Below are 253,529 nucleotides of genomic sequence, written 5' to 3'. Positions count from 1 at the left end.
AGTAAGGGACTTCTGCAGTAATCTCTAATAACCACATGACAACGCTTAAAAATTAAAAAAAAAAAAAAAAAAAATAGAAAACATGTGCCATGGCAAAAATTTCTTTCGTCACAAATAATGCATACGTGTCCTCTATCAGAAAAAGAAAATTTATTGAAATCTGAGCCAGATACTTGGGTGATGTCCCTTGTCAATGGCGCTCAATTGTGAAGGCGTAATGGTTTGCTCATGCGGTGATGAATTGTATGTAAATTGGAACAATTACAAGAAGAAAAACATTACAGTGATCCGGAAATAAACAAGAAAAGCTCCATGAAGGTCTGATAGTAACGAGGCGGTCTAATGTGATTGAAGATGCACGTGTGGATGTAGGATATGCTGTGTATGTATCTACAATTCGTTCTTGTGATCATAACAGTGATAGTTGTTATGCGTACAATGTACAATTATCTCTAATCTGTATCTGCTGTTTGTTAAATGAAACAAATAATGATCACCGAACACTTCCGTGAAGCACTTGTCCAGAACGAAGCACAAGTTAGATTGCTGTATACAACCTGCATTGAGTACTTTCCTCTAGAGAGGGATATTTGACGTCTGGACTCGAACCCATGTAATTGCATAGTATGAACCTAAAGTTCACGTCATACATATCATAAACCGGAGAAAACTTATCACAATTTAATGGCTCGGCCGGACAACGTTGAAGTAAAAACACACCAAGTTTGCAGTAAGCGCTTAGGTAATCTCTAACAGCTGCAGCAAAATGGGCAGGGGCTCCATCCTGCTGAAACTAGTCTGGAAGTCCCTCACTCAAACGCTCAATTTGAGGCATCAGTTTGTCTCTCATCATGTTTAGATAAGTCTCACTAGTTATATATTCATGAAAGAAGAAAGGTCCTAGCATGGAACGGGGTTTGTCCAACATACAGCCTGTTTCTTTAAACTTGGTGATTAATTTAACAAATAGGTTGACAATGAGGTGTCGAAGGTTAAATTCTTGCGCATTTTTGCGATACGATCATCCTTTTCGTCCACTTAAGAGTGCCAACTCGACTCGTTCTTCTTTAGTCAGTCATCATTCAATTTGGAAAAATAAAAACAAATTACTAGAATTCCATATTTGCCCAGACTTTATGGACACCCTGTATGTGGGTATCTGTTTGTGTGTATCTGTGTGTCTCGCGATAACTCCTGAGCATATCAACCAATTCGAATAAAACTTTCGCAGATTAATTATTGGTTCAAATGTCTCAACTGCCGTGTTGTATACAATATTAAGTGAAGAGTACAGCACGGTACCGATTGAAGTAGTGAGTCCGCTACCACAACTACAGCCGCAGCATCGCAGCACACGTAGTCGAAAGCAAGGTGGACAAAAGTACTTACGAGTACTCCGCTCAAAAACGATTTAGAAGCTGTCTCTACTTCTTCACAACGGACCTTTACCTCATCATTGCAAGTAATTAAAAAGATGTTTAGCTTTCTAAGCTCCACCCAACAAAATCCAATAGAAACAACCAAAGAAAAGGACTTCACACTACTACAAATTAGATAGTTAATCCGAAGAATCAATGAGTGACTTGAACCAAAGTAGTGACAGTTTAAGTGATCCTACTGATGATGTTGACGATGATGAGGAAAGCGGACATTGTGGTAAATTGTAGTCGCTCAGTGCAGGGGAGGGAGATTGGTTAAAATGCCCAGTTTGTAGAAGATAATCCCACGAAATGTCTCCCGTGAAAGGTGGAGAAAGATATGTTTGTGGCCATTGTTCTGCAAAGTAAAATTGGAATCAAAATTTAGACGCCTGAAGACACGCTAATCCAGTATGTTTGAACTTTTTCTTTTATATAGCTTTTTCTTTTAACTTTGTTTGTCGCACGAGTTTGATTCCCGTTTTATTATTTTTATTATTGCTTGTAGCTAGTAAACATGCTTATTCCAAGTTAAAAGATATTATAGCTACTCGAAAAGTTAAAATAAGTAGATATTATAGCCTATTACAGTAATTAACAAATATAGACGTAATAATGAAGAAGTCAAGTCAAGTTCGATAATTATCTTTGTACTACGTAAAATAATGGTATTTCTGCTGTTTTATATTTTAATTATCTTAAGAATGTTATGTAATTTTATGTGCACTTGTCTTATAGACCTACCAAATATGATATATAGGCTACAATGCCTACAAAGCGACATTTGGATAATTCGAGCATGGGCACGATCCCTGCTCAGACCACCCATCCTGAGTGAAGTTTTTGTGGTTTTCCTCAGTTCTATCAGGCGTATGTCGGGATGGTTATCTCCCTGAGGTCAGGATCGAGTCCTTTCCAATTCGTAGACTTATCTTAAGGGCCGATGTGATCTCGGAGTTGGGCCTTTGCTCCTTTTCTTGAACTAATAAATTAATTTATTTCTTAAATAAGCAAATAAATTGCTCGAATGCATTGCCCATGCTCGAATTATCCAAATGTCGCATTGTAAGAAGATGCGCATATTTTGTTCTAGTATTCCATTTTAAGAACAGGTAGTGTTCCATATTAGGAGCGGGGTGTGCCTAATATGGGAAATTGAGTTTCTTTCAATTTCGTAATATTGTAAAAAAAATCAATAATGTGGAACAAACTTTCATACTGTATTTTGTTTTACAAAGGTACCACAAGTATTATGATGTATATTATTTTTATTCTGGAATACACGTTTCTGAGAACTAAAGAAGAAACAAAAAGTATTCCATATTCGGTACCTTTACCCTATATATATATGGGCGGCGATTAGGGGGAAAAGAGGGGGCAGTTGCCCCCCCCCCACTTTTTTGAAGTGACGCCCTAATTTATATAGTTTTATTTGGAAATGTAAACAGGGTGTTCACACAATTTGGAGAAAGAAAAAACTCTGACTTTTCCCTGACTTTCCATGACGAAAGTTCCAGGTTTTCCCCTGACCCCTGAATAACTTAAAAATATAGAAAAAAGAAAGAAACCCCAGCCTCTACACTCCCAATAGTTGGCCTTGTTCTCTTCCGCTTCTGTTTGTTTCTTTTTTAAATTTTCTTTCCAAACGAATGTAAATTTACAAACATGTGCATTAGGCCGATATTGATTAGGCCTACATATTACACAAATTGTTACAAACGAAAGTGTGCAGTATACAGAGTACTTAAGATATGGAAAGAATACACTAAAACGATATCACTTCGTTTTAGCCCTGATTCGCTTTACGTATCTTTTAAGTTATTACGTTATTATAGTAAACATATCAACTACTAATTTACTGACCATAAACATGAATTGCATCCAAAAATCTTCGATTTATTCCTCTGTAGTATACGTACATAAAATGTCAGCAGCAATCATAGCAAATAATGATCTTGATAATACCAACATGTCCTATCCATCATAAAACAATAATCTTACTCATGACAACGAGTCAATAACAACGTTCTTTCTTTTAATTATATCTAAGTTATCTGTTTAATTATTGCGCCTCTGATCAATGTTGATAAAATGGGTACAGATTAATTATAGTATCGCTGTAAATGTCGCCCAGAACGGGAATTCCGTAACAGTATTCACAGAGAAGGAAAGAACCCTGGATATTTTCAAAACACTTACTTTTTGAATAGCCCTCGTACTAATCATTATTACATCAATCCTCGTATTAATTATTATAATTACATCAATGTAAATATTTTTCTTTTCTCTTCTTTCTCCATATATATATATTAATTCATTTATAACAATATTTTTCTTTTATTACTAATTACATATCATAAACGTCGATTCATTACAAATATCATTTATGGGTCTATCCAAAATTATAGGTAATTGATGACTTACGCAGAGTTACTACTTAACTGTTCCTCTTTTACATTGAGCAATAACATCCATTTACAAACAATATTATTTATAATTAAGATTGTCATCTTATCAAAACAACAACAAGATCAGAAGGCAATAATTACGTTTAAAAGCTTCAATTTAAATTCACTGTCATGGATTTCAAGTTAATACAATCGAATCTCTTTTGAACATGCAAAATAAAATAAAGAAACATAACATTCAGAATTAACACAAAGATAAGATAAATTAATCACATGATAACATGTCGCACAAACATAAAGTTTAAATGAAGTATTCACAACACAACTCGTAATATCTGAGATAATAAAATTAAGAATTGTTATCTAAGTTTAATTTAGTTAACACATCAGGTTTAACTAAAGCTTCAACTAGTTTCAACCATTTGTTTTTCGTGATTTTCGAAGGTTGCCATACCTTTAGTTCGTCAATATTGCGCAACCCTATAGATTTGCCTGTTTTAGCATCAACTAATTCAAACACTTTAGGATTGATTTCCTTAACACATAGGTAAGGACCAGCATAGACATCACAAAACTTATAAATTCGCTTTAAACTAGCATTGCTTTGCGGATGGAGCTTCAGAAACACCATGTCGCCAGTTCTGATCTGGTACTTATTCTCCTGTTCTTCCTTTACTTTTTCATTGCGCCGTTGGAATTTTCGAGATCGACGAGTTTGTACCATACTTATCAAATGTGAGGGTTCCAAATCCTCCGAATCTCTTAACTTTATATCAAAATGATGTTCAATGGAGTATATTATATCTGTTCCGTTATGTATATTTGCCGGTGCCACTCCGAGCGAATCAGAGATAGAATAATTTAAGAAATAAGTAACTTGAGTAACATATTTTACCCAATCCGAATGTTTGTCTTTACACAAGTGTCTGAAAAGTGTGCCAAAATGGCGATGGATATTCTCCACCACGGAACTGCTCGGATGGTATGGGGTAACAAAATGGACTTTGATACCCGCATTAGCCATTGATCTTATAAATGAGTCGCTACGAAACTGTGGACCATTGTCGCATAAAATATGTTCTACTGTTCCACAATGAGGTATGTATACGTTCAATATACGGTATATAATGGCTGAAGACGTCGCTTTTCTCAAAGGATAAGCCACAACATAACGGGAAAATATATCCATCACTGTAAGCAAGTAAGATTCTCCAGAAGATGCCCTTGGTAAAGGACCATATAAATCTATCGACAGGAAGTAGTGAGGTCTATCAGGTAGTATTGAAAGCATCGGCTTATTGACAGCACGGTTATTATGTTTAATACGCATACACTCTTCACAATCACTAATATATGTTTTAATAGTACGTCTAAGGGATTTCCAATAAAAGGATTTATTGATTAGGTCAAAAACCTTTCGATAACCAAAATGCCCAAAATCGTCGTGATACGCCTTCAGTATCTTAGGAATTAATGCAGGAGGAACGCAGATTTTCTTGCGATTTTTAAATTTAAAGTCTTTAATCAACAACACATCATTTGAAAGCACGAACGTGGTATTCCACCCTTTAGGGCAATTACAACCTGGGGCACATGACGACAGATGGTTGATAATTTTCATATAATCCTCATGATCTCTTTGATTCTTTATCAAGTCTTCTAAATCTACATGAACAATTTCATCCTGAAGAATCTTAAAGACGTTTATACTTAAGATGCGCTGTTCTTCACCAGGGAATATTCTTGACAATGCATCCACGGGACCATTATTTATCCCTTTTATATGCTGTACTTCGAAATCGAAGGACTGGAGTTCTAGCGACCATCTTAATAATCTATTGTTGTACCCTCGTATACTGCGAAGATATCGTAACGAACTGTGATCGGTGATTATCGTAAAATGGCACCCACTAATATATGGAGCAAACTTTTGGATCGAAAAACGTATTGCTAACAGTTCGATTTCAGTAGTAGTATACCCCTTTTCTGCTTTCTTGAGTGTCCGACTCACACAATGTATGACAGCGGGACTTTCCATTGAAGGATTGGGTTGCCAAAGAATTCCAGATACTCCCGCTAGAGAACCATCACACTGCACAAAAAAAGGCATATCATAATTCGGATGATTTAAACGAATATTTCGCATTACACAGTCCTTCAGTTGGTTGAAACTTCGTTCCTGCAACACACCCCACTGCCATGGTATTCCCTTTTTGGTAATAGTGAATAAAGGTTGTGCAATTTCAGCAAAACGGGGAATCGATTTTCGAAACCAATTGAACAATCCTAGAATTTGACGAGTTTGTTTTACATTGGTTGGCGGAGGCAGATCGTTAATAGCCTGAACTTTGGACTCGCTGAAACACAAACCCTCTGAATCGATCTGATAACCAAGAAATTCTATTGACGTTTTGAAAAACTTTGATTTTTCCAGATTTAAAGTAAACCCAGACACTTCTAAACGTTTTAACACAATATCCAGATATTTCAAATAATTTTGATAATCTTTTCCCATAATTAATATGTCGTCAGCATACACTATTACATTACTCCTCAGATCTTGACCCAGAACTCGATTTAAGCATGATGCTAACGCTGCACTTCCATTGATCAGACCAAAAACTACTCGATTATATTCGTATAGATGTCCTTCGAAGGAAAAGGCCGTGTAGGGTCGTGATTCCTTATCTAGCAGGATTTGGTTATACGCCATGACCAAATCGAGATTCCCAAAAATAACGTTCCCTTGTAATGTACTTAAAATTTCTTCTACAGGTGGGTATCTGACTTGTTGTAATTTTATACACGAGTTCAATTTACGCATATCTAAAACAATTCTCAGGCGTCCATCCTTTTTCGGTACAACATGAATGGGGTTTAAGTGAACACTTTGGGACGGACTAATTATCCCGTCACGCAACATTTCTGAGATTTGTTTCCTTACATTTTCCCTGAACCTGTAGGGAATTATATAGGGTTTAGTAACAATTGGGTTTTTGTTATGTACCTCAAGTGAATATAGGAAATCTTTACAACAACCTGGGCGGTTAGAAAATACCTTTCGGTGTTTATGCAAAATCTGTACAAATTGTGAAGTTATATCTGGGTCTTTAATTTCCAAATCATGTGAAATTTTTTGGACATAAAGATCGAACGGATACGTCCCCTCACCTTCATCAACTAAATTATTTACCATATTGCATTGAAGTGAGCTTTCTTCCATATGAGAAATTAATTTTTGTGTTATTCTGTCAGTTAACCCAGGTAAGGTAAATGTTTGGTTCTCAAAGTTTAAAATTACACGAAATTGTGTTATGAAGTCGAGTCCAATCAAAAGGTTTTCATTTAACTCATTTATTACTAGAATAGGAAGATTAATATCCCGTTCTTGCACAGATAAGACAATATGAGTTCTGCCCATAACTCGCTTTTTATGTTTCCCTGTATAATCAACTAGTATCAAATTTTCAAGCTTTTCCAATCTGGGATTTGAATATTCTTTAGCAATCTTACTCCAAAATGAAAAAGACAACAACGACGCGTTAGCTCCCGTATCAAGTAAAGCGTTTAGAGAAATTCCATTAACTTTCACAGGAATTCTTGCCGTACAGAACGACTTCAAAAATACAAAATCATTGTCATAATTATATGAATCATCAATGTCATCATCGGTTTCCCAGTAACAATTTGCAATGGGTAAATACTGATATACACAACGTCTATTTACTACATCAAATTTATATTTATCATCATAGTTATCCTTAAATAAATTACCGTCGTTCGCAAGTAAACTATTAGATGAACATTGAGATGAATAATCGTGAGAACCTTCAGCTGATATGGGATTAACCCCAACCATATCAGCGGGTTTTAGTTTAAATTATGATTAACAAATGAGTCAATTAAAGTACATTGAACACCACAATCTTGGTTATTCTCTCTTGATCCATTTCCCGTTTCATTTATTACTTCGGTCCTATTCCGACAGTTCCTGCCATCTCGAGATCTCCAATTGAATCTGTTTTGAGTCACACTGGTATGCATGACATTGTTACTGTAATTACGTCTTCCACGAAAGTTTCTTCCGTTCGTCCAACTGTTCCTCGGATTACCATAATTCGTTCCATTTCTGCCGCTAGAATTGAATCTTCCATTAGCTCCAGTTCCAGTACGTATAACGGATCTTTCACTAATTCCAATGCCAGTATTATCACGTGACCTCTCATCGCTGCGAAGGTTTTCGACATTTTCACTAGTTATATTCAGGTTTCTGACAGGAATTGGATTGGGTGGATTACGATTACTTCCGCTAGGGTTCGGGAATTGATTCTCGAAGTTCTGAACTAAAATTATCAGATGATTGAAGTTTACGCATTGAGCAGACAACAGTATCTGTTGTAATTTATATGGCAATAAAATGCGTACGGAAGCGATTATTCTGGATTCGGGCTGAAACGGATTGACAAGTTTAAGTTCATTATAGGCATTAATCGTAAAATCTGTAAGAGATTTATCGACCCGAGGTGAATAGTGTCGGGTTCGCACCATCGCATCACGGTTAGCTAACAAGAAATCATTTTCGTAATTAGCCAACAGGGCCCGTTTAAATTCTTCGTAGGATTTGACATGATCGCGAATAGCTTTAAACCACAAGGAGCAAGGGGGAAGTAACAGATGTGGTAACAACTTCATAAATTTAGATTGATCCACACCCATAATTTCGCACTCTGCTTCAAACTTCTCTAAGAACGAGCTTGCGGTTTCGTCACACTTACCGCTGAATTTAGTCATGGCCTTAATTTCACTGACCTTAACGTTTATTTTACTTTGATTATGATTTTGTTGGCGTTGATAATGGTCTGGAACTCTTTCGCTCTCATGTATCTGCCTTCTTCTTTTGCGATCTGGACTTTGGAATCGCCTACTGTGATCTTCCACAACTAAACCATCATCAACAGAACTCTTAGAAGAAAATATCCCGTCAGTTTCTATTAATGGAGTTCTCGGGCGGTGATGCAATGCTTCCTGTTGATGATGCAATATTTCCTGTTGATTGGGAGTACCCAAAGCCTCCTTATACATAAGATCATTGTAGCCACATTCCCTCTCTTGTAACGATCTGATTCCCTCTTGTAAGTTGGATATCAGTATGCTATGTGAATTAACCTGGGCAGTAATATTCACTATCTGATTTTTTTGTTGGGCTGTCGTCGATTCCACCGCTTCAACGGCTTTCTTTATCGACTCTGTTTCTAGAGCTAGTTGATCCTGTCTATCTTGCCATTTGTTACTAAATTGTTGAAACCTAGTATCAAGTTCTCGCGTCATATCATTTGTAATTTTGACGGTAACTTCATTAGCTAATACTTGCAAATTTTCTTTCAAACTGTATTGCAAGCGATCAAAATTTTCTTGCACACCTTGTACTTTATCTGCAAGAGATTTATGCTGCGCTAGTATCTGTTCTAACTTATCATCGTACAATTTTTGTTGTTGATCAAATTTCTGTTCTAGCTTTTCATCTTGTTGATCAAATTTCTGTTCTAGCTTTTCATCTTGTTGATCAAATTTCTGTTCTAGCTTTTCTAGCTTTTCATCTTGTTGATCAAATTTCTGTTCTAGCTTTTTATCTTGTTGATCAAATTTCTGTTCTAGTTTTTCATCAAGTAGTCGACTAAACATATCAATAAGGTTAGAATAGGAATGTTCAGACACAGCTGTTGCATTTCCAGATATGGTTTCGTTTGAAACACTGGGTACTTCTTCAATCTCAGAATCCTGCATATTAACAATTCTTTGTATTCTCTTCCCGCTTCTTAAAATAGTGAAACTCATAAAAAGGTATATGTACTTATGCACATAAACTCAGTTCTTACTATTCTTCGGAACTAAATAGTATGGTCCCGTGTCTTCGGCACCAGATAAAACGATATCACTTCGTTTTAGCCCTGATTCGCTTTACGTATCTTTTAAGTTATTACGTTATTATAGTAAACATATCAACTACTAATTTACTGACCATAAACATGAATTGCATCCAAAAATCTTCGATTTATTCCTCTGTAGTATACGTACATAAAATGTCAGCAGCAATCATAGCAAATAATGATCTTGATAATACCAACATGTCCTATCCATCATAAAACAATAATCTTACTCATGACAACGAGTCAATAACAACGTTCTTTCTTTTAATTATATCTAAGTTATCTGTTTAATTATTGCGCCTCTGATCAATGTTGATAAAATGGGTACAGATTAATTATAGTATCGCTGTAACACATTATAATACCAATTACAATATTATAATATTGCCTATAGTAATAAACAGTTCATACATGATTTTACTGATTATTAAAAAAAAACACATACACACACATTATGTAACACACTTTTGCTGGTGCAGTTGTTAAATGCAACCCATTTAGAAATTTGTTTTCATCCTTTCTCGCATAGTTTTCTTCTCAATGATCTGAATATCCTTCTTGTTGTCTCTGCAGTTTAATTTTCTTTTCTTCCTCCAACACCTTTAGTTGTTGCTGAATCTTCTGTTTCTCCCGCCTCTTCTCGTCTCCAGCATTTATTTCTCTTTTCTTTTCCAAATACACCTGATATTGTCTCATTGAACTTCTCACTGAATTTGTCATACCTCTTGTAATTATTAATCCTGATGGTCCACCTATTCTCATCACAGAATCATATATGATCCGTTGAGCCACCAGAGATTCTTCTTCTAAGTTCTCAACAGTGAGAATTTTATTTATTGTGAAACCACTTTCAAAAAATGCGTTTCCGTAAAAGAAGATAAAACACAATTTCATAACTGACCATAAGTCAACGAAGTTCTTCCCAATTCCTAAGACTAAGTAAAAAACTCATCAAGTCCAATACAATCTCTGTCATTGGCTATGATTTCAGTCGAGTGTTCCTTAAATTCTTCAGTCTGAGCTTTCACTGTCAGTTAGAGATACTATTTCTTCGCATTCTCAGCCACTTGTCCAGATATCCTCTTGGTCAAGTAATTCTTCTTGGCCATGCAATTCTTCTAGAACAGCGTCTACCCTTTTGAGCAAATATGCCAGGATGCAGTTAGATGTGTTTCTCGCAGAAAATTAGTTTCAACAACTATATCAGAGAACACTGACTCCCTCAATATCATCATTGAGAACATCACATTTTGCATCCATTAACAGTAAAGAAATCAACCCTATTTCATAAATTCAGTAATTGAACAATGAACCTAAATCGATTTTTCCCTGACTTCACCTGATACATTTTTATTTCCTCACCTTTCCCTGACTTTCACTTATTTTCCAGAATGTGGACCCTGGTAAAGGTTTTGCATGTACTACTGTTTCATAGAAAAAATGGTGCCATATATTTGCCGTTGCGTGAGTACGTATTGGTTATTTGTCTTCCCGTGGAGTTAAGAAAACTACAGAAATTGCGTTTTAATTGCAATTCAAACCAATTAATATTGCAATTGCATATTTTTTTAAATGTCGTAGCATATGCTTGCAGTACTTACTGTATTTCATTTTCTAAGAGTAAAAACATTCCTTTAATGGCATGTGTGGAATTAAAAGTACAAGTTGCAAAACAAGCGACATTATTCATTACTATGATTAATATTGTCCCGTCTATTTATTTGTTTTGCAAATTTATTAAATAATCTAATCACACAATTTTCCAGACAGAATTTTAAGATGTTCATGAGCAAAAACTCAAATCTCTTCTTACACTTTCGTTGTTTAAGAGTATAAAGGGTTAATACCTACCTGTATTGCTCTTATGAATTTACTTAATAAAATAGAAATACGATATGCGGTATTTTAAGAGAAAAAAGATAGTATCCTATTAGTTATACAACCTTTCATCAAACAGTGTTAGAAACACTCAGAAAATCTAACATTGATATACAATTGTTCAGATCATGTCTTTCCCCCCCACTTTTAACGTCCAACCGCCGCCACTATATATATATATATATATATATATATATATATATATATATATATATATATATATATATGTAATAAAACATGTATGAATGTAATCCCTTATTCAGTGATTGATTTCAATTCTCACTCACCCTTGTTGTTTGAATTAGTTATCAAAATGTCCTAACCTTGTATGAAATTTTGTAAAATAATTATTAAAGAGTAGGCAAAAATATATCATCATTAATTTAACTTCACTAAAGATTAATATTACTAGACCAAGAAATCATTCTTACAAGTAACATACTTGATCGGATGTAAACAAACAATTGTCTTAGAAGGTTCGTATATTTAAAATTGTCTTTCTTTTCACGCAATGTTTTAGTTCTTTTATGATTCGTAGAAGCATGTGAGTTCAGAAAGTAATATGCCCTAAGATATTAATTGTTGTTCTTAACTATGGGAAATTCATGTTGTTGTTGTTGTTTTAAATTTCGTTAGAAATGTCAGAGATCGCCAAGAAAAGTGATATTTCGTTAAATATCCTTGGTACTGTATAATTGCCTTAGCGTTAGTCTGTTTCTGTTAGTGTGTTTTTAAAAAATGTGAATGTCTGGTCTCCTTAAGAAAATTTGTACAAAAGGCAACATGGGCAATACAGTATTAAATAATAATTTCCCGTTAATTAATCCCCCTTCAAATAAAATAAATGGGATTCTCGCTCCCGAAATACTAAAAAACTATTGAAATATAAAGTAATCATGTAAAGGTAAGAATATAGTAATCATAACTACACAACTTAAAATGTTTCTGTAATCAACATGAAAAAAAGGCATGTAAAAATCTTAGAAATGGTTTTTATTGCTTTTCAAAACGTTTACCTTTAAGATCGATACACTTTTCCATACGCTCAAACCGATTTTGAAAGATCTTTTTCCCCTCTGAATCTGCTACTTCCGAATCCACTTGTTCGAAATGCATCAACACCAGCATTTGACACACAAATCGCTCACCACGAATCTTATTCTTCATGTGTTAGAACAATTGTAATAAATCATGTTAATGTGAACAATACGTCATTAATTCGACATCTTTACTTGACAAAAGTCAACAGCTGAGGTTGAAGAATGAGAAGTGAAGAATAGTCTAATGTTATGATTTAGGTTTGTTTTAAGCAATTTATTGATGTCCTCTAGCAAAGTCTTGTACATACACTACTTACCATTTAGGACCCCAAACATTTATTGCTGTTTAGTTCAGGCCTTGGATGAACAGATACAAGTTTTATCTTCCGTGCCGTGCGGGGGGGGGGGGGGAGCGGGACAACGGCCTCGGGCACCGAAGTAAGGAGGCAAAAAATTCGGGGAAAAAAAGGAAAAAGGAAAATTGCTTGGAATATATGTATGGGTGCGCCGCCGTATACTCTCGCCCCGGGTGCTGATTTTCTACGGCACGGCCCTGATCTTCAGTAACGACGTAGTACATCAAATTTAACTCATTACTCAGAAATGCGCGACCACATAAGAATTCGGTAAACCAATTTCACACAGTCCTATTTGATGGTGCTTCATCCTCAAATGTAACATGCAGTCGTTGGATGCATTGTGTTACTGTTTAACTATATTTCGAATATTAAATATACAGTGCCCGAAAGTGTTCAAAAGAAATTTCCAATTCTCACATATAACTACTTTTTCAAACGGTTGTGAAAAGTAAACGAATATGCCTAACTAAATAAACAAATTAAGGATAGCCTAATATAAATAAAATAAAAAGTTCGTTTGTCTATCTGTGTACGGCCTGAAGACCAGACGATTGGACGGAGTTACCGAATTTTGGTCACGCGTACCTTGGTCCACGCCTCAGACCAAGACGAAGCATCTTTTTTAAATTCGAACCAAGAAGTTTCAGTGGGGGGCTTTTACTGGGGCATGTAAAAATAGTAGAAAATGACCGATATTAGTGTCAAATTCATAGTTTTCCTGGTCACTAAAATCAATGGTGAAACTCCGATCGCATTAACTTCCAAATTCACCCCATTTGGCTGCGAGCCGGGGTCACCAAACTGGGGGGGGGGGGGGTTACCGAGACATGTAATAATAATCCAAAATGACCGATATTAGTGTCAAATCCATAGGTTTCGTGGTCGCTGACATCAATGGTAACACTTCCATTAGTGTTGACTTTCAAATTCAGCTACCATCGTATGCGGGGGGCGGTACAGAGACGTAAAAATAATTCAAAGTGAAGGATATTAGTGTAAAATCCATAGCTTTTGCGATCGCTGAGATTAATGGTGATACATCCATAGGCGTTGACTTCCAAATAAAGCCTCCATGCGAAGAATAGATATGTCAGCTAGTTTAAATACATTTTTCTGAATTTTATGATAGAGGAACACTAGAACCATACTTAGTAGTGGTTTACAGAAGCCTTCCTAGCAGCACTTGTATAATTATTTCTTCCATCTCTCATATAACAACCTAGTAATTAGGTAAAAACCGCTTCATAAAAAAAAAAAAAACCCTCTCGAAATTAACATAGTGCTACGAACAGGTTGTAGAATATAATAAGAACTTTTTTAAAAAAAGACAATAGTAACAGCTAAACGAAACACAGGCTTTCTTGGTGTATTCATATGTCAAAATTAACCACTATTAACATGTAATCAATTATATCTATATTATGCTAGAACACATAGGAAGTGTTATTCAATGAATCTAGTTCTTTGTCCTTCTGCCTTTATATGTGATTTAATCCCCGCTTTTGTTCTTCCCCTCTATTGGTATCAGAAGTAATACACCCGCCGATTTCATGTTAGAACCGCTGATTTGGAAGACTTATCAGCTTCAATATGTGAAATGAAGATTACTTGTATATATTTTTGGAAGTGCATGTCATGACACATCAAAGGAATTTAGAAAAGTAAAGAGATACAATACGTTGTTGCTCGTTTTACAGTAAATTGTGTATTACACACAAATGTAGAGGTGACCGGGGCAATTGTAACCAGAGTTGGAAAAAATATATTTAAAAAAAGAATAAAACATGTGTTTAAAACATGAGAAAGGTGTTCGAAATGTTTTAAAACGCATACAGAAAACATGTTAACATGATTTTAAACACATTTCAAAATCGTGTAATAACGTATTTATTCAGACTTTTTTGCTCTTGCAACCGATCTTTTCATTTATTTTATCCTGATTAAGACTACAGTATGTTAAGTACAGAATATTTCAGTGTAGATTAGTAATTCTCTATTTATTTCATAACATGACCCCCTTTTATTACACCCTCTTATCAGTGACTCTCATAAGTACTTTCTTCGTTGTAATATACTTTTTAAATAGATTTTAAATCTACCTATTATGGAGATTTCACACAATCTATCAACATACATCGCATACATCCTTGTATGTTGAGAACGGTTCGAGGAAGAATTATGAAACTTGGAAGTAGTCTGACACATCAGATGGTGTTATCAAGAATCATGGCGGATATCTTTGGTATTCGAAATTTACATGTTTTAAAGCTAAAATTTTACCAGAAATACGCTTGCGCGGTTTTTTTTTTTAGCCCTAAAGAGTTACCGCTTCTGAAAGTTATGCCTTTAGGGGCTAAGCTCGCGTTTCGTAGAGGTGGGTGAGATTTTTGTTGTAAAATTTGATTACTATTTCAGAACACTGATGCTAATAAAATTATTTAAAATAATAAAATTTCGAAAAGTAATGTTTGACGCACACTTCATATTGTGCCAACTTTAAAATATTTTCTGTAAGACTATGTAATTGGTTGTTTCTTGAGTCAATAATTTATTGAAGAAAAATAATATTTGGGGCGTTCAGAGCACAATGGGTCCAAATCGATTTTCAATAAAGTTCAGTTTTGCTCAGCAAATGAATTCTATTTCAAAACGTAATATCTTCCCAGTCAAGATTCCAAAACAAATGTAACTAAAATCATACGAAAGGGTGTGGGATAGTTTCATATGAAAGCCGCTAGACAGGGGCATCAGTGGGACAGGGGGGCAACTGCCCCCACCCCCTACCTGAATTTCAGATTTTGGGGGCAGTAAGGCAGTTTTAGAAATCTTTTGATAAACAAAGTCCAACAGAACAAGCTTGAGGTTCTTACACCGAACAAATACGGAGAACACACAGATGATTAAAACTGGAAAGCTGCTTAGGCCCAATTTTCAGAATTTTAAGCAGGCCCGAAACTTGAAAGTAGAGCCACCTTTGGAATCCTCGGGTTAAAAAATATATAAGAGAGTAATATAGGCCTATAGCTCCTTACGGTTAATGGAAATAGATTATAACTTATGAAAATCCTATTTATTCGGTGTAAGGACTTCCATTTTTTTATGTTGGACTTTGATCAGTAAAAGATTTCTAAATATCTGTATTACTTCCCCCATAATCTGAAATTCGGGGGAAGGGGCGGATGACCTCTAAACGAACGCCCTTCTCCAGCGGCAATCATATAAAATTCTAGATTGCATCTTGTCATGTAGCTTTTCTATCTTTCATCTCGGATTCGTAGTTGTGATGAGGTTTTCCGTCGGTGTATTCTTTTGGACACACACTTCATTACTGCATTTATTTAACGTAATTATGCATAATTGACTATGGCATTCAGAGCTTTACTTGTTAATCATTTCCACGCTGTAGCGTACACAATATAATGTTAATATCTTAAATTTATGAGCAAAGAGGGGGAAATTAGCCCTCCTCTACCATCAATGCCCTTGTCTATCAATTGTCCTATGAAACTCTAGTCCACACCCTTTCACGTAGTCTTTGTTTCATTTATTTCATACTCTTGGCTATAAATGTACTATACTACGTTTGCTAAATAGAACAAAAGTGAACCTTTCTTAAAATGGACTTGGATTCTTTGTGCTCTGAATGCTTCATATCTAAAAATATTTTATGAAAACTGAGTTGGAGTCAAATTTATCCTGCAACCCAAGTTTGTTCGAAACGCATAAAATTAGTTTATTTAGTTTGACTGATTACAATCTTGTATCTGTAACAAGGCTATATTAAACAGTGATATTTCTTTAAAGTGGGATCCGAACCACTAATTTTGAATTTTTACGTCCGATCGCAGTCAAAATCTATACAGCAAATTCTGACGTCTCGTGCCTCTACCCTCAAAATTTAATGTTAGACCGAAAATTGCGCCCTGTAGCGTGGTGCATACATGCAGACAGACGAACAAATTGGGATCAAATTGTCCCAGACACTGACGTTCGGCACTGATGTTACAATAAGTATTACTCTGTAATAGTTAGTTACGCGGGCAACTGCCATACCTTGCGCTTTTTCACCTCGTCCCTTCATGCAAGCTATACCAAGGTGTAAAGTTTCGAAGAAACTTTATAACTGAGGTAGGGAGGAGGGACGAAATAAAATTTTTATAATAGAATGAAAAAGATATTGTTGATACAAAATTAATTCTTACCTGAAGATTCCAGTTCCATGTCAGCCACATCACTGACATTACGATCATCAGAAGCAATTTTCTGATCAACACTTTTACCATTTGTTTGGGTTTCCAGTTTTCCCACAGCATTGCATTTTTCATAATGATTCTTCATTCTTTAAACTAAACCAACATTTCTTTCTTACAATGACTTATCGTATTGTACTGCAGTATGCTGTGATAACTGCGGAAAATATGTAATGAAATTTTCTAGCTGCAAACAATAAAATAAATTTTCTTAAATGAAACGTATCATCCTCTGGCTGAGTTACACAACAATGAGTAGTTATAGAAGTTAGCATTTTATAAAGATTTAACTGCACATATTAACCCTGGGACCGTACACCGGGGCATTCTGTGCCCCAGGGAATTTACGTTTTGCTTTAGATTTTGGTTGGGAAAACTCAGCGCTGCCATCTCCCAGGACATTTACTCGTCCTTGGCGGGCTGTGAGTTACTTTGTTTACTATGGTTCCGTTTTGTCTATAGAACGTTGTTGGGGCACTCAGTGCCCCAGTGCACGGTTAGTGTAAGTTTTTCTTCACATATACATATTTCATTTCCACAATGTTATGCGTGCTTTTGTGTATTGTTTACAGACTTTTAGTCACATTGGATGAACTACAAACAGAGCAAGACATTTTAAATGAATTACTACGTTTTTATGAGTCCGATGAACCGGAGAGATTTGACGATAAGACTGAAAGGGAAAATGAAGGATACTTTCTGGAAGAAGACGATATTATGTCATACGTTTTTACCTGTTGCCTCAGAAGCTGAATGTGTACCTAGTTCAAATGATCCAGAAGGTGATGATAAAAATGCACGAACATCGCATCTGAGAAAAAGGATTAGGCGAACCCGTCAACCGGAAGGCTGGAAGATGCAGTTCTGTCCACGAAAGAAAGATTAAAAAAGCACCATCCGATGTGCTGAGCGTAAGCAATTTACTTGCAAAACACACCTCATAAATGTTTGTGCCAATTGGAAGGAAGAAAAATAGAAAAAGACCTAAAAAGTATAAGACCCCCAAATCTTGTACAAAAGTGTAAGTCCTTTTTATTTTGACACATTATACACACTTGTAAACCCTAAAGTAGGGTGTAAAAGTATGTTTTAGCAGAAGTTAGAGATAAAAAGAATATGTTAAAGTAGTTTTTCAATATAAATTAACATTTTTCCATGAAACAATTTTTTATTTTTGGGGCACCCAATACTCCAGTGTACGGTTAATATAACAGAAATTGAGGTGTACGGTTCCAAGGTTAATGATGTTAATTTAAAATTAAAGAAGAAAACCAGCTTCTGCCTGATTTATACACTCACATTCTGTCCTGTTTTTTTTTTTTTTTTTTTTTGGTTCCAATTCTTATTGTAAGAAAGATTCATGGATTTTAATAACATGACAAACATTCAATCAGCAAACTGATCCTCCATTTCCAGTAGATTTTGCAACTGAAGCTCTTTAAATTTTCCTGCTGATTGTTTTAGAAATAAATTTCCAGACTTTAATGGAATTGCAAACGATATCAAGATTTTCCAAATCCTTTTAACATCGACATAGAAACCCTTGTGCCAGAACTTCAAATTGATTGCAGTGTAACGACATTTTTAAGGAAAAAATATTTACGAGTAAATCCATCATAGTTGGAATTTCTTAGGAGTCTTCCACTCACACAGTTTGAAAAGTTGCATAAATGTGCTCGTAGAATTCTTTTCATTTTCGAAACTACTTATCTGTGTGAGAAAACATTCCCCAAAATGAAATATACAAAAATATTTACAGATCCAAGTTAACTGATGAGTATCTGAAGTCGCTGCTGATAATTTCCACTATTAAACTTCATCCATAACTGCAGACAACTGTAAGTGGAAAGTTTCATCTACATTAACCTCATTAATCATGATTATAACTTTTAATTTCATTATGTAAATTAACAGTGTATGTTACTCATTTAGAATAAATTTCATATCATTTATGATGTTAAAATGTTCAGTTTAATTACGTATAACAGTAATTGTGTTTCTTACAAGGGACATCACCCAATTGTCCGGCTCCGATTTCAATGAAATTTTTATTGCTGATAGAGGACATGTATTCATTACTTGTGATGACAGAAATTTTTGCCATGGTGCATGTTTTCTATTTTTTAATAATTTTTAAAGGTTGTGATGTGGTTAATAGAGATTACTGCAGAAGTCCCTTACTACACATTGTAAACGGAGTGTTAATGAAAGAACAACCATGTAGATAGGTATAGGGCCTAGGGGGAAGTCATATGGTACGTATGATCTTGACGGCAGCCATCTTGAAATCCGCCATTTTGAATTAAGGTCAAGTTTTTTTAATAGGAATAGGGTAATATGATACATAATTTCGGGCTAGAATTTAATCAGAAAGACAATGGTGAAGTTAGTTTTAAGATGCGCCTATTTGGTGAAAAGTTACAGGCATATTAATTGTTTATACTTACTATGTGCTTGAGTCCCTTACCTCCGCTTCTAACCCGCGTATTAATGATAATAAGTGGATAAAGGTTTCGGTAATACATATTATGCCTAGAGGGAAGTGATACGATAAGGGTATCATTGACGGCAGCCATCTTGAAATCCGCCATTTTGAATTAAAGTGAAGTTTTGAAAACTGAAAACCATAGCATATGGCACCAAATTTTAATAGTAAATTTTCCCGAAAAGCCAATGGTATGCTTATTTTTTGATCTATAGTTAACCAATATGAATTTATGACTCTTCTAATGTGCACGAAACGTCCATTATTCGATCTTTCAAATTGGCAACACTCCTAATATTCATCGCATGTTTTAAGATTCCAACTGGCATTTTGCAATTGTTTCTATGGCTCATGTTTTCTAAATTTATTTCCTTTTTTTTTAAGAGTTGCGATTTGTCAGTTCATGAATAGTGTTGGGATAAGCATCCAGCAATCTTTCTGAATTTTGAAGACTTGCTATGTAGTTATTAATTTCATAGGCAATGTAATTATTTATTTCCTATATCTGCCCTTCAAAAACTCGTTTACTGACATGAATCATCGCAGAACGAAAGAACTCCAACTTTGCATTCAGGTAATACCGGAGTCGTAGCTTGTAATGGATAGTAGAGATGAGACGAGAAATAAGTTGAAAATTCACTTCAAAAAAGGTAACGAAATATGATTGTTGTGTAAATCAATGGTCTTTTGTTTTGTTTTATATTTATTTGTTTATTGTATATTTATTTATTTATTTATTTTCTATGGCAATATTTTAGATAGTCAGACAAAAAAGTAATTCGTTTTCTAGTGATTGTTGTCGATGGTTCATGTTTGTAAGATTTATAATCAGTATTGATCGGGAACTCGATTAAGTTACACCTCTTTATAAACAAGTTACCTGTTTTCATATTTTGTTCGCGGTACAAACAGTGTGTTGGGAAAAGTCATATTATGTCTCTGTTATTTTCTATCATTGCTGCTGTTCCTTTAAAGTTATAAAGTTGTATTTATTTTTTAAAAAAATACTGTTTGTCGTTTGCGCAACATGTAGGCTACATTTCGTGATAATTTTGAGTTCGTGTTACATCAATTTCTTATAATTTCATTTGTATTTCTTTACATCACATAGGTCCATAGGTGCCTCATGTACTCTGGGCTAAAATAAATAATTACACTGCCTAGGACATTAATATTTATTTATTTATTTATTTATTTATTATTTAAAATGGCGGAGTTAAGGCATAACCTTTTCTTCCACTCAACCATTTACATTTTTCTTTACAGTCGGATCTCTTTTTTTTTTTTTTTTTTTTACGACGAGAATAAAAATGACATACAGTTAGGCACGTTGAAGAGTTACCGACATACATAACAATACAGAAAATAAAACATGAAAAATGAAAATGAAACTTATTACATATAAAACAAACACTAAAACAAACAAGAGACATGCTAAAGACATGTTAAACTATACAAGGAGAAACAAACACGTCAATCTTAATTATATATAACATAAAATATATTCCTATGATTCACTATCTAAAGATAAAATGATGCACCTACTTAAGTGATTGTCTATAATGTATACATTCATACACATATATCAGAAGGGAATAGAAAAGAAAATGATAAGAAATAGAAAGGGAGAGAAGAAAAAAAACGACTGCATGGTAACGCCAGGGATAGTTTCGTGTGTAACTTTTTTTTTTCTTACTGAAGACCTACATTAGAAAGATATTCTTTAAGCCGTCGTTTAAAAGTCAACACTGAACCAGAGTTTCTGATGCTTTCAGGGGTGTCATTCCAAGCTTTGGTGACAAATAGTGTGAAAGATTTGGAAAAGAAATTAGATTTGTGCGTTTGAACGGCGAGTGTTGTATTTCCTTTAGAACGGGTATTTAGTGGGTGAGTATCGCCGAGAAATTTAAATTTAGAGGATAGATAAGTAGGTTTCTTACTATTAATTATTTTATATAAAAGTGTTAGAGAATGAAAGCGGCGGCGGGTATTTAGATTGCACCATCCTAGTTTCTGATAACAATGGGAGATGTGGTCGAAGCGCTTTTTATTAAATATGAATCGAACACAGGCATTCTGAATGCGCTGCAAACGTTTTCCAGATCTTCGGTTAAATCAACATATGCTGCATCACAATAATCTAAATGAGAGATTACTAATGACTGAACCAGGGACGCTTTAATCGCGTCACATGGCAAGTCTTCAAAATAATTACATGGCAAGTCTTCAAAATTCAGAAAGATTGCTGGATGCTTATCCCAACACTATTCATGAACTGACAAATCGCAACTCTTAAAAACAAAATGTAATAAATGTAGAAAACATGAACCATAGAAACAATTGCAAAATGCCAGTTGGAATCTTAAAACATGCGATGAAAATTAGGAGTGTTGCCAATTTGAAAGATCGAATAATGGACGTTTCGTGCATATTAGAAGAGTCATAAATTCATATTGGTTAACTATAGATAAAAAATAAGCATACTATTGGCTTTTGGGAAGAATTTACTATTAAAATTTGGTGCCATATGCTATGGTTTTCAGTTTTCAAAACTTCACTTTAATTCAAAATGGCGGATTTCAAGATGGCTGCCGTCAATGATACCCTTATCGTATCACTTCCCTCTAGGCATAATATGTATTACCGAAACCTTTATCCACTTATTATCATTAATACGCGGGTTAGAAGCGGAGGTAAGGGACTTAAGCACATAGTAAGTATAAACAATTAATATGCCTGTAACTTTTCACCAAATAGGCGCATCTTAAAACTAACTTCACCATTGTCTTTCTGATTAAATTCTAGCCCGAAATTATGTATCATATTACCCTATTCCCATTAAAAAAACTTGACCTTAATTCAAAATGGCGGATTTCAAGATGGCTGCCGTCAAGATCATACGTACCATATGACTTCCCCCTAGGCCCTATACCTATCTACATGGTTGTTCTTTCATTAACACTCCGTTTACAAAGTGTAGTAAGGGACTTCTGCAGTAATCTCTATTAACCACATCACAACCTTTAAAAATTATTAAAAAATAGAAAACATGCACCATGGCAAAAATTTCTGTCATCACAAGTAATGAATACATGTCCTTTATCAGCAATAAAAATTTCATTGAAATCGGAGCCGGACAATTGGGTGATGTCCCTTGTTAGCTGATCGTATAAAAACATTAATTTTTAAATTGGCCGGTGTTGGGCTGCGGACCGTAGTTTGCAGACCCCTTGTTTAAACCTACACCTAATCCTTTTTTTTAAGTTAATGAATACATGATATAAATATAAGGTAATATATATAGTTAATTTTTAGAAAATATATCATTATTTTATTTTATTTATTTATTTATTTTTTTGTTTGTATTTTTCCTTAGTTTGGCCTTTTCATTTTTCTTATTTACTTATTTAGTCCTTTCTATTATAACTGACAAATGACAGAAAATGATTGCAGGAGTTCATACCTACTGACATTTGCGCTTTGCTTCTCTTCTTCACATGGTTAACCTGAATTTGCTTTATTTTCAGTTTGTCTTCTCTAAGTAAGTTCATGATCAATGGAATAGTATTATTGCTTCCTGCTATCTCATTTCTTTCATACATGTCTCGCATTTAACACAGTACACGCCACAAAACGTCCTCCACATGTTTCTCAATTAACTTAATGTTTGGTATTCTCAATAAAAATGGACAGAACAACATCAGAAAAAAAATGAAATTTTCCAGAAAATTTCAGCAATCACTTCTCTAATCAGTTCAAAATGGCCCAGCTTCTGAATTTGACGCCCAACAAGACTAAAAGCAAACGAAATAATAGCGTCCACTGGATAGCACTCAGATATATCTTTAATGTTAATTATGTCATTACTAGGAGAAAGAAATGTCTCAATTTCTTCCATCATATTGGCTGCACAATCACATATTAACTGCATAGGTGACTTCACTCTGTTAACACTGAATGAGGAAGAAAACAATTTGCGATAAAACTTTCAACGATCATTCATCACGAACAAAAGTGTACTTCAAGCAAGAGGGTCCGCTTTGCTGTTAGGTCGATATCCCCAATTTCTAAAATGTTCAAAACCTTTTATTAAAATACTTTTGATAAGTTCTGTATCTCTTACTAACAGAGCAGGTCGAACTCCAAGAAAAAAATCCACCAATCTTATGACCTTTCAATTGTGCGTAAATGTCAGCGAACTGTTGTCCCAAACTTTACCTTCATCAAAATTAAATAAGACAATTATCAAATAGAGGAAGTGGTTTCAATCATTAATTTTTCTGTTTTTCCAGTAATTCAATTGTATTGTAACGTATAAATAAACGAGACCTAAAAGCACCACTACAAATATCAGAGTTGCCATGTTTTAACTTCAAATTAATTTTACTAGAGTCGTTTTGACGTTAAGAAGAAAATGAAATGAAATCTTTGTTTTACGTCCCACTCTTATGCCGATTAGGCTAAAGGAGACGGAACGTTAAGAAGAATCAGTTTTATTACCTGGAAAGAATATATATTACTAGAGCCCAAATTTATATTACATTAAAAACTCTCAAAATAAGCATACAAATATACACTAAAATTTAGTAAACATTCACAATAATTAAAAGAATTAATGGAATTAAGAAACAGCTTATTGCTTTCATATTCCCTTGTACATAATTTTTCCTGTGTGCGAAATTAATTTCCACATTACTCTACTATAAGCTTTGTTTTTAATTTTGTCTGTTAAATTTGGTCTATTTTATGAGAAAATTTATTCACAAACAAAAGTGGGCCTATTGACGTGATTGGACACAGTAATGTACACAGAAATTCATCAAGTGGAATCTGGTCAGCACTCAACGCCATATTTTTTCAGGACACTGACAATTATCATAATATGTTGTTGAACCTGAAATCCCACCTTTGGATACGCCATTGATTTGAAAATATTTATACAACGATGTAGAAAGTACGGAACATTTAATGAGAGAAAGTTACTGATTCTGTACATTTATTAGTAGATCTAAGCTAATCCTGGGTTGAACCTAAGGAGCTTATGAAACTTCTCCACAACCTTCCCTTTCAGTTAGAACTACGTTCTTAACTAGTTTGAGTGACCATAGATTTGCACTTTCAGTTTCTAAACGCTTAATTATTTCAACTATTGTCGAAAAAGGTATGAAATGAATATACTCTTGCTAGAAAAGAATATTTCCAGTTCCCAGCGGTAGGAAAATATCTTCTTAATTTACGTTATTAAATCTACTTTCAGCTATCCCTTACTTAGGAACAATACTAGTACAATGAATTTGAGGTGGATTCGCCGTAGATAATGCCACTTTAAATCGATTCTTTGCTTTTCACTTCCTTTTACCTTTCATTGTTGCTGCTATATCAATAGTGCATCTTATATTTCTCCACCAAACAGGTTCTAATAACCCTTTAGCACTTAATAGAAATCAAGATAAAATCCCTTTCCACCCCTACTTCTCAATAAAAGATACTATTGGGTTCTTAATAATAATAACAGCCTTAATATTACTTACTCTTTGAAATCAGGATTATTAAGTTTCCACTTCAGGATTATTAATATTCAGGATTTTAGAAAAATAAACACACTGCTGAACAAGACTGCACTTATTTAATATAAAAACACATTTACACGTGACGTTTCGATCTTCTAGCCAAGATCCTCATCAGACGTACACTGATTGATTCATCAACAACGTGTACGTCTGATGAGAATCTTGGCTAGAAGATCGAAACGTCACGTGTAAATGTGTTTTTATATTAAATAAGTGCAGTCTTGTTCAGCAGTGTGTTTATTTTTCTGATTTTATTCGCAAGACGTTGACTATGATTGTGTGTCAGTTTGAAATGGGCCCGAAGCTGAAAAGGGCTGTTGAGAAGTGGAAGAACAGAAGAAGGAGAGAAATCAACATGGAGCAGCAAGTGGGTTTTTTGCAGAAGTGTATGGAGAAGAAAGTAATACCTAGGAGTTTGAGAATCCAAAGAAATAACATAAAAGGACAGTCAGTGAGGTTAAGGACGCTTATAAGGAGAACAGAGATGAAGAACGTGAGGAGCCTGACAGCTGGTTTGAAGAAGAGACTAAACGTGAGTAAGGCTTTTACACAGAAATTAGAAGTAGAATGTGTAGATTTGGCATCTATTTTTGTAAGAGACTGGTTAGTGCTATATTTAAGAGAATGAGAAATGTGTTTTAGTGGCAAAGTAGAACAAAGACTTAGAAACAAATTAATAGCGTTGGGCATAAGCGAGGAGAAGACCAAAGAAAGGGTAGTGGTGATAGGGGAAGTGCAAGTGTCAGAAGAAGAGAAATCTTTTCTTTCATTGGGTTGTAAATTTAAAGTGAAAGACGGAACGAGCAGGGTCGATGACATAGTCTATTCTGTAGAAGAAGCGTTGAACGAAGTTAAAGAAGAAGAGGACAGAGATAGGTTAAGAAGGAAGGCAATGATTTTGGTAAAGAAAGAAATCCATAGAAGATCTTCGAATTTGACAAAAGAAGAAAGAAGAGGATATGATAGCATTAGGAAAAGGAAGGACATAGTGGTAGAGAGAGCTGACAAAGGAGGGGCGACAGTGGTAATGAATAAAGCGTGGTATGAGGACAAGGTGAAGGATTTGGTGGATGGACAATATGAATTAGTTGACAAGAAGAAAGAAGAAATTATAGAAGAATTAAAAGAAGAATGTAAAAGGAAGGGACTTAAGAAATGGATGAATGAAGATGGAAGAGTGCCCGTGTTAAAGGGTTTTCCAAAAATACACAAAAAGAAAGTAAAGCTTAGGCCAGTTATGGACTGTAGGAATAATTATTTGGAACCGCTAGAAAGTGAATTGAAACCAGTGTTAGAGTGGGTAAGAGACAAAAGACTTTGGCAGTTAAAGACTATAGAGAAGTAATAAACTACACCAGTAATGCTGAAATTAATAATGATTGTATTTTGTTTAGTTTAGATGTTAAAGCCATGTTCCCTAGTCTAAAGAGAAGTGCTATACTTGATACGATTAAGAGAGTTATGGGGGGAGAATGTGTTAAAGGCTGGAAATGGGAGAAAGTTAGAAAAGCCCTCAACTTAATATGGGAGTTTGGTTTCTGTAAAGTTAAAAATGACCTATATAAGATTAAGGATTGTTTAAGTATAGGATCTAAGATAAGTCCGGTATTGTCTGATATCATTATGAATGTGTGGGAGAAGGATGTGATAGAAAAGGGGAAAGAAAAGATTCGATTTTTATGTAGATACGTTGATGATTGTTTTTGGATATGGGAAGGATCAAAAGAAGAGTTGATAGAGTTCGTTGGCAGTATTGAAGATAAGGAGAAGGGAATAGAATTAGAACTAGAGACAGAGCAGGGAGGTGTATTATGTTATCTTGACATTTTAATGAGTAAGGAAGGGAAGAGCATTAAGACTCAATGGTATCAAAAAGAATGTAGTGCTGGTATTTATTGTAATAAGAAAAGTAATGTAGATAGAAGTACAAAAGTTAATTTCATAAGAAATATGTTAGAAAGAATTTCCAAAATTTGTAACAAAAATGTAGAAGAGAATGTGGAAATCTTTAAAAGACAGCTGTATGAGAATGGTTATAGTAAACGGGATATCGTTAAATCATCTGTGGTCTCGGGGAAAGATAAAAGTGGGGAGGACAATGAGGGGGGTATGGAAAGGCATTATAGGGTTAGGAGAAGATACCGAGATCTTAAAAAAGATGTTAAGAAAGCAAGGGGTCAAAGTGTATAGAAAAGGTAGCAGAACGTTGTTGGACATGGTCAAAAGCAAAGGGAAGAAAAAAGAAAAGAGAGATCAGAAAGGTGTCATTTATTGTATAAATTGTAAGAATTGTGATATGAAATATATTGGTGAGACGAGGAAATTATTGAAAGAAAGAATTAAACAACATAAAAGTGATGTGAAATATGGCAGAGAAACTAACGCAATCTTTAAACATGTAAAAGAAAAGGGACATGATGTGAACTGAGAAGAAGTTATTGTACTGGAACGGGAAAGAAGATTGTGGCCGAGAAAGTGGAAAGAGGCCTGGTGGATAGAAAAGGAAGGGGATGTAAACTTAATGAATTGAACCAAAGGTATCAGCATTAATAAAGAATGGAGAGATATTATTGATAAATACAGAAAAATGTATATGAATTAATGTATTCAATGGTTGCTTGCTCCTTGTTGTTTCTTTCTGGTAAAATGTTATGTTGTCCCATTGGTCAGTTCAGGTAGATTTCCACGCTTCTGATTGGCTGTTTGAACGGGCCAATGAGAGAGCAGATAGGGAGATGAATTGTGTATATATACTTGAGTAATTTGAGTCTTCGGGGGGAGGGGGACCTGACATGCCCCGGTCATGTCGAATTGACTATTTGGCGTTGCAGGGGTGTCAGTTGACTGTTCTTGGTTTTCTGTTTCCAGGGGGGCGTAGGCCCCTCACTGAGTAGATCCTGTGGGGTACGGTGATTAAGGAATTGTGGGTCACCATGGTCTGGCTGAGCTGTGTTGCTCTCTTCTTGGACTGAGACTGGATCCGGGGTGACGTCAACGAAGATTCGCTGCCGGTGCCTGGGGCCCATTCCCAATGACGTGTACCCAAAAGCATTGCTCCGCAAGTCTTTTGATTTCAGGTCCCCCTCCCCCGAAGACTCAACAGAAACCCCCCCAGATGACTACATGGACGTATCAGAAAGTGCAGCCGAGGCCTCCACATCCACCGCAACGGACCACAATGAAGGGTTCCAGATCCCCAAGAAGACCAGAAAGCCGTCTATGCCCAGTGAGCCCACCATAGTCTCAGTAATAGCTTCCAGAAACCGCTTTGCAGCACTTAGCAAAACAGCCACAGGATCATCAAATGACCAAATGGAAGAGATGGAAGAAGGAGCCAGCTCTGACCCCCCACTCCCCTACTACCCAAAAAGAAAAGTGCCCCCAGTGTTTATATACGGTGTTAAAAACAAGTGCAAGTTCATCCAGTCACTGTCAGCATGCTTGGAAGCGGAGCCCAAGAGCTTCCATTCCAGCGACTTTGTCAAGCTCCACTGTGCGACCATGGCAGACCTCGCCAAAGTCGAGGCGTTCTGTCTTCAACAAAACTACGAGTACTCTTCAGGGCTTCCCAAAAACGTGCGCAACCTAAAAGTAGTGATTCGTAAGCTGCCTTTAGATGTTGATCCTGAAGACATTAAATCTGCACTAACATCACTACAATTTACCGTTGAATCAGTCAGCCAGTTACATGGCAGACCAGACGCCCAGGGAAACCGCCTGAAATTTCCCCTGTTTCTGGTCAGTAGTAGAAAATGGATCGATCTGGAACAACATAGAACAGCATCAGACAACTCACAAGCCCCTGGGAAATTGACCACCGTACACCGTGAGCCCACGGTCTTTTACGACCTCCATTTTAGGGGTGAATTTATTCCCTTTTATGAGCACTTTTTAGGGGGTGTACTCGTTCTCTTTTACGAGCACTTTTTAAGGGGTGAACTCGTTCCCTTTTATGAGCATATTTCCAACCCCTACGAACACATAGAAGAGCATCACACTACGTAACACACAGCAGAACAGATAACACATAAGAGTACGTAACATAACAAGGGTGTACTCGTTCTTCAACCCCTATTTTAACATAGCAGAAATTACACTGAGACTATGAACACACAGCAGAACATAAGACTACGTAACACACAACGGTGTATTCGTTCTCTTTTATGACCACTTTTTAAGGGGTGAACTCGTTCCATTTTATGAGCATATTTTTCAACCCCTATTTTAACATAGCAGATAACCACTTTTTAAGGGGTGAACTCGTTCCCTTTTATGAGCATATTTTTCAACCCCTATTTTAACATAGCAGATAACAGATAAGAATATGGGGTGTACTCGTTCTCTTTTATGAGCACATTTTTCAACCCCTTAGCATCAGACTACATAGCGCATCAGACAGAGACTACGAAACATAGCAGGGGTGAACACAACGAACATAGCAGAGAATAGGGGTGGACTCGATTACGAACACATAGAAGAGCAGATAACACATAAGAGTACGTAACATAAAAAGGGTGAACTCGTTCTCTTTTATGAGCACATTTTAAGGGTGAACTCGTTTCCTTTTATGAGCATATTTTCCAACCCCTATTTTAACATAGCATAGAATACATGGAGACTATGAACACACAGCAGAACAGATAATACATAAGAATACGTAACATAGCAAGGGTGTATTCATTCCCTTTTATGAGCATATTTTCCAACCCCTATTTTAACATAGCAGAAATTACACTGAGACTATGAACACACAGCAGAACAGATAATACATAGCACAGCTAATAAAAGAACATGGCTTATTTTCCAACCCCTATTTTAACATAGCAGAAATTACACTGAGACTATGAACATATAGGAGAGGAGATAATAAACACAACAACCTCCATTTTAGGGGTGTATTCATTCCCTTTCATTACTTTTCCAACCCCTATTTTACCATAGCAGAAATTACATAAGATTTTTTTTTCAACCCCTATTTTAAGACAATGAATACCTATGTAACATAGCGATTCGATACGCTCTTTGAACCGATTTGGATGAAACTCGGCATATGGGGGTTTTCGACCATGCTGAGTACGAATATCATACTTATTTTTACCTGGGTCCTATAGTTTATGTGGCATACGCCCTTTCTATGACAATTTTAGCCGATTTGGATGAAACTCGGTATATGGCGGTTTTCGGACATGCTGATTACGAATATCATACTTATTTTTACCTGGGTATTATAGTTTACGTGGGATACGCCCTTTGTATAACACATAAAACCCAATAACTCGAAAACGAAGCAACGTATTGAGGTGCTGTTTCCACATTTAGCAATAGGTCATCAGGTACTACATGTCCCAAATTAGTGGTCATTGAGGTCAAAGGTCAAAGTACTTAAAACCCAATAACTCGGAAACGGAGCCAAGTATTGAGATGCTGTTTCCAAATCTGGTAATTGGTCATTTACTACTACAAGTTTCAAAAATAATGGTCATCGAGGTCAAAGGTCAAAGTAGTTAAAACCTAATAACTCGAAAATTGATCCACATATTGAGGTGCTGTTTTCAAATCTAGTAATAGGTCATCAACTAGTACAAGTTCCAAAATAGTGACCATCGAGGTCAAAAGTCAAAGTACTTAAAACCCAATAACTCGGAAACGGAGCCAAGTATTGAGGTGCTGTTTCCAAATCTAGTAATACGTCATCAACTATTACATGTTCCAAAAATAATGACCTTCGAGGTCAAAGGTCAAAATACTTAAAACCTAATAACTCGAAAACGGAGCCAAATATTGAGGTGCTGTTTCCAAATCTAGTAATAGGTCATCAACTATTACATGTTCCAAAAGTACTGACTATCGAGGTCAATGGTCAAATATTTAAGCCTTAATAACTTTAAACAAAGCCTGTGTGATCTATTCAATTTTGTACAAAGCAGAAAAAAAAGTGAAGAAGGAATAAATTTGAGTGGCTTATTTACTTTTGTATTAATGAGAAAGAAATCAAAGGAACACAATTTTAACTAGCGCAGAATTTCTGTACCTTGTTAGGCTATTCAAATGGATTAACAAGAAAGCAAGCAAAGATATGCCATATTAACTAGCTGAGAATTATATGTCATCTTGTATTATTTAAGCAAAACGAAGGGCTAAATTTGAGAAAGCGAACATGGACCATTTTACTCAAATTTGGATGGAGTATTCGTCTTTGTATGAATCAGAAAAAAAATGAAGAAGGTCCGTTTTAACTAGTTCAATATTTCTGTACAATTTTGTACTACTCAAATAAAGGAAATTTTATTTTTGTATCAATCACAAGAAAATCAAAGAAGGGTCATTTTATACCTTTTTTGTGCTATTCAAATAATAGAGGGAACAAATTTCAGTGGTCTATTTTATTTTTTGTACCAATCAGAAGAAAAGCAAAGATATGCCATTTTAACTATTTAAACAAACGAAAGGATAGATGTGAGTGACCTATTCAATTTTGTACCAACGAGAAATACCATTTTGTACTACTCCAATAAACGAAGGAATACCAGTGAAAAATGAAGCGAAGATTAGGTGAATTATTTTCTTTTGTACCAACTGGAAAAGAGAAGAAGAGCTACTTTAACTAGCTCAGAATTTATATACATTTTCTACTAATCAAATATACGAAAGAATAAATTTAAGTGACCTATTCAATTTTGTACCAATGAGAAAAGTCATTTAACTGGCTCACAATTTTACTACTCAAATAAACAATGGAGTATTTAGTTTTGTACCACCGAGAAAAACAAAGAAATTGCACCATTTTGGAGTATTCAAATAAACAAAGGAATTATAATTTGTGTCTACTCTAAAATCAATTAAACGAAGTAATGCATTTGAGTGAGCTATTTAATTTGAAAAACCGAAGCAGGATCATCTTATACCATTTTGTATTATTTCAACAAACAAAGGAATAAATTTATATTAACCAGAAAAAAGCAAAAAAAGGACCATTTTATATCATTTTAAACTAGTCTAATAAACGAAGGTATAAATATGAGTGAGCTATTTAGCTTTGTACGAACCAGAAAAAAGTGCAGAACGTTAATTTTATACCTTTTGGTGCTATTCAAATAATCGAGGGAATAAATTTGGGTGGTCTATTTTATTTTTGTACTCATTCGGAAAAAAAAGCGAAGAAGGACCATTTTATACATTTTTTACCATTCCTATTTCCTTTTGTTCCAACGAGAACCATTTATAACAGGCTTAGATTTTTATGCCTTTTTTGTAATATTTCTACCAAACAGAAAAGAAGCTACCCAAATAAACAAAGTAATAAATTTGTAATAACCACAAAAAGCGAAGAAATGACATTATTAACTAGCTCAGAATTTCTAGACCATGTTGTACTATTTAAACAAACAAAGAGATAAATTTGAGTGGTTATTCAATTTTGTAGCAAGAAGAAAAAAGGAAAGAACTAACATTTTGTACTAATCAAATAAATGAAGGAATATTTAGTTTTGTACCAAGCAAAATAAGAAAAAGCAGTGAAGAACAAATAAAATTTGGATGGACTCTTTTCTTATGTACCAACAAAAAAGAGAAACCGAAGGAGGAATAAACTTGGGTGACCTATTCAGTTTTGTACTACTAAAATAAACGAAGGAATAAAATTGAATGTTCTACAGAAGAAAACGGAGAAGGGCCATTTTATTTAATTTTGTAGTACTCAAATATACAAAGGTATAAATCTGTGTAACCCATTCAGTTTTGTACTAAGCAGAAAATTTGTTGGCTTTTTTAGAAAGACCATTTTATCTTTTGTATTCAGATTTTCCGGCTACTTTTTGCGCTCTACAAATAGAGATCATTTTATGTGCCTTTTGTAACGAAGGAACAAATTTGAAGGAAGCTCATTTTAACTAATCCTGCTGCGAGTAGATCAATGTGGCATTATTGCGACTTTCATTTTCGAATACATACGGATTAAACAAGAGGACCAACAATTAGAAACCCACTAGTAGGGCGTCGATTCAGTAAAAGCCCGTTATGCTTTCTTCTACGGTCTTCGGCATGCATTTTAGACCAAGAGCAGCAAGATTAATATTCGATACTTGGAAATTGACCCAATAAGCATCTGTTAACTTTATCCATATCTTAGAATTTATGAGGTTACAGCTAGTAAAAGAAAACGAATAGATAATTTTGAGACAGTTCCATATGGGTAAATACTGTAGTAGTAGAAACGATAGTTTTTTTTAATTAAGTAGAGATAGAGAGTGTGAAAAAATGGATAATTAAATTTTAAATCATTATTATTATCATTTTAGAGGCCAAAGGGAAGAATAAATGAATTTGAGTGGCATATGTACGAACAAGATATGCCATTTTATTATATTATCGTGTGCTGTTTAAACAAATTATGGAAATGCACTACTCAAATAAACGAAGGAATCTAGTTTTGTACAAGGCAAAAAAGGAGTGAAGAATGGAATATTTTCTTTTGTACCAGCTGGGAAAAGTGAAGGAATTTAGTTTTGTACCATTGTAACAAACTGAGAATTTTGTACTATTTAGTACCACCGAGGATAAAAATCATTCAAATAAATGAAGGTATAGAATATTTAGTTTGTACCAAGGCTTCTTTACTTTTGTATTAACGACTAAAAACTTTAACACATACTTGGTTGTGTGAGTTACTATTTTGAATTTTAGAGTATAAGTACAAATTGTTTGGTATTATTTTACAATGGCCGAAGTTTTTCATTTCCCTGTGGTACAACGTAATGGTCTACAATTAGATATTTTCGGTTACATAATGGTATACAGCCATGTTTTGTTGAGCATAATGCACACTATAACGATGTGGTAGACAATTATTTGATAGATAGATATTATCGCTTCTTTCGCTATGGGAGAACACAGGACACTTTGAATGAGCTACTACAGTTTTGGAATCATGGGTGCGAGTTCAGGCCAAGTATCCAGATTGCAGATTTACTTGGTTGCTTTACGCGATGTGGTAAAACTGGCCTTTTTGCGGTATCTCCTGATACCTATCTGTTGGACCTCGCGGTATTTGGAAACTTGGTGAAAAAGAATAACAAATGTTTTTTTTCACAATAAAGCTATACATACAGAATAATCCATTATGGCAAAAAAAGAAATACTACTTTCTCCTTATGCTTAGTTGGAGTAGACTTCGATAACAATAATTCCCCGATTAGTAGTAGGTTTTACAAGAACGATACATTGTGTAAGAATTTCCAATTAATAGCGGTATTGCACTGTACTTATAATAGTCTGTAATAGTGCAGTTTATTTTTCGAATGAGAGTAGGTTTTAAAGGTGTAATGTAGTCTACCAGCAATAATGATCTCTAAGAGAGTTATTAGGTAAAGATAACAATTTGCTAGTGGCGAACAAATTACACCGTCATTCTGCGAACACATTTATACGATCCAATTTCTCAGATTTAAGGCTAAATTAAATGGGCAAGAGATGTACAGTATTTGGGAGATATAACTAAGAAGTACTAGGATGTGCCAATAGAAAAATTTCAGAACTTCTATTTTAATTTTGGGGTGGAAAAACATGCCTATTAACACTATTTGTAACGATGATTCCGTGGGTGTAGATTGTCTTACATAGAATACAGGTAATTCTTCCATTAAAATTTACAACTATCTAATTGATTTTGTTCATTGTTCAGACAAGCCTTTACAGGGTATTACGAGATGGGAAGCAATTACCTTTAACTACTATACTGATGAGTGGATCCAATTTTACAAACCAAAGAATATTTTACGGATATGGATAAAGTTAACAGATGCTTATTGGGTCAATTTCCAAGTATCGAATATTAATCTTGCTGCTCTTGGTCTAAAATGCATGCCGAAGACCGTAGAAGAAAGCATAACGGGCTTTTACTGAATCGACGCCCTACTAGTGGGTTTCTAATTGTTGGTCCTCTTGTTTAATCCGTATGTATTCGAAAATGAAAGTCGCAATAATGCCACATTGATCTACTCGCAGCTGGATTAGTTAAAATGAGCTTCCTTCAAATTTGTTCCTTCGTTACAAAAGGCACATAAAATGATCTCTATTTGTAGAGCGCAAAAAGTAGCCGGAAAATCTGAATACAAAAGATAAAATGGTCTTTCTAAAAAAGCCAACAAATTTTCTGCTTAGTACAAAAGTGAATGGGTTACACAGATTTATACCTTTGTATATTTGAGTACTACAAAATTAAATAAAATGGCCCTTCTCCGTTTTCTTCTGTAGAACATTCAATTTTATTCCTTCGTTTATTTTAGTAGTACAAAACTGATTAGGTCACCCAAGTTTATTCCTCCTTCGGTTTCTCTTTTTTGTTGGTACATAAGAAAAGAGTCCATCCAAATTTTATTTGTTCTTCACTGCTTTTTCTTATTTTGCTTGGTACAAAACTAAATATTCCTTCACTTATTTGATTAGTACAAAATGTTAGTTCTTTCCTTTTTTCTTCTTGCTACAAAATTGAATAACCACTCAAATTTATCCCTTTGTTTGTTTAAATAGTACAACATGGTCTAGAAATTCTGAGCTAGTTAAAATGTCATTTCTTCGCTTTTTGTGGTTATTACAAATTTTTCCTTTCTTTATTTGGGTAGCTTTTTTTCTGTTTGGTAGAAATATTACAAAAAAGGCATAAAAATCTAAGCTGTTATAAATGGTTCTCGTTGGAACAAAAGGAAATAGGAATGGTAAAAAATGTATAAAATGGTCCTTCTTCGCTTTTTTTTCGAATGAGTACAAAAATAAAATAGACCACCCAAATTTATTCCCTCGATTATTTGAATAGCACCAAAAGGTATAAAATTAACCTTCTTCACTTTTTTCTGATTCATACAAAGCTAAATAGCTCACTCATATTTATACCTTCGTTTATTAGACTAGTTTAAAATGATATAAAATGGTCCTTTTTTTGCTTTTTTCTGGTTAATATAAATTTATTCCTTTGTTTGTTGAAATAATACAAAATGGTATAAGATGATCCTGCTTCGGTTTTTCAAATTAAATAGCTCACTCAAATGCATTACTTCGTTTAATTGATTTTAGAGTAGACACAAATTATAATTCCTTTGTTTATTTGAATACTCCAAAATGGTGCAATTTCTTTGTTTTTCTCGGTGGTACAAAACTAAATACTCCATTGTTTATTTGAGTAGTAAAATTGTGAGCCAGTTAAATGACTTTTCTCATTGGTACAAAATTGAATAGGTCACTTAAATTTATTCTTTCGTATATTTGATTAGTAGAAAATGTATATAAATTCTGAGCTAGTTAAAGTAGCTCTTCTTCTCTTTTCCAGTTGGTACAAAAGAAAATAATTCACCTAATCTTCGCTTCTTTTTCACTGGTATTCCTTCGTTTATTGGAGTAGTACAAAATGGTATTTCTCGTTGGTACAAAATTGAATAGGTCACTCACATCTATCCTTTCGTTTGTTTAAATAGTTAAAATGGCATATCTTTGCTTTTCTTCTGATTGGTACAAAAAATAAAACAGACCACTGAAATTTGTTTCCTCTATTATTTGAATAGCACAAAAAAGGTATAAAATGACCCTTCTTTGATTTTCTTGTGATTGATACAAAAATAAAATTTCCTTTATTTGAGTAGTACAAAATTGTACAGAAATATTGAACTAGTTAAAACGGACCTTCTTCATTTTTTTTCTGGTCATAGAAAGATGAATACTCCATCCAAATTTGAGTAAAATGGTCCATGTTCGCTTTCTCAAATTTAGCCCTTCGTTTTGCTTAAATAATACAAGATGACCTATAATTCTCAGCTAGTTAATATGGCATATCTTTGCTTGCTTTCTTGTTAATCCATTTGAATAACCTAAAAAGGTACAGAAATTCTGCGCTAGTTAAAATTGTGTTCCTTTGATTTCTTTCTCATTAATACAAAAGTAAATAAGCCACTCAAATTAATTCCTTCTTCACTTTTTTTCTGCTTTGTACAAAATTGAATAGATCACACAGGCTTTGTTTAAAGTTATTAAGGCTTAAATATTTGACCATTGACCTCGATAGTCAGTACTTTTGGAACATGTAATAGTTGATGACGTATTACTAGATTTGGAAACAGCACCTCAATACGTTGCTCTGTTTAAGGGTTATTTGCGTTTAAATATTTGACCTTTGACCTAGAGGGTCATTATTTTAGAACTTGTAGTAGTTGATGACCAATTACTAAATGTGGAAACGGCACCTCAATATGTGGATCCATTTTCGAGTTATTAGGTTTTAACTACTTTGACCTTTGACCTCGATGACCATTATTTTTGAAACTTGTAGTAGTTGATGAAAAATTACCAGATTTGGAAACAGCACCTCAATGCTTGGCTCCGTTTCCGAGTTATTGGGTTTTAAGTACTTTGACCTTTGACCTTGATGGTCACTATTATGGAACTTGTACTAGTTGATGACCGATTACTAGATTTGGAAACAGCATCTCAATATTTGGCTCCGTTTTCGAGTTATTAGGTTTTAAGTATTTTGACCTTTGACCTCGATGGTCATTATTTTTGGAACATGTAATAGTTGATGACGTATTACTAGATTTGAAAACAGCACCTCAATACTTGGCTCCGTTTCCGAGTTATTGGGTTTTAAGTACTTTGACCTTTGACCTCGATGGTCACTATTTTGGAACTTGTACTAGTTGATGACCTATTACTAGATTTGGAAACAGCACCTCAATATGTTGATCCATTTTCGAGTTATTAGGTTTTAACTACTTTGACCTTTGACCTCGATGACCATTATTTTTGAAACTTGTAGTAGTTGATGACCAATTACCAGATTTGCAAACAGCACCTCAATACTTGGCTCCGTTTCCGAGTTATTGGGTTTTTAAGTACTTTGATCTTTGACCTCGATGGTCACTGTTTTGGAACTTGTACTAGTTGATGACCTATTACTAGATTTGGAAACAGCACCTCAATATTTGGCTCCGTTTTCGAGTTATTAGGTTTTAAGTATTTTGACCTTTGACCTCGATGGTCATTATTTTTGGAACATGTAATAGTTGATGACGTATTACTAGATTTGGAAACAGCACCTCAATATTTGGCTCCGTTTTCGAGTTATTAGCTTTTAAGTATTTTGACCTTTGACCTCGATGGTCATTATTTTGGGACATGTGGTACCTGATGACCAATTACTAAATGTGGAAACAGCACCTCAATATGTGGATCCACTTTCGAGTTATTAGGTTTTTAACTACTTTGTCCTTTGACCTCGATGGTCATTATTTTTGGAACTTGTAGTAGTTGATGACCAATTGCTAAATGTGGAAACACCACCTCAATATGTGGCTCCGTTTCCGAGTTATTGGGTTTTAAGTATTTTGACCTTTGACCTCAATGACCACTAATTTTGGGACATGTAGTACCTGATGACCTATTGCTAAATGTGGAAACAGCACCTCAATACGTTGCTTCGTTTTCGAGTTATTGGGTTTTAAGTGTCATACAAAGGGCGTATCCCACGTAAACTATAATGCCCAGGTAAAAATAAGTATGATATTCGTACTCAGCATGGTCGAAAACCCCCATATGCCGAGTTTCATCCAAATCGGTTCAAAGAGCGTATCGAATCGCTATGTTACATAGGTATTCATTGTCTTCAAATAGGGGTTGAAAAAAAATCTTATGTAATTTCTGCTATGGTAAAATAGGGGTTGGAAAAGTAATCATAAAAGGGAATGAATACAACCCTAAAATGGAGGTTGTTGTGTTTATTATCTCCTCTGCTATGTGTTCATACTCTCAGTGTAATTTCTGCTGTGTTAAAATAGGGGTTGGAAAATAAGCCATGTTCTTTTATTAGCTGTGCTATGTATTATCTGTTCTGCTGTGTGTTCATAGTCTCAGTGTAATTTCTGCTATGTTAAAATAGGGGTTGGAAAATATGCTCATAAAAGGGAATGAATACACCCTTGCTATGTTACGTATTCTTATGTATTATCTGTTCTGCTGTGTGTTCATAGTCTCCATGTATTCTATGCTATGTTAAAATAGGGGTTGGAAAATATGCTCATAAAAGGAAACGAGTTCACCCTTAAAATGTGCTCATAAAAGAGAACGAGTTCACCCTTGTTATGTTACGTACTCTTATGTGTTATCTGCTCTTCTATGTGTTCGTAATCGAGTCCACCCCTATTCTCTGCTATGTTCGTTATGTTCACCCCTGCTATGTTTCATAGTCTCTGTCTGATGCGCTATGTAGTCTGATGCTAAGGGGTTGAAAAATGTGCTCATAAAAGAGAACGAGTACACCCCATATTCTTATCTGTTATCTGCTATGTTAAAATAGGGGTTGAAAAATATGCTCATAAAAGGGAACGAGTTCACCCCTTAAAAAGTGGTTATCTGCTATGCTAAAATAGGGGTTGAAAAATATGCTCATAAAAGGGAACGAGTTCACCCCTTAAAAAGTGGTCATAAAAGAGAACGAATACACCGTTGTGTGTTACGTAGTCTTATGTTCTGCTGTGTGTTCATAGTCTCAGTGTAATTTCTGCTATGTTAAAATAGGGGTTGAAGAACGAGTACACCCTTGTTATGTTACGTACTCTTATGTGTTATCTGTTCTGCTGTGTGTTACGTAGTGTGATGCTCTTCTATGTGTTCGTAGGGGGTTGGAAATATGCTCATAAAAGGGAACGAGTTCACCCCCTAAAAAGTGCTCGTAAAAGAGAACGAGTACACCCCCTAAAAAGTGCTCATAAAAGGGAATAAATTCACCCCTAAAATGGAGGTCGTAAAAGACCGTGGGCTCACGGTGTACGGTGGTCAATTTCCCAGGGGCTTGTGAGTTGTCTGATGCTGTTCTGTTGTTCCAGATCGATCCATTTTCTACTACTCTGGTCAGCTTACCGAAAGGTCAGGGGCCTCAAATCTACGATCTCCGGTATCTCCTCACCTTTAAGATAGAGGTGGAATCGTACAAGGGCAGTGAAATACTACAATGCCATCGCTGCCAACGCGTTGGCCACTCGCAAACTACATGTCGCGCGGGGGCGAGTTGTGTGAAATGCAGCGGAAACCACCTCACCAAAGAATGCCAGAAGCAGGGACGGGAAACAGCAGCACGCTGCGTCAACTGCCAGGGGCCCCACCCAGCCAATTACCAGGGGTGCCCGTACATCAAGGCAGAGAAGAAGAAACGCAGTGGGAAGCAGCAGGAGATTCCACCAGCAAATCCTCCACCACCACGCAACCTCCAGCGGAGAGACAACAACCCTACTGACAAGAGGCCAGGAAACCAGAAACGGGATGCAGGCGTCACCCCCCTGAACCTGACCCCGGAGTGCAACGTAAGCACCGACAAGAAGTCAACCACAACAAGACTCGCATCCACGACCACCCCAGGGAACGCAGAGTCTCAGCCAAGCGCAAGCACCAGCTCCGCCGAGCAGCATACCAGCGCAGCTGCAGAACAGCCATCCCAAGGACCAACACCAGCAGCCCAGCAGCAAACCGACCGCAACCGGGACCCCCCAGGAACAGCCGACCCCATTCCAGACGCAGACAACAACAACGCAGGCAACAACACCCCAACCACCACTCCGCCAGCAACCGGAGGCGAACTCGTGTCACTGATAGGTACACTCCGTGAAATCCAGGACCTGCTAGCGGGGATCAACCTCAATCGCTTCCTCGACCGGCTGAAAACCGGCCTTCGCCAGATAGCACAAGCAACCGATCCCACCACAAAGATGATCACCCTACTCCAAGTCGCTGCTTCACTCCTGGATGATGGCACCTAATAATGTGAGACTCAACCGAGACATCCGAATAGCCTGCTTCAACGCAGAAGGTCTACAAAAACAGCGAGCAGAGTTCACTGACTTCCTCACCAGGGAAAACATTGATGTGGCTCTGCTCTCGGAGACATTTCTCAAACCACCCGACCTACTACGGATCCGGAATGGTGTACCGCAACGACCGTGTAGGTCGAGCCAAAGGAGGAACAGCAGTGATCATCAAGCAGCATATACCACACGACATACTTCAACTCCCTGCGCTGCAATCCATTGAGGCATCAGGAATCACTATCCACTCCCCAGATGGTCCCTTACATCTCCTATCAGTATATAGACCACCGGACAGGCTAATCAGTGCTCAAGATCTGCAGCTGTTAAGAAGACTAGACCACCGAGTATTCCTGGGAGGGGACTTGAACTGCAAACACCCGGCCTGGAACTCGAGAGTCTCCAATCAAAACGGCCGGCGCCTCCACCAGCTCCTCAGGCAAATTGATCTCCTACCGGCAGCATCGAGGGAGCCAACGCACTTCCCAAGGAATGGGGAATCCCTGATGTCCTCGACATTACGCTCACTGCTAACGCAGCCATCACAGAGGGTCCGGATGTGATTCAGGATCTCCAATCAGACCATATCCCGGTGGTACTCACACTAGCGACAAGGCATCACGTCTCAACCCGCAGGATTCCAACGATCAAGGAAACAAACTGGCAGGAGTACACCAGACTGCTAGCAGAGATGGTTGACCCCAGACATCCTCTACAAACTCCGGAGGACATCGACACTGCAGTCCAAGACCTAACCGCTGCGATGAAATCCGCCCTTACACTGGCTACCACTACAAGCGACAGACCCCAACCCCAGCCGGATCCTGGTGACTTGCGGACCACAGCCCTCATCCATATGAAACGCTGGGTCAGAAGAAGATGGCAAACAACCCGCAACCTCCAATACAAAGCTCTCTGGAACGACCTTACAACCAGAGTCAAGAAGAGACTCCAGAGAAGAAACATGGAAAAGTGGGACCAGAAGATCCGTGGAATGGAGACGCCATCGCCAGAGTTCTGGAAACTCCTTCGCTCATTGAGCAAACCCTCAGGCCCACCCCGGACACAGTCTCTACGCGGACCTCAAGGACTGGTGTACTCACCTCAAGAACAAGCAGACCTATTTGCAGCACACTGGGAGAATGTCTTCCAGGAGCATAACATACAACCCGACCGACGCACAATAGAAACAGTGGCAAGAATCATACAGAACCTAGAGCAACCAGAACCCTGCCCAGCAGACCAACTAGTGACTCCCAGGGAAGTCCAGAAGATTGTCAGGAAGCTCAACACACAACGAGCAGCAGGTCCTGATAGAATTCCACCAGCGGCAATCAAACACGCTCCGCGTAAAGTCATGGTACTCCTGTGTCGCATCACAAACGCAATTCTACAAACTGGCCACTATCCTACCAGCTGGAAAGAAGCGGGCCTGATCATGATTCCCAAGTCAAAAGGCACAAGGACGGACCTCAGAAACCACCGTCCCATAAGCTTGCTCAGTCATCTCAGCAAGGTTGTGGAGCGCATCCTCCAGAAGAAACTGACTCAGTGCGTCGCGGACCGGAACATTATTCCTCACCACCAGTTCGGCTTTCGAGCTGGACACAGTACTACGCTGCAACTGGTCCGAGCAGTAGAAACAATCACCCACCAATTTAACGAAGGCGGTCACACACTAGGCTTGTTCTTAGACGTGGAAAAAGCCTTCGATCGAGTGTGGCATGATGGACTTCTGCATAAGATGACCTCAGCTGGCATTCCCAGATACCTCACCCGAATAGTGAAGAGCTACCTCTCCAACAGGAGCTTCCGAGTCTCTCACTCCGGAGCAAACACAGATCCGAGGCCAATACGAGCAGGAGTACCACAAGGGTCATGCATTTCACCCTTGCTGTACAACATCTACACAGCAGACCTGCCCACCACAACTGCAACGATGACAGCGACGTTCGCGGACGACGCTGCACTGTTCGCCAGCAACAGAAACCACAGGTACGCGGAAATGGCTCTTAGGAGACACATCGCTCTCCTTGAGACATGGACGCGGAACTGGAAAATAAAGATCAACACGGACAAAACTGCCCTGGTGGACTTCAACAGGAAACGGGCCCCGAAGGAATACAACATTGCGTACCAAGGGACTCCGCTACGACTGCAGCAGAGTGCCAGATACCTGGGTATACTCTTGGACCAGAACCTCACTTTCCGGCAGCACCTGACAGATACCACAGACAGAACGAACCGGAGATTCCGTGCCCTGCTGCCTATATTCCTCACCAGACAAGTATCCGACGAGGCGAGTAGAAATGTGTACATAGTATACATTCGGCCACTTCTGCTCTACGCCCACCAAGCATGGGAACACGCAGCGCAAAGCCACCTCAGACCGCTGCAAGTTGTCCAGAATAGGGCAGCAAGGGCAATAACTGGACATTCGATGGGCACAAGAGTCGACCAGATCCACGAAGACCTCAATCTGCCGCTCTTCAGCGAAACAAGACGCAGCCTTTCAGCGACCTTCTGGGCCCGAACACGACAACACGAAAACCCTGCAGTCACCGACCTAGCGAGACCACCGCCACCAGCCAGAAGACACCACAGGATGCCTCAACCCCAGTAGTCGACCAGATCTTCCCAAGCCAGAGTCTGCGACAGTAGCAGACTCCAACAGCAGAAACGCTGGACCACCAATGACACACAACCACCACAGATGGAAGGCAAGGGCTTCGGCCCGGTACTTCAGACCAACACGCCATGCCACTGCCACTGCCACTGCCACTGTATCAATCAGTGTACGTCTGATGAGGACCTTGGCTAGAAGATCGAAACGTCACGTGTAAATGTGTTTTTATATTAAATAAGTGCAGTCTTGTTCAGCAGTGTGTTTATTTTTCTGATTTTATTCGCAAGACGTTGACTATGATTGTGTGTCAGGATTTTAAGAATGTTAAAATGATTCGTAACTTCAAGTAGGCCCTATGTGCACAAATTTGCGAACATCCTTAGATTATGTGCTAACCTTTAAAATATGCATATTTAAAATTCCAGGCCCTATTTGTTTGCTGTTTGAAGCAAGCCTTCTCATTATCTTTGTAAATACGTTTATGTAATCAGTTCAGTGTCGGATCCAGGGGGACCGATCGGGGCGATCGCCCCCCCAGAAGAGGAAACTTTCTTATTTTATATATATATATATATATATATATATATATATATATATATATATATATATATATATATATAACACATCTCAGAGTTTGAAGTTCTTAAAAGTAGCTCTAAGTAGCAGTATGACAACCCCCGCCCCCGAAGTCGGTCTTGGATCCGCTTCTGAATCAGTTTACCACTTATAGGCTATATCATATACAAAGATTATGAAAAATCTATAATACCTTCCGACTGCGCTCAATAAAAATGGCATAATATAAAAACTGCAAACGGAAAATGAGCCACTATGTCTGAGTGAACATGAAAAGCAATGTGGCAAAAAACGCACCGAAAACTGACAGCTACACACTTTGGTTTCCTTCGTCAAGAAATAATTACATTTTTATTCTAGCCTATGCGTTACACTTTATTTTGATTTACTAATAGAAGAAAATATGATATTTTATGATAAAAACTGAGTGTAGAATTTTTATGGATGTGCTGTTAACAAACATGTTTTACTATTGTAATTACATTTGTCATGGCATGATGCATGAAGCAAGACGTAAAGCTAAATTGCCATAATTATCAATTTATAGTGTGAACTTGAGGGTCATTAGGTGTTGTAAAATGGTGATTGTATGATGTTAGAAATTACATGGTGATGTGAAACTAACACTTAAACCAGGATGTGACTAAGAAAGGATTAAATGATGTATAGCCAAGGCAAAATTAAACTTAAAAAGATTGACATTTTCGTAGTAGTACAATATTTTGCTGGTATATAAATTAAAATTTAGGAACGAGACACATTAATTACACCTAATTATAATGTTATTTTAATATTTTAGTCAGTTTCGGTTGGAGTAAATTTTATACTTGACTTATGAGTAGCCTGGAAGCATGCCCGTATCAGGGGTCTAGGGGGCTGCCCCCCTAAATTTGCGCTGGTCCATCTAAAATTTTCGTGGTAGGCTTGAAAATGAACTATAATATGATGATAAACTATAATATGGTGGGACCAGGCCCACTAACTTCAGCCGGGACCCCCATACATTTTTGGGCTGGCTACCGACCTGCCTGGAAGTGAATATTTCGATTAAAATAAGAACTAAGTAAACACATAAGAAACGTAGTTGCATGTTACACAGAAGTGCACCCATAGGGGCAAATGGGGGATAGCTCGCAAACGATCTTCTATTCCCTCAGATGAACTTAGTCTGTTATGTGCGTGTTACACTTGTTTGATACTTATAACAAATGCAGAATGTCCATAGAATAGAACATAGAATAGAGCATAAAATAAAAATGTTTAAAATACACCTAGACGTGTTAAAATGATTAGCACAAATGAAATTTATAATCATTCTTTTCACTCTGATTTCAATGAAATGTGGACAGTTGCAAAATTATTATTATAGAATCGCAGGGCAGGAGCTAAGTTTTTATTCCTTTTACCAATACAAACAAATCGACTCCCATAAACCAGTTTCGTTTTCTTCCTGTTGATATCACATCGATATGTCACATAAGATGTACGTAGAAGATAAAAAAATAGTGCCCACCAGCATCGACGACGTTCTGCCAACGTTCTGGAAGGCCACGTCAGTGGGTCGTGGGTCAAGTTTTCATTAACCCACGCCAACTCTGGCATCGTGCATCGTCGTCCTGGAAAATGCCGTATTCATGGGGGTAGAAGTGTTGCATTGTAAGGTATATGTTATTCTCTAATACATTCACGTACACAACCGATACCTCACTCTGGTCCATACATATCAACAGTCCCAGTTCATACAACAGAAGCATATCCAAACCATACTGCTTGGCTGTACAGTATGCACTATGCACGAGGGGTCCATAGCTTCGTGCTGTTGGTGCCACACATTTACATGCCTCTGGGAAAGGAGTAGCAGGAACTTCGATTTATCAGACCAACCCGCCATTTTCCAATCATCTATGGTCTAATTAGCGCATTCCTGTGCCCAAGATCGACGAAGTCGGCAGTTAAGGAGTTGGTGAAAAGTGAGTCATCTGCTGTGGAACTTCATGCGTGCCAGTGTATGTTGTATACTGTAGTTGCATGGGGTATGGGTGATGTGCATCCACCATTGTATTTGTCACGTAATTAGAGGTCTACCGGGCATTGATGGTTTGTTTGGCTGTCACGAGCTGTTTCACGCTACGTTCACTTCAAGTTTTTGAACTTCCGTACTCTCCTGCAGTTCCGTGTCCTGAAGACCATTACCCCATTTTCTTCCGACTCCTTGCATGCCTTCTTTAGACAAGAACGGGCGCATCCCCGATGTATCGCTGTCTGGGTTATTGATCCACCTATTACTCAAGTACCCACAATCATCATCTACTGGAATACGGATAAATCCTGCCATAGTGCACACCATACTCGCCTATGCTAGTTCTGTTGCCAATGTTATCCTAAATTCCTGGATTCTGGTATGGTTTAATAAGCAGTTGCTAAGTGTTTTGCTTTTGGTCTAGGTCAGAGGTGTCAATTAATGTGTCCTTTAATTTTGGACAAAAATCTTGGCATTGTTGTTACATAATGACTCAAAACTCATGCTAGATTCGAATGTAACTTTAAATTTGAGCATGCGTCGTTAATGGATGCACCATTTTGATTTAGGTGCATATCTTAGTTTTTGAAAGGTGTCACACGAATCACAGTTCATTTTGAATTGGTCCGAGAGTACCTTTTCAATTTGAGAGAATACATTGAAGTTGTAGAAACCATCAAACGATTTGGCAATAAGCTTGTCCTGGAATAGCTCATACCACATCTTAGATACATATATACCTTTATTTGAAAGTGAAAGCCCTTTGGAAATAGCTCAAAGATACATCTTTATAATTCATAGGTGTATTTCTGGAAGCCTTTGTTAGAGAATGATACACTCTTAGGATTTAGCAGTTTGAATATTTTAATGTTTAATTTATCAGTTTGAAGATTTTCTTCTAATAACCTTGGGAGAATGAGATTTTAGGAATTTTGCTATAATGTGTGGTAGAAGCACGTTTTCAAACAGGAAGGATAAAACGATCCGTGATTGTAAGTATTAGACATCTTTGCTGTTATCACTATTTATTTGGTGCTTATCGAGTCTTACTCATTTTTGTATTACAGTGTAAGTATTTAATTTTAGTCCAGGGGAATTTGATGAGCACAAAATTAAAGAACCAATGTCAAGATTTTCTACATGGTAAGATTATTGTTGAAATCCTAGTGCCATTCTTTTAGTGTTACAAATTAGGTCCTTACGTAGATTGGAAATTGCCTAAACTACACTGCAGAATATTGCCAAGAGATTAATTCTAAACTTCTTAACTTCGTGGAGTGGGAAGAAGTATCATTAATATTAAGTCAATTATAGTTTTGTGATATACTTTAGTTTTACATAATAGACAAAACTTCTGCTTTCTCGTGTTGAACCTCTTCATTTCACTGGTAATATGTATACCAACACTTAGTGACAGGAAATCTAACTGCACTCGAGGCAGTAGATACCTTATTGTCGATGTAGTCGATCATTCTGCCCCGACCTCAGCATACTATATGGAAATAATTGATATTCTGATATTTTTTTCTTCTACTCATAATGAACACTTAGGGTGGTTATACAAAAATGCCGTAAAACATAAATCGACTCCTTTCATTGATAAAATGGGAGAGTCTGCGGACTGCAAGCCACGACTGGCCCACCTCCATTACACATGTTGCAGGTTTTAAGGGTACGCCATTGTTATATCCTAAACAGATATATTTTGATAACAGATACCTAGAGTACCTACCTTAAAGGTAGGGACAATAATACAAATGATAAAAGAAGAGTAGGGCTAGGAGGGGTGTCGCTGGCATTTCAGAATCTGGAAGTCACTCAAGTAGCAGTTACTGACCACAGCCCAGAGAGCTGAAAACAATGGCTAATTACAAACCACTGTATATCCGATAAACAATACCTTTACGAAGACACTTACGTGTCGTGTCGATTAGGGAGGATTGCACGCTACAGTGAAATTTAAATCTATGTCGATGGTAGTTCACTACCAGAAGGACTACTCCTACCGAATTGGTCTAAATGGAGTAGCAAGACGAAGAGTGTTCTGGGAGAAGGTAACAGTTCTCCAGTAGGCAAGTTGGTGGATCTCATAGTGATTGGTACGGCAACTTGGACATTAGTCCCAGGCGTGGTCAGAGTGACTTTAACGGCTGGGATATTGCGGGGTGGAAGTCAGCGGGAAACCACCACTCTATTTTCCCTAGTTTGCTGGCAGCGAAAAGAGAACATAAGTACAATGAATGGACTTTCGCAGGTCAAAATACAGTTCCGTATGTAGAATATCTCCCCATTCGGATCTACGGCTTGGGAAGAACTATTTGAAGAGAAAGTAGTAATAGGGGAAGACAGGCAGAGAAAGAAAGATATGCAAGAGCAAAATGTTTAGGATAGGGACATGGAACGTACATACTATATTACAGGGTGGAAAATTAGAAAATCTCAAAGAAATGAAACAAAATAATCTAGATTTGGTAGGAGTTTGTAAAGTTAGATGGGAAGGTAATGGGGTGTTGAACAGCGAAGGATATAGAATGTTTTACTCAGGCAGTGAAAAGGGCTGTCATAATGGCGTAGGAGTAACTCTTGAAAATCGCTTAAAGAAGATAGTGAAAGAAGAATTTATTCATAGAGTTATGATGTTAGACTTAAACGGAAAACGAAATATCTAATGGTGATATAGACATATGCAGCGACGACTTCGTATGCAGCTGAAGAGGTAGAGGAATAGAAGAAATTATAAACAGGGAGAAGAGGAGTGCATGCGTAATTGTAATGAGAGATTTCAATGCAGTTGTGGGAGAAAATAGGAAGATAGTATCGCAGGCAAATATGGTTTAGGCGAATGAAATGAAAGAGGAAAGGAACTACTGAATTTCTGTAGACACAATTCAAAAGTAATTGGTAACACTTGGTTCAATCAGCACAAGAGAAGAAAATATACATGGAAATCCCCAATAAAAGGCGGAAGATATCAGATAGACTACGTTTTAATTCAGGACAGGTACCTGAATAGCTTAAAGAACGGGAAGGCTATTCCCGGTTCTGATGTCTTCTCTGATCATAATCTTGTCCTCACCGAATTACATATCCAACTGAATAATGTAGAAATAAGGAAAATAGGCAACAAAATGTTGAATACTGAAAAGTTGAAAAACAAGAAAGTAAATCTTTTCGTTGAAAAATTCAAAGAAAATAAATTCAAACGAAGAAAAAGATAGGCGAATATTGAGTAACGCACGTTGGGAACATATTAAAGTTTGTTTACAGCAGGCTCCAGAAGGAGCAGTAGGATACCGCGAACACAAAACGACCAAGAAATCATGGGTGACAGAACATATGTGGCAGAAAATGAGGAAAAGGAAGATATGTGAACAGGTTGATACAGAAGAGGGAGGAAGATGTACAACTAACCACAAAAGTATAACCCCCTAAGTGCTCTAATTCCATTACCAGGTCATTTGCAGTTGTGAGAACGCCTGGACAGATGCAACCTAACTTACACATAACTTTTCTTTGCACTGACAGCAGTTGGTAGCACTGGGTCAGGTCTTTATGCAAGTAAAATTGTGAGTAGATGACGGACGGAACATTTCTCCATTCTGAGAGCAATTTTCCAGCAGTTGTTCTAGATTTGATATTTTCAGCTACTTTCAAGCATTTCCCGATTCATGTATGGTCAGTATTTTTTATTTCTCTAAACATACAGTATATAAAAGAATAATACATTACATACACAGCAATATTGAGATTAGTATATGATGTTCTTTGGGAAACACGATCCGCACCATAGAGATTCATCTTAGACTCAAGATATTTTTCGTTAGTCACCTACTTTACAATTTTACCTGCATAAACACTTGGATCAGGGCTACCAACTGCTGGCAGTGCCGAGAAAAGTTACGTGTAAGTTGGGTTGCATCTATCGAGGCGTTCTCATAACTACAAATGACCTGGACTTCAATGGAATTAGAGCACTTAGGGGAGGGAGATACTTTTATGGTTTGCTGTACATCTAGCAATGTCTCACATACCACAGGTTGGGAAACCATATAGTAGAAGTTCGTTGTGCTATTATTTCTTCACTACTAGTACAAAACAGAGTTATACACAGAAGATAAGAAATCTTCTAGAGTTTAATTAGTGTTCTTTGTTAGGAATAAATGAAATAAAAGCAAGGATAGGAATGGCGAAAGAAGCATTTACAAGGAAGAAAAAGCAATTTTGTTTGACGAATAAAGAAATGAGAAAAAGACTCATAAAATGCTTCGTGTGCAGTATTGTGTTGTATGGGGTCAGAAACATGGACATTTCGCAAAAGTGATGAAAAACGACTCGAAGCTTTCGAAAGGTTGGTATGGTATGGAGAAGAATGGGTCGAACGAAAAACGAATGACACGGCCTGAGAAATAGTTGAGGAGAAAAGAACACTTTTAGATATTATTAAGAGGAAGAGAAACTGGTTGGAACATTGGCTAAGAACGAATTGTATTATGAGGGACGTGCTAGAGGGTATGGTGGCAGGAAAGAGAGGGAAGGGCGAAGAAGGCTACAATTACTGAACTATATGAAAACAGAAAAGTCATTCGTGAATATGAAGAGGTTCGCGGAAGACCGTGGACCATAGAAGTTTCTCAGCTGCGGCAAATGACCTGGCAATAATGACAGAATACGCATGATGATGATGATGATGATATTAGAAATAATATGGTTCCCTAAATATGACGATACAAGTAATTAATATCAGAAAGTGAAGGTCCAAAGTTGTTTCTGTATAATCAAGGGCAACAATATGATAATTTCTTGTTAAAAATAACTAAATTCACCTATTTTTTTTTTTAAATCGGGTATCCCTAGATACATTTTTTCAGTATTTTTCTTTTCTTTTATACTTTTAGGCCTTAGATTTGGTATGAATTAACAAAATTTTCGTACTGAAATTTCCTTCAATTACATTATTTCAAATTCAAAATACATTCAACATGGATGAATCTGAATCCTTCAATCGGTCTGGAATGAGGTAGGCATTGTTTACAAATACAGTATATTGGGGTCAAGGATGTTATAAAATAGAGGATCTGCCCTTACAACAAAATCTTGAAGCCATACGTCACAGTTTTGCCACTCCTACTCTGCCCACTCCGCCCAATAAGATCGCAGTGTTTTGAGCCAAAAATCATGGCGGAAACGAAAGTAGCCAATCAGACGATGGCGGAAACGAGAGTAGCCAATCAGACCTGCCGATGCTTTCGGTTGTTTTTTGGCATCATTGATTTATTAGGATGAAGATACATATAGGCAGATCCTCTATTTTATAACATCCTTGATTGGGGTACTAGTTGTATTGCATACTACTACTGCAGTTTACACCAGGGGTAAAAGTGAGAGTAAACGCGGCGGCACACCGTCCTTATAACTCCAAAAACTATGTACGGCGTCCCCCAAGTTCCTAAAGAAATTACAATGGGCAAAGATAGGCAGGAGACGGCGTGACGTCATGCCTACCGCCCCCCTACCTTTTCACATCCACCTTTACCCCTGGTTTAGACCTAAAATGTTTTGCATTAGCACGTTGAGATTTGTTGAAGTGGATAACTTGAATTAGTGTTTGAATGGTGAACAACTTCACATGAAACAGAAGATTGTTACATGTTTTATTGCATTGTACAGTCAACTGTAAAATAATATATTGCATGATCAGCAGTTTCCGATATGTTTTTCAGTATCTCATTTCGAAACTTTGGTTACGTTTCTCGAAGTGAATATTGAATATCATAAATATCAATAAAGTAATAATAATAAAGTAATAATAATAATAATAATAATAATAGTAACAATAATAATAATAATAATAAATATACCACTAAATATATTTAGAATTAAACTGCTACAAAGAGAGAATTTTCCATGTATTGAAATTTGCTAATCATTTCATATTAAAGTAAAAACTATCCTCAATAATAACGTCAATTACAATTTTTCTTCTCTTCCTCTTTTTCCTTCTGCCATACCCTTGTTACATTCATCAGAATACAATTTCTTCAGAGTCCTTGAAACAGATCAATAATTAATTAAATTCTTTTACCTGTTTCTTTCTATGATTCCTATTTTTATGATGGTCTATGGAAATAGCTTGGCCTTTGACTCAGATGATGACACCACAATGGATGATGTACCGTTGACATCGAAAGATATAGCACAATCGGACTTTGGAGCTAATGAAGAAAAGGAGAATATCACGATGGTCAATTTCATTGTTTATGAGCTTACAAAACATTTCAAGAAACATTTCACAGTATCGCCAGGTAAGCAGAAAACATATATATATTGTATACATATAAATATTGTAAAGTTCTGCTTAGGTAGAGCAAGTTATATTCCGGAAACGTTTTCTCCCAGTACCAAGTTTTATAAGTCCTCCTTTCTATAAACACTATGTTATAAAAATCACTATGATGCAAAATCCTCTAATGACTTGATAAAATGTGGTATCTTAATGCCCGAGTATCCTAGAGAAGAATCTCCACAGGTTTCCGAGCAAACTAAGTGCAGTGGAGCTAGGATCCTCAATGCACCGAGCAAGCAAAGAGGGATTAGAAAGCCTCAAGGCTGCAGACAAACTTGGGTGGCTGAAGTTAAGAATCCCGCAGAGTTTTGAGCAAAGTGTGCAAGATAGGAGGCCTAGAGCTCCGAGCAAGCTAAATGCTTTGAGTTAGGTTCCTCTCAAAGCTCCAAGCAAGCTGAGGGAATGGATTTGACCAGCCAAAGACTGATGTCTGTAGTGATATTCCTCTCGATTTTATAGCTACTCCAGTGTGGCGGTGGCGCTGGTGTCCTTCTTCGTCACGTGACGTGGTGTCGCTGTGTTCCTGTAGTCTGTCACTGTAGTAGTTCGTAGTAGGACCCACATGACGTTGTTTATAAATAGAGACCGGATGTTTAGGTATTAAAAACCTGGAAAATAGGCAGGCAAATTGGCACTTAAAATTTTAAAAATAGGCAGTAAAATAGACACTAAAATGTAACTCGAAATAATGAAGATAAATATTCAATACAATTAAAAAAAATAGATTAAAGTCATAAATAATGTTCAAAGAGTATAGAAACATACTTGTTTGTTAAATTCTTCTTTTAGTGTACATATAAAAACGAAACTTGATATGCATTCTATATATATAGTAATGTAGCACGTGCTTGTGTCTATAACACCTATTATATATATATATATATATATATATATATATATATATATATATATATATATATATATATATATGTGTGTGTGTGTGTGTGTGTGTGTGTGTGTGTGAGTGTGTGTGTGTGTGTGTGTGTGTTATTGATATGATATAAATTATATATTTTCCCAATGAAAGCTTACTTTGAATAAAATGCATGCATTAGGCAACTAAAGCAATTATTTAGGCAGTAAGGGGAGAAATAGGCAAAATAGGCAAAAACATAAAATTGGCTTAAATCGAAACTATAACCCCCACTTAAACTTTAAAACGTTATTTTTGATTATATCTTTAATGTTAAAGATTAGACATTTTGCCTAACTTCCCGTCTCTATTTATAAATACAAACAAATGTTGATTGGTTGTAAACAGAGCTACGTGTGGGATGTTACAACATTTTCCTGAAAATATCTAGACATCTTATACTATGTCGGACATCACTGTTACACACGAAAACGCCACTCAATTGTACAAGAAAAGATTGTTTGATTTGATAATTCCACTTTAAGGTGAAGTGAAATTGTCAAAACACAAGTTATAGTAAAAATTATGAAATCAAACAAGCTGCTTTACTTGTACGATTCGGCAAGGTTATTTTCATTGCAGTTGGAGAAGAGGTCTAATTAGGACTCGAGCACCTCTCAAAATTTGTTCAGGGCTAGTTTATTTTTTCTTTTTAGTTAACAGACTTTATATAATGAGTGTACTCTTACGACAATTTCGAATTGGTTCATCCATTTCTGGTAGGAATTGAATCGATTTCCTTGCGGAATTTTCGATTAGCCTATTATTATAACAACTCTAATATAACATCGATACGGCTGTAAACATATCTGTTGTTTACATTAAACTATTGTGTCATTGTTTCAAAAAGCTTCATAGACCCAAGATATGTAATAAAAAGCTTTTGTGGTCTATGTTACATCGAAGTTCTTAACCTCTTCTCCCCAGAAAGTAAAATTGTGAAGCTATCTACATCTTAGATAAGCTCGAAGTTCTTATCGAAACAATGTATTTTAATCAGTATCATTCATTTATATATTCATTTCCCTGACGCTTTATATATTCTATCACACCCAAGATTTTTGTAGACATTTGTATAGTGTGGCAATCAAAAAGATACATAACTGTATACGTGGTATAGCGTTCACCTCTGATTCGTAAGGTCCTTGGTTCGATCACAGCCCGTACACTGAGAAAAAAAATGTAGGTGGCATACTTAAAAACGTAGGTTACATTCGTAATTCCTGTAGTTTCTGGACTTAACGTACAACCGTATATAACATCCTGCAGCAAACGTATAGCTGAAAAAGTATGTATTATACGTACTGTCTGCATAAGTGCAATGACGTCATTCGTGTGACGTCATCTGCAGTAACAAGTATATACGGAGGTAATATCTAGCTTTGTGACGTCAGGGTCGTATGTAGCATGTGGGTTAATAATGACGACATACACTGACTATCAGGACGGAGCATAATTTCAAGAAGTATGCAATATACGTTCTGTACGTATGTTTCTTGCGTTCAACCCCGAGACAGCATCTATATTGTACTTGTGCCCCATACGTACGACTAGATACAGTATACGTATTGTACGTATGTATTATACAGATTTTCCTTATGTCGCACACAGCTTGTCCAGATACAGCATACAGAATATCCGTATGCACCATACAGAGTGCATATATGTAGCTTACAGACTGTCTGCATGCAGCATATAGATTATACGTATGTCGCGTACAGGTTGGCCATATGTAATGTATAGATTGGATGTATATAGCTAATAGGTTGTCCATATGAAATATACGGATTTTACCTGTATCGAATACGTATTGCCTTCTTGTAATGTATGGATCGGACATATGCAGGATCTAGATTGTACGTATAGTGCACCATTATTAAAGTGCTGCAACATACTGCAAAGTGCATGATACATTCTTACTGTAATGTTGTGAAATATTATTTTACTCTGTATGAAAACAAAAATAGCTTAAAATATGGTTGATCTCCTTTGTGCCAATAATAATAAAATTAACAATACTACACTTTTCAAATCTTCGTTTGGAGCAGTGAAACTGTCCAAAGAAATGTATTTACCTGCAGGGTGTCCTATAAGTTTGGGCTTCCTGCTAATTCGTTGGAAAGCTACTGCAAAGCCAAGTGTTCAAAAGTGACACAAGCGTTAATTTTAAAATTATGGGCACAAAGGAGGTTAACCATATGTTAAACTATTTTCGTTTCCATACAGAGTAAATCAATATGTGATATATTACTGTAAGAATTTATCATATGGTTTGCAGTTAGTTAGTTGCAGCACTTCAATAATAATGCAAAATGCACAGCCTTATACAATCCTATATTCAAACTCAAACAAGATTTAAGTACAATCATTTATTAAGCTGTTATCATCCATTGCTTTTACGATATAAAGATTAGTTTACCTCATTCTTTTCCTTAATAATATCTTCTTCTAAAGTGCAGTTGTTACCACAAGAGGCCTGAATAGAATTTTCCAGAAATAACTTCTCTGTACATTTTAATTAACAGGTATGTTTTTTTTTAAATGTCGTAATAATTAAAAGTGTGGTGTCAGCCGAAAACGTAGCTCACAAGATGATTCCTACTCAGTACTCGCCATTAAAAATGCAACACCAAGAAAGAGACTGGGTAGATGCGCCAAAGTTCCCAGACCGATACCTAATAGTAAGTGCAGAATACTCTTAAACGTCCGCTGTATTCGCTGTGTGACAACGTGGTGACAGCGGAGGCGTTGTGCAGCCATCGACTAAACATATTTATTCTTCCCTGCTCTAGACATTCTGCAAATTTGGACTTTCCTGAATGCATCCTTCTTAGTGCAACATTTTAAGCAACGAGCAATTTAACAGTCTCATACATTGCTTAAAGAAAGAGCAATGATTCTCAGAATTACTCGGAAGATATATATGCAATAATTTAAAATGGTTATTTCAAACTTTGCAAATTCAGAGCACGAAAACAACTATAGCAAAGGAACACTGATTTTAGCCAAATAGTAATTAGTAAACTCAATCACACTCAGTACCATTAGTTGCTTGGTGTTATCCGTAAGTCAGATATCACGGTATTTCATTTCGTGTAGATTTTTGCATTTGTTTAACGCTAAAAATGTATTTTATCACTAATTGAACCCAGTACCATATATATACCGATAGGACGTACCTTAGTCACAAGGTGCCATGAGTGAAACACTAAACTATTCGATTGACACCTGCGGCCTTGTCAACACTAGAGAAAGTTACAAAGTGATTAAGTAAATACGGAACATAGTTCATACAAAGTATAGCGATGTATGAAGTCTCCGTTTCATACGACTTGGATAAAGGATACATCTGAAATAGCAACAAAGAAATATATAATGATTTCTCTGGATAATTTGGATTAGTCCAGAATTCGAACACACACACGCTGGTAATTCCAACTTTTTTTTTTTTTTTACTTCTCTCTTCGGATTCCCAATAAAGTTGACTACTAAAAAGCTGAGTTATAGATTCTGTATTAAAACAACACCTTCGCTAGACATGTTCAGTATACACATTGTCTTACATACAGAACAATACATTAGTTATTAATGCATGTCTGAAATAATAGTGCTTCGTATAGAATTTTACTTCATCCAATCGCAATAGCACAAAGATAAAAAATATAGCGAGGGATAATGTTCTTATTACAGAGAACAGGAGTTAAAATGACTTAACATTAACAATCATTTTCTTTAAACAGAGATATTATTTTATTATAATTTATGGAAGAAAGAAATAATTTGTAGTACAGTATCTTTATTAGGGTTATATATTCGTACAAAATAATGTAAGTACAACTGGGTCTGTCTTCAGAAAGGACGTACTTTTAGCCACAACCTACACTGATTCTTTTGACTGTCTTTCAAGCAGAATCCTGGTTTGAAGCACGAAATACCTGCAACAAAAATCAGAAAATATTTAAAATGTTACATTCAGTGTTATTAATTTGGTTGTACTTAACAATACAAAATATCTTAACCTTTTTGAGATTAAATGGAAAAAATCTGTTCGGTCAGGTATGGACTTTTGGGTTGCACGTAGAAAAACTATGAAGTGTTTATTGATGCTGAACAACAACTCAAAATGTATTACCATTCAAAAGTAAGTGGGTACCCCAATTGTGTTCGGGGTACCATGGGGTACCTAATGTCTGTATTTTTGAGATATATGGAAATGTATGTCTCTAAAATGTAAGGAACTGACATCTGTTTACCGAAAACCTCAACTCGGTAAGCCTTATGGATATCGAGATATGGGAAAATAAAGAACGACACCATAGAAATGTGGGGTTTGCGTACTAGATGGGCAAATTCGGAAACGTAATTACCAGGGCTTACAACCACCTCAAAAGTGGTTTCAATTAAATACACTACACACACGCCCTGATGGGGGTTTTCGGGTACCATGATATTCGCAGAACTCTCATTTCTAAACATTCTAAAATATGTCTTAATAACGTTTTAAAGAACCTTAGAGGTGTGTGTTTACCGAAACCGCAAGTCGGTACGCCTAACAGTTACCGAAATATGATGAAATAAAAAGTGACACCATAGGTACGTGAAGCTTGCATATTAGACAGTACAATTTAGAAAATTAATTAAAATATGACTATCAAGATATTGTCAAATAAAGGGAGGATCCATACAGTTATGGGGTTTTCGTGTTAGGTGGTAAAATTTCCGAAACCGGCCATGGAAAGTTAATAAGCATCAGTAGCAATTTCATCTTAAAGTAATTAGGTATTTCCATGGAGTTTAAGAACATCATGGGATCTACCAAGATTACATTTTAAAAGCTTTGGAAAATATATTTTGACATTTATAAAGAGTATTAGAAATATGTATTTACCTAAAACTTCCAGCTACTACATCTAGCAGCTAGAGAGACACCATACAATAAAAGCGTATTAGATCTTGAAATTTCAGAAAACAATTATTGATCCTAACAAAAGTTAAATAAAATGGTACTTCTGGCTTAAGTGAGTACCTCAGACTCGTCAGTACAATTTCTATCGAAATATTAATTCAGCTCTAAATTTTCTTTGGACAATTCCAAGCGTTCATCGAGCTCTGAAATAAAGTGAACATTTTTTGTCAATATCTAATATAGCAAGCGAGATATAAGGAATTGTGTATTTTATGACGTCGTAAAAATAGAGACCCACATGGATTTGTACTTTTGAGTCTTTGCTGTAAGAAGAAGAAATTTCAGAAAACAACCGTATATACCTTAATAGACAATTAAATTGGCGGGGCACAGTGGCTTAGTGGTAGAGTGCTTACCTCTGGTGTATTGGGTTCTTGGTTCAATCCGCGGCCAAGTCAGTTTGTAGTGGACATCGTATTCGTGGGTTTTCTCGGGGTTCTCTCTTTCCTCCCACCTTTGCATTCCATCAATTCTGTCAACAACATTCATTTGCTTTAATCAAAATCTCCCTGAGACTGAAATGCATAATCGTGGGTCGCTACACTGAAATATTTCCTTTTATTTAATTTAAAATTAAATAGGGAGTTAAGTATGATCGTATCTCTATGGGTTAAGTGAATATTCCAATAGTTTCTGCAAAAAAAGATTAGTTAAACACCCTACCACTAAGCTACTGTGTCCCCGCCCATTGAATTGTCTATTAAGGTATATACAGTAGTTTTCTGATTTTTTTTCTTATAGGAAATACCCAAAAGTACAAATATATAAAGATCTCTATTTTTACGTCATAAAATATATAATTCCTTATATCTTGGTTACTATCTTAGATATTGACAGCGAATTTTCATTCTTTTGTACAGCTCGATGAACCCTTGGAATTGCCTGAAGAAAACAGTAGTAGGCCCCCCCGTATATTGCGTCGAGTCAGCAAAAATTTTCTCGATTCTGATTGGCTGAGAGAGGTCACGTGACGTTAGGCCCCGCCCACGCGGGAAATTCAAATTTTCAGGTCACGTGGTATGACGTCATGAGTCACCCTGCGGGGAAATCCCTCACCCTGGATTTTTGAAATTTGTTCCCTTTTACGGGTAAGATGTGTGATTCTGATTGGTTGACAGATATCACGTGATTTTAGACCCTGCGATATTTGAAATTCGTTCCCTTTTACGGGTAAGATGTGTGATTCTGATTGGTTGACAGATATCACATGATTTTAGACCCTGCGATATTTGAAATTCGTTCCCTTTTACGGGTAAGATGAATCCTTTGGTACCACAATGATGATTGGCTGATAGAGATCACGTGATCTTAGGCTCAGGGATTTTTTAAAATTCGTTCCTTTTTATGGGTAAGATGAGTGGTTTGGTACCTTGAATTTGATTGGTTGATAGTGGTCACATGATCTTAGACCCTGGGTTTTGAAATTTGGGTATCATCTTTGATGAGTACTTTGGTACTACGATACTGATTGGTTGATAGAGGTTACATGATCTTAGACCCGCTACACGGTGAACAGGTTACATGGTATGACGTCATGTTTTACCCTTGCGGGGAAATCCATCACTAATTCGTTTCCTTTTACGGGTAAGATAAGTGCTTTGGTACCTTGATTCTGATTGGATGATAGAGATCACGTGATTTTAGATCCTAGGATTTTTGAAATTAGGGTGTCCTTTCTGATGTATACTTTGGTATCTCGATTCTGATTGGTTGATAGAGGTCACATGATCTTAGACCCGTCACACGGTGAACAGAATACGTGGGAAAACCCCCTCACTCATTTGTTTCCTTTTACAGGTAAGATGAATGTTTTGGTACATCAATTTTGATTGGTTGATAGAAGTCACATGATCTTAGCACCCCCCCCCACAGCCCATGAGTGAAATATAGAGCGATATGTCGATGATCCTGGATTTTAGAATTTAGTTCCCCTTTTTGGTATCTTAAAGTTCCCGTGGAGGGTTCAACCCCATCCTTAAATAACCCTTTTATGGTATCATGATATTGTACTGAAGTTTACATTAAATATTATCGTTCTCTTTGGCAGATAAGATGATTACCAGCTTTTTTACCTTGATGGAGATCCTGTCCTTGAATTAGTAGCCTATGTCTCTGGAAGTAACAATGGTGAAAGAGGGGTGTCGCTTGTAGATTTCTTATAACACATTGTTGTGAGTTTCAGCGATTTATTGCTCAGTAAGCGCTTCATTAATGGAAACAGTGTTGCCAGATTTTTCTTACCTAAACTGCTCCGATTCTTTTCGAAACGGTTCCGCAGAGTACAAGAAATTTTAAACTAAAAATTTTTCGAACTAAAAAAAAATTTCAAAACTAAAAATTTTCGAACCAAAAAAAAGTTTGTTACTAAAAATTTTGAAACAAAAAAGTTTCAAACAAAAAATTTTCGAACAAAAAAAATTTCGAAACAAAAATTACAAATAAATTTCAAACTAAAAAAATTAAACAAAAATTTTTTCGAACGAAAAAAATTTAAACAAAAAATTTTCGAACCAATTTTTAAAAACAAGTTTCGAACTAAAGATGTAAACCACATTTGAAAGTTTTCAAATCAATTTTTGAACTAAATTAAAAACCAAATTTTGGACACTAAAAAATTCTTTAATTAATTTTTCGAACAAAATCATGTAAACCAAATCTTGGATATATTTTCCACCTTAAATTTTCAAGATTACCATTTATTTGAAAACAAGTGTTCAGGGTTTCAAGAAATAATAAAACATATTTTTTTCAACTTGTTGTATTTTAACGAAAGGTATGTGCTCTTCTCATACAAGTTTATTAACATAATAAATACAGGATCTAGTTTAATGAATATGTTGGACGCGTCATCATCTTCGAATGTTGTAGACGTATCCTGTAAAGAAAAAGAAGAAACGACGGATTACTTTATGAATTTCTTTTTTTTCTGAAACAATAAAAACGAGTCAATATTGATAAGAGAGAAATAAAACTTACTCGTAAATGATGGATCTGTTTAGGCTCATCTTCCTCCTCGGGTACGAGATAACACCATTTCATCCACTGATGGATGTTTACGAACTTTTTCTGGGTACTGCATTTTTCTAGCTGTTGCTGCTTTATGGTCAAGGTTCCCCCTTGGGTACGAGATGACTGCATTTCTTCCACTGATGGTGTTGTTGATGGTTTATGAACTCTTGTGGGTACTTCATTTTCTTCTTGGTGTTGCTGCTTTGTGATTAAGGAAGGGAAAGAAGAAAAGGAAAAAAAGAAATGGCGGCCTTATTGGGTATTTACAGTTTTTTCTTCTTCATCTTCTTTTTCCAGTTCCATCTTCTGTTTTTTAACATACCCGTACGGAACCGTATCATAAGAATTGAATTCTTTAAATCGACGTTTTGTGTATCGGATGCTGTACATTTTTTCTTCCTTTCGTGTGACGATGGTATGGTCTTTGGTCCTGCATATTTTATGGGGGATAGTGATGGTGACTTGTCCACGGCATTGATTTGTAATCATTTCTTTTAGCGTGTTGAAATTTAATTGTTGTCCTGCATTGTAATTTAATGTAAATCCTCTAATTTTGCATATGTAACTGGTGACGTTGGTATCCGGATTGTATATTTCTAGGCTGTAATTTTTTGGTCCTCCACTGACAAATGTCTTGATATATGCTCGTGGTCCGTAAGATTCCATCTCATTCGATAAGCATCCCAAGTACGTTGAAGGTTCAATGGTTGGCTCCCCGGGCTTCTCCGTAAATATTACAGAATCCGTGTCGAAATATAAAACACGTTCCTGCAACATTTCCAGGTACTTGTACAGTTCCAGACGTGCCTGACATGTTGTAAATGCACCTAACACGACATTGGTGTTTCGGTTTTGAACAGGCACATGTTCATTGTACTCCCAGAACGCATACAACATCGTATCATTGATGGGTACAATTTGATGGAGTTTAATGTCGGGGGAAGTGAGTTTTTCATAAAATTCTTCCGGCCGATCAATAATTGTGGTCTGGCTAAAGTTTGTACGCTGGCAAAGCTTTCCCCATAGAGAGTTCCCACAAAGCTTAGATAAACTTCTTCGTGCAGGATTATTTTCAATTTTGGACGGATCCAATGCAATACCTTCACGCTCCAGGACGGTTTGTATGAATTTTGATTTGTCTTCTTCGGTCACACAGGAACTAGGCCAGCCAGACGCTTCCATTTTTGATTTCAAAAATGTATTGATATATTCCGTGAACAAGCCACCTGTTTTCGTGATGGGATCATATTGTTCAATGTCATAATCCCAAATTTCAAAAATTTCCACCGGTTGATATCCTAATTCTACTGCTTTCTGGATTTCATATGATACCCATGTTCCAGTGAGGCACCGCTCCTGGTCGTTGTGTGTACACGTTGCTGTAGGGTCTGGGTTCATTTCTTCGGCACACGCAGCACACAGTGGAAAGACTAGTTTCTTGTTACATCGGTAAGGCAGGAGACCATGATAAAGATGGCGACTTGGTAATATCGACATTTTGATTAGACCATTGACTATTTATTGGTGGTATATTTTCATCACCCTGTAGATAAATTCGTGGATGGCCTACAGGGTATTTAGCACACTTATTGATGTAAGGATAAAGCGAGACAATATCGAAATATTTTATTACTTCCCCCGCTTTTTCATCGACTTGGTGGTACAATTTCACGCAATTGGTCCTTCCTCCAAAAAAGCTATCTCTTGGATTTAATGGTCTGCGGTTCATGTACGGGTGATTTTTCAGATACGTCGCCATTGCAGGATTTTGTTTTAAGAACTGATTAAATTCGCACTCCCACATTTCATGTACAATGTACCCCAATTCACGCAGTCTTGCATTTTTGCGTTGCGTTCGTTCATAACGGAATTCCATGGTGTCTTCTGGATTGCTGTAGATGGGCTGATTACGGCCTGTAGTAAAACATACTTTACACCCGTGATAAAAGCAGCCGGCATGCTCGTAGACGTGCTCCTCTAACGTCTCAGGATCTTGGTAGTAACCATCAACATGGAATCCCGCAATAAACACTTCTTTTTGTCGGGCCGCATGTAAGATTTGTTTTTCTTCGGTTTTTTCAATGTAGGCCAGCCATGGCATTGCAGCGATCGATTGGGTACTTCTCCATCGATAACCATGTGCCGGTAGAATTCCAATGGTGTTGGGTTTAAGGAAATTCCGGCGGAAAACTAAATTGGAAGCACTGGCAATCGTGATCGTCTCCAAGAAGGGATTCACTTTGGTTTCTGTTTCAAATGACGTCATAAACGAAACGCATGCTTGTCGCAGTACATTGACATCTTGAATACAATACTTGAGAATTTCTTTCTGGAAATCAAACGTGTCATTACGATGATCGTTGTACCACTGCATGAACTTGTTTCTGTCTTCGACGGCCATTTCATCTGCACCATAATACTTCGTTTCTGGAAGTGGTCCAATATACGATTGATTCTCCTTGGTGTTGAAAAAATGCGGGAAGTAGCCTTTGGTTGCGGGTAAATTGAACGCTTTTGACAATTTACTTAATGCCATAGGTAGGAAGTTCAACGAGTCAATGAACGTCAGATTATTCAACGTTAAACTCAGTATCTTGGTCCCATTTAATATGACGTCAGGTCTCCATTGACATTGTTCTACCATGGTCTTTAGGATAAAATGTCCATCGTATCCCTTAGCGTTGTGCGCGACACAGAAAATCCTATTTATATTGGGACGACGTTCCCGCAAGTACTGGAGAAAATCATAAACTGGATCCTCTCCTTGGAAAATATGCTGGCGCTGACCACACGTACTGCAAGACTGCTGGATATTATTGTTTTCAACACATGCATAACATACTTGTTGTGCAACCAATAAATTTGGAATGTGTACATACGTATTATCGCCAATATTCATGTCCTGCATAGATTCTATATCATAGAATATCAACAAGGCTTTCTTTGCGTGCATGAGTGAAGGAACACCAGGTTTCAAGCATTGGCGATCAGGAAGCATAAAACATTGATGGGATCCTGGAACAATCTTCTTACAAACATTGCAAAAGATCTCATTGCAATCATGAATGCGTTCTCCACTTCGTACTAAAGAATATACTCTGTAGCATTTAGTACATTGCTTCACCATTTTGCATATAGGTTCCCCATGATGATATACAATATTACGATGATTATTAAAACATTGTTCGCCATAAAATTGACGATTGCAGTCGTTGCATAATATCGGCGTTTGGTTCTTGTCGCATAGAGGTCTCTGTAAACATTTGGAGCATGTTACAGGACAATTTTTCACATGCTCATTACGTTTACTATACTTTTTATGGCACGCTTCACAGTAGAACTTGGTTGCAAAACAAGCAGTTAAAGATTGGATGATATCAAAGTGGCCAGCCAAACAAATCAAATTTATGGGAGTGCGATTTTCATCGTTGGGCCCCTCGTACATGATGTCACGGACTGTGAAACTGGTATACACTGTAATTTTATATTCTTTGAGGTATGACTGAAATTGTCGAATTTCATTTACACTGGCACCATGATCCAAATTGACTCCTGCATTTGCACATAACGCATCGACTTCATCGTCCACAATACATTTTCTCTGATGTTGATACTGTGTATATCGTTTTACATCTACATTCTTGTATTTTTTCAGGCCAATAGCAATAACAAGGGCGTACGCCAGACACCTCGAATCTTGATTTTTTACACGTACAATCCCACGCTTGCAACGTAACAATTCTTCATTTTGAAGTATTCCTTGCCGCAAACCGCCATAGCCACGTGGAATATCGACACGATGGAAATGAACGGTGAATGGCTCGTGCAGGAGAAATGCATTGTTACTTTGTAAAACTCTTTCGAACGAGGCCCACATCGTTTCCAGAGTCAGGTTTCGCGCTTGGCGAAAACTCACCCAAAACGGTTTATTCGTGTTGCGTGGTGATATTACTGATAAACCAACCATCGCCTCATCGTCGACATTGGCTAACAAATGGTCCAGCATTGCTTGGAAACTATTATGCACGTATTGGATAATATCGGTTCCTACGGGCGGTGCGTTGAATTGAACTTCGAGCATTCTGCCCTCAATGTTAAATCGTCTATAATGACGAGTGATTTCATTGCGAACAGTAAAACCCGATTCGGCCATGGTTAAAAATGAAAACAAACAGGTACAATTGCGATAAATGTGTAAGGGAAAAAGGAATTGAGCAGCGTGAATTTACTGCAAAAGAAAAGAAGAAAGAAAAATCTTAATCATCTGATAAACAGGAAATCATAACATTCATGATAAATTCTTAACTAAGCAATTCATGTAAAGGTCCTGAGTTTGATTCCCTAGCGGTGACGTTCAGAATCTCATTATGAAAGCACGTGTACTAGAAATCAAAGTTTTTTTTTAAATAATTATGTTACTGAAATGAGTGTTTTATTGTCGTCAAACTCGAGACCTTTACATCAGCATATAACTGACCTATCATTCTATAGTGATAAAAAGAATGCATGAAATGAATGAATGTTTTAACAGTGCTGAGATGTGACAAAGTACGCGTAAGCATTTTTTTCTACTCACAACGACCTTTAAAATGATGCGTTTGCAAGTTGAAGAGATTCATCAAACATTAACGTTACGCATACGTAATTGTCGAAACAAAATCTGTATAGTGTATTTTTTTTTATTATTGTGACTAAGCGGTTAGCGTACATGGTTCGGACGTGGAAGTCCCTGGTTCAATCCTCGGTGGGTTTGCTTTCCACGTCGGGGCATGTCAAGCCTATTCTGTAATTTAATATTCTCACGCGTTATCATACATTCTTTTCAAAACTAAGCTAAATGACTGACGTACACGCCTCATAATACATAAACGTACATAAATCGTCTATAATGACGAGTGATTTCATTACAAACAGTAAAACCCGATTCGGCCATGGTTAAAAATGAAAACAAACAAACAGGTACGGTAAAACAAATATGTAATGGGAAAAAAGGAATTGTGCAGCGTGAATTTACTACAAAAGAAAAGAAGAAAGAAAAATCTTAATCACCTGATAAACAGGAAATCATAACATTCATGATAAATTCTTAACTAAGCAATTCATGTAAAGGTCCTGAGTTTGATTCCTGGCGGTGTCGTTCAGAATCTCATTATGAAAGCACGTGTACTAGAAATCAAAGTTTTTTTAAAAATAATTATGTTACTGAAATGTGTGTTTTATTGCTGTCAAACTCGAGACCATTGCATCAGCATGTAACTGACCTACCATTCTATAGTGATAAAAAGAATGCATGAATGAATGAATGTTTCAACAGTACTGAGATGTGATAAAGCACGCGTAAGCATTTTTTCTACTCACAACGACCTTTAAATGATGCGTTTGCAAGTTGAAGAGATTCACCAACCATTAACGTTACACATACGTAATTGTCAAAACAAAATCTGTATAGCGTAAATCTTTTAACCAAATATTCATGCACTCTTTTTTATTTAAGCGGTTAGCGTACATGCTTCGGATGTGGAAGGTCTGGTTCAATCCTCGGTGGGGTTTGCTTTTCACATCGGATCGCTGTCAAACCTTTTCTGAAATTTAATATTCTCATGCGTTATCATACATTCTTTTCAAAACTAAGCTAAATGGTTAACGTACACACCTCTGGCCCAGGTTCAATCCCGGGCGGTTGCTCGAATATCACGTTAAGCTGAAGGGGGGACGCTAAAATAAAATAATGGTTTCAAAGGGTATCGAACCATATTATTCTCAGGCATAGTTTCTGAAATTTTGTAATGCATTCTTTTCAAAACTAAGCGCACACATCTTTGGCCATGGTTCAATTCCCGACGGGAGTTCACATTCAACATTAAGCTGAAGGGGCGCTAAACAATATCATTTCTTGTGCTTAGTTTTAATGTGTGGGGGTTCCTGATTCGTACTCCCACTTTCCCATTCCACTAATTTCTTCATAGTCTAAATATTTCGTACTAAAAGTAAAACAGTGTATTCGTGATCCGCCCACAAATATAAAATAAAAATGATTTTCGAATCTTGTGTGACAAATAAAATCTCACTGAACTTACCTCAAATTCAATGAACACAAAGTCGGTGCAGTAAAGCTTCTTAAATGAAGACACTTTTCAAGAACAGACCTTCTCACACGATAGTTGAGAGCGGTGTAGGATTTGAAAAATGAAATTTAGATTTTTATTTAGGTCGTTGTGAAAACGATGTCACCGTCAGCCAATCAGAAACGAGGAAATTTATAAAATGACATCACAACGAACCAATCAAAACGCTCGCTGCTTTTGTCATGAATCACGAACCAAAACGATGTGTAACAATCGATCGTGACGTCATTCACGTTTCTCAATAGTATCGCAATTCCGATCCCAAATGATTTCTACATGTCACTACTTGTCGTAACTGTGACGACATTTCATTTTCATCATATTCCATACGTGAATGTCAATGTCTGCTTTTTTCATGAATCATGCTGACACGTTCGTAGTAAAACAAAAAGTAATGCGATCCGCTGACGTTTGCATTTTTTCAATCATATGTGCTTCTATGTCGTCACACAAAGAAGTCTATCAGCATTTTATTTTAATCCACGAACGGAAGCGTTACACTGTCAGATTTATTTTCTTAAAGTATATGTGTATCCTTTTGAAGGACCATGGTTCGAAACCCACCAAGCATGATTAAATCCGAATTCATTCATAGCTAAGCGGTTAGGATACACATCTCTGGTTTGAAAGACCTGAGTTCGATTCCTGGAGAAACATTTCTTGGGATTTTTCTAAAACTTGGTTTAAATTTCTAGTTCGAAAATTTTAAAAGTTTAGTTCGATAAAAAAGTTTGATTTGAAAATTTTTAGATGTGATTTACATCTTTAGTTCGAAACTTTTGTTTTTAAAAAATGTTTTAGTTCGACAAAATTTTGTTTCAATTTTTTAGTTCGAAATTTTTTTGTTTAATTTTTTTTAGTTTGAAATTTTTTTTGTAATTTTTGTTTCGAAATTTTTAGTTCGAAACTTTTGTTTGAAATTTTTGTTTCAAAATTTTTAGTAACAAACTTTTTTGGTTCGAAAATTTTTAGTTTTGAAATTTTTTTAGTTCGAAAAATTTTTAGTTTAAAATTTCTTGCACTCTGCGGAACCGTTTCGAAAAGAATCGGAGCAGTTTCGGTAAGAAAAAATCTGGCAACACTGTTTCCATTAATGAAGGTCTTACTGAGCGTTTAAAAAATCGCTGAAACTCACAACAATGTGTTATAAGAAATCTACAAGCGACACCACTCTTTCACCATTGTTACTTCCAGAGACATAGGCTACTAATTCAAGCACAGGATCTCCATCAAGGTAAAAAAAAAGCTGGTAATCATCTTATCTGTCAAAGAGAATGATAATATTTAATGTAAACTTCAGTACAATATCATGATACCAAAAAAGGGTTATTTAAGAGGTGGTGGTTGAACCCTCCATGGGAACTTTAAGGATAACCATAAAAAGGAACAAAATTCTAAAATCCAGGATCATCGACATATCGCTCTATATTTCACTCATGGGCTGTGGGGGGGTGCTAAGATCATGTGACTTCTATCAACCAATCAAAATTGATGTACCAAAACATTCATCTTACCTGTAAAAGGAAACAAATGAGTGAGGGGGTTTTCCCACGTATTCTGTTCACCGTGTGACGGGTCTAAGATCATGTGACCTCTATCAACCAATCAGAATCGAGATACCAAAGTATACATCAGAAAGGACACCCTAATTTCAAAAATCCTAGGATCTAAAATCACGTGATCTCTATCATCCAATCAGAATCAAGGTACCAAAGCACTTATCTTACCCGTAAAAGGAAACGAATTAGTGATGGATTTCCCCGCAAGGGTAAAACATGACGTCATACCATGTAACCTGTTCACCGTGTAGCGGGTCTAAGATCATGTAACCTCTATCAACCAATCAGTATCGTAGTACCAAAGTACTCATCAAAGATGATACCCAAATTTCAAAACCCAGGGTCTAAGATCATGTGACCACTATCAACCAATCAAATTCAAGGTACCAAACCACTCATCTTACCCATAAAAAGGAACGAATTTTAAAAAATCCCTGAGCCTAAGATCACGTGATCTCTATCAGCCAATCATCATTGTGGTACCAAAGGATTCATCTTACCCGTAAAAGGGAACGAATTTCAAATATTGCAGGGTCTAAAATCATGTGATATCTGTCAACCAATCAGAATCACACATCTTACCCGTAAAAGGGAACGAATTTCAAATATCGCAGGGTCTAAAATCACGTGATATCTGTCAACCAATCAGAATCACACATCTTACCCGTAAAAGGGAACAAATTTCAAAAATCCAGGGTGAGGGATTTCCCCGCAGGGTGACTCATGACGTCATACCACGTGACCTGAAAATTTGAATTTCCCGCGTGGGCGGGGCCTAACGTCACGTGACCTCTCTCAGCCAATCAGAATCGAGAAAATTTTTGCTGACTCGACGCAATATACGGGGGGGCCTACTACTAAAACCTAGGACTGAACTAATCTTTCGATCGAAATTGTACTGAGGTATTCATTTAACCCATAGAAGTACCATCTTATTTAATTTTGTTGCGACCAATAATTGTTTCCGAAATTTCAAGATCTCATACACTTTTATTTCACAGTGTTTCTCCAGATGTTAGATGTACTAGCTGGAAGTTTTGGGTAAACACATATTTCAAATACTGTTTACAAAAGTCATATTATATTTTCAAAAGTTTTTAAAATTTAATTTTGGTAGACTCCATGATGTTCTAACACCCCATGAAGATATCTAATTACTTTAAGATGAAATTGCTACTGGTGTTTATTAACTTTCCATGACCGATTTCGGAAATTTTAGCGAAATCTAACACGAAAACCTCTTAACTGAGTTGGTCCCCCTTTATTTGACATCATCTTGATAGCCGTTAGTCATATTTTAATTCATTTTCCGAATTGTAGCGTCAAGTATGCAAGACCCACATACCTATAGTATCTCTCTTTATTTTCCCATATCTCGGTATCCATAAGGCTTACCGCATTGCAGTTTTCAGTTAAAAAAAAATCAGTTCTTTACATTTTAGAGACATGTATTTCCATATATCTAAAATGCAGAAATTAGGGATCGCATTGGAACCCCATTGGAGTACTCACTTACTTTTGCATAGCAGGGTAAAAACGCCAGTGGTTCTCACTTTAAGGTTGAAAACATACTATTTTGTCTCTTCTCTGAGCATTGTGAATCTATCGGAGCTGTACCATAGTTGGAAAGACTTACTGATCCTTCCTATGATTATCATGTAGCCAGAATTCAAAAAGGAGTAGTCGTTGAAGGAAAAACAATATTTTAAAATCCTTGCACCAGTAGTCGTCACCTTAAAATCAAAATGTTCCAGTCAGGATTTTCTACCAGTGTTCGTCACTCAAATAACTTGACATAATTTATTCAAAAACGCACTGTGTATCAGTTTAGGGTTAAGGATACAATATAAAGTAGTAAGCTTAATAACTTTTCATCTTCATCATCTTTCTTCATAACTTTTCATAACAACTTCAAATAATAATAAGCTTAATAACGATTTGGTGGAATAATGAGGGAGAAAAATAATCATTGATTAAATATTAAATTGAAAAGAAATAAGAGCCTGACGCGCAAATACTTATCTATCCGGCACTTATCTTGATCCCCATAAAATATCATGAAGTGCTCGATTGATTCTAAACCCAATAATAGTAATAGTAATTTAACAATAAACACAGAATATATAATTTACGCACCTTGAAATGTAGAAATTAATGATTGTAATCCCCAGCTTTCCAATAGACCTTTGACTTCTCCAAATGAAGATTCGGATATCTTGTTTCTTCTCAAGCAATAATGGGTTACAATAATCAGTTGCAGTCCAAAGCCAAGTCACTAAGTTAAGCATGAAAATAAAAGAATTCATTAGTTAAATGCATACAAAATCCTACGCATGTAAATCCGAATCTACTTGTATTAAATTGTAAATTTAAACAAACTAAATTATACTACAGTTATAGTGACATCAAACATACATTATATTATAAGATATACAGGGTGTCCCAAAAGTCTCCTGACATAGGGTAACTCTGTTATTATCAGAGTTACAACAAAATGTAGGAAGGGAAAGCATCTCCAAATATGATGTTTTCAATCTAAAGTGAAGGAATTTTTAAAATCGGATGACCCGTTTGCGCTGTACACTCTTTATGCGCCCAATGTGAAATGAAAATGCAAGGTTGCCATTTATCTGGACCCACAACATAAGTGAGTGAAGTTGCTGTCTTTTACGCTAACATGTCGATGGCCAGCCCCCGTTTCAAACAGTAACTTCATTCACTAATATTGTGGGTCCAGGTAAATGACAACGTTGCATTTCCATTTAAAATTGGGTGCATAAAGAGTATACAGCACAAACATCTCGTCCGATTTTTTAAAAAGTGTTCACTTTAGATTGAAAACGTCATATTTCGAGATGTTTTTTATCTTACATTTTGTTGTAACTCTGATAATAACAGAGTTACCCTATGTCAGGGAATTTTTGAGACATCCTGTATACATCATAAGAAGTTCCTTTCTAAATTCTACACGGATGTGGTTTCATTGAATGTGAGGTGGGTGATACACATGAGGCCTTTTGGGAGTACGTCACACGGACGACCGTAATTTTGTGTTCAAAATTTTTATTATGAACTGGTGGGATATGTGATACATATGGCCACGGGCTAGAATTTTCTCAGTATGTCAAATATGCAATCAGATTTCATGCAGCTTAATTTGGTGAAAAGCTATTGCCAATTGAAAAGTACATTTATCTCTTTTTTGCAGATGTTGAACCATGCCGTTAGCACGTGAGGAATGGATCGAAATAATGAAACTGTGGGGCGGGAGGAGTATATGTGCAGTGGTTGCCGATTGCAAAGTAATCCACAATGTGACTCTGTGTCACATGTTTCCGTGTCACAGTAATTAACTAAATTTGAAAAGACGGGCACATTCGTGAACATACATCGTAGCGGTTCAAACTCGCGGGACCTTTTTCCTTCCCCATTTTGAACCGGAACATGAAAATGAGATTTTCTCCGTTTGCCTGCGCCGATTTTGAAAATTCCTTCACTAATCGATTTCTCTCGTCGAGTACTACAAGAATCAGTTAAAATCTCGCGGTCCTTTTTCCTTCCCCATTTTGAACCGGAACATGAAAATGAGATTTTCTCCATGTTTTCCTGCGTCGATTTTGAAAATTCCTTCACTAATCGATTTCTCTCGTCGAGTACTACAAGAATCAGTTAAAATCTCGCGGTCCTTTTTCCTTCCCCATTTTGAACCGGAACATGAAAATGAGATTTTCTCCATGTTTGCCTGCGCCGATTTTGAAAATTCCTTCACTAATCGATTTCTCTCGTAGAGTACTACAAGAATCAGTTAAAATCTCACGGGCCCTTTTTTCTTCCCCTTTTTGAACCGGAACATGAAAATGAGATTTCCTCCATGTTTGCCTGCGCCGATTTTGAAAATTCCTTCACTAATCGATTTCTCTCGACGAATACTACAAGAATCAGTTAAAATCTCGCGGTCCTTTTTTCTTCCCCATTTTGAACCGGAACATGAAAATGAGATTTTCTCCATGTTTGCTGCGCCGATTTTGAAAATTCCTTCACTAATCGATTTCTCTCGACGAGTACTACAAGAATCAGTTAAAATCTCAGGGGCCTTTTTTTCTTCCCCATTTTGAACCGGAACATGAAAATGAGACTTTCTCCATACTTGCCTGCGCTGATTTTGAACATTCCTTCACTAATCGATTTCTCTCGACGAGTACTACAAAAATCAGTTAAAATCTTGCGGTCCTGTTTTCTTCCCCATTTTGAATCGGAACATGAAAATGAGATTTTCTCCATGTTTGCCTGCGCCGATTTAAAAAATTCCTTCACTAATCGATTTCTCTCGACGAGTACTACAAGAATCAGTTAAAATCTCAGGGGCCTTTTTTTCTTCCCCATTTTGAACCGGAACATGAAAATGAGATTTTCTCCATGTTTGTCTGCGCCGATTTTGAAAATTCCTTCACTAATCGATTTCTCTCGACGAGTACTACAAGAATCAGTTAAAATCTCGCGGTCCTTTTTTCTTCCCCATTTTGAACCGGAACATGAAAATGAGATTTTCTCCATGTTTGCTGCGCTGATTTTGAAAATTCCTTCACTAATCGATTTCTCTCGACGAGTACTACAAGAATCAGTTAAAATCTCAGGGGCCTTTTTTTCTTCCCCATTTTGAACCGGAACATGAAAATGAGATTTTCTCCATGTTTGCCTGCGCCGATTTTGAAAATTCCTTCACTAATCGATTTCTCTCGACGAGTACTACAAGAATCAGTTAAAATCTCGCGGTCCTTTTTTCTTCCCCATTTTGAACCGGAACATGAAAATGAGATTTTGTTCACGTTTGCCTGCGCCGATTTTGAAAATTCCTTCACTAATCGATTTCTCTCGACGAGTACTACAAGAATCAGTTAAAATCTCAGGGGCCCTTTTTTCTTTCCCATTTTGAACCGGAACATGAAAATGAGATTTTCTCCATGTTTGCTGCGCCGATTTTGAAAATTCCTTCACTAATCGATTTCCCTCGACGAATACTACAAGAATCAGTTAAAATCTCACGGGCCCTTTTTTCTTCCCCATTTTGAACCGGAACATGAAAATGAGATTTTCTCCATGTTTGCTGCGCCGATTTTGAAAATTCCTTCACTAATCGATTTCTCTCGACGAATACTACAAGAATCAGTTAAAATCTCAGGGGCCCTTTTTTCTTTCCCATTTTGAACCGGAACATGAAAATGAGATTTTCTCCATACTTGCCTGCGCCGATTTTGAAAATTCTTTCAGTAATCTATTTCTGTCGTCGAATACTACAAGACTCAGTTAAAATCTCGCGGTCCCTTTTTTGTTCCCCAACTCAATATTGTTGTATATTTTGAATGTATTCAAGTATGGAACAAAAGTATTTAATTAATTCCCTTAGTAGGCTTCACAACTTAATATTTTTCAACTTAAATTTTATTTATTTTAATTATTTATTTTCTTGTGACTCAATATTTAATTGCATTGGGGAGAAGGGTGGCCATTCTCAAATATATAAATATAGTACTCTTAAAATTTATGTATTCTCGTATTATTACTTTCTTCCACTAGACCTGGAAATTGCAAAATTAATACCTGGAAAATTCAGGGAAATTGAGTTCCATATTTATGTATGAACCCTGCTATTTACAATTTTTTTCGAATAGGGATAACTGTACAAAAGGGTGTTTTGGGAATGGCATAACAATAGGTTTCTGGGGGTGTTGATCGAAATGAAATGAAAGTTTTACGTCCCACTATTATGCTGGCTAGGCTAAAGATGATGGGGTGTTGTTCGGTGGGGGTCAATGTTGCCAATTTTGGGAAAAGTCACTAAATCAGGGGAATTCGACCTCAACGATAGCGTAGGGTGACCATAAAATTTTCAGTTAAAAACGGGACAGGTTCTGGCAACCCTAGACTTTTAGATCTACCTTTGTTCTTATCAGTGCCTTGATATCAGTATTCCCCCTCTCTCTCTTTGTTACAGAGCGGGTACTTATGAAAAAGGAAAGACACGTTGAAGTTTGTTCAACATACAACCAACTGCTAAAACCTCTGCTGCCTTTCGAGCAGTACTGCGAACTATAGAGTATGTTTAATATAGGGAATTTCAGTTCAATTTTTGCCTCTTTGTTATTATTAATACTTTTATTTATTTATTTATTTATTTATTGAACAATTTCCCAGATACAGCATAACTTTGCCATTTTACACAGGGACATGCTAACAAAAGAAAGAAAAAAAACAAGACAACAATAACAACAACATAGAAAAAAAAGAGTGTAAAAGTAAAACTATTCCGTCAAAGCTTGTTTAATTGCTCTTTCAAACACTGGGTAGCTCGAAAAAATGTCCACATCAGTTGTTACTTGATTATAACTGTTTGGTATTCTATAAAAAAGAGACCTCTGTATAACAGCCAACCTAGGACGGGCAAGATGGAATAGGTGGGTATTCCGAGTGATGCGGGAAGGGACACGTAAGGATAGTTCCTGAAGTAATATTTCCGATCTTAAGGTTCCATTAACTATTTTATGTAGATATTTCAGGTCAGAGATAATTCTGCGTACTTCAGGAGTCTGAATATTAAGATGTCGCAAGATCATCTTAGATAATATTCGAAGTGCAGGAACACGAAATCGGACTATAGCAATGAAGAAATTGAGAACAGAATCAAGTCTGGAGAGATGTGTAGGTGCTGCCATGGCCCATATGGGAGAGCAGTATTCGATCTTGGGCGCTATTAAAGTCTTATAAAAAGTTGCTAATGAAGAAACAGTGCGTAGTTCGGTGAATCGATAAAGAAGTCCCAACATGCGCATTGAATTCTTTAGTATTGAGGAGATGTGCTCAGAGAAGGTGAGTTTTGAATCAAAGATGACACCAAGATCGTTATGACTAGCAGAATGTGTGATAGGGGAATCGTTGATATGGTATGTGGAGGGAACAGGAGACTTTTTCAAAGTAATAGTAATACTGTCACATTTCTTACTGTTGAGTTTCAAGTGCCACATTTCACACCAGCCTGTAAGGTAATTTATGTCTTCCTGTAGAGCAATTGTGTCATGGAGACACGATATTTCTCTGTATAACTTACAATCGTCAGCAAAAAGCAGAAGGCCACTAGGTTGAGCTGAGCTACTTTTAAAAGAAGTAAAGGTACTGGGTTTGTTATTTACTTCTTTCATTTACATAAAACGGGACGAATACTACTTTTTTCCATCTACTGACGGGACGGCCGGAACACGCCCCTAAAACGGGACTGTCCCAGTCAAAACGGGACGTATGGTCGCCCTACGATAGCGACAAAAAATAATTTTTCCGGTTGGAGACTTTTTTGGGTGATTTTTAAATGACGATTTAGCTCCTTACAAATTTAGCGACTTTTTGCTGCAACAAAATGTTCATCTGTAGAGAAGCATTATTAGTTCAAAATAGTTTTTACAGTCTTTTTTTTCCGCCAGCACAAGTGATGAAGAGTTTGGAAATGCAGCGTACTCACTGCCCCACAATCCTGCATTGTTATGTTACCCTTGCCCTCTAACGAAGAACAACTCTGCCGTGTCGTGACAAAACGCTGTAACTTTGGCGGAGCAGTTTTGCGAAAAAGAGCCGTAAAGTTTTCATCCGAAAATGTTATCTGTATCGTGTAGAACCAGTGTAACTAGGCAATAATGGTCAACCAATCAATTTTCACCAAATTTAATCACACAGCAGGCATTTACGTAACATTACATGTAACCACGCGTTTCCAAAGTCAAGATATACCGGTTCTACACGATGCAGATCACATTTTCGGATGAAAACTTTACGGCTCATTTTCGCGAAACTGCTCCGCCAAAGTTACAGCGTTTTGTCACGACACGGCAGAACTACAAACTTGATGTCCTTTAGTTCGCAGAGTTTCCGTTGAGAGACACACGTAATACATCATTACCGATAGCAACAAGATTAGCTATAGATGCGTGAATAAAGGCGAAGGGGGTGTTTGTTATATTTGTCCTTTGGTGTCTTTTAATTATTCTGCACTTTTTCTTTTACAAAAAATTGCTAAACGTAAGTACTGTAGAGTTAATTATTTCGGAACTATTTTGACTCCACAATATGAACAAAAGTACCCGAAACAATCTGAAATGATCCCTGAATTAAAGGATTGGTTGCGCCCTGTTTACAAAGATGTGAGTAGAACCAGCGGCGCAAATTTGTCTTCAACATTGGGGGGACGGGTAAGACCGTTACTATACTTATTTATTTATTTATTTATTTTGCGATGTCAAAAATACTTATGAAGTTGAAAAACAATGTTGTGGAGGATCAGAGTTGTCTTCAGCGTTGGGAGGCTGCAGATTTGAGGCTTATTCTGGGGGACGTCTATTTTATCTCACGTTCCTTTGTAGCAATCGGACAAAAATCATTAAATTTACCCCAAAAAACACATTTCAAATCGGATTATTGGGGAGAAGTCCCCCTCAGTTCCAAGATTGGAGGGGAAATGTATCCGTCATCCCCCCGGGATTTGCGCCAGTGAGTAGAACATATTGTTTAGTTTACATCTACAACTTTAAAACAATGCTTATAGACAATGAATTTCTCGGTTATTTTTTATAGCGACTTTTCACCCAAAATTTGAGTTGTCACCTCTCGTTTCGCAAACTTATTGTCAAAATTTTGGCAACACTGGTTGCGGGGAGATCTACAATGGATGAGTCAAGTTATTTCGTCACTTCCGCTGTGAACCTAAGTACAAGATTCCAAAAGTCACATTTTTTTGGTTCCAAACAATATGTCAGCTGGATGAAAGCATAGACTGGAATGTGTTTCACTTCATTTGCATGTAAATGTGTTGCCTTTCCTACCTTATCTTTAATCCCATAGTAGCTTCTTTTCAAAAGTTAAAAAAATGCAATTCTTCCTTTCTTAATAGTATTTATAACTCAAAGTATTACGTAAGCATTGTATGTTACTTATGTAGCTCACAGAGCCGCAGCTATAGGCGAGCAAGCAAAGCACGTGCCCCGGGCGCGTGGTCGGAGGGGCGCCTAAAAGAGAGGTTATATATTAGTACTTTTCCTGGCGGTATTTAATACTTTCCATCAGAGTGCGAAATCATGAAATGAAAGTGAGAGGAGACTGGAGGAGCGAAGAGAAAGAGAGAGAGAGAGAAAAAAAACGCTCGCACTTTTTAAGTAAATTAAGTCTTATTTATTTTTTCTGTCCCCCTCCTCCCCCTCCCCTAAGTTCTACTGTCAAAGTAAATAGCTAAAAACACTCCCAGGCCAGAATCGCATCTACGTTGGAAATTTGATCGAGATCGGTCGGGCGGTTCAAGTGATTAAGTAAAAATGAAATGAAACCTTTGAATTTTACTACGTCCCACGGTTATGCCGGTTAGGCTAAAGGGGACGGTGATGATGAGCAATGAATGAAATGGTGGAATGAAGAAAGTGGGAGGAAACGGGAGAACTCCGAGGAAACCCACGCACACGGTGTTTGTCCACCACAAAGTTCACTTGGCGGGGGCTGGGATCAAACCCGGGACCCCAAGCAGCAGGGGTGAACGCTCTACCACTGAGCCACCGCGGCCCTTAAGAGATGAAGAGTCACAAACATAGTCACTTTCAATTTTAAATATATATATATATATATATATATATATATATATATATATATATATATATATATATATATATATATATATATATATATATATGTATATATGTATATATATATATATATATATATATACACCTATATATATATATATATATATATATATATATATATATATATATATATATATATATATATATATATATATATATTGCATCACTGACTGATAAATACAATGCACAATGCTTGGATTGTATATATAAAAGTCGCCCCCTGCCCGTAGAAAGCTTCATTCGAACTCGGAATCTAACAATTGCACCTGTAAAGCAGTGCTGAGTCGATTTTAACGTCACTTTCAGCAGCAAGGCTGTATGAGACATAAACCTACAGATTAACGTGGAATCCGAACCACATACGGTCCGGCCGGGAATCGAACCTGTGCGTCCCACGCCCCACAAGGGAGCTCATCTGTAAGGCAGTGTAAGCAAAAAAAAAACAAACAAACAAACAAACAAAAAACGCACACTGGATGTTTTGCGCAACTGAGGATCAAAACATTCTCAATGGAGTATGAAATGAAATCTTTAAGTTTTACGTCCCACGGTTATGCCGGTTAGGCTAAAGGAGACGTTGATGATGAGAGATGAGTGAAATGGTGGAATGAAGAAAGTGGGAGGAAACGGGAGAACCCCGAGAACACCCACGAGCACGGTGTTTGTCCACCACAAAGTTCACTTGGCGGGGGCTGGGATCGAACCCGGGACCCCAAGCACCAGAGGTGAACGCTCTACCACTGAGCAACCGCGCCCCCCTCAATGGAGTACGAGAAATAGTAAACGTCAAGTGTGCTTTTGCTTATTCATTACTTTGTTAATACTTAATTCCTTCTAGAAATAGTGAAACAATACTATGAAGAAACACTAATTAAACTAATAACTATTATGTTGTATTTCTTACCACACCACGAAAGTAATACTGTATACCGTTTTTACCAGCCATAGAATTTGAACCTAGTACTATACTGCATTAGTCACACCGTAACGAAAGCAGAAATTCAAACACCTGGCACTCGTAGCTGTTGAAGGTTTGTTGTAGGTACGGCCTGCGTTGATACTCCTCAACATAAATACGTCACAGCCCAAAGCCAGGAAACATCACAGACAGAAGCTAGGGGCACAAGCAGTGCCTGACACTTCACGAACTCAAACCCGCCAAGACTCAACTGAACATGACCTTCAATTACGTTCTAGAAACCAAACCAATGCTAAGGCACAAACTCACCAACTTCCTATATGAAAACACAAGAAAAAAATTCTAACTTTTTGGTTCCAAAGTGATGACATAACAATAATACTAAAAATGTTTTAATTCTCAGTAACCCAAATATTAATTAACTAGGGAACATAACAAGCAAAAATAAATAAATAAATAAAAATAAAATTAAATTAAAAAAATAAAAAGCTGACAAGTAAGCTCTCCACGTAAAAAATATATATTTCAATGTAAACAAGTTCTTTAAACAAAAGAAAGCTCTGTAGTAGAGCGCTTCCCTCTGACCCATTAGGTCCCTGGTTCGATTCCTGCTTCCGACAAATAGGCTTTTGGTAAACACTGTAGGTGTGGTTATTCTTAATACTTTCCAGTTTCCATACATTTTCTTGATTCCACCATTATCATGTATCTCATCGTCACCTTCTCACTTACATTGATGTACAATCATGGGGCGTTAAACTAAAAGCAAAAAAAAAAAAAAATATTGTAAATATCCTAGTAAAAATGAGTTTTCTAGACTACACAAGTGGCCCCGCGTAGCGAAGGCGCTAATGCTCTCGCCTTCGGTGCGAACGGTCCCGGGTTCGATCCCGGTGGGGAACTCGGTCGAAAAAGTATCAAAAGATTTTAAGTCCAGCCATCCTGAATGAGGTTTCCTTGGGTTTTCCTCATTCACAGCAGGCAAATGCCGGAGTGGTACCTAACATATAGATCCCAGGCCGTTTTCTTCCTTCCCCAATCCTTTCTTCCCTTCCTTTCCCCGGATAGTGTGCTCACCGAGGGACGTCATCCCTCATATGTGACGGGATAACAAGGCCATTGATGCCGAAAGCCCAGAAATCTAAATCCTAAATCTTCACTACACAAGGAAATTTTCGCGCTAAAAACGGTTTCTTAGCAATTATGTTAAGCAGTCCTGTAGTAAATCTGCACCAAGTAATAAATCGTCACATATAAAATGGAATGAATAAACACATAACATTCATTTTGCTACCTTGAAACATAAAATGTTTGAAAACATTAATATTCAAAGTTTTTTTCAAAATTCAGATTCACCCATTCCATTCTCCTCAATCATTTACGAGTTACAATAGTAAGAATTGTAGTCATAAACTACATTACTTACTTAGTACTATATTAAAACAAGTTACACTAAAAGAATATATTGTTAATGGAATATTTAACTAAAGTAATAGTTAGCTATTGTACTTACCCAGGCTTTTGTTTCCTTCCTCTCTTCTTTTCCGTTTGTAAATAACCTCGTTTCGTAAGCAAAAGACGGTAGTTCAATGACGTCAGACATTTCGAAAGAAAGAGTGTCTATAGGCGGTCTGGATCTTACACACAGATGGACGTATATAACGTATAGCTGAAGTATTTAACATACGTATACGTATGTAAAATACGGAAGATTGTTAGATGTCAGACATCCTGCAGCGACATGATGTAACATCTAAGCGTGTAAAAGGCAGTACCTGTGTAGTATATGGATAAAGTACGCTCCGTACAGATTTCCTTAGTAAACATAACGAATCCTTGTATTTGTACAATATACCGCTGTCCGGATAATGGATTTTTCTCAGTGTACCAAGTGAACTTTGTTGGGGAGCTTTCTGAGAGTTATTCCGTTTCCTTCCACTTCCTTCATTCCACTATTACCATGCATCTCATTATCACCGTCTCCATTAGCCTCGGCGTATAATTGTGAGACGTTAAATCGCAGTTTATCGATTTCAATACAAAGCAAAGGTATATTTACAGTTTTTCTTGTTACGCGGGCTTGCTAGTTGCTGCTACCAGCTAATTTTGTAATCTTTCCATTCTTATATGTTATATATATATATATATATATATATATATATATATATATATATATATATAAAGCACATATAAAGGCAACCAAGAAACTTCTGTAGCTTTTTCACCACCACCTTCGAACATCGATATACAACCTAAGACGTACCTGGAAGACCAAAAATAGTCCCTATCAGAATCAACGGCCTTATTCCAACGTTCTGGGAGGCCATGGATGCCATCGCGGTAGAACTTGGTGGGCCGTGAAGCGAAGAATTTATCCAGTGCATTTTGCACCTCTACTAGAAATTTGACCTGGCTTCCTCTAATATGATTGTCTAAGGAATGGAACAGGTGATAATCGGACGGTGAAATGTCCGGGGAGTATGACGGATGCAATAGTGTTTCCTATCCAAGGTGTAGAATGGTGACTCGGGTCATCCTAGCTAGGTGGGGCTTAACGTTGTCCTATAACAGGAGAACCCCTTGCGATTCAGAAGTGCTGGCTCCAGAGTTTTGAGTTTTTCTTGAACACGGCTCAATTGCTGATAGTACACAGTTGTATTGATGCTCTGACAAGCTGGTAGCAGTTCCCCATGCACGATGGTTACCTTTCTATAATACATGATACTATTACAATTGAAGTTCAGTAAGTCCAAATAGGAACATTGTACTTCTTCTTATAGTACTTCACAAAGTGTCCTGTACAACACAAATCCGTTAAATTGCTACAGATTACACAGCACTTCAGAGTTTTCTTTCGCTCACCAAGATGTCTTGCACACTCTGCATTGCTTTTGCTGCCTGCGAGAGGTAACGCTTTCCAGAAGATCCGCCATCATGTGTATTGGCGACTTTGTTCGTTTATTTGAACCTAATTGTTTTGCAACCTGTTCTGGAGGGAAGAAAATGTCTAATTTTAAGATTGATTGGAATGACGATCAGGTTTCGTGATTGATTGATTGATTTTTCTAATTTGCAAACAGTAAAGCCTCGCACACAGTATTTAGGGGAATTAGGAATTAGATTTCTGGGTTTTCGGCATATGTGGCCATATTAGCTCATCACTTATGAGGGATTACGTACCTCGGCGATTACACTGCCAGGGAAATTGGAGAGGAAGAAAAGAATGAGGAAACAAGAAAGCGACCAGGGACCATTATTTGAGGTACCATCCCGGCATTTGCCTGATGTGAATGAGGAAAACCTCACTCAGGATGACTAGTCTAAAAAAGCATTTATGCTTTGTCGACCGAGTGTCCCCATCGGGAATCGAGCGTTACACACACAGTGTTTTCTGCATTGAATGTAGAAGTGTTAAACATTCCGTCTTACGTTGAGAATTCCTACCTGTATCATTTAGAGAAAGAAGAAACAAAAAAAGGAAAAAGAAAACATATCGTTAACAATTGAAGTACATAACAAAGTTTGTAACAAAAGTACAACACAAGGTTCCCTAATGAGGATAATACGGAACCAGTCACCTAAAAGACTCCCCCATCCTCCGGATATCGCATGATATTCGGGGCCACTATTTCAGCCACTGATTCAGAAGTTGAGCTCCTAGAACACTTCATTCCTCTCTTTCGTGTTGAACATTTTCATTGTTGAAAACGAATTTCTGGAATTCGATGGCAATAGTCACTTTAGAGAAACTAATATATTATTTCAAAGAAAATAGTAACAGTGAAGACAAGACACGAGAAGAAAGAATGACACACGAAATTTTGTTTTCTCAGCAATTCAACAAATTAAGAATATAACAATCAGAGAAAGATATGTGTTGAACCACGCTGATTTACTCGTGCATAATAGGTATTATCGTGCAAAGACATGTATTAAAATAATAAATAACAATAAAAATAATAGCATATTTAATTAAAAGCACTAATTATTATTATTATTATTATTATTATTATTATTATTATTATTATTATTATTATTATTATTATTATTATTATTATTTGTGTGTGTGTTTGGATACGTTCAGAGCCAGTGGATCATCGCAAAGTGACTGTTCGAACACCAAAGACAATGCGCTTCGAGGAGGAGTCTAACAGTTGGTTTACGAAGAGAGAAAGAACCCATGAAGTTGAGAGTGGTGGTATCATGACATTTCCATGGCTACCGTACGAATCTATTGGCGACGTGGAACTGGATACAGTGCGCCTCATTCTTGATAACTTGGTTCCGAGTCTTCATATCCCGCAATTTTACGAGCCAAAAGTGGTAAGTATTTTCCTAGTAATCAGAAATAAAGTTTGTTTAGTTGTTACTGGTAGTATTTGGACAATGTTTGATATTAATAATATCCTTTCTCTCCGTATCCAGTTGCTTCTCGTCGATTTTCTCTTATCTCTGTTCAATTATCACACGACATTACCTATTTTCTCCGTATTCGATTGCTTTTCGTCGATTTTCCCTTATCTCTGTTTCAATATCATACAACATCTTTTTTCTCTCCATTTCCGGTTTTCTAATCGATTTCCCATTATCAGCATTTATCCTCTTTCTCCATATCTGGTTGTTTCTCGTAAATTCCCTCTGTTTTCTGTTTAACTATCGTACAGCATCATCTATTTTTGCCCTACACTGTAAAATCACTTTAATGGATAGAATGAAAAATATAAATAAAGAGAATAAAATACATGGGACGTTCCGAAGATAATGCCCCCTATTTTTTTTTTCATGGAAACTAATGGAGATACATAAATAACAACAACACAGCTAAACAGAGCAATATTTCAGCTATAGACTTTCATTTTTCCACATAGTTCCCAACATTCGTTATGCACTTTTGCCAACGATGAACAAGTACCTGCATGCCACGCTTGTAAAAATCGGAACCAGCTGAGGATTCCAGCTCGTAGTAATGACACCCGTCTCATGTTCAGTGGCGATGCTATCCAGAAAATTGTCATGTTCAGCTTCGTATTGGTCCCGCAAGTCGCAACAAATTTCCATTCGCTGAGTTTTGTGATGTTCTGCAAGCATCCGCGGTACCCATCTCGCACAGACTTTGCGATAACCAAGATGTTCCAGCATTTTTTCCAAGACATTACAGCCGACATTCAGTTCTGTACACAATTCTTTTGTCGTTATCCGGCGATCAGCACTGATGAGTTGATGAAGACGCTCGTCATTGCCAAGGATGACAGCTGTGCAGAGTCGACCGGGTCGTGGCTTGTCATGAACATCCTTTTCATCATCTTGGAAATGCCGTACCCATCGCCTCACATTGCTCACGTCTGTTGTATCGTCTCCATAAAACTTTGCCAAGCGTCGATGGATTTCAATAGGCGCAATTCCTTCCGCAGTGAGGAATTCAATCACATATCGTTGTTTTATACTCACGTCCGTATCAAGCTCCATTTTGTCACACTCCTATGCTGGCACCAACTACCGCTGAGCAACGGAATCAGCTGCAAACAAAAGAGGAAAGGTTCAAGCATTAGCATTACACCAACGACATCTGGCACGGACATACAAAGTCAACACAAAAAATAGGAGACATTAATTTTCGAACTACCCTCGTAATTGTTAAATAAGACAACAGATAATGAAGCTATCCATAAGTGCGATCGAATCCTTATCGCAACATTTTACATATGAGTGTTATAGTTGATGCTATGCAATAAAATGTATCAAAATATAACATACACAAATATTAAATTACTTATTTGAATAATTATAGTCAAATTTAAGTTCACAACAGTGTTAGATTTACATTGCTTTATTTCTGGGAGTGCTCTACCGAGATATCTCGTTGAGGAAGATAGATACGTTGATACGAAACTAGTGACTCATGTAAATCGATTTATTTTTGTTAAATTAATTTGATAAGCAGTATAATGGATTACTTTTATGTTATAATTCTCCATTGATTCATGAGAGAATTATTTTTCTATTTTCATTCAAATAAACTGGAATTTTAATTATGTAATTTGATTTCTTTTTTTCTTTCTTCAACTTGAGTTGAATATCCTTTGCTTTTTCAAAATGATTTTGGATTATGCGCGTATGTAAATTTAATATTACTTAAAATAAATTTGTTTGTAAGATAATAAAATCATATGTTACAAAATTTAATTTTTACGAAGTAAGAGATATATAAATAGGTTGTAAGAACAAATCAGGAAAGTCGAACCATTACAACCCCAATTCATTTGAAAGAAAACAGAATAATTGTTCGAGTAACGAATTTTATTTGAATATTCGGATAATGGGTATTTGAAAAATTCATTACTGGAATATTCGAATTTTAACGGTACTAGTCTATATTTATATCCATTCCCAAAAGGTTCCAGTTGATTTGCACATTTACCTCGCTTTCGTAATGCCCATTTCCCTGCTCAACACAAAATGGTACAAGACACCACTCGAAACACTTGGTGACTTTTTGTTTCGATATTTTATGGATAACTACAGTATATTCCCAAAATTCCTTATTTCAAAAACATTCTATCGCCTATCATTCTTAATTTTAATTTCTGTTCGCAGTTCATATTTATTGAAAGTAGGTACATAAAATATGCTCAAACTAAGAAAGAAATTTAAAAAATACTTCTAATTCACTGCAATGACATCAATAAATCTTCAACTCAAGATTAAATTTCAGGTTGTTTTTGCTGTACCACAACAGCTACTTCCAATTAAATTCAGACAAGAGCTTACGAATAAATATTTATGTTAGAAGTAGTAGCTAGTACGTAAAGAGTATATGGACACGGTTAGGAAACAACAAATAATAATCTGCTAGTTAATCATGTATTTTGTTACATATACTTCACATAAATAAATAGGCTATCAATTTCTTCCAGAAAAATAAGTACTCTAAATTACGAGGAAAATTCAGAAAGCAAGCTCTGATAGATTGTAAAATGAGAGAACAACATCATCATAAAATTATTTTATTGCTGTGGAGTTAGTAATACATAACACACTCTTCAACGCTTGGACCATTCTTATTGAGACACTTACCTCAACGCAGCACCGGATTTTATATTGCAAGGATCCCCACATCACAACATGAGCACATGTTTATGAACGACACGTGCTAACGTTTACAAACAAGCAGACGATACACAGAACAGGAAGACACGAAGGGAACCGAAAGAAAACGAGCCACCCGAAGAGAGCCCATAAAAGTGGAACCACAGAGGAAGGAGGCATCAGTTGACAGCTGATCACCTACCTACAACAGCTCTGGAGGTTGTTTTGGACTAAGAGGCTATACCTATCCTAACATCCCTGGAGGCTACTATGAAATGAAGGATATTCCTCAACACAACCACAACTCACGAGGCTGCTATGAGCTGAGGTTTCCTAGGACCATAACCTGGAGTCACTATAAAACACCCCGGTGGCTGCTTTGAGCGAAAAAAGGGGTTCTCGTACGAAACGATATATCCTTCAACCTTGGTCATAAAACAGATTCTGTTATAAGAACTTGGTAAACACAAAGACTATTTTTGTATTTTTAAAATAAATAGGTGAAGGGCTAGATTCCTGGTCCATTATTGACTCTACCTACAAACATTTCAATATGCTTGTATCAAACAGTTGCCTAACCAGGATTTCGCAACCGTTTTCAACAGCTGCACGTCGAAACGTTGACCAGCAAGAAATCGCTTCAGGAACAGGTGGAAATCGCTAAACGAGAGTCGGAGTTTATCGCAGATAATCAAAAATATCCCAACCATATTCCTACAGGGTAGCCTTGTGAGCTTTGCTGTATGGGGACGTACATTATCATCGAACAACGTTATTCCTGCGCTCAGCGTTGCACTTCGTTATTCTGAATCGCCCTGTACAATAGCTGGAAAGTGTCACAATACCGTTCGGCAGTGCTGGTGCATCCGTAGGTTAAGACGGATGAGGAGGACGCGCCGTCAGTCCCGGAAGACAGTGCACAACACTTTTCAGGAGAGAATGTTTGTTTAGATTGGTCCTGACAGGTGAACGACCTTATTGCCAATGCATCGACTGTTGATTGGTTCCTGACGCGTAACACATTCATGTTTTGTTCCCGGTGAAGATGCAACCGAGGAACTAGTCACCCTCCTGGTGGCAACGCAACAGGAAGAACAAAGCGATCGCTAGGCGCTTCTTCTTGTACTCCGCTGTCAGTTCATTTGGAACCCATCGCGCAAAGAGATTGCGAAACTTCTGTCGCTGGGTGACGACCTCATGCAGCAGGGAACGGGAGATATGAAGAAACTGAGATCTGAGGAGGTCTTGATGGTCATCCACTACAGTGTTCATTGTGCATATTGGTTCGGCCTGCTGTAAATTGTATTCACCATCTTTTGACCATACCTTCAGTCATGACGTCCGGTTTATACACTTCACACCTACAGGTGGATTTCTTACTCCGACAGCTTCTTAGCGTGGAGAAACCTGATTACCGTGCGTGCCTCGTACTGAGCGACATATCGTATGCTCGTAGCCATATTTACCATACTACAGTTCCCTCACTACTGACTCCACACAATTGTGCCCGGCGCCAGGTTTCCTCCTCCGTTTGTGCATACTAGTACGTCGCGTAATGCGTCCCGCCCTGACCATACATGATATATTAAATCACTTTCAGAACTTATTTTTCTGGATGGGCCTCGTATTATTGGCAACGAACGATATCTTTTAGGGAATCAAAGACTAAGTTCGTTGTTTTTATTTTCTCGAAAACAACACACGAAAATTTACTCTCAATGATGTTATTTCATTCAGCTCAATATAGTCTTTCGACTGGCATTTGTTTTATATTTGGACTATGCTTTAATGAAATAGAAACTAAAACAAAAGAGTTAAGGACAATTTTAGATTAGATTTCATTAACCATACTACAAATATGCACTGTGTCATAAAGAATGTATTAATGAGGGCATATTTTTAGTATCAGTTTCACCTTAGTAGATGGCATAGTTCGCATAACAGCATCAACTTTTAGGTTTGAAAAGGTTTTCCTCTATTTTGTTGAAAACTAGAGATGAGCTCAAGTATATATCATTTTGTTCAGTTCATGTTATACGAGGGTAAGTCAAAAATTATCCGCAATGTTGACATAACTCTTCCTACATTGTTCATACTTACCTCTGTCGTCGTTTATTTCATTGTTACGATGCTGTGGACATCATATGAAAGTTTGATCTTAATTCCTTCATTTGTCTTTTTTGTTGTTGCACATAGTTCATGGCTGCTCCATTAGAAGTTACACCAAAGAGAAATAACGAGCAGTGATCCGGTTTTTGTGGTAGAAACGGGTATCAGGGGCCGCAATTCATCAAAGATATTTGGCACAATACGAAAACACTGTCTTGCCGCAACAGAATGTTTACGAATGGATTGAAAAATTCAAAAATGGTCGCACAAGGGTTAACGCACGAGAAAGGAGCCAGACGATCATCTACGGCCACAAATGATGGCAACATTGAGCGTGCACGTGACATAGTTCTGTTAGACAGACGAGAGGACTAGCTCAGGAGAGTAATGCTCCCGGAAGTAGGAACGAAAAACACAGTTCTGATTGGTTAGCGTTATCTATTTCTTGACACGTTGCAGTCAAATAGCAGAAATCAAACGGTTGTTGTTGTCGGTCTTTCGTGGCCAAGCGCCCTCCCCACTGGTCTAGTGGCCACCACGTGCGCCTGTGGTATACGGGGTCCCGGGTTCGATTCCCGGTGGAAGAGCCTTTGTGATTTTAACTGTCCTTGATATTTCTGTGTTTGTGTCCCTGTTGTTCTAGGTAATTAGAAAAAAGTCAAATAAATGAGTAAAGCAAGTAAAATTAAGTAATAAGTAGTTCAAGTAAATTAAAAAAGGTGGGCAAGCGCTATATGCTAGTAACAAAAATCTCTTTTGGCGTGAGTTCAAACCCGGCCCGAAGAAAGTTTTTTTTTACATTTTTATAACACTTTTTAAATTAAAATAATATGAAAATAATACTCAAAAAAGTGATTTACTTACTTTTGAGCAGATAAGTAGTAGCAGTAGCAGGAACGGGATAGAAGCCCCGCAGGGCTCGTTTTGTTCCTCTTGTACTCCATGATATAAATTTTGTGACCAACTTAAAACAACTGGCTAGGATAGCGCGTAAAACAGCTGGCTAGAGTAGCGCGCGAAAAAACGTACTTCCGGGAGCATTACTCTCCCGAGCGGGTCGTCAGACGAGTGGCTTTTGATTAAGTGGCACATTGTCTTGCAGTTCCTGATACACCTTCCGACCACAAAAGCCGGATCACTGCTCGTTGTTGTTCTTTGGTGAGAACCTCTATTGGAGCGACCATGATCTATCTGCAATAAAAGGGAGACAAATGGGGGAATTAGGATTAAACTTTCATAGCATGACCACAGCAGCATAACAATAAAAAAACGACGACAGAGGTCAGTATGAACAATATAAGAAGAGTTACATCAAAATTGCGGATAATTTTTGACTTGCCGTCGTATGTCTCATCTTCATCGGTGCAAATCTGTCTTCAACATTGAGGAGGACGGGTAAGACCGTTCCCATATTACATATATATATATATATATATATATATATAGATAGATAGATAGATAGATAGATAGATAGATAGATAGATAGATAGATAGATATAGATATAGATATAGATATAGATATATATAAGCGATGTTCAAAATATTTATGAAGTTGAAAAACAATGCTGTGAAGGATTAGGGGAGCGGAATTGTCTTCAGTGGCGTATTTAGGAGGCTATCGGGCTCAAGCCCCACCCCCACCCCCGCCGAAATAAATTTGTTAGTTTTTCGTATTCCGCGTACAACAATAATCCTTCTTACCATTTCTAAGAATGTCATTGACTTTCCATTCTCTTATGCTCTTTGTTCAGAAATAATACTGTATTTATCAAATTTCATTCCATGTAAGAACTGCGTCCTTTTCTTCTTTCTTTCGTCCTTTCTACTTTTCTTTTTTCTTTTTGTTTTTTTTTTTTTCTTGTCGTTACTTTCTTCTATTTCCCCTATCATACTTTATCGACCGTTGTCAATTATGATTCAAGTCGGCCATCATCAGTAACACCAAAACTAAGAGGAGTTGATAAGAGAAACTGGTGTTCCACACCAACTTGCGCGGATATCAATATGACAGGACTTCAGTTATTATAACAAAGGAAAAATTATATCGTTTAGTTATTTTTAAAAGAAGGAAATACTTGAATTAAAGAAAGTCAAAACGGGAAAATAATTAGCCCGAAAAATTACGAAGGCAAGAAGATCCTTCCTTTTTCTTGTATGAATAGAATAAAGGGTTAGATTCACTCCTAAATTTTTGTATCATATCATATAGGATTTATCGGGTGCAATTCTTGTCATTATAACTTCAATTTATGCATAAATTAAAATATATTTAATCCTCAAACTCAGATGAGCAATTGCTCAATTCCTTCCTTGTGTTGGGCATAGCCCCTCGAAACAAAATCCTAAATACGCCTTATTGTAGAGAAGGGAGATGAAACTCATATTACGGTAGATGAGTCTGATCAACTGTTGTGGAGTATATTATATATTAGGCGATGTAGATTAAGTAGTAGTACATATCAGTATTACAAAGCACTGCCATGAACACATTCTGAAATCTGAATACATGCATAATTATAATTGGTATGTTTCTAGTTAGGCATCCACAAAGATCCACGTTAAAATTGTTTTATAATAATATAATAATATAAATAATGACTTGCCCAAAACTATGAAGAAAGAATATCAATTATGTATGACGCAACAATACTCTTTGAGCAAAATGACAATACTCTCAATAACATTACAGGAATTGTTCAGAAATCTAACGCATGTCATATACTCTTTAGTTAACAGATGTAACCTTTAGGTTATGGAGAAAAATATTCCAGCAATTAAATTCTTTTCTTTGCTTACGAAGCATCATCTCTCAAAAGAATAATAGGGACACGTGGAAATACGTAGGAACAAATCATAGTTCGAACTAGCAGAGAAAAGAAAACAGGCAAAATTACATTGGCTACAAAATCCGAATGAAATAACTACACAAAATTTCGTAGACACCAGGCGGGAAACTTCAAAAACTTTTAGAACAAAGAAACGCAATTTTTGAAAGCTAAAATTTAGGAACTTGAAGATAATAGTAAAAATAAAAACATTCGGGACATGTATACAGGGATCAACGAATTTTAGGAAGGCTATCAACCTCGTGCTTATATTAAAGAAAGCTGATGGAACAGTTTTCACTGATACAGATAGCATTTTAAATGGATGGAAAGATTTCTTTGACGATTTGCTTAACACGCAGTCAAAAACAAATGTGCGTGGAGAAAGAGAGATACTCACCGCAGAACCATATATTCCAGAACCCAACCGAATAGAAGTAGAAATCGCTATAAAGAAATTAAAGAAACACAAATCTCCGGATGTAAACGAAATTCCGGCTGAGTTAATTTTAGCTGGAGGCGAAAAATTGTGGAACAAGATACACAAACTCATTCTCCTTATCTGGGACAAGGAAGAATTGCCACAAGAGTGGAAAGAATCAATCATTGTTCCAATCCACAAGAAAGGCGACAAAACTGACTGTAATAATTATCGAGGCATCTCTCTTCTGTCAACATCCCATAAAATCCTTTCAAACATTCTATTAGCAAGATTTACCCCATTCGCAGATGAAATTATTGGAGATTATCAGTGTGGATTTAGACGAAATCGATCAACTATCGACCGAATATTTACCATTCGCCAAATACTCGAAAAAAGTGGGAATACAATAACCCGGTACATCAATTATTTATTGATTTTAGAAAGGCTTACGACTCGGTTAGGTGAGAAACATTATACAACGTCCTTACAGAATTTGGAATACCGAGAAAGCTAATTAGATTAATTAAGATATATTTAAATGAATCCCAAAGTACAGTCCGGGTAGGAAATTTTTTGTCCACGAGCTTTCACGTCGAAAGTGGCCTGAAACAAGGAGATGCGTTGTCGCCATTATTATTTAACTTCGTGCTGGAATACGATATAAGGAAAATCAAAGATAGCAACCAGGGTCTAGAGTTGAACGGTATTCACCAGGTTATGGCATATGCTGATGATGTAAATTTAATACGGGATGATAGGAGAACAATAGTAAGAAATGCAGAGATCTTATTAAACGCTTGCAGGGACATGGGTTTAGAAGTAAATGTTGAGAAAACTAAATACATGGAAATGCGTCGGGACCGTAATACAGCAAATTATGGATGCGTTAAAATATTAAATAATACTTTTGATAGAGTGGATACTTTCAAATATTTACGATCAATATTAACAGACCAAAATCCTATTCACGAAGAAATTAAATGTCGTCTAAAAACAGGGAATTCGTGTTATTATTCAGTTCAAAATCTCTTGTCGTCGCGAATTCTGTCGAGGAATTTGAAGCTTAAAATATATAAAACGATAATCATACCTGTTGTTCTGTACGGTTTCGAAACATGGTCGCTTACTCTGAGGGAAGAACATAGATTGACAGTATTTGAGAACAAGATGCTCAGACGAATATTCGGACCCAAGAGGAACGGGAATGGAGAATGGCGGAAATTTCATAACGAGGAACTGCGTAAATTAAACGGCTTATCAAACATTGTTAGGGTCATCAAGACTAGGAGGCTTAGGTGGGCAGGACATATAGCCAGGATGGAAGAAAGTAGGAACGCTTTCAAAGTCTTGACTGGAAAACCAATCGGAAAACGACCATTAGGAAGACCTAGGCGCAGATGGGGAGACAATATTAAGATGGATCTCGCAAAAATAGGAATACAAAGTAGAAACTGGATCCAGTTAGCTAAGGATAGAAGTCAGTGGAGAGCTTTTGTGAACGCGCCATTGAACCTCCAGGTTTCATAGACTATAGAGTTGGTTAGCTTACGAAGCATGAGTAGATGCCTAGGCTGATACTATAAATAGATTAAATGCGCATTTACTGAAAAGATGGGTTCTACTGACATTGGATAGTATATATACTCTTCGTGTGCTAGGGCCTAGGGGAGAGGAGAAGATAAGATTTCATATCAGGTTAGGTCACGCACAGTGGCACGCCTTCATTTTCATTAAAAATGAAAAAGCCAAGAGAAACAAATTTCATCTCACTTTTCTTTGTGACAGTCGGACACAAATCATCACACTTATCTGCAAAAAGCACTTTTCAAATCGGATTATTGGAAGGGCCTCCAATTCCAATGTTGGGGGGGACATGCTCCCCATTTCCCCGGAATTTGTGCCCGTACCTACAGCTGAAACAACTTTCCAGTATGAGGAGAGGGGCATATCCTCCTCTGGCATTTATTGCAATTTGTGCCCAAATAGCGAAAGTGGAAGTAATACGTATTGATGAGACTACTAAACGCACTACAGCACGAAGTTCAGTTTGAAATACTACAGAATACGATTCTTTTAAAAAATAAAAATAAAAATGGAAAAGCCAAGAGAAATGAATTTCATCTTACATTCCTTTGTGGTAGTCGGACAAAAATCATCACACTTATAGCAAAAAGCACTTTTTAAGTCAGATTATTGGGGGGACAGTCCCCCCAGGTCCAAGATGGGGTGGTACATGTCCCCCTCGTGCCCCTGGGATTTGCGCCAGTGCTCATCTTTGGACACTTTCTCCCCCGTTGTATGCTAGTATTAGTCACTATTATCCCCGTTATTATGCTATTTTTTCATACATCAATTATGATAAAATTACACGTTGTTTCTCTTTTCAGCAATTTCATCCTGCCGTTTCGCGTGATGTAAGTCGAAAAACCACCATGGCAAGAGCTTCCGAGCGAGTAAGTGATATCCAAGTTTTATCAGTTATTAAATTATATTTAATTCCATTTGTATTACAGTTAAGACAAAGTAAATATTGATCATTTATACTACATTTTTATGAAGAAAAAATAAAATGAAAAAAAAAATCATATTTCAAATTAATACATTTAGTTATTTAAATTAATACCGTACATTTAATACATTCAAGAAAATGAAAATATTACAGTATCAATTTCATACACCAAAATAAAGATAATTTCTTTATCTCTTTGAGATATATATACATATAGTTAAAGTGCATTAAGATGCTTTTGAAAATAGCTCAAGCATATTACCACGCGCACGAAACCAAATGTATTAACAACCTAAACTAATCAGTTTGACACTAGTTTTATGTTGTGTATTAAATTCAATGTAGACTTCATATGGATACTTATATAATACACCTTGTAGTTAGCCCTAAATGTAAAAAGAAGTTTGAGGAGGCACCAGTGTCATTTACGTGTCTACAAAAGTGATTGATCTAATCTTGCACACATACACATGATGTGATTTGACAAATCTTGATTTTAACACAAATCTTCAGCCGATAGGGTGTTGCAAGATCTTACGTTTTTGCCATATGTTTCATGTTTATCCGCCACATTTTACATCGTGTTTTTATTATTTTCCCCGTAAAACTATTTCTTCCGTTCTTTTAAAGTAAATAAATGAAATTATAATCATTTTAATATTTTTTTTTAAGTTGGTGTGATTTTTTAAATTAGAAGTGGGCTGAACTTAGTACTCAAAAGTAAAATGCAACACGTTGCATATTTTTATCTCCTACCTAACCGGTATCAAAATCTTATGTTTGAGAATCATTTGGTTTTAGTACCTCAGCCTTTACCGCCAACACCGTCTCGATCATATCGCAGTTTCAATTGGACGTAATATATTACTGTAATGAACAGAAGCTACTGTGAACTAATACAAGTAGACTTTCAAGTAGTTGTGAATTTCAGTATGTCCTTCAAGGATTTTTTAACATATAAAAAAGGACTCCATGCCATAAGCGTCGGTGGACCACCGGTGAGCAACTGATGACCTTCTGCCAAAAATTGGCGACCCCGCAGTGACGATCCGCTGTGGCCCCACTTCCGTTTTGAAAATTAAACCACCAGCGACCCACCAGTGGCAGAGGCGCGACGAAACGCCAATCAACTACAAAGTTACTCCCCCAAAATATGTTACATCACCTATATGTGTGATTTGTTTACATTAATATGAGTCTAAAAAACACTGAAGAAAGTAACGAAAAGGTACGCCGGGGTGGGCGCGAACAACCAACCTTACGATTACTAGTCGCTTTTTCTTGCGACTTCGCCACGGAGGCGATGAAGAAAACCTCTCTTGTAGGGAGAAAAATCGTTGAGGTCTTTTTAATTTGCTCAGCCATAGTGCTTCTTTAACCATGTATATTCGACGATAACCGTTTGGAATAAGATAAAATGCATTCGCAATGTAATTTTATAACAAATGACGCGCGTCTATTTACTTTATTTCATAGTTCTCCCATATTCACTTTCTAATGATCGGCGTGAGTTCCATCTAATTCCAGAAAATTATACGCACTCATTTCAAGATTTTTCATTTCATGATTTAGAGGAAGTGTGAGCCCCGGAGCTCACTTTAGGAACAATTCGTCAGGAAAAAATAATATATAGTAATAACCGCATCCAAATTACTGAGGATAGTCCGTGTTGGTCCCTTCGCGATTGTCCGCAACAAATCGAAGGAGCGCGAACCAGACTGAAGTCTTCGCTGCTACGCGGTGGAACTTCAACACCCCGACTCTAGATATCTGTTTTGTCTCGACAAAACCCTGCCGCCAATGGCATACTAGCGGCAATCCTTCAACATGTCGCTATATCGATGATCGACGTTTACCGGCAAGTGGGCCACTAGGTGTTGGCGACGTTTACGGCATGGAGAATGTAACATTATTAGAAAAAGCAAAGTCTTGATTAAAATACAATTAAAGGATAACAACAATTTGTATAATGTACTTTGTTGGTTGGATTTAACTTTAGCAGTCCATTAAGAGTCTAGGCTACATGAGACGAGGACCTACAGTTTAACGTGAAATCCGAACCACATGCTATATATTGTAAAGAAAAATTGGTTATATATTGGGAAATTTTTAATGAAACTGGTGTAGTTTCTAATTAAAATTATTGTACGTTACTATATGAAACATGTGTATGTTTATTATAAGTTAATTCTGAATATTACTTATCTTCCTTTCTTTCTCCTAAAAATCGTCAAACCTTTCCTTTTTACTCTCTGAAAAATCTTTCAATCAGCCGACCTAGCCAAAAATTTCTCCAGTGGCAGATTTAGTTTTTCTCCTTTCGGTTTTTCAAATTGGGATAGGTGCATGTGATGCATCAAATTCGTGCACAATTTTCTCGGAAATTCACTGGTGTAGTTAATTTTACCGTAGCTTGTACCGTTTGGAAGGTATTGGATGGTTAAATCCCTCCAGGCACTTCGCGAATAGACATTGAAGAGTAATATCAGTTACGCTTACGTTTCTTTTATGTTGACAAATCAACATAATTTCTAACTGGATTGAAAAATCGAAAGTTAAATCCAATATGGTGAATCCAAGATGGCGGCCGGGGTGGCTAACATGTGTCAAAGAAGCAGTACTTGATCGAATTTGTTTTGCATATATCCACATTCATGTCCAGTTACATTTAAAAAAAAAACTGAAAGTAATTTTTTGTCCGAGCATTATAGTAGTGTATGATTGAATTCCGGATATATGAAGATCCATAAATATGCAAATTACCGGTATATGCTTCTAAAATTAGTACAATACATATTGGGCCGTGGAGGACTTTGACGAATCAATTTTAGACAAATCCCGAACTGACACTTCGCGAATGTACCATGAGAGATGAAAAGTTTTCTCGAGATCCCGAACCTACATAACTCTTATCCTCTTCGCTGACACTTGATGTCAAACAGGCAATGAAAGCACGGGTCACTAGGTCACCTAGGTCACTTGAGTCACAACTTTTGTCTAAGTCATCCGCGACTGGGGTCTGGATCACTGACACCAGACCCGGAAAGATCCAATGATCAGAAGGTGCTGAAATATCAACTGTATATTACTGCAGAAGCTCGAATAATCATTTGCTTAATTTCCAGTGTAACATTTGTTAATCAAGGTATCGCATCTTGAATATTACAACTATAATTTCATATTTAAGCTCCTTCGCGGCTAAGTGGTTAGCGTACGCACCTTTGACGTGGGAGACCCGGGTTTGATATCCGATTCAAATCCCACGTTAACCTGTAGGTCTACTTCTCGTATAGTCTCGCTGCTGAAGGGGACTCCAAAATCAAATAGAAAAATATTTTATGTTTACTCATCTTCCCATGGTGACAAAAGATAAGTGGTTTTGGACACAGACTATGCAAAAAAAATTAACTTTTTGCCCTCAGCGGGAATTTTTATGTTTACCCCACAAGTTTTACATGTTCGATCGACTAAGCTTAGACAATCTCCCATAAAAAAAAGCATATAGATTTTCTTTCTGCGATTGTCATCAGCTTACATTCTGATAGAGCTTGTAGTTATCGTTCAGTGTACTACTTTGGCACAGATGGACGCACGCAAGTAAAAAAGAAAATTATAGATTTAGTGGAAAAAAAGGGAGAGGAGGGAATTGTGTTTCTTAGAATTATATTTGTAACCTCATACCCCCGTATATGACAATGTTTCGTAATCTCCTGATCACATTGAGTCTTTCCGAGTCATGGGTCAGACTCGATCATGGGTCTGTCCGGGTCTGGTAGGTTGTGAGTTTGCCTGCCTCCGGGTATGGGTCACGATTTTCACTTCAAACAGGCGTACGAACTGAGACGCCCTGTAACACTTGCTATACTTAATGAATACCATAGTTTAGAAGACTAAGAACAAGTTTTAATAAATACAATAAAGAAAATGAGAATACTTTCTATACTTTCTATGCACTTCTTCCGAACAGCTTTCGGTGTACTCTGGATTTGAGAAGACGCCTGACGAAAAGATTGAAAATGTCTGTGGGAGGAAGAGAATCCGGGAAGAAGTTCAGATGATGGGTGATTTCCATAGTGGTAAGTAGCTTCCAATCTACTGTAATTTATCCTAAAGCTTCCAATATACCCCCCTTTTAGAATGTATTTTGTCTAGGAATTAATTCGTGCGGTTGGTACGCACACATTGAAGCTGTAGTACAAACACAAAATACATAAATACCTTAAGAAAAATATTGTCCATCGCTAGCCACCACTTTCGCCCATCTGTCAGGCAATGTACGGATTCCGTGGCGAAAGAAGTCCTCATCCTTGGAAGCGATCCAGTCAGAGACCCATGTTTCGATATCTTCTGAAGAAGTAAACCGCTGTCCAATCAAATCGTTGTTCATGCAATCGAACAAGTAGTAGTCCGAAGGAGCAACGTCTGGTGAATACGGCGGGTGGGGTAAAACTTCCCATCCGACATTTTCTAAATAGGTTTTGACCGGTTTTGCGACATGTGGGCGAGCGTTATCATGTTGAACAATAAGTTTATCATGTCTGTTCTCCCATTCTGGTCGTGTTCTGGCCAGAGCTTGCTTCAAACGCATTAATTGTCGTCGAGAACGTTCTCCATTCATAGTTTCACCCGGTTGCAGCAGCTCATAGTACACCACACCTTTCATATCCCACCATATGCACAGCATAACCTTTGCACAGTGAATATCTCGTTTTGGTTGTGATGGACCTGGCTCACCTGGTTTCACCCAGGCCTTTTTTCGTTTACGGTTCTCGTAATGGATCCACTTCTCATCACCCGTAATAATTCGATGCAAAAACCCCTTTCTGCTCTGTCGTTGAAGCAGCAATTCGCAAATGGTTTTTCGTCTTTCAACGTCTCTGTCTTTCAATTCATGTGGAACCCAATGTGACATCTTTTGAATCATTCCCATGGCTTTCAAGCGTTTGGAGACTGTTGTTTGATCAACGCCTAATGCTGCTGCAAGTTGTTCCTGCGTTTGACACGAATCCTGCTCGAGCAATGCTGTCAATTCTTCGTCTTGAAATTTTTTTGGCTGTCCAGCTCGCTCTTGGTCTGCCAAGCCGAAATCACCACTTCTAAACCGTGCAAACCACTTCTGACACGTTCGCTCAGCTAGAGCATGGTCACCATACACTTCCACCAAAATACGATGACTTTCAGTCGCACTTTTCTGCATGTTAAAGTAATGCAGCAGGACACCCCGCAAAAACACTTTATCAGGCACAAATTGCGCCATGTTCACTTAACTACAAACTGGTGTTGTTGACGCTTTAATCCACTGCCCTATACTACGAACGATACGCGATGACAGGGGTTTGCAACACATGTGTGGATACACGGAACTGTGGGACGCTCCGTTCGTTGCGCCATCTCTTGTCCACCCGCACGAATTAATTCCTAGACCAAATATAAAAGTAAACTTAATCAATGCATTGAAAATATACAGAGTGCTTCGGGAGGAATCTGCAATATCCTTGGAAATGATAGGATGGATGATTCTAAGCGAAAGAAAAACATTTTGTAATCATTGTTTCGTCATTTAACGGTTACCGAGATAGGGTAGAAAGATCATACAGACTTACCTAGGAAGACTGCCAGCAATTACGTAATATATAAAATCGCATTATCCAATTCAAAAGGGAGGGTTGTTCAAGCTCCAAATTTCATATTGTTTCGGGATTCTGTATATATATCTTGCTATGGTAAATGTTTACCTTTTCATAATATCTTGTTGAAGCAGCAGGATTAAAACCCGGAAACTCATTTGCGAACGCTAGTGTTCCTATTCATCTACTCGTACTCCTACATGCTCCTGGATAAATCCATATGTTCTTTCGACACTTTCGGTAACAATTGAAAATCAGTATGACGTATTGTGATTTTTAGCGTCCCGTTCAGCTGTGGGTTATGTGAAACATGATCTTTCAAATTAAGTGGGACCCCGAACCACATGAGCTCCCGCCGGGATTTGAGCCCAAGTGTCCCGTGTCGAAGGCACGTAAGCAATCCACATAATCACGAGAGAGCTCTCGTTGAAAATCGGTTCTATGATTATCGGTTCTATTTCAAACGAGGTACCACACGGTGGGGGGTTGCTATTTAAAATTTTATAGTTATCCCCGTAACCCCCTTGAGCGCGCCTCATGGGGGTTCTCCATATCAGCATAATGTTATCTTTTATATCCCTTGAAGGTTACAAAAGGTTTCATGTAACACGTGTAATAGACGTGTCAAAATGTGTTAAATGATCTTACGTATACACATAATAAGATATATGATGTAATAACTCGGTAATATAGTATAGTACATATTTGTAACATGCAAATTACCTTGTCACGCGGAAAAGAAATCGAGGATTTTAGTAATGCTAATATAGATCAATAATTGCACTCATTCCTAGTCTATCAATTTATTTGAATAATTAGATGAATTAGAGAGGGTTGGCTGGATTGGTTCTTACAACAAATTAAGAATATCTACATGAATGCAAAACATGAGAGTCTGCCTGAAAATTGAACCAATCAGCTTACGTGATTACATAAACTTTTACATAAATCAATTAAAAATCAAAGTTATTAATTAATCAACTCCGGTCATTCTCAATAAAATTATATTGATTCAAGTGATCTAATAATAAGCATAATTAAACCAAGAATTAATTTGAGACAGCAAATACAAATCTCAATAAACATAAACATAAGTCCTGTCACAAAGGCCTAAGGTGCGTGAAGAATACAAATAGGACTAATGTTACCTCTGGTAATCATTTCATGCTTATTAAAAAACAATAAAGAATTATTCCAACTTACATGATTGTATCCTTATAGCAATCCAGTGATAATATAACAAGACAAATAATTGACTCGCGACTAACGACTCGGTTAACGCGACTAGCAAGGTCTCGTCGATTAAAGGCAACTTCTCTCGTCAAATTTACCAGAGTTTATATACACAGTTGTTTTTCACTTTACATCTTTCTGTTCTCTATTTCTGAACTATCTTGATCACAAAAGGTTGTTTTCTGTGACGTTAATACGAAAGTCCTTGTTACTAACTTTATAAATATTTTGACAAAGGTATACATTTCTGTTTCACAAATATGTTTTGTTTTCCCATTCAATTCAACTCGTTTCTAAAAGTGGTTTATATCCGTATAGTACCCGTGAATTCACTTTCTAGACACACTTAAAATTAATTGTTTAATAAAACAAAAAAGTTTGGTCTAGTCTCTATATTCACGTAACACATGTTTCTATGTGCCTGGGTTTCTTCAGAAGACGGACCTTAGTGTTATTCGTGGAACGTACTATATATATATATATATATATATATATATATATATATATATATATATATATATATATATATATATATATATATATATATATATATATATATATATATATGGTAAGTGATCTTGACTCAAATTATTGACTTCTAGATCTATCCAGTAAATCTCATAGCATAAATTTGAAACGTGGCTTATTGGATTTGCTATGCACTCTATTATCAGAGGCCTCGGACCTCTGTTACAGCTGCTTGTGGTCAGTTATACCACACTGCCAAGGCCTTTTAATGTGCAGCAGACATTCATAAAATTTTTATCTTTTTTTTTTATTTTGTTAATACTGGCAGATAAATCCAAGTTGAGTTTTCACAATCTATACTCTTACAGCTTTTTCTTTTTTAAAAAATCTCTAACATAGTACATCAGCTGCAATCTTTTTAATTTGCTCTCTTTTTTCTTATATCATGTCTTCCTTTTGAAACATTCCAGAGAATTCGCTTTTATCTTAAACATATTCCTAAGCACTTTCTCTTCCCCTTCTTAAATTTTTCTTTAGTGTTGTACTACTCTCATCTCTTCCGTTAATACTCCTTGCTTATCCGTTCCATTCAGCTAACTTTCCTGTTACTTCTTCATATCCATGTTTCGAAAGCTTGTAGTATTTTTCATCATTCTTTCGTAGTATCGATATTTTTTGCTTGTACAGTACGATACTCTGTACAAACATTGCTTGAGTTTGTTTCTTTAATTGTTTGTTCAAAGACGTATAAAAATGTATCTCCTTTTTTTTTTTTTTTTTTGCCACATCCGTAAGTCGTATTTCTTAAAGTTCATGTAAACACAATATGGGATTTTAATTCACACTCGATATTCGCCATATATTCTTATCGAGTGCACCACTTGTCTTACCTTAGATAAATTTTTCTGTTACTTGTCAGGGAGTACAGTTGCTGAATAGTTGATCACTCACCTCTCATCCAAGGAGTCCCTGGTTCGATCCCAACTATATAATTTTGTGGTAACCAACGTCGCGTCTGTGAGTTTTTCTCACAGTTTTCACGTTTCCTCTCACTTTATTTCCACCAATTATTTCATAATACAGTGTGGACATAAAGTTTCTTCCTGATAACAAACATTAATAACAAGAAAACAAAGAATGATCGGTCTGAAAACATCTCTTGTATGATACTTCAAGATTTTGCCACAGCCTGTGCTGCCATGTACTGCAGCTGATCGCAGTGCGACAGTCATTTGTTTAAAAATGGCGTCAGAATAGCAGAAAGCGAAGTGTGTGTTGTAGCACCATGGAACAAAATCTCCCGTCACAGTTCAATGAACATCCAGGAGAGAGTATGGACAGCAGCCACCAGATGTTAAGAGCATAAAGGAATGGCATAGCAAGTTAATTGCAACAGAAGGTGTTTCAGATCGTGATAGAAGTTGTAGACCGAGTGTTAGTGAGGAATATATAGAAGCTGTTCGTGTTGCTTTAACCTGAAGCCTACGAAAATCCTTGTGTTGCGCATTACGTGAACTGGACATCCCGAAGTCAACTGTGTTAAAAATTTTACACAAACACTTGAAGTTATACGCATATAAGGTGCAGATTGTTCATGCGTTAACACAAGAAGACCGTCCCCGACGCGCAAGTTTCACATGTGACATCACATGGAGCACATGTGAAAATTCCCTAAATCAAGTAAACTACTTCTTGAGTTTTCCTATTATTTGCAGCAAACCGCATACTTCTATCATTCTTATTATTTTTGTTATTAACGTTGGTTACCAGAGAGAGGCTTTATGTCCATCCTGTAATTCAGTTTCATAAATCATCCACCCCGTTTAGCCTAAAGAGCATAATCGTGCGACAGGCCCGTAGCCAGGGAGGGGCTAGAGCGGGCATTGCCCGCTCTAAAATATTTTTTGCCCGCTCTAAAATATTTTATCCGCTCTAAAAAGGACATTGTCCAGAAGTTTCAAAATGTTTCAGCAAATCCCAAATAGGAAAATCTTGTGATTTTATTTACTAAATAAAATTGAACTTAGCGCGCATTTACTACTACTAACAAATGAAATTGAGCGTGGCGTATATTTCTACGAAAAACAACAGTTATTCTTATTGCTAGATATACTCAATAATCTCCCATGTATTACTTTTCCTCATTTCAAGAGTTTGAAGAATCACAAACACGACAAGCATTCAGGACGTTGGACAAGATGCCCTTCCAAAGAATACCCATGTGAAAATTGACCCGAAAACAGGCTATGTTACATGAATGGGAGTGCCTGGCTTGTGCATGTGTAACATTGCAGGTAAAAAACATTTGTTTTGCCGACTTGACAGTACATGTCCCACGTGTGCCTGTAATTAACGTGTAAAACATGCAACATGCCCATATTCCTTACAGTGCAAGGAAAACGCATGCCTCATAATATGAAACTGGTATCGAAACTGTGATGTCTGGAGAAAACGTACATGTGCCTCTAGAATAGTCAGATACAAAAAATTAATGTTGAATTCGGAAGTTTTGTTTATTGTAAAAGCGGCAACAATGCTGTTTTTCACGTGATTTGAGTCTTTGCGGGGAGCACCTACGAAAATAAATAAATGATTCTAAAATGTTTCTAAATAGCAGTTTGCATCTGCTCACTTTGTGTTTTCTGAGTGACCCCGAACCATTTGTTTCACGATTTGTTTACAAATATACGGAATGAAGAGAACGTTAATTCCTTATATGCATTCAGAGAAAAAGATCAAGACGGCAGCAGAACACCGAACCTATTATTTTAAAAAGATTTTGTCACACACCATTATAATTGCGCGCAATAATGAGTAGCAGAGTGCTTAGCGAATTTCCAGAAGGAAACAAAAACAGTAGAAAATGAACTACAGGCAAATGTACCTCGCCAGACGTTTCCAATTACTCTACTGACTATTATACGCCATAAATATGAAGCAGGCATCTATCAAGTCATTTTTTGGTGCAAAAGCTATCGAAAATGAAACTAATTTAGAAGCAGGATCATCTGTATCAACATGTGTAGAAGGTCAAGAAGAAACTAAACGTCAAACATCTGATTTCCACCATATTGGTGTTGATTTCCACCATGTATCAGATCTTGGCGATACAAAACCCGCTCAGCTGCATCTTGCAAATTTTCCAGGTTCCAGCATTTCTGGTTGAATTCGACGATTTCGTCCAATATGGTACAAAACGTGGGATTGGCTCCAGTATTCTGTTATGTTAGATGCTGCCTTTTGCTTCCCATGCCGGAAATATCCGTCAAGAAACAGTGATCTCTCATTTGTGCAGAATGGTTTCAGAGACTGGAAGCATGCAACCGAGAAAAATAAGGGATTTTCTCGTCACGCCGATTCTGAAACCCATAGGCATGCTGTGGCTTCTACTTGGAGCAACGGAAACGTGAGGACTCGGGCGAAACGGTCGTGAAGAAGGTGTGTAGTGATGTAATTATGAATAATAGGTACTGTGTGAAAAGTGTGATGGAAGTTATTCAATTCTTGGCTGTGAATCAGTTGTCCTTTTAGGGGAGATTCTTGGTGAGACCAACTCGGAAAACAATCAAGTGGTTTGTTTTCAAATTTGTTTGAATTTAGTATTCCTAAAGATCCGACATTAGCAGAAATTGTCAAAACTATCCCTGCCAATGCAACATACACTAGTTCGGATATTCAGAATGAGATAATTCGTTTCATGGCAGAATCTGTTAAGAGGAAAATAGTAAATGAAGCAAACGAAAGTACATTTTGTTCATTACTTGCAGTTGAAACCAGAGACAAGCAACGAACCGAAGATTTGTCTGTCGCAATTAGGTACCTTGTGAATTTTTTAAAGTGCAAGAAGATGCGTAGCTATACTGAAGTTGGACAAATAAGACGCTGCCAGCATTAAGAATGCCATTTTAGATTGTTTAAGAAAAGTAGAATTCAAAACCGACACGATAATAGCAGAGTGCTACGATGGAGCACCTGTCATGAGTGGACAGAAAAATGGAGTGCAAGCTCTTTTGTCTGAGGATTTGAAGAGGAACATTTTGTTTGTTCACTGTTTCAATCACCAATTACATTTAGTTATTTGTAGAGCCACTGACACAATTCCTGAACTGAAAGAGTTCTTTGATATTTGTCAACAACTATATTACTTTTCCAGAAAAGGACGCGTTGCAGCAGATTACGCAGGAAGGAGCTTAAAGCGATTGTTGGAACAACGTTGGGCTGGACATCTTGACACTGTGACTGTAATTCGTGACAACAGGTTTCACATATTAAGTGCACTGATGGCAATTCAAACTTCCCGTGAAGAACACGCCTCAATGAAGGTTGAAGCTACCGGTTTACTACATCAGATCTCCACTAAGACTTTCTGTTTCCTTACTGAGCTCATGTTCAGGATTCGTGGATATCTAAAACCGACAAACGCACTGCTACAAAGAAGAGATTTGGACATTAATGCAGCTGTGAAGTTAATAGGGTCGGTAACGGAACAGCTCAGGTCTTGCCGGCAAGGTGAAGGAATATTTGAAAATATCCTTCACGATGCAATGAAGGCATATGCCTTAAACACTTCGATTCAGCAACCATTGAAACGCAAATGCACACTTCCCAGTCGCTTAGCTGATTCGGTTGTTGATTTGGAAGGCATAAATTTGGAGAAGGGAAAGGAAGACGAGAAGGAGCTGAAAAGATTATTCTGCGAAGTTCTCTATATCTCCGTCGAAGAAATTCGGAGCAGATTCAGTGAGACAGGGACAGCTGTGATTGGTACCATTCACCACTTACTGAGCGAGAAAAGAAGTGAAGAAAATTTGAAACCTCTGTATGATGTTGTAAAGTACAAAGACCTGCATTGCAAAGTGCTTCAGAATTTGAAGCAGGAAATAGATCTAGCAAATCGACTGATCAGCAAGACATCATCTCTGGAAGAGCTCACAAAACAAATTGGAAAATATGGCGAGGCTTTCCCGAGCCTAAAGATGCTTACAGAAGCTGCTATAATTATTCCGTCTTCTACGTCCACGGTCGAAAACTGCTTCTCATATCTGACAGCTCTCCTTTGACCTCAACGTCTGTCTATGAGACATGAAAGAAAATCGGACCTTGTTCTCCTGGCTTACAACAAAGATATTCTGCAAGCACTAGATCTAGACCAGCTTGTAACTGAATTTGCGAAGTGCTCAGGTAAACTCCTTTTGATGTAATTACTTACATGAGGACTGTAAAAAAAATATTTATTTGAATTATGGCAGGGTGGTTTCTTAATTTTTATACATAAAAATATTCCATAATATACTTGTAATAAAAGTATTGTATTTATAGTTCCAAAATACTATAATTTAGATAACAGTTAATAAATGTTCCTAAAATAAATTATTATTTTTTACTTTTAGTACTGCTTACTGTATTAAAATATATATTGAATTATATACCATCATTTTAACAAAAAAATGTTAATGATGATATTTGATAGTCCTGGATTTGGTACTGTAATATTTATCAGCATAATAAAGTGTTTCAACTCTCTCATAGATTCCATAAATAATAAATAAATAAATAAATGAACATAGATATTGACAACGACAAGCGCCTCAAGGAACAAAAACTATATATATATATATACACACACACACACACACACACATATATATATATATATATATATATATATATATATATATATAATAGAGAGAAAGAGTTTTTGTGTTTCTTGAGGTCCCAGCCATTGCCCCCTCAGTATTCATCATTGCCCGCCCTAAGCAATCAGGCTGGCTACGGGCCTGTCGTGCGACGTAAAACTAGAAAATCCATTTCATTCCTTGATATTTTAGAAGGAAGTTCTAAATTGAAAGCAACTATAGAAACTGCAGTTTCCTCTGCTCTAATTAATATGTTTTCCCCTCAGCACTAAGAGGAAACCAACAATTCGATGTAGCGTTGGAGAGACTGAAAAAGGAAGCTGCAATCAGAAGGGCAGGGAGAGATCCAATGCTTGATATGGAAGCCATTCCATTGGAGGACGACGATCCTGTGCAGAGAGAATGGGAACTGTTAAGTATACCTTTATTTTATTTTTATTTGGAGTTAATACTTGTAATACAAAAGAGATCTCTATACACTAGATGTGAACGAGAAATAAATTTGTTGTAAAATGTTTCTTATTGTAGTCCAGTGAACAGCAATTTGCATGAAGTAGACCAATATTAGCTATTATAAACATTATAAAATACCCTGTAGACTTAAGTTTTACATGCGGTACATGTATTGTTATCGATGTGTTCAATCCCATAGTTTGCAAGATAACTGAAATTATTCTAAGCCTACTCTTGAATGAGCCCTTCAGGCTCTACTTTTGAATAAACCCTTTTGAGCCTATTCCTTGCGAGTTGGACAACAAAACAAAAGTGGTTTTGTGTGTGTTGATTTAAAGAATTTTAGCAGCATAAAATCATAATTAATGCTTAAATTAATTAAGTGCATGTGTTAGTGCAGTGTTCTTATTATTCTTTGTATTTTGAAGGATCAATGCAGGTATACTAGTACAGTCAATAAATTCGTAGACTAGTACCCAGAATATAGGCAACCAGTAAAATCCATGGTTGCTGTGCTCGATGTGAATATCCACACTAGAGTGGATCGGAAAAACATTTTTAGAAATCGATAACGGCTTACACGGGAAAAGTAGCCCACCCATAACAGTAGTTCACTGATTTTTCTCTTTACATTTTTCGGACGTCTTCCGATGCCGCAATCCTATCTTCTAATACGGTTCGGAAGTAACATATTTGAAATAAAAAAATTTAGGTTTCAAATTAAATCTATTTAATTGGCATCTCAAGAAAAATTAAATAAAACTTAATGTGTACAGTTATGCTATATTTCTCTGGTTAAGTTGCACAGCATGTTCACCTAATATATCTGCTATATTGAACATTATTACGTATTCTTTTACCGCAAAAATCAAAAATATTCATTTTATAAAAGTTCGCTTAAAATCTTACAAATCCACCTTGCTATTACATCGTTCCTGCTACTTATGTTAGAATCATTATGGATCATAGCTTTCAGTTTTATATTTATAATGCAGGGAATTAAACATCCTGCTCCATTCTGTTTTATGTGCTATATTATTTATTTTGGCATAAATTATTATTATTCATTACAAATTAATTAAGCAGGAATACTCAACTGCTAAGTCAATATTCATTACATATTCGCACACATCAGTACATCTTTACCCTAACTTAACCTAGACTTAACCTATACACAGGGTTTGAAAAAACCCGGGTTTTTTTGAAAAAGCCCAACCCACCTGGGCCCATGTGGGTTTTTTCGGGTATTTTCGGGTTTAATCGGTTTTTTTCGGGTTTAATTGGGTTTTTTCGAAATATTTCAATGTCTTTGGGGTAAAAGTGTTAAAATGTGATTTATATTTCAAGATTATCATTGTCACAACTTACAACAATTTTCTATTCACTGCTGTTTTGAAAAATTGGCCGCCATTTTGAAATTTTACGTTAGATCGCCACCAAAATATATACATCTAATTTAGAGTGTATCGTGCTTATATTCTAAAAAAAATCAACTTAAAAGACCGAAAATTGCACTTTGTAGCGTGGATACCCGCTATTTTTTTTTAAAGCCACAATTTTGAAATTGTACGCTGGTATACCGCCAAAATCTATACTGGAAATTTAGTGTGTCTCGTGCTTGTACCCTGGAAATTTAAATTTAAAACATCGAAGGTGGTACCCTGTAGTATGTGTGGTACAGGCAGACGAACGAACAAATGTAGATCGAATCATCCCAGAAGCCTCAGTGACGTTTGCCAAATATGAACACCAAATATATTAATTTAACAGCTTAAAATAAATGGTTTTATTTGAAGGTCACTTTCGATATTTTGTGCGTTCAATTAGGTGAAATTCCCGAGCATTTGTTGCAAGACGTTTTTTTCCAGAAAATTAATTTAGACAATTAACAATGATATAATTCATATTTTATAAAGTAAATGTTTCAAAATGTCTTAAATGAAATTAAATATCTTCCAGCGTAAAATAAATAGTTTTATTGTTGAAGTATTCAGTTCCGATGCTTTGTGCGTTCAATTGCGGGAATTTCCCGAGCATTTCTTTCGCGACTTTTTTCCCCCTCGAAAATGCAGCTTTCTTTACTTTACTGTACATCGAAACTTCCACTAGTACGGAAGTTTGAATTCAGCACTTAAAGTAGTAAGTTTTACGTAGTTTTCGGAACTCTGAGCATTAAGCTTCTTAAATTGGACAAAAATTTTTACGCTATTGTTGGTGTTGATCCTAAAGAATGCTTATTTGAAGAATACCAACAAATAACTGAACTAAACTGTTATTGTTGGAAAACTAAATTTTACTGAAGAATACTTGTGTTACCAACAAAGGTAAGAAATAATACTAATAGTTTTACTAATGTACTACATATTTATTGGTGGTACTGGCACATATGGCTTTAAACTCGTCAAACGTAGGGGAGACCGGGGCACATTGTCACAAGGGGCACGTTGTCACAGTAGCAATTCTGAAAAAAAGCGAAAACATTAGCGCGCCGGTGCTGCTTTCTTGTTTACTTACTAGATGTCACTACTAACTGTACTCGTTTGGAGATGCGCGGGAACAACGGTGCTGCGTCAGTTGAACTTTGTCTATTTTCAGTGCCGGAATGTAAATTTTCCGAGTCCTGAAACTGCTGTTTTGTGTGTTCGTGAAAGCCGTAGGAGGAAATATTTTTGTGTGTGTTATGTAGGTTACAAATAGAGCTTCATAGTGTGCTACTTTGAATGCGCCTAATCTTGTCGTTTGAGTTGAGTTGAGTTGAGTTGATTTTAGTTTAGCGTTCCTTTCAGTAGCGAGGCCACATGAGCTCCCGCCGGGAATTGAACCCGGGTCTTCTACGCCAAAGCCGCGTACGCTAACCGCTTAGCCTTTTGTCGTTTGGTATAGATATTTTGTAAAAAGAGTAATGGCGACGCGTGGGCCAAGTTGTCACAAATAAGACAGGGCATGTTGTCACTGTGACAATGTGCCCCGGTCTCCCCTACTCTCCCCTAGTGAGAATATACTAAAGAAAGACAGAGAGGAAAGCACCACCAATGAAAGATCTGCTGGTTGCAGCAAGAGCTATGAAAAGAAATAACAACCCCATATCAATACGTAGGCCTAAAGCTGCTAAAGAATTTCATGTCCACTACAGAACATTGGTAAGATTCTGTGCACGTGTTACAGATGGCGAACTACAGTTCGACCAATGCTCATTTACATTAGGTTACTCTTCGTAATACTAGGAAGTATTACTAGTATCATACCGAAACAAGTTTTGCACATATAATTTGGACTCACTACAAAAGAGGTTTGCGATTTGGCTTACAACTATGCAAAAGCGCTAGGATTGAAATGGCCATAGTCGTGGAAAGAAAAGGCCATTGCTGGCCCAGACTCGTATCCGGTATTTCTGAAGACATGGTGATCTTGCTATAAGAACTCCCCAAGGAAACAGTTTTGCACCTATAAACAATGTCAACGAAGGTCCAAAGAAGATTACGATTCTTCCTCAGAGGTCGACGATACATTGTGTTCAGTTTATGGCGATCCATACAGTACGAGTACATATAGCGAGAAGTGGATTCAGTGCATTCGATGTACGGAATCGGCCTACGAAAACTGAGGGAAGCAGAACTTGTTTTTACGTGTGTATTAACTGTGACTCTGACGATGACCTCCAGGTATGGTACTTTGTAGAAGCAAAAGGATAAACATTTTCAAACTAGTTTGCGGTGCGTACTAATAAAACGCAACTAAACTTCGTAATAATATTTACTCCTCTTCTAGCTATACAGTAGTCCTATCAGAGGAATTCTTTGCAATTCATAAACTACAATCAGAAACAACTTAAATGCAATTGGTTAATTTTGTGTTGGCTTATTGGAGAAGTAGGCTATGATTTGATAATTTCGTCATTTTGTTATGACTTTTCAGTTTGTAGTTTTGATTCCTTAGCTATGAGTTAGTTCTGTTTTCATGGCCGTTTTGGTTTTCCTACAAAGCTTGATGTAACAATAAATCTTTTAGGTTGAGAAAATATAAGCTATGGAGCCCAAGGCATATATGACAGTTTTAAGAGTGGTTCAATATTGATTCAACAATCACAAGGTCCCGCTATTTTTTACCTATTTAACTAATATAGTTTCCCCTTTCATTTAATTATGTTTTGATTCTCTTTCAGACGCTAAGTATTTAATGCTGGTAACATTTACAGTCTTTTTGCTTTAGTAATAGTTGCATTAATAATGTCTACCAATTTCTGGAAAGTGCCACAAGAATAACATGTGACAATTTGCCCCGTATATTGTAACAACTTACCCCGCATATGGGATACATTGTCACAACTGTATTGATCATAAAACATAGTACATAAGTGCAGTTCAGAGCGAGTTACATTGGACAGAGAAATATATGTTATGCACAAGATAATAAAGTATGTGTATACTAAAAATTATTATTTTCGGCCTTAGACGAGCATCACAAGAAAATAAAACGTGAAAATTGTGACAATGTGCCCCGGTGTCCCCTATGAGAGATAACGTCCCTCGGTATAGCCGAGTCGGTGAGCACACTATTTACGGAAAGTATTTTCTAAAATATAAAATTGCATTTTTTCAAATAGGCTATAAGCATAATCAATACATTAATTTGTTGTATAATTATCTCAAGCTAAGGTAAGGTTTTTTCATTTATTCAGTGCATTCAGAACTTTATAAAGGTCTTATGTAGAATGTTGTTGTATACTTTAACGTGAAAGCATTTAATTCGCCCGAGGAAAGTCCAAAATTTGATAAAAATCACTTTCAATGTGATCAACTTAGTTGTAGCAATAATATATTAACAAAAAGCTCAAAAACCCAGGTGGGTTTTAAGGTGGGTTTTCTCAGGTGGGTCCAACCCGAAAAAACCCGGTGGGTTTTTTCGGGCTGGGCCCACTTGGGCAAACCCTGCCTATACACAAGTACATACATAAACAAAACACAAAATATCACATTATATGTATGTAGCACATATTAAGCATAGGGACGTGCAAGAAAGCGAAACGGATATCTTTACCCTAGTCTATTTCCATCATTTTCTTCTAATTCAGCGTTAAAAAATTCTTTCGAGGTGAACAAGGACGTGGTGCAACTGTACACACAAATATATATATATATATATATATATATATATATATATATATATATATATTCCATTTCTTTTGAGAGTGTATAATATAATAATGAACTATAGGTATTTCAGAACGCGTCACTATCGAATTCTCATTTTCTACTTTGTATGTATCATTACGGTACTATCTAGTTAATTTGGTACATGTTCATATTAAGAAATTTTTGTTATGCAAGCCTAAAGAGAGATATCGAAATTTCTATGGATTTCTTTACCTTCTACCTCGCATACTGAAATAAGTTACTGTACATGATATGTAAATTTTGATAATCCCCCTTTTCCAAAGAGAAACTGTTTTGGTTTACATGTGAATGCTCGAAAAGTAGCTCTATAGGGAACGAGGTTATTACTCACACATCGTGCAAATGGTGGTTATCACTAACATAATTATTTCTTGATCGTCAAACTGTACTATGGAGTAGAATGAATTTGGTTCACTGGTTTTCTGTTTACACTTTCCAAACAATCACTATACTCACAACCTCGAATACAAATTTTCAGGACCAATTTCACACCAAAAGGAAGGTCTGGGTTCCATTCTTTCCACCGGACATCGAACCTGGACAATAGGATGATTGAGTTTCACTCCACTTGCAGGTATTAACATTCCAGATTTTTGGCTTCCACGTACGCTTCCTTCTGTAGATACTTGGATATGTAATATATTTTTTTTCTTATTCGTTCTCTACTGTTCGGTAACCGCGAACAAAACAGTAGTTTCAAAAAAATAGTCTTCATCAGAAGATACCAATTCATCACAACAGACTTACTCCGCCATAAGGCGTACAGCATCGAAGCACCAACTTCATATTTTGTCCTCGTTTCGTTCCGTCACTCGGTCTTTTTTATGTTTTTCTTGACCACTTTTAATATTCACCACTTTGTTTCTCTTCTAAACTTCGAATAATCCCAAAATCTTTTATATTTCGCCGAAAATATTTCACACTAATAAATCTGTGTCATCCACTATGGATGCTACTTTTCAAGAAGTCTGTCTCACAAAGAAGATTACGTGGATTGGCTGATAAATATCGACAACAATAGGATGAGCAAATCGTAGAAGAAAGATGAAAAATACCGACCAATTAACTTTTGACACCTGATAATTCTTCGTTAACGTCAGATGATGCATGTAGAATAAAGCAATGCTCGATTTAAAGGAATTTTGAGAATTTATGTTAAGATGGCCGAAAATATAGATATTAGAAATTACAAAAATTTACGTAGAAAATTATAAAACTCTTATAGATGACTTCTAATTGCAAAATTCAATAGGAAAAGGTTCTGAAGACATGAAAAACACTGAAATACGAACGAAAAATCACAAAACACAAGAAAATATACAAAATGACACAAAAATCAATATACTATAATTCTACGAACTAACCTAACCAAACGAAGATACACTATTTTTCCTATTGACACGAAATACGGCAAAAATTTAAAAATTTAAACAGAAAATACACGCCTATCTACAGTACCTAATTTATTTTTATATATACAGGGTGTTTCAAAAATTTTCCGTCACATAATACCTGTCATCTTGGGAGGTATCTTGGGGGTACTTCGCATTTGTGCCAAGTAACTAATAACATTCTATGTTTTCTGTAATCGGTCAAAATAATATTATTGTAAACTTGTGAATCATCTGACAACAGTTATACAGATAGCAGTGCTTCCATCTATTTTCTTTATCTGTTATTCTTGTGTCTTAGCACGTATGAACAGAAGATGGCAGGGCTGTTGCCTATGTAACTATTGTTAGACGATTCACAGGTTTACGCCAATATTATTGTGACTGATTATAGAAAACATAGATATACTCCATATCGATACTTATTTCGATCTATCAGCTGTGACGTCCAAATGTCAGTACGGCTGCCTTTTGCTACCTTCTTGCTCCTCTTCCCGGGGTTTTTCTCTTGCCTTACTTCTGAGCACTGTACGTCAGACTGATCAAGCCAAGGGCGTCTAGTGCTACGAGGTTGGCACGTGAAGCTACTCAATCTTAACGGCTATCCAAACGAGTCGTCTCACCTTGCAATTTTCATTATTCATTGCATCACATCACATCATTTCCTTACATAGTTAGCACGGTCTTGTGCCACTTGATCGACTTACCTGATGGCGGACCCTGATAATCCTTAGAATGTCGTCATGACTTTTTTCCACCTGTTATCCCTGGTCCCACTGCTCATTCTGCGAAGGTAAAGAAGCGGAAACACCGCAGGGAGAGACATCGCCAAAATTCCGAATGCTCTACTATCCCCGTGGCTTCTGGCTCTTCAACCCGGGCGAGGTCTCTATCTAATCAGAGTCATACGAGTTTCGCTGCCAAAGTAAAACACACCAGCTAAGAAACAGCACTTTGTTGCCGCCTCTGAATCTTCCGATATGGAAGCCGAAGACACTTCAGCAGTTTGCAAACCATCTGAACAAATCATTATTTCATCCCACACTACTCCATCTCTCCACTCTTTCCTACTCCAACATTCCGATTCTAAGTTCTCTAACGAAACACTCATCTTCTTGTAACTAGGAAAATATCTATCTAGCCTCCCACTTCAAGAAGTTGTAAAAACACACAAACGCTATATCTTGAAGTCACCAGATCAAAATTTCACCATTACTGTTCGCAACAAAGCATTCTTTGAAATCTTCGGCAAGCAATCAATCCTTACGAACTTCACATTTCCCGTCGTAAACAACCTCCTCCTCCGAAGCGACCTCCCATGTTATCTGTTATTGTTCGAGGCGTTGATCCTACCTATTCAGACGGGGAAATTACAGAAGGATTGCAATACGAAGGGCACACGATTCACAAAGTCATCCGCATTCGTAACAACAGCGGTGCTGCGTACATGGTGCGTGTCCTTACACCATCGCTGGAAACAATTGACCTTCTTACTCAAGGCGCATACATCTATAAACGAAGACACCGCGTGGAACCTTCTGGTCACTTGCACTTATGCCACTCAGATGTGAGAAATGTCAGCCATTCAACAGACCAATGCAGAAACCCTGCAGTCAGTGGCTATTGCTCTGGTCCACACCAAAAATGCCTCTGCTCGAATATGCAACTCCCTCATTAGTGTTTCACTGCAAAGATCAGCATCCTTCTTATAGCTACAAATGTGAAAGTAAACCTCTTCCTGACCAGGCACATCCTGAATTAGTGGCTCCCTTACGCACACAATCAACCTCGACAAATACAGATCAGCACGTTGATGATCCCGTAACAGTAGTCAAATTGTTGGAATTCCTCACACTCGCTCTTCAGAACTTCACCTCTTTCATAGACAGCACGTTCTCCAACAACTCACCCTAGCAGCCGAACAAACTTTTAACGTTTCTCTCTATGCTACTTACTCAAATAATTACGTTCATTTTCATACCACTCGACACAAAACAGTCTAACTTCATACGCATCATGGATTTAACCTTTATATTAATCAACATCCGTTCCCTCTTTAAAAAACAAAGACCTTTCCAGCCAGTACTATTAGAAGAGCATATCACTGTATTTCTTCTAAACGAAACCTTCCTGAAAAAGTTCATCTCGTACAGAATTCTTCACTATGAATCGATCAGACATTACAATACATTACCAATCCTCCGCGCTAGTGGTGGAGCTGCTATTGGGTTTCGCAATAACCTGACACACAGACAGCACTCTTGTCCTCACAATTACCTGAATATGTCATCACCACCATTTTATTTCAAGTCCATAGCAATTACCTTCGCTGCAATCCATGTTCGACCTGGCAATCCCATTCCAACCACCTTCTTCTCATATATATCCGATACCTAGAAACATCTCATTATTCTTGCAGATATAAACCTTCACAGTCGATCAGGAGATTACACCCATACTTAAACGATCATCAGATCATTCCAACACATCAAGCTGGCTTTCGATACTCATATTTAATTAACGACCAACTGCTTCGTCTTACGTCACTTGTTACCAACCATTATAACTTTATTCATCCATCTTGTCTTGTTCTTTCCGACCTTGAAAAGGCCTTTGATAAAGTTTGGCACCTAGGACTCATCTATGAGCTTACCAAATTACGACTTCCTGTTGCATATATCCGGCTTATCTTTCATTTCCTTACCTGCCGTCTTGCCTAATTTGCCATCAACGATCAGCTATCACACCCGATCTTCTTTTTATCAGGGGTTCCACAGGGTTCGGCCTTATCACCACTCCTCCATATGCTTTTTGCAGCCGATTTTCCTGAACTACCTCCGAACGTCTCTTTATTCTAATACACCGATGATACTGCATTTCTTGCCTCTGTCACACAATGGCAGAAATCAATCTTACTCTTCAGGAAGCAATTAATCGTTTCAAGCACTGGTGCCACACTTGGCAACTGACCATCAATGCCTCCAAGACATAAGCCATCGTTTTCATTCCACTCCGAAAACGTAGTAAGGCCAATCGGAATCCCTCCAAGTTATCCTTACAAGTCAATGACGTACCGTTACATCCTAGCAGAACAGTTACCTATCTAGGCATCACTTTCGACCACCACCTCACCTGGGCACCTCATCTCAATTCAGTCAAGGCTAATCTTCTGAAACGTTTAACAGGTACCACATGGGGTCTTTCTTCGAGTCTTGTCCTTAACACTTCCAAAGTTTTTCTTAGGCCAGTACTGACATATGGTTTTCCCGCCTGGATCTCTGCACGAACCTCCTATTACGAAAAAATTGCCATTCTTGAACGTCATGCATTTAGAATTGCCTTTCCCATCTCATTGCCTAATCCTACACAAGACCTCTACAAGACAAGAGTAGAGGTCTTGTATTTCTTTTCCTATTCTCCAGTATCACCTAAAAGCTTTACACTGCAAGTTCATTACCAATCGCTACACTCATCACCAGCTTTTCTCTTTTATACCATTCATAATCTTACACTCCACCCCTACCGAGCACGCTATACTTATGTACCTCTACACTTGCTCTTCACGCTGTATTATTACACTACCTCCTAATCGTCCAGCTCGTGCGCTCATAGAGGAATTTGTATTCATGCTCATCTATCTCATATATTTCCATCTTATATTGCACAGTGATTTCCTCTGTTACTAACAGGACTCCCCCATGTCTCCATCAGCCTAGAGTTGCCCGTAGGCACAAGTTACCAACATTCGTTTACTTAACATCTTCGTAGTGTTGTGACGTGTCTGCACCTCATCCCATCTATTATGCTCATAACATACTTTTCCTTCCCGAATAAATAGAATCTAAAGCCTCCTTTAGACCATCCACAAATAATCCAACCAACGACTATTTTCCTCTAACTTCTCATCCCTGAAAGAGGGCGTACCGCTCTCAGAGGTAGCTAGCTTTGAAGCTAGCATTAAAAAACAGAAAGCATAGAGCATTATTCATTACTTTGCATAAATGCCAAATATATTTCGCAAAGCTTTGCTCATATTAAACGATAAATACCAATGCAAATTCTCTCAGGTAGTAACGAGTTATTTCTGATATGCTCGTAAGGTGATGTTCTTGGTGCTCATCTTTCCGGTCGATAGCGATATCGACCATATCAGCTGTAACGTACCAGATGTCAACACGGCTGTTTTTTGTAATCCTTTCCCCGATCCTGGGACTTCCTCATCAGATATTAGGTGAGCAACAGTTATCAGACTTATCTCAGCTAAGGATAGCTCATTGCGACACGTTTAGCCTGGGGTATTTCCTCATCTAACCCACTATCTAAATGGGTGGCTTCTACCTGCTTACCATACCTTATTAGCTGTTTTGTGCTCATCGTTATAGCTACGGGCCCCATGCTTCTAACGTCTCCTTGGGCCCCTTCGCTCCGTCTGCATCCACCGACAAGCGAAAGGATAGCTCTAAACGCACCACACGTCGTGATTTTCATCAGAATCAACCTCAGTCACCTCAACCAAAGCGCCATCACACTAATAGCGAATCATCAACTGCATCTGACTCATTGCATGGACGCTGAAACTTCTACTTTCACTTCTGTTAAACCAGCTATTTATTCATTTCTGGTTACCAACTACAATCCTCAATATCTTAATCTTAAGAAGCTGTATCATCGCATCACCAAGTACATTCCACGGACAAGTGTAGCACAAATCATGTACACCCAGAAGGCAACATCATTAAAATGCCCGGCGATAAATTCGCATCCACAATTCGGAATATTTATTCCTAGGAAATCTTTGGTAAAAATGCTTCTATTTCTCAATTCAATGCTCAATCAGCCAGTCAACCACCGCCACCACGCAAGCAACCCGCATTATATTTTGTCATGCGAAGTGTTGACCCATCCTTCACAGATGACGAAATCAGCCCGGAACTCCAACTTGATGGGCATTCTATCATCAAATTTATCCGTATTAAAAACGCTCAAGGAAACACCTCCATAGTTCGTGTTCTAACCAATTCACACGACAACATCGACTCTCTTCTATCGAATGGAGCCTTCATCTACCGTAAATGTCACCGTGTAGAGCTTTCTCGTTCTACTGCTCCACTTCTATGTGCTGTCGAAAATGCCAAGTTTATAATAGCCATCCAACCGGCTCCCGTCCAAACCAACTTAAATGTGGATTCTGCACTGGCTCTTATAGCGCCAGCAATTGCACTAACCTCAACCAAACCCCTAAATGTTCTACTTGCAACGAAACTGGACACGCTACCTATAGTTACAAATGCAAGGCTAAACCTACTGCTGATCCATTCAAATAGAATTAACAGTGCTATTGAAACCACATGTTAGCCAAGCTGCATCTGCTCCTCAGGAAATCTGTCAGCCAACCAAAATTACCCATTTTTTATCGTTTTTCACAGTTATACTACAAAATATTCATCTGCTATTGCGCCAAGTTCAACAAACTGCCAAAGCCATCCTAAACATCAACTTCAAAGCTACTTACTCTGGCCAAACTGTTTACTTTCATTCAGATCCGTTGGAAACAGAAGCTCAAGACTCACTACCACACCATTTACTACCTTATCGTCATTATGGATATTACTTTTCTCTTTCTGAATATTCGTTCTCTACCTTAACATAAAGTTTATTTGAGCAGCTCCTTTTCGAAAAACATGTGGCGTGTTTCGTTTGGAACGAGACTCATCTTACAGCCCGCACCCATGTGCATCTGTCACACTATATCATGTTTCGATACAATAACCAGACACTAGCAAGGAGGGCGAATGGTGGAGTCGGTATAGGATTTTCTCCATCTCTTCCTTTTCGCCGCACTCTCTTCCAATTAATCCATTACCTGAATATTACCTAGTTACTGCTTTATATTTCAAATAACTTAACACCACGGTTGCGCCCATCTACATTCGTCCAGGGCATCCTCTTCCATATCAATTTATTCAATACATTTCAGATAACTATCGCACTTGCATAATTCTAGCTGATCTGAATTTTCACAGCCTCACTCATCGTCAGCAACGAGAATTCCACAACTACCTTATAACGCATATTACCGGCCATTTTCATCCATTACCCAAGCCTATTCGACCTTGTAGTAATACAACGCCGGATGTAGTTATTTGTTCTCTCAATCTCCAGACTCTTTGCAGGCTAGATGTCCTGGATCCTCTCGGCAGTGATCATGTGCCAATACTTGTGACCATCGCAACTCCACGTTCTGCTTCTCGCATCACTCCTCCACCCCTTGCTCTTATCCCATGTTGACAAAGCCAACTGGAATAGTTACCGCACCTTACTTCAACGTCAGTTAGAAAATGTCCCGGAACCTGAAACAGAAGATAACCTTTATGTCGCATTAGATACTATTACTGCTGCCATCCACACTGCCTCTGCCCAACACATTCCGCTTCGCACCACTCATGCTTACAACCCAGCTCTTCCTCCTCAGTATCTTACACTTATCAAACGCTCCCAGGTACATTATCGAGATTTCACTCGCACTGGTAACCTTGGATCTCTCCGTCTCCACCGCCAGTATCAACGCACTGTCCATAATTACCTTGTTGCTTATAAACCGTCACTAGATCGCTACCTGCTATGATCTTTCCACCACCACTCATCCCAAAAAAGTGCTGGAAGAGATTCCACCAACTCACTGGACGCTTATCTCGCACACCTTATCCTCTCTTAGATGAAGACAAAGCACTTGCTGACGATACACCTAAATCAAACGCCTTTGCTCATTATCTTCAAGGAATTTTCACTTCGCTTTCAGCTGACCCGTCTCTTCGCCGTCATCCAGCAGATAAATTAATCTTTCGTCACCAGATCTCTAACCCAAACTCAATCATCATTTGCCTGGTAACAATCTTCTCACAGCTCCTATTACGGTGGAAGATATACGCAGCACAGCCATCAGCAAACGCAACTCCGCTCCAGATTCTGACCATATTTCCTACCGCCATGTTAAAGAGGCTCCGTATATCCTTCTTCATTTACTTGCCGCTATTTATAAGTTTATTTTACGCACAGCCTTCATACTGACTCATTGGAAAGCATCGATCATCTCTCATGTTTCCCAAACCAAATAAGCCACTCCATGCTGTCTCTTCGTATCGGCCTATTCAGCTCACTCTTGTGTTCCGTAAAATTCTGGAACGAATCCTTGTCACACGTCTACACCATCAGCTTTCAGCTCATAATCTTCTTCCTCTTCCTCAAGTAGGATTTCGGCCTTCATACAGTATCAAAGTTCAACTTATGCGCCTAACAACCAATATCTCAATACAGTTTAACACATCTAAACCTTCCTGCCTCGTCTTATTCGATCTGGAAAAAGCTTTTCAAAAGGTGTTGCATCTTGGTCTTATGTACAAACTCTTTTCTTTCCGCTTTTCTCTGTGCTATATCCGTTTGATCTGTCATTTCTCTCTTGCCACCTTAATTATATATCTATCAACAATCACCTCTCCTATCCTGTTTTTCTCGATTCCGGTGTTCCTCAAGGTTCTTCGTTATCTCCGTTATTATAACTGTTATATGTGGCCGATTTTCCACCCTTAACAGGCAATATCAGTCTATATCAATTTGCCGATAACACCCCCTTTCTTGCAACAGCTAATACTATTCAAGAGATATATCGCACACTGCAGCTTGTTATTGATACATTTCTCTCATGGTGCAGACGCTAGCGACTGAAACTCAATGCTGCCAAACCACAGTCCATCATCTTTCTTCCTCCGAACAAACGTTCTCGCGTCTACCGCAACCTGCCAACTTCTATGTTCATGTCGACAACGTTCCTCTTCAGCCTCAAAACACCGTCACTTATTTAGGGATAGTCTTTGACAGACATCTTAAATGGACTGCCCATCTCAAATCTATCTGCACCGAAGTCTACAATCGCCTCAACCTTTTAAGCCGTATCACTGATACTACCTGGGGGTTGAACACACTCACGCTCTTCACAACCTACAAAGATTTTCTCCACCCAGTTCTCGCCTTCGGTTTTAGTACCTGGATTGTCGCTGCTCCCTCATTTAATACCAAATTTCAAATTCTTGAACGGCACGCCCTCCGCTTAGCTTTCCGTATCCGCCTTCCTAGCCCACCACATGAACTCTACGATCGCACTCCATTCCCTCACATTCTATATCATCTAAAAACCTTACGCCTCCGATACATTTCTTCTCGGTTTCAAAGGCACCACCCCATGCTTCTAGACATAGTGCATCATTTTGCTTTACATCCTTCAAATGTCCTTCGCCGACATACCCCTCTTTCACTCCTATTTACCCTCTACCACTTCTCCTTACCCCCTAACAGTCCCGACCATCTATTCATCACAGACTACATCACCGCTACGGCATCACTTTGCGTTATTCCATCTTATGCACAGTAGTCATCTTGTTTAACTGGGCTTCCCCTATCTCCATCAGATCCGGAGTTGCCCCCGGATCAGAAGGTAACCCACATTTGTTTTGCTAACAAAACCCGTTGTTGTGACGTCTAGTGCACCTCATTTCCATTCATTCCTTCCACCTTAAGCTATAATTATGGTTAACGGCCATAATGTCCACCCCTTCCTATATTATATGATTTACTCCTCTGTTGATCAGTAAATGTCCTCCCAATATATTTATGATTATGTACAACCTAATGTTGCAATAAAGTTTAATAAATCTAACAGTACCCATCCATACTTTCCTAATAGCCATCATTCCTACATTCCACATCCCGATATAAAGGGCGGTACCCTTTGGGCGGGAGCTAGTCGTCCATGACTAGCAAAAAAAAAAAAAAAAAAGCTTGGTGTTGAATTAACACGCTAAAGTGGAATTAACAAGTAACACGCTAAAGTGGTACCGTAGTCATTTTGTGTTGTTTCAACACCTCATTTTTTACAGTGTACTGTCTATCATAAAGAGTTCAACTCTGAATGTCTACATTCTAATATTTGTTGGGCTATGTGACTGATATGTGACTGTTTATGTTTCTCTATACAGACAACGGAGGATGTTGAAGACCATACAATTCAAGCGCAAATTAGGAGCACTTGCTGATATTTTAAAAGTACTTGTCAACATTAAAGATAAAGACGTCAAGCAGAAGGTATGTGAAAAGCTACATATTTATGCCTCCTTATTACACATGAAAGTTATTTTAACCCTTTAAGGATAGTTGTGACGACTTTAGAGATACAAAAAGTAAAAATCGACTCCTTAAAAGCCTATGATTGTATATTGAATGACTTATTGAATAAATTAAATGCAAATGAGGCTTATAAACTACACCGGTTCTTTCCATATAGGTCTACTGTTTATATACCACAGCGGTTCTCAACGAAATCATCGACTGTGTATTTATACGCAACATCTATCTCTAAAGGGTTAATTCTTAAATTACTGTAAAGTTTTATCGATAAAACAACGACTACTAGAGTTTATTAATTTTTTTTAAAAAGAAATACTAGTAACTTAAGTCTGTGCATTTTTAATGTAGACCTAAAAAGTGTTGTTATGTTTCTAATATTTCTTAAATGTGTACAAGTAATTTGCTGCTACAACTTCGTCGATAGCTTCGTAAGACCAGTAAAACCAGTGATCCTGTTTTATAATAATGTAAAAGTACTCTGCTGGAAGCAAATCTGATAAAGCAATAATGTGCGCGGTATTGAAACTTTCTTCCACAACCGTTTTATTAAAAACTTTATTATGATACAATATAGTTACAATTCTAATGGTGGTTCAAAGACCAATAGAGTCCCTTAATTTGGTAGTTGGTAGTTAGGGATGTCCCAGGGCAGAGTCACAGCCAAGGGACAGATTATTGAGAACCTCAGGATCCACTCGCAGTCAAGAGGTGGGTGTAAGGTCTCTCAGGGCCAAAGGCACCCAAGAGAGTGGTAGGGATTCTCAGGACTCAATCGAAGTCAAGAGAGTACCATAGGTTGTCAAAATAATGTTTAATACTGTCAACATCAAATCTGAAATTTAAGTTATCTGTCAAATATTAATATCATTGAAGTAATAAATCTATGGATGAAAATTTCTTATGCACATACAGATGTAAAATTGTTACTACTGAATATGATCTTTTTATAGTTGAATACCATTTTTATGTATGTAGTCGATTAATTATTTTGTAATTTTCCATTTGTTTTTGATGACAATGTCTGGTTTATAGCTACATAATGCTCCGAAATCCACGCATGCCGATGATAGCTGTAATAGTTCTGAACGATATTGTTGAAAAGTTTGCATTGAAAAATGATAGGATTTAAGGATCCAGTTTCTTCATTTCACCAGCTCAGTCAATATGCTATCGTTTTATTTTGAGAGCTAACATTTTCGTGATACGAGCTATATTATTAAGTTGTATTGTGAATAATGTAAAATGATCCCCAATTTTAAAATCCTTTTCATGGATTAGTGTTTAGTAATCCATTAAATTCTAGTAATTTTGTCCCAGATAGTTTTTAAAAATTTATTATTTGTGACTGGTTGCGGTTCCGATTGTTGTCATAACAGTTCTAGAATTTGTTTCCAAGCAACTATGAATACGTTATGTGAACTAAATATATGTATGAGCACTATGAAGAAACATTTATAAACAGGTATGATTCATGATTTATTTACGACAGAGTATTTTCATGCAATGATATCAGTGAAATACATACAAAACACATTTTTGATTTTAAAAACTTGGCTAGAAAGGCTGCATAACTCAAGTTTACACGGAACAAAATTTCATTTATGTTATTAAATGATACTTTAGAATGGACAAAATGAGATATCGTTGTATGTATTCTCCCTTCTATCCTATACACAAATAATTATTAAAATAATAGAAGTAGTTATGTAATACAACAAACACAGAAGTAATTCATGTGTAACTAATACTGAACGTTTGTGCACTCCGATAGTCCTGTGTAAGTGCAGTATTGGTATGATAGGAAGTAGTAGTAGAAACAGCAGTACGGATTATTGTGTGCGATTGAAAAAATATTTGGCAGTATCAAATGGAAGGCATCGTCAAACTGCTAAAAGGGCAAGTTACATGTGCAGTGAACTGGAGCAAGTGTATCTAAGGCTGATGGTACGTTAGGTGGAACGATTGGAAGATGATGACAGCGTACATAACTCGTGCCAGGATACTATAAGAGAAGAAGAATAGTATACTTAAACCAAACCTAGATTGGAGGGATCGTTGTTAATACTCAGATGCGCATATGGAGAAATCTTCAAGGATAAAATTGGGTAGGCATTTGTGAGGAAAAGTACTTCAAGTGCTATTTCAGTATGATTTGTTGTTGCTGAACTCATATCTGTCATATGCAACGCTGTAAGATTCACTGTTTATCAGAAATTAACTAAAAACAAAATGGTGGTCGAAAGTATCTTTGTAATATACAGAACTCAAAATATGTGTTTGTTCGACAAAAGTTTGCGCACCACTTAACAAAATTTCTATTAAAGTTGGCATGAATATTCTTCGATGCTCTAGAAAAGCAATTACTGGACTCAAAACCTTCAAGCACACACTTGTTAGTGTTACCAACCTATTAAAAAATATTTTTTCCGCGGCCGTTTAACGTATCTGCTCCAAACTTGATATGAACCTTATTCGATATCCTAGGAACATTATTTTCTTGAAATGACACTGCTTAGGTTTGTAGGATATTTAGCATTTTCTAATGGTATTACACATATGTCAAGTACATGATGCATTGTATTAAACTGTTGATTTTATATAAAATCGAACGTTAAAACTCCGATCAAATTTCAGTTATTTATCAATGCAAGTGCCACTCATCTGCCGACATTTGCAAGACGCTGTGTGTAGGTTTGGCTTACAGTTGCACCGAACTCTCTTGCAGTCATTGCTACAGGTACAGGTAATCAAAACTCACAAGCGTCTGGAACTGGCGGCAACGTTAATAAATGGGGGACAATCGAATTATTCTCCATTTTGCTATCCTATTGTTAAAGGAAAAGGCAGATCTGAGTGCTGCAAATGGGCTTGTTTCCATACTAATGTCTGGTAATGAGAACGTTGTGTGTGAAAGTAAAGAGCATCTCTGGTTGGTAGCAGTTACTCTATTGTAATGCCCTTGACGAACATACTAAACCGAACTTCATTGATGTCAATATTCAGTTCGCCATATACTTTGCAGAAGACGATTTTAGCATTCTTAATGGTGTGGTCGCTAAGGATTGTATCAGCTCTTAACCCTCTCAACAGATGGTTATGCTGTGCAAACACATTCCAGCAAGTCCTCTTTTTATGTCCAGTAATCTACGGACTTGTGTCACATCTAGTGACTGCATGGAAAGCTAGAAGGAACTGGAGAACTTGAGGTTCTATCTGCAGCATTTCAGCAATGGTGTAGACTGGAATGTACTTTCTGCTCTTTTCTGTCCCTGTTTTCATCCACAGTTTCTGGTAAAGTAACCAACCAGAAGGACTAAGATTTCAGCGTCTCTTGTCAGTGTCGAGACAACAATCCTTCTTGCTCTACTTTTAACGGAGTGCATCATAATTCTGGTGTCAGCATCTTCGTTTCTTGCCTGCAGGTTATTAGTGTCAAGGATTGCATCAGAAGCTTCGAAACGTTCATCACCACTGAAGCCACCTGCCACAACTATGGTCTTGTTGGAAGGTGATTGCAGAATCAGCTGGTGTGAGAGAAATTTATTGAGATCTGCTTTTCTTGTTACCGTCAATAATAAAGTTCTTCCACTTTGCAGGAAGAGGCACATCTCTGCTGTCTGTTGGTTTCCTGATTCCCACAGACCCTTTCCCACTACGTTTCCGTGTGCCACTCTTGATTGAGTGGTGGCAGTAACGATCAAAAATGTTATCAATGCCCTGGAAATATCCCCCACTTTCGAAAACATTTTGAACAAAAGTATCTGCATAGTCACCGAAAATGTGTGCTGCCTGTGACTCTCCAATTGCTATTACCAGGACCTGTCCATTAATGATTAGCTGTGATTCGCCGTCAAAGTTTTTAGCGTTAAGTTGGTTGGTACAAAGAATACGATCAGTCAGTATTCCCAGAAGAATTGTTTTTTAGCCTGAGCGAAGCTCTTCATTTGCTTCTGCCAGAGATAGAGAAACATGCGCCATAATGTTGTTAAGATTGACTGGAGGTCCTGCTTCATATGCAGCAATAAATCGCTGAAGAATGCTTCTATCCGTTTTTGCTGTGTTTATCTTTCCATTTTTTTTTATCTGACTGTTTCACTTCATACAGAGAGGCAAAGGTCAGACATTTGTTTTGAGGTAGCTTGTCTCTAAAATTTATCGTTCTTTCCTCAGTTGCCAGAAGCCACAAAGACATCCGACCGATCTTGCTCTTTCTCCTCCTCTTCCTCCTCTGAAATAAGCACATGTCCTGGCACACAATCCTGCACGTAGATTTGAAGCTTTTCTTTGAATGTGACTCTTCTGCTCTTATATGATTATGGTACCTCAGCATTTGCTTTTACTGCTAAGTTTATTCCACACATCATTTAGTTGAATATCGTGCCCCATGCTTGCAGATTCTCTGATCACTCTGCAAGCATTAACCATTCCATAGCAATATCTGTTTCAGCTGAATTTTGTTTACTTCTTGATGCACTTCGCAGAAACTTTTTGAAGCAGTTTGGATGGTATTTCTCCTCCGCTGCGATCAGTAATCCGGCTAGCAATGTACGGACGTGTAGATTATATTGGGACAAATTCAGTATATGGTTACTCATATTGAATGTGGTCACAGAACAACGTTCCTTTAATATTAGAGTTCTAGGAGAAGATACAAAGCTCCCAATTAACTCATGTTGAGTTCCTCATCTTTTTGGATGATATGCAACTTTCAAATCCTGAGCTGTTAGCTCTCTTTTGTGGTAGCTAAACCTTACTCTTGGTTGTGAAGGATGAAAAGAAACAAGACTTATGCCACCACAGTACGTTGACTCCTGACGATACCATTGGTTGGATCCGATTTGATTGCAGACTTGTTGTCCGTGTCAAGCAGTTTAGTTTTTGTCTCGGAAGCTTGACTTAACGCCCCTAGATCTCTTTCAGTGCCACATATTTCTCTCACATCTTCGTTGATAGATAAGGCACTATTCAATATCGGACGTATTCCTTTTGAGGCTGCGAACAGCTTCCATGTTGGAATCTGAATAATGTCGTCATTTCAGAAATATAACAAAATCCGAAACCATCATGACACCAGCGCTTATGAATGGAAGAACTGAAGACTAATGATAGTGTTGACTTTATTTTTCGTAAACTAAGTCATCTCAAAAATACGTTGTGATGACGAAATACATATATAATTTTAATAACAAAACTAATATGTCTTTCGTCATTACAATGTATTTTTGAGGTGATTTAGTTTTTGAAAAATAAAGTCAACGCTGACATTGGTAAACAATGACACAAGGTAAACTATTAGCATGGAAGTTTAATACACTACCCTGCAAGGCTTCATATTTATCTTAATTAGATACAAACCATTTTAGCAGCATTAGATTTCAAAATTTATTTTATTAAAATTTCTAATTTTACATATTCCGTCCTTATTGTTAATAAAAGCTCATAGTTGCAGTGAACTTAAGTTCTAGATCTCCTGCAATCTAATACAGGCAATCTCGATACAAAAGATTACATAGTGCCTACATTTTTATGGTGAATATTACAAAACAACGGAGACCTAAACACGGTGGCATACGGTGGATCTGCATTATATAGACATTGAGCATTTCGAAAATGATGTATGCCAACTTTTCCTCAAAAATGCCTACTAGGTTAGAGGTTCTTTACTTTGGTGCCCAGAGTATAAAGAGAGTTCACACGAAGGATCATACAACTAATGTGTTAAGCTGAGTGCAGAACTCAATCAGCATCTTCAACGACTTGTTTCTACATGTGCAGTCCAACAACGGTTACACAACCTCAATATATGATGTCGGATTACGATTTCGAAATCTGTCATATCACTGGCTAGCGCGGTGGTAATGATGGCGGCCAGTGGAATACGCAGAATGTTGTCAAGGGAGGGTCCAAGCTCCGAACATAACTTCATTTCAGGTGTTTATATATATATATGTTTGTATGTATGTATATATATATATATATATATATATATATATATATATATATATATATATATATATATATATATATATGACAAATGCTTATTTTGCTTAAGGGAGTTAAGATGGTTCCCTTTGTATACGTCACTAATTTCAGTGGCTCTTTGCTGCTGTGAATTGGAATTTCATAGCTCGTATACCATTGGCTATATGGTTACTCTGAAAGAACCAATTACTACCAGTGGTTATATGGGAATTTTGGGTGGCCAGATATGGTACAGATGTTCCCAAACAACAGTGTGCACTGTTCTATAATATAACCAAAACACTACAATCAACTGCCACACCTCTTCAGGTGTGGCTATAACATCATGAAGATCAACAATATCTTTCTTGGCCCGCTTAATCGCACAACTGGACTTTATTATGTATGTATAGTTGTATAGAAACAAACACACACATATTACTATGTTAATGATAATACAACTCAATTTTAACACAGACCAGTGGCCGAACCCATTAACAATACAAAGACAAACACATTTGCCCTTAACAACTCAATCATAATCTCATTGTGTATATTAAGTGTAACTTTTGATAGCTATCTTTTTATTTAGAAGTATCATTATGAAATAGATACTCGTACTGAAATTCTCGTACCGGCTTCTTTCACCTGCTAGACCTTTGCTTGCTTTCGGGGTCATATCTGTAAAACTCTCATGATCTTGATCAAAAAGTTTGAGTTACTTTCAATGTAATTTCTCAAATCTTGACTCAAATTCCAAATAATGTTTTTGATTCTGTGTGAGCAGCTGAGGAATAAACTTAGTGACAACACTTCTCATTTGCAAATCGTCAGTTAAAATCATCTGGCTCAAGCTCCAACCCACTCTTGTCTGTTCTGAAATTTCGTCTCTTGTTGGTTTTTTGGCGAATTTTTCAATGTCTTCGTCGTTTCAAGATTATAAAGAGTACCCAAGACGAGCATGACTTTCAGCACTCATATCATTACGTTTAAAGTGGCCAAACCACTCAAAAGCTTGTGTGCGGTCATACCATCCTTCTTGAAATCCTTTGAAGCATTTGGTAATCTTCCGTTGCCGATTTTTGAAGCAAGAATCAAAATTTCAAATACATTCTTTATTTCTTTAAATCTGCCATAACGATTTCGAATGCGGCAAATGAGAACAGTTCAGAATCACTACGATCAAACACTAACCTCCTACGCAGACGCCGCTTGGGAAACTGTTTTGGGAAGATGTCTACTAAGCCTACCTAGTGGGAAAATTCTACTATGCCTAGAAACGGTTGTGCTCTTTCAATCCGTTTCTTTGGGGTCCCCCTCGTACATGGGATTTGAACTTTCTCCCACAACCCTGTTTATTATAGAACTTTAATATGATACAATGTAGTTACAATTCTAATGGTGATCCGAAGACCAATAGAGTACCTTAATTTGGTAATTGGTGAATAGTAATGTCCCAAGGCCCATTCGTAGCCAAGAGACAGATTCGGGGATATCCTCAGGGTCCAGTCGCAGCGAACAGCTGGGTGTATGATGCATCTCAGGACCCACGTGCAGACAAGAGGGTGGTTGGGATTCTCAAGCCCCAGTCGCAGCTAACAGAAAAGAATAGGCATCTTGGAAGGCCCAGTCACAGCCAAGGAAGAGAGGTTGGTAGTCTCAGGGTCCACTATCAGCCAAACGATTGGATTGAGGGGTTCTCAGGCCCCAGATGAAGGCAAGAAAGAGTAGGTAATTCTCAAGGCCCAATGCAGTCATGAGGTGATCAGTAAGGTGATAGTTAAGGTGATCAGTCAGAGAGCAGATTGGTGTATTTTTATATACCCTCCTCAGGAATGCTCGTTGAACTTCGGGCTAGAGATGACGTTCGTTATTTTTCGGATCACATGTTGTTAGTTGATATTCGTCGTCTGCTTTGTTGTTGTTGAGCACGTAGAACGCAGTCATATGCAGAGGATAAAACAATATCCAAGATTTACTAATAAGAATGTCAACATTTTAAACGAAAATTATGAGTGACAATGAAATAAATTATTTCATGTAATTATGAAAAGCAATCAATGGCATTATGCCATTGATGTTTTGAAGATTACGTCATTTAAATGTTTTAAAATAGATTGATCTTGACTTATTGCACGTAAAGTTAACCGGACGGATTCTATCGAGAAATCGTGATGTGGATAATGTGAACTAGCTGCCCAGATCATGTGATCCCCTGGATTATCTTCTATAATATTATCCCAAGTTTCAGGTCTACGAGAAGCTACGAGGAATTCGTGAACTGAGAAAGAGCATTGAACGACACTGTCTACAAAACATGATGCCATTGATTTCTTTCAATAATAATAATAATAATAATAATAATAATAATAATAATAATAATAATAATAATATAATTCATTATCGCATTCGGGTTTCTTTCCCATCTCAATTCAAAGTTCTGATGTTGCATTGGTAAACCTTTTACTTCTGTAGACTGTACTCCTGTAATTTATATGGAAAACCTACAATATACATTAGACTTAGAAGGTCATATTCACAGATAATTTTATGTGTTTAGCATCTTATTAAGAGTTTGGCTAACGCGTTGATTTCCATATTCAGAAGCTTGTGATACTTCACTACTCATACCCGAATATGCAAACCATTTCCGCAGGGATGTCCAAATTCATTATGAAAAAAAAAGTAATAGAGGAAGTTCAGCATTCTCTCACTCTTACTTTTTATAATATGTTTCGACAACTCTGAGTAGAGGTCGCACGCGTTAGTCAAACGCATACGTACGATGCTAATTACAAGTAAAAACTACTCTGAGTATTGCCCATAGTGTTAAGGATGAGTTTTGTAGGAGTGTCTGTGAAACGTTGTGATATAACAGATTGAAATGTGATTAAGCTAAACTCTAGTTTAGCTACAGTCAATACGGTTTGTGATCTGTACTACACTGTGTTCAACTTCACGGATCCAATCTACTGGATATATATATCTTTTGTGTGGATGTTTGGATCTGGCAACTCTGAATTCCACCAGAAGTGAATAGTTGCATATAAGCGGCTCAGGTGAATATAATAGGAAGGGCTACTTCCCTTGAAATTGAGTTATTACGTAGAATGAGTTATGATCGAATCACTGAAGAGGATGTAGGTGGTTTAATTTCGGACATGTACGTATAGATGACAGGGAAATCTTGTTTGGTATATGTCATTGCATTGAATCGCATGGGAATGTCAAAATTCTTTTCCAGTTTACACGAAAGTTAGAAAATGTGACATAACATTATGTTCGCGCGAGTCGCTGATATGTCACTAAGTACATATTTGAACTTATTTTCCCACAAATTCGGAATTCATTATTTTAACCTGCTGTGGCTACCAACGTAAATAAACTTATTGGGCTATATTTAGAAATGATTTTGCATGTGATTAACGCCGTACTAAGAATTTGACTAACGCAAGATTATGATTTCTCTATGAGAAATATTTTTATTATGTTATACACGATTGATGTTGATATCGACAGAGGCAAGCTACGACCTTTTACCACGCTGTCCACTCCAAACACAGCAAAATAAAGGTAAAACATCTTTCTGTCTTAATTTTTGACAGCGTGGTTACAACAGCTTGAAGAGGCGTGGCTATTGGCTGTAGTGTTTTGGTCATCTTAGAACAGTATACGTTATTATTTGGAAACAACATTTGTGAGATTCCTGGCCACCTAAAATTTCCATATAACCATTGGGAGTAATTGTTCCTTCAATATAACTATATAGCCAACGCTATATCAGTTATGAAATTCCAACTCACACCAGCACAGAGCCACTGCCACCAGTGACTTTCACAAGGGGAAGGTTTCCGTCTTAACCCTCTTGAGGAAATATAAGCATTTTCCATATAAATATATGCATATCTGAACACCTGAAATGATGTTATCTTCGGATCATGGTTTCTCCCTTGACAAAATTCTGAATAATCCACTGGTCAACATCATCATTATCACGCTAGCCAGTCATATAAGTATTTTCGAAATCGTAATTCGACATCACATGTTGAGGTTGGGTAACCGTTGCCGGACTGCGTATATAGAAACAGGTCGTTGAAGATGCTGATCGAGTTCTGCACTCAGCTGTCTCACATTAGCTGTATGATCCTTCGTGATAATATTCCCACCTAGGTTTGATTTCAGTACACTATTCCTCTTCTATCATATGTAACGTATATCCTATTTCTAAATATATATTTATATTAATACTACAATTATTTTGGAAGGATATTAACACGTTACACGCGCACCTGCCTCCGCAAAGACAACTTAAACGTGCACGCTGGAAGGAAGGAGAATTAAATTCCCCCACTAATAAATAAATTACGGTTATGTTGGTATAGTTCAAGTAACTGAACAAAAGTGGGAACTTATTAAATCCAATAGCTACTAGTAAAAATACTCTCATAGCACGCCAGGTAAACTAAGCTCTAAATTATTCAAATAATAGAGTTAAATCGGATATTATCAACTTTATATCTGTAAACTCGAACAATATTATTAGTTGCCAAATTTTGAGAATACAAAATTTACACAAAATGAATTTAATTTAGATCACAAAATTGAGAACTCAACTATAAAACTCATTATCATTCAAATATCGACCAGCGATAGCAGCATAGAAACAACCACAATGTTAAATGGCGTACTAACTTGCCAAGGGAAATTCTAGAAAATAATTTACTTACAGTAGGTATTCCAGTTATAAACCAAAGCTTTTACAGCAATAAACTCACATATTCACAATTTATCAAATACACTATCAACACTTAATTTAATTTAGAAGCCGATAAGGTTGAAACATATTGAATTTTGACACCAAAGATAATCGTTTTCCTTCGTATTTGATAGCTGCCTGTGATCTGACGATCCCAGGTAGCGCTGCACATGAACAAACTTATCATTCCAAAAAGTACCACCAGAGGTCATTGAGAACCATAGCTTTTCTTGAAATGATTTAAATCTGTTAGGATACTATTATTATTACAAATCGGTAGAAAACTTGCTAACTTCATTTTAATAACAGAAAAATCGAGGATAATTAGAATTTACAATTATTATTTTAGAAAATTCAAAACCTTGACTATAAATGACATATTACACACATCCGACCCTCCCTAATTAAAAAGTTAACCTTTTTAATATAAATGTTCCTAAATTATAATCCATTTAATAAGCAATTGCCATAAGGTAACTACTCATAAAATCTCCGTTAGTTGATTTGAATCATCCACTCCATCATTCATACCTAACCCCCAAAAAGAAAAAGAAAGAAAAAGAAAAATAAACGAACTAAACAAAATCAAATACTAATAATAACCAGAATCATCCATCGCCATACAAAATTCATTCACTCGTGGATCTCTACTTCTAATCCATCACCCGTTAATAATTATGGCAATTAACTCATTAATAAATTATAATAATACAGCCTAAATTATTTTTCAATCTTGTCTGATAAGTGATAGATTAATTTGAAATCTTATTCCTCATAAGCATTATCAAACTAATTATCAATACTCAAATTAACAACATTTAGCTGACTCGGAAATGCAGAATTGATTTTTTTTTAACAAATCTTGGCTCTCCAGAACATCCATTTAGGCAATATACAATAAAAACATACTACTTACATACAGCTGACAAATTCTGCAATAACTGACAATATCCGAAACCAAACTTATTCATGGACACATACATTCATCAATGGTAGTCGCGACAATATACAAAACACGGCATTGCAGGCCTGCAATAGAAATAACAATTACTATTTGATCTAAACAAATAATACACAAACAAATACACAACCAAACTAAAACTATGGTAAGCGGTAACATTCTCTGACTCAGATACTCTGATTAAATTAGCCGGAATTTTTTTTATGTTACAGTTACATCTCTCCTCTCTCGATACTTTTTAGTAAGGGCTGCATGTGACCTACGAACATCATTAGGGTTAGCATCAGATCTAATTTGAACACTGTTCTGACCCAGGAATTTGACCAATGTGTATGGGCCCTCCCAACGATAAGCCAAGCTCTTATTAAACTTGTCCACCAACGATGACTTAGCTTGCGATTTTATTAATAATTTATCCCCTACCTTATAATCAACGGGAATTCTCTTTTTATCATATAACGCCTTCCTTCTCTTCCACGCTAACTCCATATTATGCATCGCCGATGCCCAAATTTCGCCTTTATTCTTATCCACAAATATTTTATCCACATTCCACTTAGTGTCAAGAGGGTCACACACATTATACCCGTATACCATATCCACTGGACTACACTTTAGTTCTGTGTGGATCGAGTTATTGAGTGAAAATTCAATTTCATGTATGCCCTTATCCCACTGTTGTTGCTTATCATGGAAAAATATCTTTAACCCATTTTTCACAGAACGTATGTATCTTTCACTCAAATTCGAAAAGGCTGCGTAAGGGGAAATCCTGATATCTTTGATTCCTTGACTATATAAAAAGTCCGTGAACAATTTAGATACAAAAATAGAGTGACAATCATGGGCGAAAGCATGTATAAACCCATGCCTACACATTAACTTATACATCTTATTTATAATACTTTGGCTGGACAAAACGTTAATAGGTTCCAGATAAACAAAACGTGAACAACCATCTACTATAATTAAAATATAACGTCCTGATTTTGATCTTGTAATTGGCCCAATTACATCTCCATACCAAAGACCGTTTACAGTCTTTTCATATTCTGATACTAGCAACCCCATCTTTTTCCTATTTTCGGCTTTTGCTAATTGACATTCTTTACAAGTGGTTACGTATTCCTTAATATCTTTCAAGATACCAGGCCATGTATAGCGCGAGGCTAATTTCCCAATCGTACGGCTCACCCCTCCGTGACCACCGGGCAAAATTTGTCCATGATAGAATTCCAACAATACTCTCCATAAATTTTTGGGAACACAAACCTTATAGGGATTCTTATATGCTTTTGTTTTCTTACAAAGTATTCCGTTTACCAATTTATAACCATCTACCTGTTGTTTGCTTTCCAATTTTTTAATTATTTCTGACAAAAAAGGATCTTTATACTGATGCTCCTTAATAGATAAAGATGCATAGGGCATATCCCACATATTTACCATACATAGGTTTTGCATTTCCTCATCACTAGATTGTACATTCTCAATCAATTCGAAATCATGAGTGTTATATACTCTAGAAATAAAATCAGATGTTACATTTAAATTTGACGATATGTGCTTAACATCAAAATGAAAGGCAAACAACCTATGCAATAAGCTACCATATTTTTTTACACGTTTAATATTCTTGAGGGCATAAGACAAACTTTGATTATCTACTAATAATTCAAATTTATTGTGTAAATAGATTTTAAATCGTTCTAGAGTCTCTACTACTGACATCAATTCAAGCAAATAAATGGGCTTACTATAATCATAAGGACGTAATTTTCGACTGAAATATGCTACAGGTCTCAAGTAGCCTTCTGAGTCATACTGTTGGATCACCCCTCCAAGACTTTTTAATGATGAATCGCAACACACTATAAACTTTTGGTTTAAATCGGTAATTTAAGTACAATGTGAGATTCGAACATTGCCTTGATATCATCTAAGGCTTTTTTCTGGGCGGGTCCCCAATAAAATGCCACCTTAGGAGATCTCAATTCATTTATTGGATGCATTATTTCATGAAAACCAGGCACAAACCTTGAGTAATACTGCAAGAATGAACATAAGCGCAACACCCCCCGACGATTTTTGGGTGCTGGTAAGTTTCGTATAATATCTAGGCGAGCAGGATCCATTTCAAATTTATTATGTTCAATAATATGACCTAAATAAGAAATTCTGGTTTGAAACATAACACTCTTATCAAGTGACAGCGTAATACCATTTTCACGAAAAATATTCAACACTTTTGTCAACAATTTCTTATGCGAAACAATATCTTTAGAAACCAGTACGACATCATCAAAGAACCACTCCAATCCTTCCTCTTTTAAAGGATACAACAAGTCTGTCATAAGTTTTGACAACAAGTAAGACCCCACAGATAATCCAAAAGGTAAATAACGAAATTGAAAAAGGCCTCTGTGCGTCAAAAACGCAGTATACTGGCGCGAATTCTCAGATATTTTCAGTTGTAGATAAGCTTTACGTAGATCGATCACACTAAAGATACGCCCTTGAGATAATTGTGCAATAACATCCTCAATAAGCGGAGTATATTGAGAATTAACCAACAATCTGTCATTCAAACCTTTGTAGTTGACTACTAATCTTCTTCCCCCACTCTTGTTTTTAACCAAAAATGCAGGAAAAGCCCAACAACTATTACTTTTTTCAATAATGTTCTGTTCCAACCAATCATCAATAATTTTATCCATCTCTTTCTGTTCGCTACGTGAAATTGGATATGCTTTATTTCGAATAGGGGTTTCATCAGTCACTTTTAATTCATACTCAAAGTTTTTAACTGTTCCAATACGATCACTGAAAACGTCTGAATAATTAGCAACCAATTCATTTACATACCTTGGTAAATCAGGATCTTCATTCACCAACTTGGGATCGACCAAGACCTTGGTAGCCTGCCTATTAGGAGTTCTCGTATCCTCACGTACATTGGATCCATCCCCCTGTGTACCAGACTGTTGAAAATTATGTACCACCGCCCTGGATGTAGCTCTGCTGTTTGAACCTACTTCTGCTTGCACACCATCGCGATACGCCTGATGTTCCACAAACCATTTAGAAGTCGGAACCTTATGGGACCTGGAATGATTAGTTTCTGCGGCAGAATCATTTTTCAAAGGAGTAGGGGTATTATTTAACCTCACGGAAACTTTAACTTTTCCACCATCTATTATAAATTGCTTCTTGTTAATGTCTATTGTTCCTTTAAGAAAACTAATTCCGTCTATTCCTATAATAAACTTAGGTGACAAGTTTTTATGCAAAAAGAATTTAAGTTTATAAGTTAAACCTCCAATTTTTATCGGTAGAACAACACATTGATCTAAATAAAGCACTTCCTTTCCAATCCCCGCTCCACGAAAAGTATCTTTAATATATTGCACTCTCCAGTTAGTGTTTCGCTCCCATTCTTTAAAAGAGTCTATATCACAAAGATTCACTGTACTGCAAGTATCTAAGGCTCCTTCTAACTTTCGTCCCAAAAAATACGCATCGATAAATGTAGCTATAGGTTTCCTATTATCTTCGGTTGACGTTCTATTCATCAAGGCCGCCTGTTGTTTTTGTTGTTGCTTTTTATACATACAATTTATAACCTTATGATCCCCGCCACAAAAATAACATTTTATTCTCTTTTTACACTCAATAGAAAAATTTGACCCGCACATTTCATCATAGACTAATTTTGATCTTTCATAATTCACATATTTAACAACTTCCTCATAAAGTTCTTGATAAGTTGATGGAATATTTAAAGATTGCGTATCTAATATCTGGTTTCATACCCTGTAAAACATTCACTTTAATACCCTCTTCATTTAGAGTGCCTTGAAACACCACATAAGCATCATAAATATTGCTGATATATTCTAATATATTTTCATTCTTGCTCTGCATACGTTCAACAAACAATCTATTTATTTCTCGTAAGCCTAATGGTGTCAACAGAGAAGTTCGTAAGGCACGACATACCTCCAACCAGTCATTAACATTGCCCAACAACTTAAGTAATTCTGTATTTAATAACCCAGTAGTTTTTCCAATAGCCAACATCATAATATATTCTAAGGGAAACAACCTCAGTTTATTAATTTTATAAACAGAAAGCAAAAACTGAAAGAGTTCTATATCTTTGCTTCCATCACAAAAGGGTATATTACGAGCAAAATCGTTTAAAGATTTTTGTGCTGAATGAGTTACAAGCTTACTTAAATCTGTTCTCAAAACAGAACCATTAGTATTGCATGTGAAATTATTTACAACCGATTCTGAAGGAAATATCTGAGTTCCAGCCAAGTGCGAACGAATTGCTCGTATTTGTGCTGATAAGCTACCACCAGCTGTTGGAGGTGAACGGCCTTGACCGCAGACTGCTGTTTGCTCGTGGCCACCTGACACCCCCGGGCGACTAGGCGAAGTCTTAATACAAACGTTATCACTGATTTTTATTGCCACTTGCAATAACTAATGAATCATTTTCTACCGTATTTTTCTTTCCAGCGTCACCCAAAACGCCAAGATCACTAGTGTGATTTTCCACACTAGGATTTGTCAATTGAGTTTGGTTAATTACTAAAACTCCAGTATCACCATTTTCGAAATGATCAAGTTCAAGACGTAGGTCATGATTAACAGGTCCGGTCTCCATCTTACGAACCACTCGGTGACGCTCAATACAATTTTATTACTTACTATTTAGCTATAATGCAACCCTTTTACAAAATAATCCGGCTCTATCTATCACATAACAAAAAAAAATATATTTTACATTCCCACTCACCAACGCAGATCACAGGCAGCTATTTAGGTTTGTAACGTATATCCTATTTCTAAATATATATTTATATTAATACTACAATTATTTTGGAAGGATATTAACACGTTACACGCGCACCTGCCTCCGCAAAGACAACTTAAACGTGCACGCTGGAAGGAAGGAGAATTAAATTCCCCCACTAATAAATAAATTACGGTTATGTTGGTATAGTTCAAGTAACTGAACAAAAGTGGGAACTTATTAAATCCAATAGCTACTAGTAAAAATACTCTCATAGCACGCCAGGTAAACTAAGCTCTAAATTATTCAAATAATAGAGTTAAATCGGATATTATCAACTTTATATCTGTAAACTCGAACAATATTATTAGTTGCCAAATTTTGAGAATACAAAATTTACACAAAATGAATTTAATTTAGATCACAAAATTGAGAACTCAACTATAAAACTCATTATCATTCAAATATCGACCAGCGATAGCAGCATAGAAACAACCACAATGTTAAATGGCGTACTAACTTGCCAAGGGAAATTCTAGAAAATAATTTACTTACAGTAGGTATTCCAGTTATAAACCAAAGCTTTTACAGCAATAAACTCACATATTCACAATTTATCAAATACACTATCAACACTTAATTTAATTTAGAAGCCGATAAGGTTGAAACATATTGAATTTTGACACCAAAGATAATCGTTTTCCTTCGTATTTGATAGCTGCCTGTGATCTGACGATCCCAGGTAGCGCTGCACATGAACAAACTTATCATTCCAAAAAGTACCACCAGAGGTCATTGAGAACCATAGCTTTTCTTGAAATGATTTAAATCTCAGTTAGGATACTATTATTATTACAAATCGGTAGAAAACTTGCTAACTTCATTTTAATAACAGAAAAATCGAGGATAATTAGAATTTACAATTATTATTTTAGAAAATTCAAAACCTTGACTATAAATGACATATTACACATAGTATGTTGGCACTAGTTCTGAATGCTGTCATCACTTTGCATTCAATCTACCTAACGCACTGGCAGTCTTAGGTACACTTGCTCCAGCTCATCGCACATATATAACTTGCCCTCTCATCACTTCGACGAAGCCTTCCATTTGATACTGCCAAATATTTTTCCAATCGCACACAATAATCCGTACCACCGTTTCTATTACTAGTTTCCACCACACCAATACTGCATTAAAACAGGACTATCGCAGTGCACAGATGTTCAGTGTTAGCAACGCATGAATTATCTGTTGTATTACATGGATACTTCTATTATTTTAATAACTATTTCTATATAGGTAAAGGGAGAGTATATACAAGATATCTTATTTTGTCCATTCTAAAGTATTAATCAATAACATAAATAGAATAATTGATCTGTGGAGCTTCTCTAGCCAACTTTCTAAAAGACAAGTTTACGGTGGGTAATATTTCATTAGAGTAAAAAATGTATTTTGTATGTATTTCACTGATACCATTCCATGAACATACTCTGTCGTAAATAAATCATGAACCATACCAGTTTATAAATGTTGTTTCTTCATAGTACTCATACATATACTTAGTTCACATAACGTATTCATAGTTGCTTCGAAACAAATTCTGAAACTGTTAATGACAACAATCGGAACCGAATAATACACTGAAAAAATGTCTGGGGCAATATTACTAGAATTTAATGGATTACTAAACACTAATCCATGAAAAGGATTTTAAGATTGGGAATCACAAATTGTTACATTGTTACATTATTCACAATAAAATTTATTATAGCTCGTATTACGAAAATGTTAGCTACTCAAAATAAATAGTATAATGGCCTGCGTTGATGCAATGCAGAAATTAGATCATTAAATCCTATCATTTTTCAATGCAAACTTTTCAATAATATCCTTTAGAACTACTCCAGCTTATGATCGACATGCCTGGATTTCGAAGCGTGATGTAGGTATAAGCGAGACATTGTCATCAAAAACAAATGGAAAATTATAAAATAATAATCGACTACATACATAAAAATGGTATTCAACTATAAAAAGATCATATGTACCTTGTTATGCAAAAATGAACTACATTGAAAATTCACGCAAATGCGACGATTGGTTCCTGATAAGCAATAGAACGTTTTGCACAATCAAAAAGAGAGGAAAACCAACACTTGTCCAAAAAAGAAACATAATTTTATTTTTGATTACGGCTACATTAATGCTGGACATCAACCTTTATACGTAATTTTCTTAAAAATATGAAAGTGGCGCTTAGTTCGTTTTCGAAGGACACGGTACATATTACGTATTAGCAATTTTACATCAGTATGTATCTAAGAAATTGTCATTCATAGATTTTTTTGACTTCAACAATATTAATATTTCACTCAGCGAACTTAAATTTTCCGATTTGATGTTGACAGTATTAAACAACATGTTGACAACCAGACATCTGCCATTACCTGTCAATGGACAACAATGCTAAGAGCTTAAGCAATATTTGATGTACGTCCGCGATTTATTTAATGAAATGTTTGCATCTCATTGTGTAGGCCAGTCGAATTAGGATTCTCGTATATGGTGCTCGTGGACACAATTAGTAATGAATTTTTCTTTTCACATGATTGTTGTATTAGTGGTAATAATCAACATACTAGAAGTCCTGAATGATTCGCCTTGTGCTAACTCCGCCATCTTCAAAACGGCGGATGATCACATATCTTTATACGGTTTTCGAGTAATTTCTCAAAAACTGTTATTTTTATAAAGAAAATTAACTAGAGCAATTTGAAAGAGCAGAAAATTTCCTATTAGGTAGCGCTTGTACATTTCTAGCAAAAGGTTCGAATCAAATTATAAATTTGCTTAAAAAAATCACTTTACAGGATTATTGAAATGTATTTTTCGGTAATTGATCATTATTCAACTCTTAAAGTAAAGTCCACATTTTTTTAGAGACCCGAAAGATCATCGCAGACCATGCTGAGGTCAAATATACATTATTATTAGAAACCGTTGAATCTACTCAAAGTATACCAATAAAGAATTTTCACCGGGATATAGACGAGGGCTTTCGAGCAATGGTCGTGCAAGATATAGACGCTGTTTGCCATCTTTAGATAATGAAGCATATACCTTATGAAGTTACCAAAGTCCAATTTCTACCATTTGTATATATGTCAGCAAGCAATTATGACACCGTAAACAGTGTTCTTCACTACGCTTCCGAAGTGTCCCAAGAAACAAAGTGAAAGCAGTTTTGTGACGTTAGATCAGTCACTATAAGCAAAAGCATGCAATATCGTAGTTTCTTCTCCAGATTTATCTTACATCACGGTGCAACTTGGAGGTTTCCATATGCTAATGTCTTTCATGGGCGCCATCGGACACATCATGCCAAGCAGCGGTTTGAAGGAGTTATTGGCCACTGTTTATTCTACAAATTCAATTGATAAAATGATGTCTAGTAACCACTATTCAAGGGCTGTTCGAGCTCATTTGTTAACACAAGGAGCACTGGCACATATTTTGTTGAATAGCATTGACATTCTCGATGAGACGAAAGTAGAAATATCGAACATTGCCAAAGAAGCTATCAATGGATTATGTACTTATGAATACATTAATGGCTCTGCAGTAGTTAAGGATCTTTTAAACTAATTTCAAGATTGCCTGACATCGAAAGCTGAAAAAGGACCAACTGCAAAATTTAAGATACAATACTTCCATATAGGTGACTCTTCTAAAGAACTTAAGAACTTCATATATAGGAAGAAAGGATGAGTGATTGGGAGTTACTTTGATATGTAGGCCTATGAAACAAATTATGTCGTTCTTCTACGCTACTGGCCACTTAGCATATGCCAAATCTTGTTAAATGTACTTAAAATATATTAGCATTCTTTACACGAAGTTATCTGAATTGGAGATGGAAGCATTCATAAGAAGTTTTGTAGTCAGAAGAACAAACGAATTGTGGGCTAGACTACGGACCGATATGTCCATTGAACAGACGCATATGAGAACCATGAAAATTGTTGGAGGTCTCAGTCGAGGAAAAGAAGTGTCAAAAATTGTTGTGCCAAAGTGGATACAAGGCGCCAGTATCATCTGAGCAAGCTGAATGCTTCGAGAAATTTTGCCATGTAAGGCCGGTCACAGTGAGCCATGTTGATCTCGAAAGAACAAAAAAAAAAGTATGGAAAACGACATACATGATTCGAAGGTATTTGTGAGCTGGCTTGAAATACACTGTCCATTTGTCGAACTCAAGAAATTTTAATCCTTATCGACAGGTGTCAGTTCAAATAGTGCCTTCGGCAGTGGGTACCTTCGTAAAGCTAGGAAGACGAAAGAAACCCACTAAAATGTACTCTGCCACGTAACTGAAGGAGAAGCACCCTAACCTAAAAGAACACTTCCTGTTCGTTCATTCTATTTATATAAGTGGTTTTAATTCTGACAAGTCTTCTTTCATAAAGGAAAGACCAAGACAGTTGCACTACTGAACAAGTGAGAAAACATTCGAGATGCTGTATCTCCAATAATTCTGATGCTACCAAGAATGAGATTTGTGAAGCAGGAGAAATGTTCGTCCTTGGATAACACGGAGCAGACAAATCAGATAAATGTCTTGATGACTACTGGTATACATGTTTTAACAGAGAAATTGCAAAAAGGAAAATCAAAGTGAAGTTGGATAGTCTTCCTTTGACATCGGATGCAGCCTCCATGCACAGGTTAAGGGTTTTTTACCAAGTGCAGTTATAGAGAGGGAAACCACTTGATCCAGAAGAATGGGGATGGAAAGCTCATGGAAACGTTCTTCTGCCAATCCCAATGACTCAAGCACCGGCACCTGACTAATTAATGAAACTAATTTCATGCCCCTGCATAACAAACTGTGAATGTTATTATTTATGCGGCAAGGGATGTAATAATCAACCTGCAATAGAAATAATAGATGATGAAAATGAAGATGGAAATTAGAATAACGATTACATTCGTGGATTAGGCTTCCAGGGAACACCACATAAAAAAACGCGCCAATTTGTCTTTTCTCCCAATATTGTAAACGTAGTGTAAAAAAAGTCATCACAAAAATCATAAGTAATATCTGCGCTTGCGATTTATGTCACGAAGCGGAAAACATATCTATTAGCAAAGGTGACTTGATTAGATAAGAAAGGAAACTTTTCTGTGCGCTCAAATACTCAAGAAATATTCTACAATTCATCTTTTGTAATAAAAATCAATTAGAGATAAATAATAGTCAATTAATCTACAAAAATACAGTATTCCGGTAACAAGAAACAATTTTCGGCTGATTTATAATTTTAAGACGGAAATACTGACCACAGTTTCTGGAAAGCCATGAGTATTGAAGAAAAATGTAAAAATTATATTTAATAGAATACTTTTTAGTCTTTCAAAATGGTCGAGTTAATTTTCTTTCTAAAGTTAGCCATTTTACAGAAATTAGCCAAAAACGAATGAAGGAGGCTGATTGTCCCCCCTTTTTCCAAGATGGTGGTGTCACCATAAGTCAGATCATTCAGGACTGTTAAATGTTGATGAGGAGCACAATTACAATAATCTCGTGGAGAGAAAATTTCATTATTTACGAGCAAGGAAAAAAAAATCACAAATATACGAGTATCTCGAGGTGTAGCAATGTGCTGACCACACATCACCTGATCAAACTTGCCGTGTGAATGGTGATAGAATGCTTACATTTTAAGAGACTTGTAAAAGCTCTATCTAATAGGAAATTTTCTGCTCTTTCAAATTGGTCTAGCTTATTTTCTTTCTAGAATTAACCGTTTTCGAGAAATTACCCGAAAACCAAATGAAGATATGTGATCGTCCGCCATTTTCCAAGATGGCAGAGTTATCACAAGGTGGATCATTCAGGACTTTTAGTATGTTGATTAGGACCACTATTACAATCTTGTGAAGAGAAAAATTCTGTCTGTTGTTAAATACTTGTAGGTCTGTCTGAAAAGTATCAGACTATGATCCCGGAAAAACAGTAACATCACCTGCTGTATTCGTCATTCTAATTCCTATCAAAGTAGTTCCCTCTTCGTTCCATTCTCCGAGTTCAGCGCCTGGAACACCTCCTTAGAATGTGCCATTAGGACAGATGACACTACATTTGATGTTCTCTTGGGTGCAAAAGTGTGTTCCTTTCAAGCATCTTTTGGTAGTTAATTGTGACACATGTTTTATTGCCAGCCAGTGCCGTATACTGGTTTGATGGCTTGGGCTACCACTAACCTTTATAACATCTGAACATTATTATTATTATTATTATTATTATTATTATTATTATTATTATTATTATTATTATTATTATTATTATTATTATTATTATTATTATTATTATTATATAATAAAAATTTGTAATAATAATAATAATAATAGCCCTCCTTCGTTGGAGTAATGATTAATTCCTAGTTGGATCTAGTTCCTCATTAGTAACGCCTATGCCTTTCCTGCTGTTCTAATCGCTAGAGCCTTTGATGGACGTAGTCCCGGCATGATTTTCGGTCTGAAAAGGTTGAACGCATTACGATGGTTTAGATTCTATCGTAGCTTGTCAGTCTGTCTCATATAGCCTCGGTGCAGCAAAGGAACACTTCTATCGAACAAACAAGCAAACAAATAATAATGGAGTAAGAATGTAATGTACCATTACAGTTAAAAGTAATGGCAACCTTTTTCTACGCACCCTGTACCTAGTATTTTTTTTTAATTCGATTTCGGTTTAATTACACAATTTATTTATTCTCCTTACTTCGAATTAAATGTAATGAATCGAAAGGTTTCGTTAGTAATCATATTTTAACTGAATAATATATTTATTTATATTTTGATTAATTGTAAATCCCATTTTCGCATATACAAGTTGAATAGTTACAAGGTTTACCATTCTGACGTCATACCAAAAAATAGTTCCGTCATTGGATATAAATTTTCTTAATTTCAGACCAATGTAGAATTTAGTCAGGTACCTAATCTTTCCCTCACCCCCTCTCACTAGTCCATAGTCACTTACAGATCCGGTTATATCTGGATTTGCCAAATTTCTATTCGCTTTGTAATTTCCGCGGCTGGTAGACTCCGCCCTGATTCGTGGAATTTTCCAACCCCGGTCGTTTTCGGCGCAATGTTCTCACTCTCATCAAAACCATCTTAGTAGGAGCATCTCGTGATTTCTCTTTCAACATATCTGCTTAAAAAACCAGGATTTCGACGAAAGTCAGGTAAAATTTTAGTTTCATTTGTCTTAGGAGACGCCATATGATGAATTAGAAAAATACAAGCCTATACTGTGTTAAGTGAACTGTAAAAATAAAGGAGAAATAGGAACCATCTTTTCAGACGCCATATTGCTCGTCATTCAAGCCAAAGCATAGGCAGTTTGTAATAGTGATTTTTGATCTTTTAAAACTCAGTTAGGGATTAGGGACAATACGACCTGTTTTGAGTGTTTCGTTCGTGTATTAGGTAGATGTGATTTTTTTATTATTTAGTAAGTGCATGTACCTAGTAGGTTTCCTAGCTGTAACATCAATAATCATAATGACAGCTTATGCTAGCGTAAAAGGGCTCCTATCCCTTTTTGAAATTGAACCATTTCTAGCGGGGGATGGGTTAGTTATTGTTTGTTTTAGGGCCTTTTCCCCTTTCAGGGGAAGGGTCCCTCAATAAACCTTGTTAAGGTGCCCCCAAAGCGTCAATTTTTAGCAATAATTTTGTAAACAATTGGTCAGGTCAATTGGACCTAGGGTTAACTATTCTCATTTTGCCCCCATCAAGTTTAATAGAGCCGACTCTATATACCGACAAGGAGTAATATGATTAAAGGTGCTTGCCTTTAATATGCATGTAATTAAATGGTGCTTGCTTAGTTAGTATTTATGTGTAGTATTTATAGTAGTGTGTGTAGTTAGTAGTTCTGAGTGAGTGCATGATTTTACCATAAGGACAATGTATTAAATATGCGTCAATTTAGTACCCTTTTTGTAACTATACATAAATAAACGAGAGTAAATATTAGATTTCTGATTAATAAGTACAAGTATATATTTCAGTACACGGTAAATTATGCCTCCACTACAGCGCCACCGTGTCCATTTTCGGTAGTCAATTGTTTGTTGACATTACGACATCGCCTGACTTAGTGATTTAGATTGTTTGATTTTGGCCATTTATTCTCAAATTACATCCCGTGGACATGGGTTTCGGTTCGAATGAGTATGCATTTATATGAAATAGCATGAGATCTTAGTATTTTGAAAATTACAGCTTGCTATGTCATTTAGAACCCGAAATATTCAATGGAATAAAGAATGCCTATTTTCTTAATAGAGGTAAAGTCCATATGCTGCTACTATTTGTTTCAAAATGTAGTTTTAAATTCCCTTTTCCCGTGGCTGTAGAAAATTTCCATTTTTGCTTTAGTTTTATCAGCAAATCAGAAATTAATTAATCGTTGACAATTTAACTTTCAGTAAATACACGTATGATTTTTTTTAACTGCGAAGTAAATGCAATTTGGGTGTTTCGAAACAAAGAGTCCGTGGTTCGATGAATGTTATCGTGTAGTAGTTTGAGCGTGATAGATTGTGATAATTATATATTTATTAGTGTGTAATATAAATATGCGTATGGCCTGCGTGTAAAATGTATGAAATAGGGTGTCTGTAAAATATTTCTTCCTGTGGAAATGAGTAAATAATAATTAAATTTAACGATATAATAATAATACGGTTATAATGTGAAGTGAATGAGATGGTATAACACCTATATTTAAATGTATAGGCCTAGTGTATATTATATAGTGAGAATATGAATATGTTTACTAAAAAAAAATCTCTCGCGTTTCGACTTCTACACCAGTACATTCATCCAACCGAGTTTGCTATTTGGATAGTAAAGTATAGTTGGGCATTGTGTGTTACTTCGCATTTAAGTACCTCATAGTAACAGCCCCGGATTCTTAAGCCTTTCATCAGATAGGGTAGCATCATGTGGGAATTACTTCTAAATGTTGACAGAAATGATAATTAAGAAAACTAACTGCTATATCCTGTGATCATTGAAAAGTACAGGTTTGGTCATTTGTACCTTTAACATTCATTGACTCTCCGAGATTTTTTTTCGTTGCTTACCCTATTTATTATGCAGTGCTCATATAACTTAGATCGGACTATCCGATTAAATCAACTGCTACTAAATTAATATTTATGTCAATCGCGTACCCGGACGTCGACCCATGATCCTCTTGAGCATTTTCGTTTCTTTTCTTAGTTTAATTAGTTGATGGAAATTAACGACGTCCCAGACTTTGGCATGTCTGCGTAGGGTAGCTATCGGTGATGTTTGGTCATTGAAATCACCGATCCAAAATTCAGTTTGTTTAATTTTTTTTTATTTTGGCAAATTCTCATTAGGGATATCGTATCTATTACTCTAGTTTCATTACTATTCTGGCCTCTCCTAGTTTCTTAGAGGTCGGATTATTTTTTTTTCTTTTTGAAATTCTAAATTAGCGCCTTCTCTAACCTTCCGGTGGATTTCCGGGATCTCCAAGGACTCAACCGGATACAGCGAGGAGGGGAATTTCCTTAAAGCTTTCGACTTTCTGAAAATTCCCTTGCGGGCACGGACTAGTTGTGTGTTTGGAGATAACTTTTGAGTTTACGTATTTAAGTAAACCACCCCCTTTTTGGCATAAAAGAGAATATTTGGTTATAATAGTATGTTGTATACGTAAATTCGACCACTTATCTTTCGTAGTTGTAATGTTCTGTCTCCTCTCTTTTTACTTATACTTCTTCTACTTCTTCTCTAAAGTTTTTTTTTAATTTTTCAACCTTCCCCCCCCCCGGTTCTGAAACTCATGAAAACATACAATATTCATATCACTTATTTCGATCGTATGTACTAACTGAGACATCGAGGGATACAATTCGGGGAGGTGTTTCAGCACAACTCAGGACCATTTTCGCGATTCTCAACCCACCACTGGAGAAACTGGCGAGAAGGTACACTATATTTTCAGATTCCCAGAAACTTACTTCTTATTCATTGATCGTACAAATTACATACATTGATTAATAATTTCTGGTTTTCTTTCTATTGATTGGTTATATGGTGTATGTATTAGTAGTTTGGGCCCACTAGTTTCGAATAACATTGATTTTTTTCTTTTTCTGTATATACATAATATATATATGTACTTACATAGTTTAAAGGGTTACGTACCTGCTCTATTTGTTGTATTTCCACCTCTTATGTCAACTTATTAAATAACACCAATTATTTCTTTATACGCGGATCTTAGTAAAATTGAATTATTATTAATTATCGGGTTTATATATATAAAGTTTCAATATTGCAACCTTATGAAAAGAAAAAGAATTTTGTTAGTCAGGGTTTTTTGTTTTGTCTTTGAGCCAATAAAATGTGAATACTTATTGAATATAAAAAGGTTATGTAGAATTTAAACGTCGACGAAATACTAAGATGGATATTAAAGTAAAATTTATTATATTGAGTAATATGAATATATATATATATATATATATATATATATATATATATATATATATATATATATATATATATATATATATGCGAGTATGTATGTGAAAGGCTCGGTATTTACCCTGGTTGTTTTAGGTTGCCATGGATTTTTGACACCCGACATTGACCAATTATTTGTGATGTAAAGTATTACCGCGTAATTTATAATTAATGACACCTTATTAATTTGTTAGTAATGTTTGTAACTATTCAATTTTTTAATACTATGTCAAATGTTGCATGGAACAAGTAGCAGGTCGTAAGAAAACAAAACCCTAATCCTTATCCAAACTTATTTTGCGAGACCAATAGTGAAATCAGTGAATTACGAAATAGTGCGCCCGACCAACGAATCCTTCTATCAGAAAACTATAAAACAAATCCTCCCCTACGACTGGAAAACATAACTATTTGTCGTTCGTCAGTTCAGTGACTAGAATCTTTTGACTAAATGATCTAGACCAGAAAAAAATCGATGAACCGATTTTGGTAATAATTTAGGAATGTGAATACAGGACCTAGATAGGTCCAGAGACTAGCTCCATTGAGACATATAGTGTAATGGAAATAAGTTCCCAATGTTTGGGACTGGACTCAATATTTTAAATCTCGATAAACTTTGAATATTCATACCAAGTGCGTTGAGTGACGAAATAAAAAATATATATGTAATATGAAGCAACTATTTGTCTGTAATTAAAACCAAAACGACTAAATACTCTCATGGACACCAAACACAGTGAATATAGAGAGTTGAAAAAGGAGTTATTATCGACGCGAGAAAAGACTCATAAAATTGTCGAAATTTCTCCTCTTGGGACAGAGACTCAATAAAATGCTACTAAAGTGCTTTTTTTAAAGAATGATTAACCAATTATATTTTTTTCTTTCCTTTTTCACAATGATATGTATTCATTGCCCTGAATCTTAAATATGTTTAATATTGACCTTTGATGTTTTTTATTCCTTTATTGTTTGGCTTTCGTCTTTTGTCGAATATTATTTTTTTAATGTAATCCAACTTTTAATATCTCTAGAAAGAGAAATGTGTTATTTGATATTGTTGAAAGTAGCAGATTTCTATGCATGTTTATGAAACATTCTTTTTTTTCATGTATCAATTTTTTCCTGTTATGTCAAACTAAGTTTTTCTTTTATTGAAATGTAATAAATGTCTATAGAAGTGTAGTTAGGTTAGTTTAATTCAACTAAATACAACCTGAAGTATACATTGTCCTGCATGAATGTGTGTGTGTGAGTGAAATGTAGGTTTAGTATTAAGTGCACCAATTATTTTGACATATATGGGTGACTTACTATGGTTAATGGTAGTTGGCAATTAAAGTCGTTGAATGTCAATACTAACTTAATTTAAGTTGGCTCTATGAAGGAAGCAAAAAGGACTGAAGTAACCTGAACGAACGATCACCATGGGAGAACTGTGAAAGTCAGAATCTTCGACAAATAGATATGTTACTCTGATTTTTTTTTTTTTTTTGTCGTCGATTCTAACATGCCATCAACTTCATCGTTTATTTTTCAAATATTGGATATTAGTCTAGAATTTCTGGAAATATTGAATAAACGGTTAAATTAAACTTTCTCATCTATCTCAGAGCTAGATTGGGATAATTCGGTAGTTGGGGTTAAATGGATCTAGGTCTGGGATGTATGGGTTAACATTTGTCTACATTTGATCACCTTAATACCAAACATTCACCCAATAGCTGTTGGAAATGATCCCAATTCGATAATTATTCACTTTCCTTTACCATATTTCTCAAAATATCCAGTAACAGTTTCCTCTTTATCACCTTCTTGCTTTACCTCTTTTCTCTTCTATCTTCCTTTTCCTTTCTTCATCTTCTTCTTCTATTTTTAATGAAACTGAAAAGGGGGGTCGTGACTGGGAATTCCATATATAATAAACACGGTCATGTATTTATTTATTTTATTTTATATTCTTCAAAAGTCCGATAAAGAGTTTTCTCATTTCGATCGAACCTAGTATGTTCGAAATTAAGAAATGGATAATGTATTCCAATATAATTAGACATAAGCCTATAGATTCATGAATATACCCACCAGGGGTGAAGGGTTCCCATTCACGACTTATTCCATGCATCTTATATGTTACAGAAGGAGCTTAGTATTCTTAGCTTTCTTTCTTTCTTTTTTCTCCCCTTTTATCAGTTTTCAAGAAAAATTAAATATTTGAGTTTTACGTCCGACGGTTATGCCGATTAGGCTAAAGGAGACGCTGAAATAGGCGATTAGCAACAAAGGAGCCTCAGTCTCTAAGAGCCTTCGCAATGTAACGCAAATAATGACACAAGTAATTATAACTATGTTGACTAAAATAAGATACTGTAAAACACAAACTTTGCATTGCGTTGATGCTAACCGCTACGGAACGAGGCTCAAGATGTCCTAGACAATCCCCAGAGACTCCCAAAATGCGCTGTCATTCTCGTTAAACTTCCCTTTACCTTCGCTCACGTCCAAGAAACCGATTACTCTAGAGGCAGCTGGTGTTACCTGCTAACCCGTTCGTACGCTGTGGGCGGAGGTGGAGAGAAGGGGAATGCGCTAATAACTACATAATTCTTCTTGCAGTTCAGTAACTAGAGGAGGTTTCCAGCTACGTTGCGAGATTGAAAATCTCTTACGGAAGCGAGACAGATTGCGAGAAAAAAGTTAGTGAGTGTTTCTAAATACATACATTTCGCAGTAAGAAGGTACTAAAGTATATATACCAAAGTATAAAGTTATCAATTTAAATTAGTTCATATTATATTAACTGTATCTTGTAATATTCTAGGGCTACCGCCGGTAGGCCCGGTAGCCCACAAAATACGCCACTGTTGCCAGCCTAATAACTACTTTCATGTAAAAAAATAAATAAATATGCAGTGGTTCTTACATAAACTCAAAGGGTATAGGAGCGCTGTTCTGACTTCGGATTTTGTCGAAATATTCCGCTGCACTTATAATGATGTAGGAGAATCATGATGCTGTGTGAACCGAAAATGTTAGAAAATATTCTAATTCATGACATTTCGTTGCTATGAGGTTAGCATATGCGTCTTTGATGCAGGAGACAAGGGTTCAATTCCCATGGGTAGCTTATGTGGTTCGGATCCCGCTTTAAGCTGTAAGTTCACGCCTCGTATGTATCGTTGCTGAAAGGAACGCTAAACTCAAAATCAAATAAAATCCAATTCAATCTAACAATCTAATCCATAATTCATAAATACTTAAACCAGCATCTAGTATAACTTACCTATGTAGGACAGTATTTCTTTTTAAAGTGGGAAACGAGATTAGTACAAATGAGTTGGTGTGCACATACACATTTAACAAAAAATGCGTAAGTAAAATACATATACAAAAGTAAGTCACAAGTCTTGCAATATTTCCAAACCCCAAAGAGCAGATGTGTACATACACCGTGATCCACCGTAAATCGAAAGTAAAACTAGCACAAGAGGTAGTGAGCAAAGCGGACTATTTAATACCGAGGCAGCCACTTCGTCAGTATTTTCAATCAGTTTTTAGTGGATTTAACGATGAGTGATGAACGTCTGATACGTGAACTTTTATATGAGTTTGAAGTCGAGCATAACATTGCGGAAGCAACCCAAACATTCCCCGTATGAAAGGAAAAATGCAGTGAACCAGAGCACAGCAACTCGTTGGTTCCAGAATTTTCGTGTAGGTTGTGAAAATGTCGAGTATCAGCCACCCGGCCGCCTCATGGTAGCAGATGAGGTCATACTAAATGCCATTGAAGAAAATCCATCCACCAGTGCGTTTCTTCACGAACTCGGAAACACCGTCACGAGCTCCGCATTGTACCAGATAAGTTAACCACAGTTCAGGTTCAAAGGAGAGTGGATGTGTCGCAACACTGCTGCAAAATCTGCTTGGTGTGCGTTTCCTAAATGGATTGTCCCATACGACGAAAAGTGAATGTTTTCTCGAAATTTGAATGTGCAACAACAGTGACTGAACAAAGACCAAGTTCCAGAACTGGTCGTGAAACAGGGCTGTTTCGAACCTAAAGTGTATGGTAGAACTACGGGGATATATTTCACTTCGAGTTCGTTCCTAACGGTCGTACCATTAATGCTGACTTTTATTCGAACAATTGGTGCGGATATTTGCTGCACTGTGCCAAAAATATACAGAATTTTATACCAAAAGCGCGCACTGCTGCAACAGAGTCACGTAACTATAGACTCGAAAAATGCAATAAGAAATTCAGGAACTTATGGCATCGAACAGATGAAACAGCCGGCTTTTAGTTCTGCCCCTGCCCCTTTGTATTGCTACCTCTTTTGGTCCATGGTGTTCTTCCTTAAATCATAATGCTTCACAAACTAGTACAAGATGTAAACAGCAATGAGTGACTCATTTGCCTCAAAGGACAAGACGTGGTATCGACTTTGAATCAAGGAACTGGCAGGAAGGTGGCTACAGACAGGCCAACCTAGGGGCTATGCTTTGAATTCTAATCTCCTTTCTTTGTACTGTAATAAATATGTGTATGTTGTGTACCAGAACATTTCAAGACTTACGAGTCATCGTTGTATATTAAATTGAAAGATGTAGGATTTACTTTCAGATTTTATTTTCAGAGACCACTGTCCCATAGACTTATTCGTTGGTACCAGAAAGGAGAAAAAATAACTGGAGAACCTCAAATTCCAAGGTAACAGTAATAAAAATGTATGTAGTAATCATAAAAAGAATACTACAATAGTGTACAGAGGTTGATCCGTTTCCATCGGATCAAATTGAAGTTGTTTCTTACCTAAGATGATCCACACCTCTACGATGTGATGCTTGATGTGATGGCCACCTTTCCACTGCAACAGACATCATTGGAGCTACATTAGGGTGATATAGTTCCAACCCTGCCTGGAGGCTTTCCAGAGGCCATTTACGGTGCTAATTCGACGAAGTGAAACACGTCGTTTGAGGATATCAAAAACACAATTATCCATGGGACCAGCATGTGGAACCTTCGCGTAAATATCTTCGAACAGAATAGCATGGATACCAGTTGCAGCTGGTATGCATCGGTAGGAAACCAGTGGTGATTTGCTTATGTGACAAAGTTTTGTAGTGGGAGATCCACATAATGGGTGTCACCTGCATACAATGTTGGTATTTTGCCTGTTTAACTAGGGATAGAATATCATTGTGATCTTTATAAGAAACATTGATTTTGACAGTTCTTTTCGACTTTGCGAATCTTGAGCTTCCTTGTGTAGGAAAAGCCAGTAACAATCATAAAGCATTCTAAGAAACTATATTTGTATTCACGCACGAAGTTACATCAAAAACCTCTGTAAGTGATGGCTCTGACTTTTCTAGAGTCTGTGCTTTGTCCAATGTCACAACAGATTTCCAGCGGTCACCAGGTAGGTGGCGCTCATACACTGCCCCAGTTCTTTTGCTCTGCGGTATGCCGTAGTATTGACAAATTCGAGTTAGCCTGCAGTTGGCAGCCTCAATGTACGATGGATTGGATGATTCAGTGTTAATTGGGCATATGTAATCTTTTAGTCATTATATGCTGTGGTAATGGATTCTCACAGTCAGACACATCCAAAATCTTTTTCAGTATATGTCTTGTGAATGTCACTGGCGCCCTCTTTGAATATGATATCATTGTTGAGGATTGTAAAGGAAGATGCTGTGAACAACGTCTAATTAATTACTAACAGTGGCCCGTCCTATCAGAAAAGCATTGTTCCGACACAGTTCTACTCCTTAGGAAATATTAACGCTTGCATGGAAGAGAGCCACGACATATTTTTCTCAAAAGAGTTTTTTTTATATATAGCAATATTTTGCCCTTTACAACACCTTCTTCCTGCTAGACAACAACTAAAAGACTGATACATGTGTTGTGTAGTTTTGTTGCTCTGTGAAAAAAGATTTGACAGGTGTCGCAGTCTGAAACTTGTTCCGATGGAAACGGATCAGTCTCTGTATTCGACTAATATAAAGTTGCACTTGTAAGGTTAATGTGCGGTGCTATAATTTATTTTTTTAAAAAAATCTCTGAAAGGCACCCTTAATTGGACGGTGCCCCGTCAACTATCAATGACTACACATTGTGTTTAATTGAGCCGTAGAGTGTGGGATGCGTAATCAAGAGGTCGTAGGTTCAGATCGAGAAAAACACATATTTTTCTCTAGTTTAAAGACTTTGAAGGGAAGATTTTTCTGTTCCGTTCATCTTGTAATGTTGGAACAAGGGGTTAGGATACTCAAATAAGCATAGTAAAAATAAGAAAAGAGGGAGAAGTTATATTACTAAGTTGGCTACTTTAATTATATTGGCACCTCTCTAGAACGTTTTTAGAAGTTAAGAGTTTAGATATCTCTTCCTCTATCTTACTTGTCTATAAATCTATTATTTTAATTTTAATAGTTCTTTAGTAAATCAAATAGATTTTAGAGACATTATGATCTCTTCCTTTCTTTTCTCTTCACTTCGTCTCTGGAGATGAATGTTCTGACAAATAGACTCCAGAGGCAATTTTTAAAAATAAATATATCTACACTGTTACTGATGCATATTGTGGTGCTGTGGTATATTTAGGGGGCAATTGGGCTCAAACCCCCTCCCCGAAATAACTTTGTTAGTTTTTCGCATTCCACGTACAACAATAATCCTTCTTACCATTTCTAAGAATTTCAATAACTTTCCATTTTCTTATGTCCTTTGTTCAGAAATAATACTGTATTTGTCAAATTTCATTTCATGTAAGAACTGCGTTTCTTTTTCTTTTTTTCGTCCATTCTACTCTTCTGTTTCGTTTTCTTAGTTGTTACTTTCTTTCGTTTTATCGTACTTTCGACCGTTGTTAGTTGTGATTCAAGTCGGCTGTCGTCAGTAACACTAAAACTGAGAAAGTATGTATCTTAATATAGGCCCTAATCACCATACTGTTCACAAGGAGCTGTTTTTTTTTTTAATGTAAAATTATTAAATTTGTTATGAAAAATTATGTAAGAACAAAAATATTGTATGAAATATAATATAATAATATTAATATCTTTCTATTGTTCATAACTATTTTATCCTTTGATTATTTCATTCAAATTTCACCTTTTCCTTTACATGACTTACAAGGGCGCCCATGTTGTGGTTTCCAGGAGAGGGCAAGTATAAGCGACATTTCAAATGTAGTCTCCAATTTTGCTATAAATATTCTTAAAAATCTATTGAATTTTCGATCTTCCGAACTACAATTCCCTCTAAAGGGGGGGGGGGGGGCAAGCGCCCCACCTTGCCCCCCTGATGGTCGCCCTTGATGACTTATATTTCTTTTCCTTATCGCAGGATCTGTATTTAATTTTAAACGATAGGTTACTTATTTTTCTAGAATCTGACACCACCGAGTTTCATACATTTCCCCGCGCATTTCCTTCTTGATAATATGGATATTATTCTACCTTTCAGTTATTTCTGCCCACTCTCACTCAATGTTTTCATTCCTCATTCTGGAAGTGTCATTATACAAATATTAAAGTAAGGAAAATGAACTTCATTAAAATTGGTCGGCACCCAAAAGGAAAAAGTATAAGTGCTTATTCTCGTATTGCGCACAGCCCTCCGAAACGAAATTCTAAGTAAGGCCACTCTTGTGGCTCTTAGTTTAACAAACCGGGAAAGAAATTGAGAAACTGAGAATCCATTTTTTTTTTCAGAAACGATATTTCACTGATGCTGCGTATCCGACGTTGAGAATTCACTATATAGACCTACTGCTTACTTCTCTAGTCAAATTAACAACTCTATCACAAATTCTTTGTATCATGGCAGACAGAAGTCTTTGATCAGGTAATGGCGACTGCTTTGAAACAAATGCAGAGTATGAGAATTAAATCTGTCATATCTGTTGTTTGGTGGGGAGAAGAAACAAACTTGTGAACCAAAATGTATAAGAACAACTCAAGTTATTAAATAATAACAATATGTTGGTTTTGTTTCATGTTGAATACGAGAACATCACTTTCTCATCTCGTTTCTAAAACGAAAAAACAAAATCGAGACGAGAATTAACATTTACATTCGAGACGGGACAAGGTTGACTCAAATTATCGTCTTGCACTCAAGATGAGAGTCGAGACGAGACGAAAAGTATCGTAAACATTTCTTGTCTTGTCCCGATTCACGAAATAGTGTATGTCCATTCTTTAAGTAACAATTGCTCTGTAGACTGAATGTTATACGCTATTTTGTTACTTTGTATTTCGGAGCTCATTGAAATATGGCCTGTGTAGGTATTTTTGTAGCGAAGCTTTTATAATTACCCCTGCATATCCTAAAAGTTAGTTTTGTATAAGTCTTACTGTTCAGTGATATTTAGTTACTTTTATTACAGTTATTTTCCTTAAAAGTGCAGTAGAATACTTTCTACATGAAACTTTAGTGGAACGCTTTCGTTTAAAATTTGGGTAGTTGCAAAGGTGTGCCTCAGAGGTAGGGACCCCCCTACCCGAAAACCCAACTTTTTTCTGTAAGTTTTGAGTAAATTTAGGGCAACTTCCAAAATTTTAATACCATTATTATTATTACTAAAGTTTTTTGAATTTAATAGTTCACCCTGTTCCACCCAGCTCCGGCCCAGTGTGTATTGTGCTGCACAAACACCGTACGAGTAGATTTTCTCGGTGTTCCGCCCCTCCCATTACACTAATTAACAAATTTAAACTTTTTGTTTGTTACATGAGAAAAATCACCTGATCTTAAAGGAACTTTTTGCGCTGAATTCGAATATGCACTCGGTTTCTCTCCATCACGTACAGTTTTCCCGTAACAGAGGGATTTTCGGGAAATTCCCTCAAAAATTTCCCTTTTACAGATATTTTATTCCCCTAGCTCCTGTCCCCTTACATATAGTAACATAGAAATCATACCTAAGTATACCTTGATTTATATTTAATAAACCCTAAAAGTTTCGTAAAAATCGCTTTGTTCTTTCTAGAGAAATAAATATATTTGTATGTATACTGTGTGCACTGTTTATTGCACCTGATAGTAATGCTTTCAGATCTCCTGAGTTGGGGTAAAAACGATTTGCTTTATTACTACAAACACAGACATAAAAATGAATATTCACAATAGTCAACAACACACTTGTATTGCTCTCTGTAAATTAGAAACGTGTATAAAAATAGAATGTACTTCCAACGTATATTTTTTAAAACGTACAGTAAATGTATATCTTAATACATATATATACAATTCTCCAAGTTTTTTCGTTTTGTTCATGAAATGGTTATCAATATTTGTTATCAAATGTAACAGAATGCAAAAGAAAGAAAGAATGGAATACAGACTCATTGTTGACAACAATGAACTAATGCAGTCTGAATTTTCCACTACGGTATCGTTTCCCCCCTCCCCCCGCGCATTTCTTTCTTTCTTGTGTTCTTGACACCTGGTGAGGGAGTTTTGTACATTTTTATATTGACGTGTGGTTTAACACTACTTCACTTTCAAAGTTGTCTTTGCTGCTAAGAGTGCTTTCATGTTTGATCTTAACGGCATTATACCCAACTAAGACCAGAAGTTTAGTTTGTGATCAGTACAATGGCGTCAAGAGGACGGCGTTCGTGTGTTAACTCACCAAATAGTTTTTGTTATGTGTGTGGCCAGTTTGTAGTTAAAGGACAGTGTAGATCCATTACGCCATCGGTGAAACTAGCATATTATATATATTTCGGATGTCGTGTGGGAGATCAGGACAAAACTTGGGCACCCAACATAATTTGTGCGTCGTGCTACGTCACTTTACTTGCATGGGCCAAAGGGAAACGGAGGTTCATGAAATTTGCTGTATCAATGGTGTGGAGAGAACCCACCAACCATCTGGATGATTGTTATTTTTGTCTCACAGTAGTTAAGGGACATTCTAAAAAAAGCAAATACACAATAAGTTATCCAAACGTTAAATCCGCAATTAGACCTATTCCGCACGGGGATGAACTTCCACTTCCCGAGCCCCCTACCAACTGGGAAGAGATATGACCAAAAGACTCTGATGATGATCATGACCTTGATGAACCATCGACATCAACATGTACATCCAAGGATCCAACGTTCATCCCTGACTGTGTTCGCGAGCCACATTTCATCCGGCAATGTGAACTTAATGACCTAGTCCGTGATTTGCACCTGACAAAACAAGAGGCGGAACTTCTGGGATCAAGGCTCCAGCAGTGGAACTTATTGGATGCAGAAACGAACATATCAGTGTACAGGAAAAGGCATGTTCAATTTGCAAGCTATTTCTCAATGCAAGATAATGTGTGCGTATGTACAGATATAAATGGGTTGATGGCGGAGCTAGGAATTCCTTACGTTCCAGAAGAATGGAGGTTATTTATCGACGCGTCAAAGGTCAGCCTTAAAGCTGTCCTTTTACATAATGGAAATAAAAAACCTTCTATACTACTTGCGCACTCAGTGAAGATTAAGGAATCCTATGACACCATGTCAACTTTGCTAAATCTTATAAATTACAAGGACCATTGTTGGCAAATATGTTGTGATCTCAAGGTAGTAGGTATTTTATTAGGACTGCAGTGCAGTTACACGAAGTACCAATGTTTTTATGTTTATGGGATAGCCGAGCTGATGACAAACATTTTGAAGTGAAGGAATGGGAACCTAGAGTGAATTACGTACCTGAAGAATGCAACGTCAAATACGCTCCTTTGGTAGATCCTAATAAGATATTACTACCGCCACTTCATATCAAGTTAGGACTTATGAAAAACTTTGTCAAAGCCATGGACACATCTGGTGAAGGTTTCAAGTATTTGCGAGATAAGTTCCCTAACCTGAGTGATGCTAAGATTTCAGCGGGAGTGTTTATTGGTCCCCAAATTAGGAAATTAATGCTTGATGATAGCTTTGACAGCAAGTTAAACAGTGCTGACAAGGGACATCACCCAATTGTCCGGCTCCGATTTCAATGAAATTTTTGTTGCTGATAGAAGACATGTATTCATTACTTGTGATGACAGAAATTTTTGCCATCGTTCATGTTTTCTATTTTTTAATAATTTTTAAAGGTTGTAATGTGGTTAATAGAGATTACTGCAGAAGTCCCTTACTACCCTTTGTAAACGGAGTGTTAATGAAAGAACAACCATGTAGATACGTATAGGGCCTAGGAGGAAGTCGTACGATACGTATGACCTTGACGGCAGCCATCTTGAAATCCGCCATTTTGAATTAAGGTCAAGTTTTTAAAATGGGAATAGGGTAATATAATACATAATTTCGGGCTAGAATTTAATCAGGAAGACAATGGTGAAGTTAGTTTTAAGATGCGCTCATTTGGTGAAAAGTTACAAGCATATTAATTGTTTATACTTACTATGTGCCTAAGTCCCTTACCTCCGCTTCTAACCGTATTAATGATAATAAGTGGATAAAGGTTTCGGTAATACATATTATGCCTAGAGGGAAGTGATACGATAAGGGTATCATTGACGGCAGTCATCTTGAAATCCGCCATTTTGAATTAAAGTGAAGTTTTGATAACCGAAAACCATAGCATGTGGTACCAAATTTTAATAGTAAATTTTCCACAAAAGCCAATGGTGTGCTTATTTTTGTTCTATAGTTAACCAGTATGAATTTATGACTCTTCTAATGTGCACGAAACGTCCATTATTCGATCTTTCAAATTGGCAACACTCCTAATTTTCACCGCATGTCTTAAGATTCCAACTGGCCCTTTGCAATTGTTTCCATGGCTCATGTTTTCTAAATTTATTACATTTTTTTAAGAGTTGCGATTTGTCAGTTCATGAATAGTGTTGGGATAAGCATCCAGCAATCTTTCTGAATTTTGAAGATTTGCCATGTAATTATTAATTTCCTAGGCAGTGTAATTATTTATTTTAACCCAGAGTACATGAGGAACCTATGGACCTACGTGATGTAAAGAAATACAAATGAAATTATAAGAAATTGGTGTAACACGAACTCGCAATTATCATGCAATGTAGCCTACATGTTGCGCAAACGACAAACAGTATTTTTTAAAAAATAAATACAACTTTACAACTTTAAAGGAACAGCAGCAATGATAGAAAATATCAAAAACACATAATATGACTGTTGCCAACACACTGTTTGTACCATGAACAAAATATGAAAACAGGTAACTTGTTTATAAAAAGGTGTAACTTAATCGAGTTCCCGATCAATACTGATTATAAATCTTACAAACATGAACCATCGACAACAATCACTAGAAAACGAATGACTTTTTTGTCTGACTAGCTAAAATATTGCCATAGAAAATAAATAAATAAATAAATATACAATAAACAAATAAATATAAAACAAAAAAAGACCATTGATTTACACAACAATCATATTTCGTTTTCTATTTTGAAGTGAATTTTCAACTTATTTCTCGTCTCATCTACTATCCATTACAAACTACGTCTCCGGTATTACCTGAATGCAAAGTTGGAGTTCTTTCGTTCTGCGATGATTCATTTCAGTAAACGAGTTTTTGAATTGCAGGTATAGGAAATAAATAATTACATTGCCTATGAAATTAATAATTACATGGCAAGTCTTCAAAATTCAGAAAGATTGCTGGATGCTTATCCCAACACTATTCATGAACGGACAAATCGCAACTCTTAAAAAATGTAATAAATTGAGAAAACATGAGCCATGGAAACAATTGCAAAGTGCCAGTTGGAATCTTAAAATATGCGGCGAAAATTAGGAGTGTTGTCAGTTTGAAAGATCGAATAATGGACGTTTCGTGCACATTAGAAGAGTCATAAATTCATACTCGTTAACTATAGAACAAAAATAAGCACACCATTGGCTTGTGGGGAAAATTTACTATTAAAATTTGGTGCCACATGCTATGGTTTTCAGTTTTCAAAACTTCACTTTAATTCAAAATGGCGGATTTCAAGATGACTGCCGTCAATGATACCCTTATCGTATCACTTCCCTCTAGGCATAATATGTATTACCGAAACCTTTATCCACTTATTATCATTAATACGCGGGTTAGAAGCGGAGGTAAGGGACTTACGCACATAGTAAGTATAAACAATTAATATGCTTGTAACTTTTCACCAAATGAGCGCATCTTAAAACTAAATTCACCATTGTCTTCCTGATTAAATTCTAGCCCGAAATTATGTATTATATTACCCTATTCCCATTTAAAAAACTTGACCTTAATTCAAAATGGCGGATTTCAAGATGGCTGCTGTCAAGGTCATACGTACCATACGACTCCCCCCTAGGCCCTATACGTATCTATATGGTTGTTCTTTCATTAACACTCCGTTTACAAAGGGTAGTAAGGGACTTCTGCAGTAATCTCTATTAACCACATCACAACCTTTAAAAATTATTAAAAAATAGAAAACATGCACGATGGCAAAAATTTCTGTCATCACAAGTAATGAATACATGTCATCTATCAGCAACAAAAATTTCATTGAAATCGGAGCCGGACAATTGGGTGATGTCCCTTGCGAGCTAGCTGCCTGGACAGCATTTAAGTGTGTTGTGCACAACTTTCTGGGCAATAACAAAGCTGAGAGTTACACAGAAATCGTACAGGACATGATACAGAAATACAAAGAGTTGGGTTGTAGGATGTCTTTAAAAATCCACTTTTTACACTCCCACCTCAGCTTCTTTCCTGCTAACCTAGGTGCTCTCAACGACGAACAGGGGGAAAGATTCTACCAAGATATAATGGCAATGGAGAAAAGGTACCAGGGACGATGGGATCCTTCAAGGATGGGGGACTATTGTTGGGGTCTTGTTAGAGAATGCAACATTTCTTACAAAAGAAGGAAGTAGTGTACGTTTTTGTAACCCAATGGAAGTTTCATATATTGTGATAGTTTTGATTGTCTTTTCATGACCTTTTGGTACATTTGTATTATTGTTTATTGTAAATTGTCACACTTGTAAATTATATTGTATTATATTTTATATATGTGTTTGTGGTAATAAAGCAAAACGCAACCTCAACTTAAGAGATCTGAAAGCATTACTATAAGGTGCAATAAACAGTACACACAGTATACATACAAACATATTTATTTCTCTAGAAAGAATAAAGCGATTATTACGAAACTTGGAGGGTTTGTTAAATATGAATCAAAGTATACTTAGGTATAATTTCTATGTTAGTATATGCAAGGGGACACGATCTTGGGGTGTAAAATAAACGAAAAGGGAAATTTTTGAGGGATTTTCCCGAAAATCCCTCTGTTACGGGAAAATCGTACGTGATGGAGAAAAACCGAGTGCATATTCGAATTCAGCGCAAAAAGTTCCTTTAAGAACAGGTATTTCCTTTTATGTAACAAAACCTTTGTTAACTAGTGTTATCTTTATTCCAATATTTCTTTCATTCTCATCATCGACGTCTTCTTTAGCTTACCCATCATAACAATTACTTAAAAACAAATTTTCTTAGGACCCATGTGAGTTCAATAGCCCGCTTTTCTCCATGAAATTTCCCTGGAAACATTTCGTTTAACATTCAGCTAGTAGTGGGGATCTACGCAGATTGTATGTCCTGGTGATCTGGACACTTCTCTCCCATCCCGACTATTTTTGTAGCTTTTGTCTAACGCTAGGGGCGATTTTAAAGATTTTAATACAATCTGTCCTGATACAGAATTTGTCTTTATACTATTGTTATTATCATTATTATTATTACTTTGTGTTACTGAATATTTGAGACCTCAATATTACGTCCAATTTCAATTCAAATAAGCATACTGATGTTGATAGGAGAAAGGAAAAGAATTTTTCGACCCTGTCTAAGGATGAATTGCTTATAAGAGATACTTTAGAAGAATAAGTATTCGGAAGGAAAAGAGGGGGGAAAAGGTGTCAGCTCCTGGATAATATGAATATCGGAACTTCGAATGCCTGAACAGAAACTAAGTAGGATTTGTCTTCATCACGATACATAGTAATGCCCTTTCTTTGGGTAAAAGACTTTGGATTATGTATGCGTTATATTGATATTTTAACTATATATATATATATATATATATATATATATATATATATATATATATATATATATATATATATATATATATATATATATATATATATATATATGTACAAATATTAAAAGAATAATTCCTATTTACAAAAAATGTTTGTTTAACTGATATATGGAATGTGTTGGAATGGCAAACGAAAATATTATTATTTCTAGTAAAAGCGGAAGAAGTTAGAAACAATTCCACAAAGAAACAATAACGCTTCAGATACATTTACGACTCATACTAGGTCCTAAGGATGACCCTTATGTATTTATGAATTGCTAGCTAACCACGTTACGTTTTCAGACAGTACGAATCAACATTGTAGACATGTGACTTCATATTGTTAGTATTTCCCTTGTGAAGAAAGTCGTTTCAACTCTAACTTGTAAGACCGAGAGAAAATTAATCTTTTTTCATTTTTATACATCTATATATATAAAAGAGAACGCACAAAATCCTTTGTCCGCTCATCACGCTAATACGGCTGAACCGATTTCTTTCATTTTTGGGGGGTTGTTAGGATTTGGACCCTAGATGGTTTTTATCATATCACTTTAATTTTCAATTACCAGTGTCTTGAGATAATTGACCAATCAGGTGTCAATACGTACAAAAAATCCTTTGTCCGCTCATCACGCTAATACGGCTGAACCGATTTCTTTCATTTTTGGGGGGTTGTTAGGATGTGGACCCTAGATGGTTTTTATCATATCACTTTAATTTTCAATTACCAGTGTCTTGAGATAATTGACCATTCAGGTGTCCATACGTACAAATCCTTTGTTATTAGTTCATCATAGGTATAAAAATAAACGTATTTATATGCAACCCGCATGACCCTGTGACTCGGCGGGTTAACATAACTGACAGGCGCTATAAATCACTTGAAAGCGAAAAAGTAAAAATTATCTAAGTAACAAAGTTTATTGCGTTCCGGGATGACCGCAGCGAAGCGGGGCGGGTTGGGGTGACCGCAGCGAAGCGGGGCGGGTTAACATAAATGACAGGCGATATAATGTTAACATTAGTGCAATCTTCTATGGTTTTTATCATATCACTTGAAAGCGAAAAAGTAAAAATTATCTAAGTAACAAAGTTTATTGCGTTCCGGGGTGACCGCAGCGAAGCGGGGTGAACGCTGCTAGTCAGAAATATCAACATTGTAAATGATAAAAATTACCTTAATTATCTCAGGGAAAATCGAACCCAAGACCCTAAATTACGAAAGGAATGTTCAAGCCACTACCCTAAAACTGCTCTGTTAAGTAAGAGTCCAAAACTCTCGTGTATGTAGCAAAATGCACATATCTACGATTACAATATTTTATTAACGATGAAACACTCTGATTTCGGTCATGATAAAATACTATAGTACAGAGAATTCAAATTTAAATTTTCAAAAATACAAACACGCAAGAACATGAAGGAGGAAGTGGTGTTAAAAATAATTCTAACCTTTAACTGAAACCTGGTGCCTCAGATCACTTTTTTCTGATTCACTGTATGTATCTCCGTAAAATGCCTCTATTATGCACGGTTATGCTCGTTTTAGTTATTTCCAGTAACCTTGAACGACAAGGACACGAACACAGATACATCGAGGACTTTTAAAATTTCAAAGGCTGTTCCACAAGGAATCGAACACGGGACCCTTCCGACTGAACTATCTAATGGTTCTTTCCCAAGGCAAGTAAGATTGAGACGGACAACATCATGCTCCTGAGCTTTCTCGGGACACTCCCACTTTCTCATTCCACCAATTCGTCCATCATAATTCACTTGCTTTAATCATGGTCTTCTTCAACCTAACAGGCATAATCGTAAGACTAAACCCAAAAAATTTCATTTCATTTTTCAAACGGTTAACACAAAGCAATCCGAAAAGAATAACAGTTGTATAGGGTCATTCTTTTAAAACTCGTGGATTTCATTCGGGTCTAGAATTTCTAACTGAAGTCCGATTTTCATCTGGTTTGTGACAAATGATCAAGGAAGGATGGGAAATTTATGAGACTATGTTTACTTGTTTAAATTCATCCGGAGTAATATCTATCACGCCTCAAGGAAAACAGCAATTTTTTGCCACTGTACCTTACAATTGAAGGAGATGTGGTGCGGAGTGGAGGTTTGAGTTTTTTTTCGTTAGATAACAATCTCACTAAGGTCAAGAAGAAGCAGGAAACTGGGCCGGGGAATTACGCTGTACTGTTGCACTGTTCCGTGCTACTGTGTGAGTATGATCAGAGCACAGTGAGAATAGTGTATTCTTTGCAACAACACGAGTTTGTCGTTATAAGTTTTGGACAATGGAATTTGTTATTGGTATGCAAAGGGCATTCAGAAACTAATTTGCTTTACGTTCTGTCCCAGACAGGAACATAATGTGGTCGCTAGTAAATAAATTGGAAGAAACAGGATCGCTTCTGAGTGAGACAGGGACGCATCGGACTCCGCAGGTGGCTGTTGTGGAAGTCAGTTATCGACTCTTTAGGTCGCTCAACAAATATCTCCGTCGTTTGTGGCAAGAGACCGGCTATAGTTGTACCGTGTCCTGCGAAAACGAACTAAGTACCACTTTCATACTTTTAAGAAAATTACGTATAAAGGTTGGTGTCCAACATTAATGTAGCCGTAATCAAAAGTGAAATTATGTTTCTTTTTTTGGAAAGGTGTTGGTTTTCCTCTCTTTTCGATTGTGCAAAACGTTCTAATGCGTATCAGGAACCAATCGCCGCATTTACGTGTATTTTCAAAGTTTGACGCTTAGTTCATTTTTGAATAACACGGTACAGTTGTCCACATGAGATTTATGGGTATTACTGTAATAACACTTAATTTGTATTCTGACTAACACTTAGTTTGTATTCTGACTAACACTTAATTTGTATTCTGCAATTTCGTTTAAGAAATCCAAAAAATCATTCCAATTGTAAGGTACACTGACAAAAATTTGCTGTTTTTTTTTTTTTTTTTTTTTGAGACGTGGTCAATATTATCCCAAATGAATTTAAACCAGTATACATAATCCCATAAATCTCCCATCCTTTCTTGATCATTTGCCACAAACCGCATGAAAATCGGACTTCAGTTAGAAATTCTAGATTCAAATGAAATCCGTGCGTTTTAAAAGAATCACCCTGTATTTTCTATTGCTTATTAACATGTTTTTACAAGAAAATGCAGACAAAAAACATAGGAATTGTAATTCCATGCAAAAGTGAAACAGCAGATTCATCATACAGTAAATTAAAACGAAACCATTACACATCTTTCGGAACTTTTCCAATATATGTATGGGTATTCTGGAAAGTGGCAATATAATATCTGTTTTCAAACAAAACGAAACCAAATTACGGTTCGGTTTCTGAAATAAACGCAAACATTCTGTTTCAATTTTAAACCGAACCCAAACCAGTTTACCAGGTTTTGGAACACGTCTAGTACCTAGATTGTAGTTGATGTTTCTATTGTCTCGTGAAATCAACAGTCCTTATTTTGTGCAAATTTGGCATTCTTATTGAAAAATGTCTAAATTTTTAAAATTTTAACAGCAAATGAGATAAAAGTCATTCTTCAGCCTATCTTTTGGGGCGTAAGCACAGGAATCTATTTTCCTTATGGGGGATTAAATGTTAAATTTTAGAAGCAATTTTCTCCAATGATTATTGATAAGGAATTTGAAACACCTAAGTATTATTTGCTACAAAATACAATAACACTCATCCGCAATGAAAATGAAATCTTGAAGTTTTACGTCCCACGGTTATGCCGATTAGGCTAAAGGAGACGGTGATGATGAGAGATGAATGAAATGGTGGAATGAAGAAAGTGGGAGGAAACGGGAGAATCCCAAGAAACCCCACGCACACGGTATTTGTCCACCACAAAGTTCACTTGGCGGGAGCAGGGTTTGAACCCGGGACCCCAACTCATCCGCAAGGTTAGTACAGTCGTCTGGAACATTATTTTTGGTAAGGCTCCTCTTTTGGGGGTAAGCGGCGTAAAATGGTGGTGCGTGGAGTGTTACCAAAATCTCAAATTGTATTTTGAGAACGCCAGTAAGCATTAGCTTAATCGCAAATGTAACAAAATGAATGCTCCGATGCTCCTTGCATGTGCTAGTGACTGATATGGGGCTACATTGGCCCTCTAAAAATCACATAAAAGTCACCACAAATATCCTTAGCAGAGACTACCAGAAGAAGGTATTTTTGGATCAATTAATGTGAAATTCAGTTTTTTAGTAGAGAAGTATTTTAATATAGGATGATATTTTGGTAATTTACCACCTTAGGGGAGCACAGGGACGAAACATATGATGGTGAATCTTTATATGAATATCAAATTTTACTCTGGAAATGCTAGTGAGCGTGAGATTAATCATAAATTTCACAGAATTAATATTCCGATGCTTCTTGCAAGTGTCAGTGATTGATATGGGGCTATAGCTTTCATCCAAAATTCACATAAATATTCGGCGTAAATATCCTTAGCAGGGACATACGGGGAAAAAGTTTTTTGCTGAATTAATATGAAAATATGTGTTTTTGTAGTAAAAAAATGCGTTTTTGAAATCTGGATTGCTATTTTGGTAAGGTAGCGCCTTAGGGGGCACAGCATATGATGGTGAATCTTTATTTTAAAAACCCCAAATTTAATTCTGGAAATGAGAATGAGCGTCAGATTAATCACAAATGTCATAGAATTAATACTCCGATGCTTCTTGGTTGTGCCAGTGACTAAGGTAAAGCTACAGCCTCTCCTCTAAAAACACATGAATAATTTACCATAAATATCCTTAGCAGGGACATACCGGAAGAAGTTATTTTGGGGATCAATTAATGAGATTTTTTCGTTGCTATCGTACTAAGAATGTAGGAGTTCTTTAAATTTAGAATGTTATTTTGGTAACGCGCAGACTTCCTATCACCACGGCATGGCGCGTCCTCAGGTTGCGGATCGAGGAGAAGCCTCTAGATATAGAGGTTAGCTGCGAATATACTGAATAAGCAGTCACGGACAGACGACTAGGAGTGGTCCTCCAGCTTGGGGGTTTGGGTAGGGCTAACAACCTCATCCTTTAAAAAAAAAAGCACTTGTTCAGAAATATTCACAAAAGCCTCGGACAAGGACTGATAACTTGGCACGACCTCAGCAAAAGAAAATGGACATGAGATTTGGAACATGGAATATTAGGAGTCTTTATAGGGCAGGCGCGTTAAAATCCGTAACGAGGGAGTTAGAGAAATACAGGATGGACGTAGTAGGAGTTCAGGAAGTTAGGTGGGAAGGAAATGGATCTGAGAATTCCGGAAATTTTACGTTCTTTTACGGGGAAGGAAATAAAAATCACCAGTTAAGAACAGGGTTTTTCGTTCATAAACGTATATTACCAGCAATTAAACGGGCTGAATTTGTTACTGACAGACTTTCTTTTATTACTCTTAAGGGACGGTGGTGTGATATTATTGTTTTAAATGTACATGCCCCAACAGAAGATAAGGATGACGATATAAAAGACAGTTTTTACGAAGAAGTGGAACGGATATTTGACCAACTCCCGCGATACCATATGAAAATTCTATTAGGGGATTTCAATGCGAAGGTAGGACGAGAGGATATTTCAAACCGATTATAGGGAACGAAAGTCTGCATAAGGAAAGTAATGACAACGGTGTTAGACTCGTGAACTTTGCAACATCCAAAAACCTAATCGTGAAGAGTACAAAATTCCCACATCGCAACGTTCATAAATACACTTGGACATCACCAGACAGGAAAACACATAATCAAATTGATCACGTTTTAGTAGATAGAAGAAAGCAATCTAGCATAATTGATGTCCGGTCGTTTAGAGGGGCTGATTGTGACACTGACCACTACCTGGTAGCAGCGATAATACGAGAGAGGTTATCGTTGAATAAAGGTAATATTCATTGTCCGGAAACGGAGAGATTCAATTTAAAGAAATTAGAAGAGAGCCAGGTAAGAGAGGAATACCAGATTGAAGTTTCGAATAGATTTTCGGCTTTAGAAGATTCGGAGTGCACTAGTGTTAAGGATACCTAGATTGAAATTAGAGATAGCATTAAAATTTCAGCAAAAAAAAATTGGGACACGCGGAAATACGTAGGAACAAACCATGGTTCGACCAGGAATGCATAAAACTAGCAGAGAAAAGAAAACAGGCAAAATTACGCTGGCTACAAAATCCGAATGAAATGACTACACAAAATTTCGCAGATATCAGACGGGAAACTTCCAAAACTTTTAGAACAAAGAAACGCGATTTTCTGAAAGCTAAAATTAAGGAACTTGAAGATAATAGTAAAAATAAAAACATACGGGACATGTACAAGGGAATCAACGAATTTAAGAAAGGCTATCAACCTCGTGCTTATATATTAAAGAAATCTGACGGTACAGTTTTCACTTACACGGATAGCATCTTAAATAGATGGAAAGATTTTTTTGACGATTTGCTTAACACGCAACCAAAAACTAGTGTTCGTGGAGAAAAGGAGATACACACCGCAGAACCGTATATTCCAGAACCCAACCGAATAAAAGTAGAAATCGCTATAAAGAAATTAAAGAAACACAAATCTCCGGGTGTAGATGAAATTCCGGCTGAGTTAATTTTAGCTGGAGGCGAAAAATTGTGGAACAAGATACACAAACTCATTCTCATTATCTGGAACAAGGAAGAATTGCCACAAGAGTGGAAAGAATCAATCATTGTTCCAATCCACAAGAAAGGTGACAATACTGACTGTAATAATTATCGAGGCATTTCTCTTCTGTCAACATCCTATAAAATCCTTTCAAATATTCTCTTAGCAAGACTGACCCCATACGCAGATGAAGTTATTGGAGATTATCAGTGCGGATTTAGACGAAATCGATCAACTATCGACCAAATATTTACCATTCGCCAAATACTCGAAAAAAAGTGGGAATACAATACCCCGGTACATCAACTATTTATTGATTTTAGAAAGGCTTACGACTCGGTTAGGAGAGAAACATTATACAACGTTCTTGCAGAACTTGGAATACCGAGAAAGCTAATTAGATTAATTAAGATATGTTTAAATGAATCCCAAAGTAAAGTCCGGGTAGGAAAATTTTTGTCCACGAACTTTCACGTCGAAAATGGCCTGAAACAAGGAGATGCGTTGTCGCCATTATTATTTAACTTCGTTTTGGAATACGCTATAAGGAATATCAAAGATAGCAACCAGGGCTTACAGTTGAACGGTATTCACCAGGTTATGGCATATGCTGATGATGTAAATTTAATAGGAGATGATAGGAGAACAATAGAAAGAAATGCAGAGATCTTATTAAACGCTTGCAGGGACATGGGTTTAGAAGTAAATGCAGAGAAAACTAAATACATGGAAGTGCGTCGGGACCGGAATACAGCAAATTATGGATGCGTTAAAATACTAAATAATACTTTTGATAAAGTGGATACTTTCAAATATCTACGATCAATATTAACAGAGGAAAATCATATTCACGGAGAAATTAAATGTCGACTAAAAGCAGGGAATTCGTGTTACTATTCGGTTCAAAATCTCTTGTCGTCGCGAATTCTGTCGAGGAATTTGAAACTTAAAATATACAAAACGATAATCATCCCTGTTGTTCTGTATGGCTGCGAAACATGGTCACTTACTCTGAGGGAAGAACATAGACTGAAAGTATTTGAGAACAAGATCCTGAGACGAATATTCGGACCCAAGAGGAACGGGAATGGGGAATGGCGGAAACTTCATAACGAGGAACTACATAATTTGTATGGTTTACCCAACATTGTTAGGGTCGTGAAGTCTAGGAGGCTTAGATGGGCGGGTCATGTAGCTAGAATGGAAGAAAGTAGAGATGCTTTCAAAGTCTTGACTGGAAAACCAATCGGAAAACGACCATTAGGAAGACCTAGGCGCAGATGGGAGGACAATATTAAGATAGATCTCGCAGAGATTGGAATACAGAGTAGAAACTGGATGCAGTTAGCTAAGGATAGAAGTCAGTGGAGAGCTTTTGTGAACGCGGCATTGAACCTCCGGGTTCCATAGACCATAGAGTTAGTTAGTTAGTTAGTTAGTTAGCAGACTTAGAGGACATAAGGGGTGTGATTTTTTATATTTAAAAAAAATGCCAAATTTTATTCTAGAAATGACAATAAGCGTCAGATTAATTACATATGCCACAGAATTTATATTCTGATGCTTATTGCATGTGCTATGACTGATATGGGGCTAAGCTCTCCTCTTCCCAAAGTCACATCAAAATGCACGATAAATATTCTTCGCATGGATATAAAGGAAGAAGATAGATGTCTTGTGTATTTTATCATTATTGCAGACCAGGAGCGTCATTTCAGATTTTGCTTGGGGGGGAAACTCCTTGATATAAGTAAAATTTCGCGTATTTCACTGATTTACTACTATTTTATTGATAAAATCTATAGAAATCTCAAACTCAGGGGGGGCAATTGCCCGTCCCTGCTCCCCCTAAATGACGCCCCTGTTGCAGACAAATTTTGTGATTTTCTTTAAAAATCTCAAATCCACTGTAAAAGATTATCTTCTATTAGTGTAACAGATTATGCATATATTTTCTTGTTATGGTATCACTGGAATATAATCAAAGAATTTGCGTTTGTTAAAAATCAATTGCACTCCTTTATAGCACAAAATCACATACAAAAGTCACCAACGTATTTTCTGCTCACTTAAGCAAATCCAGCTCGAAATAGAATATTAAATGACAATGGAAAATGTCGCAGGAACACAAACATACAAAAAATCATAATGGAAAGTAACATCTTAAAAATTGCATGTTTAGTAGGTTAGCTTTACATTTCAATATTGTCTTCTATACCTTAACAAGAGCGTACTTTTTTCATACTTCTTACACAATAACCTATGATCCCACTTTCCAGACAATAACCTACTCGCATATAGTGCACACGTAAATACATCAAAAAACCGTATACTATGGACACACGGTTGTGATAGAAACAAATTCCTCGCGAGGAATAAGAATCATTTCTTGAAAATTATTCCTTCTTGAAAACAACACTTTGTGGCTCCATCATCATTAATTGTTTAACAATATCATTAACCTAAGTATAAGATAGATGAATACAACTTACTTTTATTCAGCATACTCTCCTGAACGAGCAAGACATGAAGCAATGTGATTTACTGTAACCATTGTGAACATCTCCAACTTATCTGGAGTGATCATCTCTTCACTCTGGACAATTCTCTGTTTTCAAGTCATCTGGTAGATATTTTGAAAAATGTGGTAGAAGCAAGTGCCATATTAGTAACTGGCACATGCAAGGGACATCGAAGTATTAATTCTGTGACATTTGTAATTAATAAGACGATCACTATATTCCAAAATAAAATTTGTAGTTTTTATAAAGATTTGCCATCATCATTGTGCCCCTTGTGCTACTAACGCGCTGTGTTGCCAAAATAGCAATCCAGATTTCAAACACGCATACTTTTATTTTTTTACTACAAAAACGCCACTGTTCGCATTAATTGGCCAAAACAATTTTCTCGTATGTCCCTGCTAAGGATATTTATGCCGAATATTTATGTGAATTTTGGATGAAAGCTAGCCCCATATCAATCACTGACACTTGCAAGAAGCATCGGAATATTAATTCTGTGAATTTATGATCAATCTCACGCTCACTAGAGTTTCCAGAATAAAATTTGGAATTCATATAAACATTTACCATAATATGTTTCCCTCCCTGTGCTCCCTAAGGTGGTGAGCTATCAAAATATCATCCTATATTAAAATGCTGATACTTCTCTACTAAAAAAAATTAGTTTCACATTAATTGGTCAAATAATACCTTCTTCTGGTAGTCCCTGGTAAGGATATTTATGGTGATTTTTGTATGATTTCTAGAAGGGTGAATGTAGCCTCATGTCAGTCACTGGCACATGCAAGGTGCATCGGAGCATTTATTTTGTGACATTTGTAATTAAGCTGACGCTTAATGGCGTTAAAAAGTATACAATTTGGGATTTTGGTACACTCCACCCACCACCATTTTACGCCGCTTGCCCCCCAAAGCAAGAGTCATACCAAAACTAATGTTCCAGACGACTACTAACATTGCGAATGAGTGTTATTTTATTTTGTAGTCATAATACTTATGTGCCCCAAATTCCTTACCAATAATCATTGGGCAAAACTGCTAGAAAAGTTTAACATTCAATCTCCCACAAGGAAAATGAACTCTTGTACTTACGTCCCAAAAGAAGAGCTAAAGAATGACTTTATCTTATTTGCTGTTAACATTTGAAAATTTCTGACATTTTTCAATAAGAATGCCAAATTTCACTTCAATAGTGTGTAAACTTCATCTGGCTCCAGTGCAGTCATTTTTCTTAATGACTTTAGAACATCTATGGTAAACAAGGAATATTGTTTTGCTTGTTGAATCCTTTTGCTTCAACCTTCAGAAAATCTACTTAAACTATCGTTTTTGCAAAGCTCTGCTTACTTTTAAGTCCCAAATGGAAATATGACGGTAGGATTTTTGGAAAGTTATGCTATTTTCACTGTTAGCTTCTTATTTTAGATGGTGTATACTTACAACGAAGTGGTGTGCACGTGCACCGGTGCACCCCCAAATCCGACCCTATACATATGAGCGGAAATAGGGGACTATAGCAGTTTCTCTCCAAATTTACACTGAATGATGGCAGTTGATTTCACGAGGCAATAGAAACATCAACTACAATCTAGGTACTAGACGTGTCCAAAACCTGGTAAACTAGTTTGGGTTCGGTTTAAAATTGAAACAAAATGTTTTCGTTTATTTCAGAAATCGAACCGTAATTTGGTTCAGTATTGTTTGGAAACAGATATTATTATATTGCCACTTTTCAGAATATCCATACATATATTGGAAAAGTTCCGAAAGATGTGTAATGGTTTCGTTTTAATTTAATGTATTATGAATCTGCTGTTTCATTTTTGAATGGAATTGCGATTCCCCATTTTTTTTTCTCTATATATTTTTGTTCGAACACATTAATGAATAATAGAAAATACAAGTTTTTCGATTCGAATTGGTTTAGGTTAACCGCTTGAAAATGAAATAATTGAAATCTTTGCGTTTAAAGTCCCACGATTATGCCTGTTAGGTTGAAGAAAACCATGATTAAACAAATGAATTATGAGGGACGAATTATTAGAATAAGAAAGTGGGAGTGTTCCGAGAAAACCGATATTGTCCATCTCAAGCTTACTTGCCTTAGGAACGAACTAGGCACTCCACCCATCAGATAGCTTAGTCGGCAGGGTCCGGTGTTCGATTCTCGGTGGGACACCCTTTGAAATTTTAAATGTCCTCGATATATCTGTGTTCGTGTTCATGTCGTTAAACATGTGCAATTTGCTGCATAAACAAGTGTTTTGACTCTTATTTAACACAGCTGTCACAGGAGTCCCCGTGGTCTAGTGGTAGTGGCTAGCACGTCCGCCTTTTGTGTACGATGTCCCGAGTTCGATTCCCGGTGGGAGAACCTTTGAAATTTTAACTGTCCTGTATATGTATGTGCTCGTGTCCCTGTCGAATTTAGTAAAGGTTAAAGAAACCTTGTATATGAGGAAACTCGGGTTGCTCAGGAAACTGAGGTATGACCGGTTGATCTTTTTAATAAAAAGGTATAGTGGCTAGCACGTCCGCCTATGGTGTACGCGGTCCCGCGTTCAATTCCCGGTGGCAGAGCCTTTGGAATTTTAACTGATCTGGAAATGGATGTGTTCGTGTCCCTGTCGTATTTAGAAAGGTTAAAGAAACCTTGTATATGAGGAAACTCGAGTGTTCAAGAAACTGAGGTATGATCGGTTGATCTTTTATTTAACAAAGGTACTGGCTTGCGCATTAGTTTCGTACTTTAGGGGTCCTGGGTTTGATTTCCGCTGAGGTCATTAAGGATTTTTTTATCATTTACAATGTTGATACTTCTGAATATAATAACACGAAAAATATTCAATTTCTCTCGGTGTTGCAAATTAGAGTTGAAACTACTTTCTTCACAGGGAAAGTACTAACAACATGACGTCACATGTCTACAATGTTGATTCGTACTGTCTGAAAACATAACGTGGTTAGCAAACAATTCATGAATACATAAGGGTCATCCTTAGGACCTAGTATGTGTCAATGGGTCATACATGTATCTGAAACGTTATTGTTTCATTGAGAAATTGTTTCTAACTTCTTCCACTCTTACTAGAAATAATAATAATAATAATTTCGTTCGATATTTCCAACACATTCCATATATCTGTTCAACCAAAATTGATAATTAAAAACTATTCTTTTTATATTTGTATGTATATTTTGTTAAAATATCAATATAACGCATACATAATCAGAAGTCTTTTACCCAAAGAAAGGGCATTACTATGTATCGTGATTAAGACAAATCCTATTTAGTTTCTGTTAAGACATCCGAAGTTCCGATATTCATATTGTCCAGGAGCTGATACCTTCTTTTTCCCCTCTTTCCTTCCGGACACTAATCCTCTTAACGTATCTGTTATAAGGCATGTCATCTTCAGACAGGGTCCAAAAAATTGTTTTCCTTTTTCCTATCAACTTCAGTATGCTTATTTGCATTGGAATATGACGTAATATTGAGATGTCAAATATTCAGTAATACAAAGTAATAATAATAATAATAATAATAATAATAATAATAATAATAATAATAATAATAATAATAATAATAATAATATAGAAGAAACATTTGTATGAGGACAGATTGTATTAAAATCTTTAAAAATCGCCCCTAGCGTTACACAAAAGTTACAAAATAGTCGGGATTGGAGAAAAGTGTCCGGACCACCAGGACATACCCACTGCGTACGTGCATACAACTAGCTAAATGTTAAACGAATTGTTTCCAAGCAAATTTCATGCAGAAAGTAGATATACTGAACTCACAAGAGCCCTAAGAATTTTTGTAGTTTTATGTTTATAGATATGTCGGCTAAGCTAAAGAAGACGTTGATGATGAGAATGAAAGAAATATTGGAATAAAAAGTGGAGGGGAACAGATCCCCGAGAAAACCTACAGACACGGCGTTTGTCCACCACAATGCCCATTGGACTGAGTAGGCTATGGCTAAAAAAAACCATAAAGAAAGCCCCTAATCTTTTTGGAACAGGGTGAACCATTAAATTCACAAAACTTCAGTAATAATAATAATGGTATTAAAATTTTTAAAGTTGCCCTAAAATTAGGCAAAAGTTACAGAAAAATCAGGATTTCGGGGAGGGGGGCCTGTAACTCTAAGACAAACCTCTACAACTACCCAAATTTTAAACGAAAGTATTCCACTAAAGTTTCATGTAGAAAGTATTCTACTGTACTTTTAAGGAAAATAACTGTAATAAAAGTATGTATGTAAAATGTTAATTCTCGTCCCGATTTCGTTTGTTTCATTTTAGGAACGAGATGAATAATTCATCTTATCTCTGGCAACATGAAACAAAACCAAAATATTCTTGCTAGATGTCACGTTTCTGCTTATAATGGTATGACCTGAGCAATAATAATCTCCTAACTTTTAATCTTCTACGAGATAATAATAATAATAATAATAATAATAATAATAATAATAATAATAATATTATTATTATTATTATTATTATTATTATTATTATTATTATTATTATTATTATTATTATTATTATTATTATAATAAATGTTTATTATTATTACTATTATTATTCCCGAAGATTTGATAGTTCATGTATTGAAAGATTCGATTATTCAAATATCTGGAGACAATAAAACGTGTTTCATCGCCGATCAATCGCAACCAAAAATCCTAAAGAAAGAAAATAGTACTTCCCCAATGTGAATTCGAACCGCGGAATTCAAGCTTACTAGTCGAGCACCTTGATCACTGAACCACGATCACTACGCGTTAAATGATTCGTCTTTAGTGTGGTTACGTTAGGTTTCTTTGCCTCTGCTTACAAGGTTCTACATTATTTCTCTGCGTTTCAAAACTTCTTTCGTATTTCTTTCATGATGATATAAGTCAATGATCTTCGGCATAGTTTATATTAATAACTTCATAAACTTTTGGTTCACAAGCTTGTTTCTTCTCCACACCAAACTGCAGATTTAATTCTCGTACTCTGCATTTGTTTCAAAGCAGTCACCATTACCTGGTCAAAGACTTCTGTCCTCCACGATACAATTTGAATTTCTATATCTAAGTCATGGTCACATACTCTCCAAGATGGGTGGGAACGCACATTTGATCTTCAGGATACAATATTTTCCAAAGTGCACTGGATATTAAATTTAAGTCTGAAATTTTAATAACCTACTTTGTGATACGTAAACCGTGTTTATACTCAATATTTAATGTGTTGTCTACAGTAGTATCTCGCAAAATGGTTGATCTATTTCTATTTTTTTTAGGATGGCACCGCAACATGTATTGTTCGATTCCTTGGAGTACCTTCCCCCTCCTCCCATGGAGCTCATTGAAAAGGTTCAAACGTCGAAAAATGTGTAAGTTTTTTTTTTTTTTTTTAATAATTGTTTTCCATTACTAAGAGTAATTGCAACTTTAAAAAGAAAAATCACATGAATTGTTTATATTAGACGCACATTATACTGAGTTTCCTTACTGACTTTTCTAAAAAATTTTATGTTTAAGTTATTAGTAGGTGTGCTTATTATTTCGCGTTAATTTTTTGGTCTTTGGTTAAGAATAATTCGTCAATATTGGCGAATTTGCGGTTAAAATGAGTGAGTGCATATGAAAAAAGAAAATGAAATGAAATGAAATCTGTGAGTTTTACGTCCCACGGTTATGCCGGTTAGGCTAAAGGAGACGGTGATGATGAGTAATGAATGAAATGGTGGAATGAAGAAAATGAGAGGAAACGGAAGAACCCCGAGAAAACCCACGCACACGGTGTTTGTGCACCACAAAGTTCACTTGGCGGGGCTGGGATCGAACCCGGGATCCCAAGCACCAGAGGTGAACGCTCTACCACTGAGCCACCGCGGCCCCTTTGACTATTAGATTTTCTTGCATCAGCAAGAATTTGTTTGCGAGAGGGGGTAACTTAAAAATTATCGTAAAAGGCAAAATACATCTGTTTAACACTTTTGAGACCTTTAGAGACAAATACAAGTGAGTCTTGTTTCGGTGTTATGAGAGCACAGTAGACTTTCGAACTATGCGAATTCAATATTGAAACAAATTTACAAGGTGTTATAAAAGTTTGTCACAATAATTTGGGAATAGATTTCCCACATCAAAAGAGAAAAAGAGAAAAAGTTGATAAGAGAAAAAGTTCATATGGACCTGTGGTCGGAAGTGCATAGTTTCGTAATTATATGGTACCGAAAACGTGAAAAAAAAAATGAATTTTAGAAGTCCATAGTTGCACTACTATAGGACCGATCGTAGTCGGGTCAAGACATCACTGAGGAACTAGTATGTGAACTATCCAAATATCCATCTTTCAGAACCTTCAGTATTTGCACAAAGATTTTTGGAGAGTCTGTTTGGAAGTACTTGATCATTCTCGACCTCCACCTACCTCTCTAAAACTTGGTGTACAAGTACTGGACCATTCATAAACATGGATATTTGGATAGTTCACATAGTTATCCAGCTGCAATAGAGAGTTAATGTGAAATGAAACCTTTTAAGTAGAAATTTTCTACCACTTCTGGTTTTAGTAGAGAGATACATGGGTCTTTTCGTAAGGCGCTGCATCAATTCAAAAAATCCGCTTGTCGTTGTCTATTACTGATTGTGTTCTATGGCGATAAACGCTAAAACCGAAACGGCTGATTTCTATGACTTACCGTTTAAATATAGGATTAATATAGGAGATAAAACCTACTCTTTGGATGCTGAATTGCAGAAAACCGTTTCTCGCTACCTCGCCCCGTTTTTTGCTCTATGTAAATCAATATTGAAACCATAGTACTAGTAAATTTGAACCAGTTCCGATTTTGGTAGTGTGTTACATTTGGTTATGGTATGTGTTCTTGAGATGATAAAGCGATTCCAAAAGAAACACTTGCCAAAAATTTAGACAAAATACCCGGTAGTGCATAATTATATACTTTATTGCCAACACATTCCTATTATTTGTATTTTTTTCTCATTCAAGATCACACGGACTAGATTTATACCCTTGTAGTATAATATGAAAAGGTTTTGCCGCTCAAACATTTTCAAAATGATAATGGCGTCATTTCCGCAATAGATTTGTTTCTGAATGACCAACTTACACAGTTTTGGGGGATAATGTGTAACTTCAGGTGATAACTGATCTAGGAAATAGTTTTATCAAGTTGCAACTTTTTCCGACTATCTGAACTATATCAACGTGGAAACTTTTTGTATTCACCTGGCAATGTATTTACATAGATTTGACTTACAGAATATACGAGGTCCGTTCGGTTAAGAAAGATTGGTTAAGAAAGAAACGTTGAAGTAAGTAAGAAGAATTTATTATATACATCTGAAAACTAGTTCTTTGCTCTATTTTTGAACATAGTTTCCATAAACACTGCACTAGCTGAGAAATTCCATCAGCATAAAAATCTACCCCCTGTGCCTTGAGCTAACCTGTGACCACATCTTTTAGCTCCTCCTCATCATCAAAGCGCTGAGATCCTGGAAAGTTCATCGGAGAGCTCCGAGACTGTGAAACGTTGGATTTTCAAGAACGAGTTCATTAGTGACCATTGATGGCCTTCCACTCCTCTCTTTGTCATGAATGTTTCTTCTTCCACTTTTAAATGAACGACCCCATTCACGGACAATTCCTTCACTCATCACACTTGGTCCATACACGGCACAAAGTTCGCGATGAATAGATATTGACGAATATTGTGTTTCCGTAAGAAAACTTATAACATCTCGCACGTGGTGGGGTTTTCTATTGCAGCACACACTTGGGACGATACACACTAGTGGAACTAGTGATCAGACAACCTTCACTCTATCACGACTGGATGCAGACTGATCTACCGCGCATGTCTGTGCAAAGATGGTAGCGCTGCCTCTACTATTTCACGCACAGTGACCAATTGAAGGTTATTTTTCGAACGCGCCTCGTAGGAAAGACATGTAAAAATAATCTTTCAGATTGAATTTTATGAATCGAATCTGAAGGCGAAACCATCCGGTGTGGGTCATATTCTGACTTCATCATTACCACTTCATTCCTAATTGTGTTTCAGTTTCCTTAGAAAATCTAATTTTATTGTGAATTTACTTCATTTTCTACTTAAATTAAATAATACCAATGATTTTTACAGCTGATGTCCCAAAGCCATTAATAATCCATGTTTTAACCTTGTTTCAGGAAGATAAGTGATCCCCAATTGGTTGATTTAATCAATAAACTGAAGAGCCGTACTTTTCAAGGAAAGATTTTGTAAGTATTTAACATATATATATATATATATATATATATATATATATATATATATATATATATATATATATATATATATTTATTCTAGGAAGAAAATTTAGATAATGTTGATGTCAACATTTTCGAGGGATTTTTCAAGCAGCGAAGATAAACTGCGAAATTGGATGAACCTTCAGTAACGAAATTGAACCAAGGACTAAACCTGAACCAGAATGTTGAATTTCTTGGTCTATAGTTACGAGTTAAATTGTTTGCCAAACATATTTAGTCTTTTATAATCAATATTTTGTCCACAAATACGGAAACCCATAGAAAATCCCTTTTCTCGAAACTCAAAGTGACGCGCTAGGCATGAATATTTCAATGTACACTGAGAAAATTTTACAGGTAAAAAGCACGTAAAGTACGGTGATTTTTAGGAACTTGCAGAAGAATGACTTTTCAGCAGTATGGAGAATGTTAATTGTTCTTGTCCGTTTTACGTATATTTTCTCCTTACTTTTCCGGACAAAAATGATGACATCAAAACTTATGAAAGATATGACGTCATAGATAATGATCGTAATAATGGAGCGACATCATTACTGGTCATGTTAAAACTCAAGTGTGATGGAAAAATCATAAAATAAGAATGTTATAATACCAGGTGTTGCTAGACATTCACCGAGGCAAACATGGAAAAATCACATAAAGGAATGGTAAAAACTCCGTCCTTGACTGTATTTAAATCTGTGTGTGGAGCCTTAAGCACTGTATATTCCAGTTAAATCTGCATTCACTACCGTGAAAATGCCATGACGAAAGGATACGAATACATGCTTTGACTGCATTGTTGTCCTTATGCATAAACTTTTTTACCACGCTATAATGAAATGTTTGTAATTACTCAGGGACGAAATTAATGAAAGGGGGATTAAAACCCAATCCATCAATGCTTTTTCTTATGTGCATACAGACTATTTCTCCAAACAGCGTAGTAAAGCTTGCAGTAAGTAGTGCACAAAAGTATTGATAGAAAATATACTCCTTCGGAATGTGCAAATTGTAGCCACCCGTTTTCAAGCAAACACCGTGGACCGAGCGCATCTTTCTTTTTACAAGGTTAGACCGTTCAAGGGGTACACCCTTTCTTCGGGAAGGGCATGAAGGGAAAACAATGGAATAGGTGATAAAGAGGTGAGGGCTAAGTCATTTAAATTTTATTTTTATTTCTATTTCATTTCATTACTTTGAGGTTTGCATTTATTCATGTATTTGGGGTTTCATATTCTTTATTCAGGACATCCATTTCATATTATCGTACTATGCAAATAGGGAGGGCATCATTTAGATATCTATAAGCGGCGAGAAAGTGAAACTAGAAGTTCATCCACGGAAGAATGAGATGATAGATGAAAGCAGTGCGATTGGACAGGGCAAACACAGGGAAGATGTTAATATAGATGTTAGCTTCTGTTCTGTGGCAACGCAGAACTAATGAGCACAGATGAGCCTCTGGAACCACAACGATGAGTACTAGTGCAAAGATGAATAAATGTGCCGTGACAGATTTTCAGGGTAGTCGATGCAAAATCTTGTTTAGTAGGATCGTTGTCATCAAGGGCGTTGGAGTACATTGTGAGAAGATGTTGAAGAGGGGTATCAAGATATTGAGAAGGTGTGTCTAGCAGGATGTATATATAGATGGTGTCAAGAATAAGGGGATTACCTGATTCAATGCTTTTGGTTATGTATTTGGAGCATGTTTGTTCTAGATGTTGAAGAATGGGAGGAAAGGTAATTATCTCGTAGACTAGTGCTGTAGGGGACGAAAAGTGAATGTGAAAAGCGAGTCGAAAAGCGTGACGTTCAATGATTTCTAGTCGTTAATACGGTTTTGCTGGGGCAGATATCAATGCAGTATGGCCATGAGTGAGTGCCGGTCGGAGAAACGATTTATATGTCGTACGAAAATTTTTTGAATGGAGGCCCCATGAGGTACCTACTAAGCTTTTCAGTAAGCTAGTTGTTTAGTGGCTTGCGTTTGGATCTTCTGCAAATGGGGCTTCCAAGTCAGTTTACTATCGAAGATCACTCCGAGATATTTAACATGGGAAGGTGGCAATAGAGGAGTGCCTTGAACTGAAAGACATAGCAGGTTAGCATTTCGACGAATTTTTGAAGGACGTTTTTGAATAATGAGGGTTAGGGTTTTTGAGGCATTGACGGAGAGTTTCCATATGTTACACCAGTTGATAAAAACTTCTATGGCTGGTTGTAGAGTGCAATTAATATGTTGAATAGATTTTCCAAGAGTCAAGAAAGCGGTATCGTCAGAATATTAAAATAAATTAATATTCGACGGTAGGGTGGCATATCGGTTACATAAAGTATATACAGCAACGAGGAGAGAACAGAGCCTTGAGATATTCCAGTGATAGGAATATGGGATGAGATATGGTGGAATTTATGAGGATATATGCGAGTCCATTGGTAAGGAAGGAATGTATAAGGCGGGCGTAGCTATTGAGTAAGTGAAATTTTTGAAGTTTAAAAAGCAACCCTTGATGCCATACTCTATCAAACGCTTTTTCTAAGTCGAACAGAAGACAAGATGGTTGGGAAGAATTATAATGATTGGTGATGGTGTTACTGAGGCGAAGTAATTGGTCATTCAGACTAATGCCAGGGCGAAAGCCTGCTTGATGATTAGGAATGAGATTATGATCTGTGAGATGAGCATGGAGACGTGTAACAAGATTTTTTTTTAAATTTTACTTAAGCAGGAGGTCAGTTGCATAGGTCTATATGAGGAAACGTCATGAACTGATTTGTCGGGCTTAATGAATAGAAAGACCTTGGAGACTACCCAATCAGGTGGGTAGATGTAATATGAAGGTGTAGATAGATGCTAGGATCTGTAGAAATACTGGGGAAGCCGCCTTGATGAGCTTATACGTAATAGAGTCAAAGCCCGGAGCTGTTGAGCGCTTTCGATGGATGATCGCTTGGATATCTGCCGGAAGAATTTCAGAAGTAAGGTCATTGTCAGGTTCCAAAATGTGTGCAGTCGGGTTTTAGAAATCGGTTGTGTGGGTCACAAAATCGGGCGATGCGGCGATAGATTTTTGGTCCAGTTGAGGTGGTGGAGTGAAGATTTGCTGGAAATAAGTTGCGAAAGCATTAGCCTTTTCGAGATCGGTGTGAAGACTGTGGTTATTGAGCATGGTGGGGTAAGTAGGTCTGTGGAATTTTCCAGTAAGTAATTTGAATTTTTGCCAATATTGAGTAGGATTGGATTGATTGGAAAGAGAATTATAGACTCGCCTCCACTGCCTTGTAAGCAGAGAGATAACTAGAGACCATTCTGTTCCATTGGAGATGGAGGCGAAGTGCGTCAGGATTTCGAGTGCGTTGATAGTCCCTAAAGGCTTTTCGTGATGTGGTGGTGATTTGACGATATTGAGGTGGTACGGGTGGTTTATGTGGGAAACGCGTCTTAACAGGTATGTGATCTTGAGCTGCTTTTAAGATTGTCTCCTGAATTTTGACGGTTAGATGGTAAAGATCTTGTTCAGAAGTAGGAGCAGGTAAGGAATTCAGTACTCTTGTAATATCTGATTGATAAGCGTTCCAGTCAGCATGCTGATAGGCCGAGCGCATCGTCTTCTAAGCATATCAGAAATACAAATAACTAGGTACTGGCTGTGAGAATTTGCATGGTTTTATTGTATGGTTTAAGCAAAGATGTTCATAGCATCTTTGGCATTTATACCACGTAACAAATAACGTTACATGTTTTCTGTAGGCCTAATCTGTCTCAATAATAGTTTTGTAAACGTATAAATTGTATGACAAAAGTACATGATAATAGTACAACTTTCAGTACATTTTTTTAAATACATAAATTTTGTCAAGAACCTTTTAAGCTGAAATTGGGTTATTTCAAATAGATGGACACATAATGAAGTAAACATAATACCGTAAAACACTGTTTTTGAAATATGGCAAAGTTTATTCATTAAAGACTTGGCATTCATACATTGAGCATTATTATTTTTTCCATCTCTACCTGGCAATTAAATTCAATAAACGGGTTATAAAAATTAAAACATATTATCGAAAATACATGTTTACAAAATGTATCGCGATATACGTCACTGTAGATTCTTAAAATGAAGATTAGACTGTCAATGAAAAATTAAACAAATGAATTGCAAGTAATACGTTTAGGAAGAAATAAAGCGTGTTTTGGAATAATTTTGCTGCTGCTCCTGGAACTATCCATTATATTGGGTTGGCAACTAAGCAGTCTTGGGAAGTAACGTAACGCAAGTAACGTTTCCTAGTAACGCGTTACATTTCTTCCAAAGTAACTGTAACGGTAACGCGTTACAAATTTTTAAGTAACGTACCTAGTTTGCGTTACTTTTTTCGTGTTACATTTCGGGTGAGTAACTTCAATATATGTATATTTTTTTCGGAAACAAATGTTTCTCGTATGTAAATGAATTTCTCAGAATGGAACAATGGGGCATGAACTACGTATGTCAGTGACCGATAGTCAATCACCGACACACAAAGAAACATATAAGATCATAGTGCCACTTGCTGTTCTTGGAAGATGAAGACAGCCACAGGGAAATCACGTATACTGATTGCAAGCACCTGGAAGATTTTGTCGTAGATTTTGACAGCTCCAAATAAATCGATACATTTAGTGAGTGAACTACATGTGCAATTTTACCTGAAGTTCATTTTACTTCGATTGGTGTTTTTATAAAGATGGAGAACGAAAATATTTTATCGTTCGAACATTTAAAAAAATACTTTTTCTTAAAAGCTGAAAATGATGGTGGACAGAAATTAAAAGTAAAGTAGTGAGCCGGCGGGAAATATTTATCAACAACTATAGCGCCATAATTAACGAAATACGTACAGTAAGGGATTAATATGAATAAACTGTGTTCTGATGAGCAGGTCTACTTTATTGATGTAATGTTGATGGTATGTAATATTAGAGTTCTTTTAGATCAGTTTGCGTATCCTAAAGTCCCGCTGATTATTATAGAGTTTGAAACAATTAGCTTTAAAAAGCATGTATCGATATTAGTTACTAGCAAGTTTTGATTCACCCCCAGTTCATTGTTCTCATTTTATTAGTTGTAGTTTATTAGTTTAATGTTTCTCTATATTCTGTATTTTTAATTTTACATAGCAACATTGTTATTATTATATAATTAGTTTAGCAGAATAATTATAAGCAACCATTTTTTCTAACGCATAGGAATGGGCACGAGTCAAGCTAATACTCGACTAGAGTTCAAATCGAGTTTCGAGCCGAGTCAAAGGTAATATTCTCGAGTCGAGTTCCGAGACGATTCACTGTTTTTGGCGTCAAGTTTCGAGTCGAGTCGAGTCGAGTTTGTAAATGGCTCGCTCGTTTTAACTCTTTTTGAAATCATGGTCTGATTACACTAGAAAACAAAAGCCATGAGAAGTGTAGGCTAAGCAATTATATAGAATACCTTTAGTGTTGCTCACGAGAGGGGACACTGCTCGCATCTCGTCTCGTCTCGATAGAGAGACTACAAGAGATTTTTTATAACAAGCTCAGCTCGGTTCGGCTCAACTGAGCCGATGGCTCAAGCCGGCTCGCTTGGGGTGAACCATCGGCTCGAGCTGGCTTGGTTGGGATGAGCCATCTGCTCGGTTCGGCTCAACTGAGTCGAGGACTCTACCCAATTCGGTTGGGTGAACTGTTTGCTCGGCTCACTTTTCGGTTCGGGTCGATAGTGAATGAGCTGTGAGCCGAGTTGCTCGGGTCGTTGTAAATTCTAAACCCGGGCCTAGCAGTTTTGAAGATATTTGGCCAGTGCCCTATAACTTTTGACAATGTTTGGTTCGGGCCCGAATGCTCAACCTAGACCATCAACCCACTCAGAAGCTCGTGAACAATATCCTTGACTCCTAGACTGCACGACTACCGAGGTTAGCAATCAAGTAGTTTTAAGATAAGATAAAATAAGATAGATATTTTTTAGTATTCAAATACAAACCACCTATCTTCCATGTTTATACACAGTGTTGTTATAATAATAATAAAGTAGTAGTAGTAGTAGTAGTAATAATAGTATCATTCATAATAGTTATATTATTTATGTAAGATACTTGAAGAGAGTACTCGAAACTACACGTCGGATTTGGCTCGACTCGACTCGAAACTTGACCCGAATTCAAGTCGAGTTGGAGGAAATTTTTCGAGCCGAGTTCTCGGGTTGAGCTCAAAGATGTATGTTTCTAGTCGAATCGAGTTTTAAAGAAAACTCGCTCGAACTCGCTCGTGCCCATCCCTACGAGTAACGAAGTATAGCATTTTAGTCAATGTTACATCATATGAAAATGTTCATATAGCTGTCAAGTAAAAATTTGTTCTTGCATTTACATAAAGCGATTCAGAAAGTGCAATAATAATAATAATAATAATAATAATAATAATAATAATAATAATAATAATAATAATAATAATAATAATAATAATAATAATAACGGTAGTAATAGTAGTATGGAAAATTGAAGTAATAGAATTTTTTCCACATATTCAAAGTTTCGGACCTAAAAGTAACTTGTTAGTAACGCGTTACTTTCGAAGTAAAGTAACAGTTACTTTTTGGGGGCAAGTAACGCGTTAGTAACGCATTACATTTTAAGAGAAAGTAAAGTAACTTGTAACGCTTTACATTTTTACAAGTAACTTACCCAACACTGCAACTAAGTTCCCGCCATTTTTAATAATGTTTGTTAAAAGGTTATTTTTCAATAAAAATATAGAAGTAGTTTATCAATAATGTATTCTCTTTTGTTGTTTACAACGTTTTCCCAACGTTCAGCAAGTTTTTCAATACCTCGTTGGTAGAAATCATCTGTTTGAGACTCGAAAAAGTCATCCAACAAAGCTCTCATTTCTGCATCAGTATTGAGAGAAACTCCCAGCATAGCATTTGAAAGAGATCGAAAGAGGTGAAAGTCCGTTGGTGCCAAATCGGGAGAGTATGGTGGGTGTGGCAGCACTTCCCAACCATGAGTTTGAATGGTTTCCTTGGTCATATGGCGATATAAGGGCGAGCGTTGTCGTGCAGCAAAAGAACATCATGTTGGCGATTAGGTCTTTTCTCTTGAATAGCCGTGTTCAGTCGTTCCATTTGTTGCACATAGAATGCCGCGTTGAACGTTTGGTTCCTTTGAAGCAATTCGAAATGGAGAATCCCTTCCCAGTCCCACCATAAGCACAACATCGTTTTATGCGGATGAACGTTCTGTTTCGCGCATGGGGTCGCTTGTTTACCGGACCTAAGCCATTCCTTAGCTGCTTCACATTCATGTAGAGGCACCATTTTTCATCGCCAGTAACGATTCGGTGAAGAAATCGTTCCTTGTGTCCATGGGTTGCACGGTGACGAGCAAGCAAACCTGCGGAGATTGTGGCTCGTTGATTTTTGTTGGTGACACTTAAAGTGTGAGGCACCCATGCTCCACACTTCTGAACTTTGCCCATCGAGTGAAGATGCTTCTCTACAGTAGTGTGGGATCAATCCAATGTCTGGGAGCAATCCAGAACAAGGTGCGTCTTTGAGGTCAAAATTTTCTTTTTTGAACTTTGCATATCAATCACGGGCGGTTCTTTCGGCTATAGCACCCACTCCATACACAGCACAAATGTTGCGAGCAGCTTCTGCGGCTTTAGAACCTTGATTAAAGGCAAAAAGGAGGTGTCGAAAATGCTCATGCTTCTCAACTTGACATTAAATGTTAATGATCTGCGAATAACAAGAAAATGTATATTAGTAACAACGAAACAAATATTTAGGTAGAACAATATATTCTCTTTCGAATGATGTACAACTTCGTACCAAAAGTATTTAATGTCATACAGATTTTTCCAATTTAAAAAACGGTGGGAACTTAGTTGCCAACCCAATAGTTAAGCATATTGGCTATCTATGGAAACCTCTTTAACCACTGGTTTGGGTAAATCTCATATCATTCTCTTATCGTGATTTCTATTAACATAGTCACACAAACTAGAAGCCAAATTAAACAGGTAGTCAGGTTAGAGAAGTAGCCAAATTCATAGGTTTTATTGTTTATTTGTACTGGACATTCATAGATTCCCTTGTAACTCCAGTGTCAGTCTAACGTTGATTGGATAGACATGGATACTAGACACTTAATAGATGTCCTTGTTTGTATATAACTGACAGTGCTGCACACATGCAATATAAACTAAATTTTTGTATTGAACATATAATTATATCATTAAGAATTGTTCTTTGTTTAAAACTTTCTTTATGTAAGGTTTCATTGCTAAAATAGAATAAAATGAGTTTTAAATACTGAACGAATAATTGATTATCTCTAATTGAGCCAAAATAATATCTGTTCAAAATAAGAGAATATTTCTGTGCAACGAACATATTTTAATAGTGTCATACAAAATATTGAATCCTCTTTAAGTAGACACTATCTGTTGCGAACAAAATAATTAATCATTATAGATTGTATACTCCTCATTCCTTAGTTTCACGAAACTATGACCAACTTAACAAGTTTTACTGTATACTGTTTATATTTTCTGCTTGAAGGCAACAAAAGGAACTGACTGCAGAAGAGAAGATTGAATCGCTTCGTTTCATATTTGAGCGTATGTTGTGGAGAACTGGATACAAGTATGAGCATGCGCTTGAACGAAAGGATAGGGAAACAATGAGGAAATATAAATACATCTCCTGGAGTGAGTATATTATAGCATTAGCAATAAACTCTATTATTAACTCCAAAAAATGTTTAGAAATGGAAAGCTTAAAGACAGACAACAGAATGAAAGGAGCTGACGATCCCTCTGAGACAGACTAAGAAGGGGACATTAGAATAGAACAATAGAACAATGTACTGTAATAGAACAATAATTAGCTATTGATTGCACTTCGATTTATCGCTCGATGTTTTCAAATATCAAAATGTCAATATCTAAAATATTACTAATTGGAATATTGACATTTTAATACTTTTTTTTCATATTTTTTCAATATTTTGAAAGCTTCCCCATCAGGATCCTGCCGCCTACAGTCGGACAATTTGTCCATGCTGACCAGATGCCGCGGTCGGATTGCCGGCGCCGGACACCGGCGTCTTTCCGCGCAATTTTCGACTGCGACGAGCAAAAACAGAGTCGTTCATCAAAAGAAAACAAAAAGAGTTAGAAGGTAATTTGTTGCTTTAAAATACGAAATAGGGCTTATATTTTTCTCGTATAAAGCTTTCTCAAAACAGTCGGCAGACAGTCGGACGACGATTGCAAAAGGTCACTGCCAACAATTTCTTGAAAAACGACGTCGGCGAAATTTTCAATATCGCGTACCAGCGAACTGACCGGAACGACCGCGCCAAATGATGGTTGTAAAGTTGTCGAAATGCTGACGGCGTGCCGATCATAAAAACGGTAAATGTATGGAAAGAAATGTAGTAAAGGGACTCACGTAAAGGGTATATGAGAAGTAAATTTTTAAAATTAAATTACAAGTACGAGAGGATCCTTGGCAATCATTTTGGAAGAAGACGGCAAACAGCGGACGGGTCGACCGCGCCAAATGTTGTCGGAAAGACACCGAAACCGACAAGGAAAGGAGCCGGTATAATGTTAGTATTATGTTATTATAAGGTATTTCTTATAATGTTAATATGTGTATAATCAGCAAAAACATGTATGAGTAGTAGTGGCCGACGTATATTGAGCCGAGTCAGCAAAAATTTCTCGATTCTGATTGGCTGAGAGAGGTCACGTGACGTTAGGCCCCGCCCACGCGGGAAATTCAAATTTTCAGGTCACGTGGTATGACGTCATGAGTCACCCTGCGGGGAAATCCCTCACCAGGGGTTTTTGAAATTTGTTCCCTTTTACGGGTAAGATGTGTGTTTCTGATTGGTTGATAGCTGTCACGTGATTTTAGACCCTGCGATATTTGAAATTCGTTCCCTTTTACGGGTAAGATGAATCCTGTACCTTGAATTTGATTGGTTGATAGCGGTCACATGATCTTAGACCCTGGGTTTTGAAATTTGGGTATCCTCTTTGATGAGTACTTTGGTACTACGATACATGATCTTAGACCCGCTACACGCTGAACAGGTCACATGGTATGACGTCATGTTTTACCCTTGCGGGGAAATCCATTACTAATTCGTTTCCTTTTATGGGTAAGATGAGTGCTTTGGTACCTTGATTCTGATTGGATGATAGAGATCACGTGATTTTAGGTCCTAGGATTTTTGAAATTAGGGTGTCCTTTCTGATGTATACTTTGGTATCTCGATTCTGATTGGTTGATAGAGGTCACATGATTTTAGACCCATCACACGGTGAACAGATTACATGGGAAAACCCCTCACTCATTTGTTTCATTTTATGGATAAGATGAATGTTTTGGTACCTCAATTTTGATTGGAGGATAGAAGTCACATAATCTTACCCTCACCCCAATGCTAGACATTCAGAGTGGTATGACAGTGATCACCCTCGACCTGGATTTTTTTAATGGTTATCCTTTTTGGTACCTTAAAGTTCCCGTGGAGGGTTCAACCCATCCTTAAATAACCCTTTTATGGTATGATATTGTACTGAAGTTTACATTAAATATTATCGTTCTCTCTTTGACAGATAAGATGATTACCAGCTTTTTTTACCTTGATGGAGATCCTGTCCTTGAATTAGTAGCCTATGTCTCTGGAAGTAACAATGGTGAAAGAGAGGTGTCGCTTGTAGATTTCTTATAACACATTGTTGTGAGTTTAAGCGATTTATTGCTCAGTAAGCGCTTCATTAATGGAAACAGTGTTGCCAGATTTTTTTTAACCTAAACTGCTCCGATTCTTTTCGAAACGGTTCCGCAGAGTGCAAGAAATTTTAAACTAAAAAATTTTTCGAACTAAAAAATTTTAAACAAAAATTTTCAAACAAAAAATTTTCGAACTAAAAAATTTTGAAACAAAAATTTCAAAAAAATTCGAACTAAAAAATTTAAACTAAAAACTTTCGAACTAAATTTTCAAATCAAAAAATTTTCGAACAAAAAATTTTCGAACCCAAAAAAATTCGAACTAAAAAAAATTAAAAATTTTTCGAAAAAATATTTTAAACTAAAAACTTTCGAACTAAATTTTCAAATCAAAATTTTTCGGACTAAAAATTTTAAAAAAATTTCGAACCAATTTTTAAAAATAAGTTTCGTACTAAAGATGTAAACCACATTTTAAAATTTTCAAATTAAAAATTTTTTCGAACTAAATTAAAAATCAAATTTTGGACACTAAAAAAATTCTTTAATTATTTTTTCGAACAAAATCATGTAAACCAAATCTTGAATATATTTTCCACCTTAAATTTTCAAGATTACCATGATTTGAAAACAAGTGTTCAGGGTTTCAAGAAATAATAAAACATATTTTTTTTCAACTTGTATTTTAACGAAAAGTATGTGCTCTTCCTATACATGTTTATTAACATAATAAATACAGGATCTAATTAATGAATATGTTGGACGCGTCATCATCTTTGAATGTTGTAGACGTATCCTGTAAAGAAAAAGAAGAAACGACGGATTACTTTAAGAATTTCTTTTTTCTGAAACAATAAAAATGAGTCAATATTGATAAGAGAGAAATAAAACTTACTCGTAAATGATGGATGTGCTTAGGCTCATCTTCCCCCTCCTCGGGTACATTTCATCCACTGATGGTGGTTTACGAACTTTTTTCTGGGTACTGCATTTTTCTAGGTGTTGCTGCTTTGTGGTTAAGGTTCCTCCTTGGATACGAGATGACTGCATTTTCTTCCACTGATGGTTGTGTTGATGGTTTATGAACTCTTGTGGGTACTTCATTTTCTTCTTGGTGTTGCTGCTTTGTGGTTAAGGAGTGGAAAAAAAGGAAAAGGAAAAAAAGAAATGGCGGCCTTATTGGGTGTTTACAGTTTTTTCTTCTTCATCTTCTTTTTCCAGTTCCATCTTCTGTTTTTTAACGTACCCGTACGGAACCGTATCGTAGGAATTGATTTCTTTAAATCGACGTTTTGTGTACTGGATACTGTACATTTTTTCTTCTTTGCGTGTGACGATGGTATGGTCTTTGGTCCTGCATATCTTATGGGGGATAGTGATGGTGACTTGTCCACGGCATTGATTTGTAATCATTTCTTTTAGCGTGTTGAAATTTAATTGTTGTCCTGCATTGTAATTTAATGTAAATCCTCTAATTTTGCATATGTAACTGGTGACGTTGGTATCCGGATTGTATATTTCTAGGCTGTAATTTTTTGGTCCTCCACTGACAAATGTCTTGATGTATGCTCGTGGTCCATAAGACTCCATCTCATTCGATAAGCATCCCAAGTACGTTGAAGGTTCAATGGTTGGCTCTCCAGGCTTCTCCGTAAATATTACAGAATCCGTGTCGAAATATAAAACACGTTCCTGCAACATTTCCAGGTACTTGTACAGTTCCAGACGTGCCTGACATGTTGTAAATGCACCTAACACGACATTGGTGTTTCGGTTTTGAACAGGCACATGTTCATTGTACTCCCAGAACGCATACAACATCGTATCATTGATGGGTACAATTTGATGGAGTTTAATGTCGGGGGAAGTGAGTTTTTCATAAAATTCTTCCGGCCGATCAATAATTGTGGTCTGGCTAAAGTTTGTACGCTGGCAAAGCTTTCCCCATAGAGAGTTCCCACAAAGCTTAGATAAACTTCTTCGTGCAGGATTATTTTCAATTTTGGACGGATCCAATGCAATACCTTCACGCTCCAGGACGGTTTGTATGAATTTTGATTTGTCTTCTTCGGTCACACAGGAACTGGGCCAGCCAGACGCTTCCATTTTTGATTTCAAAAATGTATTGATATATTCCGTGAACAAGCCACCTGTTTTCGTGATGGGATCATATTGTTCAACGTCATAATCCCAAATTTCAAAAATTTCCACTGGTTGATATCCTAATTCTACTGCTTTCTGGATTTCATATGATACCCAAGTTCCAGTGAGGCACCGCTCCTGGTCGTTGTGCGTACACGTTGCTGTAGGGTCTGGGTTCATTTCTTCGGCACACGCAGCACACAGTGGAAAGAGTAGTTTCTTGTTACATCGGTAAGGCAGGAGACCATGATAAAGATGGCGACTTGGTAATATCGTCATTTTGATTAGACCATTGACTTTATTTATTGGTGGTATATTTTCATCACCCTGTAGATAAATTCGTGGATGGCCTACAGGGTATTTAGCACACTTATTGATGTAAGGATAAAGCGAGACAATATCGAAATATTTTATTACTTCCCCCGCTTTTTCGTCGACTTGGTGGTACAATTTCACGCAATTGGTCCTTCCTCCAAAAAAGCTATCTCTTGGATTTAATGGTCTGCGGTTCATGTACGGGTGATTCTTCAGATACGTCGCCATTGCAGGATTTTGTTTTAAGAACTGATTAAATTCGCACTCCCACATTTCATGTACAATGTACCCCAATTCACGCAGTCTTGCATTTTTTCTTTGCGTTCGTTCATAACGGAATTCCATGGTGTCTTCTGGATTGCTGTAGATGGGCTGATTACGGCCTGTAGTAAAACATACTTTACACCCGTGGTAAAAGCAGCCGGCATGCTCGTAGACGTGCTCCTCTAACGTCTCAGGATCTTGGTAGTAACCATCAACATGGAATCCCGCAATAAACACTTCTTTTTGTCGGGCCGCATGTAAGATTTGTTTTTCTTCGGTTTTTTCAATGTAGGCCAGCCATTGCATTGCAGCGATCGATTGGGTACTTCTCCATCGATAGCCATGTGCCGGTAGAATTCCAATGGTGTTGGGTTTAAGGAAATTCCGGCGGAATACTAAATTGGAAGCACTGGCAATCGTGATCGTCTCCAAGAAGGGATTCACTTTGGTTTCTGTTTCAAATGACGTCATAAACGAAACGCATGCTTGTCGCAGTACATTGACATCTTGAATACAATACTTGAGAATTTCTTTCTGGAAATCAAACGTGTCATTACGATGATCGTTGTACCACTGCATGAACTTGTTTCTGTCTTCGACGGGCATTTCATCTGCACCATAATACTTTGTTTCTGGAAGTGGTCCAATATACGATTGATTCTCCTTGGTGTTGAAGAAATGCGGGAAGTAGCCTTTAGTTGCGGGTAAATTGAACGCTTTTGACAATTTACTTAATGCCATAGGTAGGAAGTTCAACGAGTCAATGAACGTCAGATTATTCAACGTTAAACTCAGTATCTTGGTCCCATTTAATATGACGTCAGGTCTCCATTGGCATTGTTCTACCATGGTCTTTAGGATGAAATGTCCATCGTATCCCTTAGCGTTGTGAGCGACACAGAAAATCCTATTTATATTGGGACGCCGTTCCCGCAAGTACTGAAGAAAATCATAAACTGGATCCTCTCCTTGGAAAATATGCTGGCGCTGACCACACGTACTGCAAGACTGCTGGATATTATTGTTTTCAACACATGCATAACATACTTGTTGTGCAACCAATAAATTTGGAATGTGTACATACGTATTATCGCCAATATTCGTGTCCTGCATAGATTCTATATCATAGAATATCAACAAGGCTTTCTTTGCGTGCATGAGTGAAGGAACACCAGGTTTCAAACATTGGCGATCGGGAAGCATAAAACATTGACGGGATCCTGGAACAATCTTCTTACAAACATTGCAAAAGATCTCATTGCAATCATGAAGGCGTTGTCCAGTATGCACAAAAGAATAAACTCTGTAACATCTAGTACATTGCTGCACCATTTTGCATATAGGTTCCCCTTGATGATATACAATATTACGATGATTATTAAAACATTGTTCGCCGTAAAATTGACGATTGCAGTCGTTGCATAATATCAGCGTTTGGTTCTTGTCGCATAGGGGTCTCTGTAAACATTTGGAGCACGTTACAGGACAATTTTTTACATGTCTGTTACGATGATCATACTTTTTATGGCACGCCTCACAGTAGAAATTGGTTGCAAAACAAGCAGTTAAGGATTGAATGATGTCAAAATGGCCAGCCAAACAAATCAAATTTATGGGAGTGCGATTTTCATCATTGGGCCCCTCGTACATGATGTCATGACCTGTGAAACTAGTATACACTGTAATTTTATATTCTTTGAGGTATGCCTGGAATTGTCGAATTTCATTTACACTGGCACCATGATCCAAATTCACTCCTGCATTTGCACATAATGCATTCACTTCATCGTCCACAACACATTTTGATTGATCTTGATATTGTCTATGTCGTTTCACATCTACATTCTTGTATTTTTTCAGGCCAATAGCAATAACAAGGGCGTACGCCAGGCACCTTGAATCTTGATTTTTTACACGTACAATCCCTCGCTTGCAACGTAACAATTCTTCATTTTGAAGTACTCCTTGCCGCAAACCACCATAGCCACGTGGAATATCGACACGATGGAAATGAACAGTGAATGGTTCGTGCAGGAGAAATGCATTGTTACTTTGTAACACTCTTTCAAAGGAGGCCCACATCGTTTCCAGTGTCAGGTTTCGCGCTTGGCGAAAACTCACCCAAAACGGTTTATTCGTGTTCCGTGGCGATATTACGGATAAACCAACCATCGCCTCATCGTCGACATTGGCTAACAAATGGTCTAGCATTGCTTGGAAACTGTTGTGTACATACTGTATGATATCGGTTCCTACGGGCGGTGCGTTGAATTGAATTTCGAGCATTCTGCCCTCAATGTTAAATCGTCTATAATGGCGAGTGATTTCATTGCGAACAGTAAAACCCGATTCGGCCATGGTTAAAAACAGGAGAAAACAAACAAACAGGTACGGTAAAACAAATATGTAATGGGAAAAAAGGAATTATGCAGCGTGAATTTACTACAAAAGAAAAGAAGAAAGAAAAATCTTAATCACCTGATAACATTCATGATAAATAATTAACTAAGTAATTCATGTAAAGGTCCTAAGTTTGATTCCTGGCGGTGACGTTCAGAATCTCATTATGAAAGCACATGTACTAGAAATCAAAGTTTTTTTAAAAAAAATAATTATGTTACTGAAATGAGTGTTTTATTGTTGTCAAACTCGAGACCATTACATCAGCATATAACTGACCTATCATTCTATAGTGATAAAAAGAATGCATGAATGAATGTTTCATCAGTGCTGAGATGTGACAAAGTACGCGTCAGCATTTTTTTTTCCACTCACAACGACCTTTAAATGATGCGTTTGCAAGTTGAAGAGATTCATCAAGCATTAGCGTAACACATACGTAATTGTCGAAACAAAATCTGTATAGTGTATTTTTTTTTTTATTATTGTGACTAAGCGGTTAGCGTACATGGTTCGGACGTGGAAGGTCCTGGTTCAAGCCTCGGTGGTTTGCTTTCCACGTCGGGGCATGTCAAGCCTATTCTGTAATTTAATATTCTCACGCGTTATCATACATTCTTTTCAAAACTAAGCTAAATGGTTGACGTACACGCCTCATAATACATAAACGTACATAAATCGTCTATAATGACGAGTGATTTCATTGGGAACAGTAAAACCCGATTCGGCCATGATTAAAAAATGAAAACAAACAAACAGGTACGGTAAAACAAATATGTAATGGGAAAAAAGGAATTGAGCAGCGTGAATTTGAGTTGATTTTTTGATTTTTTAGTTTAGCGCCCCTTTCAACAGCGAGGCTATATGAGACGTGGACCTACTAATTAACGTGGAATCCGAACTACATGACCTCCCCGCCCGGAATCGAACCCTGGTCTCCCACGCCAAAGGTACGTATGCTAACTGCTTAGCCCAGGAAATCATAACATTCATGATAAATTCTTAACTAAGCAATTCATGTAAAGGTCCTGAGTTTGATTCCCTGGCGGTGACGTTCAGAATCTCATTATGAAAGCACGTGTACTAGAAATCAAAGTTTTTAAAAAATAATTATGTTACTGAAATGAGTGTTTTATTGCTGTCAAACTCGAGACCGTTACATCAGCATGTAACTGACCTACCATTCTATAGTGATAAAAAGAATGCATGAATGAATGAATGTTTCAACAGTACTGAGATGTGATAAAGTACGCGTAAGCATTTTTTTCTACTCACAACGACCTTTAAATGATGCGTTTGCAAGTTGAAGAGATTCACCGAACATTAACGTTACACATACGTAATTGTCAAAACAAAATCTGTATAGCGTAAATCTTTTTAACCACATATTCATACACTCGTGGCTAAGCGGTTAGCGTACATGCTTCGGATATGGAAGGTCCTGGTTCAATCCTCGGTGGGTTTGCTTTCCACATCGGATCGCTGTCAAACCTTTTCTGAAATTTAATATTCTCATGCGTTATCATACATTCTTTTCAAAACTAAGCTAAATGGTTGACGTACACGCCTCTGGCCCATGTTCAATCCCAGGTGATTGCTCGAATATCACGTTAAGCTGAAGGGGCCGCTAATGCTTTCAAAGGGAATCGAACCATATTATTCTCAGACATAGTTTCTGAAATTTTGTAATGTATTCTTTTCAAAACTAAGCGCACACATCTTTGGCCATGGTTCAATTCCCGACGGGTGCTCGCTGAAGGGACGCTAAACCATATCGTTTATCGTGCTTACTTCTAATGTGTGGAGGTTCCTGATTCGTACTCCCACTTTCCCATTCCACTAATTTCTTCATAGTCTAAATATTTCGTACTAAAAGTAAAACAGTGTATGAGTGATCCACCCCCACAAATATGAAATAAAATGATTTTCGAATCTTGTGTGAAAAATAAAATCTCACTGAACTTACCTCAAATTCAATGAACACAAAGTCGGTGCAGTAAAGCTTAAATGAAGACACTTCTAAAAAAGCAGATCTTCTTCACACGATAGTTGAGAGCGATGTAGGATTTGAAAAATGAAATTTAGATTTTTATTTAGGTCGTTGTGAAAACGATGTCACCGTCAGCCAATCAGAAACGAGGAAATTTATAAAATGACATCACAACGAACCAATCAAAACGCTCGCTGCTTTTGTCATGAATCATGAACCAAAACGATGTGTAACAATCGATCGTGACGTCATTCACGTTTCTCAATAGTTACAACATCTAGTATCGCAATTCCGATGCCAATTCCCTTCTGCCAGGATCATGTCACTACTTGTCGTAACTGTGACGACATTTCATTTTCATCATATTCCATACGAGAATGTCAATGTTTGCTTTTTTTCCATGAATCATGCTGACACGTTCGTAGTAAAACTAAAGTAATGCGATCCGCTGACGTTTGCATTTTTTCAATCATATGTGCTTCTATGTCGTCACACAAAGAAGTCTATCAGCATTTTATTTTAATCCACGAACGAAAGCGTTGCACTGTCAGATTTATTTTCTTAAAGTATATGTGTATCCTTTTCAAGAACCATGGTTCGAAACCCACCAAGCATGATTAAATCCGAATTCATTCATAGCTAAGCGGTTAGGATACACATCTTTGGTTTGAAAGACCTGAGTTCGATTCCTGGAGAAACATTTCTTAGGATTTTTCTAAAACTTGGTTTCAATTTCTAGTTCGAAAATTTTAAAAGTTTAGTTCGATAAAAAGTTTGATTTGAGAAGTGTTAGACTGTCAGATTTATTTTCTTAAAGTATATGTGTATCTTTTTCAAGGACCATGGTTCGAAACCCACCAAGATCGATTAAAACCGAATTCATTTAAGCGGTTAGCATACACATCTTTGGTTTGAAAGACCTGAGTTCGATTCCTGAAAAAAACATTTCTTAGGATTTTTTCTTAAACTTGGTTTAAATTTCTAGTTCGAAAATTTTAAAAGTTTAGTTCGATAAAAAGTTTGATTTGAAAATTTTTAGATGTGATTTACATCTTTAGTTCGAAACTTTTGTTTTTAAAAATGTTTTAGTTTGACAAAATTTTGTTTCAATTTTTTTTTAGTTCGAAATTTTTTTTGGGTTCGAAAATTTTTTGTTTGAAACTTTTTTGTTTCAAAATTTTTTAGTTCGAAATTTTTTTTGGGTTCGAAAATTTTTTGTTTGAAAATTTTTTGTTTCAAAATTTTTTGTTTGAAAATTTTTGTTTAAAATTTTTTTTAGTTACAAAAATTTTTTTAGTTCGAAAAATTTTTTAGTTTAAAATTTCTTGTACTCTGCGGAACCGTTTCGAAAAGAATCGGAGCAGTTTAGGTAGAAAAAAATCTGGCAACACTGTTTCTATTAATGAAGCGCTTACTGAGCAATAAATCGCTTAAACTCACAACAATGTGTTATAAGAAATCTACAAGCGACACCTCTCTTTCACCATTGTTACTTCCAGAGACATAGGCTACTAATTCAAGGACAGGATCTCCATCAAGGTAAAAAAAGCTGGTAATCATCTTATCTGTCAAAGAGAGAACGATAATATTTAATGTAAACTTCAGTACAATATCATACCATAAAAGGGTTATTTAAGGATGGGTTGAACCCTCCACGGGAACTTTAAGGTACCAAAAAGGATAACCATTAAAAAAATCCAGGTCGAGGGTGATCACTGTCATACCACTCTGAATGTCTAGCATTGGGGTGAGGGTAAGATTATGTGACTTCTATCCTCCAATCAAAATTGAGGTACCAAAACATTCATCTTATCCATAAAATGAAACAAATGAGTGAGGGGTTTTCCCATGTAATCTGTTCACCGTGTGATGGGTCTAAAATCATGTGACCTCTATCAACCAATCAGAATCGAGATACCAAAGTATACATCAGAAAGGACACCCTAATTTCAAAAATCCTAGGACCTAAAATCACGTGATCTCTATCATCCAATCAGAATCAAGGTACCAAAGCACTCATCTTACCCATAAAAGGAAACGAATTAGTAATGGATTTCCCCGCAAGGGTAAAACATGACGTCATACCATGTGACCTGTTCAGCGTGTAGCGGGTCTAAGATCATGTATCGTAGTACCAAAGTACTCATCAAAGAGGATACCCAAATTTCAAAACCCAGGGTCTAAGATCATGTGACCGCTATCAACCAATCAAATTCAAGGTACAGGATTCATCTTACCCGTAAAAGGGAACGAATTTCAAATATCGCAGGGTCTAAAATCACGTGACAGCTATCAACCAATCAGAAACACACATCTTACCCGTAAAAGGGAACAAATTTCAAAAACCCCTGGTGAGGGATTTCCCCGCAGGGTGACTCATGACGTCATACCACGTGACCTGAAAATTTGAATTTCCCGCGTGGGCGGGGCCTAACGTCACGTGACCTCTCTCAGCCAATCAGAATCGAGAAATTTTTGCTGACTCGGCTCAATATACGTCGGCCACTACTACTGTATGTGGCAAATTTCATGTCAAAACAGCAGTAAATAAGAACAATAAAACAAAAATAAAACTTTCTCATTCATTTAGCAACATTTTGTTTTATTAATTCTAATTTCGTATTTTTATTTTTTTCCCTATGAAATTTACCACAAATATACATTTCCCAATTATACACATAGTGTCAGTATTGAAAAACCCTGCAAAATCATTATCAAGTTATATTCTTCCAGAAGACAGTTATAGATATGCAACAATCATTTTGGACATGAGTGTACATATTTAGGGGTTGATATTACATTAAAATCCGAACTCTAGTTATAAGTTTTTCACATTGGGCCCACAGACGTGTTAATCGAACTATTCTTAACGGGCATTATTAGCTGCTTAGTTATTTTTAGGTCATTTTCAAGCATTTGTAAGTCATTCCCAGATACTTTCCTTCTATATGGCACTTAAATCGTACTGACAGTTGTAGAAATGTACTGCGTATGTATCGAGTGCAACATTACTGGTGCGAATCCGCCATGATTTTCATTGAATTGCTACGCTCCTTTTCTGCTGTTTGCCGACTGCTCCGAAAGACTACTTTCCAGCGGCGAAGCCGGCTTATTTTATGCGCCTTTCCGGCTATTTGCCCACTGCTCAAAAGGACCTCTTTTCGATATCGGCTTTCCAATTCTCTCACAGACGGCATCCGACCTCTTGCCTCCATCGAAAACTGGCCCTTTGCCGACTGGAAATCAACCCTTCAGAAAGGCAAATTTTTCACCGTCTTTTACAGTAGCTTTGCCTAAGTCTGCCTCTGTGTTATGATTTCTCGGCAAGGGCACAATTACTAGTTCTGAAAGTATATAATACTTGCATGTCCCATTCAATTTCTTCTTTTTGGCTGAGAGTGCTGCAAGAAAGCAAAAAGGAAGAAATTTTTATACTGGAACACACAAAAAATGCAAGAATTATACTTCAAGAATTAGCATGGGTGCTCCTTGTCGAAAAATCATTGCATGGGGGAAGACTTACGCAAGACTAATGTAAAAGATGATGAAAATTTTGCCTTCCTGAAGGATTGATTTCCAGTTGGCAAAGGGCCACTTTTCGACTACGGCAAGAGAAAGGCGCATAAAATGCGCCGGCGCCACCGCTGGAAAGTAGCCTTTCCGAGCAATCGGCAAACAGCAGAAAAGGGGCATAAAATGCGCCGGCGCCGCCGTCGAATAGTTGCCTTGTCGAACAGTCGGCAAACAGCCGGAAATGAGCATTAAATGCGCCGGTGCCGCCGTCAAAAAGAGACCTTGCCGAGCAGTCGGTAAACGGCCGTAAAGGCGCAGTAAATGCGCCGGCGCCGCCGTCGAAAAGAGGCCGGCATAAGGGGTCGGCAGAGGGTCGGAAAGAGGCCTTTCCGACTGTTTTACCGACTCTGATGGCCGGCAACAGTCAGCAAAGAGTCAGCAAGGGGCTTTTTTTTTACGATTTTCGACTGCTTGTCGCCTCGGCAAAAGGTCGACAACTTTAAACAAGTAGATCGTCGTGCCACCGTCGACAGCGGCAATCTCTCTTGCCGACCGCGACTTCCTGATGGGTTAATAGGCCCTGTTCAACGTCTTGATATATTTTTATATTACTACGTCGATATTTCAATATTTTTCAACGTTATTTTCGATATTATTAAATATTTCTCGAGTTTTAACAGTTTGGTATTCGACATTTTGATATTTCGATATTTTTGACAATTCGATATATCGATCAAGTTTCGATGTTATCTATTTTCGATCCGGACATAAGAGATTTAAAACTTGTAAATGTCTATTTTTATTAAACTTTTAACAAAAGTAGAGTCATTTAATGTATAGTGGGAAATACTTCAGGCTAACTGTGCAGAGCATACATATGAACATTTGAAAGAACAAAGACACAATTAAATACAACGTAGGGATCTATAGTATTCTCGAACTGTGAGCAGATTTATGGAAAATAATAAATAAAACTACTTGTTTTGAAATTGAATACAACAAAGTTGGAAATACTTGAGAAGAGATGGAAATGACAATAAATAAATAAACGGGTTAGTGTTTTGCTGAAAAAATGAACAGGGGGTGAATGTGATAAAATGCCAGGTGGAAGTTGAAGACTATAATTAATGAAAAATATATTAAAGGCAATAAATGTTCCGAAACAACGAAGAAATTAAGGGAAAGGCATAAATATTGGAAAATTGCCAGTTCACAGCAAAGCAAACGAACTTCTAAGGAGCCATGCTATTTGACGTTAAAAAGAAAAGAAGAGATATTTCAGTTACTGATGTTTCTAGAAAATATGATTAGATTTGCTCTTGTGTTAAGGAAGAACAAGGAACATATTTCCTAAACTAGGATTGTTTCAGAGATCAGAGAAAGAAACTTTAGCACAAGAGAATTTAGTAACATTCATTAATTCAATCGCTAGTTTGAATTACATCGTCCCTTCCTTAATAGTAGCACAAGAGCTAGTAATAGAATAACAAAAAGCATAATAATATTATTCATCTATGAATCGTCTTCTGAGTTGTAAGAGTCATACTTAATATGAAACACTTAATCTTTTGTAGTACTTGGTGTTCTTCCATTACGCCGTATACCACAAGTGTCAGACATAGCAAATATGGCTACTTTCTTTGAACGGTATGATGTAATAAAGAACATGGAAAGAGATGCCAAAATGAAACAGAAAGCTAAGGATGCTGACCCCTCAATAAAAATTCCACCACGAGATAAATCTTTTGAAACTACTGCCTTATGGTAAATTATTTCACATATTATGAATTACATCATAGGGTTAATTAATGCTTCTAGCACGATTAGATTTTAATGAATGCTCTCCCCCTTTCTATATGAAAGACTGCTGCAGTGAAATGTGGTAACAGACTCATTTTTGCATATTTTTTTAAATTTATATAAGTTCATAACATTTGTTTTTAGCCAGCAACTGAAGCATAATGTAGAGGCAAAATGACAGTCAGAGATCGCGTTTCTTTACAAAGTCATCTCAGGTAGAAGAAAATGCTTATGAAAATCTGGATGGAAGGTCGTCATTAAAAGGGTAGAAGCTTATGCTTTCAATCTTGTCATTCCAAGTCTGTAATCTTACGTTTAGGTACATTCAAGGAAACTAGTTGGAATCCGACAGGGTTATTATTAAGATTAAATCAAGCTTGTCATATCAAGAATACTAGCAGCTTGTTACCTGATCTTATTACAGATTTGTCAACTGAGGCTTATTTCGATCTTCCCGTTTCATGCTTGATACGTCTAGTTTATTACGAGCTTGTCAATATCAAGCTTGACATAAATTTAAATTTCTTTTTGCACGTGAAAGTGATCGTTCTGGTTGGTTTCATTTACTATTATATGTATGCTAAATTTATATTATTTATTATAATAATATAATAATAATATTTAGTAATTCTTTATATGAAATTCAATTCTGATTTCTTTTGCTTCGATTGTTATCTTAGGGTTTTACAATTACATTTTTATCGATTTTTTAAAAAATTATTACACAAAACAGACCCTAATATTGTTTTAATCACTAGATGATTTCTAACAAAAGTTTCTGGAAGATCATCAGAGATTTCTCGTATCAGTAGTCTTGGCACCTAACGAACACATGTTCTTCTGTAGTTAATCATTTGATAGTCTGTGTGATCCAAGTACTTGCTTTAGTTATGCATCTCTATTTTTTAAATGAATTTATCAATGTTACCCCGTTGACATTGGTTGCGAGCGACAATTACTGATAGTCTGCAGGAAGATACTTCCCCTATTGGTCTAAAAGAGTACTTTTCTTTTTTTCAATGATTTGGCCCATAAGACTTTTTTTCTGTAAATTGACCAGCGTCGTCTACTTCCTTTACATGCCATGACTTTAACATTGGTTTGTAGATAATTTGTAACAAAAAGTACAACGTGTCATCGTTGTTTTGGCAGAAGTAACTAACTACAATGGGATAGCACCTAAGACTTTGATTTTCCAGCGTGTTGTATACGGTGTCCGACTTGAAAGGCCTAATGTAATTGACTGTATTACTGCATGTAGTATTTAGAGCATTACAAAGATTTACGAGACGGGACCCAAAAGAAACCGGATTAAAAGGGCGCGGCCATTCCTAAGCATAGTAGTCTTCCACTAGGTGGTCTAGTAGAAATCTTCCCAAATCAGTTGCCCAGTGTCTGCGTAGGAGGTTAACGTTTGATCGTAGTGTTGTTTTTTCAACTGTTCTCGTTTGCCGCCTGCGAAATCGTTAGGACAAATTTAAAGGAACAAAGAGTGTGTTTGAAATTTTGCTTCCTGCTTGAAAAATCGGCAAGGAAAGCTTACCAAATGCTTCAACAGGCTTTCAAAGAGGGCGCTATGAGCCGCACACAAGTTTTGAAGTAATTTGGGCTCTTTAAACCTGGTTAGATAAGTGTTAAAGAACATTCTAGTTCTGGGCGTCCTTCATCATCTCGAAACAACGAAAACATTGAAAAATCCGCCAAATAATTAAAGATATCGTCGTTTCACGATCAACGGCATTTCAGAACAGATATGAGCAAGTTGGAGCTCGTGTCAGCTAATTTTGACTGGGGATTTGCAAATGAGACGTGTTGACTCGAAGTTTGTTCTCCATCTGCTCACACAGGATCAAAAAATAATTCGTCTGAGTTTGAGCCAGTTCTTGAAAAATCAGATTGTAAGTTATCCAAACTATTTGACCAAGATCTTTACAGGTGATGAGAGTTGGTGTTACGAATATTACCGCAAAACCATGCAAGGATCTAACCAGTGGAAAAACTCCGATTTCCTCCGACCAAAAAGAGCGAGACAAGTGAGGTCGAATTAAGACGATGATCATTCTCTTTATGTTCGTGGAATTGTGCGATGAAATTTGTCCGGTCAGACTTTTAGCACTTTTTATTTAGGAGTTTTAAGACGTTTGTGAGAGTATGTGCGGAAGAAACGACCGAAACTCTGGCAATCAGATGAATGACAACACCCCCAGACACGACCTTCTCTGTGAACCGCTATTTGGGCTATTAGGGTTGGGGTATGGTTCCCCACCCTCCTTATTCAACAAACTTAGCCCCGTATGACTTTTTTACTGTTCTCGAAAATTCAAAAAATCTTAAAGGGAATCGTTCCATGATGTGGAGGCTGTAAAAAGAGCTTCGCAGAGGGACGGACGATATTAAAGTTGAAAAGTTCTAGAGTTGCTTCAAACAGTGGGAAAGAATATTGGAGAAGTGCGTCGCATCTAGTGAAGTGTATTTTCAAGAAGACTGAAATAATTTTGTAATAATAATAATAATAATAATAATAATAGTAAATTATTTTTTAGAACGAATGTCCGGTTTCTTTTGGGTCCCTTCTCGTATACAACAATGAATACAGGTGGCATGAAGTTGTCTATACAAACAGTTTCTACGTGTGCTCCACGGGTGGCACGGAGGATATCTAGGGAACATTCTCTTTCTCTCCAGGTTGCCTGGACCATCCATAGCGTTGTCTTAATAGCACCACGGATCATCTCAAGAAGCGGTTGCACAGTTGTCACTTTTGCTGCATAGACCATGTCCTTAACATACTCCCACAAGAACAAATCCAGGGAAGTAGTGTCAAGCGGCTAAGGTGGCCAGGGAATTAAATCCCTCTTCTCAATTCATTTTTGTGCGAATTCCTCATTTAACACGTTCCGGACTTCCAGATACCAATGGGAAGTGCTCCGCCCTGCTAGAATAGCAGATTTGGGTGTCAATGTCTTATTTCGAGGATCACAAAATTTTGTACGATATCAAGATTTGTGAAACCTGAGATAGTTTCCTCTGCAAGGAAAAATAATCCACCACTACTTCAGATCACACGTTGACCTTGAGGTTTTCACATTGATACTCCACAATCTTTCGAGGATGTTCACTATCCTAAATTCGCTTGTTGTGTTCATTGACTATACCGCTTAAGTGAAATGTTACATCAAAAGAGGACTAATATAGGTAAAAAGTTGTAAATATTGATGGTCTCAAGAATGTCTATGGCAAATGTTCGTTTCGGTTTGAGGTTGATTTTCAATTCATGTAATATTTGTAATGTGAAGCTTAAGACACTTATGGAGCACGTTGTGACTCTAGGAAAGCAAGTTCAGGTGACACCATACGAATATACAGTATTTCTTAGGACTTCTTGCAAATATATCTGCAAGGCTCTGAACATTTTCCTCTGATGATCGTGATCGACCGCCACTACGACTATTAGTGACAAATCTTGTCTCTAGAAACGCTGGTTTTACATTTTGATTATCTTGATATTCGGAGAGTTTCTATTGTAGTACAGGCCCCCTGGCCCCTACTTTCTTGGAAGGTTATTCATAATTTGTTTCTAAGTAGAGTAACATGGAATTCCATTCAAGCGGTCAACGAGAAACGAGATGGATCATATACCGTAGCCAGTACTTTACAGTGTGGTCATGAATTGGATACACACAGGACAGGAATAGGAATTGTTTGCCAAGTACTGAGAGTGGGTTAGAGCCAGTGCTGGTAGTTGGAATTGTTTTACTACTAAAAGTGGTCAAGGTTGGCGGGTAAATTCTTGTTAGTAGGAGCTATATCATGCACATGCTTTTTTTTTACTTATTCAAGCAAGTCTTGTCAGCTAACCAGCAGACTACATCTTCAGGTTGTTCTGTCTCTCAACAGAGCCGCACTTCTCTCAACCTGGAGGAAAATACGACGGTGCGTTTGCAAAAAGGTGTTAGCTAACATTCCCGCAGGACTCCGGTCATGGTAAAGCACAACGTATTTGAAGACCACAACAGCTGTCAGTCAGCACATTCCCGCATCGGTCCACCGCACCCACTACCGGTCACTGATCAGTCAGTGTTTGTCAACCAGTCATCTGGCGCGTTCCGTCGCCAAGAAACACATCGCAACATCCATTACTACTGGTCCTGAAAAGAGCCGGAGTTGGAATTCAGCGAGGAGGTGGGGAAACACGGCATTACGGAATATGATTGTAGGCTCTGTTGGTTCCCCGAGTAGTTGGCAGGAAGGTCGTCATGAATTTTGCCTTCAATTGCTTCCAACTACTTCCATTCACAGTTTCATCTCCGCTGCTGCCGACTGCCTCGTCCTGAAATAATTAATGTTAGTTGCGAACCATTAAATAAGTAATTTGTGGTTCTTGTTAAATGCTAGTAAACTACAGAAATTCCTACTACAGCACAAGTAGAAATTGCCAACGTGTGTTTTCATTGTGGACCCTATTTTCCATCAGAAAACAATTCTCACATACCCTGTTGAGAGAAACATAACTGGATTTTAAGTATCCCCTCAAAAGAGGGCCCTCCTCCTTTCTCAATACGGGTTTGGGACTGGCTGTAGCGGAGAACTGCCTGTTGAGTCTCCTTTTATTTGGCAGGTTGGTAAGACCCTCATTGATCCTGGGCTGTAGAATTACGTCTTCGTACTTCGTTGACATGTGACACAAGGTAAAGTGTAGTCTACTTCTGTTGATAGGCAGTACGTGGCTGGCAGGAGTCACATGCTTGAGCACATTACAACATTAAGACAAAATCCAAAAGAATCTCCAAAAAGTGGAGGAAGAAATGAATCTCACTTTCTACGAATATTATGGATTAATAATAATAATAATAATAATAATAATAATAATAATAAACATATTAAGATTCGAATATAAGCACTGCATGTCCTAAAGCGATATGAACTTCTATACTGAAACTCCTTTGATGAAATTCTGTGTACGCCACTGAGAAAATTAAATGAACCAAAGAGTAAGAACTAAACAGTTTTTACGTGTAATACTAGAACAAAGTCTCAACTGTGGGAACACAAAGATAAAATAAAATAAAGAGAAAAAGAAAAAGAGAGAAAAGAAAAAGCACGATGTCCTCTTCTATTTAACCAGTAATTCGAAAAAGATGGTATATGAAAATCAGACAATACAGTATATTATGCAAGTGTTGAATCTCATATAAGGTACCCAAGTAACAAATAAGTGTTAGCCAACTGTTGATTTTCGTTGGTAACAACCATTTTCCAACAGTGCCAATATGTTCATCATGTCCGCTTTGATGCACAAGTTTTCAGCCAACCAATATTCACCGAAAAAGCAACCAAATTGATAACCAGTTTTCAACGTAAGCACTAAAAATAAATGTTGGTCATCTGGTGAATATTCGTTGGTTAAATTCAACGAAATCAGTAGGTCCAACCATAAATTGAATTAATTGAATTCAAAGTGAAAACTTGTTGGTTAAAATAATCAACGGATTTCACTACCATAAAGTAGTTGTGCCTGAAAAATTAACTTAACTAGAAAACAATGTTGGACCCACCATTTTGGCTACTTGCGTATGCAATGGGACAAATGAAAATTATCGGCATTATCACACGAAATAACCAAAGAGCTCACTGCAAACTGCTATTTAAAAAGTATGGGCCTTATGCAGAGTCTTTCTGACGCGTGATTAGTACCATACTAAAGCGATCGACTAACATTTGTTTCCTGCAGTAGTCAGACCTTTAGTATGATACTAATCGTACTTCAAAACGACTCTGCATAAGGCGGTATATGTATACTGAGACTGCTGACATCTACATCACTTTACATAAATTAGATTGTGTAATGTACAGTGACGATGCCAGAGGAGGCGCAGTAAATCCCAAGTGGCTTCGCCTGACCTCAGACATGTTGTAATATAGATCAGATAATAATAAATTATCTTTTTTCGGTATAAAGAAAGTAGCTGCTCCAAAATGTTTCTGATCCTCCATTTGCCAACCTCAGGAATTAAAGCTGATGTCATTGGTAGTCTACATAAAACAAAATCAAGAAATATACAACAAAAAAATGTCGTGTTGTAACGACCCTTTCTCCCCAGTCACGCCACACGAATCCAAATCGAGAGTCTCTACTAAGGAAAGAAAAAATTCAACAATCGATTTAAACTCGAGTAGCAAACCCGAAAGAAGAGTCTTGGCCGAACAGACACATAAATCCAAAACAGCTTTATCAGACTAGACGGATTGGAATTCCTTGTGAATATGTTAATGACAATTACCAATAAATAGGATATGCAAATAATCATAAATAATTGAACAACCAGATTTCAAATTTTCAATAACAATATTTATTTCAAAGCGTTGGTTGTGCATATATACTAATACGTTAGATTAATATAAATGCACAAAGCAGCAATGACAACAATAACAATAATAAAAAAATAAATGTATATAGATATTAATATTTCGCGTAGAAATATGTGAGAAATCCAATTCAAAAATTTATAATAATTTAATTCGAATATATTAACTGTTAATGTAATCGTAATATCAAACAACAATCTCAATATTTCAATTTAAATCCAAATTCGCTTGAATATATAAAATAAAGTCTGAAGGTAATTTCTCAAATATTAACAAAATATTTAATAATAATAAATCTGAAGTTAAACAGTCTCGATAATCAACTTTCAATGTTGTAAGCAAATTTCCATGTTTACTAGCAAATATTCGTTTCATTAACTTTTGTCACCGACTGTACAAAACTGAGAATCCAATTCAATAATTCAATGATTCTTCAATTAATTCGGTTAGAAGTAATATCTCAATTATTCTTTCAAATTCTTTAGAAAAAACTACCTATACTAATTATAATACTCTTTACTAAAGTTGTACCTAGTTCTATTTTATTGACTGTGACTGTACCGACACAAAAATCAATTTATGATAATAACGTAATATATGTTAATTCCACAATTACTAATCTTAAATATGCACAAAATATCGCACAATGAACCTTCAGTATTCAATTCTTATCAAAAACCCAATTAATTACTCTTAATGGTTCGATATAGAATCTTAATGGAAATCATTCATTAAGAATGAATGCAACATGAACGTATTAACGATTCAAAATCACGCTGTAAGGTTATAAACATATCCACAAGGAAATAATCTCGATTCTCTTAATATTCTTCGTAATTATTCGGAACTATACTCCCGGATTATCATTCCACTAATTTCTAAATTACAATCTGGGAGGATTTAACTAGGTTAAGAAAACAGATCCCTATAGTGGCAATTTAACACAAATGATAATAGCGTCCTAACCAAAGCGGAAACGACCTTAACCACAACCAATCTGCAATTGTTCACAAAGTGACCCATATACTACTTAAATCAAAAATTCACTCACCCAAATTTTCTTTCTTCTTATTACCTTATCTTGTGGTGTCACGGTAACGGGATTGGCTTCGTTGTCTGACTGAGATGTAACTTGAAGCGAATAAATATATTGGTCAAACGGCACTTGGTCTAAAAACCTTTTTCAAACTCTCTCGCCAAATTCAAACTAAACTTAGTTTCAGCGTGCAAACAGTTACTTGCATAAACAGTTGAGCTTAATAAGAGTAAAACTTCCTGCATTAAAAAAATATCAGAGCAAGTAACTATAGTTTCTCAGTTCTTACCTTTCTTTTCACAAATTAACTTCCCACAAAAATGTGTAGAGTTCGTCCTTTGGGCAAAAATGCTCCACAAATAACCAGACAATTAAGGTTATAGTAATCAAAAGATTACCCTGGCTATTTGAACAAACTCGTAACATATAAGCCTAAACGGGCACAAGTTGACCTCCTTTTGGTCCCCCGTTCAATTCCTGCCTCGGCTCCAATACTTCTATTATCTTTCGGCTTAAAACAAGAAAGAAAAATAATAGAAATATTAGCTTCTGAGAAACTGTGATTATACTCATATCACCAAGCACTTTTTTCCACACTTTTCACTCTCTTTGCCGTAATGCCCAATACATTCATTGGCCCAGTCTAACTTCACATCTAAACTCTGACACAAACAACGACACCATGCAAATAACTTGTACACGTTTTCGTTCCAAACCGTCACCACTCATGCAATCGTGAATTAATAATCCATGGTGGCTGACAAACTACAGCTACGAAACCACGTTCCATCCTGTCCGAAGAAACTACGAATTTACGATCCGTCTCGGTTGGTGAATCACGAAAGAGTATGCGGGCTGAAGGCAACCACATACCACGAAACTACGTACCCTCACGTGACGCGCTAGCAAGTTTGAATGATTTCCATATTGACTCTAGTTTTCGCGCACTCCTACACTTTCCTTCTTTCTTTTTTTTTAAAAAAAACTAACAAAGATATAAGGAAATAAATATATATAACAGTTAAATTTAGCTTTCTTTTACTCTCCCTTGCTTCTCGTTAGTCATCATCATCTTGGGACGAGTCCATTGAGTCGCGAGCCGGGGGGTGTCCTCAAGGCGACTCGTTACAATCACCCCTCCGTAAAAAAAATTTTTTTGCAACATGCAAAAATTTTCCTCCAATTGGCAAGGAATATAGAGTGGCTACAAAATACAAGAAAGGATTAACATATATACAAAGCATATATATATATAATTCAATATATACAATTTACAATTTATTAAGATAAATATTAACATATACTCTTCAGCTTACCATTTTTTAACAAGTTTTATTGAATTCATGGCCACTGCTTCTGAATTCATTCAACAAAACAAAGAAGTTGAGATGAGTAACTTCTCAAAAAAAATATACATATACATATATAATTCCTTGCAATTCTTAATTGTATTACCTATCTCTCACCATAAATTTTCTTATCTCTTCCTGAAAAGATTCTGATCTAATGATCTCTCGATCGTGGTTCACGATAAATCTTTACGTCCGATACATGACTCTTTCTATAAGAAGTCATAGTATCGTTCTCGTCAGAGACAAGAATAGTATTGGGTGTGAGGAACTTCCTGACAACATAAGGCCCATGCCATTTGTCACTTAGAGATTTGGCTATTTGATCCTTTAAGGACGATTTAACATGTGTGCGGAGTAAAACTATATCTCCTATATTGAAGTTTACCTCTCTTCTACGCTGCATCATGAGCTTCCTCAGAGTCTTATAAATCCCGGAGTGTCCACCAACCAACTTATCCTGGTGATAATACTCCACCAAGACTCTCCGTAGGTCCTTTGGAATTACTATCTTATAGGGATTGAGGGCAGAATTAGTTCTCTTCATGAGAATATTCTTATTAAGGATGTATCCTTGAACAGAATCACCACTACTAATTTTATCTATCAACAATCTTAATTCTGGATCTTCTCTTTGTAATTGATCTATTGGCTCCTTCACTACTGGAAGTCTCCAAGAATACGCCAATCTCATATTGTTATTAAAGGCTGCCAAACCCATTGGACCATCCATAACGTTAAATTCAAACGGATCGTAAACCCTTGTCAAAACATCGGCAACTAAATTGTCGCCAGACCTCACATGTTTTATTTTAAAAGAGAATTGGCAAAGGGTCTCGACAAGAGGTCCGTACTTTAATAAGCGTTTGGAATTACTCAAGATCCAAGTTAATGCTTTATTGTCAGTCAGGACATCAAACTCACGTACCAAATAATGTCTGAATCTGGCAATGGTTTTAACTAGACTTATGAACTCTATTTCGTAAATACTACGGTGTTTGTCTGCCTCAGACAATTTCTTACTGTAGTAAGCGACGGGTTGCATTTCCCCTTTACTATTTTCCTGAGACAGACATCCCGCGATACTTTTTCCAGATCCGTCAACGTTAAGCGTGAACCTTTTATTGAGATCCGGTGTCTTAAGGACCACATTCTCCATTAAGATCTTCTTCAACTTATCCAGAATAACCTGATGTTCTGAAGTCCAGACAAATTTGCTATTTGTAGACTTCAATTCGCTGAGAGGACCCATGATCTCTTGCATCTCAGATGCAAACTTAGCATAATAGCTAAAGAAACCGAGAATTTTCATAAGGCCTCTCCTATTTCGAGGTGGTGGAATATTTTTAATCGCAGCAACTCTAGCCGGATCAATTTCCATCTGGTCGCCGGAAATTACATATCCTAAATAGTTTTTTTTTAGTATGGAAAAACATACACTTATCCGGCGAAACCGTTACATTATATTTCCTAAAACGTTCCAACACTTTTTGGATAGTTTTCTTATGACTCTCAATATTATCAGAGGATATTAAAACATCATCAAAAAAAGATTTTACACCTTCAACCTCAAGATCACCAAGTATCTTATGCATAACACGCGATAGAATGTTGCTACCAGTCTTAATACCGACAGGTACTCTGGTATATTGATATAACCCTTTAGGGGTGACAATAGTAGTTATGTCACGCGAGTTATTGTCTAATAATATTTGGTTATAAGCTTTTTTGAGATCAATTTTGCTGTGGAAACGCTTGTCTGCAAGCCCAGCCAAACACTCTTCAATATTGGGAGATGGATAAGGATCGTTAACAATGAGCTCATTCGCTTTCACGTAATTTCCCACGATCCTAAAAGTATTATTTTTATTCCTTACCAAAAAGCAACTACTCGCATAATTCGAGTGGTCAACCTCTATCAGTATTCCCTGACTTATCAAATCCCTGATTTGATCATCAAAAAGTTTTTCTTTATTCTTGGGAATTGGAAAAGGATTCTGCTTAAATGGCTTGTTGTCAGACAAATATAGCCTACCAACAAAATCTTTTATACACCCAACGCGTTCAGTTATAACATCAGCATATTCATTTTTAACTGAATCAATAAACGATTCAACATCCGGATCCCGATAACTCCAGGTATCGTCGTGTTTAGGTTTTTCAACCTGTATGCTATCACGGTTTTTCACCTATCCGGAATGATCAAGTTTTAAAGTCCGACGAGGTAAGTTCTCCATCACATACTTCTTATTTCGTTTTAGAAGCGTATTAAAATTTTCAGCTAATTCAACGTCAGCATCTGAAGCTTCCGATGAACTGCCTTTCACTTCCTTTTCTGCAATTGACTTTGAACATTGATGGAACGAAGCGCCTTTGTCTTCTTCACGCTTTGGCTTAATTTCTTCACTTCGATTTAGAACTTCTTTGGAATCTTTCTTCTTCTTTTTCTTCTTCGTCTTCTTTTTCTTCAAAGTTGATCGACCTGAAGCTCCATTACAAAGAGTAGAATCCTGTTTGTGGCTCAACACTGACGAAGTATTGTCTTCCAATTGACCATTTGGACTCGCACTGTTAGTCGATATAGGTTGATCATCTATCCTTTCAACTGATTCATGGTTAGTTGAAATCATGGCTAAATCAACCAAAGTATCTGCTCGATGATTGAAGCCGTTGCTCTTCACTAAGTCCTGATTATCAACTGTCACCAGCTTTTCTTCCAACTTGGGTTGCGCTACCACTGCATCAGTATGTCCCTTTGACAAGTTGCACTCGATTAAATCTCGCAGTTCCAAAAGTTGCGAAGAACTCGGAGCGTTTATTGTCAACATCTGAGATTCCAGCTGCTGTAAATCCAAATCACACTGGATCCCTTTTTCTTTAATCCCCATGGAAGATAAATCGGCCCTGAAGAACAATGAAGTCTGGCCTGAAGAATTTCCATTAGCCGCTTTCGCTGAAGACGACTTATTCTGCCAAAACCTTCGCTGGCCACCACGATCACTGGATCTAAATCCATCATTATTCTGTTTGAACACATCCCGCCGATATTGAAGTCGTAACCTCTTTTTTCCATTGTTCAAAATTAAAATGTTTTTATCATAGTCTAATATAGCAGACATAGTCCGAAGAAATGACATCCCAAGCAAACAATCACAAGGCAATTGTTCGACCACCTTGAAGATTACAGTTTGGAAATATCCCGAAAGATTAATAGTTAACACAATTTCTTCTTTTGTCACGAAGTTTAAACCCGAAGGAGCATTCACTGTTTTTTCTTCTACTTCGTAAATAAATTTCTCGGAACCACAACGCCTGGCCATATCAATGGTAACGAGGTTGAAACTTGACCCCCCATCGACACAAACACTAGTCAGAATATTGTTCACTTTGCCAACCACAAAGGTCGCAACAACTCCGTCCATTTCAGATGGAATTTTGCCAAAGTTTTTATTCGATACTTGATCAGACCGATTATTTTTAAATGAACGAAACCCTGAAGCAATCGAACTCCTAGACATTTCATTCATTGAATTCAGTTGTACATTATGATTTGGTTTAACACTATCTTTCATCTTAATATCTCGAGTCACCGAACTATTATTTGATAATACCATATTTGGTTTGCCTTTGGTAATCCCACAATATTTATTGTATTCTATTTGTTCTCTAAATCTTGAAACAAATTTCTCTGAAATATCTAACAATTCCCACTTATTCGATGGCACATAATAATTCAACATTTTGAACCTAATGCTTGGATTCATTCCGCACAAAATTGTTTTGACTAAATCCCCTTCCTCTATACTCATGTTCAACACTGACATTGAAACTATTATTGATTTCACATAATCATTTACAAATTCAGTTAATCGCTGTTTTGTATATACACGTTCTCCTATTAGCGAATGTATAGTAATGGGAGTTACAAATTTCATCAAAATATTTTGCTTAAAATTTACCCAACTCATGTTTTCATTCAATGCTGAAGTTACTACCTTCAATACTTCCGCTTCACATTTAGGTATCAAGACAGAAAGTAGCATTCCTAAGGAATAATTGCTATCCATTAATATTTCTTCTAACTTGAATAGCATTTCAAAAACCTGAATACTGTTTTTACCGTTAACATTCTTCATGTCTCGCAACCTGTTTTCTAAGTAACTCAATGATCGCATATGTGAGTATATTTGATCATTAGCTTATGCTCAATATCAGAATCAAAACGATTAAATTCTACATGAGAACTTGGGTTTGAAGAAACAACATTAGGTCTACTGGATTCGGTGTTTCTATCCTCTGACCGGAAGTTGGAGTTGACATTCCCTACAAAATTTCTATTACTACCCACTCGAGGAGTCGAATTTCTAATACAAGAAACCCTTTTGTAATAGTTTCCTAAATTAAGGTATCGATGACGCAATCGCTCATTGCCTACAGCATTATTCCCGGAAGGTATTGAATTATTATCACTAAACATTGCTTCAGCAAAAGACACTTGTCTTTGTTCCATTCTAGAACCATCTAAACTAGTAGCGTTAACCATGCGGCTGAAACCAAAAGTACCATTCGATGAATGGGTGGATCGATTAGATAAATTTACAAAAGGCGATGGTATTTGATGTATAAATAAACTACCCTGCGTAGGAGGAGTTAATTCCATGTTAACTGAACCAAATTCTAAAGTTCTATCTAAATCGACATTCCCTGTGGCATCCAACGTTAAATATTCGGAATCCGGAATATCAATAACTGTATGGTCTCTAAGATCTTCCATTGCACTGAATTTCAATATGCATATACACAATACAAGTAATATATAATAAATGTTACTTAATATTAACATAAACACAAGCTAAGTCTAAGACTACTACTACACTACTCAAATGAAAATCGAATCGACCAAAAACTAGCTGCGAAAATTCAAATATATTCAGAAGAGATAAGAAATCACAAATATTTCCAATTATTGCTATTAAATTGCAAAACCTTTGCATAAGAGAAGCAAAAATTTAAAAGGAATTGAAATACATAATTTACTATCAAATATTTGGAAACTAATTCTTATTTACTGTTATAATAAGGACTAGATATATTTCTTATATTAAGACACCTTCTTAAAAAAATTTTTAGGTTGATATACTCTTTCGTGACTATGTAACGACCCTTTCCCCCCAGTCACTCCACACGAATCCAAATCGAGAGTCTCTACTAAGGAAAGAAAAAATTCAACAATCGATTTAAACTCGAGTAGCAAACCCGAAAGAAGAGTCTTGGCCGAACAGACACATAAATCCAAAACAGCTTTATCAGACTAGACGGATTGGAATTCCTTGTGAATATGTTAATGACAATTACCAATAAATAGGATATGCAAATAATCATAAATAATTGAACAACCAGATTTCAAATTTTCAATAACAATATTTATTTCAAAGCGTTGGTTGTGCATATATACTAATACGTTAGATTAATATAAATGCACAAAGCAGCAATGACAACAATAACAATAATAAAAAATAAATGTATATAGATATTAATATTTCGCGTAGAAATATGTGAGAAATCCAATTCAAAAATTTATAATAATTTAATTCGAATATGTTAACTGTTAATGTAATCGTAATATCAAACAACAATCTCAATATTTCAATTTAAATCCAAATTCGCTTGAATATATAAAATAAAGTCTGAAGGTAATTTCTCAAATATTAACAAAATATTTAATAATAAATCTGAAGTTAAACAGTCTCGATAATCAACTTTCAATGTTGTAAGCAAATTTCCATGTTTACTAGCAAATATTCGTTTCATTAACTTTTGTCACCGACTGTACAAAACTGAGAATCCAATTCAATAATTCAATGATTCTTCAATTAATTCGGTTAGAAGTAATATCTCAATTATTCTTTCAAATTCTTTAGAAAAAACTACCTATTCTAATTATAATACTCTTTACTAAAGTTGTACCTAGTTCTATTTTATTGACTGTGACTGTACCGACACAAAAATCAATTTATGATAATAACGTAATATATGTTAATTCCACAATTACTGATCTTAACCCTTAAATACTATGGACGAGAAGAATCACGTAACTACTATGGAACGGTCTGTCAGACCGCATTGTTGTTTCACATTTTCTGAATAGTAGTTTCATTGCTTATTTTTTAAAATGATATCCTACATATCTTAGTTGGTTATAGAAAAATAAAACAGTAATTTCACGATGTAAAAAAATGCTTTATATTTTTAAAACAATGAGAAAGAGAAGATAGTCAAAATTTGCAACAATGCTTTCATTGTTATTCTAAAATTGTAATTGTTGAAATATTCAATTTTTTTCTCCGTTTCTATGTAGTCAAACCAACACTAATTTAAAATGCACTGTTCTTATAGATGCACTAGGAATAAAAAATACAGTAAAAACGGAGAAAAAACATGGAATTTTAGCTTTTTTAAACTTACAGGAAAGTACTGTAAGTTGTACTCTTACATTTTTGTAGTTAAAATGTAATGAACAAAACTTATTTTTAGTTCTTATATGATGGGGAAAGTAAAGAAAATACGTTTTGCCGTTAAAGAAAGTACCGCACTAACTTTTCTGACAGCATGCACTTTCTTCAGGTAGGCACTTATATATTTTTTATTATGCACTGCAAGGATATCGATACCCCACACTTCTGACACGAATGAATATCTTTGCTTTCCGCTCACAACTCAGTTGACAGAAGACTATGTTTTCCTTTTCAACTCCTTGTGCGTAATGGTGGGAAACCCACTTTCAAGATGTAGTATGCTCTTGATTGAAAAACTCAGCTCACGTGGCAGATGTCCGATGAACAATCTACGTTCTACGTGAGGCTTAACAAGTCCTTTTGCCAACGTTTTCATGAAATCAAGTCTTGTCATCACTGCGGACTTAGCGTAGACTTGATGCAAGACATACGCATTGACACCACACGCAACATCCACCAGCATAAAGAAAATTGTCAATGGCTATCGTCTTGTGCGACGACTTGAAGTGTAATCTGTACATTTTTTTTGTCTAGGGTATCCATTCCGCCTTTACTCATGTTATAAAATGTGATTATTTCAGATTTTCCAGTCTCTGGATCATTATTTGAGGTGTGGCGCAAGACGTGCCACACGGTAAGACAGAAAACTGCTGATAATCAGTAGATAACGAAAGACAACTAAACAGCAAAATACTCACGTAACTACTATAGTACGTCTGTGAGACCGCTCGACCCCTCCAGCGCCGCGCACAGGGGATCAATTATAACACGAACTTCACAATACGTAACCATTTGCTAGACAGGAAGGTAGACGGGAAGATCCACTTGTAGTAGTGAGACTGTGGAAAATATAATGATATGAAACGTCGCAGCGGTCTGAGAGACGGTCCATAGTACTTATGGGTTAAATATGCACAAAATATCGCACAATGAACCTTCAGTATTCAATTCTTATCAAAAACCCAATTAATTACTCTTAATGGTTCGATATAGAATCTTAATGGAAATCATTCATTAAGAATGAATGCAACATGAACGTATTAACGATTCAAAATCACGCTGTAAGGTTATAAACATATCCACAAGGAAATAATCTCGATTCTCTTAATATTCTTCGTAATTATTCGGAACTATACTCCCGGATTATCATTCCACTAATTTCTAAATTACAATCTGGGAGGATTTAACTAGGTTAAGAAAACAGATCCCTATAGTGGCAATTTAACACAAATGATAATAGCGTCCTAACCAAAGCGGAAACGACCTTAACCACAACCAATCTGCAATTGTTCACAAAGTGACCCATATACTACTTAAATCAAAAATTCACTCACCCAAATTTTCTTTCTTCTTATTACCTTATCTTGTGGTGTCACGGTAACGGGATTGGCTTCGTTGTCTGACTGAGATGTAACTTGAAGCGAATAAATATATTGGTCAAACGGAACTTGGTCTAAAAACTTTTTTCAAACTCTCTCGCCAAATTCAAACTAAACTTAGTTTCAGCGTGCAAACAGTTACTTGCATAAACAGTTGAGCTTAATAAGAGTAAAGCTTCCTGCATTAAAAAAAATATCAGAGCAAGTAACTATAGTTTCTCAGTTCTTACCTTTCTTTTCACAAATTAACTTCCCACAAAAATGTGTAGAGTTCGTCCTTTGGGCAAAAATGCTCCACAAATAACCAGACAATTAAGGTTATAGTAATCAAAAGATTACCCTGGCTATTTGAACAAACTCGTAACATATAAGCCTAAACGGGCACAAGTTGACCTCCTTTTGGTCCCCCGTTCAATTCCTGCCTCGGCTCCAATACTTCTATTATCTTTCGGTTTAAAACAAGAAAGAAAAATAACAGAAATATTAGCTTCTGAGAAACTGTGATTATACTCATATCACCAAGCACTTTTTTCCACACTTTTCACTCTCTTTGCCGTAATGCCCAATACATTCATTGGCCCAGTCTAACTTCACATCTAAACTCTGACACAAACAACGACACCATGCAAATAACTTGTACACGTTTTCGTTCCAAACCGTCACCACTCATGCAATCGTGAATTAATAATCCATGCTGGCTGACAAACTACAGCTACGAAACCACGTTCCATCCTGTCCGAAGAAACTACGAATTTACGATCCGTCTCGGTTGGTGAATCACGAAAGAGTATGCGGGCTGAAGGCAACCACATACCACGAAACTACGTACCCTCACGTGACGCGCTAGCAAGTTTGAATGATTTCCATATTGACTCTAGTTTTCGCGCACTCCTACACTTTCCTTCTTTCTTTTTTTTTAAAAAAAACTAACAAAGATATAAGGAAATAAATATATATAACAGTTAAATTTAGCTTGATTTAAACAACATAATAACATATTGTATTTGTATTTCCTTTTTTTTCAGTTTCTTTTACTCTCCCTTGCTTCTCGTTAGTCGTCATCATCTTGGGACGAGTCCATTGAGTCGCGAGCCGGGGGGTGTCCTCAAGGCGACTCGTTACAGTGTACGCAATCATAACATGCATGATGAAAAAATTAAATGAATGTGTCTCTTCATGTCACTTGAAACATTAGGACAAGTTTCTTTTCGTGGATATGTGCGTGGGTTTTCTCGGGGTTCTCCCGTTTCCTCCCACTTTCTTCATTTCACCATTTCTCATCACCATCTCCTATAGTCTAGTCGACATAGCCGTAGAACTTGAAACTTAAAGATTGCAAAGCTTTCTTTTCCTGGATAACCACAGAACCACAAATATTCGTTTCATTAACTTTTGTCACCAACTGTACAAAACTGAGAATCCAATTCAATAATTCAATGATTCTTCAATTAATTCGGTTAGAAGTAATATCTCAATTATTCTTTCAAATTCTTTAGAAAAAACTACCTATTCTAATTATAATACTCTTTACTAAAGTTGTACCTAGTTCTATTTTATTGACTGTGACTGTACCGACACAAAAATCAATTTATGATAATAACGTAATATATGTTAATTCCACAATTACTGATCTTAACCCTTAAATACTATGGACGAGAAGAATCACGTAACTACTATGGAACGGTCTGTCAGACCGCATTGTTGTTTCACATTTTCTGAATAGTAGTTTCATTGCTTATTTTTTAAAATGATATCCTACATATCTTAGTTGGTTATAGAAAAATAAAACAGTAATTTCACGATGTAAAAAAATGCTTTATATTTTTAAAACAATGAGAAAGAGAAGATAGTCAAAATTTGCAACAATGCTTTCATTGTTATTCTAAAATTGTAATTGTTGAAATATTCAATTTTTTTCTCCGTTTCTATGTAGTCAAACCAACACTAATTTAAAATGCACTGTTCTTATAGATGCACTAGGAATAAAAAATACAGTAAAAACGGAGAAAAAACATGGAATTTTAGCTTTTTTAAACTTACAGGAAAGTACTGTAAGTTGTACTCTTACATTTTTGTAGTTAAAATGTAATGAACAAAACTTATTTTTAGTTCTTATATGATGGGGAAAGTAAAGAAAATAAGTTTTGCCGTTAAAGAAAGTACCGCACTAACTTTTCTGACAGCATGCACTTTCTTCAGGTAGGCACTTATATATTTTTTATTATGCACTGCAAGGATATCGATACCCCACACTTCTGACACGAATGAATATCTTTGCTTTCCGCTCACAACTCAGTTGACAGAAGACTATGTTTTCCTTTTCAACTCCTTGTGCGCAATGGTGGGAAACCCACTTTCAAGATGTAGTATGCTCTTGATTGAAAAACTCAGCTCACGTGGCAGATGTCCGATGAACAATCTACGTTCTACGTGAGGCTTAACAAGTCCTTTTGCCAACGTTTTCATGAAATCAAGTCTTGTCATCACTGCGGACTTAGCGTAGACTTGATGCAAGACATACGCATTGACACCACACGCAACATCCACCAGCATAAAGAAAATTGTCAATGGCTATCGTCTTGTGCGACGACTTGAAGTGTAATCTGTACATTTTTTTTGTCTAGGGTATCCATTCCGCCTTTACTCATGTTATAAAATGTGATTATTTCAGATTTTCCAGTCTCTGGATCATTATTTGAGGTGTGGCGCAAGACGTGCCACACGGTAAGACAGAAAACTGCTGATAATCAGTAGATAACGAAAGACAACTAAACAGCAAAATACTCACGTAACTACTATAGTACGTCTGTGAGACCGCTCGACCCCTCCAGCGCCGCGCACAGGGGATCAATTATAACACGAACTTCACAATACGTAACCATTTGCTAGACAGGAAGGTAGACGGGAAGATCCACTTGTAGTAGTGAGACTGTGGAAAATATAATGATATGAAACGTCGCAGCGGTCTGAGAGACGGTCCATAGTACTTATGGGTTAAATATGCACAAAATATCGCACAATGAACCTTCAGTATTCAATTCTTATCAAAAACCCAATTAATTACTCTTAATGGTTCGATATAGAATCTTAATGGAAATCATTCATTAAGAATGAATGCAACATGAACGTATTAACGATTCAAAATCACGCTGTAAGGTTATAAACATATCCACAAGGAAATAATCTCGATTCTCTTAATATTCTTCGTAATTATTCGGAACTATACTCCCGGATTATCATTCCACTAATTTCTAAATTACAATCTGGGAGGATTTAACTAGGTTAAGAAAACAGATCCCTATAGTGGCAATTTAACACAAATGATAATAGCGTCCTAACCAAAGCGGAAACGACCTTAACCACAACCAATCTGCAATTGTTCACAAAGTGACCCATATACTACTTAAATCAAAAATTCACTCACCCAAATTTTCTTTCTTCTTATTACCTTATCTTGTGGTGTCACGGTAACGGGATTGGCTTCGTTGTCTGACTGAGATGTAACTTGAAGCGAATAAATATATTGGTCAAACGGAACTTGGTCTAAAAACTTTTTTCAAACTCTCTCGCCAAATTCAAACTAAACTTAGTTTCAGCGTGCAAACAGTTACTTGCATAAACAGTTGAGCTTAATAAGAGTAAAGCTTCCTGCATTAAAAAAAAATATCAGAGCAAGTAACTATAGTTTCTCAGTTCTTACCTTTCTTTTCACAAATTAACTTCCCACAAAAATGTGTAGAGTTCGTCCTTTGGGCAAAAATGCTCCACAAATAACCAGACAATTAAGGTTATAGTAATCAAAAGATTACCCTGGCTATTTGAACAAACTCGTAACATATAAGCCTAAACGGGCACAAGTTGACCTCCTTTTGGTCCCCCGTTCAATTCCTGCCTCGGCTCCAATACTTCTATTATCTTTCGGCTTAAAACAAGAAAGAAAAATAACAGAAATATTAGCTTCTGAGAAACTGTGATTATACTCATATCACCAAGCACTTTTTTCCACACTTTTCACTCTCTTTGCCGTAATGCCCAATACATTCATTGGCCCAGTCTAACTTCACATCTAAACTCTGACACAAACAACGACACCATGCAAATAACTTGTACACGTTTTCGTTCCATACCGTCACCACTCATGCAATCGTGAATTAATAATCCATGCTGGCTGACAAACTACAGCTACGAAACCACGTTCCATCCTGTCCGAAGAAACTACGAATTTACGATCCGTCTCGGTTGGTGAATCACGAAAGAGTATGCGGGCTGAAGGCAACCACATACCACGAAACTACGTACCCTCACGTGACGCGCTAGCAAGTTTGAATGATTTCCATATTGACTCTAGTTTTCGCGCACTCCTACACTTTCCTTCTTTCTTTTTTTTTAAAAAAAACTAACAAAGATATAAGGAAATAAATATATATAACAGTTAAATTTAGCTTGATTTAAACAACATAATAACATATTGTATTTGTATTTCCTTTTTTTTTCAGTTTCTTTTACTCTCCCTTGCTTCTCGTTAGTCGTCATCATCTTGGGACGAGTCCATTGAGTCGCGAGCCGGGGGGTGTCCTCAAGGCGACTCGTTACAGTGTACGCAATCATAACATGCATGATGAAAAAATTAAATGAATGTGTCTCTTCATGTCACTTGAAACATTAGGACAAGTTTCTTTTCGTGGATATGTGCGTGGGTTTTCTCGGGGTTCTCCCGTTTCCTCCCACTTTCTTCATTTCACCATTTCTCATCACCATCTCCTATAGTCTAGTCGACATAGCCGTAGAACTTGAAACTTAAAGATTGCAAAGCTTTCTTTTCCTGGATAACCACAGAACTTCAATTACCACACACAGATAAACTGAAGTTAAAATGTTAACAGACTCAAGGCAGAACTAAGAAATACACTATTAAATGGATATTGTTCTATTTGACAAGCTTCTCAATGAGAAACTCAAACAATATTTTACCTTTGGTGAACATATTCCAGGGTTCGATTCCCGGTGGGAGAGTACACAGGTTTAATTTCGCAATCATTTACTTCCATTGGGCTAATTATCTGTCTCCTTTAGCATAAAGGGTATAATCGTTGGACAAAATTTCAATTATTTTTTAAACAAAATTTCTACGGTGCAAGTACTACAATATGATGTACGAGGGAGGATCAGAAACTAAAATTACAAGGCCCATATTTCTGGACTTTCGTCTGTTATAGCAGAATGAGGGGGGTGCAGTAAGTTTATTAAATGGAGTTGGCAACTGTCCACTTTCAGCCACCCTTCACCTATTACGCTAGTTGTAGGTAAACAGAAATGGCAACTCGTTTGGAAAACTGGTCCCTTGAAGAAGTCCTCTCTGTTATTTGATTTCTATGAGCGAAACATGTAACCGTGGCTGAAATACACCAGCAGCTAGTAGAGGTTTACGGAGAGTATGTTATGTCCCGTCAGTATGTTGCAGAATAGTGTCGAAAGTTTCCAGCAGATAGAGAGCGTCAGGAACGAGGAATGCAGTGGCCGATTCAACACAGCATTAACAGATTTAAACACAGCTCGCGTGGAGGATCTGATTCAGTACAATAGAAGGATCACGTTCCACGCGATTTCCACCTGTTTCCGCACTTGAAGGAGCACCTAGGAGGCCGTCGCTTCACTTCAGACGAGGAGTTGAAACACTTCGTGACAATGTGGCTGAACATGCAAGGACAGGATTTTTATCAGGGTGGTATCTTCAAACTCACCTCACGATGCGTCAAGTGCCTCAACCGATTGGAAACTATGTCGAAAAATAACCTAATGTATGTTTTATCTGTTGGCTGTATAGGTTGTATGAAATAATATATACACATTTCACTGCAGGCTTTGTAACATTACTTTCTCATCATTCCTTGTACTATTTAGTAGCATTTATGTACTAAATAGTACGTTTATTCATTATAAAGAATTGTTTATCTGCAAGTACAATATGTACAGTCTGCAGCAAAAAAACCTGCAACATGAGCATGTAAATTTATTGTGAAACTACGCCTAACAGCCCAGGGAATCAACATAACGTCTAAGTGGCATGAATCACGCCAGGAGAAACCTCGGCGTTCTCCCCTGCACACTTATTTTGGAGCAAAAGACTTCGTCGTTTCACAATAAACTTATATGCTCATGTTGCAGGTTTTTTTGCTGCGAACTGTACAAAGCAAGTATATGTCTCATGAAATGTTTTCTATACTGTATGTATTTGGTACAATGAACGCAATAAACACAATAAATTGCAGTACCGAATTTAAAAGCAGTATTGATGATCTGATAACAACCCCATTGAACCTTATTTATCTCACCTGTTCATAGTTCTTTAATGATCAGCAAGACTGCTCTTTTCACGTTTGTATGTCGCAGTCAATGTAAACAATAACCAATTACTTTTAAACATACTTGTAATTAAATAATTAAGTTAAATAATACATTTTCAATTTTATTTCAGGTACGAGCTGCTAATGGACGAAAGCAAAGAATTGAACGCGGACACGGATTCATACGTTGAAAGGATATTGGACGAAATCTATTACTACCAAATCTTGGACTTACCAAATATTCCAATGATTCAAGAAAAACTATATTTGTTGGTGATGTCACTGCCAATTCCGTTTCTTTGTAATCCATTTGCTCAACAAGCGCTAAAGGTAAATACTATTTTATATAAAGATTTAAGCTTTGGAAACTACGACTTGCAATAAGATATGCTTTGGTAAATGATTCCTTTATCCCATAAATGAAAAGAAAACTAATTAAACGGATTTGAATATGCGTCCTTTCATAGTTGTAAGATGCTAAAAGTGCGGAGAAGGTAATCGCTATGTCAAGAAGTTGAAATCATCCAATACTAGTATATGTTCTTTCCCAGATAGCACAGAAAAATTTTTTTTAAAATGTTTAAAAATTTGCAAAAGCAAACTAAAAAGTTTTCAAAAAACTTGCCTTTTCAAATGAGAAAATTTGCCGAAAGTTCAATGCAAATAGTTTGCAGCAAAGTTGCCTCAGAAAATGAAAACATCTGCCAATACAAACGAAATGTCTGCGACTGCACAGCAAGAAAGTTTGCCAGGACTTTGCTGCAAATATTTTGTGCAAATTTTCTTTGACAAAATTTCCGAAAATGAGCTGATAAATTTGATGAAAATATTAAAAGGTTTGCAGCAACATTGCAGAAAATGTTTTCACGATCGCAAGATCATGTTAGCTGCAAATTTATAAAGTGAAACCAAACTTTATGAAACATCAATTTTTTTATAATGTGGATTCGTCTTTTCTTAGTGGCAAGTATTAAACATCTTTAGCTACTTCCCAAAGATAAGAAATTTACGAACGATAAACGCACAGACAAAGGATATCGCAATTTATCTACTTACTCAACGATCATATCCCTGTACTTACTCTCACACACATTCACAAAATAACGTCAGGCTGCCTGGGTCAATAAAAACATCTGATAAGAAACCAGTGAGTTTATTCTGGAGTCCTCTGATGTATTGGCTTTTCTCGATTTTCACTTCCGGCTTGTTTTGTCACAGTTGATGTAGCGAAGTGAATTCTGGGTACTGTGAAGAGCATGAGACAGGTGGGAGGTGCTTTCAATACCCATCTCACCCTCTCACAACAGGAATGTACGACATATGCAAATGATATGTAAATGTTGTAGATAATTAATAAAAATTTAGATTAGCCAAAATAAAAAATAAAAAAATAATTTAGTGTCGGTAGAGCCAAAATACAAATAAAGTTAGAATTTACATTCCTGTAAACATGAGTTCTATATTAACGTCCCATTGCCCCGTTAGGGACAGTAATGCTGCTTGAAGCTCTGACTTAGGTAAGATATTATCTTAATATTTAGAAAATGTGAATTTATCATCAAATTGCATTAGTTAACTCTGGCAGACACAACAAATCCTGGAATGCCTGAAAGGTAAATAAAATTTTTTTTTAAAAATTACAAGTTATTTTTGTACTCACCCTGCGGCTAAGTATTCAATTAAAAACTCTACACACTTTCTAGAAAATGCACATATATTTATTTTTAATTTCACTACTGAACACACAACACCACACGCAATATATAGATATATACACACTAGATATTCAATAGATATATTTTTTTATCAACTTGATGACTGCTTAAATGAGTTTTTTTTTAATAATAGAGATCTCTCTCAAATTCAAATGTTCACTGTCACTAAACCGTTTAAACAAGATATTTCAATTCACAGTCACTGTAATTACACTTCACTCCAGATGATTCTCCGGGAGAGGTCCAATTATCCTTCATTGGAAGTCACTGTCTTTAGATGTTATCTTCTATTCAGAATAAAGTTTGTTTCATAGAAATTGCTGATAAAACACATTTTCATCTTATGTTTAATAAAATAATTCAATGATGTAAAAATGAAGTTCAGCTATGAACACATAGTGTTTTCACTTTTGGTATGCAACTGATATTCGTTTACTTGTCAGACATTTTCAGTTGTAACTTTGTCAATAACGATTATATACTTAAGCACCAAATAACATGTGGTTCTTCAAGATAAATATCTTTTTATAACAGATGTCCATATAACACTGTGCTCTATTCTTTACGGCTGAAGTTATGTATGTATGAAGATGTGACTTCAACTCTCAGTTTCTCATTAAAAAAAATATTGTCTGACATTGGTGACAGTCGATCTTCAACTAACTCTATGTTTTATTATCATTTCCTTTTGTTATACACACAAACGCTATCTTTTACCAAAACTCGCCTCCTTCGCGGCTTTCAAAAGTTTTTTTTTCATTGTCAGAGGATAGCGGGACTTTCTTTCACAAAGGGTTGCTTGCGAGAGTCCTGACGCGTGTATCCCTCTAGCGGTTACTGTTTCATTTTCGAATGTAAACAACCTCTCTCAGTGACCGATATCCTTTTCTGTTTACATTTATAATTAATGATATTACCGATTAACGAATTACAATTGACATGTAACAAAAGTTGAAAACCAATATTTAAATATCCTATTTTACATTTATACACTTGGGTGGAGTTGTCATTGTCAAAAAGCAGAAAAAAATACCAAATAACTTGTTGGTGGTAGACAATTGTCTTCTGCTACCCTCCATCACACTCCAAGGCATGCCGGGAGTGCCAGAATCAACATACTGAGTTTAAAATTAAGCAAAGAATAGCAAACTGCCAAAATAGCTATTCTATAAAGAAAATACGGTAAGGATCGCGATTCTATATGTTAATATAACGATATCGGATCTGTCCAAGAATTGTTAGAGGTTGGAATTTATATTCAAAAATATATTTCATATATCAGTACCTTCTGGTAACCCTGGAACAATATGAAAATTGAATTGATGAAGGTTCGCTGACTAGGCACCCAGAACTGTTGAACCACCCCCACCGGAGAGGTAGCGGTTCCATTAAAAGTGTAAAAATCGCGGTCAGTGAAACAATTTCTCACGTATTGTATTCGAAAATTCGTATCTAGGTATGTATAGTTTAACAAAAGATTGCTCAGCGACTTTCTGTCGCCAATTTTGTGTTGTCCATCCTTAGAATTTCTTTCCTTTTTTTATAATATATTTCTATAATAGTTATAACACATTGAAAGAATCTTGTTTATAGTATTTCTTAGATACTATAGGTTGGCAATATTTGGTACTGAAGGGATCACTAACCTCTATCTCCCTGAAGTTTCTAAAATCATGGAACGTTCCAACAAATATACAAAAGAAAGCAGTTTTCTGTTATGCCACTAAACTTAATGAAATTTTAAATAAAATAAAATAATATCAGAATGATTGCTTGAAATATAATGTATAAAGAATAACTAACTAATTAAATATATATATATTAAATCTGAATATAAAATTTAGATTGCATATGCAAATTTTATGAATAATAAAAATAAAAGAAATAAACATATCTTTGTTAAGCTTGCTCATAACAAATCCCCCTTTTGGAAGGTTGGGATATACTTGTGAAAAGATATCACAACGTTCTCACTTATGCTAATTAAACATGAATAGAGTTACCTAGAGTGAATACTATATATGACACTTTGATTAGAATTAATAAAATACAACTATCCTAGCAAATTTATGCGTATTTGTCTACCTATCTATCTATAGACTTGTATGAAAAAACTATATTACTAACAATACTATATATATAGAAATATGCTTTAACCTAATGTGATTATATGTGTGAATATAATAATATAAATACTAATTAATTAATATCTATGTATCCCATGATACGTTGGAGTTCCCATCTTGAGAATTTATGTTTCTGCATTCTCCTTTCCAGGTGTATTTTCTCACATGTTATATTTTTTTAATAAAAAAGCACTTCTCTTAATTATCTCCTTGCCTGTGTTGAGGTGTGCAAGTGTATAGACATTGGTGTCTGTCTTGTGGACTACTTTCCAGGGGTATAATATCCTCTTGCGGTGAACTTCTATTACAATTTAAATTTTTCTTTAACAACTACAGTATTATAGTGGATACAGGACATCCGAATATTCTTATTTTACTTCATTTCCCGATCGAGTGCTCTGATCCACGATGACAGACTTGCTTTAGTTCAAAGGTAATTTCATGATATTGATTCATATACGAAATTTAGAAACTATTGGTCATTGTCCTTGTTTGATGATTATAATTAACTGTAACCATCTTCAGTATCTGATGATCTTGTATGCGAGCCATCTGTGAATTTTCATTTCTAATTTGATTCTGAAATTTCATGGGAAAATTGTACATTTTTGACCTAATGGGTGTGGGATCAATTATTTCAATACAATGTTCATATCCTTTGATTGTTCCAGGTCTCTCGTCAAAAATATCACGATGTTTAATTAATAAAGAAGCTAACATGGCCTTTTGATCATTATTAAGTTCTACATAAGCGTTTACATGTTCGTGGATTACTTCTACATTGGTTTTCGTATCCACCTGTAACCATTCTGAGGGTGACAATACTCTTTCTTGCAGTTCCTTGATTGTTGGAAACTTTCTAAGCTTCAACTGTGGCTTGGGGTCAGTCTCATTTAGCTGCTCCCTTGAATTGCCATAAACCATTTGCTGCAATTCATCATGTCTCTCTACTTCACAAAAATTCTCTACCGTGATTGCATTATCAGCCTCACAATTAATTGTCTCCTCTATATATCTCAATACTAAATCTTGGTTATCTACTTCCACGTCTCGAAAATTTATTTCTACAGTGTGTGGCTTATGTAATACTAATAATCCTCTAGAATAATCTAACACAGCATGTGCTTCTACAAAGAACTGAGATCCAAGGATTAAATCACGATTAAGGTTTTTCACTATGATCCCTACTGTGTGAAATAGTTTCCCATTAATGTACAATGCTAATAGAGTTTGCCCCAATATAACAGCTACCTTTCTACCAAACGCAGAAGTAACTTTCATATTGTTACTTTTCAAAAAAGGAGGTGCGGGATTACTGTCCTTAACTGTGTTCCAAAGATTTTCACTCAATGCTGAGATGGATGATCCACTGTCTAGCAATGCATTGATTGACTGCGCATAAATCATTACATTAATTTCCGGTAAATGTATAATATTGTTTCGAGTCACAGGCTCGTCTCGAATATCAAGCAAATTATCAAATATCCCGTTTGCTTGTTCAAATACGGGTTTACTAATTAACACACTTTTACCATCTTTTAATACTAACTTAACTGAGTTATTTTCTATGTCACTACTTTGATCAAAATATTTCTTTTCTATTATCTTTGCACAAGTGACAATTTTCTTTTTCTTCTAATGACCTATATTCTAAAATCTTCAATGAAGTTTCTTTTTCATTGTGTATCATACTACCATTATTACTGTTTTGACTGTCATCGAGCACGCACTGGGGTTGGACCACTAGTTGGATACTGGGTTCGTTATTTCGGATGTCAAGTATCAACTCTTCCTCAGTGCATGCTGGAAATTCTCATTGTTCATTGCGATTGTTTTCCCTTGCACTGGTTGTATTTCCTTGTGCTGTGTAAGTGTTGGAAGTTTGTCTGCTGTCATATGTTTCTAATACTTGAATTTGTTCTGTGTCATCATATGTGTTCCTGTTATTATTATTATTACTACTACGGCTGTAAAAATTCCTTGTATTTACACCCCGTGTACCTCTCTGTGGTCTCGTGTTTTGATGAGATGCGTTTTGAGAATTGTGTCTGTTATTTCTGGATGATTGATTTTCAGTATTTCGGCCACGCCCCCTTGAGGTCTCTTCATTTGCATTTGAATTTCTTTCAGTCCTTTCTACGCGACCTCTTGCATTTCTAGAGTAAGGACCACGGTTTTGTCTGTGAACACGATTGTACCTTTGTGGCTGTGTGGTCTCGTGTTGTTCACGTGTGACCTCTAGCATATTAATGCTCCTCCTCTGAGGGACATTAATCCTATCCTGGTATGAATACTGAACTTCCGTCACAAGCGTGAGTAATTCTGAAATAGTTTCTGGTTTTGTGGCTATTATAATCCTGAAAAGAGAAGGCGAAAGTTGGCGCGGAAGAACCTTTAACAGGATTTTCTCTTCAAGGGGAGGGTCTAAGACCGCATTTAAGTAGAGCAAGTGGAGCAAGTACTCCGATGCGCTTTTGTGTACTTTTGGATTGAATTGACTTGTCAATATGTTTGCTCTTAAAGCAGCTAATCTTTCTTGGTTCAAATATGTGGCTTTAAATGCTGTTATAAAGTCTGAATATGTAACAATCTTGCTTCTCATGACTTTAAACCATTGCAAGGCACTACCTTTTAATGTGCGAGAGATGAAGGACAGACGTGCTTCAGTGTTGACACCAGTTAGTTCAAAATAATTATCTAGGTCAACAAGGAAGCTATAAGTCTGGGCTTCATCTTCTAATCCTTGAAAACATGGTAACTTTAAATCTCTATGTAAAAAGGAATTCATAGCCGTTGCCAAGGCAACCTGACTATCCATCTGAGTTAATGACTGTGCAGGTGGTGAGCTTATTAGTTGAAACGTATTATTACCTACTGCCCTTGAACATGATGGCAATTCCTGTTCTAATTGAAAGGTTACACTGTCTGACCTATTACCATTGCCTGTATTTTCATTATTGACATGCATTCCCCTACATTCTTCGCCTTGTGTCCTATCTTGTAACCTACTTATTGAATTACATAATTCTTGAACTTTCTTGTTGGTAACATTATCTAATGCAATAAGTTTTCCTTCTAAATTTTGCACTTTTTCTATTACATCTTGTTTGAACACAGTATTGCCCTCACTAATTTTTCTCTCTATGTCTTCTTGCAAAATGACCTGTCCTGCGATTACATTTTCTAACTTATCTTCAAATTCTGATCTTGTGTGAACTATTTCATTTTGAATAGTGTTATTTTTTTCTCTTCTAATGTGACTAATTTTGAACCTATTTCTGTCCTAACACTTACAATTGAATTTTCAGTGGCCTCAATCCTATCGTTTACCTTTCCCAATGCACCATCTACTTGATTTACTGTTTTCTCAAGATCATTATGTAACTGTTGCTTTGTATTTTCGAGAGCTTTAAATAGTCTTTCTTCTAAATCCTTGTGAGCATTTTCAAAATCCCTACGCGCATTTCTAATTTCTGTATTTGTATTCTCTAATTTTTCTTCAACCTGCAAAAGTTTACTTTCTATTTCTTTTTGGCAAGCGTTCGTTTGATCTAACTTACGATTTGTACAATCTATTTTCCTTTCAGTATTATCAATTTTCTGTTCTATTTCCTTCTGTGAAGCAACTATCGTTAATTTTATAAATTCCATAAGATTTCTCATTTCCTCATTATTTACTCTTAATGGTGGTACTACAGGATTACTTGGCCTAGCTTTCTCTTTATCTCCTGTCTCTTCTTGACTACGTTCTACCTTATCACCTTCTGATTGCCTAACTTCTAATGTTTCTCTCCTATCACCTGTTGATACTTCACCTATTTCTTGGACATTTATTATGTCTTCCTCTGAAGGACTCAACCTTTGTGCATAATCTAAGAATACCATATTTTCATCCATCTTTCTCTTTTGTGACCGAGTCAATACCATTAACTTTCTCTAAAAATTCTCAAAATTATCTCTAAAATTCGAATTTTGAAATCCTATATAAAAATTATCTCCCCCTTTATTGTTTACATCTAAAACATAACTTTTGTATTAATGAGCTTCATACTTAATTATGTAACAATTCTTGGACCAGATATGGGAAAATATATTCGCGAATAGTTAATTTTGACTTGTGATGATAAATTCTCATTTGCAATAAATGACAAATGCAGCATTTAATCTAGCAACACGCTGGAGAGATTTTATGTAACACAATGACCAGCGTGATCAAGCCCCACGCTGGGCGCCAAATTCTTGTGAAGAGCATGAGACAGGTGGGAGGTGCTTTCAATACCCATCTCACCCTCTCACAACAGGAATGTACGACATATGCAAATGATATGTAAATGTTGTAGATAATTAATAAAAATTTAGATTAGCCAAAATAAAAAATAAAAAAATAATTTAGTGTCGGTAGAGCCAAAATACAAATAAAGTTAGAATTTACATTCCTGTAAACATGAGTTCTATATTAACGTCCCATTGCCCCGTTAGGGACAGTAATGCTGCTTGAAGCTCTGACTTAGGTAAGATATTATCTTAATATTTAGAAAATGTGAATTTATCATCAAATTGCATTAGTTAACTCTGGCAGACACAACAAATCCTGGAATGCCTGAAAGGTAAATAAATTTTTTTAAAAAATTACAAGTTATTTTTGTACTCACCCTGCGGCTAAGTATTCAATTAAAAACTCCACACACTTTCTAGAAAATGCACATATATTTATTTTTAATTTCACTACTGAACACACAACACCACACGCAATATATAGATATATACACACTAGATATTCAATAGATATATTTTTTATCAACTTGATGACTGCTTAAATGAGTTTTTTTTTTAATAATAGAGATCTCTCTCAAATTCAAATGTTCACTGTCACTAAACCGTTTAAACAAGATATTTCAATTCACAGTCACTGTAATTACACTTCACTCCAGATGATTCTCCGGGAGAGGTCCAATTATCCTTCATTGGAAGTCACTGTCTTTAGATGTTATCTTCTATTCAGAATAAAGTTTGTTTCATAGAAATTGCTGATAAAACACATTTTCATCTTATGTTTAATAAAATAATTCAATGATGTAAAAATGAAGTTCAGCTATGAACACATAGTGTTTTCACTTTTGGTATGCAACTGATATTCGTTTACTTGTCAGACATTTTCAGTTGTAACTTTGTCAATAACGATTATATACTTAAGCACCAAATAACATGTGGTTCTTCAAGATAAATATCTTTTTATAACAGATGTCCATATAACACTGTGCTCTATTCTTTACGGCTGAAGTTATGTATGTATGAAGATGTGACTTCAACTCTCAGTTTCTCATTAAAAAAAAATATTGTCTGACATTGGTGACAGTCGATCTTCAACTAACTCTATGTTTTATTATCATTTCCTTTTGTTATACACACAAACGCTATCTTTTACCAAAACTCGCCTCCTTCGCGGCTTTCAAAAGTTTTTTTTTCATTGTCAGAGGATAGCGGGACTTTCTTTCACAAAGGGTTGCTTGCGAGAGTCCTGACGCGTGTATCCCTCTAGCGGTTACTGTTTCATTTTCGAATGTAAACAACCTCTCTCAGTGACCGATATCCTTTTCTGTTTACATTTATAATTAATGATATTACCGATTAACGAATTACAATTGACATGTAACAAAAGTTGAAAACCAATATTTAAATATCCTATTTTACATTTATACACTTGGGTGGAGTTGTCATTGTCAAAAAGCAGAAAAAAATACCAAATAACTTGTTGGTGGTAGACAATTGTCTTCTGCTACCCTCCATCACACTCCAAGGCATGCCGGGAGTGCCAGAATCAACATACTGAGTTTAAAATTAAGCAAAGAATAGCAAACTGCCAAAATAGCTATTCTATAAAGAAAATACGGTAAGGATCGCGATTCTATATGTTAATATAACGATATCGGATCTGTCCAAGAATTGTTAGAGGTTGGAATTTATATTCAAAAATTTATTTCATATATCAGTACTTTCTGGTAACCCTGGAACAATATGAAAATTGAATTGATGAAGGTTCGCTGACTAGGCACCCAGAACTGTTGAACCACCCCCACCGGAGAGGTAGCGGTTCCATTAAAAGTGTAAAAATCGCGGTCAGTGAAACAATTTCTCAAGTATTGTATTCGAAAATTCGTATCTAGGTGTGTATAGTTTAACAAAAGATTGCTCAGCGACTTTCTGTCGCCAATTTTGTGTTGTCCATCCTTAGAATTTCTTTCCTTTTTTATAATATATTTCTATAATAGTTATAACACATTGAAAGAATCTTGTTTATAGTATTTCTTAGATACTATAGGTTGGCAATATTTGGTACTGAAGAGGTCACTAACCTCTATCTCCCTGAAGTTTCTAAAATCATATGGAACGTTCCAACAAATATACAAAAGAAAGCAGTTTTCTGTTATGCCACTAAACTTAATGAAATTTTAAATAAAATAAAATAATATCAGAATGATTGCTTGAAATATAATGTATAAAGAATAACTAACTAATTAAATATATATATTAAATCTGAATATAAAATTTAGATTGCATATGCAAATTTTATGAATAATAAAAATAAAATAAATAAACATATCTTTGTTAAGCTTGCTCATAACAGTACGATGCGCGCGCACTCGGATATATTATCACATATTTGCTTTCAGCAAATTTTCGAAACAAGTTTTTTAAAGAAATGCAAACTGTTTGCGACGGCAAACTTTCAACGCTATATTTTCAAAGAAGATGCAAGTTAATTGCAGTGGTGAATTTATTTTTACAAATCTGAAAATTTGCAGATCATATTGAAAGCTTCTAATAAATATTAAGAAATTTTGCCTCCGCAAACTTTCAGATTGTTAGCTCCACTAAACGAAGCAAAAATTTGCCGCAAGTATTCGTGCTATCTGGGTTAGAAATACAATGAAACCTGTCTTTATTAACCACCATCGGTTTTATTAGGAAGTGACTAACTTATAGGAAATATATACGAGGAAGGATCAGAAACTAAGGTCACATGGCCGACATTTCCGGAGTTTAGTCTGTTATAGAGGAATAAGGAGTGTGTGGTATTTTTAATACATAAAGTTGGCAACTGTGCAGAGTTTCAGCCACCCACCACCTACGGCGCTAGTTGTAGGTAATCACAAATGGCGACTCGTTTGGAAAAGTGGTCTCGCGAAGACGTCCGCTCAGTTATTCCATTTCTGTGGGCGGTAACATGTAACCGCCGTCGAAATTCATCGACAGCTCGTAGTTTACGGACAGACTGTAATGTCGTAGAATGGTGTCAAAGTGACAATGCGCTAGACCGCATACAGCCCAGATCACGACGCTACTGAAGCAGTTTTGCTGGCACATCATCGATCATCCTTCCTACAGGCCCGAACCTCGCTCCAAGCGACTTTCACCTGTTCCCGCACTTAAAGGAGCACCTAGGAGCCCGTCGCTTCGCTTCAGACGAGGAAGTGAAACACTTCCTAACAACATGGCTGAGCACGCAAGAACAGGATTCTTACTAGGAAGGAATCTTCAAACTCACTACACGATGCAACAAGTGCCTCAACTGATATGGAGACTATATCGAAAAATAGCCTAATGTATGTACTATCTGTTGACTGTATTGGTTGTATGAAATAATATATACACATTTCACTGCAGGCTTTGTAACCTTACTTCCTGATCACTCCTCGTATTTTGAAGCAAAAGTTATTTTAGATCTAATAAGCACTCATAATGCAGCCACCAATTATTATCTACATATTACAGGGTTTTCATAAAGTATGGAAGGGATTTAATTCGCTTATAATTTACATAAAAATGCTCATATTGAAATCAAATAAAGTGCAAACGGTAGCGGAAGGATTAAATTTTTACCTGTAATCTGCACCAGCTCAGTTCATTCACCGCCACAACTCCAACTGGGCGCCACTAGGAATCGACTTCTGTGGGCTGTTGATGATGCTTTCCCTTACCCTGCTCACTGTTGCAGGCGATGTTGGCGACCTCCCACTTCGAGGACGATCCAGGACGCTTCCTGTCTCCAAGAACTTAGCATGCCACTTTCGGATTGCACTCTCAGTCGGTGCCGGCTTTTTGAACTCTTTGGTGAACTTTCGACACATCAGAATTGGTGATTTTAGCTCTGCCTACCACAGAACACATTGCGCTTTCTCTTTCACCGACGCCATCTTTGATACGGAAACAATGTTGCCAACTAAAAATTTAATCCTTCCGCTACCGTTTGCACTTTATTGGATTATGAACATTTTTATGAAAATTATAAGCAAATTAAATCCGTCCAGACTTTATGAAAACCCTGTACTTTGTATTTTATAAATAAAACCAGCTGAAATGCCCATTCCTCACACAGAGAGAATAGGTTTATGCAAAATATTTGAATCTCCTTTCCCCTTGGAATAGATATTTCAATGCAAGTGTAATGAAATTATAAAAATACAGGACATACTCTACTTTTAGCATAAATATTGAAGCACTTTATCTCCTAGAACACGTCCTTTAGTCAAATTAATATAATTAAAAATCCAGCATGAGGTGAGTACTACTCGTATGCTCTAAAATTCATTTCTAACGGATCAGCCGTTTTCTCGACCTCAAAAATTATGAACTCGACATTAATGTCAGGTATTTTTGATATTTTATTTTCCACCGCTCTCTCTCTCTCTCCCTCTCTCTGAGGCTTAATTTTGACTTAAATTCCATTGGGAGCGTCATTATTTACTTTAGCAACTCCAAAAACTGTAAATTGCATACTAATTTCGGTCATTTTGGAGTACTTTTACATGTCAGCCCTTCCAATTCCCACCCCTTGGAGTGTCTTACTCCAACAGTATTTTTTTTCCAAATTGTAAGTCGTATCTTTACCAAATTTGGTTGAACTTGCTCCAGGCGTTCCACAATTACACTGAACCTACATATTTACGTACATACATCCGCTATGTATAAGCAAGGTCTTTGGCGCTGTACCTGTCAGAATATAAACAACTGAATTTAATTCCCAATCTAGCTGACATGCCTTTCTTGCCTAAAGTTAGATTTAAAAGTCATCCGAATTGTCACCTAACAGCTTAGCGACCCCAAAAGCTGTGGATTCGATACTAATCTCGGATCATTTAAGACATTTTATTTTTCAGCCCTTTTCACCCCACCCCCCCTGCCGACGGAGACTAAACTTGGACACAAACGGTTTGGGGAGTGTGACTATTCGTCTCAATCACACCGAAAAATATAGATTCGATACTATCAGTTGTTTTCGATAATTTTTGTCCCAACCCGCTACTCCTGGCTGTGATAGAGTGCCTTATCCAACAAGTACTGTTTTCATATTGCAAGTAATATGTGAAACAAGTTTAAAATTATTTCAGAGTTATGCTGCAACATATATAGATAGATATACAGATGATGATCAGAAAAATGGAAACATCTGAACGAAATTGCAACTTACCAGATTACTATGGTGTCGGGTCACCTTTCGCCTTCAGAACAGCCTTGATGCGACGTGGGATGGAGGCATAGAGGTCGTGATGGGCGGAGACACTTCAGATCATAAGCTTCTTTGGGCGTTCTCCACACATAAACACGGCCCGTGGTTGGGAATAGGGTGAAGGATGACTCATCCGACCATATCACACGTTTCCAGTCCTCAACGGTCCAAGTTGCATGGTCGCGGCACCATTTGCGGCGTGCGAAAGCGTTATGGTCCCTGATAAGCGGTTTGGCCCATGCAACACGACCCCGTAAGTTCATGTCATGTAATTCGCGGCGGACTGTGATTGTCGAAACAGGGTGGGGGAGGTGCTGATTGAGTTCCTCCGTCACTTGCTCCGCAGTGGCACGACGGCTCTGTGCGACAATGCGCTTTAATACCCGGCTTCCGCCCACTGTTCCGTTTCCCCGATGTGGTTTTCCCGTGTGTTGTGTAGGCTGTCATCACCTTCGACACTGTCCCATGCGACACACCTAACACAGTATCCACTGCCGTCACACTCACTCCACATAACCGCGCACCAACAATTTGCCCTCTTTGAAAATCTGAGAGGTCTCCCATTTTACACTCTACCTCCGTCTGCTGCAGCCACTGGACACTGCTGTTCCACTGCGCCTGACGTAGTATAGAGACCGACCTAACACACCACCACCAGCGGTCCGGCGCTGCGGGCGCCACGACATCACTGCCAACCCATACATTTGACGTGTTGCAAACTACAGGTGTTTCCATTTTTCTGATCACCATCTGTACATACACACACATTTATAAACAAAATATAGATATACGAGCAACGCCTTCCGTGTTATTAAGTATTCTGGCCTTTGGTAGGTTCTTGGACTATTTTTACTTTTTATTTTTAAATTTTCCATTTGGAGCTGGAAATGTTTCTTCCACGTTTCTTGATCTTCAGCTTCTTCTAGTTTTCAAATCATCGTTCAGTTGTGTTCTTCCTATTCCTCGCTTTCCTTTCATCTTTCCTTCTATGGCGGTATGAAGAAGACAATTTCTTTGCAAGATGAGTCCAATCCAATTGACCTTCCTACGAAGGATGCTGGCTAAAAGTATCGCTCCCTCTAAATTCCCAATCCAGCTGACATGTCCGTTCTTGCCTAAACTTGGGAAGGCACCTAACAGCTTAGCGACCCGAAAACTATAAATTCGATAGTAATCCCGGTTGTTTTTTACATATCACCCCCGTTTCTACCCCCTCTAGGGTGCCTGAACGTAGACTTAATCATCAGAAGTGTCATCACTCATCTAAGCAACCCATAAACTATGAATTCGATATTAATATCCATCATTTTTATTATTTATTTACACGTTACCTATAGTTTAATATGGGATCAACCTGACCACCACCACCTAGATATCAACTCTGGAACCATGCACACACTACCTACTCGACTACTGTGAAGTTTCATTAGCACATTACTTCGTTAACCAGTCACATGAGGAAAAAAGTTTCCATCAATGAAGTATATGTGAATGTCACTATGCCAATAATTCTTTCGTAAAGCTTTCAAAATAGTGCTTCATAAATGCAACTTGTTTACTTTTCAGTACATTCAAGAAGATATTATTGATGGACCAGTAGGCCTTATTGAACATTGGCTCCAGCAACGCTCCATTCCCAAAATGCTGCCCCAGAGAAGACGTAAGAGGACGACGACAGGCAGCTTAAGACGACCTTAACACTTTTATTCAACAGCATACGCGATGTGTTACATGATACACTCTGGAAATAGATTTCAGACTGATATTCTGTGCATAATACTTTAATGTACTGTACTTGTTTTCGGCAAGTATGTATATGTATATAATTAAAACATTGTATTTTACAAAAATCCAGTATTAATTTAGAACAACTATGGGAGAATAACAAACCTATCATCACTTTATGAAGAAATGTATTGCCACGAATAAACCGAAACTGGAAATTCCCAAATCTTTGGTAATTTTCATGCAAATTAACGACTTCTTACTTGAAAAAAGAAGTAATTTGCGTCTTTTGGATCATTTTAAAATAATATTTTAAAGTACTTTTAACAGAAGCTATATTGCAACAATTTTATATTCAAATATTATCTAATAGAAACAATTCCAATACGTTTATTTGTGTGTAACTAAAGACGAAACTTTTTCGCTAATGCGAAATGTTAAAAAAAAAAAAAAAAAAAAAAAATGCGTATATGTTTAAAGAAACCTCAAACTTTTCGTTTCAGGGCCAGAAATCACATATTTTAGCGAATTTCGGCATTACTTGCGATAAATGCGAATAAAAGCGAAAAAGTGGAATTCTTGCAGTTTATTGCTAATCATAACTAAAAAGCGCATTTCCAATATTATTTAACTTAAAAATCGTTTCATTTTATCGCAAACGTGCACGACGCTAAATTAATTTCTCCATAAATTCGTAAACTTGTATGGCGTGATGTCATCTTCTGGGATTTTCAACGCCTTTTTGTGCGTCATTAAGGACCTTTATGCTCACCTTATTGTTGGTGAAACGAAAAAACTTACAAAATAAATTAGAGTTAGCTCAGGCAGGAAAATTTGGGTCTGCTACTGCAGAGTTAATTGAAAAGGGTAGTGCTTCTCACCAGGCTGAAGTTGAAATAAAGTTGAAAACCTGTGTGTCAAAAGTATTGATGAAACTGTAAAATTAGACGCAAGCAACTGACAACATTCTGTGTGGAAAGTTTACGAAAAGCTCTGCGAGCTATTTGATCCAGATACTGTTTCACTTCATAAAGATTTAGACATCAACAGAACTGAACTGTAGTTTAAATCGTTGACTGTCTTTTGTGGTGAAAATGTTCATGATCTGTTGGTTGCTTACGATGAATTTAAAAATAAGGTTATTGAAGTTCTCAACAGTGAGGATAAGGAAGTTGACATTGTATCGCTGTTAAACAGTTTAAAATTAATCATAGGTCATTTGCAGTCAGCTCGTTACGTTCTATATGGTTGCCAATCTCGAGTGTTAATGCCTAGAGATTCTTTTCCAAGTATAATATGATTGTTACTGACAGGACAACAAATTGAAAAGAAGAATTGGTTAATGTCTTCCTGCATGTTATCCTTTAACTAAGGATGAGGTTAGAGGAAGTGTTTAAATTTTTGCATTAATTTCTGTGTTTCAGTGAATACATTAGCTAGAGTGTGCACCTAATCAAGGTGTATCCTCATTTTTGTATTAGATACACCTTACTACCAAAAATATACTGTTTACAAAATAAATGCGACATAAATGCGAAAACTGTGATAATTAATGCTACAAAATTTCAAAATTGTTGCGAAAAAGTTTCGTCTCTACGTATAACGTATTCACACATTGTTTCAACAGAGATATAGAATACAGTTTTAGAAATGAAAGTGTTCAAAGAATATTCAGCTACTAATATTTAAAAAAAAAAAAAAAAAAATGTCCATACAAAAGTGCAGTGAGCGTGTTAGGCTGATGTTCATATGATCCCTCCTTGTAACTTGCGAGTCACACCGTCCGCTTAATGCCTCAGACCAGTGGCTCTCAACCTTGTTTACCAGGCTTCCCTTTGTAGACACAGCGTACTTCACGCTTTCTTCTACCCACTCGTTGGTTATATATGTTTTTTTTGTCTGTCCCCTTCAGTGATTTTAGATGAAGCATTCAATTCTCAAATCTTAACTAATAATAACCATATTCTTGCTAGTTTATATTTATTTCCATATCATTATAGCGCAGTATTATGTATTACCAGCTTTGTTCTTAATTAAACCACAGTTTTCACACTTTTACTCTAATAGTGACTTTGTGTTTGTAAGGTACTTAATTTAACGCCCCTTTGTTACGATATTCGTAATATTTGTAATCACGAATATAGTTTATTTCTGACAGTAGCTGGTTCATTCCTCTCACCCCGACAGATTGGGAAACCACTGCCTTAGACTGCTCAAACATGCCAACCGATTTTGGATTTTAATTGTGGTGAATCAGGAAAGGACTCAGTTGATTTAAGTAATAACTATAAAAACGATGGAAATATATATAGAAAGAGGATTTTATGAAGACGGTAAAAAATGCAAAGCAATTGGACCTTTTGAGTGCAGTGAGAAATAGGAAAATAAGGTATATTTTTACCATAGCTCTTACGATAGGCTCTCCATGGTGGCTTCAATTGAACCCTTTTAAATTCTATCGTATATTTTTATACGGTAGGGTAGTATCTTCATTATTGGATTAAAAACTACTAATAAAGCTTTTTTAGATCGTGTTCTTTTGTTATTTTTTTCAAGTATGGAGGCATTGTAGAATACGTTACGTATGGTTTCACGACTCTTTGCGTCGAGACATTGGGGGTGATGACGTTATAACTAAAAAAATAATTTTCTGTTAGGCTTCTTTTTATTATTTTTAATGGGCTTACTTTTGCACCTAGAAGACTGAAATTTTGCACACACATTCAGTGCACCCCTTAGTACTGTTCAGACTTTTTTCAGATCTCTGCGTTAACACAGGAGTCTGGAGGGGCAAAAAGATATATATATATATAATTCGCGATTCACCCGTCTCAGATACATGATGGAGACATGTGAATGGTACCGTTTGAAAGGCTGTGATATTCTCAAGAGAATGAGGTACGAACCATGATCCTAAGATAAATAGAAATGTTTCAAGAAATTTCTACCAGAGATCTTGTTTTATATGGGAATCTTGAGTATTGTGGGGATATTATATTTGCAACTATAATAAATATCCCTTATTATATTACTTTACTTTTGCACCTATAAGACTGAAATTTTGTACACACATTCAGTACACCCCTTAGTATTTTTCAGATTTGTTTCAGGTCTCTTGTGTTAATAGAAGGAAGTCCAGAGGGGCAAAAAGGTAAAAAAAAAAAAAAAAAAAAAAAAAAGTAGGGGGTATTTTTTAACCAAAAATCCCTTTTTTCACGATTTTCTCGCCTCAGATACATGATGGAGACATATGAATGGTACCGTTTGGAAAGCTGTTCTTTCTGAAGAAAATGAAGAGAACGAACCATGATTCTAGGATAAATAGGGATGATGCTATAGCTGCTTGACTGAAAGTCTATAATTTACCTTTATAAAAAAAAAAAAAAAAAAAAAAAAAAAGCAAAAATTTAAAAGGATTAATAAATGTTTTACGTTAATTCAGAGGCCACATACAACGTATCGACGTTAAATGTCAACGAATTATTTGGGGTTTAGTGTATTATTATGGTTACGTATTCAATAATTTCTTAAATCACAAATTTTACTTTAATTCTTGAACAGCTGTTTAAAATGTACGAATTAAATCTAGAAAAGAACAACCAGTGCCTAACAAGAACTCACATTGATAATGCATACAGAGCAATCGTTAAAACTGCAGTTCTTTCATATGGAAATCACCATAAAAATGTTTATTTACTGAGAAGTTTTATTTCAATTTTAGAACGCTTATAACAAAAGTGCAAAATGCGTTTATAAAGTGATTCGATTTTCATGTGAGTAATATAACCTGGTAAACAAAGCCACAAAATAACTTTACAGGAAAACTTATAGAGGCCAACCAAGTAGCTGTTTTACTTATTTCCTTAACAATAAATACTCACTATTTTCTGCATTTAATAAACTAATCTTTTATTAGCTTTAAAGAAAAAAAAATTAAATTAGTTATATTTCTTTTTACAAATTCACAAATATAATAAACATTCTAAAATGAATAATGTACAAAAGCCGCTGTCGTTCTTAATTCTTTTTCAACAACACTCAATTTTAACAATACATACAAGGCAAGTTAAAATGATGAAACCGATTTCAGAAATGTATTCTGTGAAAAAATCTAATAAACATGTTGTTATGAGACATGAGCTTCGAAAGGTTAACTTTCAAAGGTTTAGTTTCGACGCAGCTTTTCCACTTCCTACCGCTGAGTCATCAGCGAGCATGACATGAATTATTGATATTGACCGCAATATGCTACAAAAGGTTTGACAGAAGATAGTTTATTGGCTTTATGTGTGCCGTGTTATGTAATGTTCTCACATGGAATATTTGTGATACCGTATTTTACGGACTATAATACGCAATTTTTCTTCGAAAAATTGCCTCCAAAATTCAAGTGCGTCTTATATTCAAAATTAATATAAAAATATCCAGTTTTTGATTTATAATTTCCGCCAGTCTTAAGAATGGCCATATATTCGATGTCGCGGGAAACCTATCTCTATCTGGCAACACTGGATTCAACTGGCAGCAGCAGTGCACCGATGAGACTAACATGAGTTGCGGGGATTCACAAGCTTGCTAACACTGCTTCCCTCCCGCCTTGCAATAAAAATGGTAAAAATGTTACGGTATTTAAAAAAAAAATTGCTTAAAAAGTAAGGTGCGTCTTGTGCATAAAATACGATAGGCGTTTCAAGAAAACTAACAGTTTACCTTTCTTAGCACACGTCTCACAACTTGTGTTTATTAGATTTCACGGAATGAATATTCTGAATCCATCATTTTGACTTGGCCCGTATAATACACGAACAGATCTCAGCACATACATAACCACTACAAAATCATCTAGCTCTCGGTATAACTTATACAGCCAGCAACAGATAATTGTTTCTAGTGCAACAAGAGCGTTCTGAAACAGACAAAAATATGTATGGAGGAACTACGATTTATTGTTGTTTCCAAAATACATTGGCACACTATTCGTTAATGGAACATCTTATTCAGTATGCAAATATACACTTTTTTTCTTCTTAGCCTCCTTGTTCACAAAATAGGCACATAGTTTGTAGCATTTTTACAGATATAAAAGGAATACTTAAAGGACTTTGCTCAGGCACTGAACTTTCAAAGTAGGAGACTCCTAAGATTTAAGTCTTGCAAGTTGCGCTTCAAGCTCCTCATCGGTTGGTAATCTTGCTTTGGACGACGATGCTTCACCCAATGATCCAGAATAGGCTGAAGGGGCTTCTGCTACCTAACAACAACAAATGTAAATAATAAGTAATAACAATCACATACTTTCAAAGCTACTAAATGATATAACAACGAGAAATACCTAACCTTTAATATACTGGAATAAGAGTACATTCATGTTATCCTTTATTTTGGTACTCTAGTATTCTTTCCATTTCATCCCTTATCTTAGAGCCTCCACCATCCTTCCTATACATTATGTATTGCCTTAAGTTCTATTACTTATCTCACATCATCTTACCTCACATGGATGCTCTAGTGGAAGAGCTGCTGAGATTGATACTTAGTTATTTAGATTTCTCGGCTTTCGGCATCTAAGGCCATTTAGCCCGATGACGTCTCTCGGTGAGCACACATCCGGGGAAAGGGAAGGAAGAAAAGATGGGGAAAGGAAGGAAGCGGCCTGGAGCCTATAAGTTAGGTACCACTCCGGCATTTGCCTGGTGTGAATGAGGAATATCCAGGAAAACCTCATTCAGGGTGGCTGGCCTGAAAAAGCGTTTTACACTTTTTCGATCGAGTGCCTCCACCGGGAATCGAAAGATTGATACTTATGGAGTAAAATGACAAGCAATAATAGCTGGAAACAAAATGAAAAATCCAGAATAGCTCAGGCAAAGAAGGCACTCGAAATAGAAACAAAAGCTTCTACTCGGAACCACCGACATAGAACTGAAGAAAAGGGTGGTAAAAGCATGTGTACGGAGCTTGCCGTTGTGAATGTGAGCCATGGACTCTAGACAAAGGGGAAAAAAATAATGGAGAATTCGAAATGTGATGCTATACAAGAATGACGAAAATTATATGAATGGGTTAGGTATCAAATGAAAATGCTGGAAATAGTAAGACAAAAATAAATTTTATAAAAAGAAAGAAAAGAAAAGACAAACTGAAAAACGTTTCTAAAAGAAGAGATAGGATGACTGGACACTGGAAGTTAATGGTTGTGTAATTCGATTTTTGGTGCTGTCTCACCAGGAGCTCAATCCGAGTTCACGTGCACCAAAGGCGCACGTGTTATCCACTAGACCTGCAGCGAGAGTTACAGAAATGTGAAAATCTTTATTTAAAAAAAAAAAAAAAAAAAAAAAAAACTATAAAAGCAGACATTAATAATACTAAAGCACTTAAAGCAAAAAATAATTCAATATTATTATCTATAAACAACAGTTTGAAGTCAGTGTTAACCCAAACAAATTAATACTAAATATACAATTAGTTTCGATGATAATTTTATGAGGCCTTAATTTGGCTGTCTTCGCACATACTTCAAAATATTTTATACATGAAAGTAATGAATTATTATCTGTTTTTAAGAGCTTTATTATTATTTTCTGCTTTTAAGTGCTTTATTATTACTTTTTGCTTTTTAGAGCTTTTGTTGAAGTCACTTAATATTGTTTTTTTTTTTAATTATTTTATTTTCTGGTTTTTAGTACATTTTGAAGGTTATTTTTCTTATAAATTTATTTAATTTTCCACTTTTTCGTTACCCTAGTAGTTTAGCTTAATTATAAGGGTAAGATACCAACTTCCTATAAAGTGGGTCACTCTACGAAACATGTGTGACCAAATACTATATATAATTGGTCTACAAGTTACGTGAACATACACATGATATTAATACTATCATCTGTTGACTAGTTTCAGTGTCTAACTTCAAAGACTGTATTCAGATCCCGATAAAATTCATTGTAACCTGCGAAGAAGTATACTCTTTTAAAAATAAGAAAAAAATAATCAAAATCGGTACATCTATGTTGAAGTTGTGTGTCAACATGCACACAGTGAAGTCGGTTAATTATGATATTAACACTGTCAGCCATTCAAGATTTGCATAGTCTAGCTCTGAAGATTATCGTTAGATCCTTATGACGTTTACATGCGACAACGAAAAATACTCTTTCAAACAAGAAAAGAATCATCAAAATCGGTTCACTTTTGTTGAATTTATGCGTGATCATACACACAATTATGGTATAAACACTGTCACCCACTGAAAAGTTTCATGGCCTAGCTCCCAGGACTATTCTGATTCTTATGAAGTTGGATCACAAGGAAAGAATACTCTTTCGTAGAAAATAAAAATCATCAAAATTGGTGCACCTCTCTCGAAGTTAAGTGTGAACATACCCAAAATAAAGTCGGTTAATTACGGTTTAGATACTACACCAATTTGACGTGTTTCATGATTCAGCTTCAAAAACTATCATTACATCTTGATGAAATTTATATGGGACCACCGAGAAAGTATGCTCTTTCAAACGAAAAAAGTATGATCAAAATTGGGGCACCTATGTCGAAGTTAATAACAGCAGCACAACATGATTTAGTTTAAGGAACTGGAGCGAGAAAGTTTAATGCGATGACTCGTACCTTTTATTCTATTTGTTACCCATCACCTAGGTATGCTCCTTTTAACTTAAGTATTATACGGGAGCATGTTTATTATGTTAACATTCTTTATTGGTTGAAAACCATAATGCGACCAGCAAGAGCGTCACTGCAAGTATCGTCACCGGTTAACGCATATATTTGGTAGACAAAGTTAGGATCGCCATGATACATAAGTTCAGGAAGATGATTTGCATTTAGGTTAAATTCAGAAGAATAGGTTTATCAATAGAAAATTCAAAGGGAACTATTTTTCTTATAATGTGAGTGATCCCTCATTTCGATACCTTTCGTGTGAAAAGGCCGAGGTATGTCGAATGTATGAGGTATGTTATCCAGTTCTCTTAACATTAAAGTTATCGCCCGGCTGTCATAGTGTTTGTTGAACTGAGAGTAGAAATTCTGACACGGTTCACAAAGAGCACATCATTTTGTTCGCTTTTCAAAATATTCGTATATTCGCACAGTGGACGAAGATATGGTATTTTACCTCATATGATATTTACCTAAATTACTTATTATTGCTATTTGTAATATCAGATGAAAGGTCTCTGTGGATTTAAAAGGTAGTACACTGAATACAGAAATTAGGAACAGAAATTAGGAATGGTAACTAACGAATTATTTTGCCAAGCGAGTTTGCGTAACAGTCAAGTGCTGTTTTCAAAAAAGTGAACAATAATATAATTATTTATTCACTCATTTTATTAGTTTTAACACGTATTAATTCTTTAATTTTATTTACTCCCACTACTAATTTTTATTTATTGGTTATGGTTACAGCATTCCTGTTTTTAATGTGAGAGAACCACGAGTAATTTTCCAGAGTGTCATGTAATCCTAATCGCGCATTCATTGGCCTTAGGGATATTTCTTTCTTAGATAATTTCTTTTTGGAATGCTTTTAGT

At 36.5% G+C, this 253,529-nt stretch overlaps 2 protein-coding genes across 4 annotated transcripts in view; one reads left to right on the top strand and one right to left on the bottom strand.

Moving 5' to 3' along the window:
* The first annotated feature begins 51,269 nt into the window (after positions 1–51,269).
* On the top strand, positions 51,270–245,247 carry LOC145662438 (uncharacterized). 2 transcript variants are annotated; one of them, XM_081728013.1, is made up of 14 exons: positions 51,270–51,410; positions 52,523–52,695; positions 83,980–84,218; positions 94,727–94,792; positions 98,816–98,924; positions 108,079–108,223; positions 123,860–123,965; positions 155,720–155,793; positions 180,686–180,778; positions 183,607–183,678; positions 192,300–192,448; positions 206,688–206,877; positions 230,034–230,232; positions 244,818–245,242. In XM_081728013.1, exons 1-14 carry the CDS (start codon positions 51,373–51,375, stop codon positions 244,947–244,949), a joined length of 1,785 nt encoding a protein of 594 aa, XP_081584139.1. In that variant the 5' UTR covers positions 51,270–51,372; the 3' UTR covers positions 244,950–245,242. The 2 variants fall into 2 exon arrangements, with proteins under 2 accessions (XP_081584139.1, XP_081584149.1); XM_081728023.1 differs by lacking the exons at positions 192,300–192,448; positions 206,688–206,877 and having other exon boundaries at positions 244,818–245,247.
* Positions 245,248–249,900: 4,653 nt separating this feature from the next.
* CHMP2B (Charged multivesicular body protein 2b) overlaps positions 249,901–253,529 on the bottom strand; it is a 25,771-nt gene continuing 22,142 nt past the window's right edge. For both annotated transcript variants that reach the window (XM_081727995.1, XM_081728001.1), the window contains exon 6: positions 249,901–250,227. In XM_081727995.1, the coding sequence (XP_081584121.1) occupies positions 250,114–250,227 (114 nt within the window). In that variant the 3' untranslated portion in view covers positions 249,901–250,113. The remainder of the gene's footprint in view (positions 250,228–253,529) is intronic.

Source organism: Thermobia domestica, chromosome 1 (genome assembly GCF_964235325.1).
Source record: "Thermobia domestica chromosome 1, izTheDome1.hap1.1, whole genome shotgun sequence".
In the NCBI taxonomy this organism is placed as follows: domain Eukaryota; kingdom Metazoa; phylum Arthropoda; class Insecta; order Zygentoma; family Lepismatidae; genus Thermobia; species Thermobia domestica.
This window is presented reverse-complemented; position numbering and strand designations above follow the sequence as displayed.

Coding starts and splice junctions, on each gene's coding strand:
- LOC145662438 (XM_081728013.1), top strand. CDS start 51,373: ATGGATGAATCTGAATCCTTCAATCGGTCTGGAATGAG. Junction 94,793..98,815: donor TGGCAAGAGCTTCCGAGCGA/GTAAGTGATATC, acceptor TCTTCCGAACAG/CTTTCGGTGTACTCTGGATT. Junction 108,224..123,859: donor GTGCAGAGAGAATGGGAACT/GTTAAGTATACC, acceptor TTCTCTATACAG/ACAACGGAGGATGTTGAAGA.